General features: G+C 46.6%; 2 protein-coding genes across 2 annotated transcripts; one reads left to right on the top strand and one right to left on the bottom strand.

Annotated features, from left to right (window-relative positions):
* Positions 1-28,909: 28,909 nt before the first annotated feature.
* On the bottom strand, positions 28,910-174,527 carry RPH3AL (rabphilin 3A like (without C2 domains)). The gene is given in 9 exon segments (XM_010596480.3): positions 28,910-30,098; positions 32,485-32,514; positions 32,516-32,631; positions 34,516-34,629; positions 62,828-63,002; positions 133,419-133,505; positions 166,566-166,695; positions 170,771-170,914; positions 173,869-174,527. Coding segments are annotated over 9 exon segments (1,095 nt in total). The 5' UTR covers positions 173,946-174,527; the 3' UTR covers positions 28,910-29,876.
* Positions 174,528-260,771: 86,244 nt separating this feature from the next.
* LIAT1 (ligand of ATE1) lies at positions 260,772-264,459 on the top strand. Its single transcript, XM_010596646.2, has 2 exons — positions 260,772-260,976; positions 263,782-264,459. Exons 1-2 carry the CDS (start codon positions 260,772-260,774, stop codon positions 264,270-264,272), a joined length of 696 nt encoding a protein of 231 aa, XP_010594948.1. The 3' UTR covers positions 264,273-264,459.
* Positions 264,460-266,641: the final 2,182 nt, after the last annotated feature.

Here is a 266,641-nt window from a genome sequence, read left to right as displayed (position 1 = left end):
CAGCATCACAAAGTGATTATGTAATGATACGGGGTATTTAAATACAGACAGCGAACTGTCATTCCATCATTTCTTCACTTGAAGAGCAAGATTTTACAGATGTGGGAACTGAGGCTTCTGGAGGTCAAGCAACCAGCAAGACGTAGACTGGGGACAAGAGCCATGACCCCTGACCTAGTGCTCTTTTTAGTGGGTGGAGGCCATACCCATATGTCCACCGGGGGTGGGGAAGAAAGAAGGCCGACTGGATTCTCCTTCACCTCTTGATTTTCTGTGGGCCTGGCTCTTTGGAGGATTAACTCATGGCTCTGGGCTCTGCAGGAGAGGGCTCTGAGGGTCTGGGACTGGGAGAACTAGCCTCCAGAAGCACCAAGCCTGGGAACTCCAGGACGCCTGCTGAATAAACATGAGATATCTGTGGTGTTAATTTCTGGCAGGAAGTAGGTGGAAAAAAAAAAAAGATTTTTTTTTTTAGTAGGTGGAGTTCGAGGTCTGAATGTGTCCCTCTGGAAACTGGGCTCAGATGGGGTAGGGCTCCCTAGAAAGAGACAAGTGGTGATATCTGGGGAAGTCCAGTTTCTAGAAAGAGCATGGGCCAGGGAGTCAGACAGACTTGGGATCAAATGCTAACACCCACCTCCTGCCAATTATGTGTAACTTAGGGCAAGTGGCTTAACTTAGGCCTCAGTATCACCTGTGAAATGGGGAGACTATGAACAACCTTGTGAGAATTAAGTGCAACAATAGCTATAAAGTACCTGGCACAATGCCTGGCATGTAACAACCGGTTGCCATCAAGATGACTCTGACTCATGGTGACCCCATATGTTTCAGAGCAGAACTGCATTCCCTAGGGTTATCATGGACGGGACCTTTTGGAAGCAGATCACCGGGCCTTTCTTCCGAGGTGTCTCTGGGTGAGTTTAAACCGCCAACCTTTTGGTTAGCAGCTGAGTGCTTAACCATTTTGCACCACTCTGGGATTCTGGCATGTAACAAACACTCAGAAAATTGTAGTTCCCTTGTTCTTGCCTTCCTGGTGCAAACTGTCACCCTACGCCCTGTGCCTGCCTCAGTTTCTCCAGTACTGAAAGGCAGTTGGCTGCCCTCTCTCTGTCTGCTGTGAGTACCAGGTGAGGACACTGGGAGGCAATGCGTTGAGAAGTTAATGTACTCATCCAGGCTGGGGCAACCGCTGGCATGTGTGGGATCTTAAAGCAACTGGACATGTCCAAACCCCATCAATACATGTTGCCTTCCTTTTTCCATGGTGGGGTGTGTGGCTCTGCAGCTGGACTGGGCCTTGGCAAAGTTAAGTGGGTCGAGTCAGCCTTTGGTCACAGTGTTTGACCTCCCTTCTCCCCCACCAGTTTCTCCCCAACACAAAGCCTCTTGAAGGTTCCTGCCCAAGAAGGTAGAAATGTGTCCCCTCAGAGGACAGTCCAGATATCTGCCCACCAAGATGTCTCTTCACAAAGCAGAGTCCAGGCACTACCTCCCCACATCCACTGATTCCGATTTCGGGATTTGGAATGGGGAACTGCGCTTTAACTAGCACCCTTGGGTTATGTTTTTGCATAATGAAGGCTGAGAACTGCTGGGTTAGAAGGTGCTAATGAATTAATACGGTGACTCTCAACCTGTACTGTTGCCTCCAGCCCGCCCATCGCTGCCCATCGCTGACACCTCTCAGTATTTAGCAATTCTTCACTGGCGAGGTGGGATCCTGTCTTGGGGAGTGTTGGAATTTCTAAAGCCGTTTGGCAAAGCCCCACTGGAGAGTCAGATACACCCCACTTTGGGCATTGTGACCTCTTTCCTGGCTGAGAACCACCAGCTAAAGCTTTTCCTCTCATTGGGTGACATGCATTTTAGAGGAAATGACCTCTAAGATGCACTTGGCTGGGTGTCCTTGGTTGGCATCTCTGGCTGGTGTCTGTGTGCCCTTGGAGGAAGGGGCCCTCCCTGGCCCTGGCTTAATGAGTTTCCCCAGTTTCTGCCCTTCCCTGATTCCTGGAGAATGTCTGGAGATCTTGGCATGCTGTGCAGATAGAGCCTTCTCTGTGTTAACAGGAATTTTTAACCCAAAGGAGGAGCTGATGGAGGAATTTCAAGCACAGTTGCTGGTTGATGGAAAGAGGCCCTCCACGGGCCCTTGCCCATTCATTTATTTGTGAACTCACATTTCAACAAATATTTATTGAGCACCTACCCTGTGACAGGCCCTGTGCTGTGTTCTGCAGGGGACCTGGTGGTGAATGAAGCCCCATTTTTCTTGAGATTCCAGATGATGGAGGGCCAAAGGGGATATTAGGAATTGTCCACTCTGGCCGTCCCCTGCCTCCTCCTTTGTGTACACCGAGGTCTTGGCACAGAAAGCTCGGTAGACCACCGACGTAAGGGAGCCAAATTAAATGTTTGCAATAAAGCTTGTGGCTGCTGAGAAGCAAACTTGACGCATTAAGTGATATTAAAAATGCAGCCCTTTCTGACAATTTATTAGGCACATTTTCATAAACACATTACACTCGTCACAGTACATTTACTAGTGCCAGGCCGACCAGTGGGGAGAAGTTAACGCTAACCTAATGATGTTGTTCTGTTCTGCACACGTCAAATCCTCCAGAGCTGCAGTGATGGGCTAAGCGGCTCGGAGAGATGCTCGTCTTCCTTCCCTCCTGGGACACCTATAGAGCGGTTTGCAGACCACAGGGCTGTGAGCCCCTCTCCTTACCTACCCCTTTTGCTTCCCGGTGAGGAAGCAGGCCTAGAGAGATGGAGGGACTGACCCGAGGTCACATGGGGCAGAGCTGGGACTTGAACCCATGTCTCTTTCAATTATACACAGGTTTGTGCTAGTTACCGGTTGCTCTCAATGTGATCCTGACTCACCACGGTGTGTCAGAGTAGAACTGTGCTCCACAGGGTTTTCAATGGCTGATTTTTCAGAAGTAGATAGCCAGGCCAAGGAGCCTGTGGGTGGACTTGAACCTCCAACCTTTCACTTAGCAGCTGAGGGTGTTAACTGTTTGCAGCACCCAGGGACTCGAACCCAAGTCTCTTGACCTATAGCCCACAGAGCCCCTGGAGACTGCCCAAGGGGCTGATAGGAAGACCTGAGGCTCTCTCCCTCCACAGAGGCCAAGGGCTGGGCTGCTGGATTGGAAAGAGGCTGAGGTGAGAGAGTCACCTGCCGGGAGGGACTTAGCCCAGATCAGGCTGCCTCTGGAGGGGGATCAGATGCCATGGAGGGATAATGCTGAATCCTCAGGGGAGATCCAGAAATAACCTGTGGGAGGAAGAGAGGTGTAGCCTGAGGCTTAGCCTGCGGGATGAGGCAGGCCCCTCTGAGGGGCCTTAGTTTAGGTGATCTTAGGACAGAGCAGGGGTGGGGGAACATCTCACATTATACGTGGGTTAGAATGGGCAGGATCTAACTAGGCACAGCCACAATGCTCCCTCCAACAGCAGGGAATTGATGATGTTGTTCAGAAGGTATTAACAATGCAAGTGTTGGCTTTCAGTTGGAACTCATTCTACTTCATAAATCTATAAAATATTGCAGCCATTAAAAAAAAAAAAAAGCCATACCTAAGAAAAAATAGGCACAATGCCTATACGTACTGGCTGGCTGAAAAATACAACCCATATGGGAAAATACCATTGATTCCGACTCATAGTGACCCTATAGGACAGAATAGAACTTCCCCATAGGGTTTCCAAGGCTATAGTATTTACAGAAACCAACTGCCACATCTTTCTCCTGAATTTGTACCACCAACCTTTTTGGTTAGCAGCTGAGCGCTTAAGCATTGCACCACCAGCGCTCCTTTAAAAATACAGCATTACAAGTGTATTCGAAATCCCCTATTGCTCTCCCCAAAAGCAAGCATGCTCTTGAATTTGATAATTTGACTCCATGCATTTATTTTTATATTTGCTACATATGTGTATCTCTAAAAAATATCTATGGTATTGTTTTGCATGTTTTTAGTGTTCCGTTCCATTTTTTAATTGTAAAATATGCATAACAAATTTACCATTTTAACAATTTTTGAGTATACAATTCAGTGGCGTTGAGTACATTCACAATGTTGTATTAACCATCACTACTATTTCCAGTTTTTTATCACCTTGAACAGAAACTCTGTACCCCAAACAAAAGACCCATTGGCGTAGAGTCGATTCCGACTCACAGTGACCCCATTGGACAGAGTTGAACTGCCTCATAGAGTTTCCAAGGAGCTCTTCGTGGACTCGAACTGCCAACCTTTTGGTTAGCAACCATAGCATTTAACCACTATGCCACCAGAGTTTCCACTCTGTACTCAGTATAGAATAATTCCTTGTTACTTCCTCCCCACAGCCCCTAGTAACCTCTAGTCTACTTTCTGTCTCTAGGAGTTTGCCTATTCTAGACTCATATAAGTGAAATCATACAATATTTGTCCCGTTGTTATCTGGCTTATTTCACTTAGCATGATGTTTTCAAGGTTTGTCCATGTAACCGAACATCTCCTTTTTATGGCTGCATAATATTCCACTGTATGTATGTATATACCACATTCTGTTTATCCATTCCTCTGTCAGGGGACACTTGGGTTGTTTCCCAACTGAATAATGTGGGTATTGTGAATGAGGCTGCAGTGAACACTGGTTTACAAGTCTCTGTTTGAGCCCCTGCTTTTAGTTCTTTTGGGTATATACCGAGGAGTAGAGTATTTTGCATGTTTTAAAACTACATAACCCTTTTGTTACTACATTTTCTCTCTCTCTTTTTTTTGATGTCATGTGTTTTCAGTATTGGAATGCAAGCTTACTAATTGAGTGTTTACATTTTTGGTTGGTAATATGGAATTTAGAAATATGATCTGATAGTATAAGCCACCAATAAGGCGAGTGGCACTGTGGTACCACCGATCTGTGGTATGATGATATATCAGTGAGAGCTAGACAAGTAATTTATTGCAGGCGCCTTTCCATTACGTTACATGGGGGAACCTCTGGTTTTCTAAATATGACACAGAAAAATCAAAACGAATCCATCGGGGCTCCCTAGCTATCACCGAGGAAAGCCACGATTATGCTTGCAAGCCTTATCTCACAGAAATAAAGGGAAAAAGGCAAAAGTTGACAAAACTAACACATCCAGGAAGCATCCCCTAATAGAAGGCTCTACCTACATAACAACAAAGCTCCAACTCCGGGTCTGCTGAGCTTCATGCATTTCAAAAGGAACCCAGCTTGACGCTAAATGCATTAGAATCAAAGAATACTGCCTTGCCTCTGAGGTCCAAAGGCATAAAAAGTGACTGGTATACCATTATTCCAATAGTGACAAAATAAGTGGCATCATACTGTACAGATCCTTATTAACCTCGTATTTTCACTTACCATTGTTTATGAGATTTATTCCTGTTGAAGCATGTGGTTGTCATCTATTTGTTTTCATCACCATACAATAGACAATTCTGTGAATGTGCCAAACTGATTTATCCTTTCTTCCATTGATGGATATTTGATTCCCATGCTTTGCTGCTATAAACATTGCTGCGATAGATGCTCCTATCTGTCTCCTCGACCATGTGTGGGAGAGCTCTTTAAAGTTTTCCGCATGGGGACTTGCTGGGCTAAAGGACATATGAATCTTTAGCTTGACCAGATAGTGCCAGACTGCTCTCCAAAGTGGTTGTAACAATTTCCATCCCTACCAGCAGTGTCTGAGGAGTTCCAGGTCCTCCACATCCTCATCAACACTTGGTATTGCTGGACTTGAACATTTTTGCCAGTCTGATAGGTGTGAAAGGGTATCTCACTGTGTTCAATTTGTTTTTCTGGCTAACTAGATACTGTTTCATTTCTGCTGCTAAAGGTGGGCATGGGTTGTCAATAGATAAATGTAGCAAACTGAAAACTGAAGAGCTTCTATCAATAAGGGGCTGGTTAGATACGTTAGGATTCATCTGCACAATGGAATATTATGTAGCTATTAAAAAGAAGGAGATGGCTCTCTGTGCTCTGATATGGAAGATACATTGATATCCTGATACACTAAAGATTTTTTCATCTCTAAGATTTATTGTTAAATTAAAAAAAAGTAAGAGGCATAAAATGGTATTTTCCTTTTGTATATACATGAAAGGATGTATACACACATGCATATTTTATATATGCATAGAATACTTCTGAAAGAATAAATTGAAAATTGTTGAGAATGTTTCATCTGGGAAGGGAACTAGGAGACAGAGTGTCTGTGCATTTTTACCACATACATATATTACCTATTAAAAAATAAGCCCACAATGAAAAATTAATTAATAAAAAAATAATAATTATCTAAAGCTTTGCTACTCTGAATTTCCAGCCCTAGAGGCAAGACATAATCATGGCTCCATGACAGAGATGGGCTGAGCTAGAGGTTAGAACACTGAGGTTGTCAGGCAGGAGTCTCCACGGGAGGGGAACTGTGACTTCCTGAGTCCTCCCCCATGGCAGAAATGTCTGCTCCTGAGCAGGGCTTCAGCTAGCCTCTGCCAGCCCAGAGGCCACTCTTTGGCTGAGGGCTGCCTGTCTTTTGTCCCCATCAACCTGGTGGCCTGTGTGTCCCATGCAGCTCTGAGCTTCCCTAACCCCCATGCTTTCCTTCCAGTGCTGCCTCCATCTTAGCCCTATTCCATGCCTTTGAGATCCTGCTTCTCCTGGGCCTCTCTCACTGTGATGAAATGGGTTCCTTTATGTGGACTTTTGCCTTGGTTCTTTGGAAAAGCAGTTTGAGAGATTTTTTCCCCTAAGCCCTGAAGATTTTACCTTTGCCCTAGTTTTCTACCTCAGAGGGTTTGTTACTTTTGTCCAGGTTGGTTAACATTTCCTAGGTAAGCCGTAAACAACTTAGTTTGATGCTTTTTGTCTGGTCCTGGGCTGCAGCCTGCCCTGTGATTGGTATGCATCTTGCTGGGATTGGTCAATAGACTATGCAAATGAAGTTACTATAGCCTGCTATGCAAATGCAGTGTTTGTGGCCCACCTAGAAGGAATTGGTCAATTTGTGTTTTTTTTTTTTACCCCCACTGGGAGGGACCAAACCTTGAAATTAACAAGGAATTGTGTATATACATAGGCAACCCCACAGATGTTTTTCAGACTGAAAGAAACAAGAAGCACAGCAGCGGGCAGAAGCAGAAGGAAGAAAGAAGAGAGAAGAAGCATAGAGAGAGAGAGGAGGCAAGGAACTTCCTACAAGAACTGTAACACGGGTCAAGGGCTGTAACACTAAAGACAGTGAGAGACGTGGAAGCTGCCCTGCAGCAGAGCTGGTGGTGGCAGATGGCAGGGACAAAAGGAGACCTGTATGACCCAGAGGAGCTGGGAAAGCTGTCTTGCCCTGAAGAAGGGAGACATTGCCTACATGCTCCTTGATCCTGATCCCGAGCTATACTCTGTTACTTTCTTACTAAACAGTTAATACAGTTAAGTAACTGTGAGTATAGTCTGTGAGTTCTGTGTGGCCATTGGAACAGATTATCGAACTCAGAGAAGTAGAGAGTGACGTGGGAGGGATGGCTGGTGTTAGAACTGGTAAAAAGTTCGGAGAGTGGAGGTATGCCTACCTCCACCTCACTCCACCTCATGAGACTCAGCTTTGGGATGACCCCGGTCATTATCCCCCCTGAAGTTAGACAGATTCTGATGCTGTTATTACTCCCACCATTTCACCCCAGCCTCACCCCCTCCCCTGAATGTCTCTGAGGCTCCTACCATCATGCTGTACCCCAGCGCTCACCGTCACACCGTCCATAACCTTGATATGGACACTCCTGATGCTCTGCCCTCCAACATGGTGGCCCCTCAGTCCCTGGACTCCCCTTGCCTCCTACAATCATGTTCTCAATGGTGCCATTTCAGCCACCATCTCCCATGGCCATACCCCGGGTCCTCCCATGCCCTAAAGCCGTTCTGCTTTCTAAATAGCCCCTGCAGCCCACTCTGGGGGGGAGCTCAGTGGGGGGCTCAGACACCAGAGAGAGAAGAGACCACAGGGGAGAGCAGCTTCTTCTACTGACCTTGTCGAGAGGCCCCAACCCTTGCCCTCTCTTCACTAGTCCATCCGTCTCTACCTGCCCAGAACACTTTGACAGCCCCAGGGCCTTGAGACAACTGTTCCCAGGTCAAGCCCAAGCTCCTCAGCTAAACAGGCAAGACTCCTACACTGACGTTCCCTCAGCTCAGTCATTTATGAGCCAGCATTTCCGCTGGGACTCACAATATTACGTACTTTATAATTTTCTTTAAATTGGCTCACTTAAAAAATGCCTTAAATACCCAGCTTAGCTTTGCCCTAACAATAACACCTGAGATGGGAATTTATGCACTGATTACATTTCTCTACTATCATTGAAACAAACCTAATTATTGCAATAAAATATTTTGGGTTAAGAAAATGAGGTTAACTTGCCGAAGATCTCGTAACTAGAAAGGGGCAGAGCCAGGATTTGAACCCAGGCAGCCTGGATTCCAGAATTCACGCCCTTGACAGTTTTCCCGTACCATGCCTGATGTGTTCATTCCTGTCACTTCACATCCCTCAGACAGGCAAGTTTGCCAAACACATTTAGGCTGAAGATGATAAAGCACAGCTCTTTGCAGGTGTCAGGGAAGGTCAAGTTTAGCTGAGGTTCACTCAACACATGTGATAGCACCTGCCAAGTCTGGGCCAATCCTCCCCTGCCCCCTGGGACAGTGACCCAGGGTCCCGTGCTTCCAGCCTTTCTCAGAGAGTCCTGGGCCTGAGTCAGGTTAGCAATGAGGCAGCACCTGCCGGCCCCACCCTGCCTGCTGGGGTCTCTGACCCCCTTTCATTCAAGGTCCTCACCTGGCTCCCCCCTCCCCACCAGCCCAGCGTGGGAGGCAAGACCTTGGCCTTGGTCCTGAAACCCAAGGCTGACAAAGAGCCCAATGGTGGGGATGGAGAGAGGAGGGAGGGCTCCAGGCAGAGGGAAGGGCAAGTGCTAAGGCTCTGCAATGAGAAAGGGCCTGGTGTGTTTGCAGACCTGCTGGAGATTGAGCCTGGCTGGAGCTTGATGTGTGAAGAAGGAGACAGAGATGGCGGCAGGGAGGGACTTCAGGACAGAGGGTGGAGGCCTGATACCCTTGCTGAGTGTGTCCACTGGTCACCCTCCCATCATAGGCCCTAGGTGCTGCCATGACTCTGCAGGACCCACCTGCCTCCTGAGCAAGTGTGTGGAGGGCTTTGTGTCTGCATTTGGAGTTAAAGACTCTGGGACACAGAGTCCTTATAGCTCACGCAGCACCGCCCACCCAGCAGCCCAGTGCTCCTGCTGCCATGCCCCTGCTCAGCCTGTTCTACCTGCCCTCACCCTACCTTAACCACCTGGCACACTGAACTTGTAGGAGGCAAGGCAGTCCTCAGTAGCTGCTTCCTGCATGAAGCCAGCTCAGGCATCTGTCTGTACCATCACTGTAGGGCTTGTGGGGGTCAACCCTGATGTGCCTTAGAACCCCCTGGGAGATTCTCAGGACCTACTCCCAGCAAGCCCAGGCTTTGGGCCCAGGGGGACCTGGGAATCAACATTGTTCCTGTGTTCTGAAGCTGTCCAGCAAGCACGACACCGCACATCTCTGTTGTCATGGAAACCAAGGCCCAGAGACGTGACCTGCCCAAGGTCCCACAGTAACTTTGAGGCAGGGCCAGGGCTTGGGGCTTCAGGCTGTGTTCCTTCTGCTGTCCCCCTCTCCCTGTCCAGGGGCCGAGGAGGGTGGTGCTGCCCTCCCGTGATATCTGGGATTCTTTCAGCACAGGCTTGGTTTCAGGGCCTGAAGCCCACCCAGGTGAGGCCAGCAGGGTGGCTCTTCCTGGGGCTGTTCCTTTTGTCCTGCCTGAGCTCTGGTGGCCCTGATGTCACCTATACTTCAACCGCCTCCCACAGGGCCTTCACAGAGGCTACTTTATGCTGAGGAGGAATTTACTTCATTTCCTTCACCCCACCCTCCCTTCTCACGTCTGTCTGGGTTCAGTGATCTTACTCCTTACTGCTAAACAAGCTAAGCCCAGGCCTGCCCCAGGGCCTTTGCACTGGCCAATTCCTCCTCCTCTAATATCCTTGCACCAAATCGTCTCACCTTTCAGGTCTTAGCTCAAGGCTATCTCCTTGAGGGCCTGGCAACCGTATGCAAAGTAGCTAGGTCTATCTGCTGTTACTTTCTCTTATTGTCTGGGAGCTCCTTGCAGCCAGGGACCCAGTACAGTGCCTGGCCCCCTTCATAGTGCTTGAAGGAAGAGATCTGAACATGGAGGCCACCACAGCCTCAAGGAGACCATGGAATGACGGGCAGGGCCACTGCGTGGAAAGAGGGAGGGGAGGCCAGGAGGGGCCCAGCCAGCCTGGCCCTGTCCAGCTCCTCCCTGCTTACGTGCACTCCCATGCCAGGCTGGCGGGTGGCCTTGGAGACAGCAGCATTTAGAGGGAGGAGGGAGGGAGAGTGGAGGGTCATCCATCAGCCAGGAGACGTGGAATGCCTAGGAAATCAGGGAAGCTGTCTGAGGCCTTCTCTGGGCCGTCTGGAAGGCTGAGCAGGCAGGCTGAGGGCCTGCTTCAGCCCAGCTGCTCCCCTGGGGCCTGGGGACCCCCAAGGCAACCCCAGGGCCCCCCTGGTTAAGGAGGGAAGGGCCACCTTCCTTTTCCCAGGCACATGAATGTTTTATCCCAAAGGTGGTGGGTTACCTTACGTGGTCATCACTTCACACTGCAAGGCAGGTCTTTTTTTGTTTTATTTATTTTGAATAGAATTTTAACATATGAGAATATAGAACATAACATCACAAACCCAAAAATGTACCACCAAAATAAACAGTCATCTTTTTATTTAGTTTTCTTAACTGTTAAGAAATTGTGAACTAGAACATAGAAAATTGCATAAAACATAGATGTACAGTACCGTGAACAGTTATAAAGCCAGCAACATGATAATTACCACCCAAGTCAAAATACAGGAACTTAACAGCCCTCTACACCCCTGGTAATCCCTGTGATATGTCCCTCTCAATTACATACCTCTCCCTAAGATAAAGCAAAACCCACTGCAGTGAAGTCGATTCCGACTCATAGCAAACCGGTAGGACAGAGTAGAACTGCGCCATAGGGTTTCCAAGGTTTTAATCTTTAAGGAAACCCTGGTGATGTAGTGGTTGAGAGCTATGGCTGCTAACCAAAAGGCTGGCAGCTCGAATCCACCAGGCGGTCCTTGGAAACCCTATGGGAGTTCTATAGGGTCACTATGTGTCAGAATCGACTTGACAGCAACGGATTCTTTTTAAATCGTTAAGGGAGCAGACTGCCCCATTTTTCTTCCTCAGAGCAGCTGGTGGGTTCAAACCTTGGTTAGCAGTGGAGTGCTTAACCACTGCACCACGAGAGTGCCTTACACCTCTCCCTACCCCCATTATATGTGGACTATTCTGGCAACCATGTCCTACCTTTCTTGATTTCTTTTAAAAAAGACAAATAAAACATTACAGATAAAAAATTTCCTTCTGGAGTCCCAACCCCACCCGAGGAAGCAAACACAATTATGAAACACAATTATTCCAGGCTGTGTTTTGATATCTTTGCGACATATTAAAAAAAGAGGTATTATTTTATGTAGTTTAAAACTTTTCATAAGTGGCATCAATACTGTATTATTATTTTGCAACTTGATTTTTCATTCATTGCTAAGTGCTTTTTAAAAAACAGTTTTATTGAGGTATAATTTAAACACCATAAAATTCTTCCATTTCATGTGTACAGTTTAGTGATTTTTAGTAAATTTACAGTTGGGCGACCATCAGTACAGTCCAATTTTAGAACATTTCTATTCTTCCTCAAAAGTCTAAATGCTTTTTTGTTTTCTTCCTTTTTTCCCCACTAAATGCTATTTGATATACATTTTAACAGCTGCCCCTTATAAAGTCCCTGGGTGGCACAAACGTTTAAGTGTTTAGATACTAACTGAAAGGTTGGTGGTTCCAATCCACCCAGAGGCACGTCAGAAGAAAGCCCTGGAGATCTACTTTCAAAGTATCACAGACACTGAAAACCCTATGGGGTGCAGTGCTATTCTGAAACACATGGGGTCGCCATGAGTTGGTATCAATCCATGGAAACCGTTTTTTTTTTTTTTTAAATAGAGCTCCTACTATGTGCCAAGAACTGCCCTAAGGTTATGCTGTCACCTTATTTGATCCTCACAACAACTTCATAAGGCGGGTGTATTTTAGACACAATGAAACAGTGGCACAGACAGGGTAAGAAGCTCTGTCCAAGGTCACACTGCTAGGAACTGGTAGAACAGGCTGCAAGCCCAGCAGTCTGTGGACTTACCAGTCCTCCTACTTGGCCTCTCTGTATCCATGTATGTTAACTGCTGTATGGACTGTAAACATTTTTCTCCCACAGGATGGATGAGGAAACTAAGGCTCAGAGAGGTTAAGTGAGTCGCTCAATATCAGTGGGGTGGAAAAGGCAGAGCTGGGATCTGGACCCAGGCCTGCGTGACTCCCAAACATGGTCCTTTTTTAGTATCCTGTTTCCTTTTTTCATTTCAGAAAAGGAAAAAAAGAGAGAGAAAGGAGGAAAGGGGTTGAGTAAAAAGGGAGAGAGAGAGATGTCAGAACAAAATTCTAAGTTCTTTTTATCTCAAGCATATATTCATATACCAGCACTTAGGTACCCACACGTGCTGGTGCACACACTCACAGGTACACTCATGTGCACACTTATGCACATGTGCACACACCCACAGACATGCACATACACACAGGTGCACACACACATGCACATACACACAGGGGCACACACTCACAGGCATACTCGCACACTCATGCACAGGTGCACACACACGTGCACATACACACAGGTGCACACACTCATAGGTAACGCACATGCACACTCATGCACAGGTGCGTGCACTCACACACGCACATACATACAGGTGCACGCATGTCTGCTAGAGTGTGGCTGAGGCTCTTTTTTGCTCAGAGTGAAGAGAATGTCAGTATGTGTGCACACACACACAAGCAGGTATATGTGTATGGCAGGAGGTGAGGGAATTCAGCCTTGCAGGGTCTCTTGGTGGCCCCTCTGCCAGGGTCCAGGCTCTGGAAATGCACCCTCAGGGCTATGGTCACTACCCACAGTACATCTGCCAGCAGAGAGGGCTGTGCCACGATGCCTCACAAGCCCCCCTTCTGCCAGGTGCCCGCTGAGTACCTTTGCTAAATAAAGTTCCAGCACCTGGGAAACTGAGCTGGGTGTGATCTCTGGGGACTTCACCACCCTGCTGGAGTCACAGGGCTGAGCTGGCCAGGGGTTGAATCCACTGTGTCTCTTCTCCCTGGCCTGTAGGTTTACTGTCCCCAAAGATCTTTCCTATCCCCAGACTCACTTGGAGCTGTACAGGCCTGTGAAGCTGCAGAAGCTTCATTGAAAACACTTCATAAGCATGTCGGGCCAGAGGCATCATCTCACCACGAGGTGGGCACGATGACAGATGGGGAAACTGAGGCACAGAGCCATTCTGCAAGCCCCCACCGCTAACAACAGGTAGGCTCACTCGAGATTCAAGCCCAGGTTGTGTGTGTGTGCAACCTGGACTCTTAACCAAGGCACAGGGAACACCCAGCCTCAACTGGGCAACAACAAAGCAGCCCTGAACCCAGAACCCAGGAGTTCTGGTATCCAGCATCCAACCCTTGGTCTTGTCCCAAACCAATCTAAAATCAAACCCATTGCCATCGAGTCCATGTGTGTAGATTAGAACTGCATACTGCAGGATTTTCAAGGCTGTGACCTTTCGGAAGCAGATTGACAGAGCTGTCTTTACAGGTACCCCTGGGTGGGTCTGAACCACCAATCTTGCAGTTAGTAGTCAAGCACTTAGCTGATGGCTCCACCCAGGGACTCCTCGGTCTTGTCCCGTTTGCAAAAGCTGGTAAGCTCAATATCTAGGTCAACTGGCATAACATAGTTTATAAAAAAAAGCTCTACATCCTACTTTGGTGAGTAGCATCTGGGGTCTTCAAAGCTTGAGAGCTGCCATTTAAGATACATCTATTGGTCTCATCCTATTTGGAGCAAAGGAGAATGAAGAAAACCAAAGACACAAGCAAAAATTAGGCAAAATACTAATGGACCAAATGAGCCACAAACTCCATGAGCCTGAGACCAGAAGAACTAGATAGTGTCCAGCTACTACCAATGATCGTCCTGACAGGGAACACAACAGAGTCCTGGGCAAAGCAGAAGAAAAATGAAGAAGAGAATTCAAATTCACATAAAAAGATCAGACTTAATGGTCTGACAGAGACTGGAGGAATCTCTGAAACTATGGCCCCTGGACACTGTTAACCCAGAACTGAAACCATTCCCGAAGCCCATTCTTCAGACAAAGATTAGACAGGACTATAAAACAAACAAAATAATACACAGGAGGAATGTGCTTCTTAGTTCTGCCAGATACATGAGACCAAATGGGCAGCTCCTGTCCAAAAGCAGGACGAGGAGGCAGGAGGGGACAGGAACTGGGCAAATGGACACAGGGAGCCAGGGGTGGGAAGGAGGGGGCGTGCTGTCACATTGTGGGGATTGCAACCAATGGCACAAAATAATAATGTGTATAGATTTTTGGATGAGAAAACAACTTGAGCTGTAAACTTTCACCTAAAGCATACACACACACACACACACACACACACACACACAAAAACTGGCAAGTTCACAGGTTCATGAGGAAGTTTTCCCCTGTGTGTCGCTAAATGGGAAAGGCAAAGAACAATGTTGTCAAATTTTTACAAATAAAATTCCCTTAATTTTTAAGGGATGGCCTTTTTCTCTGAGATTTTTTTCCTCTTTTCTTTTCTGAAATGAAGGTGATCCTAAATGATGATTTTCATTTTATATTCTTACTCGGCAAGATAACAATGTGAGCAGCCCCACACCAGCCCTCAAGTCTGGGGGAGACTTTTCTGGCTCATGGACCCCTTAAAGTGTGGTCCCCTTTGGGGTGCCATGACTCAGAGCACCTCAGCCTGGAGCTGAGACTTCTTTTTCCTTGGTATCTGTCCTACCGCAGTTTCATATCTGCGTTTGCCAGAACAATCTAGTTAAGGAAATCTAGCCAGGATGTTTGAACTCTTTATGCTGCCAGCTCAGAGTTTAGATTGAGTTAACAACAAAATAGAGAAAAGCTCTTTTTTTCCCTCCAGCAGTCAAACTTCAAGGCAACCTCAACCCTGGGAACCCAGCCAGTTCCTGGGAAGTGAAGCCATCAAAGGCCTCTGAACAGTAAAATATGTCTTTAGAACGGAGCTCGGCTCGGAGCCTGTGCTTTGGCCTTACTGCAAATTAAGAACAATGATTTGGACAAACTCATTTATCTTTCTTCCACCAGCAAACATCGGTCTCCCCAGGGGCAGTGGGCAGCGGATTCTAAAGAAGGTTGGGAGGGCTGGCTGTCTGGGCTGTCCGTTAGTGAGAGTATTGAGTATTTAGGGAGTCAGGAGCAGTCCCAATGCCCTGGGGCCATTTAGCGTAGGGGCAAAGAGGTCTCCTTACTCCCACAGCGCCCTTAGTAATCAAAAGAAGTTTATAGACACTTATTATCTTGACTTGGAACAAGGGTGTGCTCCTTGCACATCTTAAAAGATTTCTATCAAACTGCCTTAAAAACAAAAACATAAAACCAAAACAATACCCAAAGTGGCAAGGCAAGGACCAAATACAGCTTTCTGGAAGCCTCAGAGGGACTGGAAAATACCACAGTGTGAGTGCCTTGGCTGAACGATGGGAGGCAGTGGTCAGGCTGGACCCTCCCAAATTAGCAGTGTGTGAACAGGCAGGGGGTCCCTGGGTGGTGAAAATGATTAATGCACTGAGCTACTAACAGAAAGGTTGGTGGTTCGAGTCCACCCAGAGGTACCTTGGAAGAAAGGCCTGGCAATCTACTTCCAGAAAATCAACGCTTGAAAACCCTATGGAGCACAGTTCTACTCTGACACACTTGGGGTCGCCATGAGTTGGAGTTGACTCGACAGCAGCTGGTTTTACCGGTACTGGAATGGGTAGGACAGCTCATGTGTCCAGCTGCTGCTTGCTGGGCTGATCACCCCTGCAGCGGCTTGCATTCTGTGCCCCTTCTGATCACTGGGAGTGGGCACAGCCAGAAAGGGTGGGTGAGTCAGGACAGCCCAACAACTGCCATTTTCTGCCCTCATCAGGAGCTAGGGACTGTTCTGGAGCCCTGGTGGGTGGCACAGTGGTTAAGAGCTTGGCTGTTAACCGAAAGGTTGGCAGTTTAAATCCATCAGCTGCTCCTTAGAAACCCTACTGAGGCACTGTTCTGAGCCTGTGACTTACATTATTTCATGTTATCTCTCCTTTATCTCCATGAGACCGAGGCTCAAATTAAGTTACTTGACCAAGGTCACAAGGCCAGTAGGTGCCGGAGCTGGGAAGAGAATACAGGTTTGTCTGCCCTTGACTTCTCAGCCTCTTAGCCAGTTGGTGGCAAGTCCTGCTGCCTGGGGCTGCTAGGGAGGACAGGGCTGCTTCCAGGCCAACTGTGTGCCCAGCCTGGAATTGACCTTACCCTCTCTCTCACCCCCAGGGGCTGCACTGACAGCGGTGTGTAGAAAGCTTTCATTTTTCTTTCCTCAGGTACCAGTTCTGACGCCTCCAATTTCCACTGCAATCGCACTGTTTTCTGAGTCAAGCAGGGTATAAGCAAAATCACTCTTTCTCTGGAATAATTTATCATGTTATTTTCATTAGCTGACCCTGTTTGAGCCTATTCCATGCTGAGCTGCTTGAATTCCCAGCTTGGAAATCCCCAGGCTGCTTCCCGGCCTAGGAGGGGCTGACAGAGGTGCTGCCTGCTGTTCTGAGGCTGAAGTGGTGGCGGTGGCATGGAACACAGTAGGGAGGAGGCTGTGGGCAGAAACCAGGGCAGGAAGCAGGGGGCATTTTTCTTTCTTCTGAATCCAGAGGTGGGTGCATGGTGGAGTTCCATAGGGCTTTGCTGGGCCAGTCCCTGGGTGGTGCAAGTGGTAATATGATTGGCTGTTAACCAAAAGGTTAAAGGTTCGAGTCAATTTAGAGGTGCCTCAGAAGAAAGACCTGGCAATCTACTTCTGAAAAATCAGCCATTGAAAACCTTATGGAGCACAGTTTTACTCTGACACACAGCGGGTCACCAGGAGTCAGAGTTGACTAGCCTGCAACTAGTACTGCTGGGCTGGTTCGTAGGGGTGGCAGAGGGCTGCTGGGACCTGCAGCCTGGGGGCTCAGGGAAGGCAAAACCATTGGCAGGAATGGGCGGCTCTGAATGGAGCTCCAGAAAGCTGGGGGGCTCCAAGCCCCAGGCCCTGGACCAGAGGAAGGGTGCTGGGGATGTTGACTCTGGCTTTTGACAAGCTGAGCATCCCCAGGAGACCATGTGGATGAGCACAGAGCTTAAAAGCATGGGCTTTGGGTTCAAATCTTTACTCTGCCAGTTGCTAGCTGTGTTGTCTTGTAGAAGTTGCTTAGCCTCTCCCAGCCTCAGTATCCTCATCTGCAAAGTGGGAGAAAAATGTCTACCTCCTAAGGAGCCCTGGTGGTGCTGTGGTTAAATCGCCTGCCTGCTAACTGAAAGGTCGGTGGTCCAAAACTACCAGCGGCTCTCTGGGAGAAAGATGTGGCAATCTGCTTCTATGAAGATTTACAGCCTTGGAAACCCTGGGGAGTCACTTATGAGTCAGAATTGACTTGACGGCAAAAAACAAAAAACACATTGCCGTTGAGTCCAACTCATAGGGCAGAGTAGAACTGCCCCACAGAGTTTCCAAGGAGCACCTTGTGGATTTGAACTGCCAACCTTTTGGTTAGCACCCGCAGCACTTAACCACTATGCCACCAGGTTTTCTGACTTGATGGGAGTGGATTTTCTTTTTTAGTGTTGTGAGGATTAACTCAGGTGAGGTGTGTGAAGAGCTTACTCCAGCATCCAGCTTATGGTACATGGGACCCAGACATCAGTTTTTTAGGGTGGCCAATTTTTTTTTTTTTTTTTGTCTGGGAGCTTCCCCAGTTTTAGTCCTGGAAAAGTTCTACATCCTGGGAAACCCTTGGTTTTGGGCAAACTGGGACAGGTGATGACCTGAATGGGATGTCTGTTCTCCTCAGATCAGGAAGGTGCTTTGAACGTTCCCTTTGGTGCCCTGGGGAAGGCCAAAGCCCTTGCTAAGTTTTCTGCAAAATCCCAGGGCTTCTGTTACTCACGTTGCCTCTGGCTCTGAGGTCTTACTGTGGCTGAGTTCATTCCGCGTTGAGGGGTGGGCCTCTCCACCATTTTGTGTGTGTGTGTGTGAGCCATCAGGTCGATTCTAACTCATAGAGGCCATGTAGGACAGGGAAGAACTGCCCTACAGGGTTGCCAAGGCTGTAAATCTTTACGGAAGCAGACTGCCACATCTTTCTCCCACGGAGCGGCTGCGTGGGTTTCAACCACCAACCTTTTGGTTAGCTGCCAAGTGCTTAACCACTGCAGCACCAGCGCTCCTTTCCACCATATACAAGTGTTTTCTGTACCACACAGCTGTGATGTGCCACTCAGCCCCCGCATCCCTTCTTGATCACCCCGAATCCGTTACGTACAAGGCACCTGGGTATGGAGGAGACACCGGGGATGTTTAGGGTGGGACAGAGGAGGGGCTTACATCATTGCAATGCAAAGTGCATCAAATAGAACAGAACACACCAGTCCTTCAGCTGCCACGCCCCATGGGGCAAGGGTGTATGGGATGCTGGTGGGGGGGCTTTACCTCATAACCCCTGCCTCAACCAGTGACCCCCTGCCTCACCCCATCTCTCTGGTTTCACCCTCTGACTTGCCTTTCTAGCTCTAAATTTTTATTATTTGCTTCTGTAAAGATTACAGTCAAGAAAACCCTATAGAGCAGTTCTACTCTGTAACACATGGGGCCGCTATGAGTTGGAATCAACTTGACAGCAATGAGTTTGGTTTTTTGCTTTTCTAATGATCCACACAGTCCAATGCCTTTGCATAGTCAATAAAACACAGATAAACATCCTGGTATTCTCTGCTTTCAGTCAAGGTCCATCTGACATCAGCAATGATGTTCCTTGTTCCACATCCTCTTCTGAATCCAGCTTAAATTTCTGGCAGTTCCCTGTTAATGAACTGCTGCAACCACTTTTGAATTATCTTCAGCAAAAAAAAAAAGAAAAAAAAAAATTTTTTTTCTCTGGTCCCTAGGAAGGGCACTAATTGAGACCCAAAAGACTAAGTCCTCAGTAGGCGGGGCTTGCTCAAGACTGGCTCCTTGTGTGGTGTAGACCTTCAGTCTCTTGGGAGACCCCTGTCAGCAGAGCATGCCTCCAGAGGAGGGAAGCTGAGTGGGTGGGAGATGAGCCCCCTATTAACCTTGCCTTCAAGGGCTGGGATACTAAGACAGGGAGACAGTGCTTGCAGTGGGTGAGAGTCAGTGTTGGGTTGAGGGGAGTCAGTGTTAGGGCAGAGGTAGTCAATGTTGGGATGGGGGGCAGTCATGGGGTCAAGACAAAGGTTTCAGGGAAACAGTCTCCAAGCTAGGTCCCTGGTACAAATCCCATTACAGCTCCCAGAGAGCTGCTTAGAACTGAGTGAGCCCCACACAGGGGACCCCACAGCTGATGAGAAGTATAGGTCAGGGCTCCTGCTCTGCTGATCTTTCCCTAGGGATAAGACAGCAGCTAGGCCCTGAACCTGGGAGTGTTTCTATCCATGCATTTATTCCATCTGGACAGCAGTCTATCCTTCTGTCCAGCTGCCCATCTTCTCAGGTGTCCTTCAGTATGCTGGTCCACACACTATATCCACCCACCTATGTCTCCATCCAATACTCCATCAGTTCATTCAGTTACCCACCCAACCCCGTTCCCATCCATCTACTGACCCAGCAATATTCTTGACTCCTAACCAGGGACTCCAGGATGAATAAGACATGGTGTCTGTCTTCAAGGGGCTAATGGGGGTCCTCTAGGGAGCCCAGCACTGCCACATCTCAAAGCAGAGCCAGGCAGGGTGGGGGGCTGATCTGAGCAGGCCTGCGTGGAGGCAGGGATGATGGTGCACACCTGTCCAGTCGGTCCTTTTCCCCATTAAAGGGCCTGCCGGGCAGAAAGGTGGAGGAGATGGCAGTTAGGAGGGAGCAAGGGAGGGAGTGACAGACTTCACTTGTCAGCTGCTCAGCAGGTACAGTCAGACTTAAAATGTCCCCAAAGAGCATCTGTAGAGAGGCAGGGGGTGAGCATGCTGAATTATTTCCCGGTAGTTGGTACAAGGAGCCCTGGTGGTGCAGTGGTTAAGTGCTCAGCTGCTAACTGAAAGATCAGCAGTTCGAGCCCACCAGTTGCTCCATGGGAAAGATATGGCAATCTGATTCTGTCAAGGTTCCAGCCTTAGAAGCCCTATGAGGCAGTTCTACTCTGCCCTATAGGGTTGCTATGAGTTGGAATCGACTGGACAGCAATGTGGTTTTTTTGGAATTGGTACTGAAGAAGTCACAGATGTCCTGGGTCGGCATCAGAAGGCTCAGAGCCTCTGCCTGCCTCCTGAAGATGTAGGAGCAGCTTGTCGGGGGCTTCTCGGGCTTTCTGAGCTCCCATCCATCTCACTCGTCTCCTGCCCTCCTTCTCCTCCCTCCATCCCTTTATGGCACTGACTGGGTGACCAGGCTCTACTTTGCTTTCTGCACAAGACAGCCTGAGGGGTGGGGCTAGGCACGTGCAGGTCAAAGCCCTGAATGCCAGCTGCTGGGGAAAGGACAGGGATGGGAATCTGGAGCACTGAGGCCCTTCTCTGCAGGGCACACCAGGATTTAGCCTGGGCAGGGGCTCTTCAATGTTCTGAGTACAGGGCCTGGTGAGGTCCTTCTCCTCAAGTGGTCTGAGGCAAGGCCTGAGGGCCCATTCCTCCCTAGTGCAGAGGGCCTTTCTGGTACTCAGATGAGCAATTGGAACCAATTGACCATGCACATTTTGTAAACAGTTGAATCTTTTCTGTGTCTGTGTGCATTAGTGTGTGTGGTATTCATCTCCGCTGGTGAGGACCTCCTTCCATCGCATTTCTGCCTGGTACCTGTGGCGCCTCTCCAACAGCTGGGATCTCCATCTGGTTACCTTATGCTGGAGGCTTCTCCTCCCTCCCCAGCAGGCAGGGCACAGGGACAGGTGACGCCTGAGGGAGGGGGTGCAGGCATATCGAGATATCGAGAACAGGTCAAAGGGAAGCCTCTATGTTGGAAATGTGGTGGGGATGGCCCCAAGCTGCCCACTGGCACCTCCCATCAGCCCCTCAGGGATTCGGGGAACACATTAGAAAACCCTCTAGTTTGTCCAGTTGTTTCACCTCACAGAGAGTGATAACTGCATGGTCTAGAGAGGGCTGGTGGCAGGGCCAGGATGAGGTCCAGACGCCCCACCCCAGTCTGTCTATCAGCAGAGAATTTGATGACTCACTCTATCAGGCCATACTAACAGAAAGCAAAAGCCAGGCCTGTCAGGACTGGCTACATAATTTGAGGGCTCCAGTGCAAAATAAAAATGTGGATCTTGTTCAGAATTATTAATAACTTCGAGATGGTGACAGCTAAGCACGGGCCCTGTGTGCCTGTAAAAACCAGTTGCCATCACGTCGACTCTGACTCATGGAGACCCATGTGTGTCAGAGTAGAACTGTGTTCCATAGGGTTTTCAGTGGCTGACTCTTGAAAGTAGATTGCCAGGCCTTTCTTCTGAGGTGCCTCTGGGTGGACTCAAACCTCCAACCTTTCGATTAGCAGCTGATGGTGTTAACCGTTTGTATTACCCAGGGACTCCTACACAGGCTGTGTGCCCATGAAGCCAGGACTGTAGCCAACCGAGCAGCTGAGGGCCCCTTCCCCAAGCAGTGAGCCACAGGGGGAGAGAACGGGAGCGTTGTGTAGGATTTTATCTTAGAAAATTAATAGAGAGATACTCAGGTTTGTCATGCATAAATTCGCTTAGTTTATTGCAAGGTACTCATGGTAAGGCACGAGAGTAAGATCTCATAACATTCATTTAGAACGGGGGAATCAGAACTAACAATTACAATGTTAGTAAAATGGTTAGAGTTCAAATCTTCAGCCTTTAGTGAGAAGCCTTGGGAGGAAGGCTTAACCACGGCTTGAACTCTGTGGAGGTCCCTCATGGCTAGGGCCCAAGGTCTGCAGCGGCAGGCAGGATCTCAGTTCCATCTCTGTCTTCCCTCAGTGAGTGAGCAGAAATTTAGGGTTTATATGTGAATTTGTCACCTCGGCTTCACATGTGACGTTACGTCTTTTCTCCAGGGTTAGAGGGTAGCCAAGTGACACAATTCCTCTCCAAGGTTAGAAGTTAGGGAGGCTGTTTAGATTTATGTTTAATACTAGTTTATAAAGATTAACTACATCATGTCTTTTTTTTTTTTTTAATCACAGCATATCAGGTTTAAGTGAGCTTAAAGGTTGTTTATGTTCTTTACACACTTCACGTGCTTTGATGTTTCTACGTGTAAGTTCAGAAATTTTCTAAGCAACTTTCTTAGGACTTCCAGGCCACTCATGACTTATAGTTAATGTTAAAGGGCCTCACAAAGGTATACATATTTCTAAGTTCATATTATGAGTGCTTATACATACATAGTTTGAAAGCATCACAGTGACTTATACCTTAAGGGATTTGTGAGCATTACAGAAACACACCCCTGGTGGTGCAGTGGTTAAGAGCTACGTTTGTTAACCAAAAGTCAGCAGTTTGAATCCACCAGCTGCTCCTTGCAAAACCCCAGGGGACAGTTCTCCTCTGTTCTATAGGGTCACTGAGTCGGCATCAACTGGACGGCAATGGGTATAGTTATAGGTATAGGTACAGGTATAGAAACATACAGAACAGGGAGCTGGTGCTGGGGGCTAATGAAGAGATGCAGGAACAAGAGCTTCCTGCTTTAAAAATGAAAGGCAGGTGCCCATGGGGAGAGGAGACAATTGTGGGGGCTCCCGAGATGTGGCAAGGGGGCCATGGGCTTGTAGCCCCTCCACTGGAGTTCAGGTGCCCTGTTCGGTTGTGTAGCTCCATAGCCCTCTGAAGAGTTGGAGGAGCTCCGCCCAGAGACAGGCTCTGAATGCCAAAGGCCCCGAGAGGCTACTTGACTGATGGAAGCTCCCGGAAATCCTCTATGCCAAATCCATCCCTCAACTGCCCACATAAAAAATAGGCCTGATAAAACAGCTGGTTCACTCAACCGCCCCAGTGCCCCAATGAAGGAAGACTCCCCTCAGCGCCTGGTACTCTCAGCCACACTGCTCCATGGACGTGAGACAGTTTCCCACACAGGAGGCAAAACAAAACGTCTGTGCTGTGACTGAGCCTTATTTTCATTCATTGCACTAGCAGCGGGAAAACACCCCAGTAGAGAAATCAAAAAACCAAACCCGTTGCCGCTGAGTCAATTATAACTCCTAGGTACCCTATAGGACAGAGTGGAACTGCCCCATAGGGTTTCCAAGGCTGTAATCTTCATGGAAGCCGACCGCCACTTCTTTCTCCTGGGGAGCAGCTGGTGGGTTTGAACTGCTGACTTTTCGGTTAGCAGCTGAGCGTTTTATGACTGGGCCACCAGGGCTCCTCTAGTGGGACAAGGGGCTGACTTTTCCCCCAGATGTTTCCAGCTCCCTCCTGTACCCAGCACCTAGAACCCAGCTTCCCCCGCTCTCAGAATCCTGACTTGTTCTCACAAGCAACCCCACTAGCCACCCTGCATTTAAGACTCAAGAGCATGGTCTTAGGTATCCAAATGCCCCGGATTCAAATTCTGGCTCTCTTGACCTTTCTCTGGAGTCCCTGGGTGGCCCAAATGGCTGAATGCGTGGCTACTAACCAGACTACTAGCCGAAAGATTAGTGGTTCAAAACCACCCTGAGGCACCTCGGAAGAAATGACTGGCGATCTAATTCTGAAAGGTCATAACCATGAAAACCCTATGAAACAGTTCTACTCTGAAACACATGGGGTCTCCAGGACTTGAAATTCACTCCATGATGACTTTTTTTTTTTTATCCTCTCTGGGCCTCAGTTTCATCCTCTGTAAAATGAGAGTGATAGAAGTAACCGGCTTCAGAGGTGGGCGAAGGTTTCCTAGAACTCCTAGCAGGTGCCTGGCCCAACAAATAAATGGTGCCTCTGATCGTTATTACCAGTCCCTTGCAGCAAAATGCTCCCCCTCTCTCCCAGGCCCCAGCTCAGACAAATTGCCAGCTCTGTTGGTTGTTGCAAAGGCCAGTGGCCTGAGGAGGCGGGCATGGTGAGGGCGGGCGTCCCTCCTCAGCCAGGCAGCTCCCTCACAGCGGCCTGCCGGCCCTGCGCTTCTCGGGAGAACACAGTGTGCGCTGTGCGCGAGACAACGCAGGAACAGACCGAGGTGGTACAGGCTTCTGGGAACCTTGGATACATCGCCAGAGTAGGCATTTTCTGAGATGGGAAGGATGCCAGCACCCCCCCTTCTGGTGGGTGGAAATGGCTCTGTCAGAGGTGAACCCACTGTGGACCACGCAGCTCCAAGGCTGCGCAACAGCTCTCAGCAGCACTTCCGTCCAGAGGGTGGGCCCAGCGGAAGGATTCGATCTTGCAATTCGCCTCCTGGGGCACCTGGAGGGCTGCGTTTTCTCTGCCAGCTGGCCCCCACTGTCGTCCCGTCGCTCCCCTGCAGTGTCTGCCTTGACCTCCAGCCGGTGCGGCTTTCGGGATATCAGCCCAAGGAAATGCAAGTAAATTGGGTCCACTGGATCAGCTCTCAGAGTGTGGTCTCCAAATGAGGAGCTAATCACCTCGAAGTTAGGAGAAATGCACGCTCTCAGCCCCACCAGACCTACTGAACCAGGAACACGGGGGTGGGGTCCAGTGATCTTACTTTAGCAAGCCCCCAGGGTGGCTCTGATGCATGCTGGGGCCTGAGAACACTGCAGCCGCAGGTGGCCAGGGACAGTGTCTGTTTTGTCCGTTACTAACGTGCAGCTTCTAACACTGCACTTAGTACCTAGCAGATGCCCATAAGAACCGGGAGGATGAATGAAGGCACATGAGCACGACCATCGCAAAGCCGTCAGGGAAGAGCAGGAGCAGTCACTGTGCCCTGGAAGCCACGCAGTCAAGCACGTGCGTTCTTAAGTAATCAACGCCTTGAGGTAAGTGCCACATCCGAATTTTCCAGGAATATTAACTGTAATAGCTGGCCACTTACAGAGGTGCATGCTTACGCGCTTTTAATTTTGACAATGATCCTGTGAAGGAAGTGTTGTTCCCATTTCACAGATGAGGAAACTGAGGCACAAGAAGAACCCATAATTTCGGGTCCTAAATCACGGAGCTGGGATTTGAAACCTGGTGTCCAAAGTTCATGAGCTGTCCACCTATTGCCTCTTTTCAGGACCACTAGGGCTTTGAAGGAAACCCTGGTGGCATAGCGGCGAAGTGCTGTGGCTGCTAACCAAAAGGTCAGCAGTTCAAATCCACCAGCCGCTCCTTGGGAACTCTATGGGGCAGTTCTACTCTGTCCTATAGGGTCACTATGAGTCGGAATCAACTTGAGGGCAGCGGGTTTGGTTTTGGTTTTAGGACTTTGAACAGGTTCCATCAGGTTTGAACCCCTGCTGAGAATCTGAATTTCTAACAAGTTCCCAGGAAGTCACACCTAAGAGTCACCTGGGGATCTTTTAAAAATGTAGATCCTGATTCAGTATATCTGGGGTGGAAATGCAAATTCTCAGGAGGGAACTTGTTAGAAATGCAAACTCTCAGCAGGGGTTCAAACTGGAATGAACCAGTTGGAAGCGCCCGGGGACTACTTGAGCTAACTGGTACTTGGGACAAACCACGTGGTTTCAGTGATCCCTGATTTCTACAGATGACACATCCCAGTGTGTCTGAAAAGCTCAGTTCCAAAAGTTAACTTGTTAAATTGGTTGCTTGGGACATTTTGTACATTTCCAGCCAATCCCGCAAAGACCCCTTGACTTCTGAAGCATCCCCAGGCCCTACCGGGGGAATTTGCATTCCATCTCCATCCAAAAGCTGAGGGATTTAGGCTTAATGCATCGAGTCCTTGACACATCTCTAGAAAATGCATTTGGAATTCATCCTGAGGGCTCAACATTGTGAAATTCATCTATGCTGAGTGTGGTTACACATTTTCATCACTGTACAGCAGTCTCCCCTTACCCGAGGGGGATACATTCCAAGACACCCCCCCCCTTGGATGCCTGAAACTGCAGATAGTACCCAACCTTATATATACTATGTTTTGTCCTATACGTACATACTTAGGATAAAGTTTAATTTATAAATTAGGTACAATGAGATTAACAACAATAACTAATAAAATAGAAAAATTATAACAATATATGCTGTAATAAAAGTTATGTGAATGTGGTCCCTGGGCAGGACAGCACAAGATTTCACTACGACACTCCTTTAACATTTCATGCTCAGCTGACCTCGGATAACCAAAACGGTGGAAAGCGAAACCGTGGATAAGGGAGAGGGCTACTGTATCATATCCCATTGTTTGAATGTATCACAATTTAAGTATCTATTCTTCTGTTGGTGCTATTTAGGTTGTTTTCCAAATTTTAGCTAATAAAAAGGTACTGTTCTAAACATTCTGTGCATGTCTGTCTACTGGAGCCCATGTAAAAGAGTTTCTCTGGGGAAGTGGTTCTCAGTGCTGACCTCACATTGGAGTCATGTGGGGGGCTTTTGAGGTCCCTAGGTGGCACAAGTGATTTGCAATCAACCACTAACCTACAGATTGGTTGTTCAAAGCCACCCAGTGGTGCTGAGGAAAAGAGCCCTGGTGATCTGCTTCTGTAAAGACACAGCCAAGAAAACCCTATGGAGAAGTTCAACTCTGTAACACATGGGGTTGCCATGAGTCAGAATCAACTTGATGGCCACAGGTTTTGTTTTTCTGGTTTTTGGCGATTTTTAAAAATCCCAATACCTAGGCTGCATCCAATACTGATTAAACCAGGATCTAGGGATTGCTCCAGCATCAGTACTTTTAAAACTCCCCATTTGGTTCCAACGTGTAGCCAAGGTTGATAACCACTGCCCTTGGCCAGTGCCACTCAAAGTGGGATTGTCCAAGCAGCAGCATCAGAGTCACCTGGAAGCTGGTTATAGGTGCACTGTCAGGCCCCTCCCAGACCTAGTGTGTTAGAATCTATTTTAGCAAGACTTCAGGGGATGGGTATTTTACTGCAGCTGCAGGCCATGTACACCTTCATCTACTGGATCTTCCCAAACTGCTGCTGCTGATGGCTGCACTGGTCCACACTGGTGTGGAGATTTGATGTTACTGTGCTGGGCACTGAGTGGGCTTTCTCTGTGGAAGCTCATCTCCTTCAGCCCTGGAACATAGAGCCGTCCTTCAACAATTTTCTCTCCTTTATTTTCTGTCTCTTGTTTTGAAGTTCCTATTAGTTGGAAGTTGGACCTTCTCTCTTGATCTTTTTGTGTCCAATTTTCTTGACTTTCTCCTACTTTTACAATCTGTTTTTGTGTTTTTACTTCTGGGACGTTACTCCATTCCTTCTAATGCATTTTAAAATTTCTGTTGATATATTTTTAATTTCCAAGAATTTTAATACTTTAACAAATAATGAATTTTTCTTGTTTCGTGGGTACAGTTTCCTCAGAGGACTTTCCTCTGGCTCCTTTGTTCTGTGTATTGGGGTCTCTGTACTTTTGGTCATTGGTTTTCTTACAATTTTCAGTACTGTTAGCTGCCTAGTCCTACTGTGACTGAAACACAGCAAGCTGACAGGAAGCTCTGTATATGTGGGTGGGGCTTATTGACTGGGGGCCTCACAGCAGGACTGGGCAGAGACTAGCTATTTTGCTGTTCATCTGTTGATTTTTTCCCTTTGGTTAGTTTCCCCAGAAAGAAATTCAATAATCTCCTCCCTTGGGCATGGGTGGATGGGGAATAGGCTTGGCTGGCAGCAGCAGAAGGGGGCTGAGGTCTCCCATTAACCATCCCTTGGTTTCTGTAAGGCACTTTACTCCTAGTCTTTGGCCGGGGTTGGTGTCCCCAGTCCAGAATCTTTCTTGGCAGGTAGTAAATCTGTCTTCTACCAGGGTCAGGGAAGGGCAGTCACCAGGGCCTGGGGTCTAACCACTTCTTTCAACTATTTTCACCAAAGTGATTTTCAGACCCAACCCTGAACTTTCACCTTAGGGATACCTCGTCCCTCCAGGTTCTCAGCATTTGGGGAATTCTGCAGAGTAAATGGCTTGTCTGTGGTTGGCTTCCTCCCTTGTAGACATTTAGAGAGGGGGTAAGCTCATACTAAACAAGTTATACTTTTCCATCTTCTGAGGTTTCTCAGACATTTCTGGTCTGTTGCCATCTCCTCTCCTGTTCTGTCTTTCTGGTTTATACCATATTCACTTACGTCATTTTAGTGAGGTTTTCACAAGCAGAGGAGATATGAATGTGTTCAGTCCACCATATTTAATCAAAAGTTCATGTCCATCAAAAAAATGTTTTTATATATGTACATATAAGTTTGTATTACTCATTTTATTTGTATGTAGACTTAAATTTATTTTTATTTTTTCTTTATTACATAGATGGCCTTGAGGTTTCCATTCAGTATTAGGTTTGCGAACTCTATGAGCACACACAGATTTAGCTCATTCCTTTCACTGTACCTTAGGAAGTGTCCCAGCAAATCAATGCACCACACTCCCCTCGTCCATTTTTCTATTGATGAATCTCAGAAACACAGGCGACTGTTGTCCTTTGATCAACACACTGGCTCAATGCAAATTTTAGTCTTTATTGTTTTAATTCTGAAGCATAACATGTCATGGGGAAATAGTTTTTTTTTTTACCATCTGCCAGCCGCAAAGGCAAAAAAGCTAATGGTGGGGACCTGAGGGCCTGGGAGAGAAGGTGGCCCTTCTAGAACTAGGCACATGAGGTGTGTGTCAGGGGGCACTAAGGACGGAAGGGTGTAGACACCAGCACACACACAAACACATGTTCTCTCTTCAGGGAAGGGTTTTCCAGAAGCATTTGCCAGCACTTTGAATTAAGTATCCCTCATGCCAACCTGAACCTACTGAAGAGAAGTGAATTTGCAGCTTAGGGGAACCACGTGCCCTGGCTGGGGACTCAGCCGAAGGCTGCTCTTCAATGGGTGAATTCACGGTACTCATTGGAATGGTTCCCAGCTCCACCAGCTGAAGAGAAGCTGATCAAAGCCAGGGAGGCCAATGGAGGGAGGAACTGAAAGAAACCTTGTAAAGAGCCAGGTTTCAACAGCAGTCCCTGGGTCGTCCCCACTGGAAGTGATGACCCTGCTCCTGCCTGCCAGAGATGAAGAAGGGAAGGGTGGGCAAATCTCTCATCCCACCTACTCTTGGCTCCAACACTTGCCTCTTGGGCCCAAGCTCAGCTCTGAAAGATAACTGGTCAGGGCTATTTTTTTTTTACTACCATTAATACGTACATGGAGAAAGCCCACACCTGGCTCCCCCTCTTAAACTGCAGTGCACATGGGAAGGCCCCCAAGATGGGCCCGAAGGACCTTCCAGCCCCAACCCAGGACATGAGCAAGCTTTAAACAAACACAGGGGTGGGCTGGAGGTGGTGGTAGGTGAGGGACAATAAATAAAGGTCAGGGGGTAATGGTGGAAGTGGTGGTAGAGAAGGGCTCCCCGGGAGAGAAAGGCACTGGGTAGGCGGAAGCAGACACAGCCCCCAAACACTGGCTTGTTGAGTCAGAGGTCACCACCAATAGGGCAGGCAGCAGAGGGAGCCAGGACTGGATGGGAAGGAGCTGCGAAGGCTGCGAGGGTCTGGCTCCAACTTTCTCTCTCTCTCTCAAAATCTTCCACAGGGAAGTCTGCTGAGTGCCCCAAACATGCCTCTGCCCAGGGCAGTCTGAGGGGACTGCTGCAGGCCACATCAGCAGCGGGGACTCGCCCTGGTGTGTCTTTTGCCTTTAGGGGAGAGAGAAGAAAGGCCATTGTACAGTGAGTGGAGAGCTGCTGCCACGCTGGCCTCTTGGCAGATCTCTCTCCTCAGTGGTCAGCTTAACCTTTGGGAATGAAATGGCAGCCATGGCAGGGATGGTAGACTCCTCACCGGAGCAGCCCCTGCACTAAGGCTGCTTTCCTCACTGAAACTAGCCATGGAGGGCTGGGGCTGGCGCCCTGGATGGGGAAGCCAAGGTCTAGGTCCAGCACTGTGCAGCTTTGCTATGTGATGACAGGCAAGCCGCCTACCTCTCTGAGCTTCAGTTTGCTCGCCTGGCGTAATCAACACGGGTGATCTAAGGATGCCAGAAGGAGCAAAGAGACATGGGAATATAACATTTCCCTTTAGGCCAATCCTTTTCAAGTTGTTTCTTAAGCCATGGGATTTCTTCTGTGTGCCCCGCACCTGGCCTGTTTTTTACTGGATATTTCCTGAGGGCCTGCTAAGGGTGGGCTCTCCACAGGGATGCTGGATTTTACTTTCCCCACAACCACATGAGGGGGATGATGTCGTCCCCATGTTACCAGTAACAGCACTGGGAGCAGACAGATCAAATATGAGGTTGAACCATATCAAACTGCCGATATTTGACCGTTTTTTGACCTACAAAAATGCAAATTCATATGGTTCAACTTATTTGCCCAAGGGTCACATTGGCAGGGATGGGACTAGAACTCAGGCCTGCCTGATTCCGAACTTGTCCTCTGCGCAGGACCTTATGAGGTAAGAGGGAGGGGAGAGGGTCCACCCCAAGCCCACGCCCAGGGATAATGCTTCTCTCTCCCAGGATGCCCTGCGACCAAACCGCAGGTGTTTTTTTCGGGAACCCTTGAGTGCAGTTGAGTGTGTGTGTTCTCCACGTGGTTCTCTGGGTGCAGCTGTGCAGACAGTAGCTGCCTGCAGGGATGCACAGCCACCCCTGGAAGGCAGGCTCTTCACCCTGCAGCTCTGGATCAGCTGCCAGGCGACTCATACATGCATGCTGCCAGCTGACCCTCTGGGCAGAGAGATGCCAGTCCAGCTAGGGCTTTCTGGGGGCCAAGCCTGCATTCATACAATCTTCTCAGGCTTGAGTGTGTGAAGACCCCATCACATGATGACTGCAGGCTGATCAGGGCTAGGTGGGAGCCTCGGATTCTAGCCTTTATCCTCTCTGTGCCTCAGTTTCCACACCTATCAACTGGGGGCAATAATCCTCTCATATAGTCTGCCAAAAGAATGAGGCCCAGGGCAGGCTAGGGTTTGGTGCAGTATCCAGTGGTCCCAGGTTCTCTCTCTTATGATATGAGTCAGGTTTATACATGGCCAGGCTCTGGTGGGTTGATTCAGCTTCCTCAACAATGTGGTAAGTTTCTTGAGGACAAGGACTGTCCCCCACCGCACCCAGCACAGGTTGGACACGTGACTGGGCTTGCGAAGGCTTGACTGCCTCGCACTTAGTAGGTGCTCTTGAAACTGGAGTTACTATGATTATCACCAGGATGGGGAAATGCTTTGAAACATATGTCTTAGACAGCCCAGGATGGTAAAAAAAAAAAAAAAAAATTTTTTTTTTTTTTAGTAACTGTTATTTATAATTATGGAGAATGGATTGGGACGGCCTCATGGATTGAATTGTGCCCCCTCCCCCCTAAAATGTGTGTCAACTTGGCTAGGCCATGATTCCCAGTATTGTGTGGTTGGCCTCCATTTTGTGATCTGATGTAATTACCTATGTGTTGTAAATCTTAACCTCTACGATGTTAATGAGGCATGATTAGAGGCAGTTATGTTAATGAGGCAGGACTCAATCTACAGGATTAGGCTGTATCTTGAATCAGTCTCTTGAGATATAAAAGAGAATCGAGCGGAGAGGAGAGGGACCTCATACTACCAAGCAAGAAGAGCCAGGAGTGGAGCATGTGCTTTGGACCCGGGGTCCCTGTGCTGAGAAGCTCCTAGGCCCATGGGAAGATTGATGACAAGGACCTTCCTCCAGAGCCAACAGAGAGAGAAAGCCTTCCCCTGGAGCTGGCACCCTGAATTTGGACTTCTACCCTCCTAGGCTGTGAGAGAATAAATTTCTGGTTGTTAAAACCATTCACTTGTGGTATTTCTGTTATAGCAGCACTAGATAACTAAGACAGACGGTTACCATTATGGTTATTTTGGATTCCTCCGAGCTCATCGCAGGCAGGCAGGCAGGCTGTTCCCCCAGCACCTGGCCCAGTGCTTGGTGAACATGGAGAATTGAAAATGTCACCTCCCACTCCCTAGTTTTCGATGACTGAGTGAGAAAGAAGGGATGTAGGGGAGGAGCAGCAGACAAGGGCAAGGAGGTGGGTTTACAAGGAACCCCTTGGTACTCACCTGTGCCCTTTGGGTCAGGCTGGGGTGGGGTGCCCCCCTGCGGGTCTACAGGGCCTGCCCCAGTCTCACTGGCCAGGCTGCTCTGGCTCCCAGAGAGGTGGCTGGGTGGGTGCGCTGGCCTCATCCTGGGGGATTCCATGCTGCCACCTGCAAGAGACCATACGTGGGCTGGAATGGTTCAGTGCTGGTCCTTTGGACCTGTGGCTGAAACAGGGATTAGCTCAGCTCAGCAAGGAGCTGATCTAAAATAACTTCCCATATGTGATGTAGTGGGTGTCCATGGGATGTAGTGGGTGTCTGCCCAGCAGTCCCCTAACGTGGGGACTGCCACCCCCATCCCCCTATCCACACAGCTGTCATGTTCTAACCTGACCTTACCCTTTTCTGGCCACTGCTGATTGGTCCAAGATATATAAAGGCAAAAAATGGGGGACCTCAGGTTAGTTCGCTAAGTGCTAAATCAAGTCACTAACATGACAATTGGGAATTATTTTTCTTGCTTTCGTGGAGTGTGTATGAAGAGTATGTAGTTCAGTTAACCCAACGAGATAGGGATTAATTGCTGCATTTACTAACTACTCTTCACTCAGACAGGGCTGTTAGTTCCTTGCCTGGCCGAGAGGGCAAATGTAGGCTTGTGATACCGAATCCGGTCTTCTCCTGTATCCTGTGCCCATTTGGTCATTGCTGAAAGTTGGTGTAGGGGCCAGAAGCTATGACGGGGGGTGGGGAGGAAGGTGAAACCTGCCCTGAACATCAAGGCTGGCAGGTAAAGTTCCTTTACATTTTCCCTATGTAGAATCTAAGGGGCCTAAGAGATCACCTAGTCCAGGGACAGTTTTCATCTTTTGTGTCATCTCCACCTATTGATATTGACCACTTGCACTGTAGGAAAGCTGCACTGGGGAGGAGTCTGAGGCCATATCAGGGATCCGTGGGAAGGAGTATCATGATCAACTAGTAATGTCTGCCATGGGCATGAGAGTGGGGAATGGTAGCACATGTGCCAGGCATTTGTCATCTCTAATCTAGCCCAAACTGCCATCCCCATCGGGAATTCTCTCTACACCAGCTCTAGTGAGGGGCCACCCAGACTCAGCCTCAGGAAAGCCCCCTGCCCCCACCCCGCCAAAAAAAAAAGGCATTTCATTCCAATTTGGGACAGCTACAGTTATTATAAAGCTCTTTCTTCTTAGGCACTAAAATCGACCTCTTTGTAACTTCTTTCAAAGATCCCAGTTCTACCCCCTGGAGCGACTTTGAGTAAAGCTGGTCTTTTTCCCTGGGAAGGCCCTTCATGTGTTTAAGCAAAACCAAACTGAACGCATGGCTATTGAGTTGATCCTGACTGATAATGACCATAAAGGACAGTGTAGAACTGTCCCACAGGGTTCTTACGGCTGTCATCTTTACAGAAGCGGATTGCCACATCTTTCTCCTGTGGAATAGCTGGTGGGTTCGAACTGCTCATCTGGTTAGCAGCTGAGTGCCTTATCATGTGTTAAAACTGAAGGACAATGTTCCCCGGCCTTCTCTGCTCCAGCCTCAATGCCCCAGTTAACTCTCTTTCATACGATGGGGTCACAGAAGTGAGCTCAGAGATGTTAAATTCAGAAGGAACCTTGGAGACCACCTACTTTGTATTTGGGGTCCCAATGTAGCTCTGTGGCAGAGTTGAGTGAATCCAGGTAACTCAGCATTCATGAGACAGATTCTCACAGGTAAACTTGGGGAGGAACCCCAGGTGTACAGGGAGAGGACCCAGGGAAGTCTGGCTGGAGCTGTCCCTTAGCCTTTCCTGTCTTGCTTCCCACCCCCTGCATACACAGGTGAACCTTGCTTTCGCCCAGCTCTCCAGTAGTGCTAATACTTTAACTCCTAGATGTCCCACCCTCAGGCCCACTTCTCCTCCCTGACCTAGAACAACTCCGTATATAAGAAGACACCCACTGAGGAGTGGCACCAAGGAGCAGCCAAGCCACTCTGCACCTGGGTCTTCTGAAAACAAGCCATGTTACTTTCCACGCTTACCTGATTCCCCCCAGGGTTTGTCGTCTTTTGGGTCCCTGACCCCAGTGGGTGGAAGTCTGTCATCCAGGCTGGAGGAGTTGAGATCTGAGTCGCTGTCAGTGTCGCTGGAAATCACTGGAAAAGACACAGACACCAGGGCAGGAGGTCACCCTCCCTGGCTACTGCCAGCAGGCATCTTGGATAGTGGGCCCCAGGACAGACTTCCCTCCTGCCATGACAAAGGGGCACAGAACATCAGTTGGCCCTTTTGTTTTGGGAATAGGAAACAATGGCTCTGGATGGGAAAGTACTTGCCAATACTCCACTGTGAGCCAGTGGGTGAACTGGAATGAGAACCTACTGCTGTCTTCCAGTTCAGTTCTTCCAGCAGAATCAGGGGTGGTTACAAGAGCCCAGGCTCTGGAGCCAGACTGCTGGGGCTGGAATCCCAGCTCCTTCACTTACTACCTTGGGCAAGTGCCTCAGCTTTCTTGTCTGTAAAATGGGGATAATGGTAACTCCTCCCTCACAGGGTTGCTATAGAGTCAATGAGTTGGAGTCCCTGTAAAGTGCTGGAATGCACAGGGGCTCCGGTGGGGTCAGCTATGATTAGAATTCTCTCGCTGCACAGCTGCTCAGCATTGCTTTTTGCCTTTAAGCCTTGTCAGATGGAAGCCTCAGGGCACAGAGCAGTTGCGCTTTTACCAAAGTTGATAATCAGCTTCCACCATGCAAGAGGGTTCTGATTCTGCCACAGGGAAGGGGTGACGAATGGAGATGTTGGCCAGGAGTGCGCCCTCTCTGCTGGGTCAGGTCGCACTGGACCCAACTTCCAGCCTCTCTCATGGGCGCACCTCTTTTGCTCGGCAGGGAGTCACCGAGGCCTCCCCAGCAACACCCCTGACCCAGGCCCAGTGCGCTGATGTTGTCACAATATGATCCACCTGGTGGCCTTATGGGGCAGACCAGACAGGAGTTTTTGCCTCACCAGGTCATTCAGTGAAGGTGCACGGAGTTGGACATAGCCGGGATCTGAGCTGAGCGAAGAGCCAGGAATCCCTCCTGCCCTTTTCCTGGTTTCCCATAGAGCCTGGAATGGTGCAAGATCCTGGCAGGTCCCTCCCGGTCCTTTCTGGATTAATAGGTTCTGACATTCTCCAGCAGGGAGGTAGGAGGTGAGTCTGGGGGTGGCCCCTCTGGGACCAGCCCAACTCCACCTTGGCCAGGATTTTAGCTGGGTAGCTTACTCCCTGGCTGAGCCTGAGTGACCTCAGGTCAAGTGGGCCTGATACCTGCTCTGCACCTGTCATGGGTCATCATAATGCGGTAAAGGGCTTGTAAAAGCTGGACCACGATGCCAGCCTCAGGGTCCGTGGTGAAGATGCACAGACTTCTCTGGGGGTCTCCCCTGGCTGGAGGGAGAGTCCCTGTGGAGGGAGGAATAGTGGGAAAGGGGAGAGGGAGGGAGCTAGTGAGCAGCTAACATTTACTTTGGTAGAAATCCTTCTGTTCTGGCTTAAGTGGGACCAGAGCTGGCTTGGGTAATCAAAAGTGGGAGTCATAATCCAGGATATATACAGATTTTAAACACTCTATTTTTATTTTAAACACATAAACGTACATCCACTTGCCAATCTTTTGATGTAGGGCTTGGGTGTTTCTTTGAGCTTGGGCCCGCATGGTTTTTCATGTAGAAATTGCATCTATATGGTTCAGGTTCAGACCCTTTCAGTGGGATCAACAACTTGAAGGCACTTGCAAAGCAAAAGGAGTGCAGAATCCTTCTATATTTTTCCATTTCTCCCTCTTGTCTTTTACAGTTGTCCTGCCCACACCTATAATTCAATAGACTTTTTAAAGCAGGTTGCCTCTATCAAGACTTCTTTTTTTTTTTTAAATAGACTTTATTTTTGAGAGCAGTTTTGTTTATAGAAAAATGATACGGAAAGTACAGAGTTCCCATATGTGCCCCTCCCTGTTGCAGTTTCTCTGGTTATTAATGCCTTGCATTAATTGGGGAAACCCTGGTGGTGTAGTGGTTAAGTGGTACGGCTGCTAGCCAAAGGGCCGGCAGTTCGAATCCACCAGATGCTCCTTGGAAACTCTATGGGGCAGTTCTACTCTGTCCTATAGGGTCGCTAGGAGTCGGAATGGACTGGGTTTTGGGTTTGCATTAATTGGTACATTTGTTACAACTGAGGAAACAATATTGATACACTACTATTAACTAAAGTCCCTGGTTTATATTAGAGTTCACTCTTTGTGTTGTACAGTCCTATGGGTTTTGACAAATGCTTAATGCCATGTGTCCCGATTACAGTATCACACAGAGGCGTTTTACTGCCCTAAAAATGCCCTGTGCTCTACCTATCCACCCCTCCCCTTTTCCCTGGCAACCACTGCTCTTCTCACTGTCTCTACAGTCTTACCTTTTCCAGAACATGAGATAGTTGGAATCATACAGTAGGTAGCTTTTTTCAGATTGGCTTCTTTCACTTAGCAATACGCATTTAAGGGGCCTCCTTGTCTTTTCATGGCTTGATAGCTCATTTCTTTTATTGCTGAGTGACAGACACTCCATTTCTACATGCACCATAATTTGTTTATCTGGTCACCTACTGAAGGACATCTTGGTTGCTTCCAATTTTTGGCAATGAGGAATAAGGCTGCTGCAAACATTTGTGTGCAGGTTTTTATGTGGACATACGCTTTCACCTCACTTGAGTAAACACCTAGGAGCACTATTACTGGATTGAATGCTAAACCTATACGAAGCTTTGTAAGAAACTGCCAAACGGTCTTCCAAAGTGGTCGTACCATTTATTTCATCAAGGGTTTTTAAAGTTTTAGTTTTAATGAAACACTTCTCTCTTTTCATCAATGTGTACAATATTTAATTAAATTATGTAATTCTAATAAGAAGTACAACTACACAAAAAGGTTTGGGATCAAAGGTAATCAGCTCTCATAGATGTATAACTCAACAGAAATAGAAGTTCATAGAAGTCTGAGGCCATCAGTAAGGGTTATACTCAGGGAATGGAAAGTGCAGGTTACGGAGGAAGGTTAGGAAGGGTTGGTTGAGCTGTTCAGGCTAGGAATTGTGCTAGGCACTTGGCATACATCATCTTACTCCATCTTCCAAACTACCCTATGCCATGGGTTTTCCTGCTCCATTCTGTAGATGAGATGGGGGGGAGCTGCAGAATCAATCTATACCAGGGGTGGCTAATAGGTTTCATTTGATCCACCAAGCCCTTCTGGAGCAGTGTGCTGAAAAGAAGTCTGTGACTGCATTAAAGTTCAGCAGGAAGGAGAACCTGGTCAATTAGGGATATTGGCTATGGGGACATGAGGGGGAAATGGCAGTACCTATGCCACATTTCACCATCCAGATCTAGAACCTTCTGGAAAGCCCTCATGACTTCAGCCTGTGCCATCCTTCAGCTGAGGGAGTCACAGCTCACAGATCCAAGCAACCAGGGGTTTGGAGCTGGCTGGCCATTTCAGCTGTAAGAGAATCTCGGCCCTGTGCTTCACCACAGAGTGGCCAGCACACAGTAAGTGCTCCACAGAGGTCTCATGACTAAGTGGCTCTTCCTTATCTCTCATCCCCACATCTCTCCAATCACCACGTCCTGGGAACTTCACCTCCTAAATGGTTGTTGAATCAGTTCCCTTCTCACCATTGTCACTGCCCTTGCTTAGTTCAAGTTTATTTCCAATCTGGACTCCCTTGACAAATTCCTACCCAGGCCTCTCCCCAAAGCCAGAGGATGCTTCGGCGAAAACACAAATCCTACCTTAATGCTCTTTAATGGCTCCCCACAACCCACAGGGGCAAGTCCAAGCTCCTCTCCTTTGCCTCATCTCTTGCACAACCTGGTCTCCTTCCCCAGGGTCCTCCAACCCCAAAGAGCATGTGTTGTTGTTGTTGGGTGCCATCGAGGCAATTTTAACTCATAGTGACTCCATGCGGCAGAATAGAGCTGCCCGGTAGGGTTTTCTAGGCTGTATTAAACTTTATAGGAGCAGATCACTAGGCCTTTTTCCCAAGGAGCTGCTGGGTAGGTTCAAACTGTCCATCTTTTGGTTAGCAGCCGAGTGCTTAACCATAATGCCACCAGAGCTCCCTAGAGGGTGTGTAACTCCTGCCAAATTTCCCCCTGCCTTGCTTCCCTCTGCTCTCTTCTCCTGGCTCAGTTGTGATATCTCCTCTTCCAGGAAGCCTTCTTGTCCCCTCAGCCAGCCTGGCATACAGTTGCATCAACCACTTTCTGTTTTAGTGTTTGTGTGTCTCTCTCTTTCCCCCATTAGATTGTGAGGCTCCTTGAGGGCAGGGACCAAATCATACCCACAGATGAGGCTAGTACGGTTGTCTGTTCCTGAACCCACCCAGCGACTCTGTGGAGAAAGATCTGGTGATCTGGTCCTATAAAGATTTCAGCCTAGAAAACCCTATGCAGCAGTTCTACTCTGTCCCATGGGGTTGCTATGAGTCTGAATTGACTCAACAGGACCCAACAACAACAAGGCTTCATCAATGAGCTTGGTCAACACGGGGTGGGGGAGGTGGGGAGGATGCAGAAGAGAACAAGAAGAATGTTCTCAGCTTTTCCTTGATTGCTGAAGGCTCTGCCTTTTTCTGCTGTTTCTTTTCCTCCCTTGCCCTCAAGGAAGACTTTTGCTTCGGTGTTTGTGATGTGGAATCAAGAGGGGGTCGGGATGGGGAGAAGTTGAGGTCCATATGCCCCCTTCACAGCATTCGAGAAATGTAAGTAAAAACTGGACTTATTTTGAAATCGCTTTTCAGTCCTGGCCTGGGTTTCTTTGATCACGAATCTGTGGAGCCCGGACCTCAGGGGTATGGGCTTTATAAGCATTTCCATGTTTTTGACTTATCCACCCACTGACTAAACACCAACCCTTGGGTGTCCAGGCAAAGAGAGTGGGAGTAAGGGGGCAGAAGGCAGGGATTCCTGTTTAACATACAGAGTAAGTAGCTTCCCATATCTCTCTTGGGGCAGCTTCAAAGGAATTGGGGAGGATTCTGGGCTTCCTCCTCCCCCGGAGCAGGGGAAGGGGCTGGCATGGTGGCCTCGGTAGCGCTGAGCAGTGGGATATTCCGGAGCAGAAGCTGGTGACTGATCTCCACGTGGGTTTCCTCATCTCTCTGACAGAAATGCTTGGGGATTATCTATTTATTCTTTCTGACTTGGAACGTTCCATCTCCCTCCTCCATGACTGATACGCAAAACTGGTTGCCATGAATTGACTCCACATGTGCATCAGAGTAAAACTGTGCTCCACAGTACTTTTAATGACTGATTTTTTTGGTCTTTCTTCCCAGGTGCCTCTGGGTGGACTCGAACCTCTGACTTTTTGGTTAGCAGCAGAGTGCGTTAACCATTTGCACGAGCGAGGGACTCTAGTTGATATGGAGAATCTACGTAATTCCGGTACCCACAGGGACGTGAGGCTTCAAGGTGCTGAGTTAACGCCTGGATTCTTTGGTGCTAAAGGACAGGTGTCAAAGGGCACCCAATATCAAGGACACACACACCCTTTCCCACAGAAAGGAGATGAAGGGAAGGGCTGTCCCAGGACTGAGGTTATGGTGGCAAGCTCACTTATCCCATTTCTCCCCCTCCTCCCTGTCATCCATTGCACAAGGTCGCCATGTTGGGTTGGAAGGGGGCTAACATTGCAGGAAGGCTGGGCTGTGGTACATTGGGAGAGCAGTTTTTGTGTGAGCTGTATGTCTCATCCAAAACTTTAACTCTGGAGATGGGGTTAGGGTTCCATATTGCCTAGTCCCCATATGGTTCCTGTATTGTATCAGATTTTAAAAGACAAAACAACTCTCCAAGTTACAGTCAGTTGGCTTCTTCTTCTAAAGACCCCAAAGGGCCACGGCCATGGAAAAGGGAGTAGTAACCTCAGGTGACAAATGAGCTCACATAGGCGCCCCAGCACAGGGACTTGGTCAGCTGACGAGACAACACAGCTCTTAGACGTACTCTCCCTGGGCTCAGTCAGGCATCTTTGCTTGTTGTGTCTGGAATTTCTAGCTGGGACCAGGCCTCAGTTTAGAGGTCTTTGTAGTGCAGGCCCAAGTCTCATTTCTAATCCACTCCAATAAACTCCACTCGAAAGAAACAAAGTAAAGGGTGTCAGTGGGGTCTGTGCCCGGCCTGGGCCCTTATTGCCAGTGGGAAATAGAAACACTTTGAAGGCGTTGCTGAGAGTGTCCCTGGACTGCAGCCCAATGCAAACGCCGTTTACCCAAATATTCCCAGCTTCCTCTGGCGGCAAAGGATGATGCTTTTTCTCCTTCCTCCCCCGAAATGTCACCGTAAAACCTAAACCTTGGCTAATTTGCCATTTGATTGCTGTTGCCACCTTTCTCCCAGCACAGCAGCTGTGATCGTAAATCTTTTAGGTCTATTAACAAAGCTTTTAGGCTCATAAATCTTTTGGCCCTTGATCTTCCATCCACAACAAAACACTCTGTGTGTCTGAAGGCTGATTTTTTTCCCTTCCCCTTCAACTCCCCAAAGGATGAGTCTGGGATGGCTCGGTGATGAGAGCTTGTACTCTGCCCACGCCTGATTTTTCAGATTGAAGATGGGAAAACACCAGGGAGAAGAATATCCCAGTAGCCTTTCCAAGAAGGAAGCATCACCAAATGGACTCACCTGGGCTCTGCCATGAAGCAGGGAGGCGGGTGGGTCTCCACCTAGGGCCCTTCCACAATGGCCAGATCTCCTGGACCTCTTGCTTGGGGACCTGACATCCCTGAGATTTTCCCATCCTGTCCCAGAAAGGCTGCCCGCTCTGCTCACCACTCATACTCGCCATGGACAGCCCCGGCGCCAGCCATTCCCACTTCTCTGGGGATAGGCCAGTTTTTTTGCCTGGCTCACTCTTGGATGGATTTGCAATTTGACTGTCGCCATGGAAACTCAGAGTTTTGGTACATGGAGGGGAGGGAAGTCTCTTTTGGAAAGTCTTGCCTGACTACCTCAGAAGGACCCTGGGACGGTCCAGGGGACAGGCTGGATGCTGGCCACTTGCACTCACAGCACTGGGCTGGGACTTGGGGGCCTCTCACAGACTCTGTTCTGCCACTGCCCTCTCCCTATGACCTTGGGCACGTCCCTGCATTTCTTAGAGCTTCCTGCAAAAACAAAGAGGCTGATGTGGACAGCTCTCCAGGTCTGACTCTAAGACTCTACCTGGAGTCAACTCTGTCCCATCAGTGGACAGACCCCTGGCGCCCCTCCCTGGTTGAGAGACAGGGAAATGCCACTTCTGGGCCATACAACACCCACCGCCTGGCACAAAGACAGCCACCAGCCCGGGAGGTTGGAAGGCACTTGTGAGCTGCCACTGCTCTGCTTGGAGGCTCCCAAATCCTCCAGAAATTATGGGAATTAGAGAGGAAGTGAGATATTTTCAGCAAACATTCCACCAAGGCAAAGCAGATGGTGGAAAATTTTGCATACTAAAAACAAAAAAAAAGGTTTTTTTTTTTAATATGTAAAGGAAAGATGATAAGGCCCTGGGAATGCAGAGACAGTCCCCCATTAGTCCTACCCAGCTCACCAGGCTGCAGAGATGCAGAGCTCCCCCGCTGGGACAGGTGGGGCTGCCCTAAGCACAAGCACGGCTGGCTCTGTGGTCCGGGATCCCTTTGAGACGCCACCCCCAGTCCAGACTCTGTTTTGGTGGCAGCAGGAGGGAGTGTGGGTGGCGAAGAGGTACTGGCTCTGAGTCAGACAGATTTAGGTTTGTATCCTGGCTCTGCTACTTCCCAGCTGTGTGACTCTGGGTCAGTGTCTTTCCCTCTCTGTGCTCAGTGGGCCCATCTATGAAATTTGGTAGGTGCTTCATTAATGGTAGCTATTTTATTTTATTTGGAGGAGTCCCTGGGGGGCACACATGATTAAGCGCTTAACTACTAGCTGAAAGGTTGGTGGTTCAAACCTACTCAGAGATGCCTCGGAAGACAAGCCTGGCCATCTGCTTCTGAAGGGGCACAGCCTTGAAAATCCTATGGAGCAGTTCTACTCTGCACACATGGGGTTGCCATGAGCCAGAATCAACTCGACGGCGATTAACAACAATAATTTTATTTGAGGGGGGCATCCTGAACTTATAGACCCAAACCACTGTCACAGGGTTGGCCTCTAGGACACTACATTCAGCGACCAGGCCAACCTCACAGGGGTAGACTCGTCCCCTCTGAGGAGGCTTGGAGTCCCAAGCTTTGCTTCACAATACGCTGAGGCCTGGTGGCCATTTGGAGGCTGAGCTGGGATTTGAACTCAGGCCTATTGATGGCCAGAATCCTTGCTCTTCCCACCTCACCCAGCATGGTCCAGCTCCGCTCCCTCAGAAATTCTCCTCTCTGGCAGGCCAGCTTGATCTCTGTTTCCCCAACCTGCCCTTTCCACGTTTCCCTCGGGGCTGTAGCATGGGAGAGAAGGACTTCTAGTTCACTCCCAACACCAAGGGTTGAGTTCAAGCTCTGCCTTAGATGCTCCTGGGCAAATACTTTCAATTTCTTTGCACCTCAGTCTTCTCATTTGCCTAACGGAGACAATAATCGCTACCAAGAAGATCAGGTAAGAGAAACGGCTTTGTAAGTTTAAAAAGTGATCAAATGTATAAAGTTTTTAAAAATTGGTAATCCAGTTCATCCTCCAAGAACCAATTCAAAATGTGCCTATGTGGAAAAGTCTCCCAGTCCCAGGGAGAGATGAGTCAAGAGTGGGCCTCTCTTGTCCTCCCTCTGACTGCCAGGGCTGTTCCCTTGGCCCTGTCAGACTCTATCCGCGGGACTGCATTTGTTTTCTGATAAACACCTGACTTGACTTCTTCAGCTGTACCTGCAGCCACCTGAGGGCAGGGGCCATGTCTTATTCCCGCCTGCTTCCTTCCCTCATCCCTCAATGCTGGGCCTTCGGCGAATGGACACTAGGCAAATACTTGTTGACTGCTTTCCTGAAAAACTCCCCTGGAGAGGAAACAGCACTGTATAAAGAGTGGGTCTGGGATGGGAGTCAGTATGCTGGTGGAGAGCCAGGGGCAAAAAGAGACCCAAGGCCCTGTCTCCCGCCTCCTAAAGAGCTGGGCATTCCACCAAACAGGTGCCTCCTCAGCAGGCTCCTGAAGGACACTCAAGTGGGACCAGCCAGGCAGCCTGTGGCCCCAGCCGTGGGAGGGATGACAGACTAATGGGGGAGGGGCTGCCTGAGGCCAGTTGCCATGGACACGGGATGAGTGGGCACTGCGGGGAGAGTGCACCATTCACACAGAGCAGCTCTTCCACCAAACCCTAGGCTGGGCTCCTCTAGGCCCTTGAGAGCCGGGGTCGGATATGGCTGAGGCTGGGGATTCTGTCCTCATAGGACAGGCCCACTAGTGGCCAGAAGAGGCTGTTGGGATTCACCATTGGCCTCCTTGCTCTCTGCTCAAACCCTGCGTCCCTCCAGCCAGCTGCCTGAGCACCCTGAACCTCATCTCCTCATCTGAACGATGGATGGAGCCCCTGGGTGGTGCAAACAGTTAATATGCTCGGCTGCTAATGGAAAGGCTGGAGGTTCAAGTCCACCCAGAGGAGCCTTGGAAGAAAGGCCTGGCAATCTACTTCCAAAAAATCAGCTATTGAAAACCCTATGGAGCAGTTCTGCTCTGACACACGGGTCACCATGAGTTGTAGTCGACTCAATGGCAACTGGTTGGCTAAGATGGGGATATGCATGGTACTCATGGGACCACCCCCAGGGCTGTGATGGCGTGGCACCTGGGGAGCTCCGGAAGGGGAGGGCTCCCTCCCTGGACCCCCTTCCAGGCCCTGAGGGCGGCACGGTTGAGGCAGGGCAGACCTCAGCAGGGATAGTACAGACCAGGTGAGGAATTAAGGTTTGGGGAGCAGAGGGTCTCCTGAACTTGCTTATTCACTCACCATCGATTTTAATTACCTCTCTCCTTTAGGCTCACAGACAGAAGGCACTGGATAATGAAGATGAATCCTCAAATCAATGAAAACATGGTTGCCAGCACTGAAATCCTGTAGTCCCTGTCCTTGCTTGAGGAGCTCCAAATAGGATAGGGGGTTGATGGAAGATAAGGACAGCTCCCTCAAGAGAGACGTGATACACTGACTGGGGGGGCCGGTGTTCAGGGAGAGGACAAGTCAGGGAAGGCTTCCTGGAAGAAGTGGAATTTAACCATGGGCATGATCTGGACAGAAATGCTGGGGTGGGGTGAGGACAGGCCTGCTGGCTCAGGAGACTTGGCGATCTCTGCACTCTGTCTCCCTGACACATGAAACTTCTGGGTCACAGCAGAAATAAAACACAGCAAGGGCATGCCTCCTGCCCAGCGCTTCGAATAGTTCAAACTCCTGCTGAGAATTTGCATTTCTACCCCAGATATACTGAATCAGAATCTATAGTTTAACAAGATCCCCAGGTGATTCTTATGTATAATAAAATTTGAGAACCACTGCCCTACTGGAAACCCAGAACTGGTCCCTAGCCAGCAGTATTAGCATCACCTAGGAACGTGCTGGAAATGCAAATTCTCAGCAGGGGTTTGAACTGGGATGAACCAGTTCGAAACCCTGCTCCTGCCCACTCCTTTGCTGGGATACAAAGGGCTACATTCATACGCTTCCTGGCTTCAGCTCTTTCCAGCTCGTTCTTTCCCGCTCATTCTTTCTCTCTGTTGCTGGGCCTTTGTCTTTCTTCTACTTCTCTCTGTGCCTCTCTCAGAGCCCTGGTAGCACAGTAGTTAAGAGCTCAGCTGCTAACCAAAAGGTCAGCAAATCAAATCTACAAGCTGCTCCTTGGAAACTCTAGGCAGTTCTACTCAGTCCTATAGGGTCGCTATGAGTTGGAATCTATGGCAACGAGGTTTCACCGGGTCCTCTCTTACTGAGTTTCTCATCTCTCTCTGCCTTCACCTCACTGCATCTCTCTTGTCTTCATTTCCTTTTCTTCTGGGTCTTTGTGTCTCTATGTGTTCTGACTCTTCTTGGGTCTGCCTCTTGGTTCCTCTTTTTCTGTTTTTGTAGCTTTCTCTTGCTCTCCAGTTTCTGTCTGCGTCTATCTGTCTCTGGGTCTCTGTCTCTCTTTCTCCAGGCCTGTTACATTCCCACAGGGCTTCCTTGGTCTCTGGTGTGTCCCTCAAGTTGCCTCACCCGGGCTGGTGCCTCAGTCCCTCCCGCAACCTGTAGGGTCTCTGCTCAGAGCTTGGACATGGGGATGGGTTGTCTGCCTTGTCCTGTTTTTCAGGGAAGGATCAGTCTGGGCTCCTGGCTCCTACACCTACCCCAGGGCAACCCAGGCTGGGGCACCACCCCCTTCCTGGACAGAGACCACAGAGCAGACTCTCCCAGCCTCTGGCTGGACGAGCAGTGAAAAATCAGCTTAGCCCCATCTGTGAGGCTGGCATCAACCATGATGGACAGGAGGCCCTAGGGAGAGCTGCCGAGGAGTGGAGCAGAGCCAGCACTCTTATCTCCCAGGGCTTTATTGGAGTTGGAGAGAGCAGGTGGGCCCAGATTTACTCCCTTCACCTGGTCCCCAAAGGCCGTTAAATCTAGAGTGGGAGGAATTAAGTTGTAGGCTCACACAGTGAGACAGATGAGCAGCTGGAAAGAGAAAGGGATGCTCTCTCCCGCACAGGCCCCGCACATGGTGGGCGCTCGGGGCATGCGTGCTGAGCTGAAGCCAGACATCGGCTCTGGGGGGCGGGGCCCCGCTTCCCCATTTCAGCTCACTGGGCAGCAAGAAGCCCAAGACCTCACCTTGCAGCTGGAGTTGACCAATCCGCTGAGGCTGTCACTGGGTTTGGGCAAATGAGAGGTGACAGCCATGCCCCTGATCTCTGTGGTGCACTGCTAATGAGGGCCTTCTGCTGGGAGAAATAAGTCCCTGCGCCAGCGAGGGCACCCAGGACAGGGAGGAGGGATGCTGTGGGTGGGGCAAGGGCAGCATAGGGGGTAACAGCAGCTCATTTAAGCTCAGAACTTCTGTTCTGAGGTGGGATCCCTCCATTATACCCACTGTCATTCGGCTAGTGCTTGGTGTAACCAAGGAAGCCAAGGATCAAGACAAAATCAGTATGTGTGGGCTTCTCTTCCAAAACACAGCCACACAAGACGAGGCTAGGCCTCTTGTTCCCTGAGAGGTAGCGGAAGGGCAGTTTCTCGAATGCTGGCAGGGCTTTCTCTTCCTTTCCTCACAGAGGTTACAGTGCAAGCCATCTGACCTCTCCATGCCCTAGTTTGCTCTTCTGTGAAATGGGGACGACAGTAGTGTCCCCTTCACATGGTTGTTGGGGAGTTACATGAAATAGTGGATGTGGTAGGTGCTGAGGTCGAAACCAGCAACCATGTGACCTCGGCTGCTACTATTGCTGCTGTTTGTATGTGGCCACTCAGCACTGAGGTCCACAGCCTGCCCCTTCCACCTGCACAGACCAAAATGCACACAACACACAGCCCTCCACTGAGACTGGTGGAGTGGCAGCCAGTCAGGAAGACTGACCACTGACATTTGGCCCAGTGCAGCCCATAGCGGGCTGGGGCGGCTCAGCACCTTCTCCACTCCCTGTCTTTGTGGGGGAGGATGATTACATTCAACTCTCCAGACGGCTGACAGGAGCCACGGTCAGGTCCCCCAGCCTCTGGTTTTGCACTGGGTTGTCCAACTGGGGTCAGGACTCCCAGCGGGGAGACACACATTCCGTGGGCAGGAAGGTCAGGGCTGTGCTCAGACCAGGGGCCCTGTACTCAGATGCGGGGACTTCAGCAGTCTCCTGCCTGTCCCAGGACTGCTGGAAAGGGGGGACCTGCTGCTGGGAACTCAAAAGGAAAATGCAAGAAGCCAAGTGGACTGGGGACACGTCATAGGCCTGTGGCCATCAGCCACCACTGGATTCACCTTTGAGGTGCTAATTAAGCCTGGTCGTGGCGACGGATCACCTACCATCTTGTATTCCATGTGTGCCTCCATGGCACCTGGGCAGAGGCGGGAGTGAGAGGCAGGGACTGACTCCATGCATACCACATACTGGAGCCATCACACTCCTGGATGTGGCTGGCCACGAATATGGCTGAACTTGCTCCCTCTTCCCCACTGGCAACACAACGACAACAAGAACAGCAGTAACTGCTATCATTTCCTGGGCCTCCACCATGGCCAGGCACGTGGCTGACCTTCCATCTTGGCAACGACCTTACAAGGTCACATTGCCTCCATGTTAAAAGTGAGACAACCGAGGGTGTGAGAGGTTAAATACAACAACAATGATGGCTGCACCATTTACTGTTTACTGTGTGCCAGGCCTTGCACTTTCCACAAAGTAATTAATGGAACCACCTCAAGGGGGTAGGGATTGCCAGCGTTCCCCTTTTACAGATGGGAAAACTGAGGCTCAGAAGTAACTTGGAGGAGCAGGGAACAGGGCTGGTTTGCCCCCTTCCAAAACTACTTTTCTGAGGTACCAAAGTCACATCCACTAAACGGGCTGAAGAGCAATTTCTTTGAACTGGAGAGAGGACTGGGATTTTCTGATTGACAAGAGGCAGCTTCAGGCACATTCTCTCCCCAGATTAGGTCTCTATCCCAAGAGTTCTGCGGGCCCAAGATATTTGCTCCAAGGCCCTGAGACAGGGCCCCAGCCTCCTGCTTGGCCTTGCCCCTCTCTTCCTCAGCTGGTGTCTAGTGCCAATCTCTTTACAAGGTCAGAGCTCCAGGCATGTTCTTTGTTTTTTTTGAATTCGCTCTTTCATTGTGTACTATTCCGTAGTTTTCAGTATTTCACAAGATTGAGCAATCATTGCCACTATCTAATGCCAGGACGTGTTTATCACCCCCCCAAAAGAAACCCCATACCATTAGTACTAATTCCCCAGGCCTCCCCCTCCATCCCTGACAGCCAGTAATCTACTTTCTGTTTCTATGGATTTGCCTACTCTGGACATTTCATATAAATGGAATTGCACAATATATAGCCTTGTGTGTGGCTTCTTTCACTTAGCATGACGTTTTTAACATTCATCCATGTTTAGCTTTTTAGTACTTCATTGCATTTTATGGCTGACTAATATTCCATCATATGTTTATACTATATTTCCAGGCATGTCCTTGACCAGTCGGCACCATAAACCTTTTCTTCTTAAAGTCAAGACCAACCCCATCGCTGTCTTGGAGTCACCTGGGCTCCCTGGACTGAGAGCGGTTTCCTGAGCACGTCTCACAGGGTCTGAGGCTCAGAACTCAAGGAGCCGTCCCCACTAGGCTACCCTGCACTCAGGAAAACCAACTTCATCATCTCTTTGTGTTCCTGGCGGGCGCCAGCCTGTGTCATATTCGCCCCCACTCCCGGCCCGGGAACACCCCCAAACAGTATTGTATCTGATCTCAGCTATAGGTTGGGTCCTGTCTTCCGGCTGAAAAACAAAAACCGTTGCTGTCAAGTTGATTCCAACTCGTGGAGACTTGAACCCCTACTTTAATTCTGATACGAGGACTCTGGGGAGAACACTTTGATGGAATCGCCTGAGTGAGGCTGAGCCCTTGGGTAAGCTCCCCCCGCCCCCATGCTAGTCCTACCGAGGTCAATGCCATGATCACAGACCAGCCCCTGCTCTGAGAAAAACGTGAAGAAATTTTCAATTAGAAGATTCTCTGTAACTTTGTTCAGCTCCAGGGTGACCCTCAGTTATGAGCTATGGGATCTGATAATCTGTGCCAGGGAGGAGTCCCAGTGTGGGCATTCTAGACACAAGAAGTATTTTTAAAAGTACTATTTGAATTTGTCAAGTGTATACAAATAGGCATGTATAAGGATTTTGATTCTAACTGTGTAATTGTGAACAACTGGAAACCATCTATATGTCCATCAATAGGGAGAAGGCTAAATTAACCAGAGGCTATCTACATTATAAGGAGGCCTGGTGGTACAGCTGGTAAAGTGCTTGGCTGTTAACCAAAAGGTCAGCAGTTGGAACCCACTGGCCACTCAGTGGGAGAAAAAAATGTGGTATTCTACTTTCGTAAAGATTTACAGCCTTAGAAACCTTATGGGGCAGTTCTACTCCGTCCTGTGTGGTCTCTACGAGTTGGAATCGACTTGACAGCAGTGGATTTGGTTTTTTGGTTTTTTATCCACATCATCCACCATCCATCCGTCAGTCTGTCAACTGTGGTGGCTTGTGTGTTGCTATGATGCTAAAACTATGTCACTGGTATTTCAAATACCAGCAGGGTCACCCACAGTGGACAGGTTTCAACAGAGCTTTCAGACTAAAACAGAATAGGAAGTTTAAAGGCCTGGTGATCTACTTTTGAAAATTAGCCAATGAAAACCTTATGGATCATAACAGAACAGTGTGTGAGATGTGCTTACTTGGGACACGTCATCAGGAGGGATCAATCACTGGAAGAGGACACTGTATTTAGTGAAGCAGAGGGCCCGCGAGGGTGACGGAGACCCTTGGTGAGATGCACTGGCACAAGAGCTGCCATGATGAACTCGGACATACTGGTGATCGTGAGGATGACGCAGGGTGGGGCAACATTTCGTTGTTTCGTACATGGTCAGCATGAGTTGGAATCGACCAGATGGCAGCTAACAACAACAAGATCCCCGTTATAGAATACTAGGCAGCAGTTTACAAGATTGAGGCAGAGCTATCTGAGCTGACATGGACATGGAAAAATCTTCAAAATTTGTGGTTGTGTGAAAAACCCAAGTCACAGAACGATACCTAATTTAGGAATCTCTCCTGCTATATATTTGTCTATGCTGGGCTGAAGCAAATAAAATGGTTGTTTGCGTAGATTTAAAAATGCCTGAATGTTAGAGTTTCCTAGGCTTTCACTGAAGATACATTTGCATGTACGTAAACTGCATACATAGAGGTCTGGGAGGGAACAAGCCAAAGTAATGGTGGGGGTTGTCTTTGAGGAGCAAATCAGGACAGAGGAGGCAATCAAAGGAGCTTTAGCTTCTCCTGTAATCTCAAGGATTTCTTGTGTAATTACAAATCAATAACATTTAAACTTATTTTATTTGTTTATTTTCTTGAACCAAACAGCTGACCTACACCATGAAGACCTGAGTGGAAAGCTTTGAGGGAGTGGTGCTGGGACAAAGAGCTCCCCTCTTGGGGGATCAAAGACAGGGGTTCTCTCACCCCTCCTCTCTCACAATCAGTCTTTCTGGCTCCTGTGTCCCTGTGTGTGTATATGGTGGCTTCTATTATTTTGGGATTAAAAAAAAAAAATGCCCGGTACTTCCAGCTCCCCAGGACTATAGGACCCATGCAGGGAGTAAAATGAACAGAGACAGGGAAGGTGATAATTAAGCCTAAGAGGTGATCCTGGGGACAGAACTTTGAAGGGAAGATTCTGTTCATTCATAAGCACTTAGCAAATGCTTCTCACAAGCACTGGGGGCAGTGGGTGCCAGTGGTGCGCTAGGGGGGGTTGGATGGGATTTCAGTGGTAGCACATACCAGAGCTTTGGGGGTGAGGGTGTGGCTAACACTGAAATAGGGCTGGTCTTTCAAGTTTGGGCAGTGTCGGGATGTGATTGGAGAGCTGTTTACTGGTCGCTGTCTACTAAAAAAAAAAAAACAAAAACATACCTGAAATTCCTCCAGCAAAGTTTCATCCCCTATTCTATTCTTTTCTACTCTACTCAACGGGGAAACCAAGGCCCGGAGAGGACAAGGGACTCCCCAAAACTAAGGCTTTCCTCCCTAAGAGTCCATCATTAAAACACATGAGCTCTGTGAGGGCTGGCCCCCAAACCCTTCTCAGCAAGGCACTGGAGGCGATGGTGGGGGATCACCTCTATGCTCACAGCAGAGCGCCAAGCCACCATGGGGTTGTGGGGTCAGGATGAGGAATAGGAACATACTAATGTGACATGGCCAGGGCCCTGCTATCCACTGGCCAGATGGAAGGGTCAGTGAGTGAAGTGGGTGGGGTAAGAGGATCCTTCACTCCCACAGAGAGGTGTGCCCACACCCATTTTTCTTCAAACGAGTGTCCCTGTTGCTCTACTTCTATTTTCTCACTTTTCATAGCGACGTGGAGACTAGAACTATTTCCCTTCCTTCTTAGTAACCCTGCAAGGGTGATGATAAATGGCAGCTGACAGAGTGTGGGGGGCAATAGGGAGGAATGGGGACTGTGAAGAACTAGAGAAGGGAAGCTGTGTGTAAACGAGGAAGTTGTTACTGAGCCTGACCAATTTTTCCAGGGAGGGGAAATGATGGCAGACCTTCTGATTGTTTAAAAAAAAAAAAAAGCCATAATTCCATTTTTAAAAGATAAGAATTTACCACATTTTAAAAAGTTGTTAATGAATTTAAAACAGCTCCCCCAGTTTGTGACCTCTAACATTGGCAAATGTCTATGCCTCCAAGGACAGATGGCATCCACCTCCCGACACGGAAGCCCTCCAGCTCTGCTCTGCCTCCTTCCCCAAGCCCCAGCCAGGGCGGCCCCTCTGGGCACAACACACACCCCCAGCTGCTCCGGAGGCTGCGGGGATTTACGCATTCCAGCCGATGTGACAGAAATGGCAAGTCTAGAGTTGGCTGGGGAAGTATTGGGAGTGGACAGTGGGGAGAGGGCGGTGGAGCTTGCTGAGGAGCTTCCAAAATGCTGATTTCTCAGGAACAGAGAACGAAGGAAGGCGGCATAGCAACAGCTGGCTCTGGGCAGTGAGCAATCCCATTTGAAAATAAAACATTTTACAATCCACAACCGCGGCTCATTAAGAATGAATGGATCTGCTGGTATAAATAGCATGCTGCGTTAAGAAGTCAGGAAACGGCATATGCGTTTGATGGAAAAACGGCTGCCACGGAACTGCTTATTAGCTCAGTCAGGTGCTGTTCTGTGCTAACGAGACAGGGGCTGCGGGTTCAAAGCTTGCATGGGTCATGTGGCTTTCTTGATTTTGGACCACAGAATGTATCCTCCCAGCCCCATTCACAACATGGGGGTATCAGTCTACACATATATTTCGAGGTGTGAGATTGCTTTGCAATTTGGCCTTTATTCTGGGTTTCTGAAAGCCAGACCACACCTGTGGCTAATGAGTGGGGGCTGACTAGACCAAGAGGGACCAGGAGGCATGATACAGTCAACCATGGCCATGTGGGGAGGCTGATAAGAGCCCTATATCTGAAGGTTCAGATGAGCTTCCTGGTTGGTGACCAGGTATGGGAGGGGGTAGTGTGTCCCTCTTTGGGACACAAAAGCTCTATGCTGTAACCCCTTTCAGGTCTCGCCCCAAGTGTCTCTTCGTTTATATCGTTTTTCATTGTAATAAAGCTGTAGCTATAAATGTGGCATGCTCTTTGTGAGATTCTGTGAGTCATTTCAGCAAATATAAGGAACCTACAGGGGCAGTGAGAGCCAGCAGGGCTGGCGTCTACCCATTTGGCAGTCTGAAGGAAAGTATCCTTCTAACCTGTGAGCTCTGACCTAGCTCTGGGTGGGTAGGGTTGGAGACAGAGAGCTACCTGGCTGGCTGGTAATGAGGATGGAGAAGTGGAAAGGTGAGGACTGGATCCATCCCCACATTTTGGGGACTGGATTCATGCTGCCTTACCACACAGTTAGCAATGAAGGAGGGATTTGCCCACTTTGCTCCTTGATTAGTGCCAGTTTCTGAACTACAGGATCTCCTCTATAATATCTGGTCTCTGCTTGAATGCTCCCAGTGACAGAGAGCTCACTACCTGTCAGGTATAAAACACCCAATTCTATGGCTGAATGGCTATTGAGCTAGAGACACAAATATCCCCCTGGCCAACCCCAGCTCTAATGGAGGAAAAGCAGCCCTAGCTGGTTGTGCCATGCATTGTGTCTGATGAGATACAGGTTCAATGCAACAGGGCAGCCTGAACAGAAATGACTTGGGCTAATGGCTTCCTCTACCATGAGTGAGGATGTGGGGTTCTCAGAGCTGGGGCAGACGCTGAGACTGCCGGGCATGCCAACTGGGCTGAGGAGAATGGAGCTGAGGCACACAGGGTCAGGGATACAACAAGATGAGCTCTGCGAGTTTGTTTGAGAGGCAGCGCAGCCAGGCTGCTGTCATCTCCCCGACCCCCATGAGGCCTCACAAGCCTTTTTCTCTTTTGGCTTTGGGAGAAGACAAACCACAAAGCAGACACAGGGGAGTGGTACCTCACCGTTACAGCACTAGAGGCTGAAGAAAATAGTAAGACCCTTCCTCAGCAGCCTGGCAACACACCCCTGTACTTGAGCCAGCCTCATTAGTTTCTGTTCCTGGAACCACAATGCCTCTGACCAGCCAGCAGTGGAGGAACTGGTGTGTGGGGCCATTTGAGCAATGCCTTCCCTTGGTGCTAGGCTCATGAGGGGATATGGTGTAAAGGGGAGAGAGCCTGGGGCTGGGACTCAGTAAGCCTGGGGACCAGGCCCGCTCGGCCACAGCTGACGTGACCTTGGGCAGACTCTTTCCTCCCCCCATCTGTCAGGAAGAGTCAATTTCACGTCCATGGCTGCCCCACAGGCCATTCTGAGCATCAAATGAGATAATGACCATGAGTTACAAAGTGCTCTGGCTTAGACGGCACAGAGCTGAACAGCTCGCCTTCTCCAGAGGATGCAGATGGTGGCGTGGAGAGTGGCAGACTAGCTGGGGGGTCATTCGGAAAGGGCCAGCCCCAGGTCAATATTTGTAGCCTGAGCTGGACCAGACAACCAAACAGAAACCAAAGCCAGCTTTTTACAGGACTACAAATGGAACCACAGTTTATGATTTAAAAAAAAAAAAGTTTAAAATCCAATGAACCAGAGAAGTGCTAATAAAACTGTTTTTCTTAAAACTACCCAACCAGAACAAATCCAAAACCTCGAAGCAGTTTTCTGGAACAGACCCTGAAGTGAGCCAGTGTGTAATTCTGTTGAAGTCTGTCCAGGAAGCCTGGGCTCTACTCAGAGGACAACAGAGGGAGGGGGGTGGGGAATGGGAGGTGTGAGGAATCCTAAGGAGGTCCTTGAGGAGGGGCTGTGACCCACAAAGGGCTTAGCAGAGGTGGGAAAATACATTTGCCCCCCAGTTATGGGGAGACTGAGGCACCTGCCTGTACCCTAGCTGGGAGCTTTTTGGCTAGTAAAGTTTCTCTGCCATCTCAGGGGGGCTAGGGTGAGGAGGAAATAGGTATTTGTACCCTGTGAGTGGCGTCTGGGGTGGAGCGCAAAGCAGAAAGGCCTCCCTTAATCTAGCCAGATATGGCATTGATGGTTCAGTGGTAGAATTCTCGCCTCCCATGCGGAAGACCCAGGTTCGATTCCTAAGCAACGCACTTCATGTGTAGCTACCACCCGTCTATCTGTGGAGGCTTGTGAGTGGCTATGATGCTGAACAGTTTTCAGCAGAGCTTCCAGAATAAGACAGACTAGGAAGAAAGGCCTAGTACTCTACTTCTAAAAATCAGCCAGTGAAAACCATTTAATCCCAACGGTCTGATCTGTTACTGATCACAGGAATGGCACAGGACCAGGCAATGTTTTGTTCCATTGTGCATGAGGTCGCCATGAGCCAGAGTCTGACTTGATTGTAGCTAACAACAACAACAATCTGACCAGGTCACAGGGCTGTGACGAAGGCTTCAGATGACTAGTTCCTTCCCCTCACCTGGCCCCAGGCTCCCAGGGAGAGGTAAATGCAGCAACGTCTCACTTATCCAGGGTTCACCTCCCAGGAACCCCAGCGCCCATCCGAGTAAAAAAACACACCCATTAAATAGAGCCCTCTGAACACCTGCGTGGGCTCTAGACTCAGGGCACCATGTTATCGGTTTCAGGCGCTCAGCCCACAGCTGAGCAAGGCAAGGGTGGGGAAGAAAAACCACAGAGAAGACCCAGGAGAGCACTACCGCACTGTTACAGCCCTGGAGGCTGAAGAAAATAATAAGCCCTATCATGTTAAATTCCCTTGGCTTTGGAGGTAGAGAATCACGAAATTCTGAGAGTGATTCGCATACAAAATGATTTCAGTCACACACCAGTCCAAAAGCAAAGATGAGAAGGCAGGAAGGACAGGAAATCTGGACGAATAGAAATGGGAACCCAAGGTCGAAAGCAGGAGAGTGTTGACACATTGCAGGGTTGGCAACCAATGTCACAAAGCAATTTTGTGTATTCATTGTTCAATGAGAAACTAATTTGCTCTGTAAACTTTTACCTAAACCACAATAAAAAACAAACAACAAAACCAAAATAGTTGTTCAACTCTTCCAAGGATATGTATATAAGATATTCATTTACTTGTAACAGTGAAAGTTCAGAAATCTAATTGTCTATAAATTTGTCAGTGGTTAAATAAATTATGATCCATCTAAAAAAAAATGACTTCAGTCAGATCAATTCAGCTCTCACAGGGATTAGCTTTGCAACTGGTATGGCAGACACCGTGGGATGTATCATCCAGCGCCTCTCCCTGTTTCCTGCTTCTACTATTAACAAGGCTGCAGAGATAACAGGCTTGATTTTCCAGCCTCCTGTGCAGCTAGATAGAGTGGTCGTGTGACACTGTTTTGGTCAACAAGTTATAAGTGGAAGTCTTCTGGTGCCACCCTTTCCCTTTTATTTTTCTTCCTTTCTTTATAGGGATGGCTGGAACCATGGGAGCCACTTTGTGACCATGAGGGAAAGGTCAAGAATTGTAAAGACATCTGTCCTTGCATCACTGAGCTGCAGAACGCATGTGCCTTCTCTAAACCTATTATATGGGAAAAAAAGTTTACCTCTTATTACCTAAATATGCCAGATTAATACGGTGCCCCCCCCCCGCCGCCAGCAAAATCCAGCTCAGAAGAAAGAAGCCTGCAGAAGACGTGGGCTCAGCTCTAAAGGGACTAAGAGCCCTCAGTATTGGTTCCATCATTTATACCTTATATTTCACAGGGGAGCAAAGAGACCAGGTAGTGTACAAAAGCTGGCTCTATTTATCGTTGCCATAAATGTGGAGCAATCTGCCCTAGGAAGTAGCACAGAGAAACCACTCGATCTGGATCTATCAGGTGGGAGGGTGGAGATCCCTCTCCAGGGACAGCCAGGCAGACCCTACGGCCAGTCACCAGGAGGGGCTTAGGCCATGGTATTTCCTATCCCCTCCTGGGGAAAGAACGAATATCTTGCTGTGGGCAAGTCTGCCTGGGGCTCACCAAGGGGTCTGCAAAAAAATCCTCGGCCAAAATCAATACCCAGTGTCCTGAGGAGGGAGAGAGCAGCAAATACAGGTGACCAGCACACCTGTCCTACACGTGCCAGGGCTGCCACCAGCTCTCCTTGAGGTAACACAGAGGAAAACAACACTCCCAATCTTTTCCTACGTTCATGGCATTGTTTGTAGCGTTTAGATCTTTAATCTATCTGCAATGTGTTTCTGGATATGCACGGAAGTAGAGGGTCTTCTCCTGGAAAGAAATCTAATCACACTAGCTCATTACGAAATAAAACCTGTGATTTTCCCACTGAGTTGTAAAGCTACCCACGTTCAGCTGCCATGTCTTCTGAGGGTCTATTCTTTCTCTATTCTGTTCCACTTTATTTATTCTATAAATACACAAATATTCTATTTATTCGGTACCAATACAGTACTGCTTTTACTGAGTACAGTAACTTTAGAGTAAGCTTTAACATCTGCTCAGGCCACCCCCCTACCCTTGCTATTCTTTTCAAAAAAACATTTTGTTAAGTTATTCTCTAGCTTCCTTATGAACTTGTTTTCTATTGAGATGCAATTCGCATAAAATTCACCCTTTGAAAGTACACAACTCAGTGGTTTTTAGTACCTTGTACAACTATCACCGCCTTCCAATTCCAAAACATTTTCATCACCTCAAAAAGAAACCCATATCCATTAGCAGTTGCTCCCCATTCCCTCTGCCCCCAGCTCCTGAAGAACCGCTAGTCTACTTTCTGTCTCTATGAATTTGCCTATTCTGGTATTTCATATAAAAGGGAATCACATAATATATGGTCTTTTGTGTCTGGTTTCTTTCACTTAGCATAACGTTTTCAAAGCTCATCCATGTTGCAGCGTGTATCAGTACTCTGCAGTATTGTTTGCAGTGCCCCAAAACTGGAAAACAATCTGAATGTCCATTGACAGGTGCATAATTAAATCACGGTGCACTATATGATGGGACTTTATCCAGCCATTAAAAAGAAGAAAGTAAAATCTATACTCATCGACCTGGAGGGATGCCTATGATATTCTTTTAAGACGAAAAACAAGCTGCAGAGTAACGGGTAAGAAGAGCCTATTTTTGTTGCTGCTGTTGTTTTTAAAAAAAAAGCAAGGAAAAAAACCCCTGTATCATATCTATGGCTGTAGGGAGAATGAAAAAAGGGGTTTGGAGATGCTGGAGAGTAGGAGAGATTTTTATTTTTCATACATCTTTGAATGGTAATTAAATATTAACAAAGAAAACGTAAAGACACAAGAAAAAGAACCTGCCTTGGACACGTCAATACATTTTACTTGACTGTTCCGTGGATTAAAAAGTTCATGGCTTACATTTGTTGATTGCCCTTCCTCTTCCAACAGGGCGTGAGAAAGAAAAGGGAGTGGGCTGGGATGGGGGAGGAGGCGTTGGGAGTCATAGATGCCTGAGCCCAAGGGCTGACAGGGAGAGAGAGAGAGAAAGAGAGAGACGGAGGAATGGGGCTGGGGAAGGATGATAGAACCAGAGATTCATAGATGAGAATCAGCATAAAGCCAATTCCCAGAAGGTGGAGATCAATCTTATCCCTGAGCTCCCAGTTCTCCATCATTTCTGACACCAGTCGCCCACACAGCATTCTCTCTCCCTGTCCCTAGCCACTGGGTAGAGGGGGGCAGTTGTCCCCAGGGACAAGTCCAAGGGAGCACCAGATGAGGTGTGGGATGACATTCTGAAGCACCACAAATATGAAAAGCACCTGACTGAGGCAGCAGGACAAGAGGGGGAAGGCATTTCTGAAGTGTTGCTGCTACCAACATCTATTCATCTTGAAATTGGGGGTGGAGGTGGGGTGCAATTTAGAGAATGCCCCCGGGCACTTGAATGGGGAGAGGGATGGTGCAACTTAGAGACTGCCCCTGGGCACTTGTTACCCTTGCTAAGCCTCTGCTAGGTCAGACCTTAGATGTTAAGAGAACACTGTGCTTGGGTTCATAAATTTACTGGAACGACTCACAGAACTCACAGAAGATGTTGTATTTATGCCTACTGGTTTCACTATAATAATAGGACATAAATTAGGACCATCATAAGGAAAAGACGCACGAGTGATGCATGTGCCCTTCCAATGCATTTCACCCTCCCTTTGCTGACGAGAAAGCTCCCTGAGCCTTAGTGTACCCTGCTTTCATTGGCCAGTCCTGCACGATAGGCTAAATCATGCCTCCTGAGGCTAGTTGATATGGGCCTCCCAGGTGAGTCTTCTGGTACAGCCAGCCCCACGCCAGCATAAATCCTCAGGTGTGGCCTAGAAGTCTCAGACCAAGAAGGCACCCCAATTACTCCAATGGTTATTTCTCTGGAGCCAAGGACAAAGGCCACCTTACTTAGGGTAAAACTAGGCCCTTTACCCCAAAGAGGGTCAGAGGGTCAGCCAGGAGAGAGGCTGGGAGGGAGTGAGCTGGTGCTGGGATCAGCTTACTGCTAGTGAGCAGGGACTGGGGGGCAGGAGGGGGCGATGGCCCTGGGTTCCCCAGAGGTAGGGGCCCAGAAGCAGAGCCACTCATGAGAGCAGGGTAGTTCTCAGCCTTCAAGCATTTCCTGGGGCTTTCCAGAAGACCCCTGGCCTGGAGGGGCCTGTAGCCTCAGTGAACACCCCTCCACAGGCCTTTCAAATGTTCTGGAGCAGGTGGGTGATTTATTTATTCATTTATTCTTCTGTTCATTCATCCAATAAGCATGTATGGAGGGCCTCTCCTGATATGTGCTGAGAAGTGGCCTGTTCAGGACACACGTGACCCCTGCCCACATGGGGCTCCCAGTGTCATGGGGTGAGGCGTAACTAAGGTATGGCAGGTAGGGTGCGTGCCCTGGGCACCACCTAAGGAGGGGCACTAATGAGCAGTTTCTATTGGCCACTGCAGTTTCCATTGCCAGCTGTGAGAGATCATTCAGCAATTTAAAACTAACTGCAATAAGTGCATTTTCCATAGATAGGCCCCTGGGCAGTGACTCTGTTTCTATCTGGCCCCAGCCTGGCACTGGGTAGCCTTGACCCCAGCCTGGCACCCCTGAGGATGGGGTTGGGGGTGGAGAGAGGAAGTCTCTCTTGGAGCTGGAGAAATACCAGCAGAGTCCCCAAAGTCCAGTTGGCAGTGGACAGAAAAGACCCAGTGTCTTTCCCCTGAGCCAGACTCAAGGGCTGCATGCTGGAGCCCAACGGCTGGGAGGAGGCTGCCCTTAGGAGGAGCCATACAAAGGCTGCAGTCCCCAGGGACAGCAGCCATGGCTGAGCCCTCCCTAGAGGCAACAGGCATGGACTTCACTGTGAGGTCATGTGGACCACCACAGAGAAGGGCTGGCACATGTCAGACCACCTCCCTCTGCCCCAGGCTCAGGATGTTTCCAGTTGGCCCACCTTTTGGTCTCACACAAGCATTTAGTACCTATTCTGTATACTCCCTTTAAGAACACAGCCAGGTCTGGGACAGTCAGGGGACCCCAACTTAATCAGAAAGCACAGATCCTGGCTTCTACACAGGCTAATCAGAGAGAAGATGGCCAAGTCACCCAGGAACAAGCTTCGCAGTAGCTAAACAACTGGCCAGTTTGGGGCTCTCCGGAGCCCAGGCTCCTCTACGCAAACCTTGGCTCCACAGTATGGAACCTCTCTGGTTTTCCTCCTGCTTTCCTAGCAATGCCTCCTTTGTCTCCTCTACCAGCATTTCTTCCTCCTCAGGCTCAGTCCTGCCTACCTTTCCCCTTCCCCTCCTGGTGCACCTTCTCCTCTGTGTCGGTGCAGACGTCTCCTGAGCCTCCATAGCCAGCCAGGGGGCTTCAGCCTCAGCATCCTGCTGCCAGTGGCTGAGACACACCAGGTCACCTGTCTGTGTCTCCATCTCCCAAGCTGCAAAATCACAGGGCTATGGTATGCTTGGCACTGGGGCTGGCACCAGCTGGAGTGGAGAACCAGCTCACACAAGGAGCCCCCAAGCTCCCTTAACTGGCCCCAGAGCAAACTCTCTGAATAAATGGTGCTCAGTCCAAGTGCGTGGAGCCACCAGCCTCCTCACTCACAGAATTAAAAGGCCATCTGTGTCTGCAGGGCTAAGGAGGTGGTGGAGGCTCTCTTCCCCCCCAGAGCTGTGTTGTGTTCGTATGTTCATGTGTGCGCTTGTGAGCTGTGCTGATGCTGGAGCAGACAGGGCAGCGAGGGCCCCTGGAGGTGGACACCTGGCCCAGGAGTCAGGGCTCGGGCCCCTTGGTGTGGGGGCCAGGCCACACCTGCTTGCACAAGCCTCAGGGCCCTCCTGCTCAACCACTCGAGGTAACATTCTAAATCCAATAATGTCCACCAAAGGAGTCCCTGGGTGGCACAACAGTTTAGCACTCGACTCCTACCTAAAAGGCTGGAGGTTCGAGGCCAGCCAGAAGTGCCTCGAAGAAAGGCCTGGAAATCTACTTCCAAAAAATCATCCATTGGAAACCCTATGGATCACAGTTCTACTATGATACATACGCGTCACCATGAGTCGGAGTTGACTCTGGATGGCAACTGGTGTGTGTGCGTGTGTGTGTGTGTGTATGTGTGTGTGTAATGTCCACCAGCGTCTGTCTCCACTGCCACATCTCTTCCTCCTGCCTGGGGGACTGGGACGCACCCTGACAGGGCTCAGGCAAGAGAACGCCCCAGCTTTGAGGGTGGAAAAGGGATAGAACGAAAGTGGGGGTAACTTCCCCACCAAATTCCTTGCTCCCTGCTGGCTCCCTCCCAGGGCTGGCCAGCCACAGAGCCCCCTTCAGGCCAGTGTCTAAGCCAAGCCTGCTCACCTCCCCACTGCACCTGGCCAAAGTCTCCACCCGCATCCTGCCCCCATGGTCCCTACAAATGCTTGTCTGTGGCGGTGATGTCAAGGAATGTGACCTCATGAGAATCAGAATTGCAAACAGAATCCAGGAAAATGGGCAAGGAAAGGCTGCTTCAAAATAACCAGGTGATGCCGAGGAGAAAACATTTGGGGGCTGGACACCAAACTGTTAATGCAGGTTATGTCTGGAAGGTTTGATTTACAGGAAATTTTTACCTTCTAAATGATGTCGTTTTACAACGTTCAAATTTTTATAATAAACATACATTACTTTTATAACAAAGGAAAAAAAACCCAAATAATATAAAAACAGATGCTTGATCATAAGCCAAAGACCAAGATGGTGGGATGCCCTTTAGGAGCAGCTGCCACGTTGAGTGTCTTGGGTCTCCTTCCCCAGACATCAGGATGACCCCTTACCCCTCTGGTGGCCTCTGTCTCTTGTAAGACCCTTGCAGCCTGAGTCTTGGGGCTACTTCAGGGCAGAAGGAGCCAGACCCCAGAGGGTAAGACCATTTGACTTTTGGTCCCCGCTCTGCTCCACACCAGCTGAGTAAATCCCTCCTCTTCTCTGAGCCCCGGCTACTCATCTATAAAGGGGGGCTATTAAACACCTGCCCTGTCCACCTCCTGGGTGTGCTGGGAGGCCAGGAACTTTGAAACTAAAGTCATAAACCTGAAGCCTCATGCAAACTGAAAGTGGGGTGGTGCTCCCCTTCTGACAGTGGACACCTGAGACACACCCACATTAGTGCAGCCACCGAGAAATCGGGCACGAATTTCCTTTGCTCCTTAGGAACAGGGAAGCTGAGGTCCTTCCTTGCTAAGACACAAACCAGCACGGGGAAGAGGTGGTACAGGCCTACCTTGGAAGGATGGATTTCTATACTTTGCAAAAAAACCTCAACCAACATCACATTTCTGCAAAGCTCTGTAGTGCTATTCACAGCATTCCCACCCCGCCACCACAAATTACTGCTTGTTTGTGAATCCACCCAAATGGACGCTCCCATTGTATCTCTGCACAGAGCAAGGAATCACCTGCTGAAGGTCCAAGCCGCCTGCTTGGGTGCAAGTGGGGTACTGAGGGCAGGGATGAAGTAATAGTATGAGCCATATAGGGGTGGCGGTAGGCATGGCCTTGTGCCTGTGGCACTTCCTGCCTGGCCGATGGTCCAAACATTAGGAGCTGCCTTGGGAGAAGGCACAGGGGACTTACCTCTCCCTCGGGCCCAGGTATAGACACGACTGGTCTCAGTGCTTCTGGGCTCTCGCTCGGCTGGCTCCACTGGCATAGGTCGGAAGTGGGGGTCATCAGCCCGGCCGGGGGTCTTCAGGGGCAGGATATACTTGGGGAGCCCTTTGTAGAACCAGGCCCCTGACCTCTTCCAGACCTGGGAAGAGGAGAGACATCGGGTTAAAGCACAGGACGCAAGGAGCCCTCTCTGCCCTGTGCACCGGCCAGGCCTCCCCTCTTGGTGCCTGTCCTACTCTCCCTTCTGGTGATGCGAGATGGGAGGGCAAAGCAGCTAAGAACCAAGCATGAGGAGAGCTCTGCCTCTGCTCTCCCTGCCTGGGCTGGGGCCGTCGCCACCTTCCTGGGACTCGGGACACCAGGTTCCGTGGACTTCCACGCCTACTTTAGAGACAACGTCATGTTCCCTCGTCTCTCTCTTGAGAAGGGAGGTAATGCATGCAAAGCCCTCACACAGCACCTGGCCCATTGGAAATGCTTACTGAAACTGTCCACTGTTACCACCTTTGGTCTGTATAACCCAGGATCCTGGAGATGGCCTTAGTCAGGCCCCCTGCACACCCCCAGTCCCTGCCTGAGAACTCTAGTGATGCGGTGCCCCCGAGCCACAAAGCAGCCTGTTGGGTTCTAACGGGTCTGCCTGTGAGGAGCCTCTCCCTCCAACCAGCGGCTCTCACTGCACCTGTCTCACTGGCTGAGGCCTCCTGGGGCGCACAGAGTGGACCCGCTCACCCTCACTGAGTACCCAGTCCTCCCACCCAGCATCCAGCCACCAAATCATTCCACCTTTCCCAAGTGCAGCACCCAGGCCCCAGCTTCCCTTCCTGACAAATATCCCTGGATACCACAGATGTCCCTAAGCCCCTCCCACCAAGTCACACCCTCTTGCTGGGGTCACGTTTGTCACCGTCCCTGGGGGGTGGGCCTCAGGAGTGCCGCAAAGCTTCAGGCTTGGTCTGGCCACCTCTTCCTCTTTCTGGCCTTAGTCCTGCCCCTCTTAAATCTGGGGTATCCCTGGAGCCCCTCTTGACCCCACACAGTCCCACCAGGGGCTCTCGGATTTAGTGGGGTCAGACAATGCTTGCCAGGCCCAAACAGGTCCAAAATGTCTCTTTATCGCTTCCCCTTGGAAGTGATGTGGGGCTGGGGGAAGCTGGTGAGATGGGCACCCCTGAAAGCAAGTACCTGGGAAGCCAAGGATGCTCACCCTCACCCTGGACAGGACAGATGGGGCAGGAGATGCTCCAGTCTGGGCACACTGCCCCTTGGACCCTGTGGGAGTCCTTCTATGCCCAATCGCCCCCACATGGCCACCCAGGCTGCCCTACTCCCTGTACTCTTCCTTGTGTACAAGGCAGGATCAATAGCTGCTTCCTCATGTACTTGCTGTGTGACTTTGGGTGAGTTTCTTAACCTCTCTGAGTTTCCTCATCAGTGAAATGTGATAATAAAGCTTGCACAACAGGGCTGCCAAGAAAACTGAAAAGCACGCAGCACACCACATATCACCCAGAAGGTACTCAATAGATACCAGTTTGCTTTCTTCCTGGCTGTCCCTTTCCTTGGGCTAGGCCACTCTGAGGTGCTGGAAAGCTCTTTCTGAGAGCCTCTTGGGCTGAGACAATCTCTGCACTGGCAGAGGACTTGAATCTCAGGAAAAGCCACAGATTAGAATTCAGAGGAGCAGCTAAGATCCCTGAACGCTTACTGCCTCCTAAAAAAAACACTGAGGGCTCTAATCTCTTTTCCGATAAAGGAAATACATTAAGGGTATTTAGTCAGGAGACATGGGGGTGTGTGAAGGAATGAAGGGCCCTTTTCAGAGAAAAGCAAGCCATGGTGTTTCAGAGCAGACATCCTGGTTGGATTCTGGGTCTGTCACCCAGCAGCTGTGTGATTTACACATACCAACTCCCTGAGCCTCAGTTTCCTCACCAGTAAGTGGGATGCAAGAATGAATGTCAGATCCATACCGCCCAGTGCCGGATATGGAGCAGCCACCAAAGAGACCAGAGCTTGAGATCACCAGCATCATCCTCCTCTGTCCGACAGACATGCCCAACTTTAGAACCAGTGGACTCCAAAGGAAGAATTTAAAACCAGAAGGCCAGAGTCAGCCCTGGCTCTCTAGAACAGTGTTTCCCAGTCCCGAAACTTCCTTTGTGCCACATTCAATTCTGGGGGTGTTAATAGGGGCCGGGCCAACAAAACAAAAAAGGTTCCATGGTCATGTATGCTTGAGAAGCACTAGGTGAAACCAAGCTCCATACTGCAGGATTTCTCAGAGCCTTTAATATGCTAATGTAAACAGTACTCTCCACCAGGGCTATAGGACACACAGTGCTTCCCACGTGGAACCTACCTGGAAGGCTTTCCTAGGGAAACTCAACCCTAGGTAATGGGTCTGCATAAACTCAGCATTTAACTGTGCGGCACTTCCCGTTCACGTTGGGTAATGTGTCCTTATTTCTCCAGGTAGGCAGTAGTTGCCTCTTTATGCTCCAGAGTGACAAGTATAGGACCACTGGGTCCTGACCATGAGCCTGGCATGAGTCACTCCTTCATTCCTCCCAGCAACCCTGTGAGGAAAAGCCTGCTCTGGTGTGGTTCTTGAACATGGAACCCATCTGGTGCAACAAACGTTTCACGAAACCCTCTTTGGGAAACCCGTTGTGGTCCTCTCACAGCCATTGGATGATACATAGTTATTTATTTGAGTAGGTAATGCTCGTACATGGTCTAAAACTCACAAAAGTACAAAAGTGCAAAGTCCCCTCCCCCATTCCCAGAGCCATCCAACAGGAACTGCTCTTTGAGGAAGCTCTGTTATTATCCCCACTTTCCAGATGGGAAAGACGAGGCTCCAACAAGTTAAGCAACTTGCCCAAGGCCAGCACACCACTCTATTGGTCTCTCCTCCACACCAGAGACCCCAGAGTCTCACCCCAACAGTTTACAGATGCCAAGTAGATGCTCACTGAATTTCGGCTGAGCGATTAATAAATCCTCAGCGGGTCCGATGTCTTCCTGGACCCCTACAGGGGAGGGAAATGCTGGACAGGGAAAGGAAGGAAAAGCAAGCAGAAGCTGCCAACGCCGTCCTGTCCCTGGAGAGCTGTTGTGTGACTCATGAGAATAAGCGTCCAAATTCAAAAGGCCACATCCAGGCAACTGGGAGTGTGGGGAGACAGCGAGGGGGTGCTCCTTGGCCCCCCATTGCTAAGTGAAGGCCTGAGTGTCCATTCCTGCTGGCTTGGCTGGTTCTCCCCTGAGCAGACTAGAGCCCTGCCCCAATACGAGCTGACCTTGGGGACCACATGAAGCATCTGAGAGCCATCTGTGAACAGTGGGGTACAGGCAGGCTTGTAACCCATATCTCACACACCTCCCTCATCCTGCCATAGTAACTGCCCCCTTTTTTTTTCTGAGATGAGAAATACATACATGCTGTTGTTGTTAGCTGCCGTCAAGTCAGCCCCTGACTCATGGCGACCCCTCGCCCAATGGAACAAAACACTGCCCGGTCCTGTACTATTCCCATGATTGCTTGTGGAATGGCCCATTGTGATCCATAGGGTTTTCACCGGCTGATTTCTGGGCAGAAGATCGCTAGATCTTTCTTCCTAGTCTGTCTTAATCCGGAAGCTCTGTTGAAATCGGTTCAGAATCAACAACACGCAAGCCTTCACTGACGGATGGGTGGTGGGTGCACGTGAGGTGCAGTGGCCAGAATCTAACCCAGTTCTCCCACCTTCAAGGCGAGAATTCTACCACTGAACCAGCACAGCATACAAAATTAGGAAGAAAACAAAAGAGGAAAACGAGGAAGCTAAAGACCATGCGTATGTTCCCACCTGGAGAGCCCTGTTTAAACCCTGCAGTGTGAATTTTCTCACCCCCTTTCCTGGGCACATACGTGCTGTTTGCTTATGTTTCTCATTTAGAAGAAGACGATGTTAGACATAACCTGTTCTCCCCCCACTTAACTATCTATCACAGCGCTTGTTCCAGGTTAATAAGTAATGGCCTCCATCATCATTTTTTCATGGCTCTATAGTTTGGATTTACTAAACTTAATTAAACCAGTCCACCAATGATGGACAGTTAAATTGCTTTCCAATTTTTCACTCATACGAGCAGGGCTCCGAACATACATCATTAGATAGTTTTTGGTTTATTTCCTTAGGAAATATCCCAAGGAGTGGAATAGACAAATCAAAGGATGTCTATACGTTTTAGGTAATGACATACACCGTATACACACACAGGAAAAAGGCTGCATGTGGTCACGCTCCCCAGTGTGGCGGACAGCATATTCAGGGCCACCAACCAGCTGCCATCAAGTTGAGCTGATTTTGACTCATGGTGACCTCACGTGTGTCAGAGTAGATCTGTGCTCCATAGAGTTTTCAGTGGCTGATTTTTGGGTTTATTTTTCAGGTTTTTTTTTAAATTGTACTTTAGATGAAAGTTTACAGAACAAACTAATTTCTTATCAAACAGTACACACATTGTTTTATGACATTAGTTAACGGTCCCATGACATGTCAACACTCTCTCTTCCTGGGTTCCCTATTACCAGCTTTCCTGTTCCCTTCTGCCTTCCAATTCCTGCCCCAGGGCTGGTCGCACCCCTTTAGTCTTGTTTTGTTCCATGGTCCTATTCAATCTTTGGCTGAAGGGTGAACCTCAGGAGTGATCTTATTACTGAGCTGAAAGGGTGTCCATGGGCCACACTCTCAGGGTTTCTCCAGTCTGTCAGGCCAGCAAGTCTGGTCTCTCTTTTTGAGTTAGAATTTTGTTCGACATTTTTCTCCAGCTCTGTCTTGGACCTTCTATTGTGATCCCTGTCAGAGCAGTCAGTGGTGGTAGCCAGGCACCATCTCATTGTTCTGGACTCAGTCTGGTGGAGGCCATGGTAGATGTGGTCCATTAGTCCTTTGGACTAATCTTTCCCTTGTATTGTTAGTTTTCTTCATTATTCCTTGCTCCCGAAGGGGTGAGGCCAGCGGAGTATCCTAGATGGCTGCTCACACACTTTTAAGACCCCAGATACTACCCACCAAAGTAGAATGTAGAACATATTCTTTACAAACTATGTCATGCCAGTTGAGCTAGACATTCCGAGATCATGGTCCCTACAGCCCTCAGCCCAGTGGTTCGGTCCCTCAGGGAGTTGGATGTGTAGCCCTCAGCCCAGTGGTTCGGTCCCTCAGGGAGTAGGATGTGCAGCCCTCAGCCCAGTGGTTCAGTCCCTCAGGGAGATAGATGTGCAGCCCTCAGCCCAGTGGTTCGGTCCCTCAGGGAGTTGGATGTGCAGCCCTCAGCCCAGTGGTTCGGTCCCTCAGGGAGCTGGATGTCCAGCCCTCAGCCCAGTGGTTCAGTCCCTCAGGGAGCTGGATGTGCAGCCGTCAGCCCAGGGGTTCGGTCCCTCAGGGAGATGGATGTGCAGCCCTCAGCCCAGTGGTTCGGTCCCTCAGGGAGTTGGATGTGCAGCCCTCAGCCCAGTGGTTCGGTCCCTCAGGGAGTTGGATGTGCAGCCCTCAGCCCAGTGGTTCGGTCCCTCAGGGAGATGGTTGTGTCTATGGAGCTGCCATGGCCTTGTCAGTGGCTGACTTTTTGGAAGCACATCATCAGGTCTTTCTTCTAGGGAGCCTCTGGATAGACCTGAACTACCAAGCTTTTAGCTAGTGTTAACCATTTGTACCACCCAAGGACTCCATATTCTGGGCCAAACCCATTCCTTGAGTCAATTCTGACTCATAGGGGCCCTATAGGACAGAGGAGAACTGTCCCATAGGGTTTCCATGGCTGTAATCTTTACAGAAGCAGACTGCCACTCTTTCTCCTGTGGAGCAGCTGGTAGGTTTGAACCGACCTTTTAGTTAGCAACCTGGTACTTTAACCACTGCACTACCAGGGCTCCTTGTATGTAGGGCAGGGATCCCATATTATCCTTCCTGGTGAAATCTGGGGTCTAGTCTGTGGACCTTGCGTGCGAGCTATTCCCACGAGTTAGTGGGTATGGGGGAGAGACATCTGCCAAGTCTTGAGGTCACCAGAGCTAGGTACCATAGGAGGGACAACAGAGTCCCTGATGCTAGCCTAGGGCATGCCTTTGGGGGTTGAAGAGCACCCCCACCTCATGCCCACCCAGCCGAGGCTCTGTCTGGAGAGGAATGACTCAGCAAGCCGGCCAACACCTCACTGTCGCACGGCTTTCCCTGGGAGAGACTAAGAAACACTATGAAGCATGACACTGCATTCGGGGACCTGCAGTGCCCAGCACGGAGCCAGTGCTCAGTGAAGCCGCCTCCTACGCTTCTCATCTGCAGCTCCGTATCCCAGTTCTGACACATGAGTGTGCACGGTCGCTTCACTTTCACTGGTCACCTCTACTAGGCTGCACCATCCCATAGGAAGAGTGACAGCTGCTGTGCTCACCCCTGTATCTTCAAGTCCCGAGCACTTCCTGAGACCCAGCAGTTGCTCAACAGACACTGGCTGAGTGATGGACTTAGCAGCCCTGGGTAGTTTACTGAATGTGTCCCCACCTGCAGAGTCTGCTGCCTTCTTGGGAAGTGGTCTGGGGGTTTCATCCAACTTCTTTTAATTAATCAAATAAATTTCAACTTCAGATTAAAAGAACGATAAAGAGGAAGTGCCTAGCAGGGCGGCTAGAGGCAAACAAGCCCCTGGCTGTGGACCCTGGGAGCAAGGCGGCTGTATGCTCCCAGCCCCTTGTTGAGAACCCAGGGAGACCCCCAGCCCAGCTGCCCCTGCCGCCGGGCGCATCACGGCCACAGGGGCCCCCTGTCTCAGCCTCACCTCCTGCCGTAACAAGGCATTTCCAGTCCCCCCTACTTCTTAAAAAAACACTGATCTGTAAAGTGCTCTTGATAAAAGTGCAGGACATGAAATATTAGGTTGAATTACATGAAATTGCTGATATTCGACCATTTTTGACCTACAAAAATAAAAAAAGAACAAGTCAATTTCACAGGCTTCGCTGTGATGTTTACGCTCAGCAGGCCATTACCCACCAGGTCTGCCAGCCCTGGGGTTTCATGGGCAGATCTGGGGCAGACCTGGTGACTCAGTCACTCCCTGGGAACTGGCTGTGACGGGGTCTCTGCTCTGTCTGCTTCTTCCCCAGGGCTGGCACCTTGGTCCAGGTGGCAGGGTGTGACACGACCGTCGGGGGTGAGGGGCACAGGTTTCTCACTAGAAAGAAGCTGTGTGGGCAGCAGCTCTGCCCAGGCTCACCGTGGCCACCCAGAACACCTGGTGACCCTGCATCAGCATGTCAGGAGATGGCATCTGGGAGACCAGAGCGAACAAGCGCACTGCCCCATGCAGAGGTGGAGAAGACACCTGTCAGTATTTTGGAAAATGCCTTCCACGCAGGAGAGTGGGGCTAGTGAGGCAGAGGAGTGAGGCATCCCAGCTGGGTCGGGTTCTGAGCAGTACCCCTGCCAACCTATGCACTCCCAAACCCATTCTTGCTGCCTACCCCTACCCTGTAATAAAGCTCCCCCAGCAGCTTCTGATCACATGACTTCTGCTCTGCACACACAGGCACACCACCCAATGCTGGACATCAATGCCTGGCTCCTTCCCCAAGAACAGAGACAGGAGAAGCCCTCGTGGGAATCAATCCCCACCCCACTCCACCCCACCTCAGTCCAGGCCAGCAGATTGGAGAACACTGACTTTCTGGAGAGCCCAGTGATTCTGCAAAGCCACATTCTCCACACGTGTGCCTTGCTGTGATAAGGCCAGCAGAGCAGCCAGCCTTGAAAACGCCACTTAATGAGAAAAGCCCCGCACGGCCGCCATGGCACGTGTATGGGGTAGCCAGCGGCATCTAATCCTCCCTGGTACCAGGGTTTGTGCTCTGCTTCAAGGTTTTCATTAGGATTTCAGCTCACGGTTAACCTAGCTGCAGATACAGATGGATATTAGCCAAGCTGTTCCCAGGGAATTTTAATTACCGTGACAATAAGCGCTAGTCATTGGCATTTCCTAAATGGCGGTGGCTGGAGAAGGTGGTGATTGCTGGGGCCCTGTTGGAAAGCAGGGGCCTCGTGGAAGGGCCACTGGAGGAGGGGAGGGGAGACTGACAACAAAGGCTCCTGTCCCTGTCCCTTGCTCCATCCATCACTGTGCTTACTGCCTCTCCCTGCCTCCCATGCAACTCAGCTCCAGAGCCCCAGGGTGCCCCTGGCATGAATTCAGATACAGGTTTTCGTGGGCTCAGCTGTCCATGTTCTCCACCCACTCATCCCATGGGTCAGAGCAGGGTTACCATCTGTGGCCTTTGCATATGCTGTTCCCTCCACCGTGTATTGGCATCTCCATGGGCAGCCTTCCGCACAACTATGCAGAACCAGAGCCCCTGAGCTGTGCCCCAGAGGCCATGAGGGCACTGCTGGTACGGCACTCTCATCCAGACTGGGGTTCTGACTTGTTCATCTTCCTGATTGGGGTGAGCTCTTCAAGTGCAGCGGCTGTGCCTGAGCTACCCTAGTAAGCCCAGGACTGAGCGAGGAGCAGGCACGTGGTAGGGATATTGTTGACTGACTCAATGAGCAAACGAAGACGACAAAGCAAAGAAGTGTCCCCAGGAGACAGGTGTGTGACCTTGTCTCCAGTGACACCATGTTTTATCTAACAAGCACAGGCTGATCCAGCCTTGAAAAGCCAAGTGAAATGGCCTGGGACAGAGCGGTCCTCTCACTGATGCTTTGTCCTTCTGCAGCGGGCTCTTGAAGGGTCAACCCACCCAGGCAGAGGAGAGGCAGCACCCCCACCCCCAACCCTTACCTGAGTGTGCACACATACAGAATGCCGGCCTCCCAGCATGGCCAACAATGCCCCATCCCCCTCCCCAGCCTCACCTCTTGCCCTCCCCACCTCCCCCACATATATGCCAGACAAACCAAACCTCCCTTACTTGACCACACTAAGCATTCTCTTGCCTCTAGGCCTTTGTACATGCTGTTCTTTCTCCCTTCCCTGGGCTAACTCCTACCCAGCCTTTAGGAAATCACTTTTATCAAAAGCTTCCACAGAACCTTGCATGCCTCCTGCTGCAACATGCACACACAGTGTTATGGTGCGTATTTAGGCGCCTGTTTCCTGCACTAGATTGAAAGCTCCATAGTGTAAAAGCCACCCATGACACCCAGCACCTGCTATCACATAATTCTTGTTGCTGTTAGCTGCTGCTGAATCGGCTTCTAACTCATCGTGACCCCACGCACAATGGAATGAAACACTCCCTGGTCCTGCGCCATCCCCGTGATGGGTTGTGGATTGGACCATTGCGATCCATAGGATTTTCACTGGCTGATTTTCGGAAATGCATCACCAGGCCTTTCTTCCTAGTATGTCTTAATCGGGAAGCTCTGCTAAAACTTGTTTGGCATCAAGCAAGCCTTCACTGACAGACGAATGGTGTCTATGCATGAGGTGCACTGGCTGGGAATCAAACCCAGATCTTCTGTATAAAAGGCCAGAATTCCAACACTGAACCACCAATACCCCCTAAAGATACCTAATAAATACCTGTCAGCTGATGACTGAGCACATACCCAAATTTCAAGTCTTTGAGTAACTGAGTTACTGAGTTAAGAGACTCGCACACTCTTAGAGGCAGAATCTACCTAGGAGGTTGTAGTAGGTTAAACACAGCCCCAAATTATTTGCTCTTCCTTTCATCCAGAGGTAGAGTCTATTTCCCCACTCCTTGAATCTAGTCTAGTCTTGTGACTCGCTTTGACCAATAGAATATATTTAAACTTATTGAGTACTTTGTATGCGCCAGGTACTGTTCTACAAGTTTTACATACACTACTGCATTTAATTCTCACAGTACTCCTACGAGGTAGGTCCTATCATTGTCTCTGTTTTACAGATGAGGAAATCAGGCACAGAGAAGGAGTAACATAAAAACAAAGATGGAGGGAAGAAGTGGAACAAAAATGGGAATCTAGGCCATTTGACTCCAGAGTCTGCCCTCTTAACCACTGTAATATGTTGCCTTCTTGTAAAATAATACACAGCTTTACTAAATTAAATGCTATTCACTGATTATCAACTCTTGGAATTAACCTAGACACAAAGCATGGAAGAACGATGGTTAAAAATCAGAATCTAAATGTGTAACTCTCACAATCTATCAGTTAAGGTACAGCTGAGAAAAGGTGGGAGGTGAGAGTGGGGAAGAGAAGAATAGGGGCATCCATACCCATAACTCACACAGAGGGAGTTGAGGTGTTAATGCCAAAGCTGACAGAAGATGAAAGAGGGGTTATCATAGTTATCTAGTTCTGCTATAACAGAAATACCAGAATTGGATGGCTTTAGCAAACAGAAATTTATTCTCTCACAGTTCAGGAGGCTAGAAGTCCACTCAGAGTGCCAGCCCTAGGGGAAGGGTTTCTCTGTCAGCTCTGGGGGAAGGTCCCTGTCTCCTATCGACATCTGTGGGCACCGCGTTCTTGGAAATCTCCATGTGTCTTGGCATCAATCTTCCCTTTGGTCTAGGAGCTTCCCAGTGCAGGGACCCCAGGTCTGAAGGATGTGCTCCACTCCTGGCCCTTCTTTCTTGGTGGTAATGAGGTCCCCTCTCCTCTCTGCTCACTTCTCTCTTTTATATTTCAAAAGAGATTGACTCAAAATACAACCTAATCCTGTAGTTTGTGTCCTGCCTCATAATCCTTAATATCATAAAGGTTAGGATTCACAACAAACGTGATAATTACATCAGATCACAAAATGGAGGACAACCCCGCAATACTGGGAATCATGGCCTAGCCAAGTTGACACACACATTTTGCAGGGGGCAAAATTCAATCCATAACAGTGGTATATTATGTAAAGTTACAAATTTGACTATTTGAAGAAGTAAAAATAATAACGGACAGGAAAGAGGAAGAAGAGCAGTCCAACTGAGCCAGTGCCTCACTTTCCACAGCATGGAATCAAAATAGAGTATCTAAAGTTGATAACGGAGTCCCGGGGTGGTGAAGTAGTTAATGTGCTCAGCTGCTAACCAAAAGGTTGTTGGTTCAAGTCCACCTAGAGAGACCTCAAAAGAAAGGCCTGGTGATCTACTTCCCCCAAAATCAGCCACCGAAAACCCTATGAAACACAGTTCTACTCTGACATACGTGGGGTCACCATGAATTGGAAATCAACTTGACAGCAACTGTTCTTTTTTTTTTTTTACTGTGCTTTAAGTGAAAGTTTACAAATCAGGTCAGTCTCACACAAAAACTTATATACACCTTGCTACATATAACCAATTACTCTCCCCCTAATAAAACAGCCTGCTCCCTCCCTCTACTCTCTCTTTTCATGTCCGTTTTGCCAGCTTCTAACCCTCTCTACCTTCTCATCTCCTCTCCAGGCAGTGGATGCCAACATAGTCTCAAATGTCCACCTGATCCAAGAAGCTCACTCCTCACCAGCATCCCTCTCCAACCCATTGCCCAGTCCAATTCATGTCCGAAGAGTTGGCTGCGGGAATGGTTCCTGTCCTGGGCCAACAGAAGGTCTGGGGGCCATGACCACCAGGGTCCTTCTAGTCTCAGTCAAAGCATTAAGTCTGGCCTTTTTATGAGAATTTGGGGTCTGCATCCCACTGCCTCTTGCTCCTTCAGAGGTTCTCTGTTGTGCTCCCTGTCAGGGCAGTCATCAGTTGTAGCCGGGCACCATCTAGCTCTTCTGGTCTCAGGCTGATGTAGTCTCTGGTTCATGTTGCCCTTTCTGTCTCTTGGGCTCGTAATTACCTTGTGTCCTTGGTGTTCTTCATTCTCCTTTGATCCAGGAGGGTTGAGACCAATTGATGCATCTTAGGTGGCCGCTTGCTAGCGTTTAAGACCCCAGATGCCAGTCTTCAAAGTGGGATGCAGGATGTTTTCTTAATAGATTTTATTATGCCAATTGACTTAGATGTCCCCTGAAACCATGGTCCCCAAACTCCTGCCCCTGTTACGCTGGCTTTCGAAGCATTCAGTTTATTCAGGAAACTTCTTTGCTTTTGGTTTAGTCCACTTGTGCTGACCTCTCCTGTATTGTGTGTTGTCTTTCCCTTCACTTAAAGTAGTTCTTATCTACTAATTAGTGAATACCCATCTCCCACCCCCCCCGTCTCGTAACCACAAAAGCATGTGTTCTTCTCAGTTTAAACTATTTCTCAAGTTCTTATAATAGTGGTCTTATATAATACTTGTCCTTTTGCAACTGACTAATTTCACTCAGCATAATCCCTTCCAGGTTCCTCCATGTTATGAAATGTTTCACAGATTCTTCACTGTTCTTTACTGATGTGTAGTATTCCATTGTGTGAATATACCATAATTTATTTATCCATTCATCTGTTGATGGGCACCTTGGTTGCTTCCATCTATTTGCTGTTGTAAACAGTGCTGCAATAAACATGGGTGTGTATATATCCATTCATGTAAAGGCTCTTATTTCTCTAGGATAGATTCTGAGGAGTGGGATTGCTGGATCATATGGTAGTTCTATTTCTAGCTTTTTAAGGAAGTGCCAAATTGATTTCCATAGTGGTTGTACCTTTTTACATTCCCACCAGCGGTATGTAAGTGTTCCAATCTCTCCACAGCCTCTCCAACATTTATTATTTTGTGTTTTTTGAATTAATGCCAGCCTTGTTGGAGTGAGATGGAATCTCATTGTAGTTTTGATTTGCATTTCTCTATTGGCTAACAATCGTGAGCATTTTTTTTTTTAATTGGCTAACAATCGTGAGCATTTCCTCATGTATCCGTTAGCTACCTGAACGTCTTCTTTAGTGAGGTGTCTGTTCATATCTTTATTTGTCTTTTTGCAGTTGAGTTTTTGCAGTATCATGTAGATTTTAGAGATCAGGTGCTGATCAGAAATGTCATAGCTAAAACCTTTTTCCCAGTCTGTAGGTAGTCTTTTTACTCTTTTGGTGAAGTCTTTGGATGAGCATAGGCGTTTGATTTTTAGGAGCTCCCAGTTATCTAGTTTTTCTTCTGCATCGTTAGTAATGTTTTGTATACTGTTTATGCCATGTATCAGGGCTCCTGACGTTGCCCCTATTTTTTCTTCCATGATCTTTATTGTTTTAGATTTTATATTTAGGTCTCTGATCCATTTTGTGCTCGTTTTGTACATGGTGTGAGGTATGGGTCTTGTTTCATTTTTTTGCAGATGGATATCCAGTTATGCCAGCACCATTTGTTAAAAAGACTGTCTTTTCCCCATTTAACTGTTTTGGGGCCTTTGTCAAATATCAGCTGCTCATATGTGGATGGATTTATGTCTGGATTCTCAATTCTGTTCCATTGGTCCATGTATCTGTTGTTGTACCAGTACCAGGCTGTTTTGACTACTGTGGCGGTATAATAGATTCTAAAATCAGGTAAAGTAAGGCCTCCCACTTCGTTCTTCTTTTTCTGTAATGCCTTATTTATCTGGGGCCTCTTTCCCTTCCACATGAAGTTGGTGATTTGTTTCTCCACCTCATTAAAGAATGTCGTTGAAATTTGGATCGGAATCAGCAACTGGTTTTAAAGTTGATAATTCAAGAAAGGATTGGCAGAAACTACTGCATGAACTAATAAGTGGTTAAGAGCCTGCAGATTAATCTGACAAAGATCAAATACTACAGCCTCCAGTATGGATTACACTTCAACATAAACAAAACAAAAATCCTCACAACTGGACTAATAAGTAACATCATGATAAACGAATATTGAAGTTGTCAAGGATTTCATTTTACTTGGATCCACAATCAACACCCATGGAAGCAGCAGTTAAGAAATCAAAGGATGTATTACACTGGATACATCTGCTGTAAAAGACCTCTTTGAAGTGTTAAAAAGCAAAGATGTCACTTTGAAGACTAAGGTGCACCTGATCCAAGCCATGGTATTTTCAATCCTCTTATATGCATGCGAAAGCTTGACAATGAATAAGGAAGACTGAAGAAATGACATTTGAATTATGTGAGCTATGGTGAAGAATACTGAATATACCACTGTTATGGATTAAATTGTGCCCCCAGAAATGTGTGTCAACTTGGCTAGGCCATGATTCCTAGTATTGTGTGGTTGTCCACCACTTTGTGATCTAATTTTCCTGTATGCTGTAAATACTAACCTCTGCCTGCAGTTAATAAGTAAGATTAACTATGTTAAAGAGGATTCGGGTAGGGTGGAATGCCTTACTCAGGTCACATCCTTGAGTAAGGGATGTAAAGGGAGTTTCCCTGGGGTGTGGCCTGCATCATCTTTTCTCTTACAAGAGATAAAAGGAGAGAGAAGCAAGCAGAGAGACAGGGACCTCATGCCACCTAGAAAGAAGTACCAGAAGCAGAGCATGTCCTTTGGACCTGAGGTCTCTGCACTGAGAATTTCCTAGAGCAGGGGAAGGTGGATGGCAAGGAACTTCCCCTAGAACCGACAGAGAGAGAAAGGCTTTCCCTGGAGCTGGTGCCCTGAATCGGACTTCTAGCCTCCTAGGCTGTGAGAGAATAAATTTTGGTTTGTTAAGGCCATCCCCTTGTGGTGCGTCTGTTATAGCAGCACTAGATAACTAAGACAACCATGGACTGCCAGAAAAATGAATAAATCTGTCCTGGAAGAAGTACAGCCAGAATGCTCCTTAGAAGTGAGGATGGCAAGACTTTGTCTCACGTATTTAGGACATGTTATCAGGAGGGACCAGTCCCTGGAGAATGACATCACTCTTGGTAAAGTACAGGGTCAATGAAAAAAAGGAAGACCCTCAATGAGATGGACTGACGTGGTAGCTGCAACAATGGGCTCAAACACAGCAACGATTGTGAGGATGGTACAGGACCGGGCAGTGTGTTGTTCTGTTACATATAGGGTCTCTGTAAGTTGGAACCGACTGGATGGCACCTAACAACACACAGGGTCACTAAGAGTCAGAACTGACTCAATGGCACCTAATATAATGAAATGAAGTTCTGATAATGCTACGACATGAATGAACCCTGAAAGATTACGTTGAGTAAAATAAGTCAGAAACATAAATACAAATATTGTGTGATCCCACACATATGAAATATCTAGAATGGAGAAATGTAGAGAGACCAAAGTTGATGAGTAGTCATCAGGGGCAGGAGGGGGTTGGGGGAGGAGGAATAACTGCCTAGAGGTCACGGAGTTTCTGTTACGCGTGACAGAAAATTTTGGAGGGATAGTGGTGATGGTTGTAGAATATGATGAACGTAATTAATGTCACCAAACTGTACATTTAAAAAATGTTGACACGTTTTGTTGTATATATACATACAATATGTGTGTTTACATTTTACCACAGCAAAAAAATGTTAAAAAACAAAAAAAGTCTATGGTTAGTTGTGGTGAAATGAGTTTATGTGGCCTTTTTGCCTTGGTTCTTTGGAAAAACAGCTTGAGAGATTTCCTCCCCACACCCTCTTAATCCCTAAGGAGTTACCTTAGCTCTAGTTTTCTACCCCAGAGGGTTTGTTACTTTTATCAAGGTCGCCTGACATTCTCTGAGAAAGCTGTAAACAACTTGGTTTGATACTTTTTGTCTGGTCCTGGGCTGCAGGTGGCCCTGTGATTGGTAATGCACCTTGCAGGAACTGGTCAACAGACTATGTAAATAAAGTGTCCGTGGCCTACTGGGAGGTGATTGGTCAGTTTTTGAACCTCATGGGAGGGCCATGCCTTGAAATTGATGAGGAGTACATGTATATATGTAACCAATCCTACAGAAATTTCTCAGACCAAAAGAAGTTAGAAGAGAGAAGCAGCAGAGAGAGAAAGAGAGGAGGTAAGGAGCCTCCCAAAAAAGCTGTAAAATGGGTCAAGGGCTGTAACACTGAAGACAGCGGGAGGCCCAGAAGGGGCCCAGCGGTAGAGTCAGTGGTGACAGACAGCAGGGCCAAGAGGAGCCTGTTCTGAGGGGGCCGAGAGGAGGCCCGCATGGCTGAGGGGAGCTGAGAAAGCTGCCCTGTACTGAGGAAGGGTGACTTTGCCTGCATGCTTCCTGATCCTGATCCCTTGTTGTACCCTGTTGCTTCTTTCATGAACCACTTAACTGTAAGTATGGTCTGTGAGTTCCGTGTGGCCATTGCAACGGATTTCTGAACTCAGAAGAGAAGTAGAGAGTGCTATGGGAGGGACGGCTTGTGTCAGAATTGGTAAAAAGGTTAAAGGGTGGCGGTATGTCTGACCACCTCGTAGGGATCAGCTTTGGGCCGATCTGGATTCACATTACCCCCCCGGAAGTTGGGTAGATTCTGATATTACCACTCCCACCGTTTCACACTAGCGTTGGGTCCAGGTGAGGGAGGAGCAGGGCAGATGACTGCCGTTCTCCAGGATAAGCTTGTTAATGACTTAAATTTTTTAACCACATGCATGTATTACTTTGATTAAAATTAAAACATAACAGATTGGCAATTGAACGCTGACTTTATTAAATCACTGGGCTGCATGGCAGGTCAGCACACAGGGAGCTGGGACAGCCTGAGGTGGGTGGATTGAATCTAGATGTGTCTCAAGGGAGAAAAGCTGGCAGTTCAGGAAAGAAGAGGAACATAGTTATAGAAAATTTTTTGGTGGCGCAAGACAGAAAAAGACTAGGTCAAGTTACGGTTAGTTTGAAAACATCAGCATGAACTATCAACGCTGAAATTCCTGTTCCTGAAGATAGTCAATCTCCTCCTCGATGCCACTGTACCCCTCTAATCTCCAGGCGTCAGAATTTGGCCAGTGGGCACCCCTACAGTTTCTCAAAGGAGCCCTGGTGGCGGAACAGTTAAGTACTTGGCGGCTAACTGAAAGGTTGGCTGTTCAAACCCACCAGTAGTTTTGTGGGAAAAAGACCTGGTGATCTGCTTCTGTAAAGATTAAAAAAAGAAACCCTATGCGGCAGTGCTACTCTCTCGTGTGGCATTGCTGTGAGTTGAGATCGAGTCGACAGCACCTAACACAAAATATTTTCTCAAAGGGAACCAGGGCTTCATTGCTAAAAGGAAGACGGTGTGAATCTGGTGGGAAAACAGGAAGGGCTCGGGGCCTGGGCTGTTGGTGGGCAGTAGCTGCTACTCTCTGAGATGGCCAGGCAGTACTGGCTGCACCAGGACCTGGCCTCTGCCAAGGTTTCCACCTTCTGGGCAGCTGAGTAGTGATAAGCTGAACATGAAAACCATGATTACAGCCAAGGGCAAAAAGCTGGATCTCTACAAAAGCCCTGAGCCCATGCCGATACTGAACAAGGCATGTCAACACAAGGTGTGCTAAGGTAACATATACACTCATTTTCAGTAGTGTTTTCTGCTGTCAAGGCTGTATCTGTGGTTCGAACCAGATTGGGAGCATTCTATCCTAAAGCTCTGGTTTTAACAGCTGGGTTACCCACTGCCCTACAAGCCTTCAGGTCGACTCATGTTGGATGAGGATGCAGAATTTATACAGCATATGATTATTCCATGATGGTTTCTGACAGTGTATGTTTGTATGTCGTATCCACCACCCATCTGTCAGCTTTGGCATACTGTGGTGGCTTGTGCGTCGCTATGATGCGAGATGCTATGCCACCGGCATTCGAAATACCAGCAGGGTCACCTATGGTAGACAGGTTTCAGTGGAGCTTCCAGACTATGAAAACCCAGTGTATCACTCTGAATATTGTCCAATAATAGTGCTGGAAGATGAGCCCCTAGGTTGGAAGGCACTTAAAATACACAGTGGCTGTAACAATGGACTCAAGCACACCAATGATTGCAAAGATGGTACAAGACCAGAAGATGGCTTGTTCTGTTATACATGGGGTCACCATGGGTTGGAGCTGACTTGGAACTACAGCTGCTAAACAAAAGGTCGGCAGTTGTAATCCACCAGGCGCTCCTTGGAAACTCTATGGGGCAGTTCTACTCTGTCCTATAGGGTTGCTATGAGTTGGAATCAACTCGACAGCAATAGATTTTTTTTTTTTTTTTTTTGGTTTAACAACAACAACATGTCTGTAGAGTGTTTAGCACGCGGGCTGGATGAATCGAGTCACAGGCCTGTTTCACACGTCTGTAACCACACAAGAAACACAGGGAAGGGTCTGGCATCTCCTGCTCTAAATGTAGAGGACGGTACCTTCACTTGCTCTGTAATCTGGAAAAATGGCTGTGATTCTCATGCCAACATGGATCCTATCAGCAAAAATAGAAAACACAGATGCAACCCTTCTTCCTAAAAATTACTCAAAGGTAGCATCAGTTGACCTGTAGATGAATTAAAATACAAAGCTCAAGCATGGGGGACTCATGTCACAAAACAATACGTGTAGTGATTGTTTAACGAGAAACTAATTTGTTCTGTGAACTTTCATCTAAAGCGCACACACACACACACAAAAAGAATGGGGCACTTATGATATCAGAAAATTGGCAATGATCAATGAAATAAACGCAGATTCAAGCTAACAAATTAATGTAAAATAACTACAAAATAATAAAAATGTGAAAATTATGCATAAAAAGTAGTTGTAAAAGAATCAGTAACAATAACAATTTGATAAAAAAAATTCCAGATTGTCGCAGTGAAAATCAAGACGGGTCTGGAAATTCAAGTGTTAGGTTCCTCATTCTTTATGATGAAAACCAGCTGCTGTTGAGGCTATTCTGACTCATGACGACCCCATGTGCATCAGAGTAGAACTGTGCTCCATAGGGTTTTCAATGGTTGATTTTTTGGAAGTAGATTGCCAGGCCTTTCTTCCAAGGCACCTCTGGGTGGACTTGAACTTTAACCTTTCTGTAAGCAGCCGAGCATGTTAACCGTTTTTATCACCCAAGGACCCCTCTTTATGGTGAGAGGGAGTTAACAGATACCGTTTGTATTCTAACGTAAACGACTAGAAAAATACTGGTTTGAATATTTTAAAATTATCTATCTATCATCTTCCTACCTACCTACCTTTCTAAAACAACCAGCAGAATTAAACCTAGGAAAAAAGTTTGTCATAACTGAAATACTGGATCTTCTGACAGCCAGTTTTCTGTTTGTAATTTTTCCTTGTTGTTGCTTTTGTTTTCTTCTGATGAGAATTAAGTTTAGAACCACCACACCCTTCCTCATTGCTTGCTTTTTCTACCCCTGAAAGATGAAGTTTACAAACAACTTCTGGAGAGTTAAACCAAAAACCAAACCCAGTGCCATCGAGTCGATTCCGACTCATAGCGACCCTACAGGACAGAGCAGAACTGCCCCATAGAGTTTCCAAGGAGCGCCTGGTGGATTCGAACTGCCGACCTTTTGGTTAGCAGCCGCAGCACTTAACCACTATGCCACCAGGGTTTCCTCTGGAGAGTTAGTAGATATAATTCAAATAATATTTATTATGCGCCCGCTACATGTTAAAACATGGAGCATGTTCTTGCAGGTGGGTGGCCCGTGGCATAAATTCGCAGATGGCTGAGGCCCGTGGCTCTGTTTTTCTCTACTCTGTGAATGTGTTCACACTCTGTCTTCAGTAGCTATAATATTCTGTGAGGGTTTCATTTATATCCACCCCCGGGCACCTGGGAGGGCCCTCTGCATCTGCAGACATGTTTGCTGTATAAACCACAAGTAAGGAATCCGGAGCTCACAAAAGGGTTTTGAGAAGAGCCAGGGCAGGCATGCTCTCCCAGCTCCCCCTCCTAGGCCAGGAGACCACCCTGTTCCAGCTCTCCACTAGTCCCTTCTAAGCGTTAGCTCGTAATTGAGGTGCTAGCTGAGCACTAAACGAGACCCCTCCCAGGAGAATTTGTATTTTAAAGGATAACACTTTATAACCACAGGTGCCTGTGTATTTGTGTGTGTGAATGTGCGTGAGCATGTGTAGCGTGGTGCGGTGTGTGTGTTTGTGTGTGTGTGATGAGCCTTCCACCATCTCTCTGCCCACCCATTCTCAACCTTGGTTTTAAAAAAAAAAACAAAAACAAAACCAGTTGCCCTCAGTTCCAATACTTGATGACCTCATGCGTTGCAGAGAAGAACTGTGCTCCATACGGTTTTCATGGTTGTGACCTTTTGGAAGCAGATCACCAGTTCCTTCTTCTGAGGCCCCTCTGGGTGAGTTTGAACTGCCAACCTCTCAGTTAGTAGCCAAGTGCTTATCCGTTTGCGCCACTCAAATTCATCCTGCCTAGAAAGTCTCTTTCTTCTTAGGCGTTGCTGACCAATGGCCAGTTCCCTTAGTGGTCCCTAAGCACCCTGCGCACCACGAGGCCCCAAACCTCACCAGGCAGTGGGCTGGAAACCACGTCTGTACTCCCTTTCTGCTTCTGTGTGGTGCTCCAGTGAAGGCAGAGCACCACTGCCCCGAGGGCTGGAAACTCGTCTTTGCCAGGGCCCCAGCAAGTTTCCTCTTCATTTCAAGTGGGGTTTTGAGTAACCAGGTCAGCCCAGGAGGCAGGCAATTGGCAGCACGGTGGAAAAGAAAAAAATGCAGTGAGAAAAATATTCCGAGGGTGCTATCTGTTTTCTTGACAGATAATTTAAACACCTTGGCTAGGTGATTTCAGAACCAGGGGAAAAGCTTCGGCTTCCATTAACCCCTGGCGAGTGGCGTGTTCCTGTGAGGCTTCCACACAATTACCGCTGAGGAGTGCTTGCCAGCTTCAGAGGGAGGCAGTGCCTGTCAGCGGCTCTTGCTGACAGCTGGTTGTGTGCCCCTGGATCAGGCCAGCCAACCTCCAACGCTAGCTTCATCCCTTCTAGTAGCCCACCTGCAGGGTCTGTGCCCTGAAGGGTGTCCCCTCAGCCCCTGAGTCACCCATATTACCTGTGGCCTGGAAAGGCTTCCATAAGCCACTGAGAATAGGGACTCCTGTCTTCTCTCTGGTCCCACATGCCATTCTCTCCCTCTTTCCGGAATGGGCTTACCAGTTCACCAAATCCAAGGAAGCTGATCACACCTTTAGTTACTGTCCTTAATTACTTGCTTTGCCAACATTTTATACCTTGTCTCCTCTTAATTTGCATGCAGTATGAGATCCCTTTGAGTTCTGAATATTTAGCTTTTTTCTCTGTTCCAACACAGGTTCGAAAGAGGGCAAAACTGTTTTGGTGATGTTTGGCTGTAAAGCCAAGTTCTGTTTGCAGATGGAAGGGATTGAACACAGGAAATGAACAGAGGTTGGAATCAGAAAATTGGACAGGCCAATTACACCGAGCTGGGTCTTTTCAGAGGAACGTCACGATTTTGATTCAATTCCCAGAAAAACAAACATGCCTCTGTTTAAACACAGCCTCAGAAACATATCCTGAAGCCAAAGCGAAACCCTCTCGGAGCTGACCCCTAATGAGCAGAGCATGTGGGCGGCACACTGTGGCCGTTTTAGATTCAGGGCTGCTTTCCTCAATTATGTGTTTGATTATTGCTCCATTTCCGACTGGTCTTGTTCCTTCTTGGGGAAAACCTGATTCTAGGGTTCCACCGTCTTCTCTGCCTTCCTTATTTGTCACTGTCTCTCTTGTCATTTTCAGCTCTTCGATTTTTCTTTTCCCCCTCTGTGTTTTGGGATACTTTAAAGGATTTTCTCCACATCACTGATTTGAGCTTTTGTTTTTGTGGTTCTTGGTTTGATTTTCGTCATCTCCTGTGCTATCTTTGAGGTTTGTGCCTGTGAAATCTAGCCTACATGCAAAAGTAATGAAAACACAATACAGTTCAACAATCATATTTGACTTAACACCTGTGAACTCATCAAGAAATTAAATATTATCAGATCTCAGAAGCCCCCATAAGCCCTCTGTCTGTCCCTTCTAGAGGTAACTGCCATCTGGAATTTGCGTTAAGCAGTCCCTTGCTTTTCTTTCTGTTAAAAAAAAAAAACACCTACGTGTATATTTCTACCATCACCCATCTCTCAGTTTGTTGTACCATGGTGACTTGCGTGTTGCTGTAATGCTGGAAGCTATGCCACCTGCATTTCGAACAACAGCAGGGTCACCCATGATGGACAGATTTCAGTGGCTCTTCCAGAATCAGACTAGGAAGAAAGGCCTGGCAATCTACTTCCAAAAATTAGCCAGTGAAGACCTTATGGATCCCAACAGAACGTTGTCCAACTCGCTTCTCTGGACATGTCATCAGGGAGGATCAACTGCTGGAGGAGGACATCATGTTTGGTGAAGTAGAGAGCCAGTGAGGGTGAGAGGGAGACCCTCGGTGAGATGGACTGGCACAACAGCCGCAACAATGGATTCCAACCTGCTGGCTATTGTGAGGATGATGCAGGACCAGGCAATGTTTTGTTCTGTTGTATATAAGGTTGCTGTGAGTCACAGTTGACTCAAAGACAGTTATCTATGTAATTCTGAATAAAATAAATATTTACTACTGCCTGTTTTTGAAAATCATATGTTTGAATCATTGTGTATTCTTTGGGGACTTATTTTTTTTTTGCTTGTTGTGCTGTGATTCATCCTTTGATGAGCTTAGCTGCAGTTTTTTTTTCACTGCTGCATATTACTTCGTAGTCACAATTTACCCACTCCACTGTGAAAGGACATTTGGGTTGTTTTCCAGTTTTTTGCTACTATGAAAAATGCTGCTTCGTGCATTCCTGGGCATGATTCCTGGAAGGCATGTGTAAGAGTTTCTCTAGGGTACTGCGGTACGATTGGTTACTTCTGTGTGGCCTTTCTAGCCACGGTTTTGTAACTCCCATCCAGGTGACTGGGCAAGGCTGTGTGATAGGATAATTGTGGCTCACCAAATGGACTGGTCAGTTTTGACTTAAAAGAGAGCCAATTCCAGAGCAGAGAGGAGAATCCCAGCATCGTCAAGGAAGAACAGCCAGGAGCCAGCACAGCCTTTGGACCTGGGATCCTTGCTCTGGGAAGTTCCTGGACCCAAGAGACAGAGAGCGAGCTGTAACCTTGAAGACGGTGAGAAGTGGTGGCAGGAAAGATCAGACAGCAGAGACCTGGCAGCAGGAGATGGCATGGTGGGCTTCCCAGCCCACAGAGAGAGAAACCTGGTGCCTTTGGGCAGAGACTGAGGACCAAGGAGAGGTATGAGCACAGCTGGGAAGAGGCTGTCCTGATGGAAGGTCTGTATCTGTAGTGTTCCTGAGCCTGAATTGTAACCTGTTATTTCCCTAATAAACCCCATAATTGTAAGTGCTATCTGTGAGTTCTGCGTGACCATTGCAATGAATTATTGAATGCAGCAGAAAAGTAGAGAGTACCGTGGGAGGGATAGCTGGTGTCAGAATTGGTAAAGACAGCAGAGAAAGGAGGCGTGTCTGACCCCCGCCTCATAGCAATCAGCTTTGGGCTGTTAGTCTTGGTTCTCCTTCCCACTTATGAAGTTAAAGGTGGTCAGATGCCACCCCCACGCCGTTTTCATAGGTATATACCTAGGAGCAGGGCTATGAGGTTATGTGTCATGCTTGGGCAGTAACGCTTGTGAAGTCTCCACGTAGGGCGAGGTACAACATGGAGATGAACCAGCTGGCACTCCTGCAAAAGAGGACTTTCTGATTTACTTTGTAAATGGAGCATCAGGAGCTGGCCTATGACCATGACACTGACTCTCTAGTTGATGAAGGATTGGAAGCACCAGGCAAAGGTCAAGAAGGGTCAAGGGGACACCAGGTCCTGGGACCCAAAGCCAGGCTCAGAGATACAAGTATTTGGAAAAAGTGAGGGTCAGACTGGGCTTTTGTGGTGGGTACATTAGCCCAGTCTGGGATGTAACAACTTACAAAGTCAAGGCAAAGAGAAGAGAGATGGGGACGCAGGGACCCAGGAGTCACATGGAGAGTCAGGAATCAACACGTTGCCTTGGAAGGAAGACATAGCTAAAGGGCCACCTCCATTCCTCCAACCTGTGGGCCCATCCACAGCAGGGTAGGTGTTATGGATCAAATTGTGTGCCTCCAAAATATACGTTAGAATGCTAAGCCTATACCTGTGGATGTAATCCATTTGGGAATAGGGTTTTCTTTGTTAAGTTAAGGAGGCCATATTAGACACAGGAGCAAGCACAAACCGGGGAAGATAGATGTCATGTGGAGATCACCAAGGAACTGAGGAACATGGGGGCTACAGAGCTGAGACAAGGATCTTCCCCCCGAGCCGACAGAGACAGAGCCTTCCCCTATGGCCGTACCCTGAATTTGGACTTCTAGCCTCCTAACCCGTGAGAAAATAAATTCCTTTTCTTTATAGCCACCCACTTGTGGTTTCTGTTACAGTAGCACTTGGAAACTAAGGCCATAAAAAAAAAAAAAAAAAGGCCATAGGTCTGAAGAATTATCAATGAAGGCAGTGGCTGCTGGTTTGGTAGAAATTGGGAGGCAGTGGCTGGTCTAGTGGAAAGAGCCTGTCAGACAGCCCAGGTTAAAACCCCAGCTCTGCACATCCTGCCTGTGCCATCTTGGATTTGTCACTTGAGGTCCCAGAGCTTCTGCTTCCTCAGCTGGGAAGTAGGGACATGAATGCCTACCTCACAGCCCCATCCTGGGCACAGAGGAGGCTCTCAACAAAAGCCACTTCTCTGCTTCTCTTTTTCATCAAAGGATTTTTCTGGCACTTCAGTATGACATGTGTCTTATTTCTTTAGGACAGAGAATGGGTGTGCTTTTCCACAGCTGGATACCACCGAGGTGCTTAATAAATACTTCCTGCTGGATAGAGCCACACTCTATTTCCTGGTCTCCATCTGCCAGGCAGCTGGCTAGGGGGAGGGGTACAACCATGCCAGCCAGTATCATCTGCCATCTGAAAAGTGGGCAGGAATATCTGATTACCCAATTTTTTAATTCAAATTAATATGAGAAAAAAGACCAAATTCAGATGTCCCCTCTAGCTTTCTGATTGCCTCCTTAGGGGCTGGCAGAGGAGAGGCCATACCAGGGAAAAACGAACCACGGTATCCCTCCCCACCTACATCTCAGCACCGTGGAACCTATGCCTGGCTCACTTTTTCTTTTTTCTCATTCACCATATTTATTAGTTTGCTTATTTTATTGTCTACTCTCTACCCTGCTGGAGCCCCGGTGGCACAGTGGTTCAGCCCTTAGCTGCTAACTGAAAGGTCAGAGGTTCGAACCCACTAGCTCCTCTGAGGGAGAAAGATGTGGCCGCCTGCTTCCATAAAGATTTACTTCCTTGGAAACCCTATGGGGGGGTCACTGTGAGTTGGAGTCAACTCAACAGTACATTTCTAGATGTACTAGAACGTAAGCACATAGCAGACATATTCGACTGTTTTGTTCATTGCTGTTTTCCGAGGGCCTAACATAGTGCCTGGAGTCCCCCTGGGAGCGCAAATGGTTAATGCACTTGGCTGCTGACAGAAAGGCTGGAAGTTCAAGTGGCCCAGAGGTGCCTCAGAAGAAAGGCCCAGTGATCTACTTCTGAAAAGCAAGCCATTGGAAACCCTAGAGAGCACAGTTCTACTCTGACACATGGGGTTGCCATGAATCGGAGTCAACTCAATGGCAAATGGTTAACACAGTGCCTGGCATGTAGTAAATATTCAATGAATATTATCTGAATGAATGAATACAAAGTAGAGTCTCTGAAGGAGGCAGATACACCTGGCTTCAAACTCTGGCTCCATCTTTTACCACCTGGTGTCTTGGGCAAGTGACCTTCTTTCTGTAACCCTCAGTTTCCCCATCTGTCACAAGAGGATAGTAATGACTACTTCACTGGACTCCTACGAGGATGAAGTGAGGTGTTCACTGGCTGGCCTGTAGTCCAGGGTTGTAGCTGCTCTGAAGTTGGCCCCAGCTCATGGTGACCCCATGTACAACAGAAGGAAATGCTGCCACCGACGATTGGCTGGGGGGCCAGACTGCTGTGAATCCATTGGCTGATTTTTGGAAATAGATGATTAGGCCTTTCTTCCTAGTGTGCTTTAGTCTGGAAGCTCCTCTGAAACCTGTTCAGCATCATAGCAACACACACGCCTCCACTGACAAGCGGGTGGTGGCTACACGTGAGGTATATCCGCTGGGAATCAAACCTGGGTCTCCTGCATGGAAGGCGAGAATTCTACCACTGACCTACCACCACCCCTGGCCTGTAGCAGGTGCTCAGTTAGAGTCCGTAAACTAAATGATGACTGGATGCGTTTGATGTGCCTGTGTTTGGACAGTTGCCTCAGTGCTAAGCACAACGGTGATGAAGTCAGTTTCCTCTCACATATGCCAGCAGTTTTTAGAAGGAGAGAAGAGAGAACCCTTTCTCAGGCACACAGACACAGGTTCAGGTAGGCACCCCAAACAAAGGGATTGGGATAGTTCAGTTCATCTGTAAGAGCCTCACCATGGGAGGGAGGGGGCTGGCTGTTGCCAGGAGCCTCTTCCTCCTCCTGACACTTCCACATGCGTGGGAGGCCTGTGGTGAGTCTGTCGGCAATGCGCGGCGGCGTAGGAGGTGACCAACACGCTAAGGAAGTGTGACCATCCGGGTCCCCCAGGGACGCCGCGACGGCAGCCCAGAGCAAGCCAGACGCAGATGGCAGGGTGCTCAGGCAGCCGCCCGCCCGAGCACCAGCTACCCACTCTTGAGCACATTCACAGGCCTCCGGAGGGGGTCCCCTGGCAAAGCTGTTTGCAGCAAGAATCTAAACTGCAAGTAACAGCAGGGCCAGGAGAGAAGCAGCGTGGGAAACAGATGGAGCTTGCAGTGAGCACAGGCCGCCTGCCTGGGAGGCAGGTGCAGCAGGGATGCTGGGCTCATCTCACAAGGCTGAGGGGTGAGGAAAGTCCTGAGTCTCCAGATCTTCTGCAGGCCTTGGAGGCCCTGACCAAGGCGGACTATTGGCCACCCTCCAAGCTGGGTGGGTTGGAAATGACTTAAAGACTACCACACAAAGCCACTTACCTATTTCACAAATTCGTCTCTCAGTCAATCAACAAGCAGGAGAGAAGAGCCAGGAGGAGGGAATACAGACCCGGCATCAATGGACAGGGTGGAACCCCAGCCAGGGGCATCTGCTATAAGACTTCAGGGAAATCAAAAGAGCCCTGCTGGGAATTGGTTCTACTGTGATCAGAACATGGAAACAGCTTTCCTATTTTGCAAATTTCTCTTTCAATCAACAAACACTTGCCAAGCACCTTTTGTATGCAAAGCCCTGCAGGGAAGCAGTAAGTGTTGGAAGCAGCCTGTTGCTGCTGTTAAATTGGGAATGAAAAGGAAATGCTGAACAGAGAATGCTCTAATTGTATTAATCAGCCTTCAATTACTTACAAATTGGTCTTCACCTCTTTCTCGCTCATCCCCCTCCGATGACGCCTGCATCCTCAAAGACACCCTCTTACTCTAAAGGTGTATTTCTGAGGCCGAAGGAATGGTGTCTAGAATCCTGGGAAATCTAGATTCCAATTAACTTTTCCATTGATTGCAGTATAACTTAGAATGAGTCACTCTTCTTTTAAAAGAATGGGGATTAAAAGTTAAACAATAAATGAAATCTATTTCCGGTTGGAGATGTCATGTGTTTGGAAGCCCCTGACACAGCCTCTCTGGACCTCACACTATCACACTCAAGCAAGTACGTGAACAAAGAACCTGCAGAACACCAGCACAGGAGGGAGCTGACAGTCGGTCTAAGGTCATTTCCCTTCCAATGAAAGGTGAATGGACTGGGTGACAAGTGTGTCACTGCCCACCTGGGCCTTGCCTGCTTGTCAATGATCAGGGTGCAGGGTTTGAAGCCCCCAGGGCACGAGGCAGCCTTTCTGCTCCTGCATGGCTGCCAGTTTCTGGTGCAGCTCAGGGGCCACCCTCCCTCTTCAACCCAGTCTTCACCCACGGGAAGGTACAACTCCCAGAAAATAGGCAAGCAGGGGTGGGAAGAAGCTGGTGATGGTGAGCTGCATCTGGGAAGGTAGATTTCCTTATGTTGAGCTTAGTTGTGGTGGAGTGAGGCTGGAAGAGCCCTGGAGACAGCACAAGCCAGGGCCTGGAGATTTGTACCTCCTCCCTAGTTCAGATGACAAGATGGCTGGGGCACCACTTGCTGTTGAATTGACTCTGATTCATGGTGACCCATGTGTGTCAGGGCAGAAGTGCGTTCCATAGGGTTTTCAGTGGCCGATTTTTTGGACATAGATTGCCAGGCTTTTCTTCTGAAGCACTTCTGGGTGGACTTGAACTTTCCAGTTAGCAGCTGAGCATGTTAACACTTTGCATCATACAGGGACTCCGGAGGGGTAGGTAACAGGAAAGTATAAGATGCCTCCTCTGTGGAGAGCATCACTAGCAAAATCCCATACAGAGGACAGGGGCTGCAAGACGTGTGAGTGCTGCCTCTGGGCAAACCCTGGGTCTGTACATCTTGCCTTAGGGGGAAGATGGATGAATAGGGGAAAAACTGGGGACTGGGAAAGTCTACCATAGAAGTTATTGCATGTCATCGGATTGACTCCAACTCATAGCGACCCTATAAGACAGAGTAGAACTGCCTCACAGGGTTTCCAAGACTGTAATCTTTTTTTTTTTTTTTTATTAACTTTTATTGAGCTTCAAGTGAACGTTTACAAATCAAGTCAGTCTGTCACATATAAGTTTATATACACCTTACTCCATACTCCCACTTGCTCTCCCCCTAATGAGTCAGCCCTTCCAGTCTCTCCTTTCGTGACAATTTTGCCAGCAAGACTGTAATCTTTACAGGAACAGACCGCCAGGTCTTTTCTCCCATGGAACTGCTGGTGGGTTCGACCCACTGACCTTTTGGTTAGCAGCTGAGCACTTAAGCACTGTGCTACCAGGGGCACCACTGAAGTAGGGAAGGCAAATATCATTCTGAAGACTGAAAAAGAGATAACCTCTAAAATGTTTAACAAGTTGCTGTGGACTTGTTGGCAACTCCATGCATGTCACAGTAGAACTCCATAGGGTTTTCTTTTCGTAAAAAGAAATGTAAAAATATGTATAACGCAACATTTCCAATTCAACATTTTTCACGTGTACGGTTTAGTAATACGAGTTACATTAATTATTTTGTGAAACCATCACCAATAATCCTTGCCAAATTTTCCACCACCATAAACAGCAACTTACTGCTTCCTAAACAATGACACCACCTTTCCCCCTCCCTCCTGCCCCTGGTCACCACTTTGATCTCTACACATTTGCCTATTCTAGATATTTCATATAAGTGTCCACAGGGTTTTCACTGGTTGCTTTTTCAAAAGTAGATCATCAGTCCTTTCTTCCAAGGCACCTCTGGGTGGACTTGAACCTCCAAACTTTCAGTTAGCAGCCAAGAGCATTAATCATTCGTACCACGCAGGGACTCCCTACAATGTTTAGTTCAGTGAAACCAGTGAGAGCCAGAACTTGACAGGACAGCCTTATTTTTTGGGTCTCGTGAGTTTTCTGCCTTTGACAGGGTGCAGTCTTATCACTTTTCTATCATTATTACTGGAAAATATTTGAGTTTTCCTTCTTGACAGTTTCCTACCTTACACAGGTTCTGGCTTTCGCAGGTTTTACTATATAACAATGTGTCATGCTAGGTTTCAGATAAGAATTTGAAAACAGTTTGGTCTCTTGGAAAGGTGAGAGAAAACTGGCCCTTGGCAAAACAGGAAGCTAAAAGGAGAAAGCAGGCTGAATGAGTTGAATAACGGAGGACTACGAGGGAGCCAGAAGGGGAAGAGCTGAAGAAAACCAAATCTGACAGTGGAGGCATGAAAGGGCAGAACTGACAATGCAGAAAAATGAATTGGCTATAAAGGGAACAAAACTGAAGGAAGACTCACAACCTGCAATATGCAGATGACACAAATTTGCTTGCTGAAAGTGAAGAGGGCTTGAAGCACTAACTGATGAAGATCAAAGACCACAGCCTTCATATGGATTACACCTTAACATAAAGAAAACAAATATGCATACAACTGGACCAATAAGCAACATCATGACAAACAGAGAAAAGACTGAAGTTGTTAAGGAGTTCATTTTTTTTTTAATAATTTTTATTGTGCTTTAAGTGAAAGTTTACAAATCAGTCTCTCACATATAAACTTATACACACCTTACTACATACTCCCATTTACTTTCCCCCTAATGAGTTAGCCCGCTACCTCCTTCCAGTCTCTCCTTTCGTGACCATTTTGCCAGTTTCTAACCCCCTCTACCCTCCCATCTCTCCTCCGGACAGGAGATGCCAACATAGAGTCAAGTGTCCACATGGTGCAAGTAGCTCACTTAAGGAGTTCATTTTACTTGGATCCACAATCAACACCCATGGAAGCAGCAGCCAAGAAATCAAAAGACAGGAGGTGGGGCCAAGATGGAGAGTAGTCAGACACTTCCAGTGAACCCTCTTACAACTAAGACCTGAAAAAACAAGTGAAACGATTGTATTTATGACAAGCTAGGAGCCCCGAACATCAAAGGAAAAATTAGAAAACAGACTGGGCGGCGGGGGAGGGAGAGACAGTTCAGAAGTGGAAAGGAATTGCTGTACCTAAATCACCGGGAACCCTCAGGCTGTGATGGGCTGATGGTAGCATTCAGCCGCAGTTTCCTCAGGGAGAAACAGCCAGCTGCACAGCCTACTCACGTCTCTGGAACCAGGGAAGAACGGCGCTCTTGGCAAAAGCTAAGTACTTGCATATATTTTACCGTGCCCCCAGCCCCCAAGCCAGCTTCAGCAGATATTGATTTCCCTGGGCCTGAGAAAGGTCCTGCTGTGCATCCTGAGCGATTCTCCCAGCCTTGGAGAAGGAATAAATTCACAACTGGGGGAAAAGATAACCTGCCAGCTCCACTAACCTGAGGAGCTCGGGACAGAAGCGACTCCTGTCTAGGCATAAACAGTCCATGGACTTTGAATACCTTTCACCCCTGCACGGACCTGTGTGGGCCTATTGCAGAACAGGCCCTTGTTGACAGACTGCAACTGTTTCAGCTGTGCGGTGAAGAGGTGGGTGTTTGATGTTTGATGTCGCTTTGCCTATTAAACGGGGTCCTCACCTACCCACATCGGGGCCTAAGGACTGGTGGCTCCACTCAGGTCACCCAGCCACCCATGACAGGGGTCCAAGGATAACTGGTACCTCCCAGTCCTTACAACCAAAAGCACTGGTTGCCCACGGTCCATCTACAGAACCCACCCACCTGTGCTCTAGGGAACAGGGATGTGCTTTCCTGATGAAGACTCAGGGAATGTTTGTCAGCCCCCTGCCTTATTGAGAGCATGACCCCCTGCTGCAACCAGATAAGGGTACCTACACCAATCACCCCTGCCCCTCTAACACTGTGGGACAAAGCCTGTACCACACGCTTGATGACCAACTACTGGACATCGGATCTGAAACCATACAAGAAAAGTGAATGGACTCTTAGACTGACATACCTGATAATAGCTCTAGCCATCTGGTGACAGGACATTAGAGCTTCAAAAGTGAAAATAATCAAGCTAGTTCATGCAAGCAACCTATCTGGACATATCAAAACAAAACAAAGCAAGAAGCTAGGATACAGTAAGCAAACATAAAATAAACTAATACAATAACTTATAGATGGCTCGGAGACAACAGTCAATGTCAAATCACATAAAGAAGCATACCATGATCGCTTCAACAAGCTCTCAGAACAAAGAATCAAGGGATCTTCTGGTTGAAGGTGCATTCCTGGAATTACCAGATACAGAATACAAAAGATTAATATACAGAACTCTTCAAGACATCAGGAACGAGATTACGAAGGAGATTAGGCGATACGCAGAACAAGCCAAGGAACACACAGATAAAGCAGTTGAAGAATTTAAAATGGTTACTCAAGAATATAATGAAAAATTTAATAAGCTGCAAGAATCCATAAAGAGTCAGCAATCAGAAATTTAGAAGATTAAAAATAAAATCACAGAATTAGACAACTCAATAGAAAGTCGGAAGAGCAGAACTGAGCAAGTGGAAGACAGAACTGGTGAGACTGAAGAAAAAGCACTTGGCACCAATATATTTGAAGAGAAATCAGATAAAAGAATTAAAAAAACCGAAGAAACCCTTAAGAATCCTGTGGGACTCTATCAAGAGAGATAACCTACGAGTGATTGGAGTACCAGAACAGGGAGGAATAGCAGGAAATACAGAGAGTATTGATGAAAATTTATTAGCAGAAAACTTCCCTGACATCATGAAAGATGAGAAGATATCTACCAAGATGTTCATCAAACTCCACATAAGGTAGATCTTAAAAGAAAATCACTAAGACATAATCAAACTTGCCAAAACCAAAGATAAAGAGAGAATTTTAAGAGCAACTAGGGATAAACGAAAAGTCACCTACAAAGGAGAGCCAATAAGAATAAGCTCAGACTACTCAGCAGAAACCATGCACGCAAGAAGGCAATGGGATGATTTATATAAAGCACTGAAGAAAAAAAATTGCCAACCAAGAATCATATATCCAGCAAAACTGTCTCTCAAATATGAAGGCGAAATCAGTACATTTCCAGATAAACAGAAGTTTAGGGACTTCATAAAAACCAAACCAAAACTATAAGAAATAACAAAGGGAGTTCTCTATATCAGATATCAACCCAAGACTAGAACACTGGACAGAGCAATCAGATGTCAACCCAGATAAGGAAATCACAAAAATAAATCAAGATAAAAAAATGCTCACAACAGGGAAACAGTGATGTCATTATGTAAAAGAGGACAACATTAAAACAAGAAAGAGGGACTAAGAAATATAGTCACAGATCTTGCACATGGAGAACAACACAAGGCAATATAAAGAAATAAAATTTAGGTTTAAACACAGAAAAATGGCGTAAATATTAAGGTAACCACAAAGGAGGTTAACAATCCTACTCATCAAAATAAAATACAAGAAAAAAAAGAGACTCAGCAGAAACAAAATCAACGACAACGAATAAGAGGAAAAGAATATATAAAGATAAACTACTCAGCACAAAAAATTAAGTGGGAAAAAGAAACTGTTAACAACACACATCAAAACGACAGCACTAAACTCATAAAAAAAAAAACTCATACCTATCCATAATTACGCTGAATGTAAATGGACTAAATGCACCAGTAAAGAGACAGAGAGTGGCAGAATGGATAAAAAACATGATCCGTCTATATGCTGCCTACAAGGGACACACTTTACACTTAACAGACACAAACAAACTAAAACTCAAGGGGTAGAAAAAAATATATCAAGCAAACAACAATCAAAAAAGAGCAGGAGTGGCAATATTAATTTCTGACAAAATAGACTTTAAAGTTAAATCCATCACAAAGGATATGGCACAACACTATATAATGATTAAAGTGACAATATACCAGGAGGATAAAACCATACTAAATATTTATGCACCCAATGACAGGGCCACAAGATACATAAAACAAACTCTAACAGCACTGAAAAGTGAGATAGACAGCACCACAATTATAGTATGAGACTTCAACACAACACTTTCAGTGAAGGACAGAACATCCAGAAAGAAGCTCAATAAAGACATGGAAGATCTAAATGCTACAATCAACCAACTTGACCTCATAGACATATACAGGACACTCCACCCAACAGCAGCCAAGTATACTTTCTTTTCTAGTGCATATGGAACGTTCTCTAGAATAGACCACATACTAGGTCATAAAGCAAGCCTTAGCAGAATCCAAAACATTGAAATATTACAAAGCATCTTCTGACCATAAGGCCATAAAAGTAGAAATCAATAACAGAAAAAGCAGGGAAAAAAATCAAACACTTGGAAACTGAAGAATACCCTGCTCAAAAACGACTGGGTATACAAGACATCAAGGAAGGAATAAAGAAATTCGAAGAATCCAATGAGATTTTTTTTTTTTTTATCAGAACCTTTGGGACACAGCAAAAGCAGTGCTCAGAAGTCAATTTATATCAATAAATGAACACATCCAAAAAGAACAAAGGGCCAAAATCAAGGAATTATCCCTACAACTTAAACAAATAGAAAGAGAGTAACAAAAGAAACCCTCAGGCACCAGAAGAAGAAGAAAGCCAATAATAAAAATTAGAGCAGAATTAAATGAAATAGAGAACAGAAAAACAACTGAAAGGTAATAAGACCAAAAGCTGATTCTTTGATAAAATTAACAAAATTGATAAACCACCGGCCAAACTGACAAAAGGAAAACAGGACAGGAAGCAAATAACCCAAATAAGAAATGAGATGGGAGATACCACAACAGATCCCACTGAAATTAAAAGAATCATATCAGATTGCTATGAAAAATTGTACTCTAACAAATTTGAAAACCTAGAAGAAATGGATGAATATCTAGAAACACACTACCTACCTAAACTAACACAAACAGAGATAGAACAACTAAATAAACCCATAACAAAAGAAGACATTGAAAAGGTAATTAAAAAACACCCAACAAAAAAACCCTGGCCCGGACAGCTTCACTACAGAGTTCTACCAAACTTTCAGAGAAGAGTTAATTAACACCACTACTACTAAAGGTATTTCAGAGCATAGAAAAGGACAGAATACTCCCAAACCCATTCTATGAAGCCAGCATATCCCTGACACCAAAACCAGGTGAAGATACCACAAAAAAAAAGAAAAGAAAAGAAAAGAAAATTACAGACGTATATCCCTCATGAACTTAGATGCAAAAATCCTCAACAAAATTCTAGCCAATAGAATTCAACAACATATCAAAAAAATAATTCACCATGACCAAGTGGGATTCATACCAGGTATGCAGGGATGGTTCAACATTAGAAAAACAATTAATGTAATCCATCATATAAATGATTTTCTGCATCCATCAATTGATGCAGAGAGGGCATTTGACAAAGTTCAACACCCATTCATGATAAAAACTCTCAGCAAAATAGGAACAGAAGGAAAATTCCTCAGCATTATGAAGGGCATTTATACAAAGCCAACAGCCAACATCATCCTAAATGGAGAGAGTCCGAAAGCATTTCCCTTGAGACTGGGAACCAGACAAGGATGCCCTTTATCACCACTCTAGGTCCTAGCCAGAGCAATTAGGCTAGATAAAGAAATAAAGGGCATCCAGATTGGTAAGGAAGAAGTAAAAGTATCTCTATTTGCAGATGACATAATCTTATACACAGAAAACCCTACAGAATCCTTAAGAAGACTACTGGAACACATAGAAGAATTCAGCAGAGTATCAGGATACAAGATAAACATACAAAAATCAGTTGGGTATCTCCACACCAACAAAAAGAACATCGAAGAGGAAATCACCAAATCAATACCATTTACAGTAGCCCCCAAGAAGATAAAATACTTAGGAATACATCTAACCAGAGACGTAAAAGACCTATACAAAGAAAACTACAAGACACTGCTGCAAGAAACCAAAAGAGACTCACATAAGTGGAAAAACATACCTTGCTCATGGATAGGAAGACTTAACAGTGTAAAAATGTGTATTCTACCAAAAGCCATCTATAGATACAATGCAATTTGAACCCAAAATCCAATGACATTTTTTAATGAGATGGAGAAACAAATCACCAACTTCATATGGAAGGGGAAGAGGCCCTGGATAAGTAAAGCATTACTGAAAAAGAAGAACAAAGTGGGAGGCCTCACTCTTCCTGATTTTAGAAACTATTATACTGCCAGAGTAGTCAAAACAGCCTGGTACTGCTACAACAACAGATACATAGACCAATGGACCAGAACTTAGAATCCAGACATAAACCTATCCACATATGAGCAGCTGATATTTGACAAAGGCCCAAAGTCAGTTAAATGGGGAAAAGACAGTCTGTTTAACAAATGGTGTTGGCTTAACTGGATATCCATCTGCAAAAAAATGAAACAAGACCCATACCTGACACCATGCACAAAAGCTAACTCAAAATGGATCAAAGACCTAAATATAAAATCTAAAATGATAAAGATCACGTAAGAAAAAATAGGGACAATGCTAGGAGCCCTAATACATGGCATAAACAGTATGCAAAACATTACTAACAATGCAGAAGAGAAACTAGACAACTGGGAGCTCCTGAAAATCAAACATCTATGCTCATCCAAAGACTTCACCAAAAGAGTAAAAGATTAGCTACAGAGTGGTAAAAACTTTTTAGCTATGATATTTCCGATCAGCGTCTGAGCTCTAAAATCTACATGATACTGCAAAAACTCAACTACACAAAGATAACCCAATTAAGCACAATAAAAATTATATATGTATATATATAAAAGATAACCCAATTTAAAAATGGGCAAAGGATATGAACAGGCACTTCACTAAAGAAGACATTCAGGTAGCTAACAGATACATGAGGAAATGCTCACGATCATTATCCATTACAGAAATGCAAATCAAAACTACAGTGAGATTCATCTCATTCCAACGAGGCTGGCATTGATCCAAAAAACCCAAAATAATAAACGTTGGAGAGGTTGTGGAGAGACTAGAACACTTATACACTGCTGGTGGGAATGTAAAATGGTACGATAACTTTGGAAATTGATTTGGTGCTTCCTTAAAAAACTAGAACTAGAACTACCATAAGATCCACCAATCTCACTCCTTGGACTATATCCCAGAGAAATAAGGGCCTTTACACGAACGGATATATACACACCCATGTTCACTGCAGCACTGTTTACAGTAGCAAAAAGATAGAAGTAACCAAGGTGCCCATCAACAGATAAATAGATAAATAAATTATGGTATATTCACACAACAGAATATTACACATAGATAAAGAACAATGATGAATCTGTGAAACATTTCATAATATGGAGGAATCTGGAAGGTATTATGCTGAATGAAATTAGTCAGCTGCAAAAGGTCAAATATTATATAAGACCACTCTTATAAGATCTGGAGAAACAGTTTAAACAGAGAAAAGAATATTCTTTGATGGCTCTCAGGGGGGCGGGGAGAAGGGTTTTCATTAATTAAATAGTAGATAAGAACTATTTTAGGTGGCGGGAAAGACAACACACAATACAGGAGAGGTCAGCACAACCAGACTAAACCGAAAGCAAAGAAATTTCCTGAATAAACTGAATGCTTCGAAGGCCAGAGTAGCAGGGGTGGGAGTTTGGGGACCATGGTTTCAGGGGATATCTAAGTCAGTTGGCATAATAAAATCTATTAAGAAAACATTCTGCATCCCACTTTGGCGTCTGGGGTCTTAAACGCTAGCAAGCGACCATCTAAGATGCATTAATTGGTCTCAACTGACCTGGGGCAAAGGAGAATGAAGAACACCAAGGACACAAGGTAATTATGAGCCCAAGAGACAGAAAGGGCCAAATAAACCAGAGGCTACATCAGCCTGAGACCAGATGAACTAGATGGTGCCCAGCTACAACTAACGACTGCCCTGACAGGGAACACAACAGAGAACCCCTGAGGGAACAGGAGAGCAGCGGGATGCAGACCTCAAATTCTCGTAAAAAGACCAGACTTAATGGTCTGACTGTGACTAGAATGATCCTGGAGGTCATGGTCCCCAAACCTTCTGTTGGCCCAGGACAGGAACCATTTCCAAAGCCAACTCTTCAGACAGGGATTGGACTGGACTATGGGATAGAAAATGATACTGGTGAAGAATGAGCTTCTTGGATCAAGCAGACACATGAGACTGGTGGCAGCTCCTGTCTGGAGAGGAGATGAGAGGGGAGAGGGGGTCAGAAGCTGGCCAAATGGACACGGAAATAGACAGTGGAGGAAAGGAGTGTGCTGTCTCATTAGAGGGAGAACAACTAGGAGCGCCTGGAGGATTTGAACTGCCGACCTCTTGGCTAGCAGCCATAGCACTTAACCACTACGCCACCAGGGTTTCCTCAAGGAGTATATAGCAAGGTGTATATAAGTTTTTGTATGAGAGAGACTGACTTGGTTTGTAAACTTTCACTTAAAGCACAATAAAAATTAAAAGATGTGTTGCATTGAGCAAATCTGCTGCAAAAGATCTTTTTAAAGTGTTGAAAAGCAAAGACATCACTTTGAGGACTAAGGTGAGCCTCATATATGTGTGAAAGCTGGACAAAGAATAAGGAAGACTGAAGAAGAATCGATGCCTTGGAATTATGGTGTTGGTGAAGAATATTGAATATACCATGGACTGCCAAAAGAACGAACAAATCTGTCCTGGAAGAAGTACAACCAGAATGCGTCTTGGAAGCGAGAATGGCAAGACTTCATCTCACATCCTTTGGACATGTTATCAGGAGGGACCAGTCTCTGGAGAAGGTATCATCCTTGGTAGAGTAGAGGGTCAGCAGAAAAGAGGAAGACCCTCAACAAGATGGACTGACATAGTAGCTGCAACAATGGTCTCAAGCATAACAACGATTGTGAGGATGGCGTAGGACCAGGCAGTGTTTCGTTCTGTTGTACATAGGGTCACTATGAGCTAGAACCCACTAGACCCTAACAAAAACAACATAAAGGGAACACTTATCTACTGCTCATAGGAGCATCGATTGGTACAACTACTTGTAAGTTACCTAATAAAGTTGAACATGGGCATATTCCATGACTCAACAGAAACCCTCCCAGATATAATTTTTAAAAAAATTTTATTGTGTTTTAGGTGAAAGTTTACAGTACAAATTAGTTTCTCATTCAAAATTTATACACAAATTGTTTTGTGACATTGGTTGCAATCACAGCAATGTGTCAGCTCTCTCCCCCTTTCCCTTTACACCCCAGGTTCCCCATATCCATTTGTCCAGTTCCGGTCCCTTCCTGCCTTTTCCTCTTTGCTTTTGGGCAGGTGTTGTCCATTTGCTCTCGTATACCTGATTGAACTAAGAAGCACGTACCTCACGTGTGTTATTGTTTGTTTTATAGGCCTGACTAATTTTTGGCTGAAAGGTGGACTTTGGGAGTAGCTTCAACTAGGTATAAATTTTAGAGAAACTCTTGAACATATACTCCAAACCAAAAAATTCGTTGCAATCGAGTCAATTCCGACTCATAGTGACCCTATAGGGCAGAGTAGAACTGCCCCACAGGGTTTCCAAGGAGTGGCTGGTGGATTCAAACTGCCAACCTTTTGGTTAGCAGCTGAGCTCTTAACCACTGAACCACCAGGGCTCCAAAATACACGCTAGGAGACGTAAATGTTCACAGCAGAATTATCCATAATAGCAAAAGAACTGAGAATAACTGAAATGATCATCAATGGTAGAACAGATAAATGTCATTGCTTTTAGCTGCCGTCAAGTTGGCCCCTGATTCACAGCGACACGGGGCATGATGGAAGGAAATGCTGCCTGATCGTGCACCTCCCCATTATCAATGATTGGTTACAGATCGGACCCTTGTGATCCATAGGGCTTTCACTGGCTGATTTTTGGAAGTAAATCACCGGGCCTTTCTTCCCAGTCCATCTTAGACTGGAAGCTCCCCTGAAACCTGTGAGCACCATAGCAACACACAAGCAAGCCTCCGCTGACAGACAGGTGGTAGCTTGCTGAACCCTGGCTTCCCATATGGAAGGTGAGAATATTACCACCGAGTAGATAAATAGGCAGGGGTGTATTCATTACAATGGAATATACGCAACAGTGAACATGAACGAATACAGCTACATCCATCAACATGGCAGATTTCAAAATCATAATGTTGAACAAAGAAGCAATGCACAGGGAAATAGATACGGTTCAGTCTTACGTCACGTTCAAATATGGGGACACTATACATGGGGGCTTCTGTGGTGTAGTCACCATTTATTTTTTGGCCTGGGTGGTGGGTAATGAGTATTTATTATGGTTCTTTACACTGTACATAAATGTTTTTGAAGACTCTTATATTTAGGCTCTTTTCATGTGGACATGCGCACACACAAAAGGCAAAACATAAGAAACCACTAAAGTCAGACCACAAAAAGTGAATCTGTCATGGAAGAAAACTCTAAGATTTCCCAGATTGGAGGAGAAAATTTTAAGAGTTGAAAATGACTTGGAAGATGATGATGAATAAAGAAGACCGAGAACGGAAGTGCAGCCTTTGAATGAAAAGTGCTCTCAAGTAGAAAATAGAAGAGCTGGGAACAAAGCAATCATCAGAAACATAATTGAAATGTTTTCCTGAATTAAGATCCAAGTACGCAGATCTAAATTTTATTCTAGACAGAAGTCAGTGGAAGTGACCTAGGTAGATCTTCAACAAAATTTTCAACTTATAAAGCAAAAAACCAGGTTATTTAAAGGTAATAAAAGCGTTTAAGTCTGGCTTCAGGCTTCTCCATGTCCTTGTTCTTGCCTCTAAAACTACTTTGCGCTGTGTATTGTGGTTGTTGTTACTTGCCATCGACTTGGCCCCCAATTCATAGTGGCCTTATGTACAAGCGAACAAAACGCTGCCCAGTCCTGCGCATCCCCACGATTGGTTGCGGATTGGGCTGTTGTGATCCATAGGTTTTTTTATTGGCTGATTTTTGGAAGGAGATCACCAGGCCTTGCTTCCTAGTCTGTCTTAGTTTGGAAGCTCGGCTGAAATCTGTTCAGCATCATCGCAACACAGAAGCCTCTACTGACAGACAGGTGGCTGTGCCTGAGGTCTTCTCATGTCATTTTCTTTTCTCTCAACTTTGACTTCCCAACTTTTTCTACTGGTTGCTCTAAGCTGCATTCTCGGAACTATCTTCTGGTTCACAAATTGCTTCTTCAGGTTTTTCAGTTATGACTAATATACTGTTTAACCAGTCCACTGAGGGCTGTTTCGTTCTGCTTTGTGTGTCTTTAAATCTTGAACATACGTTACCAAAAAACCGAAACCAAACCTGTTGCCATCAAGTCGATTCCAACTCATAGTGATCCTGTACGACGGAGCAGAACTGCCCCATAACATTTCCAAGGAGCGGCTGGTGGATTAGAACTGCTGCCCTTTTGGTTAGCAGCCAAACGCTTAACCATTGCACCACCAAGTCCCCACAGAACACAAATTAGAGTTTATTAATTTGCCAGCAAGCAAACCAGGAAAGTGACAAGAGTGTGCCAATTCACAGAGGGACTGAAAATGGGGGAGTGACTCTAGAGATGGGAAATTGAATAAGTAGCTAGTTAAAACCAGCAAGCAGCTCATTAGGTAAGGAGTGCAGTTTCATGTGGTCACAAAAATATTGTATTCATGGCAGTTTGTATGATGGGTGTGCCAATCAGGAATCGAGGAAAAAAAAAAAAACCCAAAACAATAATAAGCAAACGATAGGGAAACCTCTGTGGCTGTGAATGGGAGAAACAAGGTTCACTGCTTTAAAAAAATTATTGAAGGATCATATACTTCAGTGAGTTTTTAAATTCGGTAATAGTATTTTTCATTTTCAGAAATGAAAATGGCTCATTTGGTTCTTTGTCTACTTATTCTTTCTTCAAAAGTCTTGTTTGCTGAACTTCGTTTCTATTCCTTCTCTTATCTCTTTTAAATATACTTACTTACTGCCTCTTTTCACAATTTCACTGTTATTTCTAGTTCCCTGAGTGCTAACTCTCCTGGTTGTTAAGTTTGCTTACTCTCCCTCATGGTGGTTCTTTTCTTCACGTGGTTTGTAGACAACAGGGGCAAACTCCTCAGAATTCTGAGTGAGAAAGGTTATGATCAATTGTACAATCAGTCATCGTTTTTTTATAAAGGCAATAGCTATTTAAGACATGCAAAGAACACAGAAAATATACCACTGACGTGCCCTTATTTTCAAAAATTACATAAAAACATATTCCAGCTAGTTATGAGATCAATCAATACTAATAACCCAAGTGTCTATCAGGATATGGAAAATACAAAGATTAATGTTTATTCTTCCCTTCTAGGGATCCATTCTAGAAGGAATGAATTAATCTAAAATGTAAGATATTTTTTTCAGTTATTAACAAGAGAAAAAAAAAACAGAAACAACCTAACTGTCCTAAATTAGGAGAATATCTACATGGCAGAATGTCACGTAACCAGTGAGAACGTTTGCAAAGAGTTCTTAGAGTAGGAAATACTTGTGATGTAAGGTTAATTTTAAAAAATAAGCTCAGCAATACAAATTTTAAAAGGCCCAGGAGAAAAAAAAAAAGGCACAACATTGGAGGTTAATATACGAAAATGTTAACAGTGATTGTTTCTTGATGATAAGATTACGGATTTTTGTGTGTGTGTGTATGTGTAAAAAAAAAATTTTTTTTATGTGTACTTCTTTATACTTTTCTATATATCGTAAATGTTCTTCAATGATCCATATTAATTTTATAATCAGAAAAGAGTAAAATGTATGTATTTTTTAAAATGAAAACTCCTAAGGGTAATGACAACTCAGTTAAAATACTGGGTGTGATATATTAAGTAAAAAAAAGATAAAGCACTGTGTGACTTTGATATTATAGTCTACAATTTATTCTCAACAGAGCAGCCAGGGTGATCCTTTCAAAAATGGGTGGGTGTTAGATCACACCTCTCCTCCACTCAAGACCCTCCAATGACTTCTCACTTCACTGAAGGTAGAAGCCAAAGCCTTACCGTGGTCTACAAGGACCAACACAACCTGACCCTTTGCCCCCATCTCTGACCTCCTCTCCCCGGTCCTGACTGGCCTCCTTGCTGTTCCTCAACCCCACCAAACATATACCTATTGAAGGGCCTTTGCACTTGCTGTAGCCTCTACCTGGAATGCTTTCCTCCCACATAGCCACAAAGAATGTGCTTCATTCAGGTGTCTGCTCAAATGCCATTTTATCAGTGAGCCCTTCTTAACCTCCACATGAAAGAATGACCACCCTCACCACTCCCAGTACCCCTTCTCCCTTTTCCCCTGAGCATTTTAACATTATCTGTGACATTGTAGAATTTACTTTATTGTTTGTGGTCTTTCTTTTCCACTAGAAAGGCTGCTTTGCTGGGTGCATAGAAGATGCTCGACAAATATGTGTTGACTGAGGGAATGAATGAACACATTCAACTGTAAACTTCTCAAGAGCAGAAGGGTTGAGGCTCTACTGCTGCACTGCTAACATGCATACAGACAGGCATCAGTGCCAACCTGACAGCCCCAAGGACATTTAACCAGCATTTGACTCACTCCAGAATAAAATGCTTGTAATTATAACCACAGATGATGGAAGTGAAGCGCCAAAAGGAAAGAAAGATAAGGGTGCTTGGGCAAAGTGGTACAAGTTTCCGTCAGAAAATTCAAATTCTTCCATTAGGAATTGGCTTTTGCCGCAGGGTGGGACTCCAAATTTTTATCACAGACCCAGAACCAGCTACACATGGCACTTAAATTCTGACATTTTAAATGTTCTTTATATTTAGCTATCTTTTTGTTATGGTTAGAAATTTTTCTATAAAAAAAAAAGGGCACTAAAAACCAATTACTGCCACTCCTCTGCTCCCAAAGTGGGCAAGGAAATCTAGCACATGGTATGGTACCCGCAGGCACCCAGACTCACACCCCGTGTGCACTTTCATGCAGGGCTTTGAACTGGTTCTAAATGGTTCAGTCATGGCCAATGGAAACAAGGCAGGGCTTCGAACTGGTTCAAAGTGGTTCAGTCATGGCCTACAGAAACAAGGGCAGCATACGCATTGCATAGCAACCAAATCTCTTGGGCACTGGCTTTTGACCTGAGTAGAAAACAGGCAGCAATGCCCTGCTCAAAGATATCTGATGACAGCAATGCTTTGAATGCGGGTGTCCTGCCAATAACCCAATCTCCCACATCAGGAAACTTTCAGGAGCCTGATGTGGGAGATTGGATCATTGGCAGGACTGTAGAGAGTCACATACATTCAAAGCAGCATGGGTGGCTGCCATCTTTGAGTCGGGCACTGCTTCCGGTTTCCTACTCAGGTCAAAAGCCAATGCGTAAGAGATCTGGTTGCTATGCAATGCATACACTGCCTTTGTTTCTGTCAGCCATGACTGAAACCATTCAGAACCAGTTTGAAGCCCTGCTTTCACAGTCCCATCCATGCTTACTAAACATCTGTCTGCAGTATGCCTCGTGCTGCAGAGGGAACATAGCATTCTTGATCCTGCTAAAAAAATTTTATTAGCCTCTAAAAATTCAAGAACAAACTGGTAGCATAATGCATCACATTCTTTGCCCTAAGAAAGATAAGAAAAATTCATCCTACGCTTTTCTGGAATTTTCTGGGCACTGATGAGTACTCGAGATTAGAGCAAGTTGATGGTAGGCATACACACGACAAAAAACAAAACAACCAGTTGTTACTGAGACAATTCTGATTTATGGTGTCCCACTGTGTGTCAGAGTAGAACTCTGCTCCACAGGGTTTTCAATGGCTATGATCTTTCAGAAGATTATCTTTCTTCCAAGGCACCTCTGGGTGGGTTTGAACTGCCAACTTTTCAGTTAGTAGCTGTCTTAGGCTGGGTTCTCTAGAGAAGCAAAACTAGTGAAGTATACACACACATGCACACACACATATTATCTATGTAAGAGAGAGAGAAATTTACCTCAAGGAAATGGCTCACGTGGTTGTAGATGCTGGCAAATCTCGAAGTCTGTGGGTCAGGCATCAGGCTGGAGGCTTCTCTTAACTCACATAGCTACAGGGGCTGACAAATCCCAAGACTGGCAAGTAATACGGCAAGCCACTGGCTCAAATCCCAAGAACCAGAGGTCAGATGATGAAGACCCAGATGCAGGATCCAGAGAGAGCAAAAGCCAGCAGGCTTTGCCAGAATGTCCATATATATATATATTGGATACAGGCCATAACCCTGAGGAAACTCCCCTTACAACTGATTGGCTGATCACATCATGGAGGTGATTATGCTATACCACAAAATGGAGGATAACTGCATCATTACATAACTGCCATACTGAGAATCATGGCCCAACCACGTTAACACACAACCTTAATCATCACATTTCATCCTTTGTCAACCTGACACCTATACACATTTCCTTAAATCATACACAATCTCTAAATAAAGACAACTAAAAAGTTATAAAGTTTGGCAGTTTTGTGGTATAATCACCTCCATTATGTGATCTGATAATGATCAGCCAATCAGTTGTAAGGGAAGTTTCCTCAGGGGTATGGCCTAACATGATACAACAGGCGTACAACTGAAAAAAGTACTAGCCCCGTTTACATCTTATATTTTATAAGTGAAGAAAACAAAAATATTTGATGCACACATACAAGGAAGAAGTACTCATAACAACTGTTTTCCTCAACTGGTCATGTGGTCATAACTGGTATGCAGACTACCTTCTTCCACCACTCATTCTGTATTCCCTTTGCCCTCAGCAAGCACCTCAGCGGGCCATGGTTCTTTATCTGGTGGGGTGACCCAAACTTTCATTCCTGAAGGGTCTGGGCCATTAGTTGTCATGCTGGAATTGGGCTGCTTTAGTTTTCCACTGACTTTAATCACAGGGCATGGTAGTACTAAGAAACATTCCAAGGGATTACCTGTATTCCACACGTACTCTTCTTTACCTCCATTATGTAAAAGCAATCTGATTTCCCCTTGATAATTAGGACCAATCACACCAGCCAATACAGTAACCCCCTTCTTTGCCTGCTGATCCAGAGGCATGAGGAGCCCAAGGTGGTTGGGTGGGACTATTAACTTGCAATTCAATGGAATCGTTGTTGTTTCTCCTGGTGGCAGTATTCACCCTTTGGAACTAAGACCTCTAGACACACAGAACATAAGGTCACAGGAACAGGAACAAAAATTTTGCAAGTGAGTTACTAGGAGTAATAGCGAGTGCTGCCACTCTCAATTTTCAACGCTTGATTCCTGGACCCAGGAATGCGGGCTATGGAAGAAACAGCACCATACACTGGACGCTGGTTTAGAGCATATATAGCTTCCTGGAGAACACTGCCCCAACCCTGCAAGGTAATGTCACCTAGCTGGCACTGTAATTGTGTCTTTAGAAGGCCATTTCATTGTTCTATCAAGTTCACGATGCGCAGCTCAGGTCAAAAGGTGACTTGGTGGCGCATGGTTAAGCACTCATTTTCTACTAAGGCCCAGTAACATGCCAAAAGTTTCAACTGGACTTACCACGTGGTTAAGGTTACAAAAATCCACTGTCATTTTCCAAGATCCATCTGTTTTTTGCACAGAACAAATAGGTGAGTTGACTGGGGATGTGGTGGAAATTCCCACCCTTGCATCCTTCAAGTCCTTGATGGTAGCAGTAAACTCTGTCATCCGCCCAGGAATGCGGTATTGTTTTCAGTTTACTATTTTACCAGGTAGCAGCAGTTCTAAGGGCTTCCACTTGGCTTTTCCTACCATAATAGCCCTTGCTCTACTTGTCAGGGATCCAATGTGGAGGCTCTGCCAGTTGCTGAGTATATTAATTCCAATTATGAGTACGGGAACTGGGGAAATCACTACGGGATGAGTTCAGGGACCCACTAGACCCACTATAAGATGAACCTGAGCTAAGACACCATTAATAACCTGACTTCCAAATGCGCCCACTCTGATTGGCAGGTCACAGTGACATTTTGGATCTCCGGAAATTAGTGTCAGCTCAGAGCCAGTATCTAGTAATCCCCAAAAGTCTGATTATTTCCTTTTCCCCAGTGAACAGTCATTCTAGTAAAAGGCCACAGATCCCTTTGGGGAAAGCTGGGAGAAAGGTTAACAGTATAAATTTCTGGCAGTGTAAGAGGGTCCTTCCTCAAGAGGACCCAGCCTCCCCTTCATTCAAGGGGTTGTGGGTCTGTAAACTGGCTCAAGTCTAGGAATTGACTGAGGGGCCATGAGTTAAGATTGCCATTCCCCTGATCTAGAATTCTTCCACTTGTACAGATCAAGTAAGTATTTAGTAATTTCCCATCTATTTCATTCCTAGGGACACCATGACTAAGTGGCCAATGCCATAAGTCCATATGAGTCAGACTATTCTGATTACTGCTTTGACTCTGCTGTCCATTATGGTAACCACGCCCATCTTGTCTTTGTCGACTGAGTGCCACCACTTGATCCCTACCACCACGAGGTCCACTCAGCCCCACAGTAGTTAGGTGTCTTAATTCTGTTAGGGCAGTTCCCACTGTCAAATCTGACTTACATAAAATAATCACAGCAGTCTTCACAGATGCGGGGGCTCCCTTAACAAATTTTTTCCTCAGCATTGTGGTAAAAGGTGTGTCATTTGGGCATTCCATGCGTGGCCCTGCGGGTCTAACCTGATAAATCCATTTTAACATGCCAATTTCCCTAAGCCTTTGGATACCTTCTTCTACAGTATACCAAGGCAACTCTGGTACTTCAACTTGCTTTAGTGTAGGCCACCACATAATTCGGGCTTTAGTGAACCAACCAAATAAACTATTAGATCCTTTCCTAATCTCTTGAGCTGAAACACTGAACGAAGAATCTGTGCTTAGTGGGCCTATATCAATAAATCCAGATTGATCCAACTTTATGTTCCTTGTACCATTATCCCACACCCTTAATAGCTACTCCCACACATACTCCCCAGATTTCTTTTTGTACATATTAGAAAAGCCAAGCAATTCTTTTGAAATGTAGTGTACCTTTACCTGGGTCACACTTTGTACTTCACCATTTTGGGGCTCACTGGGATTTAAGTCTAGTTATAGAAGCAAGAATAGGTGGTAGGGATGTGTTCTGAGAACATTCAGCAATGTCTTTTAAGGCCTCTGCCTCAGGTGAAGCCGCAGGAAATGATTCAGATGCCTCTCCAGGTGATGACTCAGATGCCGCCCCAGGCAATATCTCTGACATCTTTTCGGACACAGCTGGGTTAATCTCATCAGATGGGGGTAGAAGGGCTAATGGTTTTACTGGAGAGGGTGGCTTGGAAGACAAAGATGGAGTAATCTCTTTAGATGGGAGTGCAAGGGCTGGTTCTGTTGGCGGGAGTGAGTCAATGGAATTTAGAGGCTCAGTGTCCCCAGCTTCCTAATTATCTGTCCATATATCCCCATCCCAAGATTCAGGATCCCATTTCTTCCCAACCAATGCCCTCGCTTTAACTTCAGGCACTATTCAAGGTTGAGAATTCAATTAGCAATGTCATTCAGCCACTTTTACTATAAGACTCTGGGTTTGTTTCTCAGCAAAATCAGCTCTGTTATTTCATGGGGGGAAAACACCACAGACTCAAATTTAATCAAAAGAGCATTTCATTAAATTTTAGTCTGGGGTCTCCCCCCGCCCCCAACATTTTGGAGATGAGGATGGGATCCAAAGCTGTCTTCCTTCAGCAGGACTTGAGAGGTTGAGGACTGGAGCAGGCCAGCACAGGGCCCTTTGTGCCCTACCATTTCCACAGACCCTGGGAGTCCTATGGAGGTAAGTACTCTTATATTTGTACTCTGTAATTTGTGGAGTGGTTCTCTGAGATTTTTATTAAGCTTTTTTTTTTTGTGTTCTCTGTCTGGAAACTCTCAGACATCCCAGCATGCTTTCCTTTTGATTTTTGTTTGTGATTGTTTTGTCTTGAAAACAGGGGCATGGAGCCATAAACAGTTTGACTCAGGAGAAACTGAAATTGTTTCAGTTGTGTTCTAGCACCATATAATGGTGCTTACTGATATCTGTAGATTTATAACTTTTTAAGGTGAAACTGCATGTGCTGAAATCTGGTAAGGATGGGGAATGCCAGTTGAAAGGACCAGGGTGAAGTTCCTCTAGCACTGCAGCCACTTATCTGATCAGAATTATGGGCCAAATTCAGTTCAGTATCTTGGGAAATAGCATGTTCTTACCAGTAATAAGGAAACAGACTGGTGACTGGTCTGGAAAACTTTTGAGCTCAGCGAAAATTAACTTCTGCGCAGTGGATTGGAAAAAAGGAGACTCTAAAATAATCAGCAAAGTTAAGTTTTCACACACCTAGTAAAGTTCCCTTTTGCTTCTTTGCTGGACATTTTTTTCCTTTCTATCTGTCTACTGAAAAATTATTCCTCTGAGACTAACAGGTTTGACTCAAAAACTAGCTGAAACCAAAGAAACTCCATGACAAGTAAATTAATGGCTTACAGTCATGTGGCAACTATGAATCCAGCCAAGTGAGAAATCACACACTGGCTGGAAAGACGCACAGGCCAGTTTTGCTTTAAGAAAAGATGGCTGAAGAAATACTTTAAAAAGCCCTAGAAATAACAAAGAGTTCTATTTAAGACTCTAAACCTGACTGCCCTGTTGAGAAAAGAAGAAAACCTCATTTTTAAATGCCATTTAAAATGAAATGCCGCGAAGAAGAAGAAAAAACCTTCTACAGTCACTTTTATTCCATAGTCAAAGGCAAAGCCCCATGCAATTGACAAAAGGTTCCCTATCATCCTTTGAGGACACTACCCTCATTCATGACCATGATAATTCCTCTCACAATCACAATAAAAAGGAGGGAATGTTACAGTTACAACACTTGTAGATATGGCACCTGTATAAAAACTTGTAAACCTAGTTTATCAAGATTTGTTTTAATTAGTATCTTACCAGGACACAGAAAAGCCTAACAACAGACTGAAAAAACACATTGAAAAAAGGAAAAAAAAAAACCCTGAAAAGTTATTACTAATTAAACTCAATGCTTCAGGCACTGAATTATTAGATCAAACAAAAGCAGTAGCTCAGTTTTTAAAATGTCATCCTTGTGGTTTCTGTTTTTTTTTTTTATATATATATATATATATATAAGAAAAATTTATTGGGCAAAAGTTTAAAACTACAAACAAGAGAAAAAAAGAAATCTGTATATCATTTAACCAAACTATTTACAAAACATTCTCATTTAATTCAAACGTTATAGACCAGACTTTAAAAAAAAAAAACCACTACTAAGTGACTTTAGCTTTTAAACACTGAATCTTTTAATTATCAACAAGCAGTCCCTAAAGAGGAACTTATAAGTTAGAAAGAAGTTGGATACTACCAGCACCCAACAATAAAACTTTAGTGACGACCTAATAGCAAAATTGTCTACCAAATTATTTACCTCTTCCCATAATTCAGATTTACATTTACCCTTGCATTTAAGAAGAAATAAAATAGTTCTCTTATTAGAAAAATATTAGTAAAGTAAGGAATTCTTTGAATCTACCAATTACGTAATTTCTCATTGCCAAGAAAAGAGGCAAGTAAAAGATTAAGTAGGATTTTGTTTCTGCTTGTGCTCTAGCAAACATTTTTAGCTTTTTCTGTCTGCTCTCTTGCAGATGCTTTGGTCTGGGATGCTGGCTTTAAAATTTCCAGTTTGCAGAAAGAGGCCTTAGAAAACACTTAACGCCAGCTTAGATGCAAAGGTTACTTGTCCCAGGTTTGGGGTAAAGGTTACTTGTCCAAGTTTAGGGCAAGTAGATCCAAGGGAGATTAGATCCAAGGTAGACAAGATCCAAGGGAGATCTTTGATAATTTTAAGATATGTTAACCTGACTGAAACAGCTTGAAATTGTGTAGCTACTTGTGCGTACGTGTGTCTTGTTTTGTGTTGTGCTGTTCTAAGAATGTTATGTCATCGTTGGCTGTCATAAAATGGAAAATCATAAAGAAAAATACGGGCAGAGGCCTTATAAGCCTGTTTGAACTAGCTCCAGAAGGACCCAATGAGTAAGTGATTCTCACTCAAGATGGTGTGCACTTGGACAAAATTTGCAATAAGTTACCTAGAAAAATGGGTAAGATTCTCTCTTGAGGACTTTGGTTCTAATCTAGAGAGAGCATTCAATATGGGTTTCCTTTTTTATCACTCTGTGTGCTAACATGAGGTAGGTCACTCTAAGTCTCAGCTCCAAAGAAAATTATTTCTTGTGTCTGTCTTATGAATTAGGCTTTCAACAGCTACTCTAAAAAACATTAACATGAATTAATCTATTTTAAAAGCTGCACTGTAAAAAGATATATTTTGATTGCTATAACAAGATCTTAAAAAGAAACAAATTATTCTAAATTGTTTTCTCTAAAGGATCCTATGAAACATGCAAAAAAAAAAAAAAAAAAACACAATCATGAGAACAATTTCTTACCTCTGGATGGTATTATTAAATTATACTATTCCTTTAAAGGAAACCCTGGTGGTGCAGTCGTTAAGTGCTATGGCTGCTAAGATTAAAGGTCGGCAGTTTGAATCCACCAGGTGCTCCTTGGAAACTCTATGGGGCAGTTCTACTCTGTCCTATAGGGTCACTATGAATCAGAATCAACTTGATGGCAATGTTTTTTTAAAAGGTTTCTTCTAACTGGTTTAACAATAAATAATTAAATAGTGCTATGAGAATCGACTCGATGGCACTAGGTTTTTTTTAATAAGCCCAAGAATTAATAAAAAATAATTTTAACAAGTATTTTCATGCCAACTTTAAAACACCTTAAAAACTAAATAACAAGCTGGGTATTATATAAAATATGTTTTACTTAGAGAAAAAGAATACTTCTATTAATTCCAGAATAAGAAGGTTAAACTATTTACAGTAATATATTTTGTAATATACAAATTATTATATATAAGCAATAAATTATGTATAAACTTAAATTAACTTACTAATATTAAGCTAAGTTGATAGATATTTACTATAATTTAAGTTTATAAATTCTTGTATACTACAGAAAAAAGATGTACTTATTTAGATCTGATAATAAATATGTTCATTTTAAGTCACTTAAAGAGTTATACTCTAAGAAATATTTAACAAAGACAAGAAATTTTAAAGGTTTATTAAAGATTTTTGTTTAATATAATCAAAGTTCTGGTTTATTGCAACTAAAAGTTTAATGGGTTAATTCATAAGGATTTTTTAAAGCTTAATGTCAAATAACATATAAAGCAAAGAACTAGGTTTCTCAGGTTAAAATAACAATTTTCCTCAATTAATAGGCCGAAAGATTAATTTTATTTTTTGTGCAATCTTCCTCAAAAACAAAGGTTCAACAAAATAAATTCCTGAATCAAAAACAAAGCCACCCCTTTATCACCACTCCTATTTAACATTGTGTTGGAAGTCCTGGCTAAAGCAATAAGGCAAGAAACAGAAATAAAGGACACCCAAATTGGTAATAAAGAAGTTAAAACTCTCCCTATTTGCGGATAATAGAAAACCCAAAATACTCCATGAAAAAACTACTAGAACTAATAGAAAGACTCAGCAGGGTAGCAGGATACAAGATAAACATAAAAAAGCAGTTGGATTCCTATACACCAATAAAGGGAACAATGAAAAGGAAATCAGGAAAACAATACCATTTATAATAGCCCCTAAAAAAATAAAATACTTGGGAATAAATCTAACCAGGGATGTAAAGGACCTATACAAAGAAAACTACAAAACACTACTGCAAGAAACCAAAAGAGATCTACATATGTGGAAAAACTTACCATGCTCATGGACAGGTAGACTCAGCATTGTGAAAATGACAATTCTACTCAAAGCAATTTACAAATACAATGCAATACCGATCCAAATACCAACAACATTCTTTAAAGAGATGGCAAAACTTATCATTAACTTTATATGGAAAGGGAAGAAGCCCTGGATAAGTAAAGCACTTGTCATGGATTAGATCATGTCCCCCCAAAAATGTACATATCAACTTGGTTAGGCCATGCCTCCCAGTATTCTGTGGTTGTCCTCCATTTTGTGATTGCAATTTTATGTTAAAGAGGATTAGGGCAGGATTGTAACACCACCCTTACCCAAATCACATCCATGATCCAATGTAAAGGGAACTTCCCTGGGGTGTGGCCTGCACCACCTTTTCTCTCTCAAGAGATAAAAAGGAAAGGGAAGCAAGCAGAGAGTTGGGGACTTTATATCACCAAGAAAGCATCACCAGGAGTAGAGCGCATCCTTTGGACATGAGGTCCCCGTATCTGAGGAGCTTCTTGACCAGGGGAAGCCTTCCTCCAGAGCCAACAGAGAGAGAAAGCCTTCCCCTGGAGCCGACACGCTGAATTTGGACTTATAACCCACTAGACTGTGAAAAAATTAATTTCTCTTTGTTAAAGCCACCCACATGTGGTATTTCTGTTATGGCAGCACTAGATAACTAAGACAGCACTATTGAAGAAGAATAAAGCAGGAGGACTCACACTACCTGACCTACTATACAGCTATGGTAGTCCAAACAGCCTGGTACTGGTACAATGACAGATACATTGACCAATGGAACAGAATTGAGAACCCAGATGTAAATCCATCCATCTATAGTCTCCTGATCTTTGACAAGGGCCCAAAATCCATCAAACGGGGAAAAAACAGTCTTTTTAACAAATGGTGCTGGCAAAACTGGATGTCCATCTGCAAAAAAATGAAACAGGATCCATACCTTACACCACATACAAAAACTAACTCAAAATGGATCAAAGACCTAAATATAAAGCCAAAAACCATGTAGTTCATAGAAGAAAAAATAGGATCAACACTAGCAGCCCTCATACACGGCATTAACATGATACAAACGACAACCAACAACACACAAGCTCCAGAGGATAAGCTAGATAACTCAGATCTTCTAAAAATTAAACACTTATGCTCATCAAAAGACTTCACTGCAAGAGTAAAAACAGAACCTAGAGACTGGGAAAAAAATTTTGGCTATTACAAATCAGACAAAGATCTAATCTCCAAAATCTACAAGAAAATCCAACACCTCTACATTGAAAAGACAAATAATCCAATTTAAAAATGGGCAAAGGAAATAAAAACACTTCACCAAAGAAAACATTCAAGAGGCCAACAGACACATGAGGAAATGCTCAGGATCTCTAGCCATTAGAAAAATGCAAATCAAAACCACAATGAGATACCGTCTCACCCCAGAATTACTGGCATGAATCAATAAAACAGGAGATAAATGCTGGAGAGGCTGCAGGGAGATCGGAACTCTTATGCACTGCTGGTGGAAATGCAAAATGATACAATCATTTTGGAAAACGACATGGCGCTTCCTTAGAAAGTTAGAAATAGAAATACCATATAATCCAGCAATCCCACTCTCAGGAACATATCCTAGAGACATAAGAGTCATCACACGAGTAGACATGTGCACACCCATGTTCAATGCAGCATTGTTCACAACAGCAAAAAGATGCAAACAACCTAGATGCCCATCAACAGATGAATGGATAAACAAACTGTGGTACATACACCCAATGGAGTATTACGCAACGATACAATGAATCTGCGAAGCATCTCATAACATGGGGGAATCTGGAGGGCATTATGCTAAGTGAAATAAGTCAATCACAAAAGGGCAAATATTGTATGAGACCACTACTATAAAAACTCATGACAAGGTTTACATACAAGAGAAAACAATATTTGATGGTTATGAGGGAGAGGAGGGGCAGGGATGGAAAAAACACTTAATAGATGATAGATAAGTGGAAACTTGGGCAAAGAGTAAGCGAGTACACAATACTAGGAAAGCCAGCACAACCTGTACAAGGCAAGGTCATGGTAGCTCCATAGACACAACCAATCTCCCTGAGGGACTGAAGTGCTGAGCTGAGGGCTGTGGGGACCATGGTCTCGGGGAACATCTAGCTCAATTAGCATAACATAGTTTATAAAGATTATGTTCTACATTCTACTTTGGTGAGTAGCGTCTGGGGTCTTAAAAGCCTGTGAGTGGCCATCTAGGATACTCCACTGGTCTCACCCCCATTGGGAGCAAGAAGAATGAAGAAAACTAAAGACACAAGGGAAAGATTAGTCCAGACGACTAATGGAGCACAACTACCACAGCCTCCACCAGACTGAGTCCTGCACAACTAGATGGTGCCCACCTACCACCACCTACTGCTCTGACAGGGATCACAACAGAAGGTCCCAGACAGAGCTGGAGAAAAACGTAAAACAAAATTCCACCTCACCAAAAAAAGAGACCAGACTTTGGTCTGACAGATACTGGAGAAACCCTGAGAGTAGGATCCCCGGACATCCTTTTAACTCAGTACTGGAGTCACTCCTGAAGTCCACCCTTTAGCCAAAAAATCAGAAAAGCCCATAAAAGAAAACAAGACTAAATGGACACACCAGCCCACAGTCAAGGACAAGAAGCCCAGAGGGGACAGGAAAGCTAGTAACAGGGAATCTAATGTCAAGAAGGGGAAAGTGTGGACATGTTGTGGGGTGGCAACCAATGTCACAAAAACAGTATGTGTATTAATGGTTTAATGAGAAACTAATTTGCTCTGTAAACCTTCATCTAAAATACAATAAAAGAATTAATTAAGCGTAGCCATTTTTAAGTTTATCGTTCACAAATAAGTTTTACACCTTGTTAATTCACTGAAAACCCATCAAAACAGACTGTATCAGACTCATAAAGCGGACTACAACGTTTTGAACATAAATGCCATTGGACTGAATTACTATTTTAAAATTCTTATGTAGAAACTGAGTTTTTTGTTGCTACTGATCCAGAATAATATGGAACCAAAATTGGCTACATGGGACTAAGTAAACTAAAAGAATTGTCATAAGGTTTTTACGAAAATATTACTGATATTCAATGTTTTAATTTCTACATATAGGAAATTATTTTTCTTTCCTTCTTTTAATATAAGAATCAGCTATTTCAAGAACTAATAACACTATGCTAGTTACAGAATACCCTGTGAATTAATAAATGTTGTGGCTCATGTCAAAGTTTGACTAAGCACATTCAGAATATTTTAAATAATTCCGTCCATGGACTTGAAGAAATAAATGCTGAAATGACTATTATGAGAAAAGTAGTTCTTCAAAACCAAATGGCCCTTCTTTATGTTATTTATCCCAACTCCATTATTATTAAATATTGTCAATTTTTAATCCAAAATGTTTTAAAGGTTAAAGAATGTTTTCACAGGTTAAAGGAGCTTTTGACACCGAAAACCAGAATCTCAACATCTGCCTAATATTGTTCCAGAGGACTATATATATTAGAAAAGACATGAGTTAAAAGATTCCCTGGAGCTTTGTTAAAAAGGACTGTATGTAGTTCTCTTTGGTAATCCTTGTGTTGCTAAATTAGAGAGTTAAGACTTGGATACACCTCTCCCAATTAAAGAAAGCTGCTGATCGTACTTGGACAATTTAACCAACTAAAGGACTGTCTTAGTCATCCAGTGCTGCTATAACAGAAATACTACAAGTGGATGGCTTTAACAAACAGAGATTTATTCTCTCACAGCTTTGGAGGCTACAAGTCCAAATTCGGGATGCTTGCTCCAAGGGAAAGCTTTCTCTCTCTGTCAGTTCTGGGGGAAGGTCCTTGTCATCAATCTTCCTCTGGTTTAGAACTTCTCAGTGCAAGGACCCCAGGTCCAAAGGATGTACTATTCTTCTGGCTCTTGTTTCTTGGTGGTACGAGGTCCCCATGTCTCTCTGCTCACTTCTCTATTTTATATCTCAGAAGAGTTTGACTTAAGACACAACCTAATCTTGTAGATTGAGTCCTGTTTCATTAACATAGCTGCCACTAATTCCACCTCATTAACATCATAGATGTAGGATTTATAACCGATAGGCAAATCACATCAGATGATAAAATGGTGGATAATCACACAATACTGGGAATCATGAACTAGCCAAGCTGACAGATATTTTGGGGGGACACAATTCAATCCATGACAAGGCCTCAAACTAAAATTAAAAAATTTCCAGAATAAAAAACAAGACAAAATCTTGCATGGACAACACATTCCAAGATCCAGGACCAGGCCTGTAAATCCTTTACTCCCAAACACTGGAACACATAAATAGAAATACAATTCTTGGGCCTTGAATACTTCTTTTTCTAATATTTGCTACCCTTTTTTCTTACATATCCTTCTCCTGGTGAATGAATGTTACTGAAATTATTGCTTTGTGCCTAACCTTCATTATTTTAGTAGCTTTATTCTATCAACTAGGTTTTATTAATCATAAGACAAATTTGTATAATTAAACCTTTCCATGTGCTTTAACCTAAAACCGTTCCTTTATATTTTTCTCTGTAGTCATTAAGTTATTTGCCTCACCCATTCTTGTTTACTCATATATGCCCTTGTTTAAAGAATCCCATTTTAATTTCTCAGTCATTTGTACGCTAATTGCTCTTGTTTATTTCTTCTGGGCAATTTTCCTCCACTATGAAGCCTTTCTTAAGTTCTTTATTACTATGCCTTGTAATAATCACTGAGGCTTAAAAAGGATAATGCTTTTGTCAGACTGGCTCAATCAGTAGCAGCCACATCCTGTCACTCCTGAATTAACACCACTAGTGAAATGGCAGAAGACATTCATAAAATACATCGACAAGCAGTTTGACTTCACTTCATTTCCACCTATGGGTATACTTTCTTTTTCTGATTTATTCTGTTGGTTACCACAAGGAATAGGGTCATGGCTGAGACCTTTATTGCAAACTGGAATAGTTATTCTGATAATAATTGGAATTGTTAAATGTATTATGAAATGTGTGTCTAATTTAAGAAACTCTTCACCTCCGAAACAACTTATATATATTAATTCCTGTCACTTTTGCAACATGGTAGATGGGTCCTGCACTCTATATTAGCTTCAATGAAAAGGTCAGATATTCCTCCAATCTGGCCTAGGCTTCTGAGTTGTTACCCTTCCGGATAACAGCATCCAGACAAGATACACAGTGAGGAACCAGATGGCATTTGACTAAGTAAGTCATTAGCTTAAAGGCCTGGAGCAGGATGGACTATCATCTAGGATATAAAGACCATGCTAAGGACATCTGGTAGCGAAGTGATTAAGAGCTTGGCTGCTGACCAAAAGGTTGGCAGTTCGAATCTACGAGCTGCCCCTTGGAAACTCTATGGGGCAGTTTTATTCTGTCCTATAGGGTCACTATGAATCAGAATCAAGTCAACAGCAGCGGGTTTTTATGGGTTTAAGGACATCTCATAATAAGATCATTGAAGATGGCTGCTCGGACACAGCATTGTGAATTTCCAGGAGCCACCCTGCAATCAAGGAACTAGTGGTTCCTGACTATGGACAAAGAGGGTCAACATCAGAGATAAAGCAAGCATAAACCATGAACACTGAGTCTCCACCTGGGAGCAACATATCAACAATCCATGCAGAAGAAAGCATGCCTGTAAGTGTGATCAAAGGATGCTCAATCGAAATCGTTCATCAAAAGAAGGGAATGACGTGGAGATCCTAAAAGATTATTATGAGATAGATGGCCTGAAAAAGAAAAGCTAAAGTGGGGTCCAGGTTAGAATTCACTCTGTGTCAAAAACCTGTAGAACCAGAAAACTAAACCAGTTAGAGCAATTCTGTTATCTGGTGTCTAAGAGAATGTGGTTTTCTTCCTTGTAACAAAGCCAAGGAGCTTTTATGTAACTTCTACATTTCCAAAGAAGAATGTCCTGTGACCACTCTGTGAACTTGTATGGTTGTTAAGTGGCAACTAACCAACAAAGCACCCATATCACTATGTAGTAGCTATCTTACCTCATCAAGCACCGATCAGAATTTTGTCATTTCCAAAGGAGCCTTAATCCAAACAAACCAATCTCTATGGTTTGTTCCCAAGGAGCCTTAAAACAAAACTTGCAAGCCACCAACCAATGTAATGTCACTAAGTAGTCAATCAGTCAACAAAGCTCTGTAAACCAATCATTATTATTAAGGCCCTTTTCTGTTATCCCATCCTTGTCGCCAAAATGTCATAGGGGGAAAAGACCCCAGGCTCAAATTTAATTAGAAAAGATTTTTATTAAGCCAAGACAAAAACAAAGACAATCATTGCAATGAGGGATTCTGCTAGTCTCTTGGACCTGGTGCACACTGGCAGATTCCTCACTGCAATGACTGCCTTTGTCTTGGCTTAATAAAAATCTCCTTTAATTAAATTTGAGTCTGGGATCTTCCCCCCATGGCAGTTACTACAAGAAATAAGGCTTCCTTTCAGTTTAAAAGTGACAACTTTGAGGTCATTTATGCAGCACTTGAGCTGTGACTCTGAAGCCCTGAGTTTATCTCTTTCTTTCACCACTTGTCTAGTGAAAGTAGGACCAACCAACCAGCTTCCTTATACTTCTCATCCTGACAAAAATTGTAGAAAAGTATCAAACATGCATTCCCCCAGAACCTCACCTCTCACCAATACTTGATCAACTAGTGTTGATATTTTGCATATTTCTATTGCCACCTCACACCATGGATTAGCAGTGCCCTCTTTATTACTGGAAGCAGAGTCATCAGTTAAGACCAACCAGACTTGAGAACCAATTTAGAAAACTCATCCTTACAATTTTCTTTCTCTAGAACCATTCTTGGTACCAAATGTCTTAGTCTGGGTTTTCTAGAGAAGCAAAACCAGTGAAGCGTATATACGCACACACACACACGTACATGTTATCTATATAGCTATATCTCTCTCTATATATACATGTGTGTGTCTGTGTGTCTATATATATATGCACCCTGGTGATGCAGTGGTTAAGGTGCTCGACTGGTAACTGAAAGGTCAGCAGTTTGATACCACCAGAGGCTCCGGTGGAGAAAGATGAGACAGTCTGCTTCCGTACAGATTGCTAATAGTTGGAATCTACTAAACAGCAGTGGGGTTTTTTGGTTATGTATATTGCCCGAGTCATCTAGTGCTGCTATAACGGAAATGTCACAAGTGGATGGCTTTAACAAAGAGATGTTTATTCTCTCTGAGTTCAGTAGGCCAGAAGTTCAAATTCAGGGTGTCAGCTCCAGGGGAAGGCTTTCTTTCTCTGTTGGCTCTGGAGGAAAGTCCTTGTCATCAGTCTTCTCTTGATCTGGGAGCATCTCTGTGCAGGAACCTCGGGTCCAAAGACACGCTCTGCTTTCTTGGTGGTATGAGGTCCCCAAGCTGCTTCTCTCTTTTATATCTCAAAAGAGATTGGCTACTCACAGCAGATCCCATCATGGGCGTGATCATATATAAACACTGAGAATCATGGTCCAGCCAAGTTGACAGATATTTTTGGGGGACACAATTCAATCCATGATATTCCACCCTTTGGCCCCCCAAAATTCATGTCCTTGCCACATGTAAAACATAGCAAAAGTCTTAATTCAATTCCAAGTCCAAAATCCAAAAATTTCTCTTCATCTGTGAAATCTAGAATACAAGTTATCTGCTTCCAAAGTACAATGGCAGAACAGGCACAAGCTAGACATTTCCATTATAAACGGGAGAAATTGGAGGGAAAGAAGGCATAACAGGCACCAAGCAAGTCAGCAAAACACATTACATTAGCCCTCGAGGCTTGAAAATAATCCTCTGTTCTCTGAGACCATTTACACGATAGCCCTGCCCTCCAGATTCTAAGTATTGGCCACACTCTCCAGATTGTGAGTGGAGGCCCCTTGGCCCTGGGCTTCAGCTCTGCCCCCCAGGCCCACTGGGACAGCAACTCTGCACCCTCGGCTTTAGATGCACCATCCTCGTAGTCCATCTGAGTGGCGACTCCACCCTTAGAAAATCCAGAGGCCATGGCTCCACCCTTTGAAACCCTGGAGGTCCTGGCCATGCCTTTTGAGACTGAGGCAGCTTGGCTTCCTGTGTTCCTTGTCTCTTCAGCTTCTACTTCCTGGTTCCTTGGCTTCTCAGCCCTCAGGCCTCATGCCTTGCTGGGGCAAGTGTTCCAAAGCTCTGTAGCTCCACTGATAAGTGCCTGGAGGCACCCCACTCTACCAGGAAGCCTCCTGTGCACAGGTACTCAGTTCTCTCACACCGTGGGTTGGCTCCAGTACTGTCTGATGCTGGTCTCCTGGTTCTGCTGCTGCTGGTCCTCTGCTGCTGTTGGTCCTCTGCTGGTGCTACTTCTCTGCTGCTGCTGGTCCTCTATGCATTCACAGTCTCAAAACTGCTTACACATTTTAGCTATCTGTTAGATCAGCACCCCACTCCCGGTATCAAATTCTGTCTTAGTCATCTAGTGCTGCTATAACAGAAGTACTATAAGCAGATGGCTTTAACAAAGAGAAGTTTATTCTCTCATAGTCCAGTAGGCCAGAAGTCCAAATTCAGAGTGCCGGCTCCAGGGGAAGGCTTTCTGTCTCTCTGTCACTCTGGAGGAAGGTCCTTATCTTCAGTTTTCCCTTGGTCTGGGAGCATCTCAGCACAGGAACCTCAGGTCCAAGGATGCACTCTGCTCCCAGTGCTGCTTTCTTGGTGGTATGGGGCCCCCATGTCTCTCTGCCCGCTTCTCTCATATCTCAGAAAAGATTGGCTACTCACAGCAGATCCCATCATGGGAGTGATCACATACAAACACTGAGAATCATGGCCCAGTCAAGCTGACAGATTTTTTTGAGGACACAATTCAATCCATGACATATATATATACACACACAGGGAGGGAGAGGGAGAGATTGAGATTTATCTCAAGGAAATGGCTCACGCGGATACAGAGGCTGGCAAGTCCCAGCGTCAGGCTGGAGACTTCTCCTGAGTCATGTAGCTAAAGGGGCTGATGATCTCAGAACCCCAGATTGGCAGATCAGATGACAAGCTGCTGGCTCACGGGCTGAAGAGGCTGATGAATCCTAAGACTGGCAGGCGATACGGCAAGCTGCTGGCTCAAGTCCCAAGAACTGGAGGTAAGATGATGGCAAGCCTGATGCAGGATCCAGAGTGAGCAAAAACCAGTGAGCTTTGCCAGAATGTCCACATATACTGGATGCAGGCCACACCCCTGACAAAACTCCCCTTACAACTGATTGGCTGATCACAACAGATCAATCATGGAGGTGATTATATTATATCACAAAATGGGGGATAACTGCATCATTACCTGCCAAGTTACATCATTACGGAACAGCCAAACCACTGAGAATCATGGCCCAGCCAAGTTGGCACACAACCTTAACCATCACAGCAGCCAAATACTTAACATGTTTGTACCACTCAGGGACTCCTATGAACATGAATAGCTCAGGACTGTTAAGGAATGTAAGAGTAACTAGTGGCGTGGCTGGATAGGGCCAGCCACTGCAGCAGCCCTCTACTAAGTTATTAAGTTTGCTCAATTCGTCTTTTCTTCCATCCACCTTCTTCCCTGTGACAGCTCTTTCATCCTTGCCCTCCCATAACTCAGCTGTGACTGTCATTTCATTTTGCTAAGGTGTCCCCTACAAGATAATGTTTTATAGAATCTCCTCTGTTGTAAACATCTGCATCTTAAAAGTGGCTCCCTAAAAACCGGAAGGACCTTGTCATGGATTCAATTATGCCCCCCCCCCCGACAAAATGTGTGTATCAACTTGGTTAGGCCATGATTCCCAGTATTCTGTGGTTGTTCTCCATTTTGGGATTGTAATTTTATGTTAAAGAGGATTAGGGCGGGATTGTAATACCCTTACCAGGTCACAACCTTGATCCAATGTAAAGGGAGTTTCCCTGGAATGTGGCTTGTACCACCTTTTATCTCTCAAGAGATAAAAGGAAACAGAAGCAAGCAGTGAGCTGGGGGCCTCATACCACCAAGAAACCAGCACCAGGAACAGGGGGTGTCCTTTGGACCCAGGGTCTCTGGGCCTGAAAAGCTCCTCAACCAGGGGAAGATTGAGGACAAGGACCTTCCTCCAGAGCCAAGAGAAAAGAAAGCCTTCTCCTGGAGCTGACGCCCTGAATTTGGACTTGTAACCTACTACTAGACTGTGAGAAAATAAATTTCTCTTTGTTAAAGCCATCCACTTGTAGTATTTCTGTCACAGTAGCACTAGATGACTAAGACAGACCTCAAGTTCAAAGGGGGATGTCCTGGCTGGGTGAGGAGGGGAGGCTTCTAATATTTATGAGTCCCTACACTTTAACTATCTTGCTGAATTCTCATAGCAACTCAGGGAAGAGGGTATTAGCACCTCCACTTAGAGACAAGGAATCAGGGACCTCTGGCAAGACAGAATAATACTAGTTCACACTTTAAGGCTCTCCCTGCAACATTCCTTGTTCCAAAGACTTAGCAATGCTAGATGAAAATATTTTTAAAGCAGCAGCAACAACAGGTAAACTTATTTGTGCTCAACTACAAGATATGTATCTCAATGGATGTTGTTGTTGTTGTTGTTGTTGTTGTTAGGCGCCGTTGAGTCGGTTCCGACTCATAGCGACCCTATGCACAACAGAACAAAACACTGCCTGGTCTTCAGCCATCCTTACAATTGTTGTTATGCTTGAGCTCATTGTTGCAGCCACTGTGTCAATCCACCTTGTTGAGGGTCCTCCTCTTTTCCACTGACCCTGTACTCTGCCAAGCATGATGTCCTCTCCAGGGGCTGATCCCTCCTGACAATATGTCCAAAGTATGTAAGATGCAGTCTCGCCATCTTTGTGTCTAAGAAGCATCTGGCTATACTTTTTCTAAGACAGATTTGTTCGTTCTTTTGGCAGTCCGTGGTATATTCAATGTTCCTCGCCAACACCACAATTCAAAGGCATCAATTCTTCTTCGGTCTTCCTTATTCATTGTCCAGGTTTCACATGCACATGATGCGATTGAAAATACCATGGCTTGGGTCAGGCGCACCTCAGTCTTCAGGGTGACATCTTTGCTCTTCAACACTTTGACGAGGTCCTTTGCAGCAGATTTACCCAATACTATGCGTCTTTTGATTTCTTGACTGCTGCTTCCACGGCTATTGATTGTGGATCCAAGTAAAATGAAATCCTTGACAACTTCAATCTTTTCTCTGTTCATCATGATGTTGCTCATTGGTCCAGTTGTGAGGATTTTTGTTTTATGTTGAGGTGCAACCCATACTGAAGGCTGTGGTCTTTGATCTTCATTAGTAAATGCTTCAAGTCCTCTTCACTTTTAGCAAGCAAGGTTGTGTCATCTGCATAACGCAGGTTGTTAATGAATCTTCCTCCAATCCTGATGCCCCGTTCTTCTTCATATAGTCCAGCTTCTCGTATTTTTTGCTCAGCATACAGATTGAATAGGTATGGTGAAAGAATACAAGCCTGACCCACACCTTTCCTGACTTTAAACCAATCAGTATTCCCTTGTTCTGTCAGAACAATCGCCTCTTGATCTATGTAAAGGTTCCTCATGAGCACAATTAAGCGTTCTTGAATTTCCATTCTTCCCAATGTTATCCATAGTTTGTTATAATCCACACAGTCGAATGCCTTTGCACAGTCAATAAAACACAGGTAAACATCCTTCTGGTATTCTCTGCTTTCAGCCAGGATCCATCTGACATCAGCAATGATATCCCTGGTTCCACGTCCTCTTCTGAAATCAGCCTGAATTTCTGGCAGTTCCCTGTCAATATACTGCTGCAGCTATTTTTTAATATCTTCAGCAAAATTTTGCTTGCGCGTAATATTAATGATATTGTTCTATAATTTCCACATTCAGTTGGATCACCTTTCTTGGGAATAGGCATAAATACGGATCTCTTCCAGTCAGTTGGCCAGGAAGCTGTCTTCCATATTTCTTGGCATAGACGAGTGAGCACCTCCAGCACTGCATCTGTTTGTTGAAACATCTCAATTGATATTCCATCAATTCCTGGAGCCTTGTTTTTCACCAGTGCCTTCAGAGCAGCTTGGACTTCTTCCTTCAGTACCATTGGCTCCTGATCATATGCCACCCCTTGACATGGTAGAACATCGACTATTTCTTTCTGGTATAATGACTCTGTGTATTCCTTCCATCTTCTTTTGATGCTTCCTGCGTCGTTTAATATTTTCCCCATGGAATCCTTCACTATTGCAACTCGAGGCTTGAATTTTTTCTTCAGTTCTTTCAGCTTGAGAAATGCCAAGCGTGTTCTTCCCTTTTGGTTTTCCACCTCCAGCTCTTTGCACCTGCCATTATAATGCTTTACTTTGTCTTCCGGAGAGGCCCTTTGAGATCTTCTGTTCAGTTCTTTTACTTCATCAATTCTTCCTTTTGCTTTAGCTGCTTGACACTCAAGAGCAAGTTTCAGAGTCTCCTCTGACATCCATCTTGGTCTTCTCTTTCTTTCCTGTCTTTTCAGTGACCTCTTGCTTTCTTCATGGATGATGTCCTTATTCCACAACTCGTCTGGTCTGTGGTCACTAGTGTTCAGTGCTTCAAATCTATTCTTCAGATGGTCTCTAAATTCAGGTGGGATATACTCAAGGTCATATTTTGGCTCTCGTGGACTTGCTCTGATTTGCTTCAGTTTCAGCTTGAACTGGCATATGAGCAATTGATGGTCTGTTCCACAGTCGGCCCCTAGCCTTGTTCTGACTGATGATATTGAGCTTTTCCATCATCTCTTTCCACAGATGTAGTCAATTTGATTTCTGTGTGTTCCATCTGGCAAGGTCCATGTGTATAGTTGCCATTTATGTTGGTGAAAGAAGGTATTTGCAATGAAGAAGTTGTTGGTCTTGCAAAATTCTATTATTCGACGTCTGGCATTTTTTCTATCACCAAGGCCATATTTTCCAACTACTGATCCTTCTTCTTTGTTTCCAACTTTTGCATTCCAATCGCCAGTAATTATCAATGCATCTTTTTTTTTTTTTTAACTTTTATTAAGCTTCAAATGAATGTTTACAAATCCAATCAGTCTGTCACATATAAGTTTACATACATCTTACTCCGTACTCCCACTTGCTCTCCCCCTATTGAGTCAGCCCTTTCAGTCTCTCCTTTCGTGACAATTTTGCCAGCTTCCCTCTCTCTCTATCCTCCCATCCCCTCTCCAGACAAGAGTTGCCAACACACTCTCAAGTGTCCACCTGATATAATTAGCTCACTCTTCATCAGCATCTCTCTCCCACCCGCTGACCAGTCCCTTTCATGTCTGATGAGTTGTCTTTGGGGATGGTTCCTGTCCTGTGCCAACAGAAGGTCTGGGGACCATGGCCACCGGGATTCCTCTAGTCTCAGTCAGACCATTAAGTCTGGTCTTTTTATGAGAATTTGGGGTCTGCATCCCACTGATCTCCTGTTCCCTCAGGAGTTCTCTGTTGTGCTCCCTGTCAGGGCAGTCATCGATTGTGGCCGGGCACCAACTAGTTCTTCTGGTCTCAGGATGATGTAGGTCTCTGGTTCATGTGGCCCTTTCTGTCTCTTGGGCTCTTAGTTATCGTGTGACCTTGGTGTTTTTCATTTTCCTTTACTCCAGGTGGGTGGAGACCAATTGATGCATCTTAGATGGCTGCTTGTTAGCATTTAAGACCCCAGACGCCACATTTCAAAGTGGGATGCAGAATGTTTTCATAATAGAATTATTTTGCCAATTGACTTAGAAGTCCCCTCAAACCATGTTCCCCAGACCCCCGCCCTTGCTCTGCTGACCTTTGAAGCATTCATTTTATCCCGGAAACTTCTTTGCTTTTGGTCCAGTCCAATTGAGCTGACCTTCCATGTATTGAGTGTTGTCTTTCCCTTCACCTAAAGCAGTTCTTATCTACTGATTAATCAATAAAAAACCCTCTCCCTCCCTCCCTCCCTCCCTCCCCGCTCCGTAACCACAAAAGTATGCGTTCTTCTCGGTTTTTACTATTTCTCAAGATCTTATAATAGTGGTCTTATACAATATTTGTCCTTTTGCCTCTGACTAATTTCGCTCAGCATAATGCCTTCCAGGTTCCTCCATGTTATGAAATGTTTCACAGATACGTCACTGTTCTTTATCGATGCGTAGTATTCCATTGTGTGAATATACCACAATTTATTTACCCATTCATCCGTTGATGGACACCTTGGTTGCTTCCAGCTTTTTGCTATTGTAAACAGAGCTGCAATAAACATGGGTGTGCATATATCTGTTTGTGTGAAGGCTCTTGTTTCTCTAGGGTATATTCTGAGGAGTGGGATTTCCGGGTTGTATGGTAGAGTTCTATTTCTAACTGTTTAAGATAACGCCAGATAGATTTCCAAAGTGGTTGTACCATTTTACATTCCCACCAGCAGTGTATAAGAGTTCCAATCTCTCCGCAGCCTCTCCAACATTTATTATTTTGTGTTTTTTGGATTAATGCCAGCCTTGTATCAACGCATCTTGATTGCACGCGTCTGTCAGTTTGTCGTACTGTGGGGGCTTCCGCGTTGCTGTGATGCTGGAAGCTATGCCACCAGTGTATGGTCACCCATGGAGGACAGGTTTCAGCTGAGCTTCCAGACTAAGATAGACTAGGAAGAAGGACCCAGCAGTCTACTTCTGAAAAGCATTAGCCAGTGAAAACCTTATGAATAGCAGCGGAACCCTGTCTGATATAGTGCTGGAAGACGAGGCCCCCAGGTTGGAAGGCACTCAAAAGATGACTGGGGAAGAGCTGCCTCCTCAAAGTAGAGTCGACCTTAATGACGTGGATGGAGTAAAGCTTTGGGGACCTTCATTTGCTGATGTGGCATGACTCAAAATGAGAAGAAAAAGCTGCAAACATCCATTAATAATCAGAATCTGGAATGTACAAAGTATGAATCTAGGAAAATTGGAAATCGTCAAAAATGAAATGGAATGCAGAAACATCGATATCCTAGGCATTAGTGAGCTGAAATGGACTGGTATTGGCCATTTTGAATCGGACAACCATATAGTCTACTATGCTGGGAATGACAACTTGAAGAGGAATGGTGTTGCATTCATCGTCAAAAAGAATGTATCAAGATGTATCCTGAAGTACAACGGTGTCAGTGATAGGATAATATCCATACGCCTACAAGGAAGACCAGTTAATACGACTATTATTCAAATTTACGCACCAAACACTAGGGCCAAAGATGAAGAAATAGAAGATTTTTATCAGCTGCTGCAGTCTGAAATTGATCGAACATGCAATCAAGATAATCTCAATGGATAAGAAGCTCAAAATAGTAAGAGGGGCTAAAGGTATGGCCTCCTGGGTTCTCCCAAGGTATGGGGACTAACAGTGTCCCATGGGAGGTTGGGGACCAGAGCCAGGATCACTGAAAATGGGGGCTGATGAAGGGGCATTCTCACCTAGATGTGGAAGCTGAAAAAAGGCAGGAATACACTCCAAGACTACAGTTTATATCAGAAAGTTGAACACTGAGGGAAGCTAGAAGCAGAACACACAGCCAGGGCCTGGGCCAGGCTGCCCACTACTTTGATGGTTGGCTCTGGGAATAATCTCATGATCACCATGTACAAGGAGCTCACCACTAACCCAAGACACACAGCTCTGCATTGGAGGAGTCAGGGGCTGAGTGGAAGCAACAGAAAAACCACTTAGCAAGGAGAGCTGGATGAGAGATGTGCAGGTAGGAAAAGAGAGAGACTGTCTCCCACTCAAGATGAGCGTACAAACCAAAATTCCAAAACACCTGAGGGAAACTAATGCTAAGACAGACAACCAACAAAATCAACAATCGGGAGAAAGTCTCAAAGAATGATTTAATGAATTGGAAGGCAGTACTGAGGAATTTACCCAGAAAGTATCACAGAAAGATCTATAAAATAAGTAAGAAAGAACAGTTGGAGCTACGGAGGATGAATTAAAAGGCTCTAAAAGTTCTTGGGTGGGGCAAACAGTTAAGTGTTTGGCTAGTAACTGAAAGGTTAGCGGTTCAAATCCACTCAAAGGAAACTTGGAAGAAAAGTCCTGTTGATATACTTCTGAAACATCACAGCCTTGTAAACTCTGTGGACTGCAGTTCTACTCTGAAACACATGGGGTCTCCATGAGTCAGAATCTACTTGACAGCAACTGGTAAAATGAATCCAACAGGATTTCCAGAAGAACAGAGATGGAATGGCAGAGTAGTAATATTCAAGAATATTGTGGCTGAGAATTTTCCAGAACTAAAGGCAGTGTATGGGTTCTCAGATTAAAATTGTACCCCAAGTACCAAGCAAGATTAAAAAAAGAAATCCATACCTGAAACCCAGGGGCAGGCTCCCTCTGCCTAACTCATTCTGCCTACACCCCTCCCCACCCTTCAAGGCCTTCCCCAGAAGCTGCCTGGCCAACATCCTGCTGTGTTCAGGCTCCACTTCTGATCCCGGTGCAGTGGGGAGGACCCTAGGCTTGGGGTTAGGAGATGTGGGTTCTAGCCCCCTCCTGCTACTGACTAAGAGTAAGCCATGATTTCCTCCCCTAAAATGGGATCAGAACTAGAATTATAGAAGCTTAGCATCAGAAGGAGTCCCTGGGTGGTGCAAATGGTTAAGTGCTTGGTTACTAACTGAAAGGTTGGCAATTCAAATCCACCTAGAGGTGACTCAGAAGAAAAGGCCTGATGATGTACTTCCAAAAATTCAGCTACTGAAACTATGAAGGACCATACTTTCGGGTGACATCTAGGTCAGTTGGCATAGCATAGTTCATAAAGAAAATGTTCTGCGTTCCACTTGGGGGAAAAACATCTGGGGTCTTAAAAGCTTGCGAGCCATCATCTAAGATACGTCCATTGGCCCTCTCCTGCCCAGAGCAAAGGAGAATGAAGGAAGCCAAAGACACAAGAAAAATTATTAGCTCAAAGGACTAAAGGACCACATGAACCAGAGACTCCACCAGCCTGAGCCCAGAGGAACTAGATGGTGCCCGGTACCACCACTGACAACTCTGACAGCGATCACAATAGACAGTCCCAGACAGAAAGGGAGAAAAATGTAAAATAGAATTCAAATTCATGGAAAAAGACCAGACCTACTGGTCTGACAGAGACTGGAGGAACCTCCGAGATACTGTGCTAACTCAGAACTGAAACCACTCCCAGAGCCCAGTTTTCAGACAAAAGTTAGATAGGCCTATAAAACAGACAATAACACATGTGAGGAATGGGTTTCTTAGTTCAAATATATGAGACCAAATAGATAATTCCCACACAAAAGCAAGATGAGAAGGCAGGAGGGGCAGGAACTGGACAAATGGACACAGGGAACCCAGGATGAAAGGCAGAGTGTGCTGTTACATTGTAGGGATTGCAACCAATGTCACAACATTAGTATGCATATAAATTTTTGAATGAGAAATTAACTTGAGCTGTAAACTTTCATCTAAAGCACACACACAAACACAACTGAGAAAGCCTACTGTGCATAGTTCTATTCTGACATACATGGGTAACCATTAGTAGAAATCAATTCAGTGAGCAGGCCCTGGCTGCATTTGATTTCCAGACCCCCTGCTAACTATCTTGATGCTCCCAAGTTTCTTAACCTTTTGTGTCTCCATCTCCCCACCAACAAAAGGACTTACCTGTGGGGTTGATGTAAGGATCAAACTAATTAACACATGCAAAAACTTAGTGTATGGTCAGGTACATAGTACATTTTCAACCCAGGGCAACTATCACTATAACAGTATGTCCCCCTCCCCCAGCCAAATACCACATGCACATATACTGCCAGTGGGAGGGACTTCCCACTGAAACCAGGGTCCTGAGGCACAGCAGAACCAGGGCCCGCTGCCACCTCTGCACCTGGGAAACGGACAAGCCAGCAAGTTGCCCCCTCCTCACCCTCATTCCCTATGCCCCACCCGGTAGTCCCTCCTTGACCTTGACAGAAGCCCCTCCCAGCGACTAATCATCCACTTTCCCATAATTGAATGTGCCGGGCTCCGCCCCAGCCTCCCCCGAGCACCCACCCCCAGCCTCCCCTGCGCACCCCCATGTGCCCACCCCCAGCCTGCCCTGCACATCCCCGTGCGCAGGGAGGCTACCCTACCTCTCTTTGCTCACTGCAGATCTTACACAGCCACAGGGGCCGCTTCTGGCCAGGGGAGGCCTCGATCCCACATTTGGTGCAGACTTTCTACAAGAGAGAGAAACATAAACACTTCAGCCACGTCCTCCTTGGCTGAGGGGCTGGGAAAGCTGTGACTGAGGCTCACTTTTTTTTTTTAATTTACTTTTTGTAAATTATACACAGCAGAATATACACCAACAAATTTCTACATGTACAATTCAGTACAACTGATGACATTCTTCAAGTCATGCAACCATTCTCACTCCTTTTCTGAATTGTCACTCCCCCATTAACTCACTGCCCTCTAAGTTTCCTACCTAATTTTTTGTATTCCTGTTGCCAATTTGATCCCATATTGATTTAAAAGCACAATGCTCAAAGCAGACAGTCTTTACAAGTTAAACTGTTCTCTGTTTAGAGAAGACTTCAGGGGATATTTTTGGTTTAAGGTTTAAAGATTATCTCAGGGCAATAGTTCATCCATACTCACTGGCTCCAGAAAGTCCAGATTCTATGAGAATTTGAAATTCTGTACCACATTTTCCCCCGCTTTGATTAGGATTCTTCTACAGAACCTTTGATCAAAACACTCAGTAACGGCAGCCAGGTACCATCTGAGGTTCACTTTTACGTCTTCCAAGGGGACAGCATTTGCTGTAGGCCAAGGGAAGAGGGTAGATACTCCAAAAGGCACAGATAATCCCAAAATCCTTGGTCGGCTCTGAAACCTAATGAATCTTCTCATGATATAGATTCACCCCCATGATTAGGTTTTTTTAGGATCAGAGAGAAAAAAAAGCTCACTGATATTCACAGCTACATCGTCTTTAGTAGCAAAGAACTGGAAACAACCCAAATGGCCAAGGCCAAGGGAAGATCCAGACAAACACACCAGAATATTATACGGTCTTAACCTCCAGATTTTGTTGATATGTGAAACTGTGGGCAGGAAATAAAGTTACTCAACAAAGAAAAGATAAACTTGTATATGCCACGCAAAAAAATAAAAAACTCATGGATGTGCTTGACAGCTCAGAAGATGACATAGTGAGAAATACTAGTGGCAGCTTGAGCACTTACTCTAGGCCAAGTCACCTTTATGCATCGCTTCATTTAACCATCCCAGTAACCCTCTGATATAAGCACTAGACCCATTTTATACACGAGGTCTCTGGGCCGTGGAGAATTTGCCCAAGTTCACAGAGCTAGTCAGAAAAGGATCCTAGAGCTTCTGCTATTGTTGTTTGCCTCCTCGAGTCTCTTCATGGCAACCCTGTGTGTTACAGAGTAGAACCGCTCCATGGGGTTTTCTTGGCTGTAATAGGACAGACATCATGCTTGGTAAAGCAGAGCGTTCATCAAAAAAGGGGAAGATTCTTAATGAGATGGATTTACATAGTGGCTGCAACAATGGACTCAAACATACCTATTGTGGTGAGGATGGCACGGGACTGGTCAATGTGTCATTCTGTTGTATATAAGGTTGCTGTGAGTCAGAACTGGCTCAAAAGCACCAAACAATGACAACAGTGTTTCTGGATGCAGTTTGCCAGGCCTTTCTTCCAAAAAGTGGCTGGGTGAGTTCAAATCGCCAACCTTTATGTTAGCAGCAAACTTTATGTTATGTTGCAAACCACTTATGCCACCCAGGCTCCTCTAGAGCTTTTAGCCATTATCTAATTTCCTCCAGACATGTAAATAGCCAGCACCTAGTTTCTACGGTGCTTTTCATTCTATAGCACTGCTTAAATGCATAACTTCTAAATTCATATTTTGCTTCCATGAAACCCACAGCAACAAGCAGCAGTGGGAAAGGCTGCAATGAAATTCACTGGAAGGCAGAGGGGGCCTTGATGGGGCTGACGCTTGTTCCCAGCTAACCCAGGCAGAGTCTGATTCAGCGATGCCTTCTCCTCCTTGGAGGACTGTCTCACGGCTAATCAAGCTTTCTGCCATGCCATGAGAGCAGCTGCCCATCCCTGAGGGGTAGGGGCTCTCTCCTGCACCCCTGTCGGGGGAGGCTGGATCTGTTGCTTGGCCTTTTCTGCAAGCTGCCAAGTGAGCAGGAGCACACTGCTCCCCCGAGAGGGAAATGTCACTAACTTGGCTTCCCAAAGCATGTCGTCACCTGCCTGATTGGGGTGGCAGAGCCCAGCACTGCGGGACCGAGGGAGCCAGCATGTGGCGGAAGAGAAGCTATGAGACATTCGTGGAGGATGTGGGCTTGCTACCAGCCAAAACTAAGGGACAAGAAATGGCACATTTCTTTTAGTTCTCCAAATAAAATGTAATCTGCTCCAAGCTCCTGTCCCTCTGGCTGCCAGGAAAGTCCATACCCCCATAACTGGCCCCTCCCCAGGTCTTGGGAAGGTCCTAGGCTCAGGGTCTTCAGCAGTCCAGTACATCTGGGGAGGGTCCCTGGGTACTGTCCATGCTGTTCACTGGTACACTGCTCACCCTCCAAGCTCTCATGGTCCGTTGAAGGAGAGAGGGGGCGACCACTTCTGTGCCAGGCTTGAATCTGGGATCTTTGCTGTGCTAAGGTTCAGCCTCTCACCAGTAGCCTGGCTCTTTGGAATCCTAAGCCATCATCTCTGACTCAGTCTGGGGACACTCTCCCTCGCCCACAAGAGCTGCCTCTCTCTAACCCTCCCAACACTTACCCTGATCTTCCCGCCTCCAGGGTTGTTGTTAGTTGCTGTCAAGTCGATCCTGACTCATGGCGACCCCACGTGTGCCGAGCAGAACTGCTCTGAGGTGCCTCTGCACAGGTTTAAACCGCCAACCTTTTGGCTAGTAGTTGAGCGCTTAACTGTTTGTGCCACCCAGGGACCCATATCCAGGGTATGGTCCCCATAAACCCACAACATGGGCCCCTCCTTCCTGGGGTAAAGGAGAGGGGATGGAGGTTCTGAAGCCAGTCAGCTTTGTTTCCTGGCTAATCCTCACTATTTCCCATACACAGTATGCATGTGAAAACGAGTATGGTCTTCTCAGATGTGAGGTTTCGCACTGTGTTTTCTACATATCTACAGGGCTCAAGGACAGCTCACCCTACACACCCATAAAGCACTCTGGGAGGCCAATCTTTTTAAAAAACTGTTGTTTATGTATATATATATATATATAATGTGTTTGCCAATTTAATAATTTCTACATGCATAATTCAGTGACACCAATTATATTAATCACATTGTGCAACCATTCACCATCATCCGTTGCCAAATTTTCTATTGTCATAAACAGATACTCACTGCTTCCTAAACAATGATTCCTGGGGGAAGCCACTCTTGGCAGAGGGCTTTAGTGGCTGTGGTCTAAACCCTAACAAACCCTGTAAACCCTGAGCTGCGGTACAGGACCCTCCACCTCCCCGCCTCCCCACACACACACACTGTCCTCTCTACAGGTTATAGGATGAGATGATGGTGTTGGAGTAAGGACAGAATAAAACATCAATTGTTTTACTGATGGGTGCATCATCACCTATCTCCCACTGGAAACACTTTGAGCCCCCGATCTGCCCAGGCTCACTCCATCCTCCACTCTGTTACAATTTTACTTTCCTGAAACACTGCTCTCAGCACTTGCGGAAGTTGTACAGCATGGTGCTAAGGGCAGGAGATCCAGAGTGAGAAAGGCCCACTGGGGTCCTTGGGCGAGCTACTCAAGCCTCATATAGTGAATTGAATTTTACCAATTGCCATTGAGTTGACTCCAACAGAGACCTCATGTATGGCAGAGTAGAACTGTGCTCCACAGGGTTTTCAGTGGCTGATTTTTGGAAGGAGACTGCCAGGCCTGTCTTCTGAGGCACCTCTGGGTAGACTGAACCTCCAACACTTCGGTTAGCAGCCAAATGCGTTCACCATTTGCACCACTCAGGAATTCCTACTGGGTTGAATAGCGTCTTCCTAAAAGGTATGTCCAAGCCCTGACCCCTGGCATCTGTGAATGTGACCTTATTTGGAATACGGTCTTTGCAGATGTAATTAAGGATCTCAAGATGAGGTCATCCTGGATTTAGAGCGGGTCCCATATCTAATGACTGGTGTTCTTCTAAGAAGGGGAGAAGACACACAGAGACACAGGGAAAAGGTCTTGTGAAAACAGAGGCAGAGATTGTGGTCACACACCAAGGAACTCCAGGAGCCCCCAGATGCTGGAAGAGTCAAGGAAGGATCCTTCCTTGGAGCCTCTGGAAGGAACGCAGCAACCAACACCTTGACTTTGGACTTCTGGCCTCCAGAACTGAGAGAGAAACTTCTGTTATAAGCCACCCAGTTTGTGGATTTGCTACAGCGGCCCTAGGGAACTAATATACCTCTCTAAGCTTCTATGGGGCAGTTCTACTCTGTCCTATAGGGATGCTATGAGTTGGAATCGACTCAATGGCACTGGGTGTTTGTTTTTAAGCTTCAAAAGGAACCCTGGTGGTGCGGTGGTTAAGCACTTGGCTGCTAACTTAAAGGTCAGTGGTTAGAACCTACCAGCTGCTTCAAAGGAGAAAGATGTGGCAGTCAGCTCCCATATTACAGCCGTGGATTACAGCCGTAGGGCCGTTCTACTCTGTCCTGTAGGGTTGCTATGAATCAGAATTGACTCGACAGCAATGGGTTTAAGCCTCAAATGTTCTCATCTGTAAAACGGGATAACCATATTTATCCCCAAGGGTTGTTCTGAGGACTGACCAGGATACATCCCAGGCTTCATTAGCAGTGGTAGTGCACCCCCTCACCCCGTTGTAAAGCCTTGCATGATCGTCCTCTAGGCCTGTGCTGTCCAATATGGTAGCCACCAGCCACATGTGGCTATTTAAACTGAAATGAATTAAAATTAAACTAAATTAAAACTTCAGTGCTCAAAAGCCACACCTGGTTAATGGCTGCATACCAGACAGCACAGAAGGAGAGCATTTTCATCATTGCAGGATGTTCTGCAGGACGGCGCCAGATGACAGGATCTAGCCCTCAGTCTTGGCACTTCGGGACTCTTACAGCCTGGCCCTGCTGTTCCCCACAAAGCCTCACTTCCCATCAGACCAATGCGCTCACTCATTTGTCCTTATCAGTCTGTCTCCTGCCTCCACTCCATCCAACTCCAGCCCACCCTCTGATTTGCTAATTCATGTAACCTTCCTCTGCTGAGCACCGCTAGAGCCCAGCCCCGTGTGGGGAGGACACAGCCCTCACAGCAGATGCCCAGATGCCCGTGAGGCACAGACAAGGCGCCCACATGCAGAATGCTGGGTCAGAGGCTGGCCTGCTGTGCACTGGGGGAGGTGGCGGAGGCAGCACAGAAGTGACAAGGAAGCAAGTATTTTTTTGGGGGGTGAGGGGAAGTTAAAAACTTGCTTAAAATTTTTTTTTTATTGTTGTAACACTATATATAACATTTGCCAATTCCACATTTTTCACATGTACAAATTAGTGCTATGAATTCCGTTAATCACGCTGTGCAACCATCGCCAATAATCGCTGCCAAAGTTTCCATCACCATAAACAGAGACTCGCTAGGAAGCAGGGTCCTGAAGGATGGGCAAGCACGTACCCTTGATAAGTATCATCTGATTGGTTAAATGTCAAAACTAGGAGAGAAAGCACGGAGGTTATGTCCTGCCCTCTGCTCGCAGACCTGGGGTGTACAGAGCAGCCCAGCCTGGGGGCAAGGAACAGTGTGGGCCAGCTGCCCTCAGAGTTGGGTCAAAGGCTGGTCAGCTCCCAGTTTGGGGTTGGGGAACTGGGGAGGGGGCAGGGATAAGGGGCAGGTGGCCTGTCCCTGCTAAGGCTGTGAGCCCCGCTTTCCCCAGCAGAGGGACCAGTCCTGTCTGCTCCCTAGATCCTAGGCAGGTGACAGAGAAAACCATGGAAGGCAAAGAAAGTGGCAGCCATGGTTTCCCTGTGTGCCTCCCCTCCCCGTGCCCTGCCAGTGCTGTGCGGGTCAGGGTGACATGACAGGGCACCCTGTCCCAGCCTCCCCACAGCCCTGCTCCCAGGCTACTGGCCACCCATGGTTCTCCCGCCAGCTCTCCTCGTCTTCATGTGCCTGCAGCCTCCCTGGTTGTCGGGGCGGAGTTGGCGCTCCTATGAGACGAGAGCCAGCAAAAAGATAACATGCTGCAGTTCAAATAATACATAATTGCTACTGTCTCTATTAAATCGCGGATCAATAAGAGAATAATGATGCTTTTTCCCTCATGGGCCTGGTCTTTGTTCCCAGGCTCCAATGAAGAAAATTAAGCAGGTGGTATTTAAAAAGCCAGCGAAAGCGAGCCAATCTGCCTCTACATCAACTTGTGCAAATAGAATGCTGCATGAAATGTGATCAAGGATGGCGCGGGGTGGCCACCTGCTTCCCTGCCCAAAATGGGCTTCCTTTGAGCAGAATTGCTCTGGGCAAGCAAGCATTGGATTCCTGCGCCTGGCTGCAGGACCCGTTGTGGGAAACTGTGTCTGAGTACTAAATAAACCAAGTCTAGCTTCTGGGGCCTGACTCTGAAAGAAGTGATAAACTCTGGGCCTTCAGACCACAGACATCTTCTCTCCTCATTCTTGTCTCAGTCACTCCATCATTCCTTTTGCAAATGGACATCCCTGCCCATAGAACACAGAGAAGTGGAGGCCTCAGGGTACAAGCCCACAGTACACAGGCTTTGGGGCCAGAGAGAGCAAAGTCTGCCATTTAGAAGCTGGGCAACCTTGGATTTGTTACTTACCTTCTCTGAGGCTCACTTCCTCATCTGTAAAATGTTGGTAACAGTCATACCTCAGACCACAGTTGGGAAGATCAAGGGAGGTGATCCATGAACGTTCCTAGCACAGTGCACGGGAAAGACAGGGCAACAGCCACGGTCCTTCCCAGCACACCTGCCTTGGGGAGGGATGCCACCATCCATCCAGTTGCATAAGCCAAATAAATACCCAGCAATCACCCTCGATACTCATTCTCCCCTGCTCCCCATCCAAGTAATCCAACTCCAAGAACTCAAAAATCTCTCTTGGACCTATCACCTTTTTTCTACCACCACCACCCAGCTCCACACCGTGGTTACCCGTCTCCAGGCCTGCACAGTGGCCTTCCAGCAGGGCTCCCCACCCCCACTTTGGCCAACCTCCAATTGGTTCCTGACACAGCAGCCAGAGTGATCTTTTCAAGACGCAAAGCTAATCATGTCATGTTTCCATCCCTGACAGCTTAAAAGCTTTCAGAGGCTTCCCGTTGCTCTCCGGATGATAACCATCCCCTTTCACAGGGTCTATGATGTTTGCTCAGGCCGGACCTCCTCACCAGCCTCAGTTCACACCCTTCTCCCCCGCTCCATCACCTGTCCTCCACCCACTGTGCTCCATTCATGTTGTCTTGCTCTGCTTCTCCTACCACAGGGCCTTTGCACCTGCTGCTTCCTCTGCTTGGGATGCACTTGGCCACACTCTCTCATCATTAACACTTGTATCCTTTAGTCCTCAGGAAAAGCATCACTTCTTCCAGGATGCCTTCCATGACTTCTTCATCTGGTTAGAGCTCTCTAACAGGCTTTTGCCTCCTCTCCTCACTGTCAGGGCTGTGATTTTACGCTCATTTGTGTGGCTGTGTGATTACTGTCATTTCCCCCATAGGCTGTCAGCTCCCTGAGGGGCAGTTGTTGTTGATACTTGCCGTTGAGTCTGCTCCGACTCGTGGCAACCTTATGAATAACAACAGAAGATTGCTCGGTCCTGCACCGTCCTCACCATCGTTGGTATGTTGGAGTCCACTGTTACAGCTATGTCGATACATCTCATAGAGGGTTTCTCTTGTTTTCTCTGACCCTCTACTTCATCAAACATGATGTTGTACTGTGGTGGTTTGCATGTTGCTATAATACTGGAAGCTACATCACCAGTATCTCAAAGACCAGCAGGGTCACCCACGGAGGACAGATTCCAGCAGAGCTTCCAGATTAAGACAGACTAGGAGGAAGGGGCTGGCGATCTACTTCCAAGAATTAGCCAATGAATACCTTAAGGATAACAACAGAAAACCTAGGGGCAGACGCCATGTCTGTTTCTGCTCACCCAGTGAATAAATATTGTGAATAAATGAGTGAACAAATGCAGCTACTTGCGTATGACAACTGAGGTGGTGAGACGGGGTCCCTCTTGGAATGTGCCAATCTGCTGGGGAGACAAGACACACGCATTTGGTTCATCATGCTGAGGAATGCTGGCGAGGTGGGGACAGAAGGTCAGAAGAAGGAGAGCTCCATGTGGGGTGGGATGTCAGGGTACCCCCCGATGAAGGTGGGACTGAAGGGTCATCTCTAGTACCCCTCCTGAGTGGGCCTCACCCTCAGGGTGATGGATGTGAATCCAGGCTGGCCCCCATGGAGGTAATGACGTGAAGAGTCCTTTCCAAAGGGTGGGGAGAAGGGATGGTGTTACCTGCCCCCAACATGACTGCCTCTGCCCCCTTTCCCAGGGGTGCATCTTGCAGGCTATCTCTCTGCAGGCACATTCTAAGGTCAGGTCAGGCACCCTTCTCAACTTCCCCATCAGGTCACTTCAGACACAGCCTAACTACCTGGAACTCCCCCATCTGACACCTGCACCTTCCCAGACGCGACCCAAGAGTCAGAAAGTACAACAAGAAAGGTCTGCGGGCCACTCAAATGAGGCTATCTGCACCAAAGCTCAGGGACTGAACCCCAGGACAGGCCTGCCGTCCTTACTGGGAGCCTGATGCCCCATTTCACACAGAATCCCACCCAGCTCGATGGCGTAGCTTCCAAGCTGCTACAGGTAGAAGAAGGAGGAGGCATTGTACCAGTGTGGGGAGGGAACAAAATTGCTCTGGAGACTGGAGAAACCCTGGGAGTGTGGCCCCCGGACACCCTTTGAGCTCAGTACTGAAGTCACTCCCAAGGTTCACCCTTCAGCCAAAGATTAGACAGGCCCATAAAACAAAATGAGACTAAAGGGGCACACCAGCCCAAGGGGCAAGGACTAGAAGGCAGGAGAGAACCGGAAAGCTGGTAAAAGGGAACCCAAAGTCGAGAAAGGAGTGTTGACATGTGGGGTTGTTAACCAATGTTATAAAACAACATGTGTACTGTTTAATAAGAAACTAGTTTTTCTGTAAACCTTCATCTAAAGTACAATAAAGAAAAATGTTTAAAAAAATGCTCTGGAAACAGACACTCACATGGCAGAGGGACAGCAGTATGGGACTACTCAGTAACCTGGTAAATGCCACATCCCCCGCCCAGGCCCTGAGAGCTTCACAGTGTGGCTGTTCTCACACAGAAAGCAATGTGTGTGATGCACCGTCAGCCAAAACAGATAAAAGCGCCTTCAAAAGTTCTGTACAAGGAGGTCGGGGTATACGCTGCACCACAGAAATGAATGTCAAAGACGGTTCGTTTAAAAACGTTTGGTGCTTCGATGCAACAGACATTTACTCGATACTGTGTGTAAACAATTGTTCTAGGAATTATGGGGTGAGTAAGGCGCCACCCTTTGGTCTCAAGGAATGTCCCAGCGAATGGAGGAGTTTATCAGTTAGCAAAACTTACTTGGAAAATTACTTTCTCAGGAGATCCAACTAATTGAAGTTTGTATGTGCGATCCACCACCCATCTGTAAGCTTGTCATACTGGGGTGGCTGGCATGTTGCTGGGACTCTGAAAGCTATGCCACCAGCATTTCAAATACCAGCAGGGCCACTCATGGTGGACTGGTTTTAGCAGAGCTTCCAAACTAAGACAGACTAGGAAGAAGGGCCTGGCGATTTAGTTCTGAAAATTAGCCAATACGAACCCTATGGCGCACAAGAGAATACTGTCCAATACAGTGCTAGAAGATGAGAACACGGCACAGGGCCACGCAATGGTTCCTTCTTTTGTACATACAGTTGCCATGAGTTGGAGCTGACTTGACAGCAACTAACAAAAACATCTGTAATATATGAGATAGTTTTTCATTAGGAACCCTGCCACAAATGATGTTTTCAGAGGGCTCGTTCTCCGGCTTCAATCAAGTGGGGACAAGAAAGAACTACACAGTAAAGATATCAGCACGCGGACAATGAATTATGAAAGGCTGCAAATACGCATTTCGTGTCACATAATGTGGTCCAGGTGCTGTGAATCAAATCCAGAAAAAGGAAAGCGGTGCCCCAATAAAAATGTCTATGTAAACAGAAAAAGTGAAAGAAAAGAAAAAGGACTAAGCCATAGAGACACTGAAATGGAATAACATTCACAATACATTTTTAAGTTAAAAAAAACAACGCTCTGAACGGTATGCGCAGTACGATTCCCGACTATATAAATATGCATCTGTGCTGGTATCTACATAGAAGTCGATATATGCACAGGAAAATAATCTGGAAGGATATGGGCCAAAATGCAAACCAAATTGTGCTACGTCAAAACTGTGCTATCTTAAGTGGATAAGCAGGCAGAATTCCTATTTAAAGGAAGTCTATGCTGAATGGTTTGAGAAATGGCTTGCCCCAACTTCATTTCTAGACCAGGTCTGGGTGTTTGCAGGTCAGGATGGATGAAGAAAGCTGCAAGCAGAAGTGCAGACAGACAGGAGACAGGACCTAACTGGCTGAGTGTGGGTCACCGTAGATTGCCAGCCCTGCCTTCTGAGTCCCTCTGGGATAGTACCATGGGGTCACCGACCCCTCCGACCTAAGGCTCAGCCCTGTTCAACCCCAAGACATCATCAGCCAGGCCTGGAGGTGCATCACCCCCAAGTGCACCAGGAGTGGAGGGGCTAGAAATAGCCTTGTTGCCATATACGTGGTATCTGGAACCCGGGTCCTTTTGACAAACAACCTTGGATATACATAGTTTGCCGTTAGGTGCTGTCAAGTTGATTTTGACCCACGGTGACCCCATATGAAAGAGTAGAACTGCCCCACAGGGTTTTTAGGTTGTAATCGCTATAGAAGCAGAGAGCCAGATCTTTCTCCCAAGAGCTACTTGGTGGGTTCAAATTGTCAATCTTTTGGTTAGCAGCCATGCACTTAACTGTTGTACCACCAAACCAAAAAAAAAAAACCATTGCTGTCAAGTTGATTCTGATTCATAGTGACCCTATAATGACCCTATAGAACTACCCCATAGGGTTTCCAAGGAGCGGCTGATGGATTTGAACTGCTGACCTTTTGGTTAGCAGCCAAGTTCTTAACCACTGCACCACCAGGGCTTCCAGGGCTGCTTATATATAGTTTAGACATTGATAAGCATACTGCAGATATTTATATTATTTATTGGACACTTATGCTATGCCAAGCACCAAGCTAGGTGCTTTATGTGGAATCTCATTTAATTTTCCTAACAAGCCTACAAGGTGGGTATAATTGTCTCTGTTTTATGAACAAGGGATCTGAGGCTTGAAGTTAAGTAACTCCATCATAGAAATAGGATGTGAGCCCCATTCTCTCTGAGCCCCAGATGTGGGCTCCTGCTGCCCCAGTCAGGCCTCGCTGCCCAGGCAGGACAATTCCAGGCCCTCATTCTCCTGCCTGGATTTGGCTTCACTCTCACCCCTGAGTTAAGGCAGAGCTGGCTTCTGGGGGCCCCGGACCCTCTTCCAGAACCACAGACTAGGTCAAGACTCAGGAGGGAGAGGGCACAGCCCGGGCCCTTCCTAATGGGGGCCAGCAGGGCCAAGGGCACGCAGAGTTCTGGACCTTGCCCTGACTGCCTACAAATACCGAGGACTAGAGCCCAAAGCCACCACTGTCATACTGTGGTGACTTGCATGTTGCTATGATGATAGAAGCTATGCCCCTGGTATTTCAAACACCAGCAGGGTCACCCAGGGTGGACCGGTTTCAGCAGAGCTTCCAGACTAAGACAGACTAGGAAGAAAGACCTGGGGATCTGCCTCTAAAAATTAGCCAATGCAAACCCTATGGATCAGAAAGAATATTGTCTGACTGTACTCAAACATGCCAATAACTCTGAAGATGGTACAGGACTGAGCAATATTTCATTCTGTCCTACACAGAGTCACCATGAGTCAGAGCTGACTTGACAGCAGCTAACAGCAACAACAGGGCCTGGAGAGGCACGGCCTTAAGAACATTAACCATCTGCTGTTTGGTCTGAGACTGAAGCCAGGAGGTAGCTGGAGAAAAATTTCGGAAGGAAGACAAGTCTTTCTGTGCTTCCCACCCCCAGCCCCTGCCAGGGAGACCCCAGTCCCCCTCCACCTGGGCTGTGGTCACCAGGGGTATCAACATGCAGAGCCCGGCCTCCTCTCTGTGCCCAGGCTCCCGAAGGCTGCACTGCCACCTTTGAGCAGGTCCTCACCTTCCACCAGATGAGCCACTGACATTGCCGGGGGCCACCTGTAACACCAGGCCTGTGCCCAGCTCCCAGCCACCTCTCCCAGTTGAAAGAAAGCACCGTGGTTGCCTGCTGATTTCAGAACTAGCTTCCAAAACACACCCCGCCCCTCTGCCTGCACGGATGTACAGCCAGCTCCCACCTTATCCTGAGTGCAGAGGAGGGTTACAAAGGCAACAGAATCAAGCTTGATTATTAACATTCATGGAGGGCATAATAAGAAATCAGGATCGGGGTGTGGCTTTGGAGCATCTCTGTGTGCGTGCTTCCCCGAGCGTGTGCCCATCATTGGGGACATCAGGACACTTCAGACAGGATGAACGACCAGGCTGGCTGGAGGTGGAGAGGGGAGTATGGCTGTCCCACAAGGCCATGCCACCCTGTTCCCCACCCCCTGCTAGCTATCCTCAGTGTCACCTCTCAGACCAGGAGATGGCATTGTAGCCTCTGCCTCTTTTCCACTAGATCATGAGAAACACAGGAGGTTTGAGCTGTCTCAACTGGGCCTGAGGGGCCTGCAGTGTGGGGGACAGGGACATAAATGGAGGCAGAGATGGTGTCAGACAAGAGCTTAGCAAAGGGGTGCAGACCATTTGCCACTTAGTCAACTGACTCAGGGTGACCCCATGTGTGTCAGAGTAGAACTGGCTGATTTTTGGGAAGGAGATTGCCAGGCCTTTCTTCCGAAGTGTCTCTGAGTGGACTTGAGCCTCCAACTTTTTGGTTACTAGTCAGGCACTTAACCATTTGCACCACTTAGGGACTCCAAGGAGTGGAGAAAAACAAAAACCAACCCCACTGCCCTCGAGTAGACTCTGACTCATGGTGACCCTGTAGGACAGAGCAGAACTGCCTCCATAGGGTTTCCAAGGCTGTAAATCTTTACGGAAACAGACTGACATAGCTTTCTCCCTCTGTGCAGATGATGAGTTCCAACCGCCAACCTTTTAGTTAGCAGCTGAGCGCTTAACCACTGGGCCACCAGGGCTCCTCAAGGGGTGGAGAGGGGTTCTTTAATCAGAAGCTGAGAGGAGGGATGCCCTGAGACGTGGCACTTGGTCTCAAGGAGTTAATTCATTTGACAGGCATTTGTGGAGGACAAGGTGGGTGCAGTATATGCTCAACACGAGGTGTTAAGAAATGCCTGTGACGTAGATAAGCAGTAACTTAATTGAAGGGTAAGACAGTGAACAACACTGGGGAAGCCAGCACAGCCTATTCAAGGTGGGGCCATTGTAGCTCCATAGACACACCCAAACTCCCTGAGGGACTGAATTGCTGGGCTGAGGGCTGTGGGGATCATGGTCTTGGGGAACATTTAGCTCAATTGGTACAACTTAGTTTATACAGAAAAAGTTGTATATTTTACTTTGGTGAGTAGCGTCTGGGGTCTTAAAAGCCTGTGAGCAGCCATCTAGGACACTCCACTGGTCTCAACCCTTTGGGAACAAGGAAGAATGAAGAAAACTAAAGACACGAGGGTAAGATTAGTCCAAAGGACTAACGGACCACATCTACCATGGCCTCCACCAGACTGAGTCCAGTACAACGAGATGGTGCCTGGCTACCACCACTGACTGCTCTGACTGGGATCACAATAGAGGGTCCTGGAAAGAGCTGGAGAAAAAAATGTAGATGAAAATTCTAACTCAAAAAGAAAGACCAGACTTCCTGGCCTGACAGAGACTGAAGAAACCCTGAGAGTATGGCCCCCAGACACCCTTTCAGCTCAGTAATGAGGTCACTCCTGGGGTTCACCCTTCAGCCAAAGATTGAACAGGACCATGGAAGAAAACAAGACTAAAGGGGCACACCAGCCCTGGGGCGGGAACTGGAAAGTAGGAGGGAACAGGAAAGCTGGTAATAGGGAACCCAGGGTTGAGAAGGGAGAGTGTTGACATGTTGTGGGGCTGTTAACCAATGTCATAGAACAATGTGTGTACTAACTGTTTGATGAGAAACTAGTTTGTTCTGTAAACCTTCATCTAAAGTTGAATAAAACATATATACATACATATATATATTTTCAAACATTAAAAAAAAAAATGCCTGTGACACAGTCCCCGTGGCGGGACGAGACACATAATCGCTGTCCCGAATAGACAGAGCATTAAGTCTGACCAAGTTAAGTCTGGAGCTCTGGTAGTAAAGTGGTTAAGAGGTCGGCCACTAAACATAAAGGTCAGCAGTTTGAATCTACCAGTGGCTCCTTGGAAACCCTATGGGGCAGTTCCACTCTGTCCTACAGAGTCGCTATGAGTCGGAACCAACTCGATGGCACACAACGACAACAAGACAGGAGAGCACCTTGCAGAAACGTGTGAGCAGAGTGGACTATGTACATAAATATGGAAGGGACAAAGGAGCTGTTCGAAACGGCAGGGGGAGACAGGGACAGCTTCCTAGGGTCAGCTCTGTCTCAGGCTAGGGTCAGGGTGCCCACCCAAGAGACGGAGAGTCCCCCACATGCTTGTTTCTGCTAACATCATGACATCTGCAAGCTGTTCTACGGTGACTCTCTATTTGGGGTCCCCATTCAGGGCCTGAGGAAGGCCATGTGTCGTGGGAAAAGTACATTCCACATTATCACCGCTATTTGCAAACATATTATTTTGAAATTTCAAATAGTGTTCAAAAACAACATGGACAGTTTCCACGTTTATCCAAAGGGAGCCTATGTTTGAAAGGCTGAGCCACGTGGCTCTAAAATATGGACTAGCTGCTACTGAGTTGCTTCCAACTCGTGGGGACCCTACGTGTGCACAGTAGGACTGTGCTCCACAGGGTTTCAATGCCTGTGACCTTTCGGAAGCAGATCACCAGGTCTTTCTTCCGAGGCACCTCTGGGTGGCTTAGACCTGCCACCTTTTGGCCAGCAGCCAAGTGCATTACTGTTTGAGCTACTCAGGGACTTCATCTAAAATCAGACAGAAAAGGAGCACCAGCAGCTCCTGGGTCAGGAGACCACGTCGAAGACTCCAGACTTGTCTCCCTCAAACATCAAAGGGGACAAGCCTGTGAGAGGACAAGAGATTGCACTGATTCTCCCCAGGAGGGACTGCTGAGTGAAGACTAGAAACCCATGTATTTATCTGTCTGCCCAGGGGTTCCCCAACACAACCCTCTCAAAATCTCCCAGCACCAGTGTGTACCCCGTGGCCCACCCCAGTCACTGTGCCAGCCTGCCGGGTCAGGAGGAATGTACAGGCAGGTGGAGCTCGAACACACGGTGAAGGCTGCCCTGACTCTCCTCAGCCTTTCCATAAGCTCTGTCCTCAGCCTGCTCCGCCCTGCCTGGGGCAGACAAATTCTTCTGGAATCAGAACCCTGGAACCCTCGTTACCAACCAATTGCTGTTGAGTCAACCCCGAGGCATGGTGGCTCCATGAGTGTCAGAGTAGAACTGTGCTTCAGAGGGTTTTCAATGGCTGACTTTTCAAACATAGATCACCAGGCCTTTCTTGGGAGGTGCATCTGGGTAGACTTGAACCTCCAACATTTTGGTTACCAGCCGAATGTGTTAATCATTTGCACCACCCAGGGACTCCAGAGCTCTTAATTAGTGCCTTCCCACTCTAAAGAAAGAAAGAAACTCTCGGCTTGACATGGGCCGAGCCACAGCTGAGCTCAACAGCCCTCTAGGTTCCCTGCTGCAGGTCCATGTGGCTGCATCAGATTCACCTGGGGACTAAAACGCTGGTTAACTACCTCCTGGACCCTCCCTCCCCCCTCACACAGCAGTCTGCATTTCTCTAGCCTCAGTCCCCTTTGTCTTCCTGAACTACTTCCAAGCTGGGATAAAGTCAGGCCCAGGTGGCGCAGCAACTCACTTACATCTGTCTTGCTCCCTGCCGCGTGGTTACTTAGAGTTAAAACTCGTAATAATGATAATAGCCTCCATTTATTGAGCATTTATTCCATGCCTGGCACCATGCTCAGCACTCAACACACATTATCATTATCGTATTTAATCTCATTTACTTTGAAAATGACCCTGTAAGGGAGGCTTTATGATCTGAACTTCATGAATGAGGAATTGAAGGCCTGGAGATACCGACCAGGTTGCTTGTCCATAATAAAAAAACCCCAGTGCCAATAATAGGGGATGGCAAAGCCAGGTCCATCATGCTAAAAGCAAGCACTTACATAACACGTGCTATGTGCTGGGCACGGTATAAGGTCTTGACGTGGATCATTCATTTAACAATAATGGAACTGTGGCACAGATGGGTTAGGTAATTTGTCCGAGGTAATACAAGGTCAGGTAGAGGAAGGCTGGACTGGGATTCCCATTCCCCATCTTGCTTTTCACCCATGTTCTTCTATGACTTCCACACTTGTTGAGGTGGATGCTAATGGGGTCAAGAAAACAGACATGACTGGTTACAAGGGAGCCAAGGCGAGAGCAAGTGGAAGGGTTTGGGTCCTACAGGCAGTGGAGATACAGCTTCTTTGAAGATAAATGGCGGCCCACTTTCTGAGATAGACATTGGCCAACGCCAGGAACGCCAACGCAGGGAACTGAAAGCCCCAAACAAAAGCCAGCTCCAGCCTCCCCCAGCCCGGCCCTGGTTGCATAACCAACCTATTCTTTCTGGAAGCCCTGGGCCAGGGCCTCCCACAGACAATTTCTGACTGAGGGCTGCTACGAGCCTGCCGCCTGCTAATCACCAGGCCCAGGCTCTGTTAAAGGAGCCTGTTTCCCAAGGCCACAGCCAGGGAAAAGGCTGGGTTGGTTTTTGTTTTTAACTGTATCGTGGTTATAAAAATATAACACAAGTTTGCCATTTTAACCATTTTCGAGTGTAGGGTTCAGTGACATTAACTACATTTGCCATGTTGTATCACAATCACCACTATCCATTTTTACCAGTTTTTCACCCTACCAAACCGAAGCTCAGTATCCCTTCAGCAAAAACATTCATTCCTCTCTCCCGCAGCCCTTGGTAAGCACTACTAAACTTCGGTCTCTCTGCATTTGCCTGTTCTAGATATTTTATATAAGCGGGGTTATACAATATTGGTCCTTTTGTGCTGAATTCTTTCCCTCAGCAGAATGTTTTCAAAATTCATCCATGTCATAGCAATGTGTCAGAACTTCGTTTCTTTTTATGAGAAGGTGGATTGTTTTAGCTTTTACCCCCATGTCCGTTTCACAATCCCTAGCTTGGAGGATGCCCAAGAGCCCACCTTGGAGGAAGGATGTTCACTGCAGTCAGCACTTGACGAAGCAAGGAGCCCCCAGCCAGGCCAGTCTAGCTCTAAAATTCTGCAGTTCCAGGGCATGTGACCTTCCTGGGGCCAACCCCAAAGACAATGAAGTCGAAGACCTGCTTTTGGAAGGCTGAAAACTTCCATGGGTGGGCGAAGAAGAAGCCAGCCAGGCAAAGCTATTCCATTGTTGCCCCTCCACCATTTTATCTCCTAGAATTTGGTGGACAGTGACTTTAGCTCCAGGTCAAGCCAATGAGGTCAAGGGTATCCAACAAACACTTCCTAAATCCCCCCCAGACCAAGGGTTAGGTAGAGGACACAGTGAGGCTCACAGGCTGATGGGGAAGAGACAAGAAAACATATACACACACACAAAGAACCTTCCCTCCCGGCTCCCACCTAGCTCTCCAGCCTCATCCCCCATCACTTCGCCAAGCCCACCATGCTTTGCCGTCTATCCCGGCACACTAGGTATTTTAACGCCCGTGTGTTTTTGCCAGGCTGTGTCTCATGCCTAAAAAACCGGTTGCCATCGAGTTGACTCTGACCCATGGCCACTCCAGGAATGGAACTGTGCTCCATGGGGTTTCCAATGGCTGCTTTTTTGGAAGCAGATTGCCAGGTCTTTCTTCCGAGGTGCCTCTGGGTGGACTTGAACCGCCAGCTGTATGGTTAACAGCAGAGTGCATTAGCCATTTGAACCAACCAGGGACCCCACCTCATACCTAGCAATCTTATTTATCCCTCAGGAACAACTCAAACGTCTCCTCCTCTGTGATTACCCTGGGGAACACAAGTCACTCCCTCCACTTTGCTCGACACTGAATCGATGTTTCCAGAGAAACACTGACCGCATCACACTGAAATTGTCTGCTCTCGGACTGCACCCCTCTCAGACCATGACTCCTCACTGTTGTTTGTAATGAAATCCCCAGAGTTTAGCATGCGCCTGGCACTAGCTGGCACAATGTGCTCCCAGAGCTGGACTTCCTAGAGGTGCTGAGAAGGAGCGGAAGGACATAGTCAGACCCTGGTTTCGGAAAAAATATGGATCCTGTCACTTTGCTGAAAACAGGAATCCTGACATACACACTCCTTTTTCTGGAACATTCCTCGATCCTACAGAATTCAACTCCTGTGTCTAGCTGGTGAGGGAAGGGGAAGGCTGCCAGCCGGGTCAACAGGATGGATGGTGGATAGGTTAACAGAGCAAGGGTTCAGAGAGCATATGGGAGAAAAGCAGTGGGGGTCGGGGTGGGCGGATTATCCGGCTTCGGCCACATTGATATTTGTGGTATCCATGCAGTCCCTTGGAAGGAACTGCATCCAGTAAATCCCATTGTTGGAACTGATTCTTCATTTGAAAAATACAGCAGGCTAGACAAACACCCTAAGGCTTTTTCACATTCTGAGCATAACAGCACTAATGATCAATTCGGTGCCTGGCCAGGGCAGAAACAGAGCTCCAAGGAGAGAGAGGACAGATCTGGGCCTGGTGGCGTTAGGCCAGCCCTCGGGCTGTAGAACTCCCAGCATGGGGGCTTAATTTATGCTGCTGAACTCAACAGCTTGTGGCCAGGGAACAGACTGAGGGTCCCGGACACTGAGTGGATGCATTCAGACTTTATCCTGCAGGCAGCAGGGAGTCACTGAAGGTTCTAGGGGAGAGAGAGAATGACACGCTCAGCTATACATCAGGAAGATGAACAAGGCAGAGGAGTAGAGAAGGAGCTGGAAAGCCAAGAAGCCTGGGAGGAGCAAAGGCACAGCAGCCCCTCCCCTGGGCTAACAAGCCAGGAACACAGGCCTTACTCCCTGGTGGGCCCAATTCATGCTCTCGTCTTTGCCTGAAAACTTAGCAAGTAGTTCTTGGGCAGAGAAGTCTCCGTAAGGCCTGGATTCTTATTCTGGTCCTGACAGATCACAACCCTGCTCTGCCTCAGTTTCCCCATCTGAAACCCTGGGAGAATCATTTCTATCCCTCCTACCCACAGAAGGTAGGATGACAGGGGTGAGGAAAGTTTAGAAGTGAGAGGGCTAAAGAACCCCAAAGATGCATCTGATAAAGTCCTGATTCTTGGCTTTGGAGTCTGGGCTGACTCCCACCTTCTTTCCTCGGCTGCCCCCATTGGCAAGAGAGCTGCCCTCCGGTGCCCTCCCGTGGGAGAACAGGAGGACAGGCTGATCTAACCCAAGTTAAGGTCAGGGAACAGCAAAGAGCAGTGAGAGAAATGTCACGGCAAGAAAAAAAACGGCAATTGGAGCACGATAAACAATCACAGGCCCCTGATGTGTGGCAGCCGCAGGCGCAGGGGCAAGGTGAGTGCTGCGTGTGCAGTGCCAGGCCACGCCATCAACAGGAAATGTCATTATCTGTTATTTACCACAACAGAGTACAAGAGGCTGCACAGAATTACCGCCCCTGGTAATAGCTGCTAAACAGATTTGCCAACAATGCTTCCTGCCACCAGTACTCTCAAAGCCACATTAACCTGACCCCGGGGGGAAAATAGCCACTGAGCTCAGGGCCCGGCGGCAGAAAGCCCATGGGGGGTACCAGGCAGGTGTCCTCAGGGAGCCTTGACCAGTGTCCCCAACACCCCAATCCAACCCTGCAGAAGCTTCTACCCACTTAGCAAGGGAGCTGGCCTCATGGTGACTCCAGTCCACAAATCCCCCTACAAACCTCTGCATGTGTCCTGCCACTCCCCTGGCTCAGCCATCCCAGTGCAAGGGCCCACTCTATGGGGGCACTGTCCTAGGGAGGGGTCAGGGCTTGGAGTTCCTATAAGCCCGTCCTGGGCACCACACCCCATCATGGACGGTGCTGCCATAGGAGGCACAATTCCTTCCCCAGTGTGGAGGGTACTTAGTCATCCACCTTGGCACCCCATTTGCAAGCTGGCACCAGGCATCACCTTCCTTGGGGGAGATGGTTTCCTGCACGTCTGTAGCTCCCTTTACTTCCCAAAAGGTACATAGTGAAGTTCTGAACCAAGAGGTAAGAGTATTTGCGAAGACCTGGCTGTACCATTGGGAGCGAGTTATCGCTCTCAGCCTTAGTTTCTTCCTCTGGAAAATGGGTATAATCATTGCCTTTCCGTAACCTACCTTCTGGGGCCACGAGGGGCACAAAACATCATAGAAAGGTCAGAGGCAGAGGGGGCTCTCAGAGGCACCATGCCAACTCCCACACTGACCTCTTCCTGCTCAGAGGACACCAACTCAGTCAACTCAGTTACTCAGCCTGAGCCAAAGTAAACTGGGAAGCAAATTAGGAAGCTTTAGGACAACAAACTGAGCTGTGTTCCAGAGGCATGGAGAAAGGAGTTTTAGCTCGCAGCTTCAGCTGCTGCCTGTCCCTATTCTGTAGAGGCCAGCGTAGGACCCCTGGGAGCAGGTTCAGGGGCAGTAACGCTGCAGGGCCAGACAGAGCCTGAACTTCACGGGAGGAGGCTGCTGAAGGACGCTTTTCTTTCACAGGTGAGGACAAGGGGCCCCCGAGAGTGGAAGAGGTTTTTATCCAAGGTCACACAGGGAGTTCCCAGCACAGCGGTGCCTGCTGCCTGCGGTCAGGTTCCTGACACCGCATGTACTCACTGCAGGTGGCAGGGCAGCGACCGCTGAGATTCAGATGCATTTTACCCATGAATTTAGGCAATACTCTTGGGTCCCACCCCGGCCTCTCTGGCTATGTCCATCCTCTGATTTTCACAGGGACCAAGGAGCTTTCTGAGAAATGAACTTGAACCATGTCCTCAAGTGAATTTCAGACATGGGTGGTACATGCGTAAGCTGGGGTAGGGGGTGGTGAGCAGGGGAAGGCAGTAGAAGCCAAATTGCAAAGAGAGGCTATGGCCCCCTGGAAGAGATTCAGACAGAGGGAAGAGGATGGGAGGAGTCTGAAGTCAGAGCGGTGGGTCCAGGCACAGTGCTCTCTGGCTTTTGCTTGTACTCGCTCTGTTCCTACCCTCAAGCAGGGTGTGCGAGGGGCCTGGAAAAGAAGGGGCTTCAGGCCAGTGGGAAAAATTCCTTTATATTCTGTAGCTCCTAAAAATGGAATTAGGCTCACATGCAGAGACCCAGAGGATGTCTTTGGTGTATGTATTATCAAGTGGAAAAAAAGGTGAAAAAAGGCAATTGCAGGGTAAGGACTACATTATGGTCCCATTATATATATACATACATACATACACATAAATATACGTTGCTGTGTTAGCTGCCGTTAGGTCTGCCCCTGACTCATGGCAACCTCATGCACAACAGAACGAAATGCTTTCTGGTCCTGTGCCACCCCCGTGATCAGTTGTGGATCAGACCATTGTGACCCACAGGGTTTTTGCTGACTGATTTTTGCAAGTAGATCTCCAGGCCTTTCTTCCTAGTCTGTCTTAGTCTGGAAGCTCTGCTGAAACCTGTTCAGAATCAAAGTAATACGCAAGTCCCCACTGACAGACGGGTGGTAGCTGTGCACAAGGCACACTGGCCAGGAGTAGAACCCAGGTCTTCCGCATGGACGGTGAGAATTCTCCCACTGAACCATCACTGCCCACAGGTAACATGTAAATGAATGTGTGTGACTGTGTTCCAACAAAATTTTATTTATGTACAGTGAAATCTGAATGTCATATCATTTTCACCTGTCACAAAATATTCTTTTAATTTTCCCCCCAACCATTTAAAAACCATTCTTAGCTCATGGATCATATAAAAACAGGTGCTGACCCCTGATCTAGTGCAATCCAGCTCTGAGGTCCCTGATGTAGGAGAGGAAGCGGATACTGGCTGGCTCACTAGGATGCTTGGCAATGGGCTCCGGGGCACCTACACCACCACAGACCCACAGCCCAGGAGGTGAAACAGTCAGGGTTAAAGCTAGGAGCCCAGGCGCTGGGCTCGGGAAAAGCCCAAGTCTGGAGCAAGGTCAAGGTGGAGCTGGGAAGCCCTGACCTCTTGGAGGCTGAACACAGGGGACCCTGTGCCTTGCCATGCAGGAAACGGCCGTATCGGGCCAGTCTAGGAGGACAGGGTGATACCTGATTCACAGGTAAGGGTCTAGGTAGGGAAGAATTAGCCCCTCCCTGGAGGCCCAGCTCACACCCAAGCTTTGTGCCCCCCACGCCCCACTGTGCAACCTCATCGGCATTTACAGGGATTGATTATTCTCAATTCTGACTCCCCTTACACGCAACTGGGTGGCCTGACCACACACAGCAGGTGCCCAGTGACCAGTCCTGACTCTGACACTTCAACGTGACACCCATGTAGGAACATCAGGCCACAGACACATCCTAGTCTCTGGACAGGTCATTCAGGCAGACCCAAGGAGAGAAGACAACTGTCGTCCCCCCCACCAACATGCCCCACCTGGGGTGTCCTCCTCCCCCGCCCTGAGCCCCTGTTCTCTCCCATGACACTTCAGTCACTCCTACGACTTCAACCTCTGGGCTGCTGATCTCTCTCTCCCACTTGGCTTCTCCAGAGAGCTCGGCCTCAACTATGACAACAAAGTGCTTCACTTCACCAGCCAACTCCCCTTCCTACCCCCGCCTGGCCCAGCCCTGGCCTTCTCAACAGGCACTGTGCACACAAACAAAACTGTGGGTAAGGGGTTGTCAGATCCAGTCACTGACCTGCTGTATGACCTGGCATGGGACCTAACCTCCACATACCTCCGTTTCCTCACCTGCAAAGTGGGGGGTCAAACCTCCCAGGCTGGGTTTGATAATTCAGTGGGAAGGGGCTGAGCACAAAAAAAAAATAATAAAAATTTATTTTTACACAGGGCCTGGTATAAAGTGAGCTCTTGGTGGTCACCAGCAGGTTTGTTACCTCTAAGTCTTCATTGCCTTTTACATCTCCATTCTGATTGGTCCTGTCTGAATTCAGGCCCTTGTTTTTACTGTTTGGAGAGTTCAGTATCTAGCAGGCTCTCTCCAGCCCACTGCACATTCCCTCTCCCAAATCTCCACACCGAACCTCCCCCAAAACCCCTGTGATTACTATTTCCCTGTTTAGCAACCTTTGCTGGCTCTGCTGCCAAACGGATAAAGCTCAAACATCTTAGCCTGGCACACAGGGCCCTCCATGATCCTCCCTTCATTCTCCCTCTACCTGTCTCTTTCTCCCTTCTCCCTCCCTCCCTCTTCTCTCATCTCCCCTCTTCTTCCTTCCCCATCTAGCCAAACTGCTGCTGTTGTTAGCTGTCGCTGTGGAGTCAGCCCCGGCTCATCGTGACACTATGCAGGATGGGATCGGATCATTGTGACCCACAGTTTTCACTGGCTAATTTTCAGAACTAGATTGCCAGGCCTTTCTTCCTAGGCCATCTTAGTCTGGAAGCTCCACTGAAACCTGTTCAGCATCATAGCAACATGTAAGGCCCCACTGACGGATGGTGGATGGCTGCGCAGAGGTGCCTTGGCCCAGAATTGAACCCGAATCTCTGGCACAGAAGGCAATAATTCTACCACTAAACCACCAGTGCCTCCATATCCAAGCCGGCAGATGCCCATCAGTCCCTACCTGCTCCCTGTCCCTCCTCGTCACCTGCCCTTACAATGCTGTACCCTCTCCGGGCACCTCATGACCACCCTTGAAGTCCTGGCTCATACGTCGCTGCCAAGCTACAGCCCCTACGCTTCTCTGCTGGGGGCTCCCTGTACCTTCCATTACCCAGCACTTCTCTCTCTGCGTTATCTGTTGCAGATGGTGAGCTCCTGGAGGGCGGGGGCTGGGGTTTCCACCTCCTTGCCCTCAGTGTGTGGCACAGGCCTGATATAAAGGTGAGCTAGGTGGGCACGGTCCCTAGAGAACTGTGGGAATGACCCATGTCCCCAGGAGCGCTGGTCTCTCTCTTGCCGCCAGGGAGCCGCCTGATCCCGAAGTCGCCCTGGCTCTCGGCAGCTCCTTAGCTGCCTTTGTCCCCACGACCCTGAGCTGAAGGTCAGTAGCGTAACGGGGTGAATGGAATGGGCTCTGAACAGCACACCGTGGCAAGAAAGAAGCTACTGTGAGGGAAGAAAAGCCACACGGCAGGCACCAACCAGCACAACGAATGTGTGCCTTAACGTAGACATTCTGCTCATCAGACTCCCGAAAAGGCAGATGTTCCAAGATGCTGTGTGGCATCTGCTCCAATCCTCGGATCCTGGCCACGGGAGCCAAGTCAATTCCTGCCAGACAGCCTCTGCACCCGAGTTGCCAGAGCAAACCCCTAGGGCAGATGAACTAAATGACTTTTCCCGGGAATTTAGGAAACACCAGGAGCTGAATGAAAAAATCCATCTTCGTAATGAGGCACAGACACACGTCTTCTACATCTGAATTAGGCCGAGGAGAAAGGCCATGGCAGTGAGGCCGATTCCGAGGCAAGGCAGATGAGATGGCTATTCCCCAAGAGGCTGCTGCTTTGTGGCGCCACCGGAAAGACAGAGCCTGGGGGTTATGTTTGGAAAAGGGAGTGGGGACATGGAGACAGCAAATGACTTTTGCCACGGCCTCTATTCGGGAGACCTTGTAAAAAACTGCCTCCTCCTATTTGGGGAGACTCAAAATTAATCCAAGAAAAGGAGATCCTGGGTGGTGCAAATGGTTTATGCACTTGGCTGCTAACTGAAAGGCTGGAAGTTCGAGTCTACCCAGAGGTGCCTCAGAAGACCTACTTGGCAATCCACTTCTGAAAGACCAGCCATTGAAAACCCTAGCACAGTTCTACTCTGACACACATGGGGTCACCGACGGCAACTGGTCTGTGTAGTGCTGTGGTGGTTCAGTGGTGGAGTTCTCGTCTTCCAGGCAGGAGACCTGGCTTTGATTCCCAGCCAGTGCACCTCAAGCGCAGCCACCACCCATCTGTCGGTGGAGGCTTGCGCATTGCTGTGCTGCTAAACAGGTTTCAGTGGAGCTTCTAGACTCATATGGACTAGGAAGAAAGGTCTGACAATCTATTTCCTAAAATCAGTCAGTATGTATCTAGGGTCACTATGAATTGGGGGCCAATATAACCACAGTTAACAACAACAAAGTCAATCCAAGGAGCACAGTGGGACAACCCCCAGTCTGTAGGCCCAGCAGAGCTTTGGAGGGTAATTTGCAGGGCTCCCTCCCTCTCCCATGCCTCTCTGAGCTCCTCAATTATGCCAGGCTCTTTCTTGCCCCAGTACCTTGTACCTGCCGCTCCCTCTACCTGGGGCACTTTTCTACCAGATTTGACCTTTTTTCAACACAGGCTCAGCTCAGATGCCACCTCTTCATAGAGGCCCACCCTAAGCCTTTTCACGTCCTTCCCCACTGGATGTTACATCGCCCCCCTTTTATGCTTTTACTTGTTACTTTCTCGGAAATTATCATATTAACTTGTTCACTGTCCACCTCACCTTTCTAGGTCCTGAGCTCTCTGAGGGTGATGTAGTGCAGTGATTAGTAGCATGGATGCTCAGAACAGACTCCCTGGGTTCTCATCCAAACTCCACAGCTAACTAGGTAAGTGACCCTGGGCAAGGTACCTAACCTCTCTGTGCCTCAGTTTCTCCATCTGTAAAAGGGGGATCATAAGGCTGTTGACCTGTGAGGTTGTTAGGAGAAATAAACGAGTGAACACGTGAAGAGCTCTTGGAATAGTGTCTGGCACAGAGTGAGATAAGCCGGGGCTCTCATTATTGTAGTAGCCGTGACCAAGGCAGAGCCGTTTTCTGCCTCGTTCATCAGGCTGACTCCAGGGCCTGGCAGATAGTCAGCAGATAGAATGAATGAATGAAGAAAATTATGCAGAGAGACAAGGCCTTCATGAAACTCAATTTCATTTGCAAGGATGGGCCTGGGGAATGGTACTGGCTACAGAGGAAGTAAAAGTCTCCCTGGGGGGCTGCTCTGCTCCCCGCCCGCACAGCCCTTGGTCCCCGTGGTTCGCTTGATCACCCTCAGATGTTTAGGTTTTGAATTGGGAACACCCTGAGAACACTTGGGTCTGCTTCTGAAAGTCTTGGAGAAGTGGCACAGGGCGGTGAATGTGAGAGGGTGGCCCCCGGATGGGGCTATCAGGGTGCTCTTGGTTCCCCAAAGGCATCCTCCATGCTGACATCCACTGGAGGCCCACTCCTTAGTGTGCCTTCTCCTGCATCCTCCATTAGGTTATTGGTGCTTCTCCACAGAAGGGAAAGCACGAGGCTTGAACACTTCGGTCTGAAAGAAGGGAGGCAGCGTGGCATAGGGGACACCCTCTGACCTGGCACGCAGCTGCCCCACTATCTGGCCCCGTAACCCCAAGCAGGTCACACCAACTGGACTGAAGCTTTTGTCCTCTATCCGTGACTAGGACGGAGCCCCACCTTCCTGCTTCCCTTACAGCTTTTGTCCTGAGGACCACAAAGGATGATTTTCATGAAAGCGCTTTACAAACTCTAAAGGGCACTGCAGTATAAGACAAGGGCCTCAGGGCTCACTGTTTGCTAGTGTGACAATGGCAGGAGTGAGGGCAGCAGGTGCCCCTGAGCTGGTGTGGGGGCGGTGGGGTGGTGTGCAGGGATGAAGGGAATGACAGCCAGGGGAAGGAGACCAGCAGAGGAAAGGCCAGGCACTGGGGTGACTTCACCCTGAGCCAGGAGCGGGGCTGGGGCCTTAGAGCAGGCGCTTTCAAACCTGACTGAAGACCAGAATCCCCTGAAGGGCTTGTTTAAACAGACTATTGCCCTCACCTCCCAAAGCTTCCAATTCAGTAGGTCTAGGGGATGGGCCCAAGAATTGGCATTTCTGACAACTCTGGGGCCCACACTTTGAGAATCAGGGTAGATCAGAGCTTCTCAAACTCTGAGAAGCAAGCAAATTACCAGGATCACGTTAAAATGCAGATTCTGACTCTGGAGGTCTTGTCGGGGGGCTGCATTCCCAACAAGCCCCAGTGATGTCCACATTGCCAGTCCACCACCCACACTCTGAGTAGCGAGGACCTAGGACTCACTCAGTACCTGACCTCTCTCCTACAGCTCTAACGCCTTGGGGGTGGGGGACACTCTCTGGAATCTGGGTGGGACCAGGACTCCCACAGCCTCCAGGGACAAAGAGGCAAATACCTCTAGGAGGTCATTTCCTTCTAGGAAGGGCTGCTGTTGGCAGATAAGAGTGGAGGGCTGGCTGTTGGGAATGAAACTAGGAGCACTCAGTCCAGTGAGCAGACAAGGGAGTGACAAAGAAATCCCCACTGGCTTCTGCCTGGGCTCAGTGGCCTCAAGGCCCAGACACTGAACAGTGAGGGAAACTGAGCTTCAGGAAAACCACAGAGCCCCAGTTAGCCCAGGGTCATTTCCAGCTCACCTGTGTGTGGGGGTGGGGGGGCATTTCTGGGCAGACCTCCACCAGGACACACCTCCTCTGGGCAATGTGGCCTGGAGCAGGTGGATGAGAGGGATCAGGTTCTGGCCCAGGCTCTATGGGCATGTCTCTTCCCTCACCCAAGCAGGCACAGTACCTGACCACCCCCCACCAACCTGATCTGAACTTCCCCTATGGGTTTTGAGCAAAATACGGCTGCTCCATCCTCTTTCACAATGCCAGAAGAATCAACAAATCAGTCCTAGAAGAAATACAACCAGAAAGCTCCTTAGATGCAAGGATGGTAAGACTTCAGCTCACTTACTTTAGACATGTCATCAGCAAAGACCAATTGCTAGAAAAGGACATCATGTTTGGTAAAGTGGAGGGTCAGCAAAAATGAGGGAAACCCTCCATGAGATGGACAGACATAAAACCACAACAATGGCCTCAAATACACCAACAATCGTGAAGATGGCGTAGGATCAGGCAACGCTTCGTTCTGTATATATAAGGTTGCCATTTTTTATGAGCTGGAGCTGACTCGACGGCAACTAACAGCAGCACGCATTACTGAGCTTATCATTTCATGAGCAGTCTCCTCCACACCCACGCCATGGGACACACTTTATCTAAAGCCAGGGAAAACCTGGCTGCTTCCCGCACGGTGACAGCACCGTCTCGGGCTCAGGTGGGCTCTTCTGCAGCACCGCCTGCCCGGCCCCCTCCAGTTGAAGGTTAGATTGAAAGCGGCTGACTCAGAACCTCAGCAATTAGGAGCACCAGGCCTCTCTAATCAGCTGCTGGCCCCCGCTCCTTCCTACCACAGCCCTGTTAATGAGGGCAGCAGCCTGGGTGGGCAGCCCAATTACCGGGGAGCTTCTGCACCCAGACAGGCTCCACCCATTAGCTTGCTCACTTGTTAGCTTGCAGTTGCTCATCACTCCGCAAGCTCTTACTCTTATGCTTCTGTGCACCCAGGAACTGAGACCTGAGGGTCTGCCCCGCCCCCATGCCTGGGTCTGGACACCTCCCGCACCAGACATCTCCCCAGAGCCCCTAATCTACCACCTGGCCATGCCCCCATGCCTCATGTCCTCTCCATACCCACCCATTTTACAGATAAAGAAACAGAGGCCCAGCAAGGATAAGGGACTTGTACTAGGTCACACAGCTACGGCCCAGCTGGGGCCTCAACCCAAGACCCAGTTCACGACCACCTCAGATCCACCTGTCTGGGAAAGCAAAGCCGGCCCTCCCTCTGCACTAGCTGCTGCTTGTCAGAGAAGAGGCTCAGACCTGGGGAAACCTAGAGGCAACCTGTGGTAGTGCAGAATGAGCCCCATTTGAGCCAGTCAGGAGTCCTGGGCACTACACAATGTCTTTGTGGGAAGGACGCTTACTGGCCAACCCAGGAGGACCTGCGGCCCTCACTGGGCAAAGTGACCACACGACCTCTCATCCTGGCCCATCTGCAGTCTAGGACGCTCTTTCCTTCTCGCTTACCCTTCCCACTCCACTTAGAAACCACTGGAGAGGCCAATGCTCTCCCCCAGCATACGGCCTCAGACCTACGTTGCCGTGTCCCTAACCCCATCACCACCTAATGATGGTCATCCCCACCTAACTCATGTCCCTGCTTTCCCTCTGCGTCCCCTGCAATCCATTCGGCACAGAGTAGCTGGCGTCATCATTTAAAAACGCTAAGCCAGATCCCATCACGCCCCTGCTTAAAACACTCCTGAAGCCTCCCACCAAATTTAGAACAAAATGACAAAGCTCTGCATGAATGGCTCACAACCACCTCTTGCCCCCAACCCCCAAAAAACCAAAACCCACTGCATTGATTCCAACTCACGGTGACCCTACAGGACAGAGTAGAACTGCCCCATAGGGTTTCCAGGGAGTGGCTGCTGGATTTGAACTGCCGACCTTTTGGTTTGCAGCTGTAGCACTTAACCACTGGGCCAACAGGGCTCCTCGCTAAGCCCAGATGTCTCATTAGTTCCCTGAATAGGCCCAGCTGTCTCAGGGCCTTCGTGCTTGCTGTTCCCTCTGCCTGGAACACTTTTCCAGCTGGGGTCTTCCGGAGACTAACTCCTACTTGTGTTGGGGTCTCAGCTCAGAGAGGCCTCCCTGAGCACCAGTCATGTTCTATTGCATCATCTGTTTTATTAATTCATTACAGAGCCCTAGGACAGTATTTTATGTTTATTCATTTGGTCATCTGGAAAATAATCTCCATGGAAGCAAGGACTCTGTCTTGTCTACTATATATATCACCAGCACCTAGAACAGGATCTATACATGGTGGGAACTCTACTATCTGCAGAATGAATGAATGAATGCCACAGTCTTCTCAGAGATGATGAAGAAAATTCCCCAAGTGCCCATCATTCAGTGGTGGCCCTACCTAACGCCCTCTCCTCTCACCTTCACTCAGGAATAAGTCCCCTCTGAAGCTCAAAGGGCTCCTTCACCTAACTGCCCAAGCCAAGCCCAAGTCCCCAGCCTGCTGCAAAAAAACCCTTTCCAGTCAGGGCTTTGAATCGGTTTGTTCTGGTTCGCATCCCTGCTGAGTCTGCATTTTCACTCCAGATATACTGAATCAGAATCTGTGGTTTAACAAGATTCCCAGGTAATTCTTAACATATAATACATTTTGAGAACCACTGTTCTACTAGTAAAGAGCCCTGGTGGTGCAGCGGTTAAACAATCAGCCGCTAAGTGAAAGGCTCTGCGGGAAAAAGATATGGCAGTCTGCTTCCACGGTGATTTACAGTCTTGGAAACCTACGGGGTCGCTAGGAGTCGGAATTTGGCTCTACTAGCGGTCTTCAGAATTGGTCCCTAACCAGCAGCGTTAGCTTCACCTGGGAACTTGTTAGAAATGCAAATTCTCAGCAGGGGTTTGAACCAGAGCCCATCTGTTTCAAATGGAAGCGTCCTCCTGACTAGCCCAGCGCTCCAGGGTACCAGGGAGTATCTGAAAGAACATTCCCCCACCTCACCCCCACAGCCAGCTGAGGCTCTCCTCAGGGACTGCCGCTGTTGCTAGGAAATGCTCTCCAAGGAGCAGCTGGCATTAACCTTTTAGCAGCCAGGGACAGCAGCCTGCCTTTGCGGCAGAGGCCCCAGGCCTTTCCAGGGGAAGGAGATGGAGCTCTGACCCTCTCACGGTCCCACAAACCTGGAACACTGACAGCAGTTGTGGGGTTGAGGGGTGAAATCGGGAAATAGGCTGCAGGACCTGTTCCCCAGACAGAAGTCACAAAACACAACTCCACCTTCCCAAGTACTGAGAGCAAGACATTCCAGGCTCCCCGTGCCCCTTACCCTCACGGGTCTCTAGGACAGGTGCTGTGGAGCCCCATCACTACCCCACTGTTCTCAGGGCCCTTCACCAGTTAATTCACACCCTTCAGCCCGGTTCACCACATGTGATGGAGCAGGTAAAAAAAGACCTCAGCTTAAGTCTTGGCATTCCCACTTACTACCTCAGTGTATTAAACTCCTTTAAAAAAAAAAAATTTTTTTTTTATCCCATCCAGCTTTTGAATGCCACTGAAAATGCCCTCATCAAGGTTACCAATGACCTCCGTGTTGCCAAATCCAAGTCCACTTCTTTGACTACTTTGTATTTTATAGAACTCTCAACTGTTGCCACTCCACCCTATGCCTAGCCCTCTATCACCTGTTATTTCTTCCCAGAAATAACTATTACTTCCTGAAATCATCTTATGTATTTGATCATTACTTGCTGTTTTCTGGTTTTCCTACACGAGGCAATCTCAAGAGAGAAGGTTCTTTTCTCTGTCTTGCTTGCTACAATAACTCTAGGGTTAAAACAGTGACTGGTGAATAGAAGTTACTTGAGGATGAGTTCCAGCAAAACAAAGGTCAAACAACAAAAAGGAAGGAGACATAGTATGTTGGAAGCAGTGTCTTTAACTCTGGAGGGAACAAGGAAAAAATTCCTGAATTATGTGAACACGCTCCAAGCATCTGATTAGGATAACAGGATGGAAGAGATGGGTGGGAAAACCATCCACACAGCAAGAATGCTGAATTTAAAACTTGATTATCACCGATGTGGAACAGCTCATACATCAGGAAGGAGGGGAACTGACAGATCAGAACTTAATGGGTTTTGAAGAGGAAAGAAATGCTGAAGAAAAGAGAAATAATGAGGGAGAGGAAGGACAGTTGTGAAAAATTTTTACCATCAAAGGATAAGCTTATGTTTTTTCTAAACTAAATTAGGGGCTTCAGTTGCTTGAAAACATGGACCCAAACGCTGATTGCTTCGTAAAAGTCAACATGCGGATTCAGGAAGCAGTGAGATGTGACCACAAAAATCACGAAGAAAAAAAGAAAAGGACCATACAGACAACTCTCACTAATTTTCTGACGAGAAAGTCCATCCCCTTTCCCAGGGACAATCCAGATGATCCAGAACCTTCCACAGGTAGTTATTACTGCAACTGACAAAATCCCAATGTCTTCAACTTGTCGTCATCGTTGGAGTAAACTTCTGTGATTTGTGTATTTTTTACATATGTATTAAAATATATCCGTAAGTTTATATGTAATATTTCCAAGCCCCAAAGACAAAGATTGGGTTTATAAAGATACAAAGATACTGATAATAAAAAGCAATAATAATGAAAACTTAAAAAAAAAGAGGTATTCGACTTATGTCAGAACCAACTTATGATGAACATCAGGATGGAGTCCATCACAAGTTGAGGACTACCTGTAATCAGTGGAGTACAAGACAAGGAGAAAACCCATTCTACCTTGCTGCAAATGTCACTGTCCTTTGAATGGCCAGGGAGCAACAGATCAGACACACAGAATAGAAAGGGCACTGCTAGCATACTAGTTGGCCCTGAGAAGAGCAGTGTTGATCTAATGATAACTGTTAATATCTACGAAATAATTACATGCCAGGCAAGGCTTTAAGAGTTTTGCATCTAATAATATTTAATCCTCATAACTTTGTGAGATACATATTCTCATTATCCCTATTTTAAATGAGGAAGATGAGGCCTGAGATATTAAGCAAGTTCTCTGAGGTCACATGACTAGTGGAAGACCTGGGTCTACGCCCAGGCCCATAAGACCCAGAGCTGGTCCTAAAAGCGAGGCCATCTGACCTTCAGGCACTGGCCCTTCTTGCCGAGAAGCAAAGACACCACGCACATGTGCTCACATACACACATGGAGTCTTGGGAGCCAGGGTGCATAGCAGAGCCTTACCTTCCTGCAGTCTCTGCAGAACACTGACGAGCTGCCCAGGAAGCCCAGCACCTCCCCGCAAAGCAGACACTGGGAGAGGCCGTTCCCCATCACGTTCCGCCTCATGGTCTCCAGCCGCTCCACCAGCCGCCTGCAGCACAGGACATGGAGTCAGGGGGAATGGACTTCCTGTCCCCAACCCCGACCACTGCCCAGGCACAGCTGGCAAGAGGCCCCCGAGCTATACCATGTGCTATGTGCTGTCCCCTCACCTGGGGCAATGTTCACCAGCCCACCCCTTCCCGGGGCTAACTCCTAATCATGCATTCACTCACCAACTATTAATTGAGAACCTACTATATGCCAGAGACTGTTTTAGGAGCTGGAGATATTGTAGCAAACAAGCCAGAGATAGACATGGTCCCTGCTCTTATGGAACTTATGTTCAATAAAGGGACAAAGTCCAAAAACAAGTAAACAAGCAAAATGGTTTCAGATAGAGAAAAATACTATGAAATATAAATGTGGGGGTGGGGGCTCTGCGGGAGGCAGAGGCATGTGAGATGGTGATCAGGGAAGACCCCTCGGAGAACATGTGAACTGAGAGCAGGAGGAGGTGAAGGGCTGGTAGGAATCGCATTCCAGGCAGAGGGAACGGCACACATGAAGGCTTGGAGGTGAGAATGGCCTTGGCACATTGAAGAACACCCAGGAGGCCAGTGTGGCGACTGCCCTGTGAACAAGGGGGAGACCAGTACGAAGTGAGGCTGGAGGGAGACGTAGGACCAGATTACATGGGTTTTGTAGGTTACAGAAGAAGTCTGGATTTTTTTTCTAAGATCAATGTGAAGCCACACTGAAGGGTTTTAAGCAGTCAGTGATTTGATCTGAGCCCCATTTTTTAAATTCTCGCTCTGGCTTCCATGGAAGCTGGGATTAGAGTGGGGAGAGCAGAGATGGGGAGTCCAGTGGGAGGCTGTGGCTATGGTCCAGGGAAGGAGGCTGAAGACTGGGATGGACTGTATTTTGGAGACAGCATTTTTTTTTTTTTTTAATTGATGGGTTTGAGGTGACAGGAGGTGAGGGATGACTTAGAGGTTTTTGGTTTGAGGAGCTGGGCAGATGAAGAAGCTGGAGGAGAGAAGAAAACAGAGTTCCTCTTTGGACCTTTAGATGTCAAGTCTCCAGGAGCCTTCCCTGAATTCCACTAAGTCTGGGATCAATTCTCGCTCCCCACCACCGCCCCCGCATCCCTCAGCCGCTCCTCACAGCGTGACCCCTGTCAGAGTACAACCACCAGGAAATTGGCTGCTACTTCTCTGTTGGTCTCCGTGTCCTCAGACTCCAGTGGACACTAAGTGAAATTTCCTGAATGAACGAAGGATCAAGCACAGGCATATCATCTCTCCTAACTGTCACAGGGAAACCCTGGTAGCGTAGTGGTTAAGTGCTACAGCTGCTAACCAAATGGTTGGCAGCTCGAATCTGCCAGGCGCTCCTCAGAAACTCTATGGGGCAGCTCTACTCTGTCCTATAGGGTCATTATGAGTCAGAATCGACTCGACCGCACTGGGTTTGGTTTTGGTTTTTAACTGTCACAGTCCCCAAGTGAGGAGGGCGCTGTTTTCCCCATCTTAAAGACAAGAAGACTGAGGCTCAGAGATGTGAAGACACTTGTCAGGGTCATACTGCCCCGAAAAGGCGGAGACAGCATCCACAACACCCAGGCTGTCTGGCCCAGGCCCTCACTCTCACAGCCACCCCACTCTGCCCCCTGAGATGACCAGGCACTGCCACGACAGCCGAGGGAAGGCAGATGGGGCAGTGGGGCCGCCACTCTCCCTGCATGCCCTCCAGCTAGTAGCTCTGGCTAGAGGCAACCATCCTTCATCCAGGGATCTGCTGGGGACAAACCCAGCTTGAGCCCTAGTATGACCTGCATTTTCTTAGGGACCCTCTGTCAGTACCGCCTTTTGTCTCATGCCTCCTAATTTATGTAAAAACACAGGACCCACCTCTACCTGAGATGATGAACCTGAGGCACTGCCTTCTGGGTAATTCCCACACCCTTGCCAAACCCACGCTCACAGGTGGGGCCAGACAATGGGAGAAGTTCACTAAGGTGGAACAGGGAAGCTAAAGACGGCAGCCCAGATGGATGAGGGGCCAGCAAATGCTTCTTCTGGTACAGGCGAGCCCACCATTACATGCACCTCCACCTGATTCCAGCAAACCCTCCTAGGGGAGCCGAGGGATGCTAACGGTGGAATGCCAATCATCTCTGTGTGGGCATTTGCTGTCTGAAGAGGGCCTTGCAGGGCCCTGGGGCATCATCTGGGAGAGGGCGGGGCTGTAGTAACGTTAGCTAAAAATGAAAAAAAAAAAAAAAATCCAAAAAGGCAAATATAACTAGTATGCATGGTATAAAGCCTTTTGTAATAAAGTGATAGTGCTATGCCAGGATGGCTGAGGCACGCGCTGTAAACTGTTAGGAACAGCAGTTACCTTTGCAGTGATGCCACCATGGGAGCCTCACTTCCTAAAATTGTGTATTTCTACAATGTCTGATTTTTTTTTTTTTTTGATGATCATACAATTTAACAGAAAAAAACATAAATGTAAGAAAAACAGGGAGGCTAGAATCAAATTAATTCCTGCCCAAGGCAATGTATTTTGTTTCCTGACTCATGCTTTTCTGTGTTTTTCCAATTTTCTATAAAGTATGAATGCTTTTGTATGTAAATGAAGAAAAAAAAGACACAATAAAAATGTTTAAAGACTTGTTGAGCAGTGCCTGGGGTCTTAAAAGCTTGAAAGCCACCATCCAAGATCCAACAAATGGTCTCTATTAGCCTGGAGCAGCAGCAGAAGACTTGGAATTGGAGGAGGAAATGGACTGCAGGTCTAATTGCCTCCATGAACTACTACACCCTTTGCCATGACACCAGAATAAATGGATGGGCTACCACTATGGAATAGTTTGGTCAACAGATGGATCCTCATCAAAGGGGGGTTAAATGTGAAACAGAATTTCAAATTCCTATGGAATCCGGACTTATTGGACTCACTGAGACTACAGGGACCCCCAAATTCATTTCCTTGAGATAATCTTTAAACTTTGAACTGAAACTATCCCCTGAAGTCATCTTGAAACCAACCATTTAGCTCAATTAGTAAAGAATGTCTGCCTTGAGCATTGTGCTCTTTTAAAGGATTATCTACATGAGATCAAATTGACAATAGCAACTCTAGGGCACAGATGAGAAGTTTACTGGGCAGTGAGTCTACGAAAACAGTGGTGAAATAATTTGGGAAGAGACAGCGAGAATGGTGACACAATGTGAAGAGTGTAACCAATGTCACTGAGTTGTACCCGTAGAAATTGCTAAATGGGTGTATGTTTTGGTGTATATATTTTCACACACACACACAAAGGTTTGAAGTCTGTGTAGCAGTCAGCGCTGGATCCTGGAGACCAGGAGAACGTTTTAGGACAAGCTGGAGAGGTCTCCTGTTGGAGATGTGCCGCCTCACCTTGATGGGGCACGTCACAGGTAGCCTCAACACCCTCCCTCAGCTGAATCATGGCTGACGCTTAGTGTGCAAAGTGCATCTCACCACCTTCCCTCATCCTCCCCACGGCCTGGCATCTACACGCCCAGTCGTGTGCCATCTTCATGCTCCTGAGCATGCCTGAGTCCAGCACGGCAGCCACTGTGTATTCTGAGTGCCTTCCAACCTGGGGGCTCAACTTCCAGCACAATATTGAACAACATTCTGCTGTAATCCATAGGATTTTCACTGATTAACTTTCAGCGGTAGATCACCAGGCCTTTCTTCCTAGTCTGTCTTAGTTTGGAAGCTCCACTGAGACCTGTCCACCAGGGGTGAACCTGCTGATATTTGAAATCTGGATGGCATGGCTCCAGGCATCATAGCAACACGCAAGCCACCACAGTATGACAAAGTGACGCGTGCTGGATATCCATCTTACGTAGAGAAACACGGAGGCTTTGGTGGGTTGGTTTGGGGTGTCAGGCTCCAGGGGTGTTCAGGCAGGGACCCTGGGGAGGGGTTAGAGTCTGTCCCCTTCTGATTCATCCCAGTGATGCCAAGTCAGCACCTGAACCCAGAAAACCAGACTCCTAGTCCACTGGTCTTACACTAACACCCTTGCTTTCCTCTCACCCCATCTCGCTCCTGCCCACCTTGGGCACAGTTCTTACCCGATCCTCTGCTGCTCCAAGATGTCAAGCCTCTCAGCCCTCTGGATGACCTGCAGGATGGCCTCCACCTCCGCAGGGTTGAGGCATTGGCTCCTCCTCTGCTTCTCAGTCTGGTAGGTGTGCACGGACCAGCCTGTCTGCAGCCTCGAGAAAGAACAACCCAGAGAGCATTGGGGCGTCCCCAGTGCTCACCCCGGCATCTCCCCAACCACCACATCCATAAGCCCTCCCCCAGGATGAGTCTGAGAACACCCAAGGAGACAGTTCTACAGTCAAGGTACTGTGGGCTGGGGCCGAGGGTGCAGGGAATAGAGACAAGGTAGATGCCAGACTCCAAGGGCCGGCTCTGCCATCTGCCAGCTTCTGGGCCTTGGCAAAGATGGCAGCACCATCTTAGCACCTGGGGAGGTAGGAACTTGGAATGCAGCCACTGTACAAATGGAGAAGGCCAGCCACAGCACGTGAGGTTTCAAGGGTGAGGAGTGGAAGACTATCAAGAAAAGAACAAATACTGAAATCTGTGTCATGTAAGAAGCTGACATGGACTGCTATGGGAAAGTTTGGCAGTTCCTCAAAAAGTTAAGCATAGAATGACCATATTACCCAGAAATTCCACTCCTAGGTATACAACCAAAAGACTTGAAAGCAGGGACTCAAACAGAGACTTGTACACCAGTTCACAGCAGCACTATTCACAATAGTCAAAAGGTGGAAACAACCCACATCCATTGACAGATGAATGGATAAACAAAAGGTGGTATATACATACAATGGAATACTACTCAGCGACAAAAAGGAATGAAGTTCGGATACATGCTACAATGTAGATGAATCTAGAAAATATTACGCTGAGTGAAAGCTAGACCCAAAAGAACACATGTTGTATTATCCCACTTGTATGAGGTACCTAGAATAGGCAAATTCATACGGACAGGAAGTAGAATAGAGGTTACTGAATTACTGACATTCGGGTTGTTTCCACCTTTTGACTATTGTGAAATAGTGCTGCAATGAACATTGGTGTACAAGAATCTGTCTGAGTCCCTGCTTTCAATTCTTTTGGGTATACAGCTGGGTGTGGAATTGATCCTACTCTTAAGACTTCTCTCAGAGATGGCCTTCACCAGGAATTTTTTCCTAGATCCCCTCCAAGACAAGTTAGGAGCCCACTGCCAGAGTTCCCATAAGGCCCAGGCATATCTCCATTCCTGGGATTAAGCATTAGTATGTGGGATTTGGGTCCTCCATTTCCCCCTCCAGAATATGAGTTTCTAGAGGACGTGCCCTGCCTGCCTCACCATCTTCCTTTCACACCGTTTGCCTCCTCACTCTCTGCATTCAAGCCACAGTGGGCTACTTTCAGGTCCTCTATAGGCCATGTTCCTTTCACCTTAGGGCCCCTGCACATGCCATACCTTCTCATTTCCACCTAACATTCATCCCACCTCTGGGCCTCAACATAATCATCACAAACTCAGGGATGCCTTCTCAACCCCCTAGACTAAGCAGCCCCCTGGCCCCCCCATCCCATTACCACTGCGAGAGCACATGCACCTGTATGATTATTTGTATAATGCTCACTTCTCCCCGTCAGTTCTTTAAGATAAGGGGCCATGTTGGTCTTGTTTGCTGCTGTGCAGCCAGTGCCTGGCATATAGCAGGCGATCAGAGAATGTTTGATGGAGTGCTAGGGGAAGTCCTGAGATGCAAGGGGAGGGCGATTTCCCCAGGCTTCCCAGGGGGACCCCCTCAGGGCACAGCTCACAGCTCTGCAGCCCCAGGGTTTGTGCCACTTTCCTCTAGGGCACTTTGCCAGTCAGTACAAACTCTCGGAGGAGGAGATAAAAGCATTTGCTTTTCTAAAAGGTGCTACAACAGCTTTTGGCTGCTGCTGAGAGTCAGAGGAGGTCAGGGAGAACTGAAGGGAATGTTGAGGAGGCCGTGCGGAGCTACACGGAGCCCTCGTACTACACCCTGGGCGGATGGGCTCTCACCAGCATCTCATATCCTCCTGCCAGGGAGGACCAATCATCTCACCGGCGTCATCCCTGTTCCCTTTCCGTGTGGGGGCACTGGGGTGCTGAGTGGGAAGGCTGAAGGGATTTACTTGAGGAGCCATCCAGGTGAGGGGGACAAATGAATTGTCCTGCAAAGATTCCCACAAATCACACATGACTCTGCTCCCCTGGAGCATTTCGGATTAATTTTTCTATCCTCCTTTGATGTTCCATCTTGGTCCTTCTGCAGGCTCATAACATCTAATTGCAAATTTCTTAAGCTTGGTCCCATCTGGGAAATGCCGAATCCCGTAACTGGCATGTTTTGACAGCTGAAGGGGCACCACTGGACTTACCAGATGCCTGGGACTCCCAGTCCCTCGGAGGGGTAGGGAAGGGACTGGAAGGGAAGACAGGCATCTGGGAGCCACCAGTCTCCAGCCACACGTGGACAATGAGCGGAGACGGCCTTACCTAGCGGGAGCTGAGGGGGTCAGCAGGCTGAAGGGTAACAGGAAACTGGGACCCCTAAAGGGACAAATAGGAACCAGGAAGCTAGAGAGACACTGATGTGAGACCTGGGACGGCTCGAAGTGGAATGTTTCAGCTGGAGAGGCAGCTCTTCACCCATCTGACACATCTTTGCTCTGTCCTGTCCATGCCTGGCACCGAACTCTGAAGTGGGCACCAGAGACCAAAGCCCTCCTCCCAAGGGCCCATGAGCTTAAGTTCCACGACAGGGGCTTATACTCATAACAAAAAAGGTGGCAAATGTGGTGGCTGGTTCCTGGTAGCCTGTTGTGGTGGAAAGAACAGATGTGGGAGTCAGATGGACCCAGGTCTGGGTCACAAATGAAGAGACTTGGCATTAGGGGCTCAGCCTGACTTTCTTCATCTGCAAGATGAGGTCATTTTGCACAGGTGTTAAATGAGTGAACGGCTAGGGATTGCCCAGCTCAGGGCCTGGCACAGATGTGCATTGGACAGGCACATCTTTCCAAACTTCTCTTTCCAGGTCCCTGGCAATGAATCTTGCCAAAGCAAGGTGGGAAGGAGGAAGAGGAGGGAGGGCGAACCTGGCAGGGCCTTGGAGGTACTCACTTGGCTCGGAGGGCAAGCTGCCGGTCATTGGGGCAAACCCACTGGTCATTCCCACTGCTGAAGATGGTGTCAGCCATGGCTCAGGGCACCAGCCAAGGACCAAGAGTCACATCTGCAGCGAACAGAGGGGAAAAAAAGCGAGAGTATTACTGAGGGGGTGCAGGTGGAGACACGGTCCCTCTGAGCTCAAGGGCACCAAATATTTGGCATTTCCAACCTATCTCCCTATGTCGCCCCCACGGATGCCTGAAAATCCACCAGCGGATCAGTGCTCAGACGAAAGGCAGCTCACTCAAAGCTCCTCCTTCCAAAGGGTAATAATTCTAGGAGGGGTAACTAAGTGGATCACGTGGCTAAGTGACAAGAATGGACATGACTAAACCAAACCAAACCGCTGCCGCTGAGTCAATTCTGACTCATAGCAATCTTATGGGACAGGGTAGAACAGCTCCACAGGGTTTCCAAGGAGCGGCTGGTGGATTCAAACTGCTGAACTTTTGGTTAGCAGCCAGGCTCTTAACCACTGCACCACCAGAGCTCCTGGACATGATCAGAGGACACCAAAGGGTTAGAAGCAGAAAGGAGAGAATGGCCACACCCTTGGGAACTTAGCTGGCAAGCCCTGCAGGGCACTAGACCGTTGTTCTTCCCAAACACCACCCCTGCTGTACTTAGCATATCATCTTGTAGGAAGAGCCTGGGCCAGGAGAAGGATGGCTAAACAGCCTGGGCAAGCCCCTATATTGCTGCTAAACCTGAGGGGCCTTGAGTGCTGGCCCAAGGCACATGGGTGGCTGAAGCTGGCCACCTTCCTCAGCTCTACAAACAAGGCCTCCACAGGCTCTGCTCCCCAGAAGGTTCCCGCTGACAGATCACTGTGCTCTCCAAAGCAGGGAGGAGAGCAGAGTTGCAGCTGCTGTACAACTCCGGGGGTACTATCCGCAGGGACTACGATGGCAACGGTGCCTCCCGGAATCCCGTGGGGTGGAAATTCTGCTCCAGACCTTTCTGATGGTTTAACTTGTACACGGTCTAGCTTAGCTGGCTTTGTCCTTGCCACCAAGGATCGAACCAACTCTTCGATTATCTATTATGACGTGTGTGTTGGAAGGACGGAAATGGGGAAGAAAGAGAGAGAGATGAATTTTAGGGTGTCTCAACCCTATAGCAAAGATGAGGGGCTGAAATGAGTCAGCCACACTCCCTGTACTAATCCCAGTGGTTCTCCAACTCAGGACCCTTTCGCACTCTTAAAAATGATTCAGGTTGGACAATAGTTTGACACTTCCTCAACGTGTTAAACACAGAATTACCATAGGACCCAGCAATTCCACTCCAAGGTATATCCCCAAGAGAAATGAAAACACATGTCCACACAGAAACTTGTACTTGACTGTTCGCAGCAGCATTGTTCATAATAACCAAAAGAGACAACTCAAATATCCATTGGTTGATGAATGGATTAAAAAAAAATTGTGGTATATTCATGCAATGGAATATTATCCAGCTATAAAAAGCAATGTAGTACTGATACTTGCTACACCATGGATGAGTCTTGAAAATACTATGCTTAGTTAAAGAAGCCACATATTGTATGATTCCATTCATACGAAATGTTTGGAGTAGGGAAGATAGAGATAGAAAGTAGCTCAGTGGTTGCCAAGCCCTGGGGGAAAGAGGAATGACTACTAATGGGTACGGGGTTTCTTTTTAGGGTGATGAAATGTTCTAAAATTAGACATACTAATTTTGGATATACTAAAAACCACGGAACTGTACACTTTAAAATGGTGAATTATAACCAATGTCATAGAACAATGTGTGTACTGTGTGATGAGAAACTAGTTTGTTCTGTAAACCTTCATCTAAAGTACAATTAAAAGAAAAAAATGGTGAATTACATGGTGTATAAATTATATCTCAATAAAACTGTCATAAAAAATGATTGAGAACTCCCAAGAATTTCTGTTTATGGGGGCTATGACTACTGATATTTATAATATTTATAATATTAGAAATTAAAACTGAGAAATTAAGAAATATTTAATTCATTAAAAAAATAATAAGCCCATAAGATGATCACATAATTAACATACTCTATGAAAACTAACTACAGTTGTAAATCAGAAACAATTAGCAAGAAGAGTGGCATTGTTTTGCATTTTTACAAATCTATTTAACGTCTGGCTTAACAGAAGACGGCTGGATGTTCCTATCTGCTTAAGTCTTTTGTGATATGTTGTTTTGTTTCAAGTACAAGGACACCCAGTCTCTCACAGATATGAACTGTAGATGGAAATGGGAGGAGAAATTTAATTGTCTTTTCAGATAATTGTGGATATTCTTCTTTGATAACTGTATCAAAATTTAACAAACAGTAATTTTTAAACATCTTGTTATAGACTGAATTGTGTCCCACCAAAATATGTGTTGGCGTCCTGACCCATATACCTGCAGATGTAATCCTATTTGGAAATAGGGTTTTCTTTGTTTTGTAAAGGAGGCTATTATCAGTGTAGAGTGTGTCCTAAACCTAATCACTTCTGAGTGATATATAGAGGAACACAGACACAGAGACAAGCAAGCACAAACGGGAAGACAGATGCCATGTGAAGACCCCCAAGGAACCCAGGAACACTGGGAACACAATAGCTAAGACAAGGATCTTCCCCCAGGGCCAACACAGAAACAGCGTCCCCCTATAGCTGGTGCCCTGAATTCAAACTTACAGCCTCACAATCTGTGAGAAAATAAATTTCTGTTCTTTAAAACCACTCACTTACGGTATTTCTGTTACAGCAGCATTAAGAAGCTAAGACACATCTGAAAACATATCAATGAACTTTTCATCTTCTGTACTCATGTGAGAATGAAATCCAACACCTTATTATTATTATGAAAGTGGCTTTGACCTTGTGGACCGCCTGAGAAGTGTCGGGGACCTCCTGGGTTTCCTGGACCTCTGTCTAGACCAATGGCACCCATTTCTGTGAAGGCCAGCAGGGGGCAGAGTGCAGTTAACTGATCCGCACAGGGAGGGACCAAGCTCACAACCTTGCCCTCAGGGATTTCTCTATCCCACTGGGCACTTCTAGGCATCTGCTGACCCAGACTAGTCCTGAAACTCTACCGTAGGACATCTCGGGATGACAGGAAAGAGATGTGGGCAACTCCAGGCTCCAGAGAAACACATGTGGAGACCTGAGGCCTGGCCCAGTGCTGGGAGGGCTAGGGCGCCATGATCACCAAGCGTCTCCTCAGGGGTAAACTCTCCACCTTCTCCCAGATGAGGCTAACACACAACCCAGGCAAACACAGGCAGGAATAAAAGAAACCACGTTCATCAGATGACTTTAAACCAGCATGCCACTTCCAGCCTTCAGTACCTTATGGTTTGCTTGTTTTGTTTTGTTTATAAATTTCTGTTGTCTTGTGAATTTTTTTTTTTTTTTTTTTGTGAATAGCGCAGTCACACTGCTCTGAGTGGGTGTTAAAAGCGTTACTCTGTTCAAAGTAAACACTGAAAATATACTACAACTCATTAGCCCTGTTTCTTTCCTTTTTTTTTTTTTTAACTATTCTGGGAGCTTCAAGAAATGGAAGTGATGGGGGTCTCCCCCTCAAGAGACTTTCCTGGTGGCTAAACTGGGTGTCCAGTGGCCAGTTGTCGTTGGCCTCTCCTGCCACAGCCTGCAGGGGGCACCACATCTTGGGCCCTGAGCCTTCCTGTCCCATTCCAGCAGCTGCACACAGCCGGATGGAGCTGGCCCCTCTGCTCTGCTGGGCGCTCCAATCAGGGACATACCAGTGGTAACCCCTGAGGGGAGGGTACAAGCCAGGGAAACTTGGGGTGGGAATTTCTCAGCAGGAGGACTCCATCTTTTGCAGAAGCTTCTGGACCAAAAGGGTACGGAACAGATGCAGGGGGCAGGGGGCAGGGGGCAGGGGAAAGAGAGGAGCCCTTGTGTTCTGATGCTCCAACCTTCATCTCCTTTATGGTGGGCGCAGGTAGGGGCATCCAGGAGGCAGCAGCAAACAGGGGGAGACAACAGCTGCCCCTCACAGCCCCAAGCAAATCACTCCAAATGAATCTCTAGTGGAAAAAAAAAAAAAAAAAACCCTTTTATCCTTTTCAGGTCACTTCCTAGGGGGTCAGAGTTCTGGGATCACTGACAAGGGAACCCTCAAACCAACATCTATCTGTCCCCTGACCCATTTAAGGTCTGCTACTTTTTTTTTGTAACTTGTTTACTTTTTTTTTTTTTTTTTGGAACTTTAGCCAAAACAACTCATCAATTTGTAGCAACCCACAGGCTGTTCTATACTTTTTCTTCCTAAATCTAATCATTATTCTTCCTTTAAGCGATGAGAAAAGTGAGAAATTAAGGGACTGAGAAAAGATCACACAGCTAACTCTGCAGGTCTGCTAACTCATATAACTGGTTGCCGCCAAGTTGATTCCAACTCATGGTGACCCCATGTGTGTCAGAGTAGAACTGTGTTCCATAGCGTTTTCAATGGCTAGTTTTTTGGAAATAGATCACCAGGCCTTTCTTCTGAGGCATCTCTGGGGAGACCTGAACCTCCAACCTTTCGGTTTGCAGCCAAGTGCTTACCAGTTTGTACCATCCAAGGACTCCCTACTAACTTAGACAAGTATTATCTTCCCTGCATCATATCACCTTCCACTGTAACTATGGAGGGAAGGGTTTTGTGGCAGTGAGGAAGCTGGAAAGAAAACTCAATAGTTTTAAGAGAACAGACCCATGAACCGTGTTTTATGCAAACTTACTGGAAGAGGAGGACAAGTCAATTATCCCCTCTGAGCCTCAGTTTCCTCACTGGTACCCAAATGAGCTGAGACGGACAGGCTGGACTGCCTGCCCTGTCAACCCTAGCACCTGATTCTGACCCTGCAGCACTGCACAAGGGAGGTGTGGTTGGCACACATGGAATAGGAGAATGGTCCTAGGGTGGGAGGCTGGGGGCTCCTCCAACCTAGGAGGTAGAAATTGGGCCCCAAACTCGGTCTAGTCCACAAAGCAGGGAAGGGACACAACAACTGTACCCCCATGTCCCCTGGCCCCTTGCTCCTAGAGCTTCAGGGAAGAAGAGTCAACAATCAAACGCTACAGGGAGGTCAAGGGAGACAGAAGGACATCACCTCCCAGGGCTAGGGCTGTGGGCACTGGCTGGGCAGTATGGTCACCGATGGTAAGTTTGTGGCCAGGCATGTCCACAGGAGTAGCTCTGAGAAAAGGTCAGAAACAAGAACCCAGGTGAAATAGGCCTCTGCTCTGGGACTGCTGTGCCCACCCTGTAGCTGTGGCTGGCACCTCCAAAGGCACAGCTGCCCCTCATCCACACAGAGTGTCATGGATTGAAATGTGTCCACCCAAAAATCTGTTAACCTGATTCCCAGTACTGTATGATTGTCTACCATTTTGTCATCTGATGCAATTTCCCTCTGTGTTGTAAATCCTATCACTACGATGTAATGAGATGGATTAGTGGCAGTTACACCAATGAGATCTACAAGATTAGACAGTGTCTTAAGCCAATCTCTTTTGAGATATAAAGAGAGAAGCAAGCAGAGAGACATGGGGGCCTCATACCACCAAGAAAGCAGTGCCAGGAGCAAAGTGTATCCTTTGGACCCGAGGTTCCTGCTCGGAGAAGATCCTAGACCAGTGGAAGACTGATGACAAGGACCTTCCTCCAGAGCCAACAGAGAAAGCCTTCTCCTGGAGCTGATGCCTTGAATTTTGACTTATAGCCTACTAGACTGAGAGAGAATAAAACTTCTCTTTGGTAAAGCCATCCACTTGTGGTATGTCTGTTATAGCAGCACTAGATGACCAGGACAAAGAGCAACCTTGGGACAGATGGAGGAACAGGAGGGGCAATTCCCGGAGGCACATTTTAGGAAACTGCCAACAGAGCCAGCTTGGGTTCTCCAAACTTCTTCAGTCTGAGCCAGTGTCTGCAGCCAGCTCTCTGACTTGGCAGTGGGGATGAGGCCCTCACCACCCAACCCGGTCCCCGGTAGGCTCCTCTAGCTAAGCTGTGTGCTCGCCACCCTCCAACATCCCCCACCTGGGCTCTGTTCCACCTTGGTGTCTCGAGTAGGAGGGCTAGGGAAGACACCTCTGCAGGGCCCTGCCTTGTCCGGCCCGCACCCTGTTAAGAGTTGGGTCCTTAGAACCTCCAGAGAGTAGAGCTACGTTGAGTGAGTTCAGCGTAAGCTGCACCCTTGTACTAACAAATGTCAGCTTGCCCTGGACACAAACTAGCTGACAGGGGCAAATGGGAGGCTCCAAGAGAGTGAGTGAAAAAGCAGGGAAAGCAAACACACCAATTCACAAAAGGGAAGGGTGGCGTTGGCCAAGGGGCCTGGAGGGGAGCAGAGAAAACAGGCTTTTTTGGAAAGAGGGCTGGGCAGCTGCTCACTTTCGTAAAACGGCAGGGCAGTGGTGTACAGGGCGGGTCTGACTCCCAGATTCTTCCAGTTCTGATAGGAAAGAGGCCGAAGGATGGGGTGTATGTGTGTATCTCCAAACACGTGTGTGCACCTACACACACGTGTGTATGCAATTACATATGTGTGCACTCACATGTGTGTTTGTGTGCACCCACACATGGATATGTTTGTATGCACTCATGTGTGTGATTTGGTGAGCATGGGTCAGGCTATGAGCATGGGTCAAGTCTGCTAGGGAAGGAGGGCTCTGCACGGGGGAAGGGGTGGCATCTACCCTCTCTGGGAACAGGCAGAGGGGTCCTCATCCTACTGAGATGTCTCCTTCTTTTCTCCACACTAGACTATGGGCTTCCTGAGGGGGGCTGCACCCTGCTCTTTTCTCTGTCCCTGGTGCCCAGCACAGGCCTGGTACATAGGTGCGCAGTGTGTTGCTGTTAAACAGAACTGTATTTCACAAAGAGACGGCCCTTCCCCAACAAGGAGGAATGACGGAGACACACCAGACACTCCCAGAGCAGAGCTCGCTCTAACCACACTCTGTGACTTGTTGACTCATAGGCGTTTGTTCCTCAACATTCCCCACACACCAGTAAGCCAGGCGGTCACGAGGTCCAGCAGCTGAGCCAATTCCTCGCTTAGGGGTCCCCGGCATCCTGGGCCAGACAAGCCGAGTGGGGCCTGCACCTTGGCCAGCCGGGCACTTTGGAAGACCCTGCAGCTCAGGAGCTCAGGGGTACCCTACGGAACAGGGACCAGGAGTGGGTGAGTGATGACTTTCTGAGGAAATTCCTAAGGTATAGAAACTCATGAGCCCCAGGCAGTTTTCTGGAGCAGATCCATAAAAACAAACACATTTTTTACAGGAATCCAATTCTCCTCCCACTAAAGTCAAGAGCTTGTCACCCTGGGCGTTAGTCACCTCAGGCAAATGCTACAGCCTCCAACAGCCACGCTCGTTACCCACCATACCTGGTTCCCTCCTGGGCACTGCAGAACATCATTAACGGAAAGCATCCAAACTGACTCACCACCTACTCCCGCCCCCAGACGATGATGGCTCTTCACATTTCAGTGCAATGCCTTCCAGTTTCCTTCTACGTATTTATGTACAGACTTTAAATAAAATTGGTTTCTAACTATCTACACTGTTTACTCTGTTGTCTTATATTGTATTTCCCCATATTACTACAATTCTTCAAAAACAAGATTTTTAATTATAACTTAGTAGTCTGGATATAACTTACTTTACCATTTTACTAATTTAGGGCAAAAAGATTGTTTCCAATTTTTCTCAAAAATAAGTGGACACCCTGGAGGATAAATTTTGTGCATGGCTCTGATTACTTTTTTAAGCTAAGTTCCCCAAAGGGAAAGGAAATCTATTTTTTTGAAATGTATTTTTGAGAGAACTTTCACGACGGTGATGTTCGAGACACTTACACGGGGTCAGCTGCAGGCCTCACACCTGCTCTTGACGAAGTGCATCTAGAATTTTCCACCACAAAAAGTTCTACTTGGAGGCAGCTGCGTCCTGCTTGCCTAATATAGATTTTATACTTTCTAATCTAGAGCTCAGAGATGGAAGAACCAGACTGTTACGGATTTAATAGCTCCGGTACCTGTGAATGTGACCCTGTTAGGAAATGGAGGTTTTCTCTTGCTATGTTAATGAGGTCATATACCCAGGTCGGGTGGATCCTGAATCTAATCATTTCTGAGCAATGACTCATAAAGAGCAGAGACACACATGGGCAGAAGTCACCCTGTGATGACAGCAGCAAATGAATCTATAAGCCCAAGAACAAAAAGAATTGCCGGAAACCCTGGCGGCGCAGTGGTTAAGTGCTACGGCTGCTAACTAAAAGGTCAGCAGCTCGAATCCACCAGGCACTCCTTGGAAACTCTATGGGGCAGTTCTACACTGTCCTATAGGGTTGCTATGAGTCGCCATCGACTCATCAGCAACGGGTTTGGTTTTGTTTTGGCTTAGTAGAAGCTGAACGAGAGAAAGAAGGACCTTTCCTAGAGCCACACCCTGAATTCAGACTTCTAGCCCCTAGAATGAAAGCCATCCACTTTGTGATATTTTGTTATGGCACCCCTAGGAAATGAGGACACTGACTATCTGCTTTAATAACGCATACCAGTGCCAGCTGCTGTGTGAGCTGACCCAGTTCAATGGTGACCCTACGTGTGTCAGAGTAGAACTGTGCTCCACATGCTACGATGGCTGATATTTTGCAAGGAGATTGCCAGGCCTTTCTTTCGAGGCGCTTCTGGATGGGCTTGAACTTCCAACCTTCTGGTTAGCAGTCAAGTGCATTAACAGCTTGTACCACCCAGGGTATCCTCAATAATGTGTACCAAAACCCCCCAACTAGTTGCTGTTGAGTTGATTCTGGCTCATGAGGACCCCACATGTTACAGAGTAGAACTGCCCCATAGGATTTTCTTGGCTATAATCTTCATGGAAGCAGGTTATCAGGCCTTTCTTCTAGGGCACCACTGGGTGGTTTCGAACCACCAGCCTTTCAGGCTAGTCAAAGCGCAAACCATTTCACCACCAAAGACCTTATGCATACAGCCCTCTAATCGCTCAAAAAGGCCTCCTCACCACCAGTATTCCTGTCCACTTAAAAGAAGGTTTCTGCTCCCTTAACAGACTTCATGGGACTCAGCACTGGCCTTAGAGCCCGAGTGACCCTGGGCAGGTCACTTAACACCTCTCCAGCCTCATGTTCACCTCCAAAAAGAGTCTCCATCCCCACTACAGAGTCCCGGGGAGGATGAAGACTCCAGAGAGCAACACAAGTAGTTACTGAGTGAGGAAAACACTACTGTCTGAACCCCAACTTTCCAAAACTTCTAACAGTCATAACACAGGATGAAAAACGTTATAAGCCTGGAGCTGCCTCTGAGATGTACCAGACTTTTAGAGAGATATCCGGAGGGCAAACCAAACTGCCCTTAGAGAAGTATTATACTATATAGAATCTCAGCCCCATCTCCTGGGACCAGGATGGAGGCAAAGGCAGCGACCTGAGCAAGGGCAGCTCTCACCATCTGCACCTCTTCCCTGGGGCCACACTTTTCCTGGCGCTGCACCTTTTCCCTGGTGTGGCATCTTTCCTGCCTATGTTGTTGTTAGTTGCCACCAAGTTGATTCTGACTCATGGCAACATCATGTGTTACAGAGTAGAACCGCTCCATAGGGTTTTCTTGGCAGTAATCGTTACTGAAGCAGATTGCCAGGCCTTTCTTCTGTGGTACCACTGAATGGGTTCAAATCACCAACCTGCAGAACAGTAGTCAAGAGCAAACCATTGCCCCATTCAGGGACCTCATCCCCCGCCTTTAGACCCTAGCATTTCTGCCTCCTTGATTTTATTTCAAGGATACCTTCACTGATATAACTCATCCTACACATTCCCCTGGGCGTGGCACAGATGAGCGCTGGCGCTGCAACCTGCAGTGAGCTCTGGCAGAGGACCGAGCTCCCCACGCTGGCCAATCTGCTTGGTCAGGGGTCTGCCTTGATGAAGTCACGGCTGTGACTCCATGAGGGAGGAATCCCCAGAGAAACACATTCTCAAAACCATGCCTGCACTGTGACTGCTGCTGCCAGCCCAGGACATGAGTGACATCGACGAAGTAGGCACAGGCATGAGGGTATGGGCATCCAGGACAGACCATCTCCAATGTGGGAAGAGGGAAAAATGACACAGAAGTACAGCAGGAAGCAGTCAGGTGGGATGGAAAGGCTAAAGGAAACTGCAAGGTCTACGAGTGGGATAATAAACAAACAAAACCGTTGCCATGGAGTCGAATGCAACTCATGTGTGTCAGGGTAGAACTGTGCTCCATAGGGTTTTTAGTGGCTGAAATGGTTAACTTTGAAAGTAGATCACCAGGCCTTTCTTTCAAGGTGTCTCAGGGTGGGCTCGAACCACCAACCTTTTGGTTAGCAGCCTAGCACGTTAACCATTTGCATCAACCAAGTGGGGGACACCAACATACAAAGGCAAACCCTGGCCACTAGCAACAGCCACAGAGAACTCAAGCACGTCATCCACACAAGTATGGGTGGTTTTCTCCGAGCCGCTGAAACCGTGATGCTTAGGATACAAAGCGTGGTCCAACCAAAAGTAGGAGGAACTGCCCAGCTCATCCACAGACACAGAAGCAGTAACATACAGTGATGAGTGTAAACCGCTGAGTTTGCGGACGGTTGTTATACAGCATTATCACGGCAGTATATAACAGATACAAAAGATATTGGGCAAATAAAATCCCAACCCCCACCTCAATATCCAGCTAAGCTCCTTCCCAGAGCTGTTCAAAAGTTTGATTTTTAAACTTGTGGTAAGCAGTGGAAAGACCAAAAGACCAAAAAACAGAGCCAAACAAGCAATGCAAGAGATGAGCAAAACCTACTCTACTCCCCACCCATGTGCCAGAGGAAGGGCCCAGAGGAGTGAGCGTTGGGGGAGAAGAGGCTAGGGAAGAAGGTAGCCTCTGCAGGGCTGGAAAAGAGGCTTCTTCTCAAGTGCCAAAGCTTGGATGGTGCAAACAGTTAAGTACTTGGTTGCTAACCAAGAGGCAGGCTGTTCGAGTCCACCCAGAGGCACCTTAGAAGAAAGGCCTGGAAATCTACTTCCAAAATCAGCCATTGAAAATCCTATGGAGCACAGTTCTACTCTGACACACGCAGGGTCGCCATGAATCGGAATTGACTCGATAGCCAAGTGGTACTATAAAAAAACAAAAAATCATTGAACCAACATCTTCACCAGCTAAAAAGCATACCAAGTGCCAAATCTGGGCTGGTGTATGGAGAGCTATGTTAGAAAGGATTTGGAGCCAGCCTCCAGCCTCCTCTGTGGGGAAGAATGCTGTGATCCATTAGTCATGTCTGCCCTGGGTACAGGAGGGGAGACTGGCTGCATATTTGCTACCAGTGAGTTTGTCACTGTGAGATGGCTAGCTGTGCATGGGCCAGGGTGGCAGGGAGGAGAAGAGTTTAAAAGAGGGAGAAAAAGTTGGGACAAACAGGAAAGAATCCTTGCCATTGAGCTGGTGCTTCCCAAGGTCTCAAAGACACCATGTGAGAGCCCTCTGCTCTATACCCAGGTATCAGTATTCCAGGGAATCCTTAGCAACAGGCCCTGACACCTGCTCTGTTACTATGATACAGGAAACACGATGATAGCAGCAAGATATGGTGAGCCCAGACAGCAACATTTCCTTCACCTGTCACACCGTGTGGGGAGGATGAAAGATTCAGACAGGAAGCCTCAAAGGCCTGTCTGAAACCCAGTGGAGCCGCTCAGAGGCGTCTTGGGCTGATTATGCACAAGGCAGAGCTTAAGTGGATTCGGGAGATTAGACAGGAGCCCAGGGGAAGCTACTGCTTGACAATCGGTACTAAAACTTCACCCTGTCTTCTAGTGTCCCCATAGATCTGCTTCCTTAGTGACTCTTCTGTCCCCCTCCCCGTATGCCAAATGCTTCCTGAGTGGCTTTTGACCTCCTGTGGACTCACCCTCACCACCCTTCACATGCAGCCTGAGAGGCTGTCCTTAGAGCCTAGGTCAGGCCACTCTACTCCCCTGTTCAACAACTTTCAAGGGCTCCCTACTGCCAAATGGAAAAACTCAAGTTGCGCTCAAGGTTGTCCACGATCTGACCTAAACGATCTCCCGAACTCAGCTCCCACTATATTCCTTCACAAAACTCATGCTCCAGCCATTAGAGACCTGGATTCTTTCTGGCCACTTGGCCTTGTCTCCAGTACCCTCTTCACTGGAATGCTGTTCCTGCACACTGTCCACCAAGAGACGCAAACATCACCTCCTCCAGGGAGTCTCCAGCCCCTCCCCACAAAACTGCCATCCAGTACCAACCCACTTCCCTCCCATCAGCATCTCATCCCACCTTGTGCCCTATGGGGTCTTGAACTCTGTGACCCCTATGAGGATTTCAGCCTTTGGGAGGAGTCCAGTGGCCCTGGGGCTAGCACCGTGCCTGGAACATGGTAGGTGTTCAGTGTATCTTTAAAAAAACCAGCTGCCTTTGAGTCAACTCTGACTCATGGCAACCTCGTGTGTGTGTCACAGGAGAACTGTGCTCCACAGGGTTTTCAATGGCTGATTTTTCAGAAATAGCTCATCAGGCTTTTCTTGCAAGGCGCCTCTGGGTGGACTCAAACCTCCAACCTTTCAGTTTGCAGCCGAGTGCGTTAACTGTTTGCACCAGCCAGGGACTCCCGGCGGGCAGATGCAGAAGGCCTCATTTAAGGCTGTGTGGTCTTCCTTTCTCCAGGAAAGTAAAATCCCTGGACACCTTTAAGGGGACTTTGCCTAAAACGCCCATCCTGGCACCCCAGATTCCTGTCTCTCTCTTTGGTTAACTGAAACCATCTTCTCATTTCCAGGCTAAAATGCTGTGCAAAGCCTCCAGCTGAAATGAGATGCAAATCACCCCACCTCTTCCCCCATCACTTCAAGTGCTGGCCCTCCCATTTCACAGCCCCAAGTTCTGCCTACGTGTCTCCAGACGGCCATTTCGCTTTTGTCATTTCTGAACTGCCTGAAACATAGCAGGCAGACGTCCCCAATCACGGTAATCACAGAGGGGCAGGCGGCCTGACCACAGACCTCCTCGGCAGGCATCTACCTGCTAACACATGGAAAGGAAGGAAGGTTTGCGGGCTTGCTGCCCTGACCCAAAGAAGTACCAGTTCTCCACTGGGCCGTGGAGAAAACAGAACCCAGAGTCCTACTTTGGGGGTGGATACACCAGGCTCAGCAAGCTCTTAATTATGTGTGCATAGACATCTAAGCTGATCTCAAATGTCCCCTGGAGCTCTGGGGTACTAAGGACCAGGAACCAGTTGCCATCAAGTCAGCCCCAACTCATGGCAATGCCATGTGTGTCAGTAGAACTGTGCTCCACAGGGTTTTCAATGGCTGATTTTTCAGAATTAGATCGCCAGGCCTTTCTTCCAAGGTGCCTCTGGGTGGACTCGAACTTCCAATCTCTTGGTTAACAGCTGAATGAATACGTTAACTGTTTGCACAACCCAGGGACTCAGGAGAGGAGCCTAAATTCTGGGATAAGGAATTGTCAGGGTTGATGCAAAAAGGAGATTCAGGAAAACAATCTCCTTTGATCATTGCCTCGTCTCAGGGGTTAGCAACGGGCTGGTGAACTTGGATGGGAAAAAATTTTCTATTTCATTAACCTGCGACTGATATTTTGTTTCCTTTAATTATGAATATATTATCAGTCATATTATCAGTACTCGTGTCTTGATCATCAATGGAAATCAGAGGTATTTTCATATCACAGTACAGGGCTGAAGATATCTCCAACTATTATTTACGCTCCTCACTACTTTAAAATTACAGTAATTAGACCTGCTGCAAGAGTGTTACTTAACGTTTCAATAAAGCAGCACTTGTTATTTTTAGTATTCTGATAACTAGAAGTCAATATAGCTGGTTTCCTCTGTAATCCTGTTTATGCATTTAAAATCATTATTTCGAGAAGGGTTTCACAGGCTTCAACAGACTGTCAAAAAGGTGATCCATGGTACAAAGAAAAGGTTAAAATCCCCTGCCCTAGAAGAACAGGAGATGAAATTAGAACTCAGCTCAAAGGTTATCAGGATAGACTCAAGCCCTCAGGGAAAACAGGTGTCCTTGGCTCCTGGGCACCTGGCTCAGAAAATACCCAAGTCCTCCCAGGGGCAGCCAGCACCTGGCGTGAGGCAGGAAGTGGGGGAAGGGACCAATGATGTTTATCTTTAATACAGAAATCCAAGCCTGCTTCCATTTATGCAATTTTGTGTCTCTGTTCCTGGCATACAGAATTTTTGCAAAGGAAATCTGCTTTTAGCACACACCTAGGAGTTACTTGGGAAGTCTCCACGAAGCCGAGGAGCCTTTGGAAGGAACAGCAGCCGCCCCCTTCTCACCTGCTTGGGAAAGGGGCAATCCTCAGAAGTGGAGGTCTGCTGATGGGGGGGGCGGGGCATCCACCGGTCCTGAGCAACTTCCTGCACTGCCACCTCCCCCAGGAGCCTCTGCACAGCCCAGCCAGGACACGAGCTCTCAGGTGGCTCTGCTGGGGGGGGGGGGGGGGGCCTGCCAAGTACCTCTCCTTCTTTCACCCACCTCGCCAGAGCTGGGGGCGGGGACCCTGGCCCTGACTGTTTACTTAAAGCCAGCAGCCAAGGCAACCCCCAGCTCACCCGGCCTGCTATCTGCAGGCCAGCTGTCCCCTCTCGTTCGTTTGTGGAAATACAAACAGACGTTGCTCCATTCCAAATCCAAGGTTAAGTACTACGCTGTCGGGGCACCAGCTGTCCAACTTCTCTGCACACCCCCAGCCCCTAACTGAGGCTAGGACCCCAAACACGTGGGGTTGCCCATCACCAATGACCACGTTGCAGGCTGCCAGGGACTTGGGCAAAGGTGGCCTGGGGATTGGGGAGGGTGTACCCCAAATATGGTTTGGTACAGAGAAGATAAAGCAGGAAGAAGTAAACTAAAAAAAAAAGAAACGGTCAAATAGAACTACTGGCATTTTACCTGGATTTTGGGGGTTTTTAGCAGAAGCCCACAAATTAAAAAAGATACCTCCCATGCTCAGCCTGAGCCACCAAACAGGGAAGGGAAAAAAGGCAGCTTTACGGAGCCTGCCTACCTGCCGGGTGTTGCCACAGGTGCACCAACTGAAATTCATCACAAGCCCAAGGGGTTGGCACAACCCTCATCCCCTTTTGAGAGAAAAACATACGGATGGCCCGAGACATACAGCCACTCACTCAAGGCCATGTAGCTGGCACCTGGTACCCAGTTTTGCCCAACTGAGCCCTGTACTGCTTCTCGAGGAGCCCTGGTTGCAGCATGTGATTCCCAAGAAAACAATAAACCAAGAGTTATTCTCCAAGTGAGTCCCTGGGAGGCACCGTTTGTGCTCAACTACTAATCTAAAGGTTGGCAGTTCAAACCCACTCAGCAGCACCATGGAATAAAGGCCTAGAGATCTGCTTCCATAGGAATTACAGCCGAGAAAATTCTATGGAGCATTTCTACTATGTAACACATGGGGTCACCATGAGTCGGAATTGACTTGATGGCAAGGAGCTGTTTTGGTTTATTTTCCAAGCACCTACCAAGCACCTGGCACTTGGGAAGGTACCACGAGTTCACAGAAACTGTGAGATATGCAAGAATTGACCAAAACAGGAGTTCTAAGAAGGCTCAGGGTTACCTGGGCTGGAGGAGCCTGGAAGACATCCTGGAGGAGGTGGGCACGTGTGTTTCCCAGAGCAGGCAGTAGCTGTGAGTAGACGTGGAGGCCTCTGAGCCAGGCAGCAGGAAACTGTCTCAAGCGCTGCCCTTTTCCCACTCTGTGCCCACGGAGCAGAGAGGCACAAATGGACTGGTATCCAAGAAGGCCCAGGGCATTTTCAAAGATAGCCCCTGCTCTCCACCATTGCCATCCCCTGACCTAGGTGATTGCCCAGAGCCCAGTTACCCTACGATTCTAACTGGTTCTCACAGCTCCAGGCTCCCACACTCAGGCCCAGCTTACCCTCCCACCAGATGGGCCCCCAAAGGTCAGGCTCTGCTCCAAAAAAGAAAAAAAACTAACTAACTAGCTGCCATTCAGTCAATTCTGACGCATGGTGACCCCATGTGTGTAGAGTAGAACCGTACCCCATAGGGTTTTCAAGGCTGTGGCCTTTTGGAAGCAGATCGCCAGGTCTGTATTCCGAGGAATCTCTGGGTGGGTTTGAACCGCCAACCTTTTGGTTAGTAGTCAAGCACTTAGCTCTGTGCCACCCAGGGACTCTATACGCTCTGCTCAGACACTCCCAAATCAAGCCCAACGTCCCCACCTGGGAGGCCATGGCCACCTACAGGCTCCACCCCACCTTGCCTGAATTGTCTCCAGACAAATAGAAACACTGGCATCATCTGTTCTGGTCCAAGCCCACGGCTCCCCCCGCCAGGCAGCTATCCCGCCTTTCCCCACTCCACACACACCAGCCTGAAGCAGCCTGAATAATTACCATATGACTCAATTCTCATCCTAGAGACATACCCAAAAGAACTAAAAACAGGTGTTCAAACAAAAACTTGTCCACAAATACTCATAGCAGCATTATTCACAATAGCCAAAAGGTAAAAACAACCCAATGTCCACCAACAGGTGACTGGGTAAACAAAATGTGGTATATATGTACAATGGAATATTACTCCACCATAAAAAGGGATGAAATTCTGAAACATGCTACCACATGGATGAACCTTGAAAACACTGTGCTGAGTGAAAGAAGTCAATCACAAAAGACCACATATCACATGATTCCATTTATATGAAATATCCAGAGTAGGAAAATGTATAGAAACAGAAGGTAGATTAGTGGTTGCCTAAGGCTAGGTTGGAAACCCTGGTGGCATAGCAGTTAAGTGCTACAGCTGCTAACCAAGAGGTTGGCAGTTCAAATCCGCCAGGCGCTCCTTGGAAACTCTATGGGGCAGCCCTACTCTGTCCTATAGCGTCGCTGTGAGTCGGAATTGACTTGACGGCAGTGGGTTTTGTTTTGTTTTTTTTGGTTAAGGCTAGGTTGGAGTCCTAGTGACACAGTGGTTAAGAGCCACGGCTGCTAACCAAAAGGTTGGCAGTTCAAATCCACAGGCTGCTCCTTGGAAACCCTATGGGGCAATTCTACCCTGTCCTATAGGGTTGCTATGAGTCGACTTGAGAGCAATAGGTTTTTGAAGACTGAATTGAGGGCTGGAGGGTAAGAGAGGGATAGCTAATTAGAACAGGATTCCTCTTTGTGATGATGAAAATGTTTTAAAATTGACTGTGGTAATGGTTGCTCATATCTGTGAATATACTAAAATACCACTGAATTGACTACTTTAAATGGGTCAATTGTATGGTATGTGAACTATATCTTTGTATGGCTGTTTAAAAAGAAAAAATCAAATGGCACAGTGAAGAATGAACCTGGGAGCTGAGCAGGGCTGCCAGGCACAGTCTCCAGGAGGCGAAGGACTGGCCACTTACGTTTAATGTCAACCCCTCATGGTCCTGGGACAGATTAACTACAAATTAACCTTGATTCAAAAAAAAAAAAACAGCAGATGGTACATTTGTGAAAACACTGCAGGAGGGGAAAGGGAAGAGAAAGAAAGGGAAAGAAAGCCAGTGTGGTCAAATGCTAAGAATTACTAAATCTAGGTGGAGAGGCTGACTACAGGTATTCTTTGTATTGTTTTTCCAGCTCTTTTATAATGATAAAATAATTACATAATAATTAAAATATAATTGTTGTTAGGTACCACAGAGTCGGTCCCGGCTCATAGCGACCCCATGTACAACAGAAGGAAACACTGCCTGGTCCTGTGCCATCCTCACAATCGTTATGCTTGAGCTCATTCTTGCAGCCACTGTATCAGTCCACCTTGTTGAGTGTCTCTTTTTCGCTGACCCTCTACCCTACCAAGCATGATGTCCTTCTCCAGGGCCTGGTCCCTCCTGATAACATGCCCAACGTTTGTGAGACAAAGTCTCGCCACCCTCGCTTCTAAAAAGCATTCTGGCTGTACTTTTTCCAAGACAGATTTGTTCGTTCTCCTGGCAGTCCATGGTATCTTCAATATTCTTCGCCAATACCACGTAATTCAAAGGCATTGATTCTCCTTTGGTTTTCCTTATTCATTGTCCAGCTTTCACATGCATATGAGGCGACTGAAAACACCAAGGCTCGGGTCAGGTGCACCTTAGTCCTTAAGGTGACATCTTTGCTTTTTAACACTTTTCAGAGGTCTTCTGCAGCAGATTTGCCCGATGCAATGTGGTGATTCATTTCTTGACTGCTGCTTCCATGGGTGCTGATTGTGAATCCAAGTAAAACGAAATCCTTGACAACTTCAATCTCTTCTTTTTATCATGATGCTGTTTACTGATCCAGTTGTGGGGATTTTCGTTTTTCTTTATGTTGACGTGTAATTCATACTGAAGGATTTCCGTATGAATTATACCTCAACATAAAGAAAATCCTTCAGTATGGATTCCACTTCCACATAAAGAAAAAATAATTACATAATAAAAGCTTTCATAATGAACTCTTAATGGCCAAAGTGGAAACAATTTGAGCAACAAAATAAATAACGACAGTATTGGATAATAACCCATAGAATAAAATAAATATCCATGAGTCCTTACAATATAAATAACTGACTCAATAAATGAGGGAGAGGAGACAGCACTCTCTTATAGTAAGAATTCCAATTAATAAATCCAGAAGGAATGCAGGAAGCTGAAAAATCACCATTGGGACACCACAGTAATAACTGTTGCAGGCAAGATCTACCGACAGATGGGAAAACTTGTGGACGAAAAGTTCGAGGAGAAACAGGATTTTTGCATAATCTCCAAAGTTACTTCCCCCAAGATATTTATTAATGACTGTTGTCATTGTGGGAGCCCCGGTGGCACAGTGGTTAAGAGCTATGGCTGCTAACCAAAAGGCTGGCAGTTCGAATCCACAAGCCGCTCCTTCAAAACCCTATGGGGCAGTTCTGAATTGACTCAACAGCAACAGGTTTGGGTTTGTTTTTTTTTTTTTTGGTTTTCATTATCTAGTGCTGCTGTTAACAGGAATATACCAAGCGAGTGTCTTTAAAGAACAGAAATTTATTTTCTCACTGTTCAGGAGGCTAGAAGCCCGAATCCAGGGCACCAGCTCTAGGGGGAGGCTCTCTCTATCTGCTCTGGGGGAAGATCCTTGTTTCAGCTTCTCTAGGCCGGCATTCCTCAGTTACCTGGTGACCTCCAGGAGGCTTGTATCTTTTTTCCATTTGTGCTTGCTTGTCTCTGTGTTTAATCTGCTCTTTTTGTATCTCAAAAGCGGTTAGGTTTAAGACACACCCTACACTGATATGGTCTCATTAACATAACGAAGAAAACCCTATTCCCAAATGGGATTATATCCATAGGTATAGATAGGAGTTAGGATTTCGACACATATTTTGGGGGGACACAATTCAATCTACAACAATTACAAAGGAAAAACTAGTAACTTTCCAGTAGAGAAAGCTAGCAGACAGCACCTTAACCAAGTGTTCAAGATTGATCTCACCACTGACAAAACATATCAACATCAAGGACGTCCTGATAGGATGCACTGAGAGGAACACAATATCACCTCTGTGAGATTCTTGCCAAAAATGCATGACCACAACCCAACATGAGAAAATATCAGACAAACTCAAACTGAGGACATTCTGCAGAATAACTGACACATACTCCTCAAAAGTGTCAAGGTCACTGCTCTGACAGGGATCACAATAGAGGGTCCCGGACAGAGCTGGAGAAAAATGTAGAACAAAATTCTAATTCAAAAAGAATGAAGAGCAGACTTGCTGGTCTGACAGAGACTGGTGAAACCCTGAGAATATGGCCCCTGGACACCCTTCCAGCTCAGTAATGAAGTCACTCCTGAGGTTCACCCTTCTGCCAAAGATTGAACAGGCCCATGGAACAAAAACAAGACTAAAGGGGAGCACCAGACCTGGGGCAGGGAGTGGAGGGCAGAAGGGAACAGGCAAGCTGGTAATAGGGAACCCAGGGTTGAGAAGGGAGTGCTGACATGCTGTTAGGGTGTTAACCAATGTCATAGAACAATGTGTGTACTAACTGATGAGAAACTAGTTTGTTCTGTAAACCCTAAAGTACAATTTAAAAAAAAAAGTGTCAAGGTCATGGAGAAATAAGAACAAGGGGCTGTACTATGGCTATAGAGTCTTTGGGTTGTGTAAATGGTTAAGCAGTGAGCTGCTAATCAAAAGATTGGAGTTCAATCGCACCCACAGGTGCCTTGGAAGAAAGGCTTGGCAATCGGCTTCCAAAAGGTCACAGCCATGAGAACCCTATGGAGCACACGTGGGGTCATCAAGAGTCAGAATCAACTCAAGAGCAACTGGCTTTACTATGGTTATATAAAAAATGCTAATATTAGGGGAAGCTAGGTATACAAGAACTCTCTGTACCATTTTTGCAACTTTTCTCTAAGTCTAAAATTATTTCCAAATTTCAAAAAAATCCTAAAATTTTCCATAATTAAAAAAATGCCTTTATAACAAAGGTGTGTATTGTTTGGGGCCACTTATACCAAGAGACCCATGTAATACAGCCTCGTAGGATGGTGCCTGCCAGGGGAACACCCCTTCCCTGCCGGAAGCCTGTCTAGAAAGGGGAGCAGTGACTGAGACCCACCCGGGAAAGGTGAGTGGGGAACGCTGGGTGTGATGATGGATGTCCCCCACCATGGAACCTGAGCTAGAGGGAGCAAGGGTCAGCTGAGGAAGAAGTGAAAACATCAGAAACTACTGGAATCTTTTATTTCTGAAATAAAGGAGGGCTCCACAAAAGGAAGCCAGAGGAAAACAATCTAGAATTTCACAGATGGTCAAATGTGGCCTTCTTTCTGTCAAGTAATTTAAAAGACTTTGTTTGAAACGATCAAAAAATAAACCCACTGCATCAAGTCGATTCTGACCCATGGTGACTTCATGTGTTACCGAGTAAAACTGATCTGTGGGGTATTCTTGGCTGTAATCTTTATGGTAGCAGATCACCAGGCCCTTCTTCTGCAGAGCCCCTGGGTGGGTTTGAACCGCAAACCTTTAAGTTAGTAGATGAGTGCAAACCGTTTGCACCACCCAGGAATCTTTTGGAACAATCACATTGGTATAATCTCTCTGCTTTAAGATGGCATGGATTAAATACTGAACAACGGTTCTAACTAATTAAGTATTCCCAGTCTACTCAGTGGAGCCCTGGTGGTGCAGAGGTTAAGCATTCGGCAGCTAACCAAAAGACCAGCAGTTCAAATCCACCAGCCGCTCCTTGGAAACCCTATGGGGCAGTTCTATGTTGTCCTACAGGGTCACTATGAGTCGGAATCAACTTGACGGCAACAACTACTCAGTGACTTGTTTTAACAAGTTTTGTTTTAATGGTGATTACGGTCGTCCGTGACCCTTTCCTTCCCCTATCAGCCTGGTTAACGAAGACTATCTTAGTCTCATTACCACTGTATATGCTATTAATTTATTCTCCTCATTGAGAATTTATGGTGTGTTCACTAACCCACCAGCCAGAGACAATGCTGACCTTGGTTCCAGAAGCATGAAACACCATGTGTGATCAAGCAGGTGTTGTTAAGTACAGAGAGTCGATTCTGACTCCGAGCAACCCCGCGTAACGGAGTAGAACTGCCGCATAGGATTTCCTAGGCTGTAACTCTGAGTCGGGATCGACTCAACGGCAATGGGTTTGGTTTAATCTTTACAGGAGCAGATCACCAGGTCTTTCTTCTGTGGGGCGGCTGGGTGGGTTCAAATCACCAACCTTTCAGTTAGCAGCTGAGCACTTAACCATCGTGCCACCAGGGCTCCTTGAAGCAGGTGTAGCAAAATGATAGAATCTCAGTCGTGGGCACTGTAAGATTATTTCTACTTTGCCATATGTATTTCCTTTTTCCATAAAAAATTATTGAAAAGTGAAAATACAAATGGGTACTATTTTGGGTACTCACGCCATAAGCCCAGATTCACAACCTCAGTGGGAGAAAACAGACAATGAACCCAGGAGGCCTCATTTGCAGAAAAACATGTACACACCTGTTCCATCTCCCCACAGGTGTCTGCAGGTAACTCAACAGGCCACAGGGCCACCTGAAGGAAGGAGAAGCTGTGGAACTGTCCTGTTGTGTCATAGGTCTGGGGCCTGTGGAGACAGTCTCCACATAAAAACATTCAGCTCTTCAGGCTCAAAACAAGTCAGCAAACAGGCAGGCTGTGCCACTGTTTTTATTAGCTCCAGATGAATTCAGCAATGGATGCCCAGACTGACCAAGCAGCCCCCGATGCAGCCACATACTCTAGGCGGCCCTGCCAAAGGCCACGTGAAGTTTCCTCTTCTGATAAATTAAAAAACAAAGCAAAAAATCATTGCCGCTGCATCAGTTCTGACTCATGGCAACACCATGTGTTATAAAACAGAACTGTGCTCGATGGGTTTGCTTGGCTATAATCTTCACCAAAGCAGATTGCCAGGCCTTTCTTCTGTGGAACCCCTGGGTGGGTTCGAACCACCAACCTTTAGGTTAGCAGCCAAGTACAAGGGGCAGTGGTTATTAGTCTGGGCTTTGGGTCGAGTATACTGGGTCTGCACTCTGGCTCTGTGAATTATTAGCTAAGCGGCCTCGAGCAACTTCATTTCTCTAAGTCTTTATTGCCTCTCCTGTAAAATGAGTCCTGGGGTGCTTAAGAAGAATAAATTAGATCAAGGATTCTGAATTGGGGAGATTTTGTCCTCTGAGGGCCATCTGGCAATGTCTGAAGACATCTGAAGGTAGGATGCTCTTATGGATTGAATTGTGTCTCCCAAAAATGTGTCTCGACTGGGATAGGCCATGATTCCCAATATGGCGTGATTGTCCTCCATTTTGTCATCTGATGTGATTTTCCTACGTGTCGTAAATCCTGCCTCTATGATGTTAATGAGGCACGATTAGAGGCAGTTATGTTAATAAGGTAGGACTCAATCTACAAGATTAGATTGTGTCCTTGAGTCAATCTCTTGAGATAAAAGAAAGAAGTGAGCAGAAAGACAGAGGGACCTCATACCACCAAGAAAGTAGAGCCAGGAGCAGAGTGCATCCTTTGGACCTGGGGTCCCTTGTGCTGAGAAGCTTCTAGACCAGGGGAAGATTGATGACAAGGCCCTTTCCCCAGAACCATGAGAGAAAGCCTTCTCTTAGAGCTGGCACCTTGAATTTGGACTTCCAGCCTCCTAAACTATGAGAGAATAAATTTCTCTTTGTTAACGCCTCCACTTGTGGTATTTCTGCTACAGCAGCACTAGATGACTAAGACAGATGCTACTGTCATCTAGTGGGCAGAGGTCAATGACATTGCTAAACATCCTACAATGCACAAGACAGCCTCTATAACAAAGTATTATCCAGCCTCAAATATCACAGGGCCCAGGTGAGGCATCCTGAGTTAGATGGTGAAGGTGACACAGGGCCTGGACCCCTGGGCACTGAAACTTGGTGCAGAGCTGCCATCCTCACCATCGCTAGAATTATGAGCCTTGGAATTTCCAGTACAAGTAGAGCATCACATGGGTAGAAGGCATCAATAAACGTTGCTGCACTAAACTGAACTAACACCTCATTCCTTTGGGTTAAGGATTGCCCTCTTTCCAAATGCACATTCAAGCCCCTAAGCTCACCTGCCACCACCCATCTGTCAGTTTGTCGCGTTGCAGTGGCTTGCATGTTGCTATAACACTAGTATTTCAAATACCAGCAGGTCACTCAGGGTGGCAGGTTTCAGCAGAGCTTCCAGACTAAGACCAGGAAGAAAGGCCTGGCGATCGAAGTCCAAAAATCAGCCAATGAAAACCCTATGGATCACAGAATATTGTCTGAGACTTTGACTTCCTTACTCTGGACGTGTCATAAGGAGGTACCGATCACTGCAGAAGAACATCATGTTTGGTAAAGTGGAAGGCCAGCGAAGGTGGGGAAAACCCTCCATGAGATGGACTGACTCAATAGTCGCAACAATGGAGTCAAACACACTAATGATCATGAATATGGTGCAGGACCAGGCAACATTTGTTCTGTTGTACATAAGGTCACCATGAGTTGGAGCCAACTCAAGGGCAGCTGACAACAAGCTCATCTGAGGGAATCAAAGCAGCCTGAGGTGGGGAGGTAGGAGATGGGGGAGTGGTAGTCGTGGGTACACCGGGAAAGGTCAGAGCCAGTGATGACACCACCAGCTTGCATCCCTTATTTAATACTGAATGTGTGTGAGCTCTGTTCTAGGCCTTTTGTGTGTCTTAATTCATTTTACTCTCACAACGACCTAGGAGGTCAGTTCATGATAGAATAAGACATCTCCCCTCTCCCGCGTGATCTTAACCACTGAGCTGCTGTTTCCCTGGCTTTTTCAGAATTCGCCTCTGCCAGTAGCCAGGTCTGCTGCTTGCCTGACCACTGTACCAGGAACCTTGGAAGGCACGCCTCTATCTCCAAGCAGCCCACAGCTAACGGGGACAGTTGCCAGGCCTTCCCCTTCCGTGTTCCAGGCCGTATCTAGCCAGAGCAGAGGCCTGGTGAGCAGAAGGTGTGTATACTGGGAAGAGGAACCAGCATTAGGGGAAAGGCCGTGTGAACTTTCAGAGAGGAGTGGGTGACCTGTTGGCAAGACCACATCAGGAACCAACACCAAAGGTGCTAGGAGCCAGCTGGCCTAGAGCCACCACTGAGAGGACCCCGTGACCCTGGACATTTGCCTATCTCTCTGGCTTTTTATCACCACCATCTGCAGCAAATCCCTCAAATAAAAAGGTCCTGGGGGCTCATCCTCAGAAGAGCAAGAAAGGGGAGTATCTAGGGTGTTCATACTCTACAGTCAGACTTAGAGAAACAGCAGCCCAGGGGACGTGGTAGGTGGTCGCAGGGACCAAGGAGAGATGAGCGGACTGAGTGCACAGGCTTGCAACAAGGGAAGTGAGGGGAGGCCAGAAGCAGAGGCCCTGAGGCTGAGAAGGGTGCCTTCTGAGGCAGGGAGTGCTTCCCAGAAGTACGTACACCCCAATTTTGCACCGTAAGGATAAATGGGATTCTAGCAGGCTCTGACATTTCCTGGGTGATGTAAATGGTTAACATACTCAGCTGCTAACCAAAAGGTTGGAGGTTCAAGTGAGCCTACCCAGAAGCACCATGGAAGAAAGGCCTGGCAATCAACTTCTGAAAAATCAGCCATTGAAAACCGTAGGGAACACAGTTCCACTCTGACACCCGTGGAGTCACCATCAGTTGGCATCAACTTGGCGGCGACAGGTTTGTTTTTTGTTTTTAGGGGGTTCAGGGGTCTCCAAGACTAAAGCACAAGGGAAACACAAAGTATCAGGTAGGGGAAGTGAAAATACATGTTTTAACTATCAGTTAGAAGAACTGCTTATTAAGCATTTACCATTTGCAGACTTGATGCCAATGCTTTATATACATCTCCTTTATTTTTCACAGCAACCCTACGAGGCAGGTTTTAACATCCCCATTTTACATGTGAGAAAACTGAGGCACAAGGAGGTGAATGAGTTACCCAAAGTCACACAGTTGCAAGCAGCAAACCCTCAGGATTTAAACTCCAAGTTCAGGCTCTTAACCATGGAGGCCTTCCAACTTCTAGATACTTTACAGTAAAAAAAAAAACTCTTTGCTAAATAAAGCTAGATGCATTTTGGAGCCTTTTCCTGTTCCTATCACTATCCCCACAATGAATGAGATTCTAAAAAGAAAAGTACTATTTAAAAAAAAAAAAGTCAAATGCTACCAAATGCAATGTAGAGAATCTAAAATTTATAATTTTCTTTTCTAGAGAAAAATTTTGTTTTCCACAGAAAAAAATTACCGTCCTAATTTTCATCAATGATCTTGCGATACTAAAGATATAATATGACATTTGTATAATGCGTCACACCCTTCAAAGTGTTTTTGTGTGGATTAATGGTTTGATGGCATTATCCCCATTTGCTTAAGTAAGGAATGCATGTACCATTCATGCCCTTATTCCAAGAACATCCACTCACCTCCAACAGGAGCCCTCACTGGGGACACAGCCTAGTGCAGAAGACAGAAAGGTCAACAAGTAGAAGCGCCCCATTCTTTTTCTCTTTACATGTATCACCGTTTGCATTTATTTCTTTACTTGTTAATATCTGAAGGTGCACAAGGTGAGGGGCCAGGTGTTTTGTTCGCCCCTGAGTACCCTGTGATTTGGCACGCATGGTGCATCCTGAATGAATAAGACAGTTGCTCTAACAAATGCTGAGACTGTACAAAGAACAGTGGGAGATCTCTCCACAGCAACCCCTGAGGGCTTCAAGGAGGAGGTGAGTCTGATCAAGGGCTTAAAGGAAAAAACAGGGACTTGGCAAGCAGGCAAGGGGACAGAAGGCATTCCAAGAAGAGAGAGAACTGTCCTCACACAATTGCCAGGAAGGAAGAGGCCTCCGAGGTGGTTATCTCCACCCAGAATTTTAGAGCTGAAAGTACCTGAGAGAACAATTAATTCCCTGGAAGGAAATGGGCCTGAGCAGGTTCATGACTGCACCCAAAGTACCTCAGAGAATGATTAGTTCCCTGGAAGGAAATGGGCCTGAGCAGGTTTCACGACTGCACCCAAGGTCACAGCCAGTTAGAACACAGCTTCTGGGAGGTAACAGACAGCCTGGGAGCATGAAACAGGAAAACACACCTTGATACTCAAGGGACTGGCAGAGGGAAGTAATCACACACACCACCCCCAACACAATACACATCCCCTATGCCAAGGTCTGGAGGTGTGGCCAGAAACAGCCAGCCCAAGTCTCTCAGGTCAGATTTTCACATTCCACTCCACCATATACCTATTCAATTTCATATTAAAAACTTCTCCCCCACCATAAATAATACCCCCTCCCAATATCTTCCAGTAAAATTGATATTCCAGAATTGTATACACTCTAGTTTTATCTAATAATAACAATAGCAGCAGCTATACTTACATACTAGTCCCTGGATGGTACAAACAGTTAATGTGTTCGGCTGAAAACTGAAAGGTTGGAAGTCCAAGCCCGCCCAGGGGTGCCCTGGAAGAAGGGCCTGGCAATCTGCTTCTAAAATAAATCAGCCAGTGTAAACCCTGTGGAACGCAGTTCTACTCTGGTACACAGGGGGTCACCATGAGTTGGAGTTGACTCGACAGCAACTGGACTGGACACAGCTATGTCCTGACTCGTATAATCCCCACCACCACGCAGCTAGGTGCTGTCTGCAACCCCGTTTTACAGATGCACCCCCAGCATACTTCAGTGAACAATCCCACATCCAGTCAGAGGGGCACAAAGAGCAACTTATTTCTTCCAAGTTAAATATCTCGTCCACAGTCTCGTTACCACCAAAAACCACGAGTGTGAGTTTGGAATCTGGCAGACTCAGGAGTTTACTAGCTGTATAATTCGAGAGCAGTAAATTTGTTTCCTCCTCTGTACAATGGAGAGTTTAAGACCTCCCTCAATAGGTTTTGTCCAGAGTGAACTGTGATAACAAAGAAAAAGTTTCAAACAAGTGCCTGGCAAATAGCAGTCCCTCAAAGTAAAAATTAAAAAAAAAAGAAGAAAACAGGTTTTGAAGCCAAGCTGGTCTCTGAACTTTTTTTTTTAAGAGGAAGAAATGTCTGTGGCCCAGACTGCAGCAGGCTCGACTGATGAATGAAAGCCGGTGCGAGGCTGTCTGCCAGGGCTGCCCGGCCAAACCTATGGCAGGAAATGCGTGCTTCCTCCTCCTGTAGCAACACTGGTGCTCCTGCCCAGAGAAGAGCTTCCTTCAGCTAACCCCACCCGCTTCCCCCAGAACATTCCATGTCTACCCCGGGGACACCAAGAACAGGCCACTGGGCAGCGCCTGCCACCTCTTCCACTCCAGCCAGGGCAGGCGGGCACCTCACCTTCAGGCCTTCTACACACAACCTCTGACCTGCTCCCCTGCCTGAAACCCATTCCCTCCCCACAGCCGAAAGTGACATGTCTCACCTCTGTATTTCTCTAGCACGCTGTCCCCAAACCTCAGGAATTCACATGCCACCTGCCAAGCCCCGGAGGCCCCATACTATTCTTTACTTAACATTTTACTTAAATCAGTTTACTCTTTTACTTAAAGAAGTGTATTTTCATAGGAAGCTTTACAGCTCCACCATAAATGGAAAACCGTATCATTTGCCCTAAGACAACAGCAACTGAAGAAAACAAAGTTATATCCTAATACACATAGAAATAAATACATAATCATTAAAATTTTAAAAGGGTCATCTGTATACCACTTAAAATCCTCTCACACTCTAAAAAACGCTGCCTTGGCACTTCATTTTTCCCTCCTTTGTGGTCCCTTGGCTTTGTGGCCCTGTCTCACAGCACCCAGAGTCCTGGTGGCGTAGAGGTTAAGCGTTTGGCTATTAACCAAAAGGTTGGCAGTTTGAATCCACCAAGCCACTCCTTGGAAACTCTGTGGGGCAGTTCCACTTTGTCCTGTAGGGTCACTATGAATTGGAATCGACTTGACAGTGTTTCACAGCTATCTGGGAACTCGTCAAAAAAGTCCTGTCACTTTGCCCCCAAATATGAGAACCTGGCAGGAAAGGGGCTCAGATCCTGCAGCCCCTCCTCCAGTGGCTCCACACATGCAGTAGAAATATTTATTGACTAGAATGCTCCAATTTGCTTGGTCGTATGAACACAGCCCTATTCTCCGCCAGGCCCTAGGCATATCTACCGCTCAACTTTCTACCAAAACACATGTTCCTCCCCATCCCCCTGCACTCCCAGATCAATCCCTTCCACCGGGCATCTCGAAAGATGTTCCAGAAAGAGCATAGCAACAGTCTGAGGGGAGGTTCTGGCTCTCTCCAACGCCTGCTGGCGAGGGACCTGGGGAGACCCAGAAAAGCCAGTTTCCAGTCAAAGATTAACCAAACACTCTTCCTACAGAGACACACACCCTTTCCCTGAAAGTTAGCGAAGTTCTGGGAAAACCCCTGTCTGAACTGAGCCCCTGGCTCCAGGAAATACAAATGGCATCTTCCCGAGCCCCCATGGAGCCAGGAAACCCAGAAACACCTACCAGGAACTGAGAAGGCCTCGCAGGCACCCAGACAGGAGGAGGTGGCGCTTCCTCCCACCACAGCAGTGTTGTCAGGGGCGACCCAAGGTGTTCTAGATGAAGACCTGAATCACTCAGACTTAAGTCAATAAGTGCCTGGTGGTGGAGGGGAGGGAGGCCCAGCCGGAGCCAAACAAAGGCCTGGATTCTCCCCCAGGAATAGAAGCCTGGGGAAGCCACCCAAGGCGGATCTGCTGGTGGTCGACTCCCCTGCCGATGCAATCTTCTAGAACTGAACAATACAGGATGTTTCCTTCTAAAGGGAGGCCCCCTTTGGGAATGTTTGCATTCTTTTTGGTGTTATTTTTTCAGTCTGTCTGATACCTACGAATTTCAAGGATTTTTGTTAGAAAAAGTGCATTTTCTGGAAAGGTATCCAAAATATTCATTACAGGTAGTAGTCACGCACAGGATGTTGGCCTCTCACAATTACCTGAAGCCTCAGCTGCAAGGGGTGGGGCCCGTTGGGGTATGGCTTCCCAGGAAGAAGGTAAACTGAGGCATGGATCTCTTGACCAACGCTGTCAATGGAACAGCCTTCCAAATGTCCCTGGAGGGGGACAAGAGTAATGAAATGAGCCCCTGTGGGCTGGGGAGTGCTTACGCTCTGACACAGTGAGAGAGAAGATGACAAAGATCTCCTTGTTGACCTTTTCAGTGCGCAAGCAAGCTAGTGACAGAAAAAACGTTTTGGTGATAAGAAAAACAGGAAAAACACCATATCTGGCAACCTGTCCCCCACTGGGTAACAAAAGCAGGGGCTGTTAAGAGTGATGGACGGATGTAATCGCCCAGAGTTTCTCAAACCGGGTTCCAAAGGGACCTGGGGTTTCATTGCACCCCTTCAGGGCTACTGAGGTGGGAAGAGGGGGCAGTAAGAGGGCTGTATTCCAAATCAACCCACAGCAACTCAGGCTTTGCCTCATATATCAGGTTTTCGGGTGAGATTTCATTTAAGGAAAGATTCTGCAGCCAAAAATGCTGAGAAATGCTGATATGTAAACAAGGGTGATAGTATCAAAAGGGAGAATGGAATGGTGGGTCTTCTCTGAGTTTCCAAAAAGCAGTCTCCACATACCCAGGTGTGCCGGGAACCAGGTGGTCCTCCGTCCTGAGGATGCTCTATGAGTTCAGGGGATGCAATGGGAGAGGAGCCCCCTTTCCCAGGGGTCTTAGTTCCAGTGCTGTCGTAACAGAAATACCACAAGTGGGTGGTGTTAAAGAACAGAAATTTATTTTCTCACAGTTCCAAAGGATAGAAGTCCAAATTCAGGGCACCAGCTCTAGGGGAAGGCTCTCCCTCCATCGGCTCTGGGAGAAGATCCCATTCAGTTTCTGCAGACCCGACATTCCTTGATTCCTTGGTAGCATATCTCTTCCCTTCTGCTCCTTTTGTGCCTAATCTGCTCTTTTTATATTTCAAAAGTGATTCCCTTTAGACAACTATACTGATACGCCCTCATCAATATAACAAAGAAAACCCTATTCCTAAATGGGATTATACCCACACGTATGCTGTTGCTGTTGGGTGCCTTTAAGTCGATTCAGATTCGTAGCAAACCCATGTGACAGAGCAGAGCTGCCCCATAGGGTTTTCACGGCTGTAATCTTTAAGGAAGCTGATAGCCAGGTCTTTCTCCCACAGAGCTGCTGGGTGGGTTCAAACCGCCAACCTTTTGGTTAGCAGCCGAGCACTTAACTGTTGCACCAGGGCTCCTTTCCCCGTGTATAGGGGTTAGGCTTTTTAGGGGTTAGGCTTCTAATCTATATCCTTAGGGGACACAATCCCATCCACAACACCAGGTTCCTGCCTGGCCACTCTGCCCTTGCCTTGGCAGGACCAAAGGCTGGACCAACCAGTTCAGAAACTGCAGGTGACACCAAATCAAGCCGAGAACTGAGCCAGGCCAATCTTCCAGAAAAGAGACTTTAACCTTTAGCAAGGATGGAGACTAGACGTGAGAGCCAGATCTGTGGGTCCAGGGACCAGAGGCCAAAGAGTAACGTGAAGCAGAGTCAGCGCGTGAAGGCAATCCTGGGCAAGCCCCTGGGGCAAGCCTGGCAGCCAGAAGTAGGCTTTCAGATGCTCCCAGCATGGAGGCTGGCTCCACTGGGCCAGACGTGGAGATGCGACGACGCCTGCATGTTCAAACTCTGCACAAGAGAGAGCTTCTGGAATGCTGCCACACTGCTATGTGGATGGTTGTTGTTGTTGTTAGTTGCCACAGAGTCAGCTCTGACTCATGGCAAGCCCATGTACGACAGAACAAACCGTTATCTGGTCCAGAGCCATCTTCATGATTACTAATATGCTTGAGTCCATTGTTGTGGCCACTGTGTATCTTAAATGCCTTCCAACCTACAGAGCTCATCTTCCAGCACTATATTAAACAATATTCTGTTGTGATTCACAGGGTTTTCACTGGCTAATTTTCAGAATTAGATTGCCAGGCCTTTCTTCCCAGTCTGCCTTAGTCTGGAGGCTCTGCTGAAACCTGTCCACTGTGGGTGAACCTGCTGGTATTTGAAATATCAGTGGCATAGCTTCCAGCTTCACAGCAACATGCAAGCCACCACAGTTGCCGTAAAACTGTGCCTCCAGGATCCACTCATAGACTGGAGGAGCATAAATTCTACTGCCACTAGCAAAGCAAAAGGCAGGGTCTCTGCTGGCCTGATGTAACAGACAAATATTTTTCTCCCAGCATTCCTTCCTTTGTAGAATGATTCCTCCTGTGATCCAAAGGAGTCGTGCCCAGTCCTCCTGGGTTGAGAGAAACTGGCCCCTACCTCCTCTTCACAGGGATGAATGTGACTGGGGTAGACCAATTAGAGGGTCCCACCCCTTTGGCATAGTGACTGGTTCAAGGCTGGACATGTGACCCAGGCCCACCCACACAGAGTTCTCCTTGGACTCTTGCCAGAGTTACTGAGAAATATTCTCTCTGACAGGAGCTGGGGTAGTGTAAGCAGATTGCACTTAACCACTAACCTAAAGGTGGGCAGTCTGAACCCACCCACTGGTTCCACAGAAGAAAGGCCTGGCAAACTGCTTCCATAAAGATGATAGCCAAGAAAACCCTATGGAACAGTTTTACTTTGTAGCGCATGGGCTCGCCACAACTAAGGAGTCAACTCAATGGCAGTTAACAGCAACTCCCTAAGACAGCAAGCCGTGATGACAATGTTGGCTCGGGATCATCACTGGCCATCTCACTGCCACTTGGAAACAGCCTGTCTTGAAAAATGAAGCCAAGAAGAGCTGAGAGATGGAGATAAAAAGTTTTTATGGTATTATCAATCACTGGATCTGGCATGCCTGAACCACTATTTTGATTTCCAAGTTGCCAGGCCCACAGATTCCCCTTTTTGCTAAAGCTAGTCTGAGTTGGGTCTCTGTCACTTGCAATCAGGAGTCCTGTGTAACTCACCTATCCAGGATTGGAAGGAGCTGTAATCCACCACTCATATATGGTTGACTGAGCCTGATGTCTTAACAGGGATGACATAAGGCCCTGGAAGTGAGCTTCTTCCTCCCACTCCTAATATCATTCTAGACGGTCTGCCAGCAGCAATGTGGCCCAGGGACCCCAGAGCAGTGGCTGCTTTCCTCCCAGGCACCCAGTGTTCATGTCTAGGCCCGCTTTGGCTCCTCTGTGGCAGCCATGTGGCCCAAAAGAAGCCCCTCAGCTGTGAGTGTCTTCCATGATCCCTGGATGGTGTGTCCAGCCTCTCCCATTGTCACCATGTTTGGAGCTGCTCCTTCTGCATCCACCTCGGCCACTGTAGGTCACTCATCAACTTATTCACGCCACTGGGATACCCAAAGCTGTCCCAGGTCATCCCAGACCCTGGCTTGTCTCCCAGGCTCTACATTCAGGCTCTGTCACCCACCTCTGACCACCTCAGGTTTCCTGGTCTTCCAGACTGGTGCAACCAGAACGAACAAGGGGTGGACACCTTGCATGTGAACATGAGGACGTTCAGCGCTGATGCATGGGGAAGTGAGCACATCACTTGCCACCCCTCAATCCAGCAGCATCTTGTGACCCAGGAATCACAAGCAACAAGGCGCCGGCCCTGTTCCATCTCCTCCCTCTCTAGTCGTGATCTCACTGAGTTTGAACATGAAAGTAGGTGCCAAACTGCTTAAAACAAATCTACATATAACATTTGCAGGACGGAGGACAAAAAAAACCCCAAAGAAATAAACTGAATGACTCATACATAAAAAAAAAATGAAGTCCAGTAATTTGGCAATTAATAGGAAATAAAAATTCCCGAGATTAGTGACTGCACTTGAAAAAGCTCAAGAAGAGGGAAATTAGGAAGATAAATCTATAAATGCAAAATGAAAACATTAAAAGAAGCTACACTTAAGATAAAATGCTACAAACGTGATAAACACATATTCTATTTTAAAAATCAGAAATAAGTAAGGCTGTGGTGTTAGTCGGGGCGTTGATGGTTCAGTGGTAGAATTCCTGCCTGCCACATGGGAGACCTGGGTTCAGTTCCCGGTCAACCCATCTCAAGCGCAGCCACCACCCACCTCTCAGTGGAGGCTTGTGTGTTGCTATGATGCTGAACAGATTTCAGCAGAGCTTCCAGACTAAGACGAACTAGGAAGAAAGGCCTGGTAATCTACTTCCAAAAATCAGCCAATGAAAACCCCAGGGATCACACCAGTCTGATCCAGTACCCATCATGGCGATGATGCAGGACGGGCAGCTTTTCGTTACATTGCGCATGGGGTCACCAAGAGTCTGAGTTAATTTGGTGGTAACTGGTACACCCTGCCACTGCCCTAAAAGTACCCCAAAGTTATCCTGGCTCTTCTCCCCTCAAGTTCCACCTGTCTGCCCGCAGGGCCCCAGATGTTCCTCCCTTCAATCTTATTCTTCAAGAGCCAGCAAGTGATGCTACACCATGAAGTCTTCCTGGGTCTCCTCTTCCCTCCGGAAGCTACCTCCCCCTCCCCTGAATTCCCTCAGTTCCTCACCTGTCTCTTTCCTCCAGCACTGAGCATTTTCTACCTTACGTGGTATTTATGTTCCATCTGCATCTTCTACTGAGTAAATCCACGCAAAGCCCCCGGGAGGGATGGGCCAAGCCAGCAGGAGGGCAGCTGGTGAGCCCAGGACTCGTCTGGGGCCCTTGGGGCAAGAGCCTACTGGAGGGTAGTCCTCAAGGGACAACAGACCTGGGAGAGGCAGGATGTAAACCAAGTCCAAGGAGCAAAGGGTGTGCATTCTCCCTGGGCATTACCTCACCATTCCCAGGCCAAACTCGGGTCCACCTGGTTTCCCCAGCTCTCCTGCATTCTGGTCCTGCCTGCTCAGGCCCTTCTTATCCCATCACTGCTCCACTCAGAAACCTGTGGCCTGCATGCCCCAACTTCCTGGCCTGAGACAAAGCTCCAGTGGTTGGCCCACACCTACATGTCCTGACTCAGCTGCTCCTAGGTCTTGCCACTGGAGTCCCTGGCTGGTGCAAACTGTTAACACACAAGCTGCTAACCAAAAGGTTGGAAGTTCAGGCCCAACCCAAGGTACCTCAGGAGTAAGGCCTGGCAATCTACTTCTGAAAAATCAGCGACTGAAGACCTCAGGAACCAAAGCTCTACTCTAACACACGTGGAGTCACCATGAGTCAGAGTCAATTTGATGGTAACTGGTACACCCTCCTGCTGCCCTAAAAGTGCCCCCAAGTTATCCTGGTTCTTCTCCCCTCATGTTCCACCTGTCTGCCCACAGGGCCCCAGATGTTCCTCCCTTCAATCTTATCCTTCAAGACTCAGCAAGTGATTCTATACCATGACGTCTTCCTGGCTCTCCTGTTCCCTCCAGAAGCTGCCTCTCCCTCCCCTGAATTCCCTCAGCTCCTCACCTGTCTCCTTCCTTCAGCACTGAGCATTTTCTACCTTCCATTGTATTTATGCTCCATCTGCATCTTCTACTGAGCAACGTCTGCATCTGCTTCACCCTTGTATCTTCTTCATTTGCCCATTCATTCATTCCACAAATATTTATTGAGTGCCTACTACATACTGGACCCTGTGCTAGGACTGGGGATACAACGATGAACAAGACAGACGTTGTCCCTGCCATCTGGGAACTCACTTCTTGAAAAGAAGAAAAACACTAAGCTGTAAATGTTTAGTGTAATAACATACAAATCAATGGATCCGTATAAACCATGATCAGGGCTATGACAGGGAGATGTGGCGTGATGTGTCAACGCTAACGTAGACAGAAGAAGGTGTCTCTGAGGAAGTGACATTACATTACACTGAGACTAGAGAGGTGAATACAGTGACTCAGACAAAAGTCTGGAGGGAACTTCCTAGGTACATGTGATCATTGTTAGCTGCCATCAAATTGCCCCCGACTTATGTGACCCCATGCAGGACAGAACGAAACACTCCAGGGATCCTGCTCCATCCCCACGATTGGGCAGGGATTGTATTGATGTGATCCAGGGAGGTTTCAATGGCTGATTTTTGCAAATAGATCACCAGGCCTTTCTTCCTCTAGTAGGTGTTCAGTATCACCAAATGAGTGACTTTAACAAGTTGGAAATTCCTAGTGTGCACCTTGTATCCCTCCAGATGCAACTTAGCCACCTCTCATCTCCCTGGATGGGTCATTCCCGTGGCACCTAGAGGAGTTTGACAGCAAACACATCTCCAGTGGACAAGAAGATGTATCCACCTGTTACCCCTGCAGAAGTCAGAATGGCTCTATGGCTCCCCCAGCATTCTCAGCACTTCCATCAACCCTATCACTGGAGTAGCAAGAGGGAGTCTTTTTGCATGCCAACTCCAAACGATTGGAACACCAAGCTTAGAAGGACTATAAGGCTTCCTCTGGGCTCAGTGGGAAAGGACAGTGATTGATTACTGATGTCTGCCATGGGAGTAGGCGTGGAGAACAGTGCACGTGCCATGTATTTTCCCTGCCACTCAGGATCCCATCAAGGGCCACTTAAGCAAGAAATTTCCTTCAGATTTAATTAACTGCCTGGAAAAGCATTCGGTGCCTGATGGCCTTTTCCTTATGGACCACGTGAACCCTGTAACAAATATATTTTTTTTCCTGCTTTGACTACTCACTAACTCAGAGCTGAATTTGCGGTTGAAATATAATAAACTGTGTACAACTCTATGGCCTGAATACATATTCTAACTCTCCTCTTGATTTTGACCTAGTTAATCTATATTTTTCCTTATCTTACTTGTATGGGTTTCTATTGAATATTTCTAATCATATACATACATACATATACAGATACACACACATATATGCACACATATACATGCATAGATATATATATATACATAATACTACATATAGTCTGGTATACGGAAACCCTGGTGGCGTAGCGGTTAAATACTTCGGCTGCTAACCAAAAGGTCAGCAGTTCAAATCCACCAGCTACTCCTTGGAAACTCCATGGGGCAATTCTACTCTGCCCTATAGGGTCACTATGAGTCGGAATTGACTTGATGGCAACGGATTTTTTTGGTATAGTCTGGTATATGGTACCTACTTTATCTTTTTATTACAAATGTATATTTCTATGAAGCCCTGGTGGCACAATGATTAAGAGCTCAGCTGCTAATCAAAAGCTGCTAACCAGTTGAAATCCACCTAGGTGGCAGTGCTACTCTGTCCTATAGGGGCGCTATGAGTCGGAATCAATTCGACAGCAATGGGTTTGGTTTGGTTTTATGTATTTCTGTTTTCTAGATATAGGAAATTCTCTCTCTCTTTATATACATATAAGATACATAGAGAAATGTATATTCTTACAGGCATCATCGATTGCTTTATGGAACAAGATGGGGGAATAAATGGACGGACAGATGGATGGATGACAGACAGAAAAAAAAAAAGAAAGAAAGCATGAGATACAGTCTGAACAGAGAATGGGATCAGAGATCTGCAGCTGGGCTTTTAGTCCCAGCTCATACCAGCTTTGTGACTGTGAGGGGAAAAAATTATCTCCTTCCCCCTCACTCTCAGCCAACTTGAGGTTTTATCAACTGTTAAATGTATATAATACAATCTGCCCTACTTAACTTCACTTGGCTGTAATAGAAATTAAATGGAAAGGTTCATGACTGTGCTAGTAAACAGTGAAGCACCGGTTACATGCAAGCTACTGGCATTATTAGTATTTGAAACTACATTCTAGGCAGCCAGCATACGGCCATAAACAATAGGACACCAAACTGCAGGGCCTCTTTATAAATGCTGCAGGGATTGAAACAGAAATGAGCCTTCAGAACCCACATCTGCATTCAGAGTGTCCCTGTGCCCTGCTCCAATGTCTGAGAGCAGTGTCTGACTGAAGGACCTCGATTCCATGCTTCTCCCAGCAAGTGAAAAAGCCCTGCCAGGATCAATCACACTCCTCCAGGACAGAAAATGGCTGTCCAGGGCTCCTCGGAGGCCTCCTGACCACAGCACCCCCTGCAGGAAGAAAGGATAGCCCAGCACTCATGACCTGTTCCCCAATTACAGCAAGTCCAGGCTGGAAACAGTGGGCTCTGTAAGGTAACTGGGCAGCTGACCCTCCTACTGGATTTCACAGACATTTTCTGTTCCCTTCTGTCCCCAATCACAGCCTCATTTATTCTACAATTGCCAAGGTTTCCAGGTACCTGAATCAGCACCACTGAGTTTTGAACAGTGGGTGAAAATGAGACAATGACAACTGGGAACCTTTTCAACAAGTTTTCAGGAGGGTAGGGACTGGACCTTTCTTTTCTGAGGGAACTGACAGAATTCATAAATTCTAGTAAGACAAATTCTAAATTCTGGAATGTTCTCTGCCAGGTCAAGGGCTGAAAATGGAGAAAAAAGAGGAATAGGGGGACGGTAAGAGCGCTATGTTGGAAAAACAGTTCCAATGACAAAATAAGGTCTTGTGTAGTTAGTTTATCCCTAGGCACAGACTAGTGCTAGGCAGCGAGTTGTCCAAAGTATGTGTGTTGGGGGAATTTGGAAATAAGGTAGCCTGGCATCCCATCTCATATCCCCTCTCCCTGGTGTTGTGAGCTGGGGTGGGTTCCAGAAACCAGGGCTTTGAACCAATTCTTCCCAGTTCAATCATGGCCAAGGAAACAACACTGGAATAGGCCTAAATTTTTAAAACTTGGGTGAACCAGAACCATAACTGGAACAGGAAAATTACAGGTCAAAGTCCTTAATCTCCCTATTAAAAAACAAGAGCAGTGTATGTGTTGCATAGCAACCAAATCTCTTGCCCATGAAATCGTGCTCAGAGTTGGAAACAACAGTGCCCTGCTCAAAGATGGCAGATGACCGTGCCATTCTGAACGTGTGTCATTCTCCTCAGTCCAGGCAATAATCCAATCTCACACATCAGGATCCTGGAAGGGCTCACTAAGCCTCTTCCAAGTCTCCCGTTACAGAGCTTTGACCAGTAATCTTTCCTGTTCCAGCTATAATTTTGGATCACCCAAATTTTAAAAATTTGGATCTGTTCTGATTTTGCTTTGTTGGCCATGACTGAAACAGTTTGAACTGGTTCAAAGCCCTGCCAGAAATCTTGAGCTTACACTGTGACCAGCCCCCTGATTTTCCAGGGGTGCACCCAACCAACAGGCGCATCCAGATCCCTCTCTTGAGAATATGATTGGGACCAAGAGGCTGAGTTTCAACTCAGCTGCTCTCCTGAACAGTAAAATGCAAACTTAGGAGCTGAAGGAGGTGCCATTTTTCCTATGCGGAAATAATGCCTAGGAAACAGAAAGGAAGTCTGCAGTGAGGAAAAAAAAGAATGAAGCAAATATAGAGATGAACACAGACCCAAGGCAGAGAGAAGGCTCCTTGGGCTCTCTCTAGTACATGCTCTGGATTCAGTCCTTCCAGGGGTCTGGGTGTTCAAATCTTCCTCAGCTTCTATGAGATAGTCACAGTTTGAAGCCAGTCAAGCCCCACTAAAAGCAGCCTACATCAGCTAAACCTCACCCACCCCACAGATATGCCAGAAAGAAATACTTATTGCCATGTGCCAGTGGGTTGGGGGTGGTTTGGTACAAGGCAATATTGTGGCAATAGAGGACTAAGACATATGGCCTAGAAAGACTAAAGAACAGGAGGCAGCCCTGGGGAAGATCTTATACCTGGTTCTTCACATGGCTCACAATTAGGTCCAGATTAATTTTACAGGCAAGTCCACCCTCCTTCCCCAGATTTACAGAACAAACTTTCCAGAATTCTACAACCCCACTTCTGGGAACTCACTTTCTAGTACTCAACCCCAGCCTCTTAGAGCAGCCCAAAGTGTATTAAGCAACTAGTGCAGTGCCAGGCACACAGCCGGTGTTCAATAAGAGTTATGGTAGTCTGTGTTTCCTCGCGCCCACCTTCTCACCAACTCCACCACTGGGCCTGAGCTTTCCTCTTCACAGCCAGAAAACCTGCAGTTCCTTCTCTGCTTGGGGGCTAATGGGAGCACTCCAACCTGTTCTAGGGACTGACCCTTCTTACTGTCTGAACTGATATCGCAGGCTCAAATGAAGAGGAGGGGACAGGGAGAGGACAGGCAGGGCATGCCTCCTCATATTGCAACTTTGTTTGATTCAATATATGATCTAAAATTATACTTGTACATTCAGAAAACCAAAGACACAAGAAAACATTAGCCCAAAGGACTGAACGACTAAATGAAGCAAAGACTCCACCAGCCTGAGACCAGTAGAGCTAGATGGTACCCAGCTACCATCGATGACTGCCCTGACAGGGAACACAACAGAGGGTCCAGGACAGAGCAGGAGGAAAATATAGAACAGAATTCAAATTCATGTAAAAAGACCAGACTTAATGGTCTGACAGAGACCGGAGGAACCTCCAAAACTACAGCCCCTAGAAGCTCTGTTAACCCAGAACTGAAAACATTCCCGAAGCTCACTCTTCAGACAAAGATTAGACAGGATTATAAAACAAAAAATAATACACGTGAGAAACGTGCTTTTCAGTTCAAACAAATACACATAACCAATGGGCAGCTCCTGTCCAAAAGCAGGATGAGAAGGCAAGGAGGGACAGGAACTGGTCGAACTGGCACAGGGAACCCGGGGTAGAAAAGGGGAGCATGCTATCACATTGTGGGGATTGCAACCAATGTCACAAAACAATATATGTATAAATTTTTGAACAAGAAATTAACTTGAGCTATAAACTTACACCTAAAGCACAATAAAAATAAATAAATAAAATTATATTTATTCACTTAAAATTTATAACTGCTACTTCAAGGAGGGCTTGAAACAGCTTGAAGGCGAAAACACAATAAACAACTTAAGGATCAAAAAGAGAAGAGGCCATGCAGAAAACAGAAAGAGGCGATGTCAGCAGAAACCTGATAATTAAACTGAGCAACATAGTTGACTTTAAACTTCCCAGCAGCCACAGAGACAAGACAAGCACGTGGGTTACGGAACTCAGCACAAAATCAAAGCAGCCGCCCTTGAGTCTGAACATGAACCACGTTCAGAGACAGCTCGAAGACTGAAAGGGTACTTCTCGGGCCAAACTGGGGTGACTCCAATACTAAAAATCATGGTAACCACCATCCACTGTTCTAAATGCTTGTAGGTGACACTTTTCATTTAATGTCACAAAAATAAGACAGATACTACGATTATCCCCATTTTACAGATGAAGAAACTGAGGCCTGTAGAGGCAAAGCGACTTCTCAAGGCCACAAAGTGAGGAAGTGGTAGAGCCAAGATGAAAACAGGAAGTCTGAACCCAGAGCCCAGGCCCTCAGCCACTAAGCAGTCCAGCTCCTACTCTGCACATACTGGTGCCTCCCACATCTCCCCAGAACTTGAGCGCCAGGTCTCTGGCTCAGAGTCAGCTAGAGCCTGTTAGGCCCCATTTGCCACACTTTTGAAGATGTCCTGTCCCATCAGACTTGTCTGTCAAGACCCGGTTACCTCCTGATGAGCCCCTTGCAGACAACTTGCCTGGATTCCCACCTGTCAATGCTGCCTAACCTGTGGAAGTGTGTCTTACCAAGCCTGCACTCCCGGCACACTCCCCTTGCCATCCCAGCCCTCCCGTGAGTGTGTCTACTTCCAGCTCCTCACAACCTGCCTCTACCTGCTGTCCCTCTCCCACGCCTGTCCCACAGTCCAGCACTCATACTCTAAGCGTCTGTGTTCTGTGTCTGTAACCAGAGCTCACTATGGAGACTGACCACATTGTGAAGCTCCTCCAGGGCGATGGCTCCTTCAGTGCAAACCTGTAACCCATATCTGAGCTGCTGAGTGAGCCCTCGCTCTGGACATCAGGGCGCACCAACCAAGGCCAGCCCACAGTTGAGTCCTGGCTGCCCTCTGAGCCTGTCCTTTCTACCCTGACCTCAGAGCGCCACCTGGGTGGAAATTTTCAATTCTACAAAGGTAATTCAGACTCCACATAGTGACTTCTCACTCCCAAGTTTCTCCCTTTGCTAAATTAGTCCTCAAACACTCCATCAAGAGGGCCCCAAAGGGGTGACCCGGTTTACCATATGACGCCCCAACCTGAAGGTGGGCTTGTGGGAAGTCTGAGGCCACTCCCAGCCCATAGGCCCATTGGTGTGAAATTAAAAGAGGTGCCTCCCTTCTTGGAGACACTGTACTTCCACCGGTTTGAAAATAGTTGTAATTAGCAGATAACGATAAAACAAGACACTTCTTGTCTATCTGTTAGAAAATCACCATAATAAACTGCACAAATCGAAGCCCTCTTCCATGTGGTGCCCTTATATGGCACTCGATCTACAAAACGACTTTGGCAGGCTGGCCATGTCCACAACCACCTACAGTTCTAGCCAAGCAAGTTACTCAAGCAGTTACCTATCCCATGGTACTCCTGAAAGAGGGAGACTGCCGTGAAGAGCCATGTGTTGTTTCTGCTAAAAAAAGACCAGACGCCGTCGAGTCGACCCCAACTGATGGTAATCCCATCTGTGTCAGAGTAGAACTGCGCTCCACAGGACTTTCAATGGCTGATTTTTCAGAAACAGATCACCGGTTACCAGGCCTTTCTTCCGAGGCACCTCTGGGTAGACTGAACCTCCAATCTTTCAGTTAGCACTTGAGCACATGAACCATCTGCACTACCAGGGACTCATGGTAAAGTCCTAATGAGCCCAGATAGTGGGAGAAAGGTCTTAGTGTCTAGGCCAAGGTTATCAGACCCAAGGAAGCATTTTCTGTAAATGAGGAAACCTCCCAGAAGGATTAGAAATGGCAGGCAGAGAAGCTGGTCACTTTAGGAATCTGCTCTCAAAGAAGGCTGGGGGGTGGAGAGGCAGGAACAAAACATGGGCAAGCTGGTGGCTGCTCCAAAATACAGACCAGCGCTCATTTTTACCATTTGGGGTTAGAAATCATCTCACATTTATCTGTGACCTTTTCCGGGAGAACTTCACCCACGGCACCTTCCCCCTGATCAAATATCTTCCCAGACCCTGACATTAACAAGGACAAGCGCTGTGACAATTCAGAGACCAACTGAAATTGGGTCGTTTCCTGTCACTAATCCATGTGATTCGATGACATTAAAAAAGAACCCAGAAGAGAATTCTTTTCCTTTTTTTACTTTTAAATGAGGCCCCGCTTAGAGCCGAACAATTGAGATGTTGAGCCTTCTAAAGCGTATGGTTCCCAAGGGATGGCACAAAAACAGAACTGTGGATCCAACTCTTGTTTTCGGATCCCCACACCAAACACCCCCTCAACTAATCCCTCCACACTCCACATTGAGGAGAGAGAGAAACGAACCTGGTTTCTAAAAATTAAGTCCAGAAAATAGCACGCACTCCTACGTTTTCACCTTCTAAATTAAGCCGGTGTTCTCCATTAACTTTTCACTAGGGACTGAGAGAAAATTGTTTCAAAACTGGGAACTAAATTTAATGTTGGGGGGAAAAAACCTCATCATGCCCAAATGTTTGAAGTAGCTTTGCACAAACTTTTAAAGTTAGATCTAAAATGAAAGCCTGTGTGAAAGTTTACCTTGTAAGCCCAGGAATTCAAGCATCCCAATGGGCTTCTGTAAAAATTTAGGGATTGGTTAAAGGCACCTTCTACCCCGAGTTTTGACAATGCAACGGCACACTACACTGAATTGTTGATTCTGGTAGCTGGGGGCACTGGGCCCATCAGAATTCTACAGTTGCAAGCAACAGAAACCAAACCTGGATGACTTAAGCAGAAAGGAATTTCCTAGTAGGAGACCTTGTAGCTTGGACTCAATGAGAAGGCTGAAGATCCTGACATGGAAAAAGACAGGAACACTGGTGTCTCCAACATCCTTTCCCTCCTTGCTTCACTCTGCTCAAGTTTCAGATCCCAGAAGGAAAAGTCTGATTAGCCCAGCTTGGACCAAGGTTCCATTCCTCGATCTGGGTGATAGCTACATGGGTGTGTTCACTTTGTAAAACTTAGATAAACAATACACTTATGATTTGTGTACTTTTCTGTAAGTGTATGTATACGTCAACAACAACAAAAAAAGTTTGCACTTAGCCTATGACCCCGCAATTCCACTCCTGAGAGGTAAAACGTATAAGAGAAATCATACATGTGAGAGATAAAACCATACATCATCAAAAAGACTTACTGTTACTTCATTCATAATAGCCCCAAACTAAAAACAGACCAAATGTTGACCAACAGGAAAGCAAACAAACAAATTGCATATATTTGTATAATGGAATACTATTCAGCAATAAAAAGGAACCAACTACTGACACACAAGGACAGGGATGAATTGCAAAAACATGCCAAGTGAGAGCGAAAGAAGCATTTTACAAAAGGCTACATATTATGATTCCATTTATATGAAGTTCTAGTACAGGCATAACTAACCTACAGTGGAAAAAAAGCCCAGAACAGCGGTTGATCCAGGGAGAAGTGAGTCAGGGATTGACCAGGATCGGACATGAAGAAAATTTCTGGGGTGATGGTCATGTTCTCTATCTTTGGTTTGGCTCCACCAAACCAGAAAACCAAACCCGCTGCCGTCTAGTTAATTCCGACTCACAGCAACCCTATATAGGATAGAGTAGAACTGCCCCATAGGGTTTCCAAGGTTGTAGTCTTTACAGAAGCAGACTGTCACATATTTCTCCCGGAGAGCAGCTGGTGGGTTCGAACCAGCCGCTGAGCGCTTTAACCACTGCACCACCAGAGCTCCCTTGAGCTCCACAGGTGTATGCATTTATCTAAGTTCACCTGATAGAAGGCTCAAGATTTGTACATTTCATTGTATGTACATTTTACCACAAAAGAACCATAAACACATATTGAACTTTAATAAGCCTACTGAAGTATTTGACTGTTTTGTTCATCAAAAGATGCTATTAAGACAGTGAAAAAGCAAGCCACAAACTGAGAGAAGTATCTGCACCACATACTAGACAAAGGATTAGAATGTCAATAGGTAACAATCATCAACAGCAAGCAGTAATCACCCAGAAAGAAAAAATGGGTGAGGAAAAACACAGGCGTGTAAATGAGGAAACAAGAGCCCACAAACATGTTCAATCCCTGCAGTCATCAGAGACATGTCCATTTCAACCACTATGATATACTGGAACTTGAGAATTTGCATTTCTAACAAGTTCCCAGCCCATGCTAATGATGCTGATTAGGGACCAATTCTGAAAACTACTAGTGGAGCCACCAAAAAAAAAAAAAACCCAAACCCACGGCCATCAAGTCAGTTCCAAATCATGGCGACCCTACAGGACAGAGTAGAAGTGTCCCACAGGGTTTCCAAGGAGCAGCTGGTGGATTCAGAACTGCCAAGCTTTTGGTTAGCAGCTGAGCTCTTAACCGCTGCGCCACCAGGGCTCCTCACAGAGTCTATTACCTCGTAATTCCAATCCTAAATACACATTCTGGAGAAACTTACCCACGGGAAGGATGTTGGTAATAGTAAAAAAAAAAAAAAAAAGTAGAAACAACTCAAATGCTCATCAGCAAGAGAACGGATAAGTAAATTGTGTATATTTACAGATAAATATATTTATATATATTTACAGTAAAAGAGAACGAACTACAGCTACAGAATGAATCTCAAGAGCACACACACAGACACACACACACACACAAATGTGCCTCTCCCAAAAAAAGAATACAGTGTGATTCCATTTTAAATGTTCCAAAGAACGCAGAACTGAACAATGTATTGTTTAAGGATACGAATCTCTGGGGTAAAGCTATAAAGAACAGCAAGTTGATTGCAATAAAATCCAGGCTAGTGTTTCCACTGGGGAAGGAGTGGGAGGAAGACCTGCTTCAGGAGAGGTATTAGAGCTGTAAGGAGCCCTGGTGGTACAAAGGTTAACTGTTTGGCTGCTAACCAAAAAGTTGGTGGTTTGAACCCACCCAGCTGCTCTGCGGGAGAAAAGCCTGGAGGTCTGCTTCCGTAAAGATTACAGCATAGGAAATCCTACAGGGCGGTTCTACTCAGTCACATGGGGCCACTATAAGTCAGAATCGATTCAACAGCACCCAGTAACATAAAAACGGTTTCTAAGGGGCTGGTAGTGTTCTCTTTCTTAAGTTGGATGGGTGTATGTCTTATTATTATTTAAACTGTACATACACGCTTCATATACTTTTTTGGTGTGTGTATATACATACACACGCCTATATATATTTATTTATTTCACAATACAGCATTTGAAGAGAAAATCAATAACTTTCTTGTATTCCAATAATAACCAGCTAAAAAAGAAAATCAAAAAAACAAAAAAAAATCCTATTTCCAGCAGCAACAAAAAACATAAAACATCTAGGAACAAACTTAACAAGAAATGCACACACTTCCATAAACAAAACAATGAAAATTTACTGGGAGATAGAAGAGATGAGAGGAAGACATAATTAAGAGACAAACCATATTCCAGGGTAAGAAAAAACTCACTACATACGTATAATGTACATATATACATTATCTTATAAATTTAAAGTAATTCCAACCAAGATCCCAACTATATTTGGAGAAAAACAATAAATTTATTACAAATTTCATATAGAAGAACAAATAAATAAGAAAATAAAAAGGAAATTTTCAAAAAGAGCTTACATTGACAAGTATTAAGATACATTATAAAGTCATAAATAACAAATGTGATACTTGAGGAAAAAAGATAGACTAATGAAAAACAGAAAGCCTGGGAATGAATATAGACCTTTGGAAAGTACAATAAAGCTAACAGTTTAAGTCAGCCAAGGGAAGGGGGAGGGCCATCCAAACACCTGGCAGCATTGGTCACTAGGGCCTGGGAAGCTAAGGGAGAAGGGAGGAAGCAGACCACTCTTCACCTTTGTGTACCTTTCGAATTTTGAATGACATGACTGTAGTGCATATCCAAAAAATAAATTTCAACTTGAAATATAGTTAGTGGGAAAACAAACTGAGCTGAAAAAAATTGGTCAACATCTGGAAAGAAGTACAATCAGGCTCATCCCACAAAATAAAGTTCGGGTTATTCTGGATTAGAGTTGAACACAAAGGAGAGAGATGAGTGGAAAAAGTTGCAACCAAAAAAAGAACCAGAAGAAAATATGGGTGAATATTTATCTCACCTTGGGTGGGGAAGACCTTTCAAACCCAAAACAAAGGAAGAAATCATAAAATGAAAGGACTGATGGACTTAACCCCATAGACATTAAAAACATCTATTTGTCAAAAAAAAACAAAAAGCAGAACACCAAACTGAAAAAAATTTTTTTGGTTATATATATAAAATCACTATTCATATGGGTAAGCAAGCATATTAAACAAGATATGGGTTATAAAACAGTTTATATAGTAAGATCTGAAATTTTAAACACTGAGCAGTGGGATCTCTGGAGGTTGGAGTCCCCGAGTGGTGCCAATGGTTAACGTACTCAGCTGCTAACTGAAAGGTTGGAAGTTCGAGTCCACCCCGGGGCACCTCAGAAGAAAGGCCTGGCAATCTTCTTCCCAAAAAGCAGCCATTGAGAACCCTGTGGAGCACTGTTCTACTCTGACACGCATAGGGTCGCCATGAGTCACAGTCGACTTGATGGCAACTGGTTACTGGTATCTCTGGAGGCTGGGATCACAGATTTTTATTTTCTTCTTTGTTTTTCTGCATTTTTTAAAAATTTCCACAGTAAACATGAATTACTTTTATAATTCAAAAAGATGAACATCACGTTGAAGAAGTGTTAGGTCATGGTCAAGCATGGAGCAGAAAGTCCAGCTCTGCACAGACCTGAGGAAGGTAGATGACAAGCCAGAGCTAGACTGAAGACGATGTCTGCAAGCGCAGAGTCTGGGAGCGTGATCCATATTACGCCTACAGACCCTATAAGGAACCGCTGAAAGAGGGGCAGGTTTCTCCCCAGAGAAGGAGGGCATGATGGAGACCTTCAACCAGTGTAAATCCTGCACCATGAAAAAGGGAAAGCTTATCTGAGACGGCCCCAATGAGACAGACTCAGAAACAGAGAGAAAAAGAGGCAGGTTGCAGTTAAAAGAAGGAAGAATTTCTACCTACACGTAAAAAAAAAAAAAATGAGCTACCCCAAAATGCAAAATGCTAGACAGTGCAATTCCTGTCATAGCCCATCCATAATGCAGGGTGGATGGAGGGCAGGTTTCTTGTATCAGAAAGGGGTTAGGCTAGATGGCCTTTTATATCTTTTTTTAATTGAGATGAAATCCACTTAACATAAAATTAACCATTTTAAAGTGCACAACTCAGTGGCATTAGTACATTCTCGATATTGCACAACCACGGCCTATCACCCTTTTAACACCAAATGTTACAGTTCTATAAATGATGTAAGTACTTTTCCTTTCAAGATTTTGAAACAGAGTTGGACACTTAAAACGAATAAATTTTGTGGTAAACAAATTATACCTCAATAAAATTATTCTTAAAGGAACCAGGATTGTGTGAGTATATGTATGTGGGGGGGGGGGGTGTCAACGAGAAATTTAGCCTTATCTGTAATACTGAAGGTCCCTGAGTATGAGTCAAAATCAGCTCATGGCAACAGGTTTTTTTGCCTTTTGAGTGGCACCAACAGTTTGTGCTCGTCTACTAACATAAAGGTTGCTGGTTCAAACCCACACAGCAGCACTGCAGAAGACAGGCCTGCTGACCTGCTTCCAAAAGGTCACAGCCATGAAAACTCTATGGAGCAGTTCTACTCTGCTCACACGGGGTCACCATGAGTCAGAATCTATTCAACAGCAACTGGTTTGGTTTTGGTTTTGGGTATTCTATAACTTGGTTTTATTCCATCACCCTTCCTTACTATCAAATCATCAAGGAGCAACAAGGTGGACTGCCCTCATCATTGGGGCATTCAGGCACAAGCCAAATGGCCACCCTACTACTGATTACTGAGTGGGGAAAGGACCCTTCAACCCCAAGACACGGGTCTCTGTGAGTCAGGGGATAGAGACAGAAAATACAATCAATGAATAAGAAGATGGGAGTGAGCAACAGGAAACTTTACAAGCCCTAGCATCAACCTGACTGCCTGGGTGGCCCAGACGCACACACGTAAATTAGCACGAGTGCAGCCGCGTCAGTCAGAGCCGGCCACTGACGCTCGTTGCCGGCCACTGACGCTCGTTCAACGTGCCTCACCACACCGACCCGCCACCAACTTCCTAATGACGCCTGCCATGGTCACCGCAATAGGCAAGTGATTAATGGTCCATGGTGCAATAAGTGCTTTTACATAAGGTGTCAAGTACGTAATTGCGGGCTTACATAAGGTGCTCCAGTATTTTTAGCAGCATTGAACTGCAGCATTGAACTGCCCTGTGAAAGAAAGAGCCGCCTTCCCTGTGAATGCCGCTTACCCCACAGGCTGGAGCAGCCCTTGAAATGCTGGTGTTCTGCAGCAGCTCATCACTGGTGGAAGGTTAAGGATATCTGTGCTGAGGGCTGCAGCACCAGCGAATTCCACCCTTTCTCCAGTCTCCCCAGGCTCTCCCACCGCCAGCAGAAGGCGACACGCATCACCTCTCATACCCCCAAAGCATTATGACAGGGAAATAAGGGCCGCTTCAGGGACTCAGCAGAACCCAACTACCTTCTGACTAAGCAAGCTCTCCCTAAACCCGGCAGAGCAGGCGGGACAGGAAGAAACCAGAGCTGACTCTAACCTTGCTCCACAACCCCAGCACCTTCACCTGATTGCTCCCCTCATGTCACCTCTCACCTTTTAATGAGAAACCCAAGGTTCCAAGTACAGTGAAGCCAAAGGTGTGGTCTCTCATTCAGGGGACTTGAGTGTCTGCATTCAAGTCCTGGGCTTAGGGTCACTACTGCTTTTTTCACTGTTTGGGTCAATTTTATGGAAGTATACACACAGAAAACCACACATATCAAAATGGGTGTATTTTGGCAGTCGGAGCACACCTGTGTGACCAGCACCCAACCAAGAAACCAAACATTACCACCCTCCCAGGAGCCCTCTTCAGGCCTCTGGAAAGCTCTGACCCTGACGCCTAACATGGGGAATTCGTTTTATCTCTTCTGCACAGTTTATAAATGGAATCATACGGTATGTACTCTTTATGTCTGGCACCTTGTGCGCCACGTTATGTTTGTGTGATTCATCCATGTTGTTGTGTGTGGTTGCAGACTGCTCATTCCCACTGTGGTCTAGCATTCTACTGTGTGAGTACACCAGAATTCATTTGTCCTTTCTACTGCAGGCGGACACTGGGTGATGTCCAAGGTTGTCTTTTGTTTTTGTTTGTTTTTTAGGGTGTTGGGAAGCTGTTACAAACACTGCTGCTATGAACATTCTTACACACACCCTTTTCACCGCAGTCTTTTGCTCATCATACGCCACTGCTGTCAAGTGGATTCGGGCTCATAGTCGATTCCAAGTGTTACAGAGTAGAACTGCTCCATAGGGTTTCCTTGGCTGTGATCTTTACGGAAGCAGATTGCCAGGCCTTTCTTCCGTGGTGCCACGGGGTGGGTTCAAGCAGCCAACCTTTAGGTTAGCAGTGGAGCACAAACCACTTGCACCATGCAGGGACCTTTTGTCCATCATATGAAAAGTTGAAAACCACTGCTCGAAGCCCCAGATCTTGGAAAACACAACCCGCCCGACTTCTCCAATTCACCCTTTCATCCTGTCAACATAGTGATTCCACAAGTATAGACACTGGCCACAGGAGTCAGGTTTCCTAGGACCAAAGCCCCACTCTACCACTTACTGGCGGTGCATCCCTGGGCAAGCACTTAACCTCTCTGTGCATCAGCTTCCTTACCTGTAAAATGGGGATAACAACAGTACTTCTACCTTCATTTGGTTGAGGATTAAACAAGAGAACAGCGTCTGTACACAGTAAACAATCAATGCTAGTAGCTATAATTACTGCCAAAGGCACCCTGGCTTTCTTAGCACCCCCAAGGCACTCTGCTCTGGGTGGCCTCTGCCAGGATATCTGTGAGCAGCACGGAACTGTAGACAATTTCCCCACCTCCCACCAGAGCAGGGCAGCACTGACAAGCCCTCCCTGACCACTTCCCTGTCCCTCTCTCTGCCTCTCCAGACATCAAGAATGCACAGCCGAAGCTATTGTCCTTTTACCCAGGGGGCACTGGATCTCACTCAAAATGTGGCCTAAACCAGGGTCACCGTTCCGGGGTCATGATTAATGGTGTGACAGCAGACGGGTGATCAGCTGCCAGGGTACTGACAATGCCCAGAAATCACTGCCTGAAAAACCCTTTTTTTTTAAATGTCTATGCAAAAGGAGAGTGAAGAGGAGTGTTTTATTATTTTTTTTTAGGTGACAAGGATGGAAAAAGCCCCTCGAAGCATACAGTGCAGAGACCCAGGAGCAGGAGACTTGGGGCCTCAGACTACTGGTTGCCATGGCAACTGTATTTCACAGCAGGCACTCATTTTCATATGACAGTGACCTGCAGAGAGGAGGGAAGGACACCTCTGAAAGAAACTTAGTCAAAGGGGTTTGGGATTTTGTTTACAAAAAAAATACAATTAAAAGTGCCTAAAGGGACAGAAATGACCCAAGGGCCCTTGGGGGTTCTCTGCTCCACCAATTTGATTCAAGAAAACAGTAGGCACAGTTTGATTCAAAGGCCTTCAGGGCAGATGTCACAGCCTCCCTGAGACACTGGTTCTTCCATTAGCCACCTGCTCTGTCTCAAACAAAGTCCTTTCCTGGAGTCCAGAGGAGTCTCAAGCAACTAAGCAACCAGTACTTCCTGCACACCTGGGCCAGGTGCCACGGGGACACAGCACATGTGATACATACTCTCTACAGCATGTGCCTTCCTGGACAAACAGTAGCTCCTAGTATCTAAAGACAGTCTGGGGAGTCAGACAGACACGAATGCCAATCCCAGCTTTGCCCACCTGAGCTTGTGTCCTCAGGGGTAAAATAAAGACAGGTCAGTAATCACAATGGTGCCCTCTCTGGGTACAGTGAGGATAAAACACAGCTAGAGAATGCCTGAAAGTATCAGCACGCCACCCACCACGTAATGACCATTCAGTAAACAACTGCCACGATTAAGTGCCAGAAAAGCATGTCTCACACACATGATACAGAGGTTAATGGCAGAGAGCAAGGTATTTAACTGTGTGGCACAAACTGTAATCAATCCATCAATAAGCACAGCAGGAGTGCAGGCCCTGGGAAACCTGGAAAAGATGGAACAGTACAGAAGGGAGCTGGAGTTTGAGCTGGACCCAAAGGACTGCAGAAAGGTGTTCTTGGAGAAGGCAAACATTCTTTATTGAGAGTCCTGGGTGGTACAAATGGTTAATGTGTTTTGGTTGCTAACCAAAAGGTTAGAGGTTTTAGTCCACCCAGAGGCACCTCAGAAGAAAGGCCTGGCAATTTACTTCCAAAAAATCAGCCATTTGAAAATCCTATGGAGCACAGTTCTACTCTGACACACATGGGGTCTCCATGAATCAGCATCAATTCAATGACAATTTTTTTTTCTTTATTGAGCACCTACATCGTGCCGGGTCTTGGGGATTCAGAGGGAAAGGGAACAGGCTTCCCACCCTCAGGGACAGGAGTGGATGTGAGATCAGCAAGCAGACAGCTGCAGGCTGTGGCAACCAGTCCAGCCTGTTGGAGGTGAGCAAAGGCTTCCCAGAGAAATAGCACTTGAGCTGAGTACCAAAGGGTAAGGTCAAGAGGGCCAACCGTGGTAGGGAGGTATGAAGTTGAGGGAGATGCCATATCACTGAGAGCCTTCTAAATGAAGGAAGAGGAGCTGAGTTTTGTGTGGCACGAAATGAAGAGCCTCTGAAATTTCTAGGTGGGGCAGCAACAGGGTTTGAAAGCAGTACCAGGGACCATCAGTCTAGAGGTGACATACCAGTGGATGGCAGGGGAAGGGTGGAAGAGAGTCTGAGAGACCATTTAATAGGCCTCTCTACTCTGGCCAAAGACATACAAGCCCTGGAGACGCCTGGTCACAAAAGGGAAGGGACCTTCAGAGAAAAGTGTGGCATGACCAATAACAAGAGAAACCCACAGCTCAGAAGGGGAGTGAGGGCAGCTTGGAGAAGGAGGCAGTCTTGGACATGCTGAGTCTGGGGTGACACTGGGGTGCCCAGAGAGAGCGAGACAAGACTAGGACTAGAAACCAGAGAGGGTGTTCCCTGAGGACTCCACAAACAAGCATGCTCCCAAGGTGCTAAACACTGGGCCTGAAAAACAGTCCCAGTAAAGAGGAAAGAGGGATCAGGAAAGGATAAAGAACAACAGAGAAATAAAAACAGTCAGGAAAAAGGTGCTGTCGAACTGATTTGAACTCATGGAGATCCCATGCATGCAGAGTGGAACTGTGCTCCATAGGCTTTTCAATAGCTGGTTTTTTGTAAGTAGATTGCCAAGGCTTTCTTCTGAGGTGCCTCTGGGTGGACTTGAACCTCCAACCTTTCATTTGGCAGTCAAGCACATTAACTGCACCACCCAGGGACTCCCAGGAGAGAGGAGAGCCCCAGAAATCACACAGAGGGGGCTGCATGGCGGACAGGCGCACAGAGGGGTCTGCTTCCCAGGCAGAAGGAGGGCGGCTGACAAAGGAGCAGCGTTTAGAAACAAGATGACTTTCAAGAAAGCAGTTTCAGCAGAATGGTGGGGCCAGCAGCCAGGCTGCGGAGGATTAAGGAGGGAAGCTTGGAGAGGAAGGAAGGCAGCAGGTGCACAGCACTTGTTGGGAAAATGTGACAGTAGAGAGAAGAGGAAATGAAGCTTATGGCTCGGATACATGCCTTTTTTTTTTTTTTTTTTGTCCCCAAGAGCTGAGAGGCCATGTGGATGTCAGGGGCAGGGAGGTGGGGGGCCTGGAAACCGGTAAGGGCCCAATCTCTCAGAGGTGTGTGTAGGGGGAGAGGGGTGAAGACCGGCATGCAGTCGTGGCTCTGCCAGTGCCCTTACCAGGGTCTCCAGGAACGCACCCTGCGTCCCCCCTGCCCTCGGACTGCTGGGAGGATCAAAGCCACGCGGCTGCACAGATGGAGGGTCACATTCATCATTCATTCACCTGAATGCCCTCACTCTTCTGCCTCCCCCCTCTTCCCAGGGCAACCTGGGGGTGTGACAGACCACCCAGGTGGAGAAATCAGGTAGCTCACCCCACGGAGCAGCCAGGCAGGGGGCTAAAGCCCCACATGCCCCAGTAGAGCCCCCCTAGCAGCCCGAGAAAGGAAGCTTCTGCACCATCTGCGCAGGTGTCCTGGGCACCATTATGAGTACAGGACCTTGACCCTGAGGGCAAGTGAGGCGCCCTGGATCGATTTCAGTACTTGCACCAAAGCCTTCTGCCTGGGAAAAACAGGTGTCCTGACTGCTGACAGTGGGCTTCCGGAGGGCTGGAAAAGAAACCTGGGACTGAGTGACGGGGGCAGGGTGAGCCAGTCAGCAATGCCTCCGTCCCGCACTCACACACCTCCTGACCGCCTAACCACGGGCTCAGGCCCAAATGTCCGGGACCCAGGAGCACCACAGCGCCCCCCAAATCCTTGGGAGTGGGTACCCCCCACCAAAAGAAGGTCAAACAGGAGGGCCAGTGGCGCCCCCTCCCGCCCGCACGTGCGCGCGGCCGCGCTGGGAAAACACCGCACTTGTTGACTCGCTCTGCGGTGCGCTCTACCCAGCGCCGCCTGCTGTCCGCGGCCGCCCTCGGTCGCCGCTCGCCGCCCCCTCCCCCACTCGGCCGCCCCCGCCTCGCCCCCGCGGCCCCCGAGTTCCCGGCGCACGACAGGCTCCCCAGTGGGCCTCCAGCCAGCCAGGCTGCAGGAGAGGGGCAGAGCGCAGACCGTTCCGGGGGGCTGGACCCGGGGGCGCTGCCTTGCCGGGTTGGGTCTAGCCCCGGGCTCCCGCGAAGCCAGCGGCGGGCGCGGCGGGGAGGGGAGCTCGGCGCCAGGCCCGGCCCGTGCCCCGCCGGCCCGTGGGGCTCGCCCCTACCCGCTGCGCCAAGAGCTCCCGGCTCCCACCCGCCGCCCCAGGGCCGCCCGCGCGCCCCCTCCGGCCCCCACCGCGGAGCCAAGCGCACTTCCCGGCCTTCAGACACGGGGCCGTGAAAGGGGGGCGGCCCCACTTCAGCTAGACTTACCTGGGGGTTCGGCCCAGGCCGCCGGGTGCGCTCCCTGGCTGCCCTCTGGCGGCGGCCGCGGATATCCAGGCGCGCGCCCCGCCCCGCCCCGCCCCGCCCCGCCCCGCCCCTCTCTGACCAGGGTCCTGTTGCTACCAGCCGCAGGACCCCGACCTGAGGTCACTTGGTAGGTAGGCTAGGGCCCCTTTAGATGGCTATCCTCGCCCACGGAACGGGTCTTGAAGGTCCCTTCTTTGATCAGTTCCGACGCATAAGGGCACTATAAGGTGGAGTAGAACTGCCCCATAGGGTTTCCAAGGAGCAGCTGGTGGATTTGAACTGCCAACCTTTTAGTTAGCAGCCAAGCTCTTAGTTAGCAGCCAAGCTCTTAACCACTGCGCCACCAGGGCTCCAGCTTTTCCCTGAACAGCTTCAAGTCCACAACCCATATGGAATACCTTTGTCGATAAAATGATCCATTCTGACAACCCCAGGAGGCAAAAAGAGGGCAGGTATGGGACCTGGGGCCTGGACCAGTGCCTGCCACTAGCTGGAGCTCAACATATGTTTGTCGAATGAATGAATGTCACACTGATGGCGGGACAAACCAAGGCATCTTGCTACTGTCACTAAAGGAAACAGTGGCAAAAAGCTAAGGCTTATGTCTTGGCTCCACCATTTCAAAAACATCTGCAGTGTTCTCCATTTCCACCCGCTCTGAGGCTGGATGACTGGCTGTGTATCCAGATGAGGTAGGAGTGGAGGGAGAATGGAGAGGCAGTACTAGGGGCTGTAGCCTCTATTCTCTGCAGAGAATGAGTAGATCCACCCCCCTCTCAAAAAAAAAGTTATGAAATAATTTCCTGAGATAACCTTGGGAATCAGCAGTTGAGTGATAACCAAATCAAGGAGTCCTGGTTTCCAGGTTTCCCCCATGACTCCTGCACAGTCATCCTGGGTCATACCTCCCTGGGTTTTGGATCTCCCCCTTAGGAGCTGTAACCTCGGGAAGGTGAGCAAACCTCTCCAGGCCAGTGCTGTCCAGTAAACTTCCTGCAATGAGGTAAATGCTCTCTACATGTTTTATCCACTAGCCACATGCGGCTAGTGCAACTGAGCGACTGAATTTATTTTAATGAACTAATTAATTAAATGGATATAGATAGCCACATGCGAAATGTGGCTATGCCAAATGGAGACAATCATAGTCCTGTTGCAGGATTAAACGGGATCATGTAGGCAAAGGCCCCGGCCCAATGCCTGACTCACTGTAAGCTCAGTCAGGGGCAGCTATTAATGCCATCGTCATCACCACCATCGCCTCACTAACCACAAAATCTCAAGGCTGCAGGGATTCTACAGGCTCTCCAGATCCCCTACGCACCCCAGACAACTCCTCCAGGAGTCCCTCAAAGCCCTGTGAGGGAGCATTCACCACCACCCGTGGTGGGCTTCTTCGTGCTCATAGTGGTGGGTCATACCACCCTCGACCAGTCTCCAAGCTGCACAGCCTCTCACTCTCAATGACATGGAGAGAGTCTGGTGATGAGGCCCTTTTGTTTGTACTAATTCCTCTTCCCATAGCTTGGAAAAGAGTGTCCCTAGCTACCTCCCCACCCACCCGCCCGCCACCCAGTCCCCAACTATGCATCAAAATTCAAAATGGTCTCCTCTTCTCTCTTTTTGTTCTTTGGTTCAAGAAAAGTTATTCCTTCTCTTCCTTCAAATGGATTAAACCAAACAACCAGACTGGTTGCCGTCAAGTAGATTCCGACTCATGGCGAACCCATGTGTGTTGGAGTAGAACTATGCTCCATAGGGTTTTCACTGCCTGTAGTCTTTTGGGAGCAGATCACCAGGCCTTTCTTCTAAGGCCTTTCTTCCTGAGTGGATTTGAACTGCCAGCCTTTTGGTTAGCAGCTGAATGCGTAATCATTTGCGCTACCCAGGATCTCCTCAAATGGATTACAGGGATTTAAAAAAAAAAAAAAAAAAACCTCTTGCTAGCTTTAAACCCAAATGTTCCCTAAAGAAGGTGAATTCTTCATTTATATGCATTCAATAGATAGCTCTTTTATTCCAGGAGTTGGAGACACAGAGGTGAACAAACTAGGAAAACCTCCACCTCCAAGGAGTTTACCTTCTAGAGAGGGAAGTGGACTTTAAACAAAGAAATACTGCTAGACGTTGGATGAGACGCTCCCTGTTGCCTCAGAATTCCTGTGAGGGCCTCAAACTGAGATGGATTGGTAATGAAAACTCTTGCCCCCTACACGGAGCTGCCAGACATAACTTTCGTAATGTACTGAGAGGAGACAAAACTGGTCCTTTGACCTCACCCAGCTGCCAATAGAAGCAGACCAAGTTCCTTGGGAGAGAAGCTACCAAGGTGGTGAGTCAAAGGCTAATGAGAAGAGCGCTATAGCTTGTCTTCAACTCTACTTCTCACTCCCCCTGCCCCCATGCCCAGAAAACCCCCAAGAAATCAAGGGTTCCTGCAAGATGGGCATCTCACTCCCCAGCAGGATTCTGGCTGAGACGCTAACACTTGGTAGTGCCAGAAGCAGAGCATGGCGAGAATAGTTCAGGGGAAGCTGACTTTGCCTCCTGGAATTTGGGGACAGATGTGAACCTTGGGCAGTTTCTCAACCATAGCATGTTGACGTTTTGGGCAGGACAATCCTTTGTTGTGGGGGGCTGTCCTGAGCATTATAGGATGTTTAGCAGCAACCCTGGCCTCTATTTACTACATACTAGTGGCACCCCTCCACCCTCCACCCCAGTTGTGACAATGAAAAATGTCTCCAGATACTGCCAAATGTCCCCCAGGGGCAACTCCCCTCCCCGTGCCCATGGAGAACCACTGATCCAGAGCTGGCGGCTGTTTCTAACCTAGAGAATTATGGAGGGGAAGAGTGGGGAGCAGCTCAGAGTACCAGCAATAGTGGGACCAAACGGTATAGGGGTAGGGCAGCCCTACATTTCCACCATTTGTCCAGGGGAGTTTCCTAAGGCCCAAGAGGAAACCGTGGAGGAGAGCTAGGTGCAAGCAATCTTGAAGGAGTCCCTGCCCAAGAGCATGTGGGGGTACGTGGGGGAAAGAGAACCCCCGCCAATAAGGCTTAGGGCTGTTCCTCTGGAGGCAGACACTCAGAGGGGTATCAAGAGGTCACTCTGGGAGTGTATCACAGAGTGCTTCCTGGGAAAACCTCAAATGGCCAAAGCCGAAGGTGATAAAAGCAAGAGAAAGACAAGGGAGAGAGAGGAGGGCCCTTCTTCCACCCCGTACAAGGACCTGCGTTATAACCTTACGCGTAACAGAATGAAACCTTGCCCGGTCCTGTGCCGTCTTCAGTCTTTCATACGTCTAAGCCCATCGTTGTGTCTGTTATGTCAGTTCATCTCGTTGAGGGTTTACCTCGTTTTCACTGACCCTCTACCTTACGAAACATGATGTCCTTTTCTAGGGATTGGATGTTAAAATTTAGCAGAAAGGGGAGAAGTGTGGAATTGGAAAAGAGAGTGAAGAGTGAACTTACAGATGTAGTAGGCTGAACAGGCAGCCCCGAAAAAAAATATGTCCGTGTCCTAACCCCTAACTGTGAATGTGACCTTTATGGAAAAAGGGTCTTTACAGATGCAATTAAGTTAAGGATCTTAAAATGAGATCATCTTGGATTATCTGGACCCTAAATACAATGACGAGTGTCCTTACATGAGACACACAGAGAAGAAGCCCTTCTCAAATGTCATGGATTGAATTATGTCCCCCCAAAAATGTGTGTCAACTTGGTTAGGCCATGATTCCCAGTGTTGTGTGGTTGTCCTCCATTTTGTGATTGTAATTTTATGTTGAGAGGATTAGGGTGGGATTGTAACACCACCCTTACTCAGGTCACCTCCCTGATCCAATGTAAAGAGAGTTTCCCTGGGGTGTAGCTGAGGCCTCCGCAGAGACTCTCCCTGCCGGCCCCCCGCCATGCAATTCCCCGCCTCCTTCGCAGCCCACCAAGCCACAGCTTCTAACTGCGGTTTGGCCCAACCACACTGTGGCCATAGCCACAGTTTGAATTTGGTGCCAGAATCCTGCACATGCGCGAACCAATATTTTGGTACATGGCACAGGACCTGAAGAGCTGTGTCCTCAGTCTGTCCTTGGACCTGAACATCACCGACATGATTCAACATCTGGACCTCCAAATGTCGACATGGGAGGGCTAAGGGCAGAGAGTCCCGGGCACCAAACCCAACCCCCAGATGCCATTGGAAATAAAAAGCTCCCCGGCCCCCTCAGGCAGCAAGCATGTGGCCTTATGGTTGCTAGACCCCGCGCGGTGCTCCTTGCCTGCACAGGCAATAAATTTCCACTTAATTTTTCCCTTAAAACCGGTAGTGTGGCGTCTGTCTTATTTTGATCAGCTAATAGGACAGGACAAGAGCCCTCGTTCGGTTACATGGCCTGCACCACCTTTTATCTCTCAAGCGATAAAAGGAAAGGGAAGCAAGCAGAGAGCTGGGAACCTCATACCACCAAGAAAACAGTGCCAGGAGCAGAGGGCATCCTTCGGACCTGGGGTCCCTGTGCCTAAGAAGCTCCTCCACCATGGGAAGATTGAGGACAAGGACCTTCCTCCAGAGCCAACAAAGAGAAAAAGTCTTCCCCTGGAGCTGACACCCTGAATTTGGACTTGTAACCTACTAGACTGTGAGAGAATAAATTTCTCTTTGTTAAAGCCACCCACTTGTGGTATTTCTGTTATAGCAGCACTAGATGACTAAGACATCAAGATGGAGTCAGAGACTGGAGTGATGCCAAGGCACACCTGGAGCCACCGGGAGCTGAGAGAGGCAGGCAAGGATTCTCCCTAGAGTCAACTGGAGGGCCCGCAGCCCTCTTGACACCTTGACTTCAGACTTCTGGTCTCCAGAACTGTGAGAGAATAAATTTCTGTTGTTTTAAGCCACCAAGTTTATGGTAATTTGTTATGGCAGCGTTAGGAAACTAATACAACAGAGAACTGGGATTTGATTTAGAGTGCACAAAATCTTCAGGAAAGTTTACATTTCTCTCTGAAACGTCTGTGTAAATACATTCTAGTGGAGAACTCAAAGAAGTGTTGAGTTTCGAGAGTACAGAACGGTAGAGAACAGGGCGGGCCCCAAAGAGGGTTGTAAATTCCAAAATGGGTTTGTTCTTATCATTAAAGTGACCGAAAAGCTACATGATCTGCCTGACAAGTTCTTACAGGAGCAAAGGGAGACCCAGTGAGGTGTCTCGGAAAAGAGTGGGAAAAAGCAAGGTCATTTCCTGGTTGTCCCCCATTGACCTGAATTGCACAAACAAATAAGAATATATTTACCCAGACTTCTGCTTCATTCAAGATGAAGAAACAGGTCTGCAAAGCCTTGGGCAAGGGTAGAAATTGAGGCCCACATACCATATGTCTAAATATTAAAAGTTACACATCAAGCTAACAAAATGTTAAATAAAATATGTACTACCCTTCTACCTTGACAAATGCACCTTCCTAACAATCTGGAAGGCCAGACTTAAATTTCGAATTTCAGCCTTTTCGGGGTTCTGCACCCTGCCCATTGCGTGTCCCCACCTCCTCCCACTCCCAGCTCCTCCCTGCACTGAGCTGGCCCTTGAGTGCCCGAATCTGGACACCTCAACCTGTAGGTCCAAATCCTGGCCATGCCACCCTTGGATCTAGGGGTACAGGAGGATGGGCTCTAGAAAGAGCCCATACAGACCCTACTGAGACAGGCAGCCTGCTCTGACTTATTCTTGGGCAAAATAGGCTATACATTCTTTAGAAACTATCCTTGACAAGGTAACTATAAAATGGGCCAAGAACTGTCCTTGACAAGATAACCACAGAACAGCCAATGTGGGCCCCAATTGGTCTTAAATCACCCACTGCCATCGAGTTGATTCTATAGGACAGAGTAGAACTGCCCCATAGAGTTTCGAATAAGCACCTGGCAGATTCGAACTGCTGACCTTTTGGTTAGCAGTTGTAGCACTTAACATTATGCCACCAGGGTTTCAGGTTTTTATGCTATCTCAACACTTCAAGTTACCTATTAGCTCATTAAGTGCAAAATGTAAGCACCTGCCAGAGAATTGAACCCTTGTCTAGAGAAAATGCACAATCACCCTAGGCCCTGAGCGCCTGCATGAAGGTCAATCCTGAATATTCATGATGAATTTGCATTTCCTTGTCTGCTCTCTGTAAAAGCCCACCTCCCCAAGCTGCCTGCGAGCGATCTTGGAGGCAGCAGCCCTGATTGCTCCTTCCCTTGTACAATGCAATAAAGGCATCTTTCTGATATTGGCAAAACCTGGAATTTTCACTCGGCAACACTACAAGCAGACTGGGCACTTGGGCAAGAAATCCCAGGGCCCCAGAGATTCCAATTGTGGTCTAGAAGCAGAGGGAATGGGCTCTGAGTAGGCAGGCCCTGAATTTCACAGACTCCTTGTCTCTTGGGGAAGGATGCAGCTAGAGGAGGGCCAGGACAGGGGCCTATAAAGCACAAGACCAGCGGCTGACCCCCTCCTGTTATGTCTAAAGCTGGTGCTACAGAAGGGTGGACTCTGCCTGTCTACCCTGGAGAAGGAGCTGACAATATGTCTCTTGGGCAGGCCAGAGCAGAAAGCTGGTACTAGCAAACCAGCCAGTTGCTGGGACCCAGGCTGAGTAGGCAGCAGGAAGGGACAAAAACCCCAAGCTCTACCTAAGGCTTGCCTGAGCCCACATCAGCACTGGCCAGAGGAGAAAACCTGATCATCACTAGGAAACAGACCTCAGCTCTTACCTGCGCACAACAACAACAACAGCCGCGGAGACCTCAAGGAGAAAGTATAAACAAGGAAGCTGACACAAATCATGAAAATGCTATCCTGTCTTCTGTTGGTTAATAATCATCGTTGTAAAGTCTACTGCTCTCCTGCAAGATGTGTAGAATTGGGAATGCGGATTCCAGGGCCAAGGTGGTGGCAAATTAGCATCGAGAAGTTGAACAAGGTACAGTTCTGTGACTCAGTTTCTTCATCTATCACATAGAGATATACCTGCTCAACCTCTCTCTCTCTGAGTTATGAAAATAAGTTCCAATTATCCCTATGTTAAAAATAAAAATTTCGTAATATAAAATTTGTGTACAAACTCCTAAGTTTTATTTTTCAATTCATGAATCAGGACTGCTGAAACTCTGGTAGCATAGTGGTTAAGAGCTATGGCTGCTAACAAGAAGGTCAGCAGTTCAAATCCACGAGGTGCTCTGTGGAAACAGTATAGGGCAGTTCTATTCTGTCCTATAGGGTCGCTATGAGTCAGAATTAACTTGATGGCAATGAATTTTAGGTTTTTTTTGGTCTGGAAGTCAGACAAGAGTTCCAAAGAGAGATACAATGTGAAAGGGCTCTGTAAGTATAGACACACAGGAACAAGGAAGCTGTACTGGGCAAATTTTGGGTTGGCTGGTGTGCATTTGCTTTCCTTATTTGGGATAAAGGGGAAATTCTGAACTAGGCTAACTTGAGTAGGCAAGTCGTAATTGGTTAGCCTAGGTTTCCGTTTCAGGCCGAGGAAATTGATTGACAGGTTTCAGCCCCTGGGAAAGTCAGGCATTTACAGGAAATTGGAATTAGCTAGGTTTCCTTTGCTGGCGTGGGGTTTAGCATAAGGGACTCCTAGAATAGTCAGGTTAACACCTACTTCATTCATTCATTCACTGACTCACAGAACACCAGCTCTGTGCCAGAACTGAGCTAGGCCCTGAGAACAGAGATAAACAAGTCATACTCCCCGACCTCAAGGAACTTCATCTGGCAGAGGAGACAGGCAAGCAAGCACTCTAAGAGTTGCCTGTTTCCTACTGAGCTTTTTCAGGGTCTGAAGTATTTTCCAGATGTAGAAGTGTTCTTTTAAAATAAGGCAAAAAGCTTTTTATTTCTGTGATAAATTATAATATTCAAAAAGGTCAGACCATGACTCTGATGCAAAATTTTATTCAACCCATTAATTGATGAAGGGAACATAAGGTGTTAAAATTGGTTCAGAGAAGAATTGGAAGAACAGAGTATATATATCAGAAATGCTGAAGTGAGGTTGCTGATAAATGAAAAGTTGGCTAATATCCTTAGTATTCTACAGGCAATAAAATGTCAAGTTTGAAGTTTTCTACAGAGTGGAAATCAATTGAATTCATACCAAAGCATTTGCATTGCAGTAGATAACAATCATTTGCATTACTGTAAGTTTTCTGCAACCCACTTTCTACCCCTACATAGTTGTAAAATAGCCTAGTCATTAGAAAGACAATCAGGTGCACTCCCCTGTAGAATCAGGTAATCCTCCAAAGTCAGCTGGACAACACCTGGCATTCCACAGAAAGGACAAAGAGAAAGTATTCTCTTTTGCCCATTCCCAAATCCAAGATAATTATTTCTGAAAATGTTACCCTTGTTTCATGCCTGTAACCTTCTAAGGTGGAATGGGCACCCTCTTCCAGAATATATGTGAGAGATTCACATCGTACTTGGTCACCGAAAGGTCTCCCAGTCTTTCTCAGCTCTGGGTCTGGTTCCTAGATTAGATCATCTTCTTCTACTTTGGCTCCTGCTCGTTCTCAATATTCAGTTCAGGCAACCCTTTCTCTGACATGGACCATGGATTCACCCAGAAAGTAAAGAAAAGCCTCTCTCTCTGAGGGCTGGACCAGCTCTATTGTTTGTGGTTGTGAATGTTAGAAACTGAGGTCCTGGCATATCTGAACTGGGTGATTTCAGACCTAAATTAAAATCTCCGTTTTGAATTAAACTAAGATTTTCATTTCTACTCTTCTAATGAAACCATTCAGCCTTTTGTCAAAGTTTTGCTACTTAAAAAACAAAGAAAGTAGAAGTCAGAATTTCTAACCGAAAGATTTGCTCAGTGCCTGTTAAGAATGTTTACACAGCTGACTCCAGAGACGTCACCTTGGCCAACCAGAGGTTACAAGATAGAACTGATATGTTAAATGAAGTTAGAGCCTGTAAATAACTGTAGAGCCAAGATAGGTATATATCAAGTCTTAGTTCCACATCCTGACTCCCAGATTAAATCTTCACTCACTGAGATTTTTCCATTGTATTTCTGCTAGTTCCTTGTAAAATTGAGACTAGGTAGATACTAAGTTTGATAAAAATCAGGAGGCAGATCACAGCGGTAAAGGTTTTGACTGTAACATAAACAGTTCAGAGATTCTGTTTTTAACTTATATAAATACACTTGCTACCTTAACTGCTTTCAGGGAATCCACCCTCTTAGTAGATGGGCGATGTTTATATTTCAAAAGGCTTCAGATTTAGAGCTGATTTAATCTTCACTCTTTCCTAACTTTACATTTCAAAGACTCCAACCAGGTTGACTCAGCTTGCAACCCATCACTAAACCCCCACATCAAGAATGATTATACATCTCACTTTAGAAATATTGCCTTAGTCAAATTGTATAAGGAATAAGAGATCTGTGTTAGGCTAGAAATTGATGTTAAGAAACTTCGTAGTTTGACAACCTCTTGTTAATTTCTCCTTCCTTCCCCTGCACTTTCTTTGATGTAAAACCATTAGCTTTTGTTTACTCTGCCTGTTAAACACCCTGCTCTTCTGCCTGCAAGGAGAACATGTGCTGCAGTCTGTTTGAATGCTGCGTGTTTCTCTATTTCATGAAATGAAATTATTCCTTCATTAAAATTTTTGTTTTTTTTATAACAGAGCGTCAATCTAGTGTTTTCACTAGAATGAGGAGCACAAAGACATGATCACAATAAGACCTAGGAATGCCAATACAAGGCTCCTAAAATTAATCTTTTTTTTTTTTTAGGTTGGCCTGAATGTAGTGGTGCTATAGTCAGCGAGACCCAGAGCTACCATTACAGGGACACCCTCCAAAAAGATGTACAGTAGTAAACATCAATACTGACCACCATCACTTCCCTCCTGCATCCCCGTTAAAATGGTCATGGCTCAAGAAAATGGCTAGGGCATTCATTAGCCAAAGGAATCACAAAATCAGAGAAGGCTTTTTCTCAAAAAATGGAGATATAACGAATGAGTAGGAATTAACGAGAAGAGAGTATAACCCATGCAAAATGGCCCTGGGGTGGGAAGGAGTCCAGAGGAACCCACAGGCTGTGTGATTCCAGAGTGAAAAGGGCCTTGTGGGCCAGACTCAGTTTTGCCTTTTTCTTGGGAGCCACTGAAGTGGCTTAAACAGGGAGGAGGGGCAGGTGAAGTGAGCAGACTTCCATTTCAAAAAGGTCACCCCATCTGTAGTAGAGACTAGTTTGGAGGGGACAAGAGATGTGGGGAGAACTACTAGGAGGTTGTTGTGGCAGCACAGGTGAGAGACGATGGTAGTGTGACCCTGAGTGACCACTGTGGGTATGGAGAAAAGGGGCATATGAGATATTTAGTTGGCAAAGAATTGGAGGCCAATGAGAAGGAGGCATCCAAGGTGATTCAGGTTTCTGCCTTGGATAACTGGATGGATGGTGGTATCACTCCCCAAGGTAAAGAACATGAAAAGAGGACCAAATTTAAGGGAGAAGATGGTGGATTTGGTTTGTACATGTTGAGTTGATGTGCTGTATCTGATAGGGTCCTTTCAGCTGCAGCTAATAGAAAACCAACTCGAAGTGGTTCAATAAGAAGAAAAAAAAGAGTATCTCATATAAAAAAAACTCTCACATCAAAGCAGCTCCAGGGCTTTAAATCAGCTACTCCACAATGTCATCCAAGATCCAGTTTCTTTCTTTTTTTTTTCTTAATAAACAATCATGAACCCACCATTGAAATCAAGAAGCAGAACGTACCAACAATCTCATCTTCCTAGTTCCAGAGGTAACTATTACCCTAGAGTTTGTGCTTATCATTCCATTTTAAAAAACAGAATTTGTATGCCAAACAATATGTTGCTTAGTTTTGATATAAAAATGGTATTTTTTTTTTTTACTGTACTGTAGTCACCTGAGACTTCCTTTTTTTCGTTCAATATTATGTTTCCAAGATTCACCATGTGGTGCAGATAGCTATAGTTCATTCTTTTCACTGATATATAATATTGCATTGCGTGAATGTATCACTGGGTTGGTTCTCATTTTTTGCTATTACAAACATCGCTGCTATGAACATTCTTTTTGTTTGTTTATTTATTTTAATACAGTTTATTTTTTAGGGCAGTTTTGGGCTTATAAAAAGATTGTACAGAAAGTACAGAGAGAGTTCTCCTATGGCCCCTCCCCTCTGTACGTCATGTCTCCTATTCACCTATTGTATTCCTGTGGTGGATTTGTTAAAATTGATGAACTGATACTGATACATTGTTATTAATAAAGTCCCATTTGTTCATTCCAAGACAGACAAAGAAATCTGTCTTGGAAGAAGTACAACCAGAATGTTCCTTGGAAGCAAGGATGGCGAGACTGCGTCCTACACACTTTGGACATGTTGTCAGGAGGGATCAGTCCCTGGAGTAGGACATCATGCTTGGCAGAGTACAGGGTCAGCAGAAAAGAGCAAGACCCTCAACAAGGTGGATTGACACAGTGGCTGCAACAATGGGCTCAAGCATAACGATTGTAAGGATGGCGCAGGACTGGGCAGTGTTTTGTTCTGTTGTGCATAAGGTCGCTATGAGTCGGAACCAACTCGATGGCATCTAACAACAACAAGGTCCAGTTTACATTAGGGTTCACTCTTTGTGTTGCATAGTCCTATGGGTTTTGACAAATGCATAATGTCATGTGTCCACCATTACAGTATCATACTGAATAGTTTCTGGGCCCTATAAATGTCCTGTATTCCAACTATTCATAACTGCCCCCTCCCCTGATCTTTTCACTACCTCTATAGTTTTGCTTTTTTGCTGTGAACTTCTTGACAGTTCCTGGTGTCCATGTGCAAGAGTTTCCCATAGGTACATCTCAAGGCGCGAGATTCCCGAAGACTCTGCCATCCTCATCACATCGGCTTTATCCTCAGATTAGCTTCCATCACTGTTGCAAGATACCTGCCTCAGGCCTGGGTGTCACATCCACACACAGCAGGGTTTGGCAGCAGAGGAGGGGCATCTCTGCCCTTCAACATCATTTTACCAATGAGCAAGCCTTTCCCAAGAGCCCTCACATACGTCTCTTCAGGTTTCATTGGCCAGGAATGGGTAACAGGCCATTCCTGGCCAATGAACATATCATTGGCAGAGAAAGTGAGATTACCGCTATCTACTCAGACTAATCAAGATTTTCCCCTTAAATCCTGGGGCAGGGGAATCAAAACCAACGCTTTGCAGGCATGGGTGAAGGGAGGAATAAAATTTGGTGGGCAACTGTAGCCTACACTGTCTGTGCTTCACCCACAACCCCTGGAGTTCACATTTACATGCCAAAAGCTTTTACTGAAAACACCTGGGACTCTTTGCCTGTGGTCTGGCCTGTGCAGAGCAAGCCAGAAGGGCCAGAGTCAATGCTCTCGGAAGCAACCTCTTCTGAGAGGTGGTAGATAATATATAGCGTCCTTGCCTCTTTTTTTTTGCCTCTTAGCTGGGATAGCTCTGAGCCATGTTCTGCACCATCTCCTAGAGTTCTTCTAGAATTCTGGATTGAGCTCCAGTTGCACACAGTAGTAACTGGCAGGATAACGTGTCCTTTAGTAAATTTCTTGAAGGTACCTGGGTGGCGCTAACAGTTTGCACTGGACTACTAACCTAAAGGTTGGCAATTCAAACCTACCTAGTGGCACCATGGAAGAAGAGCCTGGAGATCTGCTTCTGAAAGATTACAGCCAAGAAAACCCCGTGGAGCAGCTCTATTGTAACACATAGGGTTGCTATGAGTCAGAATCCACTCCACTGCAACAGATTTGGGGTTTTGGCGGGGGCATTATCTTTCTCGCTTTCCCTGTCTCCCTTATCCACTCCCTTACCGGTGTTTTCTAATGTTACCACCTGAATACATTCTTCGCACTCAAATCCTTGTTTTAGAGTTTGCTTTTGGAGGAACACAAGCCAATTTAACAACTAAGAGTATCTGCTCCAGGGGTGTCTGTGCAAGATGAGAGTTTAAGTTGGCTATTGGATAAATGGGTTCTGGGCTAAACATAGAAATTTGAAATGCATTGGCATATGGGAAATGATTGAAGCCATAAGTGTAGATGAGAATGCCTTAAGAAAACATATAGACAGAGCTTCAAGAAGAGTCCTTAGGCCAAGCTCTGAGGAAGTCCAACATTCAGTGGTTGAGAAGGGGAGGATTCACCCGCAAAGGAGATCAAGTATACAGAGAACAAGGAGGAAAACCTTGAGTGTGGTGTCCCAAAAGCGAAATGAGTATTTCAAGAAGGGGGGAGTGATGGTTAAAATGGTACTTGTTTTTTTTTTTTTTTGCTATACTTACAATTACAGCTTTATTATAGCAAAAAAGGATACAAACTAAGCGATGCATAGGGCGAGGTCTGAGAGGGCTCCCAACATGGTGCCTCCATGTCCCCAAGGGAGCTACCACCTTCCTATGTGCATCAATGTCTTTTACCAACCAGGCTCATTACGTAATGCGAACTCCAGCCCCTACCTCCTGAGGTTGGTTGATATCACAAGGTAATCACAAAGTATCACACAGTGGTTCTTTCTGGCCTGGCCAGCCCCCACCCCAGAGTCACCTTATCACCTCACCAGCATAACCTGTTATTTAGGTGTGGTCTGGAGTCCTTGTGGAAGACACACATTCCAAGGTCTTCTTGCATTTTTTTTTTTTTTAAAGAGATTATCTTTCAGGAACTTAGGAGAAATCCCAATTTTGGGGGGTAAGCTTAAATTCTAAACCCCACAGTGAGCAACCCACCTTGATGTGTGTCCAAATATATATATATATATGCATATATACATTTCTTTTGGTTGTTGTCATAGTTACAAAATTTGTACATAATATAACATAGCATTTACTAATACATCCTTTTCTTGTTTACAACTTAGTGGCATCAGTTATATTAATCAAGCTGTGCATACTTCACCTACACTCAGTGCTATCTTGCCCATCACCATAAAAAAAAGTGACTACTATCTAGAGAATGATCCCTCCTCTTCCCCACTCTCACCCCTGGTAACCACCAATGAACATTAGTCACTGTACATGACCAATTCCTGTCATTTCATGAAAGTGAGATCATATAATATTTGTCCTTTTGTGACTGACTTATTTTGCTCAGCATAATGTCCTCCAAGTTCATCCAAGTTGCAAGATGTTTCAGGAACATTTTTTTTTTTTAATTTTTATATTTTTAGTTTAGCTTTAAGTGAAAGTTTACAAATCAAGTCAGTCCCTCATACAAAACCTTATATACACCTTGCTATACATTCCTAGTTGCTCTCCTCCTAATAAGACAGCACATTCCTTCTCTCCACTCTGTTTCCGTGTCCATTCAGCCAGCTTATGCACCCCTTGGCCTTCACATCTCCCCTCCAGACAGGAGCTGCACACATAGTCTCCTGTGTCTGCTTGATCCAAGAAGCCCACTCCTCACCAGTATCATTTTCTGTCTTACAGTCCAGTCCAATTCCTGTCTGAAGAGTTGGCTTCAGGAATGGTTCCTGTCTTGGGCTAACAGAAGGTCTGGGGACCCTCTAGTCTTAGTCACACCATTAAGTCTGGTCTTTCTACAAGAATTTGGGGTCTGCATCCTACTTCTCTCCTACTCCTTCAGGGATTCTCTGTTGTGCTCCCTGTCATGGCGGTCATCGGTTGTAGCCAGGCACCATCTAATTCTTCTGGTCTCTGGCTGATGTAGTCTCTGATTTATGCGGCCAATTCTGACTTTTGGGTTCATACTTGCCTTGTGTCTTTAGTGTTCTTCATTCTTCTTTGTTCCATGTGGGTTGAGGCCAATATTTGCATCTTAGATGGCCACTTGCTAGCATTTAAGACCCCAGATGCCACTCTCCAAAATGGGATGCAGAATGTTTTCTTAATAGTTTTTATTATGCCAATTTACCTAGATGTCCCCTGAAACATTGGTCCCCAAACCCCCGCCCCTGCTATGGTGCCCTTCGAAGTGTTGGATTTATTTGGGAAACTTCTTTGCTTTTGGTTCAGTCCAGTTGTGCTGACCTCTCCAGTATTATGTGTTGTCCTTCCTTTCACCTAAATTAGTTCTTGTCTACTATCTAATTAGTGAATCCCCTCTCCCTCCCGCCTCTCATAACCATCAAAGAATATTTTCTTCTCTGTTTAAACTATTTCTTGAGTGTTTATAATGGTGGCCTCATACATTATTTGTCCTTTTGCAACTGACTAATTTCACTCAGCATAATGCCTTCCAGATTCCTCCATGTTATGAAATGTTTCACAAATTCATCTTTGATCTTTATCAATGCATAGTATTCTATTATGTGAATATACCACAGTTTATTTATCCATTCATCTGTTGATAGGCACCTTGGTTGCTTCCATCTTTTTGCTATTATAAACAGCGCTGCAATGAACATGGGTGTGCATATATCTATTCCTGTGACAGCTCTTATTTCTCTAGGATATATTCCAAGGAGTGGGATTGCTGGATCATATGGTAGTTCTATTTCTAGCTTTTTAAGGAAGCGCCAAGCCAATTTCCAAAGTGGTTGTACCACTTTACATTCCTGCCAGCAGTGTATAAGTGTTCCAGTCTCTCCACAACCTCTCCAACATTGATTATTTTGTGTTTTCTGGATTAATGCCAGCCTTGTTGGAGTGAGATGAAATCTCATTGTACTTTTGATATGCATTTCTCTAATGGCTAATGATCGTGAGCATTTCTCCTCATGTATCTGTTAGCTACCTGAATGTCTTCTTTAGTGAAGTGCCTGTTCATATCCTTTGCCCATTTTTTCCTTGGGTTATTTGTCTTTTTGTTGTTGAGTTTTTGCAGTAACATGTAGATTTTAGAGATCAGCCGCCAATTGGAAATGTCATAGCTAAGAACTTTTTCTCAATCTATAGGTAATTTTTTTACTCTTTTGGTGAAATCTTTGGATGAGCATAGGTGTTTGACTTTTAGGATCTCCCAGTTATCTAGTTTCTCTTTTGCTGTTTATACAGTTCTAGTAATGTTTTGTACACTGTTTATGCCATGTATTAGGGCTCCTAGTGTTGTTCCTGTTTTTTCTTCCATGAACTTTATCATTTTAGATTTTATATTTAGGTCTTTGATCCTTTTTGAGCTTGTTTTTGTACATGGTGTGAGGTATGGGTCTTGTTTCATTTTTTTGCAGATGGATATCCAATTATGCCAACACCATTTGTTAAAGAGACTGTATTTTCCTCATTTAACAGACTTTGGGTCTTTGTCAAATATCAGCTGCTCATATGTGGATGAATTTATGTCTTGATTCTCAATTCTGTTCCATTAGTCTAGTATTTGTTGTTGTCCCGGTACCAGGCTGTTGTAGCTACCACGGTGGTATAATATTTCCTAAAATCAGGTAGTGTGAGGCCTCCCACTTTGTTCTTCTTTTTCAGTAATGTTTTACTTATCCAGGGCCTCTTTCCCTTCCATAAGAAGTTGGTGATTTGTTTCTCCATCTCATTAAAAAGTATCAATGCTATTTGGATCAGGATTGTATTTTATCTATAGATTGCTTTGGGCAGAATAGACATTTTTACAATGTTGAGTCTTCCTATCCATGAGCAAGGTATGTTTTTCCACTTATGGAGGTCTCTTTTGGTTTCCTGTGGTAGTATCTTATAGTTTTCTTTGTATAGGTCTTTTACATCCCTGATTAGATTTATTCCAAAGTACTTTATTTTCTTAGGACCTATTGTAAATGGTATTGATTTGGTGATTTCCTCTTCATCGCTCTCTTTGTTGACGTAGAGGAATCTAACTGATTTATGTATGTTTATCTTGTATCCTGATACTCTCCTGAACTCTTCCATTAGTTTCAGTAGTCTTTCTTAAGGATTCTTTAGGTTTTTCCGTGTATAAGATCATGTCATCCTCAAACAGAGATACTTCTACTTATTTGCCAGTTTGGATGCCCTTTATTTCTTTTCTAGCTTTATAGCTCTGGCAGGAAAGCCTGGTGGCGTAGTGGTTAAGTGATACGGCTGCTAACCAAAGGGTCAGCAGTTCAAATCCACCAGACACTCCTTAGAAACTCTATGGGGCAGTTCTATTCTGTCCTATGGGGTTGCTATGAGTCAGAATTGACTTGATGGCACTGGGTTTGGGTTGTTTTTTTTTTTTTGGTATAGTTGTGGCTAGGACCTCCAGCACAATGTTGAATAAGAGTGATGAGAAAGGGCATCCTTGTCTGGCTCCTGTTCTCAATGGGAATGGTTTAAGTCTCTCTCCATTTAGGATGATGTTGCTGTTGGCTTTGTATAAATGCCCTTTATAATGTTTAGAAATTTTCCTTCTATTCCTATTTTGCTGAAAGTTTTTATCATGAATGGGTGTTGGACTTTGTCAAATGCCTTTTCTGCATCAGTTGATAAGATCATGTGGTTCTTGTCTTTTGTTTTATTTATGTGATGGATTACATTCATTGTTTTCCTAATGTTGAATCATCCCTGCGTACCTGGTATGAATCCCACTTAGTTGTGGTGAGTTATTTTTTTGATATGTTGTTGAAATCTATTGGCTAGAATTTTGTTGAGGATTTTTGTACCTAAGTTCACGAGGGATATTGGTCTGTAATTTTTTGTGTGTGTGTGTGGAGTCTTTACCTGGTTTTGGTATCAGGGTTATGCTGGCTTCATAGAATGAGTTTGGGAGTATTCCATCCTTTTCTATGCTCTGAGATACCTTTAGTAGTTGTGGTGTTAACTCTTCTCTGAAAGTTTGGTAGAATTCTCCAGTGAAGCCGTCAGGGCCAGGGCTTTTCTTTGTTGGAGTTTTTTTGTTTGTTTGTTTGTTTGTTTGTTTGTTTTACTTTTCCAATCTCTTCTTTAGTTATGGGTTTATTTAGTTGTTCTGTCTCTGTTTGTGTTAGTTTAGGTAGGTAGGTAGTATGTTTCTAGAAATTTGTCCGTCTCCTCTAGGTTTCAAATTTATTAGAGTACAGCTTTTCATCGTACTCTGTTATGATTCTTTTAATTTCAGTTGAGTCTGTTGTGATACCACCCAACTCATTTCTTATTTGGGTTATTCGCTTAGTCTCCTGTTTTTCTTTTGTCAGTCTGGCCAATGGTTTATTGATTTTGTTAATCTTTTCAATGAACCAGCTTTTGGTCTTGTTAACTCTTTTGATTGTTTTTCTGTTTTCTATTTCATTTAATTCTGCTCTAATTTCTGTTATTTGCTTTCTTCTGCTGCCTGAAGGTTTCTTTTGTTGCTCTCTTTCTATTTGTTCAAGTTGTAGGGATAATTCTTTGATTTTAGCCTTTCTTCTTTTTGTATGTATGCAATTATTGAAATAAATTGACCTCTGGGCACTGCTTTCGCTGTGTCCCAAATGTTCTAACAGGTAGTGTTTTCATTCTTGTTGGATTCTATCAATTTTTTTTTTTTACTCTGTCCTTAATTGTTCTATAATCCAATCGTTTTTGAGCAAAGTGTTGTTAAGTTACCATGTGTTTGATTTCTTTTCCCTGATAGTTCTGTTATTGACTTCTAGTTTTATGGCTTTATGGTCAGAGAAGATACTTTGTAATATTTTGATGTTTAGGATTCTGTTAAGGCTTGCTTTATGGCCTAATATGTGGTCTATTCTAGAGAATGTTCCATGTGCACTGGAAAAGAAAGTATACTTGAATGCTGTTGGGTGGAGTGTTCTGTATATGTCTGTGAGGTCAAGTTGGTTAATTGTGGCATTTAGCTCTTCCATGTCTTTATTGAGCTTCTTTCTGAATGTTCTGCCCTTCACTGAAAGTGATGTGTTGAAGGTTGAAGTTTCCTACTGTTATTGTGGAGCTATTGATCTCACTTTTCAATGCTGTTAGAGTTTCTTTTATGTATCTTGAAGCCCTGTCGTTGGGTGCATAAATATTTCATATGGTAATATCCTCCTGGTATATTGTCCCTTTAATCATTATACAGTGTCCTTTATCTTTTGTGGTAGATTTAACTTTGAAGTCTGTTTTGCCGGAAAGTAGTATAGCCACTCCTGCCTTTTTTTGATTGTTGATTGCTTGATATATTTTTTTCCATCTTTTGAATTTTACTTTGTTTGTGTCTTTAAGTCTAAGGCATGTCATTTGTAGGCAGCATATCGCCAGTTCACTTTTTTTTAATCCATTCTGCAACTCTCTATCTCTTTATTGGTGCATTTAGTCCATTTACATCCAGGGTGATTATAGATAGGTATGAGTTTAGTGCTGTCATTTTGATGACTTCTTTTGGTGTGCTGTTGACAGTTTCATTTTTCCACTTACTTTTTTGTGCTGAGAAGTTCTTTGTAAATTTTATGTTCCTCTTTTTCATTGTAGTTGAATTTGTTTTTGCTGAGTCTTTATGTTTATCTTGTTTTTTATTTTAAAGTGTAGGATTGTCCGTCTTCTTTGTGGTTACCTTAGTATTTACCCTTATATTTATAAGTTTAAACCTAACTTGTATCTTCCTATATTGCCTTGATTTCCTCTCCATATGGAAGATTTATGCCTACTTAATTTAGTCCCTCTTTATTGATTTAATATCATCTTTTACATAATGACATCACTGATTTCCTATTTTGAGTATTTTTTTTATCTTGGTTTATTTTTATGATTTCCATATCTGAGTTGATATCTGGTTTGTCTGTTCTGTGTTCTAGTGTTGGGTTCATATCTAATATTATTGATTTTCTAACCAGAGAATTCCCTGTAATATTTTTCATTTTGGTTTGGTTTTTGCAAATTCCGTAAGCTTCTCTTTATCTGTAAATGTCTTAATTTCACCTTCATATTTGAGAGAGAGTTTTGCGGATATACGATTCTTGCTGGCAATTTTTCTCTTTCAGTGCTTTATATATGTTATCCCATTGCCTTCTTGCCTGCATGGTTTCTGCCAAGTAGTCCGAACTTATTCTTATTGATTCTCCTTTGCAGATAACTTTTCGCTTATCCCTGGCTGCTCTTAAAATTTTCTCTTTATCTTTTGTTTTGGAAAGTTTGATGATAATATGTCTTGGTGACTTTCTTTTGGGATCTACCTTGTATGGGGTTCGATGAGCATCTTGGATAGATATCCTTTCATCTTTCAAGATGTCAGGGAAATTTTCTGCCAATAAATCTTCAAAAATTCTCTTTGTATTTTCTGTTATCCATCCCTGTTCTGGTACTCCAATCACTGACAGGTTATTCTTCTTCATAGAGTCCCACATGACTCTTAGAGTTTCTTCATTTTTTTTTAATTCTTTTATCTGATTTTTCTTCAAATATATAGTTGCCAAGTGTTTTGTCTTCATTCTCACTATTCTGCATTCCAGTTCCTCAATTCTGCTCTTCCGACTTTCTATTGAGTTGTCTAATTCTGTAATTTTATTGTTAATCTTCTGAGTTTCTGATGCTGTCTATGGATTCTTGCAGTTTATTAAATTTTTCATTATGTTCTTGAATAACCTTTTTAATTTCTTTAACTGCTTTATCTGTATGTTCCTTGGCTTTTTCTGTGTGTTGCCTGATCTCGTTCCTGATGTCTTAAAGAGTTCTGTATATTAATCTTTTGTATTCTACATCTGGCAATTCCAGTAATACATCTTCATCTGGGAGAGTCCTCGATTCTCTGTTTGGGAGTTTGTGGAAGCAATCATGGTCTGCTTTTTTATGTGATTTGATATTGACTGTTGTCTCTGAACCATTTATAAGTTATCGTATTAATTTATTTTATGTTTGCTCACCGTGTCCTAGTTTCTTGCTTTGTTTTGTTTTGATATACCCAAGTAGGCTACTAGAGTGAGCTAACTTGATTATTGGAGCCTTTGAAGCACTAACGTTCTGTTGATGGCTAGAGCTGTTACCAGGTATATGAGCCTAGGAGTTCATTCACTATTCTTGTATGGATTCAGCTCAGGTGTCCTGAGAGTTGGTCACGTAGTGTGCGGTGTAGGCTCTCACCTACTATCTTAGAGGAGTGGTGGTGATGGGTGTATGCACTGGTTTCTGGTAGCAGCAGGGTGTCACGCTCTGAGGAAAGCAGGGGACTGATAACCTTCCCCATGTGTCAGTGAGGAAGGCATGTCTCTGTTCTCTAGATCGCTCTGGTGGGTGGGCTCTGCAGCTGTACCTTAGGCACCCAATGCTTATACCTGTAAGGATTGGTAGGCACCACTATCCTTGGACCCCTTTTGTGGATGGCTAAGTGGCATGGATGGAGCTTCTAGTCCTCAGGCCCCTGCTGTGGGTAGGTGAAGGCCTTGTTTAACAGGCAGAGTGGTATCAGACCTCCAAAACCTGCTTTTCCACCGCACAGCTGAAACAGTTACAGCCAGACCTCAGACAGATTCACCTTTTCAATATAATAGCCACCTGAATCCATGAAGAGGTGAAAGACAAAGTCTGTGGATCTCTTATCTCTGTACTGGAACTGCTTCTGCTCTGAGCTTCCAGATTAGGGAAATCAGCAGAGTATTTTTCCCCTGTTTGTTAATTTATTCTTTCTCCCAGGCCAGGAGAATGGCTCAGGCAGCACAGCAGGTCCTATCTCAGGCCCAGGGAAATCAACTGTTAATGACGCTGGCTGGGGCAGAGGGAGGAGAGATCAGATAAGATAGGAGAGAGTTCTTTCAAAAACAGGAGCTATTAGATCTGCATGATAAATTAGACAAAATCACTTACTTTGTTTTATCTCAGATTCCAGAGGTGTGTGTAGCCTGTGTGTGCTGGCTGGGTGCCCCCTGAGATTGCCCCAGTGGGTTATGGGTCATGCTTGCCTTCTTTCCCTAAAGCAGCTGCATCCTAAACACCTCAGCCAGCCCCACTGTAGACATGCCACAGGGTCAGGGGTGCACCACTCTGCTTGCCTTCTTTCTCTGAAGCTGCTGTGTCCCAGGAAACTACCATCAGCCCCGCCACAGTCATGCCAAGGAATGCACCAAGGAATCGGAGCTGAGGAGCTGCACAGGCTCGGCAACTCGTCACTGCTTCTGCACTGTCTCTCCCTCCCCCATCACTCAGACTGATTCCTTAATTTTGCCTTTGATGCTCAGGTTTCCTAGCTTGTCATGTATACAATCGATTCACTTGTTTTTCAGGTCTTTGTTGTAAGAAGGATCAGCAGAAGTGTCTGACTAGTTCACCATCTTGGCCCCATCTCCCTCACCAACATTTGTTGTTTTCTTTTTGGATTAATGAAAATGACACTTTTTTTGTTATATATTTTACCACAATAAAATTTTTTTAAATAGGGAGTGTTAGCAATGTCAAGTATCGCTGAGAGGTTGAGTATGATGAGGGCAGAAGCTGTCCCTTGGATGTAGTGACAATGAAAGCAGTGCTGATCTTGCCAAGCTATTTCGGTAGAGTGATGGGGCTGGAAGCCTGACTGCAGCAGGTTGAGGAGCAAAGATTGAGTGAGGAGGCACAGAGAGCCAATGGAAACCAAATGGAATGATGTACAATTCCTGTAAACATTTGAAATAGCTGACACTTGCAAGACATTGCTATGATTACTCATAAAATGTATCTCTTTGCTGGAGGTGAATTTTCTCTTTCAAAGTCGACTGGCTGGTTCAACACAATCTCAATGCAACCTTCACTAAAATTGGGAGAGGAAACGGTCAAGCTGCCTCCTGCCAGAGAAGCATCCAGACAAGGAGGGCCAGCTGAGAGGGAAGACAGGCAGGAGGACAGAGAGCCTTTCCAAGCACCTGTCTGAGAGCACGGGGAGGGCATCTGAAAAGCAAACCGTAGACATGTCCACTAACTAAAAAAAAAAAACTAACTAGCAGCTGTTAAATCACACAAAGAACCTCTATCATTTACATTTCACCTAGCTCCTAGGGACAAAAGCAGACCAGTAAAGGTACTCATAAAATGCAGAACTGTTCTGGACACATTAGGGAGATTGCCAGTGGATGGGAGGGCCAAGGACACACGTACAAAACAACAGAAGGACCCTTTCCCCAGCAGTGTGTGCACACACGTCAGTCCACACTGACTGTCATTTACTGAGTATTAAGAGTGCCAAAATTTACCAATTTGATACAATACCCATCAAATTTTCAGCAGGTTGTTTTGAAGAAACAGACAAAATGACTCAAAAATGTATATTAAAAAGCAAAGGATCCAGAATAGTCCAAATAATATTCAAAAAGACAAATTGAGTTGGAAAACTTACTCTACCTGATATCAAGACTTGCCATAAAGCTACAATAATCAAGTCAGTGTGGTATTGTTGCAAGGATAGACAAATAAATTAATAGAGCAGAATAGAGTGTCCAGAAATAGATTCACACATATGCAGTTAAATTATTTTCTACGAAAGTACCACATCAAGTCAACAGAGGAATGTCTTTTCAATGAGAGTTGATAGAACATCCAGACATCCATTTGGAAAAAAATTAATCTTGGCCCCTATCTTGACTTTTCACAAAATTAATTTGAGATGGATTAAGGATTTAAGCTTAAAATCCAGAACCATAAATTTTCTAGAAGAAAACATAGAAGACTATCTTTGTGTTCTCGGGTAGGCAAAGATTTCTTGGGTGGGACACAAAAAGAAAAAATTGATAAATTGACTTCACCAAGATTTAAATTTTCTGCCCATGAAAAGACACCGCTGAGAAAATGAATAAACAAGCTACAGACCTGGAACAAAAATCTTCACAAAAAACTTGTATCCAAAGTATGTAAAGAGCTCTTACAAATCAACAGGAAAAAAATAAACAACCCAATTATAAAATGGGCAAAAGATTTCAACAGACACTTCACAAAGTATGATATACAAATGATCAATAAACATATTAAAAAGTGCTCAATATCACTATTCATCGTGGAAATAGAACTTAAAACCACAGGGAAATACAATTTCATACCCACTAGAATGGCTACAGAGTCCCTGGGTGGTGCAAACGGTTAAGCGCTTGACTACGAGTGCAAGGTTAGCGTTTCGAACCAGGGCTTGGAACCAGTTCTTCCGAGTTCAATCATGGTTGAGGAAGTGACACTACAACAGACTCAAATTTTTTAAATTTGGGTGAATTAGAACCATAACCAGAATGGGAAAAATTACAGATGAAGTCCTGCTAGAAACTTAATCTCCCTCTTAGAAAACAAGGGCAGCATCTGCATTGCATAGCAACCAAATCTCTTGTCCGTCAGATTTTGCACCGAGTTGGAAATAGTGGTGTCTGGCTCAAAGATGTTGGTTGACTGCGTTGCTTTGGATGGGTACTGCTCTCCTTAGTCCTGACAATAATCCAATCTCAAGCAACAGGCTCCTGAAAGGGCTCACTATGCCTCTTCTGGGCCTCCAGTTCCAGGGCTTGGACCCATAATTTGGCTTAATAGCAAGAAGAATGGCTAACCACAAGAATAGCTAAAATCAGGGTCCAAAGTCCATTAAATGGTGAGTCTTTTTAACAAATGGTGCTGGCAAAACTGGATGTCCATCTGCAAAAAAAAGAAGCAAGACCCATACCTCACACCATACAAAAAAACTAATTCAAAATGAATCGAAGACCTAAATATAAAACTGTTACTGGAATAATGTTCTTGCCTCTCAATGCTCAAGAATGAGCAGGTAAGGCACATGGAGTTTTCCACAGAAGCAAAGCTTTATTGAAGAGGCTTGCAAGCAGAGACGAGGAGGGCCTAAAGCAAAGCTTTATTGAAGAGGCTTGCAAGCAGAGACGAGGAGGGCCTAAAGCAACACTTACCTCCGTCTTACAGAACAAAACACCCGCCCGGGTTTTTAAAAGTTCTTGGAGGGAAAAGACTCACGTTTATTCACAGGCATAGGCTAGGATATGTTAACTACAGTGTGTGTGCAGCAGCTCTCCAAGATGGCTCCTGTCCCAGAGGCCTTTGGGATTCGAAGCAGGACTCATTATGGGGTGTCACATCTGCACAGTCTCTTGCTCCCTGGGTTCGATTCCCTGGCTGCTGCTGCAGCCCCTCACTGCCCCTGGTGGAAGGTCACACAGCAGTCACAGGTGGATGTTCTGTGCATATGCCTGGGGCTGGTTTTCTCTAGCTGCTAATGAATGAAAGACAACTTTAAAGAAGTTTGAGGGCTATTTTCTGATACCTTGCCCCATTGTTCCGGGGAAGAGCTTTGTTTCTGCGCCCTGGCCCATTTCCTCTTACTTTGTTTGCAGATTTGGGGTCCCTCTGTTCCCTGTCTTAAAACCAAAATCTACAAAGATCATAGAAGAAAAAATAGGATAAACACTAGAGGCCCTACTACATGGCGCTAACAGGATACAAACCATAACAACACACAAACTCCAGAAGATAAGCTAGATAACTGGGATCTTCTAAAAATTAAACACTTAAGCTCATCAAAAGTCTTCGCCAAAAGAGTAAAAAGAGAACCTACAGACTGGGAAAAAATTTTGGGCTTTGGAAAATTCGACAAAGGTCTAATCTCTAAATTCTGCAGGAAAATCCAACACCTTTACAACAAAAAGACAAATAATCCAATTAAAAAATGGGCAAAGGAAATGAACAGACACTTCACCAAGGAAGACATTCAGGTGGCTAACAGACTCATGAGGAAATGCTCACAATCAACAGCCATTAGAGAAATGCAAATCAAAACTATCTCTCCCCAGCATTACTGGCTCCAATCAAACAGAAAATAACAAATGTTGGAGAGGCTGTAGGGAGACTGGAACTCTTATGCACTGCTGGTGAGAATGCAAAATGGTACAACTATTTTGGAAAATGATATGGTACTTCCTTAGAAAGCTAGAAATAGAAATATATGATCCAGCAATCCCACTCCTAGGAATATATCCTAGAGAAATAAAAGCTGTCACATGAATAGATATATCTGCACCCATGTTCACTGCAGTGTTGTTCACAATAGCAAAAAGATGGAAACAATCTAGATGCCCATCAGCAAATGAATAGATAAACAAACTATGGTACATGCACACATTGGAATACTACGCAAAGATAAAGAACAATGATGAATCTGTGAAGCATCTCACAGCACGGGTGACTCTGAAGGACATTACGCTGAGTGAAATAAGTCAATCACAAAAGGACAAATATTGTATGAGACCACTACTATAAAAGCTCATAAAAAGGTTTACACAAAAAAAGAAACAATCTTTGACAATTACAAGGGAGGGGAGGGGTGGGGATGGAAAAACACTAAATAGACACTAGATAAGTGGTAATTTTGGTGAAGGGTAAGGCAGTACACAATACTGGGGAAGCCAGCACAACTTGTCCAAGGCAAGGTCACAGAAGCTGCATATAATACACATCCGGATGGACCGAATTACTAGGCTGAGGGATATAGGGACCATGGTCTTGGAGAACATCTAGCTCAGTTGGCATAACATAATTATAAAGAAAATGTGCTACATTCTGCTTTGGTGAGTAGTGTCTCGGGGCTTAAAAGCTGGTAAGCGGCCATCTAGATACTCCACTGGTCTTGCCCTATCTGGAGCAAGGGAGAATGAAGAAAGCCAAGAACACAAAGGAAAGATTAGTCCAAAGGACTAACGGATCACAACTCCACAGGTTCCAGCAGACTGAGTCCAGCGCAATTAGATGGTGCCCGGCTACCACCACTGACTTCTCTGACAGGAATCACAATAGAGGGTCCCAGTCAGAGCTGGAGAAAAATGTAGAACAAAATTCTAACTCACAAAAAAAGACCAGACTTACTGACCTGACAGAGACTGGAGAAACCCCAAGAGTATAGCCCCTGGACACCCTTTTAGCACAGTAATGAAGTCACTCCTGAGGTTCACGCTTCAGCCAAAGATTAGACAGGCCCATAAAACAAAACAAGACTAAATGGGCACATCAGCCCAGGGGCAAGGACTAGAAGGCAGGAGGGGACAGGAAAGCTGGTAATAGGGAACCCAAGGTCTAGAACGAAGAGCGTTGATATGTCATGGGATTGGTAACTAATGTCACAAAACAATATGTACACTAATGGTATAATGAGAAGCTAGTTTGTTCTGTAAACTTTCATCTAAAGTACAATTAAAAAAAAAAGAATAGTCAAAATCAAAGGTTGATGTTCTAATGATCTATTACTACATAACATATCACCCCAAAACTTAGTTGCTTAAACAATTACAATAATTTTATTATCTCTCATGGTTTCTTTGGGTCAGGAATTCAGAAAGGGCCCGTCTGGGTGGGTCTGACCCTGGGAGTCTTTTCTGCTGTTGTAGTCAGACCATGGCTGGATGTGGAAAAGTGGGGGCATCTCTTTCTCTCCGTTCGCATAGTCTTGGGGTCTCTCCATGTGGATTAGTTTGGACTTCCTCACAGCACGGTGGCCTCAGGGTTGTTGTTGTTGTTGTTAGGTGCCATCGAGTTGGTTCTGACTCATAGTGACCCTATGCACAACAGAACAAAATACTGCCCAGTCCTGAGCCATCCTTACAATCGTTGTTATGCTTGAGCTCATTGTTGCAGCCACTGTGTCAATCCACCTTGTTGAGGGTCTTGCTCTTTTCCGCTGACCCTGTACTCTGCCAAGCATGATGTCCTTCTCCAGGGACTGATCCCTCCTGACAACATGTCCAAAGTGTGTAAGATGCAGTCTCCCCATCCTCGCTTCTAAGGAGCATTCTGGTTGTACTTCTTCTAAGACAGATTTGTTCATTCTTTTGGCAGTCCATGGTATATTCAATATTCTTCACCAACACCACAATTCAAAGGTGTCAATTCTTCTTTGGTCTTCCTTATTCATTGTCCAGCTTTCACATGCAGCGCACCTTAGTCTTCAAGGTGACATCTTTGCTCTTCAAAACTTTAAAGAGGTCCTTTGTAGCAGATTTGCCCAGTGCAATGCATCTTTTGATTTCTTGACTGCTGCTTCCGTGGCTGTTGATTGTGGATCCAAGTCAAATGAAATCCTTGACAACTTCAATCTTTTCTCCGTTTATCATGATGTTGCTCATTGGTCCAGTTGTGAGGATTTTTGTTTTCTTTATGTTGAGGTGCAATCCAAACTGAAGGCTGTGGTCTTTGATCTTCATTAGTAAGTGCTTCAGGTCCTCTTCATTTTCAGCAAGCAAGGTTGTGTCATCTGCATAACGCAGGTTGTTATTGAGTCTTCCTCCAATCCTGATGCCCCATTCTTCTTCATATAGTCCAGCTTCTCGCGTTATTTTCTCAGCATACAGACTGTATAGGTATGGTGAAAAATACAACCCTGACACGCTCTTTTCCTAACTTGAATTTTGTCTTCAGTTCTTTCAGCTTGAGAAACGCCGAGCATGTTCTTCCCTTTTGGTTTTCCATCTCCAGCTCTTTGCACATGTCCTAATACTTTACTTTGTCTTCTCGATCCAACCTTTGAAATTTTCTGTTCAGTTCTTTTACTTCATCCATTCTTCCTTTTGCTTTAGCTGCTCGACGTCCGAGAGCAAGTTTCAGAGTCTCCTCTGACATCCATCTTGGTCTTTTCTTTCTTTCCCGTCTTTTCAGTGACCTCTTGCCTTCTTCAGGGATGATGTCCTTGATCTCATTCCACAACTCGTCTGGTCTTTGGTCACTAGTGTTCAATGTGTCAAAGCTATTCTTCAGATGGTCTCTAAATTCAGGTGGGATAGACTCAAGGTCATATTTTGGCTCTCAGTGGACTTGCTCTGATGTTCTTCAGTTTCAGCTTGAACTTGCAGATGAGCAACTGATGGTCTGTTCCACAGTCGGCCCCGGCCTTGTTCTGACTGATGATATTGAGCTTTTCCATCATCTCTTTCCACAGATGTAGTCAATTTGATTTCTGTGTGTTCCATCTGGCGAGATCCATGTGTATAAAAAAATGTGTATAGTCGCCGTTTATGTTGGTGAATGAAGGTATTTGCAATGAAGAAGTCGTTAGTCTTACAAAATTCTATCATTTGATCTCCGGCATTGTTTCTATCACCAAGGCCATATTTTCCAACTACTGATCCTTCTTCTTTGTTTCCAACTTTCATATTCCAATCGTCAGTAATTACCAATGCATCTTGATTGCATGTTCGACCAATTTCAGACTGCAGCAGCTAATAGAAATCTTCTATTTCTTCATCTCTGGCTCTAGTGGTTGGTGTGTAAATTTAAATAATAGTTGTATTAACTGGTCTTCCTTGTAGGCATATGGATATTATCCTACACTGACAGCATTATACTTCAGGATAGATCTTGAAACATTCTTTTTGACAATGAATGCAACACCATTCCTCTTCGAGTTGTCATTCCCAGCATAGTAGGCTGTATGATTGTCCGATTCAAAATGGCTGATACCAGTCCATTTCAGCTCACTAATGCCTAGGATATCGATGTTTATGCATTCCATTTCATTTTTGACAGTTTCCAATTTTCCTAGATTCATACTTCATACATTCCAGGTTCTGATTATTAATGGATGTTTGCAGCTGTTTCTTCTCATTTTGAGTTGTGCCACATCAGCAAATGAAGGTCCCAAAAGCTTTACTCCATCCACGTCATTAAGGTCGACTCTACTTTGAGGTGGCAGCTCTTCCCCAGTCATCTTTTGAGTGCCTTCCAATCTGGGGGGCTCATCTTCCAGCACTACATCAGACAATATTCTGCTGCTATTCATAAGGTTTTCACTGGCTAATGCTTTTCAGAAGTAAACTGCTGGGTCCTTCTTCCTAGTCTGTCTTAGTCTAGAAGCTCAGCTGAAACCTGTCCTCCATGGGTGACCCTGCTGGTATCTGAATACCGGTGGCATAGCTTCCAACTTCACAGCAACACGCAAGCCCCACAGTACGACAAACTGACAGACATGTGGAGGGGGGCCTCAGGGTACTCAGGCTTATTACAGGAAGACTCAGGATTCGGAAAGCACGTCTTCCAGCTAACAAGGTAGAAGCTACATTACCTTTTATGACCCAACATTAGAAGTCATTCAGTGTCACTTCTGCCACAAACCCATCCAGATTTAAGGGGAGTGAAATTAGACTCGGTCTCTTGATGTGGAAGTAGCAAGATTCTAGTAGAGCATGTGAGATAAGAGAGATTGTTGCTGCCATTTTTGGAAAATACAATCCTTGGAAGATAAAAACCTGGAAAGAAAAGCAGGAGACAGAGCATGCCAGGCCTTGTAAGCCATATCAAGAGTTCAGCTTTGATATGAATTGTGATTGGGATCTGCTGGAGGGTTTAAGCAAGAGTGAAATTCACCAGAGTTGTCTTTAAAAGTTCATTCTATCAGTTGTGTGGATAGAGAATTTTTTTTCCGTCTTTTTTAGGTGGTGTTTTGTGTGTGTGTGATACAGCTCAAGTTAATTTCTCATTTGAATATTTATACACATATTGTTTTGGACATTAGTAGCAATCTCCACAAAGTGACAGCACACTGCCCCCTTTCCATGTTGGGTTCCCTGGGTCCATTCAACCAGTTTCTATCCCCTCCTGCCTTCTCATCCTGCTTTCAGACAGGAGCTCTCCGTTTGGTCTCAAACGTAGACTGTATTGGACTAAGAAGCGCAATCCTCACGTGTATTATTTTTTTGTTTTATAGTCCTGTCTAACCTTTGTTTGAAGAGTGGGATTTGGGAATGCTTTCAGTTCTGGGTTAACAGAGCATCTGGGGGCCATAGTTTCAGGAATTCCTCCAGTCTGTTGTCAGACCATTAAGTCTGGTCTTTTTACTTGATTTTGAGGTCTGTTCTACATTTTCCTCCTGCTCTGTCTGGAATTCTGTTATGTTCCTTGTCAGGGCGGTTATTGCTGGTAGCTGGGCACTGTCTAGTTCTTCTGGCCTTGGGCTGGTGGAGCCTCTGGTTCATTCAGTCCTTCAGTCTTCTGGGCTAGTATTTTCCTTGTGCTTTTGGTTTTCTTCATTTTCCTTTGCTCCAAGTGGCATGGGACCAACTGAAGTTTCTTAAATGGCCACTCACAAGCTTTTAAGACTCCAGACGCCACTCACCAAAGTGGGATGTAGAACATTTTCTTAAAAAACTATGTGATGCCAACTGACCTAGATGTCCCCTGAAACTATGGTCCCCAGGCCCTAGCCCCAGCTACTCTGTCCCTCAAAGTGTTTGGAAGTGTCCAGGAAACTTATTTCCTTTTGCTTTGATGTCGTAGTGCTGACTTCCCTTGTATTGTGAGGACAGAGAATTTATGAGGAGAGCCTGGAAGGAGACATATCAGTTAGAAGGGGGTTCTTTCAGGAGTCCAAGTGAAAGACAATGGTGGTCAGGCCTAGCCTAAGTGAGGGCACAAGAAGGTGGAGGGATGGGAGGAAAAAGACCTCCAGGTTTCCGATCTGTCCAGCTGTGCGCTCAGTGAGATGGTGAGCGATGGAGAAGTAAATTCGGGACTGGGAAGAAACCATGAGCTCAGGAGTTGTTCTGGACATGTTGAGCCGACCCCAGGCAGATGTGCGAGACTGGAACTCTGGGGAATAAAATCCTGTCGTTGATGTTGTTAGTGCCCGTGAGGTGGCTGGGACTCATGGCGACCTTATGTATAACACAACTAACCGTTGCCAGGTCCTGAGCCATCTTCATAGTGGTTGGTATGTTCATTTAATAAAATTTTAGAATAAATTTAGGATAGATAATGATTTAGGAAAGAATAAATAGCTTTTTAAAATGCACAAGACTGGATTAGATGAATATCCGCCGCCCAAGGATTTAGAGCCTCTCTAGCCACATCCCCCTTTCCATTGCCAACTATTAACAGAAACTTAAAAAACCGAAACACGCACGCGCAGATCTACTTCCACCGGCTGCACCGGGGCGGAAGCTTCGCGATTGCGCACGCGCGGTGTAAGGCGGTCGCTATGGAAACGCGTGGCCCGGGACAGGCCGTCTGCGTTCGGAGCCGCGGGCTCGGGTGCTACAGGTCTTGCGCTGCCGCAGACGCAGGTCGGGGCCCTGCGGGCTGATGGACGGCCGTGGTGGGGCTGGGGCGTCGGGGTACGGCGAGGAGGGCGAGGACGACGATGACGAAGAGGAGCGGGAGAGCGGCATTGCGGCCACGCAGGGGTCCAGACTGCCTCCCATCGCGGGCGGCACCGCAGAACTGGCCAAACGGAAGGTGAAGAAGAAAAAGAAGAAGAAAAAGACCAAGGGGTCAGGCAAAGGCGACGGTAAGAGGGGCAGGTAGTGCCGCAGCTTCAGCTCCCGTACCTGAGAGTCCGAGTCTCGCAGAGACAGCTGCGTCAGGGATCCTCCATCTACCTACAGACCACCTCCAGCCGGCAACAGAAACTTGCCAATCCCAAACAGGTTTTCCAGCTCCCCACGCAGAGATGCCCCAGCCCTCCAGTAAAGACTGTCCTCCGTGTCCACGGAGACCCTCCCTCAACGAGCACATAACGGTGACTCACCATCGTTTTGCAGTCTTCCAGCCCTACACCCACGAGACCACCAAATCCTATAGTGTACCCCAACCCCTTCAAAGGCCCCACAGTCCCATGAGACTCCTTGATATCCACAGTCACAGAGACCCTCCAATCCCTGTGCACTCCAAATCCTGGGCTGATAATTCTTCCCTATCCACAAGGACCTCAACCCCACAGAGAGACCCCCCCCCATGAAGACACACCCTACCCATTCCTACACAGACTCCCAGCCCCACATAGCTACTCTTAGCATTACACAGACACCCTCTCAACTCCTTAACCCCTCCATGGAGACTCAAAATCCCAAACATCTACACCTTCCCCACAGAAATCTTAAACCCTCCTACAATGATCCTCTCACTGCCGCACAGACTGTTCTCAAAGCCAAAGACACCAAGAACCACATTACAGACACTCAGGCATGTACACACAGAATCACAGACTCAAGTTAATCTGCCTGGAGACCCTCCTCACACCCTCATATGTGACAGGCTCCTGCCACCACACAAATACATATAAAGTATCCTCACACACACCCCCCAAAAGTCCAGGGGCAGCCTTTGACCACACAAACGCCCATCACATCAGTCTCTGCTACCAAAACCAAACCATTGCCATCGAGTAAATTCCAGCTCACGGCAATCCATGTGTTACTGAGAACTGCTCCATAGGGTTTTCTTGGCTGTAGTCTTTATGGAAGCAGATTGCCAGGCCTTTTTTCCACAGTGCCACTGGGTGGGTTCAGATCACCAAACTTGCCATTAGTAGTTGAGAGCAAACCATTTGTGCCACCTAAGGATGCCTACATACTCTTAAATTCCCAAACGCCCTCAATAATGCCTGTCATATAACACCTCCAAATAAGAATAAAGCACAGACACACCATTACACACACACATTCACAGCCTACACACACGCAAACACACACAGATGCTACATTATACACTCCCACGCACAGACGCCTCCCAACAGTGCCTGTACATATGCAGTCGCACACGTGCAGGACTCAGTCCATCCTCTCCGTGGACACCTTCCCATACATATGCACGCCTTCCACAAACCCAGAGTCCCTACATCTCACCGAGCTCCCTCCTGTTGAACCCCAGACACCTCAACAAAGGCCACTGAGCACTCCCTTTATGGAGAGAGAGTACAACAATGACACAGAATTCAGGGTACCTGCCGTGAGTGCTGGAAGTCTCTGTCACCTGTGTGGTCCACCTCAGTGGCTTTGGATGTTTAGGGAGGTGACTCCCGTTGACCCTGGCACACAGCCCTGACCTCCAGCATGGCTAGTCCGGGGCTCAAGTTTTGGATCACTGCCCTCTGTGCAGAGCTGACAGCATGGGAAAGACGAGGCAGAAGGAATGGCAGCCTTCCCCATGTCAACCTTGTAGTTTGGGGAAAGGAGAATTGAGGAGATTATAATGACTTTCTCAGATGTAATCGTAATAAAAAGGAAAAAAAAATTCTGGAGTTTAGCTCAAAACTCCTGTGTGTATCCCCAAAACCAAATTAGGAAATTTGTTGTCTTTTTGGCTTAGCTTCAGACTGTAGAACTCCAGTGGCATAGCTACAGCTGCTAACCAAAAGGCTGGCAGTTTGAATCCACCAGGAGCTCCTTGGAAATGGTATGGGGCAGTTCTACTCTGTCCTATAGGGTCACTATGAGTCCCAGTAGACTCAATGGCAACAGCTTTGGTTTGGTTTCAGACTCTAGAAATGGCAGTGGCGTGTACCTCATTCTGTCAGCAGGGGGCACCAGATAGTTTTCAGGGAGTGGGAAGGTGTGCCCAAACCAAACCAAACCCGCTGCCAACTGTGAGTGGATTCTGGCTCATTTTTTAAATTTCTTCTTCTTTTTTCCGGGGAAGGGAGAAGGGGTTAGGGGATAGGGAGAAGGCGCAGATATTTCTGTCTCCCAGAAAAGAGAAGAATGAATTGATGAAAGAACCACAACCTGTAGTATCTCATATAAAATAATTCTAAAGTGCTATTAATGGTTTAAAAAAAAAAACAAAAACCGTAAAGCCACACAACAGAAGTATTTCCTGGCTTGGCCGAATGGTGCTTTCCTCAGTCACACTTAGGAAGTGTTCCTGTCGTGCCCCGTTTCTTCCGTCGTAAAGTGTCTAGACTAGTGGTACAGTCATAGACTCCCAGGACTGGGAAGGACCTGGGTGAACATCTGGAGAGGTTAAGTGGGGGGCAGCGTGGCAGAGCGGAAGAATGAGGCACTGAGAGTCAGGCCTGCATTCCAACCCACTAGGTGACACTGGCAAGTCACTGAAACGCTTGGTGCCTCAGTTTGCTCACCTGGGAAATGGGGCTGAATGACACCCTTTGTCCAGAGGACTCCATAAAGGGTTCCTCTCTCCCCAGGAATAACTTAAAAGCGCACAGCTGGTAGGTGTGTAGGAGGATGGTAGGCTTGGGGGGCCGAGCCCGAGGTACAGAGGGGCCGGGCCCCACATGTTTGGTGATTCTGGCAATTTCCCTGGCAGACTGAGCGGAGGCCTCCCCACTAACAACTGCTCGTCTGCTCAGCAGATAAACAGCAGAGCCGAGGCCTGAAGAGTCCGTGGTTTTCTCCATCTTCTCATGACATCTTAAGTCCCAGCAAAGATCAGGGCCCGGAGCAAGAGCAGGGACAGGCCAAAGAGGACAGCAAGCACATCCTCTCTTACCCTGCCACGGCCAGCCTCCCCCACTTTGCTGAGGTAGAAGAGAACCTCTCGCACCAGATGAACGAAAGCCTGCGTTGGGATGGGATTCTGGCCGACCCCGAGGCCGAAAAAGAAAGGATTCGAATATATAAATTGAACCGGAGGAAGCGGTACCGGGTTTTCGCCCTCAGGGGCTTCCGCTCTGACCAGGGTGCCGAGGAGACAGTGGAGAACCTTCCCTACCTCTCGGACAGAGACAGCCACTCCAACAGCAGGCCGCCCCCTCTGAAGGCCGACCGCCCACACCACTACTTGGAAGCAAACCTGACTCCAAAGACCCTACATGCGGATTCAGCTCCTGCTCTGCCGGAATGAAAACCACCCTCGACGCTGACGAGTGTGCAGGTTATCTGGACCACAAGTTGCTGTGTGAAAAAAATAATTGGTAATAAAAGGAAATCAGACCTATATCTGAAGGAAGCAGACGCTGGTACGGTAATGAGATCCACCCCTCCCTGCACCAGGACGCCCTTAATTGCCAAGGAAAGCCACAGTTCCTTAAGAGCACCAGCAATGTAATGAACAAAGTTCTTTAAAAAAAAAAAAAAATTCCTTTTTCTTAAATCAACTGGCATCTCTTCTTTGTTATGGGATTTCTCATCACTATTCAGTGTCTCTATCTGGCACCCAAAAGAAGAGAAAGTATAGATTATGTAAATTCTTAGTCTTACACCAAGGGAACAATGGTGGTTCAGTGGTAGAATTCTTGCCTTCTCTGCAGGAAGCCAAAAATCTGTTGCCTGGAGTTGATTCCAACTCGTAGTGACCCTACCAGACAGAGTAGAACTGCCCCGTGCCGTTTCCAAGGCTGTAGATATTTACAGAAGCAGACCGCCACATCTTTCTCTCGAAGAGTGGCTGGTGGGTTCGAATCGCTGACCTTTGGGTTAGCAGCCAAGTGCTTTAACCACTGGGCCACCAGGGCACCTCCGTGCAGGAAACCTGGGTTCAATTCCCAGCCATCTCTCAGTGGTGGTTTGTGTGTTGCTATGATGCTGAACAGGTTTCAACAGAGCCAACCAAGAAAGGCAGACACATACAGACAAGAAACACGGGCCTGGTTGACACACTTCTGAAAAATCAGCCAGTGAAAACCCTGTGAATTGTAGCAGTCTGATCCTGTTACCCATGGGGTCCCCACTGACAGCAGCTAACAATAAAGTTTTAACCAATATCATGATTAAAACCCTTACACAGTACGTGGTTTTGTAGGCCCAAGGAAAATGCCCCAAATATCCTGGAGACTTTTTTTTTTTAAATATATTTCATGCCCTTACGTGGCCTTCAAAATAAGTGGGTTCCAGAACTTCATCCTTGGGAAGTCCCGAAAGGATTATTGCTTCTCTTATAAATATGGTAGTCGCCCACAGCCCCAAGACAGCACTTTAAAGTTCTGGAGCATTAAAAAACACGCTACACTGCTGTTTATCCTAAGTTACCGTTCCTCACTTCCAAAAATACTTGTTGAGTGAGAGTTGTGTGCTGCCTTATTTTGGGTTCTCCCAGAAGCAGACCTGGAGTCCAAGAGTCAAACAAGCGGATCACTTGAGAGGTGACAGAACATCAAGGGAGAGGTGGTGCAGGAAAGGGGGAGAGCCGATCCAGAGAACACTACTAAACCAGATTTTAGGCTGGGCAACTGGAGCTTCATCCCATGCGGAAATACTGGGAGATGGTACAAAACCCACTTCTGAGATTTATCCTCCCTGAGGGTAAGGGGGCTGAGGTATGTATACACCCAAAAGACCTTGGCTGAGAGCTGTTTGGGGGAGGGTAATTTCCGGTCATTCACAGACTGCCACCATGGATTGTGGGCCAAGAGGCCCCGCCCCGTTCTGGGAGAAAATAGCCTTCAGGCACAAAGAGGCAGCCTGAAAAGTCCAAGGGTTCGGGATGGTCAGTGCGGGGCCTGAGAGGGACATAACCAGTTGACCAGTTGCCATTGAGCTGACCCCTACTCATGGTGACCACATGAATGTCAGAGTAGAATTGTGCTCCTTAAGGTTTTGATGGCTGATTTTTCGGAAGTAGACGGTCAGACCTTCTGAGGTGCCTCTGGGTGAACTCAAACCTCCAACCTTCTGGTTAGCAGCCAAGAGCATTAACTGCACCACCCAGGGACTCCAAGAAGGACGGAGTGAAGGTTTAAGATGAGGTCCCTGCCTTCCAGGGGTTTAAATGTTTTTAGGTGGGCAAGACATACAGTTAAAGCGAAGAGGAAACATCACAGAACGTTTATTTAAAAGTTAAATGGAAGAAATCATCCTGGTCCCTGCTATCCCCCGGGTGACAGAGCAGCCCTCTTCTCACCCTGCTTTGAAAGGCCAGTTACAGAGTTATCACATTTTTGCCATCATGTCCTGACAAAATAGACGGAAGGGACTTTGGGAAGATTGCTCCCCTCCCCTGGAGACTGCGTAGCAGTGGGCGGGCAGGGATCCTGAAGCAGACAGGAATGGCCCACCCTATGCTGAAGTGGCCTGTCCTCTCTGCAGTCCAGGGAGAGGAGAACTCACAGCAGCAAACAAAGACAACAAGGGCTTTGGGTGGGGCTCCATGGGAGGAGGGCAGAGGACCTTGCCTGAGGCCCCAAGGCTCTCGGCAATGACTGAGCAGAGAGTAGAGCAGCTAGGCTAGGCTCTCATGTGCCCTCTGGATCCACAGTAGTGGCTGCGGGGAGGAGG

This window comes from Loxodonta africana, chromosome 18, assembly GCF_030014295.1.
Source record: "Loxodonta africana isolate mLoxAfr1 chromosome 18, mLoxAfr1.hap2, whole genome shotgun sequence".
NCBI lineage: Eukaryota > Metazoa > Chordata > Mammalia > Proboscidea > Elephantidae > Loxodonta > Loxodonta africana.
Note: the sequence above shows the minus strand (reverse complement) of the source record. Positions and strands in the feature narration are given on the sequence as shown.

Bases quoted from the DNA above. Each gene is read 5' to 3' on its own strand.
- LIAT1 (XM_010596646.2), top strand. From the start codon at position 260,772: ATGGACGGCCGTGGTGGGGCTGGGGCGTCGGGGTACGGCGAGGAGGGC. The intron at 260,977-263,781 runs GTAAGAGGGGCA...TCTGCTCAGCAG, and splicing joins GGGGTCAGGCAAAGGCGACG to ATAAACAGCAGAGCCGAGGC.